Source organism: Mustelus asterias, chromosome 1 (genome assembly GCF_964213995.1).
Source record: "Mustelus asterias chromosome 1, sMusAst1.hap1.1, whole genome shotgun sequence".
Taxonomy (NCBI): domain Eukaryota; kingdom Metazoa; phylum Chordata; class Chondrichthyes; order Carcharhiniformes; family Triakidae; genus Mustelus; species Mustelus asterias.
The window spans coordinates 65,838,403-66,074,056 of record NC_135801.1 but is presented as its reverse complement, the minus strand read 5'-3'; the positions used below and the strand labels follow the sequence as shown (position 1 = coordinate 66,074,056).

At 45.3% G+C, this 235,654-nt stretch overlaps 3 protein-coding genes and 1 pseudogene across 4 annotated transcripts; 1 reads left to right on the top strand and 3 right to left on the bottom strand.

The window, feature by feature from the left end:
• Nucleotides 1–7,022: 7,022 nt before the first annotated feature.
• On the bottom strand, nt 7,023–41,993 carry LOC144493862 (uncharacterized). 2 transcript variants are annotated; one of them, XM_078213440.1, is made up of 11 exons: nt 38,261–41,993; nt 33,397–33,483; nt 32,547–32,780; nt 26,788–26,810; nt 23,645–23,799; nt 20,801–20,904; nt 20,582–20,665; nt 14,984–18,479; nt 12,102–12,263; nt 11,219–11,289; nt 7,023–7,134 (listed from the first exon to the last, which is right to left on the bottom strand). In XM_078213440.1, exons 1-10 carry the CDS (start codon nt 38,792–38,794, stop codon nt 11,231–11,233), a joined length of 4,938 nt encoding a protein of 1,645 aa, XP_078069566.1. In that variant the 5' UTR covers nt 38,795–41,993; the 3' UTR covers nt 7,023–7,134; nt 11,219–11,230. The 2 variants fall into 2 exon arrangements, with proteins under 2 accessions (XP_078069566.1, XP_078069572.1); XM_078213446.1 differs by lacking the exon at nt 20,582–20,665.
• Nucleotides 32,992–33,234, bottom strand: LOC144501634 (U2 spliceosomal RNA; annotated as a pseudogene).
• A 28,742-nt stretch (nt 41,994–70,735) lies between the features above and the next one.
• Nucleotides 70,736–158,557, bottom strand: LOC144493554 (annexin A10-like). Its single transcript, XM_078212689.1, has 12 exons — nt 158,494–158,557; nt 152,632–152,713; nt 136,140–136,234; nt 114,137–114,250; nt 106,169–106,259; nt 103,637–103,716; nt 90,840–90,899; nt 90,606–90,699; nt 85,324–85,419; nt 85,113–85,171; nt 74,413–74,535; nt 70,736–71,397 (listed from the first exon to the last, which is right to left on the bottom strand). Exons 1-12 carry the CDS (start codon nt 158,509–158,511, stop codon nt 71,329–71,331), a joined length of 981 nt encoding a protein of 326 aa, XP_078068815.1. The 5' UTR covers nt 158,512–158,557; the 3' UTR covers nt 70,736–71,328.
• A 39,551-nt stretch (nt 158,558–198,108) lies between these two features.
• On the top strand, nt 198,109–198,483 carry LOC144507388 (histone H2B type 1-B-like). Its single transcript, XM_078234596.1, has one exon. It carries the CDS (start codon nt 198,109–198,111, stop codon nt 198,481–198,483), a length of 375 nt encoding a protein of 124 aa, XP_078090722.1.
• Nucleotides 198,484–235,654: the final 37,171 nt, after the last annotated feature.

Below are 235,654 nucleotides of genomic sequence, written 5' to 3'. Positions count from 1 at the left end.
TCCTCTTCTTCAAATCTCGGCATGTAATAAGGCTGTCTCGTATACTGACATGCACAATTGTGTTTTATCCTTTGTAATTCTCTACACTTCAAATTCTACAGTTTCCATGACGTGGGTGATGGAGTAGTGCTTGAAAGTCAGGTCCTTCCCAACACAGACATTTTTTTAAAACCTGAAAGCAAATGGATTTTAACTGCTCTCAACATACCTCCTAATAGCTGGAACGAGAGCAGCAGTGGTAGAAACCTGTCAAGTCTCAAATAATCAGATCTTACATTTGTGTTCTTTATGGGCAGAAACATTAGGTGGAGTTGGCGGCTGCTTCCATTAGGAGAACAAAAAAATGTCAAAACCATTTTAAGGGATTTTACACCTTGTTATTTAAGTTTCTGGTATTTGTTAATATTTTAAAGTGATTTAAATGGTAAGGATGGAGAATTGCAAAAGATCTTTAGCTTTTTAAAAAAACAAAGCATCTTTTTTTAAACAATATTTTGCTCAAATAAAGATGTTTTAAAAAGACTTGATATATTTGCTTAATTGTAACTCTTTTGTCTGCTTATTGCAAACAAACTTATTAAAAGTTGCTAATAAATGAGATCCATCCACTAATTGTCCCCTGACTCCAATATGAGCTTAACCTGATACCATTCAAAATTACAGTATGGGTGATGCTGACTGGATTTATGATGATCCCATTTCAATTTAGCCCAGTTTATATTCACTAGCCTGCGATATGCCCAAGAGAACTATTTGCTTTGCTGTTCTTGTAAGGGGGCAAAAAAACTGGTTGAAATAGCTGACCAAAAACCTGAAAATGTATGGCACCAGTAGCAGAAGTCAAAAACCTGAAACTCCCTTGCTAACAGCACTGAAAGTGTACCTACACCAGAAGGCAGCTCTTCAACACCACCATCTCACAGGCAACAAATGTGATGCTCGCATTCTGAGTAAAAAATGGTGCCGATGCCAAGGTGTCAAAATAGCTGTACATATCCACATGGTGTCATGTGCTGAGACTATGTGAAACACTGTTCAGTTATATTCACATTTAGTTACAAAAAAAGGGGGAACAGTGCTATTTTTCGACTTATTCCGTGAACACAATTTGAATTGTGGAATGACACATTCTCTGAAGTAGAAAAAAGTTGTCAAGTGTTGAAATGAAACTAAGAAATCGATATGGAAAACTGGAGAAATAACTTAAATTTTCCAAGCTGTGGAATCAATAATAGGTGTGAATGTGTGTAGTCTGCAGCCTCTCCAGTCTGGAATGCTTGAGACCAAATCTTTCTGCATTTTGGAATTTTCTGGATCCTAGAATGACATTAGAATGTTTGACCATCCCAAGAATGTGAACTGTAAAACGCCATAGATAAAAATATTCATCTGAAACATTGAACAGTGATGAAACAAAGAAGCAATAAAATGTTTTATCCAAATGCTGTATCTTCCACGTTTCCGCTTCCGAAGTGAGGCTGACCATGTTGAGGGAGCAGGTGATTCTGCTCAAAAAGAATTTCCAGGCAACTGGTGCTCTTGAGCAATATATTTCTGGGCTAGAGTTGTTTATTTTTACTGTTTGCATTTTTTATTTCATTCGTGGGACATGGGAGTCACTGGCTGGTCAGCGTTTATTGCCCATCCCTAATTGCCCTTGAACTGAATAGTTGGCCAGACCATTTCAGAGGACAGTTGAGAGTCAACCACATTGCTGTGGATCTGGAGTCACATGTAGGCCATACCAGGTAAGGACAGCAGATTTCCTTCCCTATAGGACATTAGTGAACCAGATGGGTTTTTCCGACAATTGACAATGGTTTCATGGTCAGCAGTAGATTCTTAATTCCAGATATTTTATATGAAATTCAAATTCCACCATCTGCCATGATGGGATTCAAACCCAGAACATTAGCTGAGTTTCTGGGTTAATAGTCTAGCAATAATACTACTAGGCCATTGCCTCCCCCATTCATTCTATGAAGCTTAAAAGACCAGCACTGAGCATTGATATATACATCTTTCACACTGGTGGGATATCAGTTCGTCATGTAGTGACCTGGAGGCAGAATATCAGCTGGTTGGATTGATTTAGTGGTTCTCTTTTGGGGAATTTGTGATAAGTGCACCCACGGAGATTGTATTACAATGGGAAATGCATCTAGTTTATTATTATCATTGTGTCATTTTCACTTAATATTTTAATTATCTTACTGTGATACCGGATAATCAAAATAATGGCTCAATATATATGTATATTGTTTAGGCCTATACTTTGGGGGAAAAAGTTAACCAGTGAAGATTAATAGTTCAAACAACAATTAACAATGATAAGAATTAGATGCAGAATCAATGAGGAAAACAATGGTTTAAAAGAGGTTGATTGGGGCCAGAGTGCCATATTTTTGAGACCTTGTGAAAGGGACTTAAAATCAGAGTCTTGAGAACACAGAGGACGTGAAATTCAGAGCAAATCAATGAGTGTAAAGTGGAATAGTCAGAAGAAACCACAACAATGATAGATTAGCAAGAATATTCATGATTCAGTTACCTGAATGCCAGTAAAAATTCTACATAGAAACATTCAGTCCCTATAAATCAATTACCTGGAATTGCTGTACATGATCTCAACACATTAAAACCCTCAAATGATTTACGATATAGTGTAAAAAAATGATAGACTGCTGCTCCCCTGCCTCCCCCCTGATCACAGGCAGAATGGCAGTGGATCCACCCCCCCCCCCCCCCACCGCAATCTCAAGCAGAGTGGCAGCGGACCCACCCACCCCCACCTCGCACCAATCTCGAGCAGAGAGCCGTCATACCAACCCCCCCCCCCCCCCCCCCATCTCAACAGAGAGCCGTCGAACACTCGGCCCTTAACCTCCTCACTCGCCCTCACTGATGGAGCTCCCGAATCGGACCTATATGGAGCATATCTGTTTCGCACCGATTCCGGATGCGCGAACATGGTGGTAAAGAGGGAAGTGCTGGTAAAGTTGGGCGTGCAGTCCATTAAGTCAATTTAAATGCATGCAAATACATTTAAATGACCATCACGCCTGTTTCTGGCATGGTCCCGATCATGGCCATTTTCGGGCCTTGGTAAAGGGGTAACTGGTTTGGAGATGGGTGCGGATCATGCTACTAACCTCACGCCCAACTTTACCAAGTTTTTGTGCCCGAAAACAGGTGCAACACAATGGTAAAATTGGGCCCACAGTGTCCAGTGTGCTTGCTCTGCCCTCAAGGCCTTCATAATCAGCACCTGCAAAGTGATGCTTGGTCAATTGACCAGGAAGCACCAAAACTGGTTTGATGAGAACGATGTGGAGATGCCGGCGTTGGACTGGGGTAAACTTCTTACTTGATGAGAACGATCAGGAGATGCAGGAGTTGATCATTCACAAGCTCGAGGTTTTTCGGAAACTGAAACAGCAACCCAACTCGAGCACGAGAGCAGCTCTGCAGATGGCTGAAGGCTGAGGTCCAGCAAAAAGCCCGTGACCTAAAGAGTAAATGGTGGGTGGAGAAACCCCTGGAAATCCAGCAGTTAGCCAACAACCATGATGCGCGAGGTTCCTTTAGCGCAGTCAAGGCCACCTACAGCCCAACCACCCAAGATCACAGCCCACTGCTGACAAAGACTCTGTCTTCAACGTGAGTCTCCTCAACCCCATCCCGCAGCATGCCACCCCGCAACCATCCCAGCACAACCCTAAACCGGCAATAAGTAGAAAAGGTCATCCAGCAGCTAAAGAACAACAAGATACCAGGTGTGGATTGAATCCCCGCTGAAGCACTAAGTCATGGTGGAGAAGCACTATTGGTGCAAATACATGACCTAATTTCCCTTATTTGGAAAGAGAACACACCACGAGATCTCAGCTGTGCCATAATCATGATTGTCTCCAAGAAAGGCGACAAGTCTGATTGCATAACTACAGAGGAGTTTCCCTGCTGTGGCAACTTGGACACCCCACCCACTCACTCCTCCAACCACCGTCTGCCCCACCTGTGACACTGACTAGGTCACAAATTGGACTCCCCAGTCACCGGAGAACTCAGATACTATGAAAGCAAGTCATCCTCGACACCAAGGTACTGCCTAAGAAGGTAACAGCAATAAGGAATCTCTAATGATTGCAATCAGGACCAGGATTCCAGAGAACATTACGCCCAGTCTCAGACATAAATATACTGTTTATTGGGGGCAGTTCCTTCACCCATCCCAAGTATGACCAGAAAAAGTAATGCAACTAGGACTGGGGTGGGGGACACATGTTCCCCCCTTTCCTCTCACCCCAGGTCTAATATTAAACTCCAAATGGAAATCATCATTCATAGGAATTTAAGGTGTTGGATGGCATCACATTCACTGTCAGCTCTATCAGGTTTCTAAAAATTACAGAATCACGAAAGTAGATTGTGACATATCATGAAATATGATAATTACTGTAAATACAAAAGTTCCTTTTAAAATTCTTTTAATACAGCCAAGTGTCACTTACGTTCAAAGGGTAATGTAAAATAGAGGAAATTGCACAGTAACTAAAATTCTGCCTGAGTAATTGTAAATTCCTTAAAGCTTAAATCTATCAGGATTAAACAATTTCATAAAGATTTTCCCGTCAAGCTAATGGTCACTGAGATACTGGAAATTTTTAAACCTTTAATACGAACGCAAATCAGTCAAGGGGAAAATATTTTGATTTATGGAATTCTTTATCATATTTCCAGGACGTCCCTTGCCAGGGCATGGTGTTTTGGCATCAACATCCCATTTTAACCTCTATTTTCACTGACATGCCAACTTGGAGCAGAATAGTGAAGGAAAATCTTGCCTCATGTGTCAAACTGGCTCCTCAATATATCGTTGAGAACTGTTCCCAAGCGAGAGAGCATCAAGAACTAAAGGGCACAGATTCAAAATAATTGGCCAAAGGAGTGAAAGTGATGTGTGGCTTTTTTTTCACCCAGAGGGTAGTTAGAGGCTGGAACGAACTTCCTGAAAGGGTGGTGGAGGCAGGTTTGATTGAGGTATTCAAAAGGGAATTGAATTGCTATCTGAAAAGAAAGTATGTGCAAGATTATGGGAATAAGGCAGGGGAGTCAATCTAGGTAGAGGGCTCTTTCAGAGAGCCAGTACAGACTCGATGGTCCGAATGGCCTCTTTCTGCAATGTAAAGATTCTGAGACATTTAGGTCATGTTTGCTCCAGACAGATCTCTTTAAACTGTCATTTTAGCCACTCTGACAATTCAGTGGTAAATGTGGTGTAATCTCTGAGGCTGATAATTTAAAAAGAGTAATTAATAAAAATGATCAAGATAAAGTGCCAGGCAGCAGAGTTCACCAACAAAACCTTTTATGCCTTTTGCTCGAGTGAAACAGACTTGGCCCAATTTCCTGGGAAGGACTGGGGACAAGCTAAGGAGTTGGGTTTAACTAACACACACATTGGCCTCTGGTGGTACACACTCTGAGCTGGTCTCGGCAGCAGTCATACAAAAGAGGGGATTGGAAGGGGATTGCCCTTCAGCCTAGGTTTTTTTCCTCTTACAGCCTGTTTTGTGGCTAGATTTTTGGGGAGGGAGGAGGAGAAGGGGACGGGTGGGTGCCCAGCTCACTTCCAGTCAGCGTTCTATCACCCACTTACTTACCCAGGCTCACTCATCCTTTTTCACAGATTCAGTCACTCAGACTCATTCACTTCCCACCCAAGCCCAGGACGTATGGACATCTTATCGCCAAGGAGGAATTGGGACACTGTGAAGAGACAAGCTTCTTCACTCTGCCCTGTCTGGGGACTTCAGCTTCCTTGGATGGGCAGGGGCTGTTGCTGTAACTCTTGTGCCCCTCATGACCTCCCCAGCCTACTGCTCCACCATCTTGATTTGCACCATGGGCCCCATAATGAGATCTTGTAACAAGCGGGTGGTTAGCGGGGTGTGGGGTAGTTTGTCTTATTGTGTGTCAGCCACGGGAAGGGATCCTTAAGATGATGGGGGATATCATATTCAACCATTCATAGAGCCAGATGTAGGGGGTAAACTAATTAGCTGTCATAAGGCCTGAGCATGAGGAAAGCCGTGAAGCTGGTAAAAGGGCCTTACCACTTTATTTCGCTCCTATGCTAGGACTGTTGCCTAATACATTAACAACAATTCCTTCTGACCATATGATCAATGCACGGAGTGAGAATCAGTATAAAGACTAAGGGTCAAACTGGAATGGATAAGAGAAAGACTTGTAGAATCATAGCAGTTAACTGGTTGCGAAAAACCTTTAGTCCCTGTGGTTTCATCAATAAATATTGATTTAGATGAGAGAATAAGGCCATAATAAGTAATAAAGTAATGAGACAGATCAGTCCGAATTATCGATAGGTTCTGTGCAATTATAACTGATGAACAAGTGAATATCAGCGTGCTATTCTTACCCTTTAGGTTTTGAAGCATAGTTCAATAAAGTTAGTTCAAGAATTATGTATTACTACGCCTTTTGCCAATGTCGTCATTTATTCTATTCGAGTCCGAACATGAATAGCAGTTGAACCTGTTACAAGAATCGCCAAGGCTCTCCGCAGAAATACACTAACCAGAATGATACTAAGTCATATTCTTTGTAGCAGGATGAACTTAGTCTGGACAGCAAAGGGGCTCCACAATTGACATCAGGTGATTTCTGGGCTGAGGGAAGTGTAGGTCAGCCAGGTTTTCTGCTTTTGATTGGTATTCATGTTGCATGCACTATGGTTCCTCCCAAAGCCCGTTAGCCTACCGACATTTACTGTCCAAGCTCAAGGTGTCAAGGCTCCTGTCTGAAAATGCTTTACAAGTACTTGCTGGACCTGTGCTCCTTCATATTAGAAGTACAAAATTGACACCGTTCAGAAGTTTTTAAAAATTGAAGTTGATACATTGTACCACTGCATGAGTGTGAGGGAATCCAGTTTCAAAATAGCAACATTCTATCATATCAATAGATGTGGCAAAAATGTGAAATAATAATTTACTACCTTATGGACAAACAAGAAACACTTTAATTAATGGATAACAAAGAAGTAAACATGACTTTGATCCACTCAGTACTTGATGTATCCTCGGCACTCTTCAGATTCTATTCAAGGCACTAAATGAAAAAAAAAATTAATAATTAAACAAATGCACATTAGGTTCCAAAACCTCTGTCAAAGAACAAAGAACATTACAGCACTGGCCCTTCGGTCCTCTAAGCCTGCACCAAGCATGCTGCCCCTCTGAACTACAACCCCCTACCCTTCGGAGACCATATCCCTCCATTCCCATCCTATATATCCTGTGTATTCACCTAACAGCAATAACTGAAATACAGTTTTAAAAAAAATATCTTTGGTTAATGGTTTTATGAGCCATGAGGCTTGGAGTGGACATGTGGGAAGTGAGCGAGAAGCTAGATGAGGTAAGTTGGGGCAAAACACAAAAGAGAGCTTAATGAATAGTCTCAAACTTTGAGCCCAAGAGGTAAGTGAGCTCCTTGCACTTGTTGATGGAGGTCAGAGTGGAGGGGACAAGGAAGAAGGGGTCCAGGACATAGCTGGTGGTAAGTGTCTATGTGGGTTTCCTCCCGGTGCTCCAGACGTGCTGGTTAGATGCATTGACCATGCTAAAATTATCCCCCACGTACCCGAACGGTGCCGTAGTGTGGCGACTAGGGGACACTAATAATAAATAAAAGTAAAAATAACCAGGGTTTATTTCTGATTATGGGCTGTTTTGGCAGAGGAGAATGGTAGCATTTGATGTGGCCTAGCCACATTTAGTGACAGGTGGCAAAATAATATAAACTCTTGAAAATTTAAGAAGAGAAACAAATGGCAGGAGCACAAAATAAATAAAATCTGTCTGGTGGAGTGACACAGGAGATCTTCAGGTTCTTGGGGAGGGTGAGGGGGTGAAGGGCATTGACAGCGGGAGGGGTGGGAGGATGAATGTCCCAGCATCATGAGCAGAGATAGTGAAAAAATAGGTAAACAGGATCTTAAGATTTAAACATGAGGAATACAGCGCAAGTTCCCAGAAATTATACAAGAGGCTGGAAATAAGGAAATACAAACAGAAAATGCTAGAAATAATCAGCATCTGTGGGGCGAGAGAGAGATGAAACATTAACTCTCTTTCTTTCTCCAGAGATGCTGTCAGAACTGTTGAGTGTTTCCAGTGATTCTTTTTTTGTTTTATTCCAGGAAACAACAATTAGCTTGTGGGCCTGATTTAACCAGGGTGTTGTGCAGTTCCCGATACTGTAATGTGGAAGGTATATCCTGGTCTTGGAGGGTATAAGAAGATGTAAATAAAGGGATAAATAAAACAGGAAAGAAAGGCTTAGAGGTAATATTGTTGAGATACAAGGTTCTACAAAGATAAAATGAATCCAGAGTTTTGATTTTAATCCTCGTCTCTGAGATAAATCATTAAATACACTGAATTATTTGCCTGCCCTGATACTGCCAGGTGTCTGTCATCCACAGGCAATAAGGACTCCTGCCTAAACTTCCTAGGGTCCTTCATGGCATATGAATATCATGAGTGCATACCCACAGGTCCCTGAAGGTGGCAGGACAGATAGATAAGGTGGTAAAGAAGCCATATGGAATGTTTTCCTTTATTGGATAGAATATAGAATACAAAGGCAGGTATATAATGTTGGAACTGTATAAAATGCTGGTTTGGCCACAGCTGGAGTTTTGCATACAGTTCTGGTCACCACATTACAGGAAGGGCACAATTGTTCTGAAAAGGGTGCAGAACAGATTTACAAGAATGTTGCCAGGGCGATGAGGAAAGGTTGGGTAAGCTAGGGCTGTTTTCCTTTGAACAGAGGAGCCTGAAGGTTGAGTTGATTGAGGTGTACAAATTTATGAGGCACCTCGATAATGTAGACAGGAAAAACTTGTTTTCTGTAGCTGATAGGTCAATTATCAGGGCCAAAACTTTCAGGTGATTGGTAGAAGGGGATATTAGGAAAAACCTTTTCACCAAGAGGGTGGTGGGATTGGAGGTTGAGGCAGAAACCCTCAGCGTTTTGCTAAGGTAGCTGAAGTGCTGTAACCTTCAAGGATACAGACCAGATACTGGGAGATTAGAATGGATGGCTATTTGTTTCAGAAACACAATGGCCTGAACAGCCTCTTTTGGTGCCATAACTTTTCTATGGTTCTGTGCATGCTGGGTCCCGATGATGACATGCAATTTGATCTCAAGCCTGAAGAAGGAATCCACTGAGGCATTCATGCTGAATAACCCGAGACAAAACTAGTCTAAAAAGGGCCCCGGAGGAAAAGCTTGGTCCAATGATTCCAGGGCCACCCGACTCAAGTGAAGGACACCTGTGTAATGTCTCTAGAGCCAATTCTCTCTATTCATCTTGTGTCTGTGGGTGGCCCCCTGAGATGAAACATTTTTCATTCCCACATGTTAATGAGACCTAGGAGTTAAGATAGTTATGTCTAATTTTTTTGCAGCAGTGGATGAGTTTTCAAACACTTTACCACCCACCTACCCAGAACTTGCCTGGAATTAAAATGTGGGCCCAGAGTAAAGTTCCGTGTTAACAAAAGCTTTGGGACAAAGAAATATGAACAGAAATTTACTGGAATAAGTATGAATATACAATTAATAAATAACATCTTCATGTAAAGAGTGGAACTGTTGGATATATGGAACTGCCCAGTCAGAGAGCTAATGCATGCACGGCAAGTTATATATTTGAAGGGAATGATGGATACTATTTCTTACCAACCATTTTTTATAAAGGGGATACAAGATTTAGGGAGATAAGGTCTGCGATTCTCCCATCCAGCTGTGGTCTCACTGAAGTCTCCGGACCCACTAGCCTCTTGCCCCCCCGCCCCCCACCCAGGAGTATTTCACTCCATCGGGGTTTACAGTGGCTCCCCACTTTTGGGGAACTAATGGGCCAACCCCGCTGGAACAAAGGGGGGGGGGAAATCGAGGCCCCCCAGAGGGTCAGACGCTGGGGAGGGCGGGGGGCATTGCACCCTGGAAGTGCCAGCCTGTGTCCTCTGGCACTGACCAAGGGCACCTTGGCACTGCCCATCAGGCACAGGGCAGTGCCAAGGGGGTGGGGCATATGGCAGTAGGGCCTAGGGGGCAATCGGTGAGGTCCCACTGCCACTCTGCTGTCAGGATCGGGTAGGGGGAGGGAGGGAGGCCAGCGATCATCAGTGGGGGAGGGAGGGAGGTCAGTGATCGGTGCTGGCTGGGGGGTGGGAGGGGCAGCCTGCTTTGTGTGGGGGGGGGGGGGTCGGGGTCGGTACTGCAGTTGGTAACTGTCATGGGGGAGGTGGGGCTGGGCCCAGGAATATAGTTGGGAGGCCAGCGATTGGGCCATGGGGATGCGGAGAACCGGCACTGCGGGGGTCACGGGGCTGGCCAGCGATCGGGAGGCCGGCAGTGCACATGTGCCTACCTCAGGTCTGACAGATCGGCACATGTGCAGTGGTCCACTCAGTGCGCAGATTTCAGTCTCTCCAGCGGGAATAGGCCCCACCTGCTAGTTTTTAATGATATTCACACTGGTGGCCTCTGCAGTGTACAGTGTGTGGAAGATTCCTCTCTGAACTCCCATGAAAAAACCAACTGAATTACTCCAGTTTTCACGCAAATTCAACACTTAGAATTTTTTTGGGAGAATTCCGGCCAGGAACTCTGGTTCTTCTAGATGCATAAAAATGGTCCTTTATCTTTCTGTTGAATTCTATGTTCCTAAGGGCATCAGTGAATATTAGAGAGCCTATCTGATGATGCATGCTTTATGCCTTCACAGGTCAAAGAGCATTTTTCCATACTTTTCCTGAATCTGACACGTGATTTCATCCCTTTTCTTGTTTCCAAGAGGAATTTCACATGTGTAATTGGGAGGGTAGTATCTGTGGGTGACATTAAAAAGCTTCATGGTCTTCTTTTCACATATTCACTGACCAGTACTCAAAAGGTATGGTGGACCTGACTGGACAATCAGTAGGAACATTATTAGCACCCTCTGCTGTTCAATATTATGACTTATAACTCTTTGGGGAGTACCACTTGTGGAGGTTGAAGAGGGAGTATAGGGTGAGAAATGTGAAGGTAAATAATAGAGCTAGAAGACGAAGTTAGAAGTTAGCATTACTTCAAAAAAATTGAATTTTAGGTGCAAAATAGCTGAGACTTACCAGGAGATGGAATTAAACATATTTATTGTAGCTCGGGTAAAGCTTCTTTACTGCTGTCTCAAAATTCTCCTCTGGTAAAGAAAAACATGGATTAAAATGGCGCTGAAAGGATTAATCACACATGTTTAAAAATCACATAAGCTGCTATGAGAAAAACCAGAGGTCTTTATAAAAGGGTTCACAGATAAGCGTCAAGGCCTTGAGTCTGAGAGAATTCATTAAATCAGACATCTGGACATGGGAGGAGGAGTGATATCCACAGACACGCACACAAACTAGGACATCAATGATAACTTGTAATGATAAGGGATTAGGTCAGCTAACATGATTAAGTCTTCACACTGATTGGATATTAAAATGAAGAGGTGTGCAATGATTGTGATTAATTTTAATATCGGCAAAAGCTGCAAATGCTAAAATTGTCACTCCTGTTATTTGTTGCAATGAAGAAATACGATTACATGGACTATGTTGTGCACAAAGTATTAATTTTACAACAAACAATGTCCCCCATATTGTCACTCAAATTCAGAGACTCGATATGTGCTCGAGTTCCTCATCTTCAAGGAAGGGGGAAATTCAACAACTATTAAGTATCGCTAAGTAATTCATCATGTAGATATCTGGGATCAACAAAATGTCAACCTTCACAAAACAACACAACTTTCAGACTTAGTTCTCTTTTCCTGTTTCGAGACCTGATCGTATGGGTCTCCAGAGAGGACTTTCTTTTGCCATTGGGTGAGATTTTCCGCATATTCTTGAGTGGGGTGTAGGGGAAGAAATATGTTACGTCATTGAAAGATTTATTTTATTTTCTTTGCAGCCCCAAACTTCTAAATTGCACTATCGAGTATAATTCAAATTTTACTTAACAGCACACCTTCATCGTCACTGCTCTGGTAACCTGGCCTGTTCTTGTAGCAGAAGAAAGTTGGTGGAAGAAGGAGCTCTAAGGCAAGTGCCCTTTGCTCTGGTGTCGGTGTAATTTCACTCAGCATCATCACATCTTCATCTCCTTCTTCCTCCTGCTGTTCTTCTGTTCCTATATAGCAATTGAAAAGCAAGTTAGAACAGGTCTAAAATTAGGACAGAAAATGCTGGTAATACTCAGCAGGTCAGGCAGCTATTTGCAAGGAGAGAAACAGAGTTAATGTTTCATGTGAACGATCTATTATAAGAATACATCAACCTGAAATGTTGCACCAGGCATCCTGCCCTTGTGCCATTTTCCGAGAAGTGGGATGGGGTGTAGAGCAGATAGCGAAGTGACCTTGCTCATGGCGTATTTGCATAGGAGACAGTAGGCAATTTTCCAGTTGGCCAAATCCATAGAAGAGTCAGTGAACAGTGTAGCTGGTTGGCAGTGGCTGCTCAGCAGCACACTGAAGAGACATCACTTCAGACTGGGAGATCCTGCAGACTCCTTATGGAACTCCTGCTCCATAAAGGTGGCCTGGCTGCTGAAGCCATTTTTAAGTTAAAGTTAAAAATGCTGGAGGAAGGACAGCTCCATCTTGAGGTGACCTCTCCAAGCAGCAAGGGCAATCTTCTGCTTCTTCAGCTCGAGGGCCTCCTACTAGCCATCCAGCTTTGAGAGCTGTCCTTAACTGAACCGTGAGCATTCGTTGTGGCCATCAATTGGCTAATTCTGGGAACACCCATAGGCACATGTCTGTACCCCAGACACACTTAAATAACCATGTGGTAGGGTTCTTAAGCCTGAGGGGGAAACCCTGCCCATTAACTCTGCTTCTCTCTCCACAGATGCTGCCTGACCTGCTGAGTATTTCCAGCATTTTCTGTTGTTTCAGATTTCCTGCCTCTTCAGTATTTCTCTTTTATCACAAAAATTTAACATTAACTCATTCACTGCCTGTAACTGCAACACAACTGCGGCTCACTACCACCTTCTCAAGGACAACTAGGGATGGGCAATAAATGCTGGCCAGCCAGCGACGTCCATATCCACAAATGAATAAAATATTCTGCACCCTATCCTTTCCTTCTCCCCTGTTTACTCTATGAATGGTAGGTTTTGCCTGTAAAGTGCGCAAGAAACCATACTTTTCACTGAATCCCAGTACATGTGACAATAATAAATTAAATCAATTCAGATAGAGATGACAGCAATTTCTGTCTCAGTTTCAATAAACCATGACAAGTTTAAAAAAGTGGACATATCAACTGGATAGGAGAACGGGGATCTGTTTCCAAGTTATGGCAGTTACTCGATCTAAATTAGTGACGGCCATAAAATTAGCACATGTATATCAATGTTAAAATGAAAATAAGATATACCCTTCCTCCCCAGGAACAATGAATATAAACCGCAGGCCACCCAATAATATCTAATGGAGTCTATTCAGTGACTAGCCAAGCCCAAGACAGCAGGACACATGACGTGAGTTCAATCGCCATCTTTGCTGAATTAATTAGCCTCAGTTGAGCAATGGTAGATGCTACAAATAAATTCAATAATCTTCATGTTACAAAAAAACTGAGATCAGACAATATTTCCACTCCTGATGATATCTAACAAATCCTGCTGAGTAATTGAATTAGATCAAAGAGAGTGACACAATACAAAAAAAACATTGGCGAGATTAGAATCAGTACTTCAGAGTCAAAATGCTTGCTGACATATTTTGTTGACACATGAATGCGTCACAGGAATAATGGTTACCCAAATAAAGTACCATAGGTGACCAAAGCTTGTGGAACTGTTCCACAGCAGGGAGTTAATTTCAGAGAGGAGGAGGGTGACAAAATAAATTTAATGAGAAAAAAAAAGTAAAAAAAAAAGGTTTGGTTTGCCCTCAAAAATTGTCTGAGCTTCGAGGAACTCAAATGCCCTATGATGTATTTCATAGGAACTCTGATCAACAATATTTTTAAAATAATTACTTCAGTAATAGGGCAGCCTGCTGGCACAGTGGTTGGCATTGCTGCCTCACAGTGCCAGAGACCTGGGTTCAATTCCAGCCTTGGGTGATTGTTTGGAGTTTGCACGTTCTCCCTGTGTCTGCACAGGTTTCCTCCGGGATCTCCAGTTTCCTCCCACAGTCCAAAGATGTGCAGGTTAGGTGGATTGGCCAGGCTAATATTGCCCCTTGGCGTCAGGGGACTTGCAGGGTAAATACATTGGGGTTATGGGGATAGAGCCTGGATGGAATTGTTGTCAGTCGATGCAGGCTTGATGGGCCGAACGGCCTCCTTCTGCACTGTAGGAATTCTATGATTTTAATAAAAACAATAAATGTATGAGGCTCCCAAAAATGCTAAAAATGTGGATAAGCATTCCATCAACTCTTCTAATTAAACATATCTAAGTCATCATAGAAATCATAGAAACCCTACAGTGCAGAAGGAGGCCATTCGGCCCATCGAGTCTGCACCGACCACAATCCCACCCAGGCCCTACCCCCACATATTTACCCGCTAATCCCTCTAACCTACACATCCCAGAACTCTAAGGGGCAATTTTTTTTAACCTGGCCAATCAACCTAACCCGCACATCTTTGGACTGTGGGAGGAAACCGGAGCACCCGGAGGAAACCCACGCAGACACGAGGAGAATGTGCAAACTCCACACAGACAGTGACCCGAGCCGGGAATCGAACCCGGGACCCTGGAGCTGTGAAGCAGCGGTGCTAACCACTGTGCTACCGTGCCGCCCTAAGTAGTCTGTATTTACAACTCCACATATCGCAGAAATGTTGCAATGAAAGATGCTTAATGAAAAACCATTCTGTGGGATTTACCTTTCAGAAACTTTCCTTCATGTTCCAATTCAAATGCTCCAACAAGTGAAGAAAGGCCATCATCTCCATTTTGATCATTCTTTTTGTTTCCTGCCGAACAGCACAGATCTTTTTCTGCTAATTGAGAGACCTCAGTTGTGCTCTGCACCCTCTCAATGACTTGCTTGAACACCTGAGCCATTTCTTTTAGTTTAAAGTGTACAGCGAAGTCTAAAATGGCCTGCTTGTTGTCTGAATAATCCAGTGCACGCCAAGTCCAGACGTGATTACTGGCTTTAGCATGCTTCAGCTCCAGGTCTCCTGTGATCCAGTGATTGGCACAACATTTATTAGTGGCGTTCCACATTACTAATCGTGGTAGTTTTGTTACTTTATGTTTCAAAACTCTAATTTCTCCAAACGCTCGCTCCTTCCACTGCGAGGATGCCCTTTCAAAACAGTACAGCTTTGCTCTGTTAGAGAAGAGAACGTTTTCTGCATCTAGCTCTGCAGATGGATGATAAACTGGTGGAGGGAATGGGAACATTGGTTGATGTACAGTTTTACCATCTCCCCTGTTATTCTGCTGTTGTCCTGTGGAATTTGCTAGCTTACGCGCACCCAATTTGAACTGGAATTCACTACCTGCACCAAATCTGAAAACTGGGCAAAAAGCTGCAGAAAGAGCAGTGGAAAGTGAGCGATTTGCTGCTGTTCTCTGGATATCTTCTTTTGTTTTACCGTTATTAGCTTCTGCAAAACTAGTGCTGCTAGATTCCACAGTTTGTGAATTAAATGCAGAATCTCCTTTATGTGACACATTTAGTGCTTCAATATTTGTCCATCTCTTTGTGCAAAGAGAAGGGTCCTCTTTAGCACTTGCGCTATATCCGTGTTCCACATGAATCTGGTCACTGGTGGTGGCTGAACTCTGGTCAACTTCGGAAGGAGCTGGATTTTCAGAAAAAAGTGATGCTTTTATAATGAAAGATTCTTTGCCTTCTTTATTTATATTGTCACCAAATCTCGGCAAAGGATTTTCATGTGCAGGTGTTGCATTATTAAGTTGTAAAAGGGGAACTGATCCTTTCTCAATTACAGATGGTTGCATATTTAAGGGTACTTCAAATGCTGAAGCTTCCTTTGTTTTGCAGGTTTTGACAGCAGCATCAACGGGTACAACTTGAGTTTGCTGTTGGCTGACCGAAGAGAAAACCTTGCCAAATACTGGTGTAAAACGTAAATAATCAGAGCCAGCGGATTTTGCCTTGTGAAATATTTTTGGTTCAGAAGTTAACATTTCCACTGGTGGAGTTTCTTTCAGTTTGCAGGTTTCAGCATCAATATTATTTGGTGTTTTATCAGATCTCTGTTGCTGACTTATTGCTGGTGCCAAATCCTCACAATTCAAACTGGTTGGGTCTGCTCTGTTATGTTTGGATGGCTCAGCAGTTAATTGCACCGCTGACGTTTGGATCTCATTCACTTTGATAACATCGGCTGGTGCAACAGGGCTCTGCTGCTGACTGACTGCCGAGGAGAAATCCTCACTGAAGCTGGCTGTAAAAGTCAGAGCGTTGGAGTCAGATGAAGTTGTCGTGGCACAAGCAGGCAAGACTACGGCGCAAGGAGGAAAACGATTCAAAGGCTTTATGCTGCTTTGAGTTGGCAGTATTGAAAATGAGAAGGAACTGGAGGAGGCGGAAACCAATAATGGTGAAGCAAGCAAGGATGGAGCAGACTCGACTATGCCTCGACCTTCTAATTTAATATCAGAGCTTGGTAAAGTTGATCTGCCGACAGTTGATAAAAACGGTCTTTCATTCAAGTTTGGAACATCACTCCTGGATACTTGGGTAAATGTAAAGAGGTCATTTGCAACAACAGAAGTAGTGGCAGGAGTTAAACTTTTCCAGTTTCTTAAAACAACTGGGTCGGCATTTATCTCGAAGGGTGACATTTCCTTCACTTTGGTAACAGCGTCTGGTGTAACGGTGCTCTGCAGCTGACTGGCTGCTGGAGAGAGTTCCTGACTGAAGCCAGCTGTAAAAACCACAGAGTTAGAGCCATGTGAAAATGTCCTGGAAAAAACAGGGGAGGATACAGCAGAACTAGAGAAAAACTTAAAAGGCACAATGCTGCTTTGAGATATTAGAGACAGTGCTTGGTTTGTGGTTGAGGAAACCGAGGACGGCAAAGCAAATAAAGACGAAGGCGGTGTGATAATACCTGGATCACCTGATTTACAATCAGGACTTGCTGTGGTCAATCTGCTGGTAGCTGATGAAATTTGTTTTTCATTTACGTTTGGATCGTCACCCCTGGACACTTGGCCTGACGTAAAGGGCTTAAATATATCTCTTGCAACAACTGAACTTGCGACAGAAATTAAACTTTCCGGGTTTCTTAAAGATTCACTTGGTCTGGTTGCTTTTGTGTTAGCGATATGGATGGGTGGAAATTCCAATTTTTCAGTTCCACAGTTGAGAAAGGAAAATAATGGTGTTGCTTTGGCTTGATCACTTAAAGATGTGGAAGTATCAAACGTAGTAGGTTTTGGTGAGCCTGCTTGTGAACTTTGTTCTGTCACATTGCCAGAGCAAAAAGCGGTTGCTGTTCCAATTGAATCTGAAAGTATTTTGCTGTTGCAAGAGGCTGATGTGTGGCAGGTTGCTTGGCTATTTTGATGGCTTGTGAGCGCACCAGGTGAATCACATGTTGTTTTACTGTGAAGGACAGAAGTTAAACTACTAGTTGAATTACTGGTAATGGCGCATGAATTAAGCTTCTCAAACACCAAACTTCCTGATGTTGGCTGCGGTTGCTGATTTCCTGTTTTGGTGGCGAAGAAATTTCCAAATGTAAAGACACCGGATGACATGGAAAACGGTGAGCTTCCCGAAGTGGTTGTGGGATTAACTGGACCTGCACTAAGATTTGAAGTACTGGAATTTTTTTGTGCGAATGGTGAGCCGGAGTACTTGGAAAATGTGAAATCACCAACACCGGAGGCCAATGGCCTTTGCTGACATTCAGCAGTTTTGTCAAAGCCCGTCACTGTTGTACATGAGCTCGAAGTAGTTGGGAGAGATGCCATGGCTGTTGCTGTTGCTTGGCTTGTGATGCTCGAGGTGGTTTTAGATTGAACAGATGAAGGAGCAGGATCGTGCTTTTGCTTTTCATCTCTTACATTAAGCAACTTTTCGGAACTGTTGGATAGCAACATCTCCGAGTTTGAAACTGATGGGATACTGGCAACAGATCCTGAACTAGAAGGCAAACAAGTCTCTAAAGCGCCTGAACTGTTTCCATGAAATTTCTTTTTCACTTTTTTGATGGGTTGACCAAAACTAAACAGTTTAACTTGAGGCTGCTGTTCGCCTATAGGTTTTTTGAGCAGCTGCGCAGAGAGTGACGGCACTGAAGGCTGTAGATCATTTTCGTTATCAGAACAGTCTTCAGTCACAAAGCAGTTCCAGTTTTTTCTAAAGGACTGATAGTGTTTGTGGCGCAGTTCCTATAAAAACATCAGAAAAAAAATGTTTGAAATATGCCATTTTCCTTTTGAAAGCAGCCAAGATATTTTCTTCAGCAATTTCCTATGGTAGCGAGTTCCACGTTCGGCCCACACTGTGAGTAACAAAATATCTCCATTCCTTATCGGATTTATTAGTAACCAAGACTGGATCAGATGCATCTGAAGACACTGAGTAATGTAAGGGTGGAAAGTGCAGAGGCACTGACCATAATCTTCCAATCCTCCTTAAATACAGAGGTGCCAGAGGACTGGCTAATTGCAAACGTTACACACTTGTTCAAAGAAAGTGTTGTGAAGATAAGCCCAGCAGGCCAGTCAGTTTAACCTTGGTGTTAGGAGATTTTATAGAACAAAATTAACCTTCATTTGAAGCAATTAAAGAATACTAGAATTGATTTGTTAAAGGTAAGTCATGTTTAACTAACTGGATTGAGTTTTTGATGAGGTAACAGCAATGGTTGATGGGGGTAATGCAGTTGACGTAGTGTACATGGACTTCCCAAATGCATTTGTTAAAGTACCACATACAGGCTTATCAGCCTATGGAATCAAAGGGTCACTGGTAACATGGATATCAAGTTGGCTGCATGACAGGAAACAAATAATGGTAGTAAGTGATTAAGGTACATAGTGATGCTTCTCAGGGGTCAGTAACTAGGACCAGTGCTTCTCTAGATCAATATTAATGACTTTGACTTGGGTGTGTAGGGCACAATTTGCAGTTGACACAAAACATGTAAGTGTTGTGAACTGCGAGGAAGATAGAGATACAGGACATAGAATGGTGGAATGGATGGACATGTGGCAGATTAAATTCATTGCAGAGAAGTGTGAAGTGGTATGCCAGACATACAGCTCCTGGGCTTTATAATTAGAGGTATAACTGTAGTATAAAAGCAAGGAAGTTCTGGGGAAGCTTTATAAAACATTGATTTGACCTTAAATGGAGCATTGCGTCCAATTCTGGACACCACACTTTAGAGAGGATGCAGAAAAGATTCATGAGTTGACATGGACACAATGGGCCAAATGGCCTCCTTCTTTGCAGTAACTATTCTCTGATCTATGATATTACTGTAAATGATTTGTTCACCAGTGTCCTTGGATTTATTTGCAAGTTCTCTATTTTTTTGTCTTTTATTGCATTCTTCACTATACTTTATAGTCCTCAATTTAGTTTCACCTGCAAATAATGAATGATAAATTCCCATGTTCAAATCATTAACTGTAAATTATGAATAATAATGGTCCCAGCACTAATCTTTGTGGAATACTGCTTTCAATATTCCTTCAGGGTGAATAACTACTTTCACTCTTACGTTCTGCTTAGTATTTTTCAGTCAATGTGCTTTTCAGATTTGCCCCCTGAATCTATACTCCTTAATCTTCGTCATGAGCACATCATCCAGGATCTGACTGAAGCTCTTTCTGAAGACAATACTATATATTGTCCACTGCATTTCCACATCTATTATTTGTGTTACTTCTTCAAAGAGTTCTTCCGCCTTAATTAAGCACGACTTAGCCAATCGCAATCTATGCTGAATTAAAAAAAATAAACTTCTTGTCTCTTGTTGCACCTGAAAGTTAATTTAGCATTTATTAATGCAAATCCTGTTTGAATGTTTATTATGAACTGAATTGGCTGTTACATTTCCGAACTTAATACTGATGACAACAACAACTACTTGCTTTTAATTTAAGATTTTCACACAGTAAAACTTCCCAAGCTGTTTCAGAGAAGTGTTATCAGGCAAATTTAGGAGCGTTTTAAAGAGGTGAGAAATGGTTTAGAGAGAGATTCCCTGGAAAACATTTTGAAATGACCTGGACACATGAATATGTTACATTAATGTGTTACTTTATTTCTTCTTCAGTCAATTTCATAACTAATGTCAACTTCTACGCTTGAGGCCTTCCAGCAGAAAATCGAAAAGGGAAAGTTTCTGGGTTGTAGGGGTTAATTTTTACATACAAGTACTAGTCTTAGGTAATTGATGGATAATTCACTTCAGTAAAATTCAGAACTGTAGCAGCTTAATGTAACAAATCATGTCAAGATCCAAACTGTACTAACTTACCTCCATGCTCATGTCCTGATATTCATCTTTTGCAGAAATACACCAAAGGTGATCACGATGGCCAAATTCAATAACATTTTCCGGCTGAAAGATGTTTGTTTAATTAAAAAATGTCTCGACATTTATTTTTTAAATTATTGCTCTGCATTAGAAAAAAAATTGCAAATTATTGCACGTAATCTTGGTTGAGATTTTGTCAAACTACTGAAACTAACTTACAGAAAACTTTGCTTCTTTAAAATCCTTGGGCTGTTTCCACATTTTCAAGGTAGTTTTAAATCGATAACTATCCGTGCATGGTTTACTTGCAGTATTGCCAGGATCTGTGGGGGAAAAGAGTCAGTAGGTACAATTTATTATTCTTACCATTCACTGACAGCTTACTTTCAGAAATATATGTACTGCAAGGTCCTGTGTATTTTCTAACTGATAATACTTGTGGTTAGCACTGCTGCCTCACAGTGCCGGCCGGGGACTTGGGTTCAATTCCCAGTTCGGGTCACTGTCTGTGCAGAGTTTGCATGTTCCCCCCATGTCTGCGTGGGTTTCCTTCGGGTGCTCCAGTTTCCTCCCACAGTCTGAAAGACATGCTGGTTAGGTGCATTGACCCGAGCAGGCACCGTAGTGTGGCGACTAGGGGAATTTCACAGTAACTTCATTACAGTGTTAATGTAAGCCTTACTTGTGACTAATAAATAAACTTTACTTTTAGCTACACTCCCAGACTTGTTGGGTCATAAAACCTTACATGAAAATGTAACCCATAGGGTCAATTTAAGGTAATGGAAACCAATTTTTATAAGAACATTTCTTCAAGTACAAATTCAATCATTATTCACTCTGAACTTCCTTAATAGCTGGAGAGAATGTCAAGCACCCATCAAAAGCACCTAGCTCCAAGTGCACATCATTACTGAATCATGCTAACAGAAACGTGCTCTGCCTTCGCAAGCTTAGGTTTACCACAGAGGCAGTGGCACAGACTATGCTAATATTGTGCCATCTGCTGTAATCTGTCCTGCAAACAACCTCAACAATATGGATTGCACTACTAATGAACCAAGTCCATGATTACCCTCATCTAAATATCCAAGCCCTTCTAAACGGCCACAGGTGACATCTTCGAAATTTGTTAGGCAGCCCAGATTCATCAAGAAAATCTCTGAGGCTGTGTGTATTGGAGTAAGTACTCATATTACTTTGTTGATCAGAAACTGTCTGTAATTTCACACTTGACAAGGTAAAGAAAGAATCTGAATGTCCTGGATATTTCAACTTCAAGATCTAGGGAATCACTGATTGCACACATATTGACATAAATGTGGGGACAATGAACCACGTAGGTTTCCACTCTTTTGATGTCCAGCTCAATGTCATGTACCATAGAATCTCTACAGTGCAGAAACAGGCCATTCTGCCCAGTGAGTCTGCACCGATTTTCCAAAACAGCATCTTACCTAGGCCCACCCTACCCCTGTAACCCCGTGCATTTATCATGCCTAATCTACTATACTACACATCTTGGGACACCAAGGGGCAATTTGATGGACAATCCACCTGACTGCCACATTTTTGGACTGTGGGAGGAAACTGGAGCACCTGGAAGAAACTGATGCAGACATGGAGAGGACATGCAAACTCCATTGAACTTGGGTCCCAGGCATTGTGAGGCAGTAGTGCTACCCACTGTGCCAGCCCCCACTTTGTGCAGGGTGATCACAGAACTGTTACTGACCTCTTGAAATAACATTTCCGATCTATTAGGTCAGAACTTCCAAGATGAAGAAAATTAAAGAGTTAAAAGCAATTTCCATAATGTTAGGCAGCATCAATATCAGGGAAATACGCTGAAATTCTGAAGGGAAGTGAGGTCAGGAAGGGGTAAGTGATACTAAAGAGAGGTTATATCTTGAGAATGATAGAAAGTATTTCATCAGCATTAGCGGGCATATTGGAGTTATGTGGGTCATAATGACAAAACAGAATCACTATAGGAAGGATGTGATTGCACTAGAGGAGTACAGAGGAGGTTCACCAAGATGTTGCCTGGGATGGAGCATTTGCGCCATAAGGAGAGACTCGATAGGCTTAGATTGTTTTCTTTAGAGCAGGGAAGGCTGAGGGGGGACATGATTGAGGAGTATAAGATTATGAGCGGTATGGATAGGGCGAGTAGGGAGGACCTGTTTCCCTTGGTTGAGGAGTCAATCACGAGGGGGCATAGTTTTAGGGTGAGGGGCAGGGGATTCTCTGGGGATTTGAAAAAAACTTTTTCACTCAGAGTTGTGGGAATCTGGAATGCACTGTCTGAGAAGGTAGTCGAGGCCAGAAACATTATAACCATTAAAAACTATTTGGATGAGCACCTGAAATATCATAACATTCAAGGATATGAGACAAATGCAGGAAAATGGGATTACCGAGCCTTTACTGGTAGATATTGTCGGTGCAGACTCGATGGGCCGAAGGTCCTTTTCTGCACTGAATGACTCTATGATACCAATGCATTTTATTTGCGATAGTCAAAACTAGTCCTCCGTTTTTGTGATGGTCAAGTAATGAAAAATTGGTTTCAAATTGTTCCAATCATTCAACATATTAAACAGAGAAACAATTATTAAAGAACAAAACCATTGATGGTATGTAATTTTTTCATATGTAATCTTTTTTGGTGAATTTGGTTCATTTTCCATTTTGGTACTCAATGCCAGCATCATCCACTCAACAGGTCTGGAATAAAATGGTTACAAGCAGAGTAAAGATTTCTCCTGTGGCCCAAAAAATGTGCTTTAACTTAAACCTCAGACAGGGTTACAATTCTTCCATCTCCCATCTGACTGGTGATAACAAATTACTGCCCCTGGGTACTGAGCTGAGAAAGATGGCTCTATGTTTCTTCCACTGTAGGCAGAGGTTGCCAATGCTCAGTTCGTACGGGATGCCTGCAGCTACTTGTCAGTCAGAGCCAGATTCAGATCCAGGTCTGAGAGATGAAAGAACAGATCTCTGAATGCAGAATCGAGTATTAGAACCATATACAATTTTTTAAAATGGAAATCTTACCTAAGGTGCTACTGGGTTTTGGTGCATCTTTTGTCAATTGGAGTGCAGAGATACTATCCATCACTGGTTTTATAAGAAACTGGTGTGGTTGTAGACAAGTCAATTCATCATGCTTCTCTAAAGTAGGGAGGACGATAGCAAGGTTGCTCTTTACCCTTTTGGGAGCAAAGAACAAGTATAGATACAATAGGCAAGATATTGTAACAAGCAGCTGTGATATTAACTAAAAGCTAATGTTGTGAAACATATAAAATGTCACTGTTCTAACAACAATTATGAGCTAACTTTAAAAGTTCACGCTACAAAAACCATCATAATAGCACCATCAGACTTCAAAGTTGGGAACACCAGATTCTCCCCTAAAAATGCTCAAAATCTAGAATCATTCAGTTTTATTCTTATACTTTGTGGCATAAAGGCAATGGACTATTTTGAAAATAGAGCCTAAAGGGTAATAAGGGATACTGTAATTAAGTTTAAAACTCTGCTAGAGATGCAACTACCAGCCCAAATTAGATTATTGAAAAATAAAGACATCCATACCAGCTTTAGTAATGAGTGTGGTATGAAAACAATGCAATAAAAGCAGAGGCTTTTTAAAAAAAAAAAAAATTATTTCATGGGATGTTGGCTTCACTGAAAAAGCCAGCATTTGTTACCCATCATTGTGAAAAATGGGAGGCTTATTATGCCATTTCAGCAGGCAGTTAAGAGTTAACCATTGTAGGTCCAGAGTCAAAGATCGGCCAGACCAGGTAAGGACAGCAGATTCTCTTCCCTAAAGGACATGAATGAACCAGATCAATGACAACTTTTTGGCAGCCTTACTAAGGCTATCTTTCAATTCCATATTTATTAATTGAATTCAAATACCATCAAATGCCACACATGGATTTGAACCCATGCCCCAGATTATTAGCCTTGGTCTCTGGATTACTAGTCTGGTGCCATTCCCACTACACCATCATCTCCCCATGGTAACAAGTTTGGAAAGTAAGTGTTCCAAAGTGATCATACATTATTACTGGATTTTTATTGATCGGAATCAAATACAAATGGGTCAACTTTCTGGTGCGAATCACTGTGGGCAGGACAGAAAATTTGGCGGACCACTTCAAGCTCCGTTGACCTCTGGCGGGAACCTCTGGTTTCTGAGCAGGTGTGACTAGAAATCCCGGCTGAAGAACCCTGAATTATATGTGACATCTATAATTATTAACTCTGTAGTACAGTATTTCTATATCTATGTATAAATTTATATTAATAATTCCTTTAGGTAGCACGGTAGCACAGTGGTTAGCACTGCTGCTTCACAGCTCCAGGGACCTGGGTTCGATTCCCGTCTTGGGTCACTGTCTGTGTGGAGTTTGCACATTCTCCTCGTGTCTGCGTGGGTTTCCTCCGGGTGCTCCGGTTTCCTCCCACAGTCCAAAGATGTGCAGGTTAGGTTGATTGGCCATGCTAAAATTGCCCCTTAGTGTCCTGAGATGTGTAGGTTAGAGGGATTAGTGGGTAAATATGTAGGGATATGGGGGTCGGGCCTGGGTCGGATTGTGGTCAGTGCAGACTCGATGGGCCCAATGGCCTCTTTCTGCACTATAGGGTTTCTATGATTCTATGATTATGCTTTTCAAAGTAGGGCAAGAAAGTGAGAATTTTATAAAGACATGTAAAATGATGGTGTGACACCTAATTTTTAATATAAGTTCCTATTTACATATTACAATATTTTAAATTTATTTAATGGTTTAATTTTTATTTTTAGAATATTGCACTCACACTCTACAGAATCGCACATGGTTGTCACCCTATGATGAACTAGTAGCAGTTAAGTATTAGAAGGTTAACTCAGGTAATTATAACAACAAATTGCATTTGTACAAGTGCTTTTTATGTAGTAAAATATCCCAAGGTGCTTCACAGAAGTATTAACGAAGAACACTGACGGTAATTGAAAGGAGGAGATATTAGAACAGATGTCATAGGTTTTGAGGTATATATTAAAGGAGGATAACGAGTTGCAGAGGTTTTGGGAGGGCTGGGAGACTCAAGTGGAGGCCATGTAGGGGCTTCCCGCTGGGCGCCATGGCCTCCGTGTGTCTCCAATTGCCGGATTTCTGGCATCGTCAGCTCTGTGCCGGAAATCAGCGCGGAGCTGTATAAATTATTATAATGAGCATTTGCATGCCATTAGCGGGCCCGGGTTGAGGTCTCCGGGCCTGCTAGCCTCTCCCCCCCATGCCAGGAGTGTTTCATTCCAGCGGGGTTTACAACAGCTCCCTATTAGCGGGGAGCTGGCGGCCCGACCCCGCAGGAGTGAAAGGAGGCCATGAAGGCCCCCAGAGGGTTGGGGGTAAGGGGGGGGTGCCTCCTGGGCATTGCCAGCCTGGCCTCCTGGCACTGCACAAGGGGCAAAGTGGTAATGCCCACGGGGGCACCTTGGCACTGCCGCTGGGCAGTGCCAAGAGTGCTGGGTCTCTGGGGGGAAAGGGGGGTGGCAGAGATCAGTGGGGGTAGGGGGTCCCGCTGCTGCTCTGCACTTGACGGCGACAGAGGAAAGGAGGCCAGCGATTGGGGATGGCCAGCGGGGTTGGCGGGGGGAGGGGGGGCTGCTGGTTGGGTGGAGAATGGCGGGGGGAAGGCAGGGAGAGATCAAGGCGGGCTGAGGGGGGTCATGGCTCACCAGCGATGCAGGGCCTCAGAGCTGTCCAGCGATCAGGAGGCCGGTAGTGCGGTCTACTGCGCATGCGCTGATCTTTGTTATGACAGGTCGGCGCATGCGCAGTGGCCTGCTCAGCGCTCTGCTGCCGGCCTCTCCAGCAGGAATAGGCCCTGCCCACAGATTTTTCATGAGATTCACGCAAGTGCACTCTGCAGTGCACAGAGTGTGGGAGATTCATTTTGAAAATCCCTCTGGAAAAAATCAGCAGGATTTACTCCAGTTTTTACGCGAATTCGGCGCCTCGAATATTTTTGGGAGAATCCCACCCATTGAGTTTGCGGAGGGTTGTCGAACTGGAAGAGATTACAGTTATAAAGATAAAACCTTCTTGATGTTAAAAAAAAAAAGAGTGCAGCATTAAAAAGGTAATGCCTATGGAAAATGATCACCAAACCAAACATAAAGCAATTAAAAATGTTACCTTTCATTTAAGTCACAAGCCACCTGTGAATGAAACAAGCACGGCATTAGAAATAATGGTGTAGTAAGCTTTACAATCTACACTAATACCTTTAATATGTACACTCTGCAAACCTTCCACATCTCAGTTCTCTGACTGTGGAGATCCTTCTCAAACCTGCTTCCAGGGCTTGCGTATTTCCCTGGTGTCTCCAAGACCAAAACAATATTCAAGGTACAACCTGGACAGAGCACGGTACAACTCAGCTCAACAGCTTCAGGCTTGAATTTGATGGATCCCATTATTTGATTTGCTTTTTCATTTGGCCTGTTAGTGAACATTAGTGGAGTCTATTACTACTTTAAAATCCCTTTTAGCATACCTCTCCTAGCTAGTTCAACAACTCAAATTGCTTTCCAAGATGCATGACATTGCACTTATATCCGCCTCAGTTCTGTCCACTTCCAAATATTACATTTCTTCTGTAATTCCATGGCAATTTAACCAAACTCTATGACACTCCTTCTTAGAAATAATCATAGAAACCATAGAAACCCTACAGTGCAGAAGGAGGCCATTCGGACCATCGAGTCTGCACCGACCACAATCCCACCCAGGCCCTACCCCCACATATTTTTACCCGCTAATCCCTCTAAACTATGCATCTCAGGACTCTAAGGGGCAATTTTTAACCTGGCCAATCAACTTAACCCACACATCTTTGGACTTAACCCACACACCTTCTGCCGTTTTTGGTACCATCCACAAAAATCCTGAAACCAGGTAACTCAGAGACGTAAGCATTGATTCCTCAGACACTCCACTCAGGGCAAGTCTCCAAGCTGACATCGCTTCCTCTACAAACACTTCTATAAACCTCATCCAGCCCTACACCGCCCAAACAACCTCGTATTTCCTCTGACTCTGGCCTCTTGTGTCTATTGCCCTCCAAATGTCTCACAATTAGCAACTGTGCCTGCTGTGACCCAGACTCCATGTTCTGGAATTACCTCTCTGAATCTCTGCGCCATTCCACCACCCCACAACACTTTAAGAACCTCCTTAATACCCACTTCATTGGCCAAGTTGTAGTTCAACCATCCAAATATCTTTTCCTTTGCTTCAGCATCCATTTTTTGATTATGCCTCTATGAACAATTCTCTACATTAAAAGATGCCATAAGTGCAAGTTTATATTGCTGTTAAAATGCACAAATACATTTTAAAAAGAAAATGGGCACTGATGGGTGATGCGTGCAAAAAGAATCCAGCAACAGATATTGGGGCTCTCATAAGCTAATCTCAAATCAGTTTTCATCTTTTACTTACAACTATGACTGATTTATTAAGTAGATTGAGAAACAGGACTGTCATTGTGTCATTTGGATTACGTTGCCTCTCTTCATTCTCCGACCAAAATGCATCGCTTCACACATCACTGCTTAATGAATCACAGAGTGGTTCACAGGACAGAAGGCAGCCATTTGGAATGTCGAGCCTTTGCTGGTTCTCTGCAAGAGCAATTCAGCTTGTCCAACTCCATCTTTTTCTTGTACTCCTGCAATTTTCATCCTTTCAGGCACTTTTTGAATTATTTCTGGAAAGCTATAATTGACTCCGCTTCCACCAAATTCTCAGGCAATGCATTCTAGATTATAACCACTCGCTGCTTAAAAAGGTTTTCCATATGTTGTCCTTTGTTCTTTTTCCAATCATTTTAAAATGATGTCCTCTGGTTCTTGGCTCTTCTGTCACTGGGTATCGTTTCTCCCTCAATACTCCACCTATCCCGCATAATATTGAATATCACCGTCAAATCTCCTCCCAACCTTCTCCTCTCCCCCAATCTATTTGCGTAACTGGGATTCCTCATGTTAGAACCACTCTCATAAATCTTTTCTCCACCATCTCTGAACCTTATGTCACGGACCGGGGAGAAGAGATAAACTGAAACCACCAATTCCTTTCCCTCTGCCCCTAATCAGTTGTTTGTTTTTAAAAATACCCTGACCTGAGCCCCTCCAGCCCAGCCCAAAACCCCCAACCCCCTTGAAGGACCCCCCCCCCCCCATCCCAAACCCTGGCAGTGGACGCTTTGCCCATGGATACCCTGGAAGTGAGTGCTGAGTGGGACTTAACTCCTTGCACCCCCTCAAGAGTCCACGGTGCCTGGTCCCCGCTTTTAGGGACCTGATGTGATTGATGCCTGGGTGACTTCCAACAGGGGGGAGGGGGTGGGGTTGGGGATGGGAGCATACCGGGTGGCCGTTGCATTCGACTTTAATCTCGCTAAACTAATGCAAATTATTTCGGATCAGGTTACAGTCCTTTCCGGGTGAGATCCTGATCACATCAGGTGGAATAGACGGGGGGGGGATCAGAAATCCCGGCTGCGATTCTCCCGTCGCAACCCACAACTTTTCTGGCGGGTCGAAATGGGGGATGCGCATTGCCTGCCTTGTACCGGGATTTGCGGATGCGCCGGGAATGCATGCGCATGTCCCAGAGTCGGCAAACTGTCACCGGTCAGACCACGCTGGAAGCCGGCGGGAAAGCAGGTAAGTAATTTGAATCTTTTAAAAATGTATTTTAAATATGTTTAGCAGGTCATTATCGGGAACTTTCAGGTCGTGATCGAATCTCCCACCCCGGCCAGGAGTACTTCATTCCGGCATGGTTCAGTTCCCCATGTTTGGGGAGTCGGGCGGCGGTGGGGGATGGGCACCCTGGCAGTGCCAGCCTCTGCCCCCTGGCACTGCCCAAGGGGAAAAGTGCTCATGCCTAGGGGGCACCTTGGCACAGCCCGGGTGGGGCCTATTGTGGGCAGGACCTATTGTGGGGGCTGCATTGTTTACAGAGATCCTGATCACATCAAAAAAAGTTCTATTGCTGGGCCACCAGTGTTTACATTTCTAAGTTATTTACCATATGCAAACTTATACCATGTCTACTGAAGTTAATGTTACTGTCATATATATTTAAAAAAACAGTGGTTATAATATCAACCCCTGGGGAACATCACCGTAGCTTTCCTTCTAGCTGTAAAATGTTCAACGTGACTCTACTTTCTACACTTTAGCTAATTTGATATCGACACTGCCACTGTCCCTTTCATCCTGTGTGTTTAAGTTTTGCTAACATTTCTATAATGTGTTACTGAATACCTTTTGAAAGTCCATAGGCCAGCTTTTCCCCTACCAATGCTGAGAAAACTTGCATCAGGGTCCAAATTGAAGGCATGGGGTCCTGTAAATTTATGCTTCCCAGGCTGCTCAGGATGGACTGGAAATGTGGAGGGTCACAACTCGTCGCTTACATAAAGTGACATTAGGAACGGCATTCGAATGATTGCTGCAAATGCAATTTTTCACGACACTGGTATTTTCATCAAAACCGGTGAAACACGTCAGCTAAGTCATTTGTGAATCTTGGGGGAAGCCTGCTGTAGAGCTGGAACCTTTAATAGCTCTCACCAGCTTCAAATGTCAAATAATATGCTGTATGAGTTAAATATGTTTTTAATGTAACAATTGATCATAGGTTCTGCCCTTAGAAGATAATTCCCCATTAAATTATCCAGCATTGTGTAAGTGGTCATATCTGTTAGGATACTTTGTCCAGTGGATAAACAAATCTAATGAGTTCATAAGTATCGAGAATCTGATTTAAAGGGGTATCTGGACAGTGTGTTTTGAATTTTACATTGATTTAATAATTATTATCATAGAAATCCTACAGTGCAGAAAGAGGCCATTTGGCCCATTGAGTCTGCACTGACAACAATCCAAACTAGGCTCTATCCCCGTAACCCCACGTTTACCCTGCTAATCCCGCTAACCTATGCATCCTGGGATACTAAGGGGCAATTTAGCATGGCCAATGCACCTAACCCGCACATCTTTGGACTGTGGGAGGAAACCGGAGCACCCAGAGGAAACCCACAGACACGGGGAGAACGTTTAAACTCCACACAGGCAGTGACCCAAGCCAGGAATCGAACCCAGGTCCCTGGAGCTGTGAGGCAGCAGTGCCGTCCTTCTTTAAAGCCCTGATTTCTGTTAACCCTTTGAAGAAACTGAACTGATGCCAGACTTCTTTGACTGAAAGTCCATCTGGTGAGTCATCGAAAAAAACAAATAGCTGGACATCTGATTCGGAAACTTCAAAGACTCTGGCTGGAATTTTCCGGCTGGTCCCGTGTGTTCCCCAGTAGCTGGGGTCACATACAACGGGAAACCTCATTGATAGTGGCAGGATCAGATACCATCGCCAACCCATGGTGGGGGGTGTAGAAAATCCTGGCCTCTATTGTATTGAGATTTATAGCATTTGTTTATTCAGCTGTGCAATGGAATCTCATTATGAATGCATGGCTGAATTCTAAACCCCATCAAATGGATTCAGTTCACCTGAGGCTGTTGGCACAGCTGTGTATGCTTTGTTTGACTGACAGTTTTATGTGTAGTTAAAATGATTAAATGGTTTGGAGGTTTTTGAATGGCCCTTTGTTTATTTTGATAGATTAATGAACACATATTTATCTGAAATACGTCTGCTGTTTTAGCAGGGGTTTTAATCCTTTTTTTTGACACAGATGGGTTGATGCCACCACTAAAACACCACAGAGAGGAATTTCAGATGAACATGAGATGTGTTTGTACCCACTATTCCATAACTTCATTTCATGGCCCAACAGGCTGGAGCAGGAATTCACACTGACTGTCTTTGTGGCATGTGAGGAAGTTAAAAGCAAGAATAAAATATTTTTTAATTGGTTAAAATTATAGTTCACTTTCTTGTAGTGTCTTGAAAGTTATGGAGTTACAAGAGGTGACATAAAGTAACTGGATATAGTTTTCTTGCTCTTAGTTCTGATAAAGTTCATATGTTTCAAAAATTCAGTTACTACTCCAAAAATTGGTTTTCCTAACTGACAGTGTTCCTCTATTGTTAATTAGGGAGGAAAATTGTGACTAGTTTTACAAAGGCTAAGTCAGGGCTACAAGGCCCTGAGTAGCGCTAACTAGAATGCGTCATGGGGAGCTGGCATAGACTCAAATGGCCAAGTGGTTTCCCTCTGTGTTGCAAATTACTTTATGACTTGAGAGGGGAGTGTTTTTCCAAGGGGAGTTTCAATGGCTTTGTATTTGATTGACAACTTTTTGCGCTTCTAAGAGGGGCAATTTCTTAGAACTAGAGTTTGAATGGATGATTATTTTTATTTCATGAGCATTTAAAAGACTTGCCAGTGTTATTATATTGCTCATAATTGCTATACAAAGTTGAAGTTCACTTATTAGCCCATATATTTTCAATGGTATATTAATTTTGTCTCAGATTATTGTGTCTAAAGGTTTCCTCATCATTGACATTAAACCGTCTGCTAGCTTGTTGGATTTATCCCTTTCTCCTGTTTTAAACAATGTTGTAACATTTGCGATCCTCCTTTTGTGGAGTGATGCAACTTATGCAGTAACACTGCCTTTTAACCAAATCCCATGAATTCTCCAATTCCATCTGCAACTTTTCTAATAATTTGAATAAATTCTCACTGACAAGCGACTAACATTAGCAGATAATAAAAATTAGTCAGCTGTTCCAAAAGTCTACCTCCCAACTTCCCAAATTTGTATTTCAAGAAGGGATGCATATAATTTCATATGAAGGAACAGGAGCATACTGGTTATGCTGCTGGATGAGTAATCCAGTAATTAGCAATCGGGGGAGGTTGAGATGCTAATCAACAATCCTATTAACAGCGAGGCAGCAAGGTGACTTACCTTCAGGAAATTTACAGGATTACATTCATTCACCAATCCCTCGCATTCTTTCAAGTACTCCTCTATCCTTGCCTTCTGCGTGCGTTTTCCTTCCATTCGAACTTTATGTTCGGCCTCCTTCCACTCTTTTTGCTTTTCAATCTCGCCTAGCAACTGCTTTCTCTTCTGTTCCACGTTCTCCAAAATCCTATCGAACTTGGTTACAACAACTTCTTTCTCGTAGTCTAAAATGTACTAGATAAACAGCGTGAATCAGTACATAAGTACTTCATCCTGTGCCCATCACTGGATTCTAACTTATATATACTAAAGGTTGTTGAAAAATTGCACCGGTAAGTATCCACTGATCAGGTCAAAAAAACAATTTAATCTCTCACATGATCTTAGCACTTAACATCATGGATGAGGTGGGCACTGGGGTTTGGCAAAGTCTGCCTAATAATGCTGCAGAACTTTATTTTTTAATTTTTTACTCCATCTTTAAAGTTAATGCTCAGAATGGACTAGGCAAACCCAAATCCATTCCTTGCTTGCTCCAAAAACCAAATTCAAATTCCAATTGAATCCCACAAAGGAGACAAACAAGATCCAAGCTGACAAGATAAGGCAGCACACCCCATCTTGGGCTTGATCTGTCACTTAAGGATAAATACTGCACCTGATCTTAGCCAAAAGGCCGAGGAGCGATAAACTTATTAATCACTCTGAAATTCAATGTTTCGGCCTAGTTTCGAACTGGAGATCTTTTACGTGTTAGGCAAACGTGATAATTGCTACACCAAACAAACATTGAGTTATGTTGGGCAGTGAAACTTTGGAGAACATTCACTAAACAACTAGTATATCTTACCTCATTATCTGATGGGGCGCCTGCAATTTCCACCTTTAGTCTGTTATTCACCTGCCTCAATTCCCTCAGGTTGTTGAAGTACTCAAGCTGCAAAAGATGCAGATGCAAGTTTGCACTTTGCAGGTACAGAATGCAACTCTAATGATTTAGTTAATTTAGACAATTAATTTAGCTAGTCACAATCTGAAAACTTTGAAATACGACCCTTCCATTCACAAACGCACATTAGTTAGCAGCATGTAACTGTACATTTCTTGCGCATGCCATTGGCTACTTGCTACGATCTTTCTTATAAAGATTTGCATTTATAGAGCACTTTTTTGCAACCAACCAGCATCTCAAAGTGCTTTAAAGACAATTAAATACTTGTGTCGTGCAGTCACTGTTGTAATGTAGGAAATGTGACAGCCAAGTTGCACGCGGCAAACTCCCACAAATTGGAATATGATAATGGCTAGATAATTTATTCATTTTTTTGTATGATGCTGATTGATAGATAAGTATTGGCCAGGACATAAGGATAATCCCCTGGTTATTCTTTAAAAGAGGATGATATTGTTTATATCCACCAAACATGAAGGTGGGGCTTTATTTTAATGTCTCACCTGTAGGATGGCACTGCTGACAGTGCAGTACTTCCTCAGTACTACACACTGGAGTTTCAGCCCTGGTTGGGACTTGAGGGTGGAACTTCATGACTCATGAGTTGAGAGTGCTACCAATTGGACATGGCTGACAGTAGCCTCAATAACATAACGCACAAGCCACTTGAATGTACAACCAGGAGTTGGCCATTTAGCACCTGGAGCTTCTCGGCCTTTTGGCTAAAATCAAGTGTGGCTGGTGATTTTTTTAAAATACTTTTCCAATTCAATCAAATCAAATCCAATTCAGAGTCTCAACAAGTTGAGACATTTCAGATCCAGGCTGACAAGACAGGGCGAGCGACCAAACCACCCTGTCCTGGGCCTGATCTACATGAGCCAAGCTGATTGGAGAAGGGGGAGGTTCCTCCTCCAAGACTTGAGCTCATTTGCATCTTAGCCAAAAGGCCGAGATGCCGCTTTAAAAAATTGCTTCATATGAAACATATGAAGCTTCAGTGCAACCCAATGATCCCAACCAAGTGCGGCCGACCATGGGCTGCCGACCATACTACACTTGATCTTAGCCAAGGGGGGGGGGGGGAGAGAGAGAGGGGGGGAGAGAGAGAGAGAGAGAGAGAGAGAGAGAGAGAGAGGAGGACACACACACGTCTGCCTACTCCAATCAGCTTGGCTCATGTAGATCTGGCCCAAGACAGGGTAGAGGGTTGCATGCCCTGTCTTGTCAGCCTGGATCGGAAATGTCTCAACTGAATTGGACTTGATTTGATTGAATTGGAAAAGTACAAAAAAATTTTTAGCACCTGGAGCTTGATCTGGGTTGATCTGTATCTTCAGTCCATTTACCTGCCTAGATTGTTAAATCTTAATCCACTTACCCAACAAAAATTAATTACTCTCAGATTTGAAATATTCAATTGACCTAATTGCACAACAGATTTTTTTGAAGGGAGAGTTCCAGATTTCTACTATCTTTTGCACGAAGGAATGCTTTCTGACATCACCCAGAAATGAAAACGTATTGGCTAGCAAAAAGCAAGAAAAACCTAAAGACAACTAAGGAAGGACGGGGATCAATTAGAGACCAGAAAGGTAATTTGAGTGTGGATGTGGAAGTCAAGGGCATGGTTCTTACTAAATACTCTGCGCCCGTTTTCACAGAAGAGAGGGACAAAGCAGAAACTGTAGTTAAAGAATAGAAAGATTACATACTGGGATAAACATGCTGAGAGTGGAAATATAAAGGTGTTCAGCAACTTTGAAAATGCATAAACTACCAGGTCCAGATGAAGCATATCCCAGGCTACTAAGGGAAGTGAGCAAAGAAAGAGCAGAGGCTCTGACCATCATTTTTCAATCTTCTCTGGTTACAGCTGTGGTAAACACAGTAAGAAGTTTAACAACATCAGGTTAAAGTCCAACAGGTTTATTTGGTAGTGGCATTTGCTACCAAATTACCCTGTTGGACTTTAACCTGGTGTTGTTAAACTTCTTACTGTGTTTACCCCAGTCCAACGCCGGCATCTCCACATTACAGCAGTGGTGACAGAGGACCAGGTGACCGCTAATGTTACAAGGTTGTTTAAACATTGCGTAAGGGTTAGCTTGACTAATTACAGGTCAATTAGCCTATTCTCAATGGTGGGCAAATTATTGGTAAAATTCTGAGATATAGCATAAATCGTCATTCAGAGAAGTATGGATTAATTAAAGACAGTCAGCATGGATTTGTTAAGGGACAGTTGGTCCAAGTAACTTGATTGGAGTTATTGAGTAAGTTACAAGGATTTTTAATGAGGGTTGCACGTTTGATGTAGTCTATATGGATTCTGGCGAGACTTTTGACAAGGTCCCAGATGGCAGTCTGGTCAGAAGATTAAAAGCTCATGGAATCCAAGGAAAAGCAGCAAGTTGGATCCAAAATTGACTGTAGCAGGAAGCAAAGAGTTATGGTCATAAAGTGTTTTAGTGCCAGAAATGCCGTTCCCAGTGGGATTCCAGAGGACTCAGTAGTGATTATCTGTGGTACATGCCAATGATTGAGACTTAAATGTAAGAGACATGATTAAGAAGTCTGAAATCGATATGAAATTTTGCTGTGGTGGAGAATGGTCAGGTGACCAGAAAAGTGGAAAATGGAATTCAATTCCGAGAACCGCGAGTTGGCACATTTGGGGACATCAAACAATGCACGGGAATACACAATAAATGGTAGGATTCTAAAATTTATAGGCGAACAGAAAGATCTTGAGTGTATGTCCATACATCCCTGAATGTAGCAGAATAGGTGGATAAAGTGGTTGAAAAGGCATACGAGATACTTTCCTTTATTGGCGGAGGAACAAATATTAAGCGTAAAGAGTTTAAAATAGCTACTCAAAATCAGTAAAAATTTTGCAAAATTGCCTTTCCTTTCCACTGGCAACTGTACGTTTGCTATGTACGTTATTAGTTATCTGCTCAAACTGCATAAAACACTAATTAGACCTCACCTCGAGTACTGCATACTGATCTGGTCACCATACTCCTTAGCTCCAACCTATCTCCCCTCCTCTGCCCCCCTCTCCAATATAATGCATTATATTTCTGCCTTTACAGTTTTGAAGCAGTCATACAGATTTGAAATTTCTCGCGCCACAGATGCTGCCAGATATGCCGAGCTTAGCCAGCATTTTATGTTATTGTTTCAAATTTCCGGCATCTGCAGTATTTTACTTTTAAAATAGAAAAGATGTGATTGTATTAGGTAAGGTACAAAGCAGATTTATGAGGTTGGTGCCAGGACTGGAGAATTTTAGCTTTGAGAAAAGATTAGATAGGCTGTGGTTATTTTCTTTGGAACAGAGAAGGCTGAAGGAGGATTTAATCCAGGTATATAAAATTGTGACTTATTTATTAGCAAATAAGGCAGTAACCAGGAGGCTATATGTATGAAGAAAGATTTAATCTAGATGTATAAAATGACGATAGACCCAGATAGTGTGGAAAAGAAGGACTTATTCATTAAAATAATAGGGCAGTAACCGGTGAGGGGGGGTGCATGTGTGTGTGGTATATAAGGATTAGAGTGGATTTGAGGATCTGGAACACAATGCCTAAAAAGGGTGGTAGAGTCAGAAACCATCACCACGTTTAAAATAACTTGGATGTCCACTTGAAATACTCGAACCAACAGGGCTAAGGACCAAGAGCTGGAAAGTGGGCCAAACTGTCTCATTGTGTGCAGCACATTTTCGTGGTAAGTGAGAAACCATCAACTTCCTGAATCATCTTAAACAACAGACTGCATCACCCTTTGATGGGCAGCACGGTGGCACAGTGGTTGGTACAGCTGCCTCACATCGCCAGGGACCCAGGTTCAATTCCAGCCTTGTGTCACTGCCTGTGTGGAATTTGCACGTTCTCCCCTTGTCAACATGGGTTTCCTCCGGGTGCTCCGGTTTCCTCCCACAGTCTGAAAGACGAGCTGGTTAGGTGCATTGGCCATGCTAAAATTCTCCCTCAGTGTACCCGAATAGGCGCAGGATTGTGGTGACTAGGGGATTCTCACTGCAACTTCATAGCAGTGTTAATGTAAAGTATATTTATTAGTCACAAGTAGGCTTACATTCACACTGCAATGAACTACCCGGAGGAAACCCATGCAGAAATGGGGAGAATGTGCAAACTCCACACAGACAGTGACCCAAGCCGGGAATTGAACATGGGTTCCTGGCACTGAGAGGCAGCAGTGCTAACTAATGTAAGCCCACTTGTGACAATAATAACGTGTAAAATAAATCTTCTGTACAGGAGGGGGAGAGAATTTCAGGAGGGGGGAGAGAATCTCCACTGTGAACAGTACTTTTTCCTTCCATGTTCAAAATCCACTGATACTCAGTTATGGAAAATTGGATGACTCTGGTGTTATGCAATCTGAGAATTTAAAGGCAAAAGCAAAATACTGCAGATGCTGGAATCTGGAACAAAAGCAGAAATTGCTGGAAAATCTCAGCAGGCCTGACAGAATTGTGAAGAGGGAACAGAGCCAATGTTTCGAGTGGGCTCGGAGCAAACCGTGTGTCAACCAGACTCGGGACGTCGGCTCTATTCTCTCTCCACAGATGCCGTCAGACCCGCTGAGAGTTCTCAGCAATTTTCTGCTTCCGTCTGAGAATTTAAACCCTTGGCCACCAGAAGAGGTGGGAGCAAGAGGTCAGGCCACTCGGCCCATCTGGTCTGTCCCCGGAGCAGGGCCACCACCATTGCTCTGCGTTTACCTTCTCCTCCTGGTAGATCATGTCGACCAGGTTGACGGCGTGGAAGACGCCGCGGTGATCCTCGGACACGCACTGGCCGCACGCCAGCTGTTTGCAGACCTTGCAGAAGAGCTGCAGCTTCCTGTGCGGGTGGCGCTGGCAGAGCTCGCGCTCCCCGGGAGCGGCAGCGGGAGCCCCGGGAGCCCGCGCGCCGCCCTCCCCCTCAACCTCCTCCTCCTCACCCTCCTCCTCCTCCTGCTGCTGCTGCTGCGACCGGAAAAGTTTCACCACCTCGGCCAAGGTGGTGTTCCCGGGCAGGTTGACGGCTCCCTCGGCGATGAAGTTGTTCTTCCTGCAGAGGGGACACTCCAGCTGACTGTTCCTCCAGATGTTGTTGTTGTTGTTGCTGCTGCTGCTGTAGTCCAGGCCGTTGGAGAAGGCTTTGGTCACACACTCCAAGATGCATTTCTTGCAGAAATTGTGCGAGCAGACGGGCAGGGTGGTGGGATTCTCAAACACCGACAAACAGACCGCACAGGTCAGGCTGGCCTCCATTTCAGCTCCCCACCCCTTCCCCTCACTTCTCCCCCTCACACAACCAGCCCCTGATTTAAAGGTTTCGCGTTTTCCTGACAAAAAGCGTGACACAGAAAACCAGGAACTGAAAATGAAACGCTGCCCACAGCAAGTGTCTGCAGCACGGCCTCCAGGAAGTCCTGCCTCTTGTCACTCACCATGTCACAAAGCAAAGACAGGAAATGGCATCTGCAAAGAGGCTCAGAGCTTTGGCCCTGGGACCCTGTTCAGAATCATTCGTCCTTCATGCTCGTGAACTGTCTACAAACCCACGATTTAGAATACAGCAAAATGCTATGGATTCTGGAAATCGGAAAACATAAACAGAAAATGCTGTCAGGGGCAGCAGCAGTGAAGGGGAAAACAGTTAGGTTTCAGGTCTGTTATCTCTCAACAAGCGCTAAGCAAAGTTAGAAATGGTTCAGAAGAAATGAAACCAGGGAACCAGAAGAAAAGGGAAAGCACGTGATGGAATCAAGGGCAGGTTGAATTAAATGGCAAAATGTTTCATGGTACAAAATCAAAAGGAATTGCCATTGCCAGATCTTACACCAGCCTCTGCTCCCATTTTTTGTATTCCTTTTCTGTTTTTTAAGCCAATTTTTCTTTCTTTCAGGTGTGAAGGTTCCCAAGGTTATACAATTTATGGACATTAACACCACTCTCGATCCTTCTTCTTCACTTCCTCTGAGCCCATCCCTCTTTTAATCACACATCTTTTATTGTTGATATCCTCCAACCTTCCCCTCTCTAACCTTGCATGATCTGTCCTAAGCAAAGGCCTCGCCTACATCTGTTATACTACCACATCAATGAGTTTCAAGCACAGCGCAACACAGATCTTTACTGTTGCTTTTATATCTACACCAGTTCTTGAACTGAATGGCATTTCAGAGGGCATTGCTGTGGATCTGGAGTCACATGTAGGCCAGATCAGGTAAGGATGGCAGATTTCCTTTGATAAAGGACATTAGTGGTTCATGCTCGTCATAGACTTTTAACTCCAGATTTTTTTTACTGAATTCAAATTTCATCATCTAATGTGGTGGGATTCGAACCCGGATCCCTAGAATATTACACTGGGTCTCTGGATTACTAGTCCAATGATAATACCACAACACCACCATCTCCTCCTTCTTCCTAACGTGACTCTTTATCCTTCCCTTTATCAAGACTCTTCCCACCTATATGTAGAACATAGAACAGTACAGCACAGAACAGGCCCTTCGGCCCACGATGTTGTGCCGAGCTTTATCTGAAAAAATGTCTGACTCTTCCGATTAACTCCTTCAGTTTCCTGGTTCTAACCAGCTCCTCTTCATCATGAATGTCCAGTCTCTCGTCACCTCCACCCCGCACCAAAATGATCTGAGGGGATTTCCACTTCTACCTTGAATGGGGCCCTAACCAGTCTCCATCCACCACAATCCTCCTCCACCTGGCTGAATGTATTTTCACTTTGAACAAGTTCTTTAATTCAACTCAGCTCACCCAAATAAAAATGTTGCAATGGATTCCTGAGTGGGTACTAACTATGCTTGCCTTTATGTGGGATATGTGGAACATTCTTTGTCCTTACTCGTGACTCTTCCCTCAACTCTTTCTTGGGTACATTGATGACTATTGGTGCCGCTTCCTGCTCTTCTTATGAACTGAAAAATTAATCAACTTTGCTTGCAATTTCCAACCTTCTTCCACTTTCACATGATCCATCTCTGACTCTTACCTTCTCTTCCTTGACTTCTCTGTTGCCATTTCTTAGGATAGGCTATCAACCAATATTGACTATAAGCCCCCCAAGGCCACAAGACCATAAAAGCAAAATTCTGCAGATGCTGGAAATATGAAATAAAACAGAAAATAGTGGAAATACTCAGCACGTCAGGCAGCATCTGTGGAGAGAAGCAGAGTTAACGGCCCAGATTTTCTTTGTGGCATGATGTCTCGGGAGATGTTTAAAAGTGGCAGATGGATGTGGAAACCCTGTCTCCATTTCCAGCAAGTCCTATTTTTGGGGAAAGGGAGTGGGGTGTAAATTGCACAGGTGGGAAACCTGAATTCAGTCGGACATTTGATTTGATGGCCGAGTACAACAAACTCAATTTTAATAGCTGCAGTGATTTTAACGTGCAGTGTGGGTTTCATGAAAGAGGTATAACCGGTTGTGATGGGTGGGTTTAAAGTCTGTTTAAATGTCATGAGTTAAATCTCCAGCCTTTAAAAATACAGTCTACCGGTTTCACTCAGAGTAATAGAAACATGCTCCTGGAGTGTATTGATTGACAGACTTTCTGATGTAGCTTTAAAAAAAGGCATTTGTTTTTGCAATTTCAATAGAATAAATTGTTTAGATTTCCCAAAGTTTGTTATTAAAGCTGAGCCCATTATGAATGCTTGGCCAAGTCTCAAGAGGCCCAGAACCACTTATCTCAGCAAAAGGCTGTCTAGACATTTTAATTGACAGTTTTAAAAGGTTATTAAATGATTATCTGCCTTTGACGTAATAGGTAAAGTAGATAGTTGTTTTTACAACAGATTGACCACTTGAGGGGATTTACATTCTTTGAATGGATTTCATGAATAAGAGTAAGTGAGAGTTCTGTTAGATTGTTAGACGTTTATTTATTTTTTCATCTCTAATGGCTCCTGAAGCCTGTCCATTATGGATACTATGTGAAAGGCTGTGGAGGGTACATGGCGGTCATAGAGAGAATGTGGGGGACATGCAGGTACGGGGCAAAGCTGTGGCATGGATATAAGAGGACAGTGAGGATGCTTGATGGTATGTAAGGGCTTAGCGACTTGGATGGGTGAGGATGGTGAGGGTTAAGTGCTAGAGGGCTTAGCAGCCTTTAATACAACTGTACTGATGTCCCAGAGAACGAAACCAGATCTTCTAACCTGCCCCCTCCGTGGCTGCCGGACCTCCCAGGAATGCAAATATGGCAGGTGAGGGCCCTTTTCAAGTACAAGTTTCCTGATTCGATCTTCTGGCCTCCTCCACGAAAATGTTTCATACGTTTCAGTCATCATCAGAATCCCACACCTACCTCAAATATGCTCCCTTGCATCGCATTCCCTGTAATGATTCTATCCCATTCTCCCAGTTCTCTGTCTCCTTTACATTTGCTCTGGTGAAGTAATCTTCTGTACCAATGCTTCTAATATATCTTCCTTTTTTCACAACCCAGGATTGCGTGTATTTTCTGTATTTGGCTCTCACCCCTCTCCTCCCTCCCAGAAGCATGAGAGGTTCCTCTTGTCCTCACATAGAGCATAGAACATTACAGTGCAGTACAGGCCCTTCGGCCCTCGATGTTGCGCCGACCAGTGGTACCAATCTAAAGCCCCTCTAATCTACACTATTCCAATATCATCCATATGTTTATCCAATAACCACTTGAACGCTCTCAACATTGACGAGTCCACCACTGCTGCAGGCAGGGCATTCCACGCCCTTACTACTCTCTGAGTAAAGAACCTACCTCTAACATCTGTCCTATATCTCTCACCCCTCAATTTAAAGCTATGTCCCCTCGTGCTAGCCAACACCATCCGAGGAAAAAGGCTCTCACTATCCACCCTATCTAATCCTCTGATCATCTTGTATGCCTCTATTAAGTCACCTCTTAACCTTCTTCTCTCTAACGAAAACAACCTCAAGCCCCTCAGCCTTTCCTCATACGATTTTCCCACCATACCAGGCAACATCCTGGTAAATCTCTTCTGCACCCTTTCCAACACTTCCACATCTTTCCTATAATACGGCGACCTTCCACTCCAGCCTCTGCATTCATGGAATAGAATCATAGAACCCCTACAGTACAGAAGGAGGCTACTTAGCCCATCGAGTCTGCATCAACCAGAATTCCACCCAGGTCCTATCCCCATAACCCCACGTGTTTACCCTGCCAGTCCCCCTGAAACGAAGGGGCAATTTGCCATGGCCAATCAACCTAACCCGCACACCTCTGGAGTGTGGGAGGAAACCGAAGCACCCGGAGGAAACCCACGCAGACATGGGGAGAACATGCAAACTCCACACAGACAGTGACCTGAGGCTGGAATTGAACCTGGGTCCCTGGCGCTGTGAGGCAGCAGTGCTAACCACTGTGCCACCGTGCGGCCCGTAAATGGATGATCCTCTGCTATTTCTGCCACCACCAGTGTGATGCCATTTCGAAACACATCTTCCTTTCTCATCCCATTTCAGCAGTCCAAAGAAACCATTCCCTCAATGACAATCTGATCCCCCCCCCCCCCCCCCACCTGACCGTCAATTTTTCATGCAAGCCCAGGTCATGCAATACTTGCTCTTCTGTTCATTATTCTACCATTCAAACCTGCTCTAGTCACAGATTTTGTGTCTGTTACCACATCCTTTGACCTTGCACAACCAACCATTTTGTCATTTAATCTCTCCTGCCTTTCAACCTATCACATACCTTTCCTTTTGTTCTTTTTCCCCACTCTCCCTTCTTTCACATGCTTAAAATCCATTACATTTGTAACATGTTAACAGCTATTACCCTGAAATATTGGGCAGAATTTTACGAGATTGATTATAGGGGCGGTATTTTACCATTTATTTGTCTAAGTGCCGGGCGGGCTTGTAACTGTGAGAGTTTCAGATCCATTTTTTGGGCATGTTTTTAGGCTCCCCCCATATGCACTCTGGCTGCAAAATTTTGAGCGAGTCTGTTTCTCACTGCAGAAGCCTCTGGATGGGGCTTAACGTGTCCGAAAGCCTGGAGGTCCGATCGGAGCCTCCAGCTACGCATGCTCAGCAAACAAATAAATTAAAGCAGCTCCCCTGCCAGATCCCTCCCAAGCCGGATAATGCCTCCTCATGGCCCTCACGGATATGGATGCCTCCCTCCCCTCCCCCACAACATTACTGATCCCTTTATCCCCCCACTCCCCCGCCACCCAGACCATTCGCGGCCCCCCGCCCCCCCCGCCAATTGCAGACAGAGTGGCAGCGCCCCCGCCGACCCCAGACCCACCTGCACAAGGCCCCCATCTCCCCCTGGCTCCGATGGTTTATGACACCTCCCTCTCTCTCCCAAGTCCCCAATCACCATAGAGACACAGGTCAACCCCACCCCCCTCCCCATCACCACACCTGCAAGTTCTCACTTGCCTTCTCCTCAGTGGTAACAAGCAAACTGCATGGAACTTGCTGGAATGCTCTGCCAACCTGCCTGCAGATGATCTGCCCTAACGAGGGGCAGCACCATAAAAACCCGAAGGATGGACAGGCAGACAGTGCAGGAAAAAATGTCTAAGAAGGCAGCGCCCAGATTTGGAGAAGCGGATCTGAGCAGGTTGCTGGATGCTGTGCAGGCAAGGGCTGGAACTCTCCCCCCACCACTGCCCCCCCCGCCCCCCCCCCCCCCCCCCCCCCCCCCCCCCCCCCAATCCCAAGCAGGACACCTTCCAAGGGAAGTGATGGCAAAGTGGCCTGGGAGACAGTGACCACCTCTGTCAGTGCCATGGCACAGGCCCCCAGAACAGGGAAGCAGAGCTGAAAAAAGGTCAATGACCTCATCTGGGCAGCAAGGTGAGGGTTTAACCCCATCTAGTATCTTCCCCCAAATCACCCCCAGATTCCCCCACCACCAGCACCCTGCATGCTTCCAGTCCCTGACCCCCAAGCACCTCCTTCTCCCGTCCCCCCCACCCCCCCAAGAGTATCACAGTGCTTTCCCTCTGAGGGCCATCCCCTTATACTCTGCACGAGTCACGCCATCATTTCTTTCATGGCTCCTTCTGTCCTCACAGGAGAAGAATGCCCATAGTTGTTGGGAGGGGGCAAAGGCAGGGGGTGGTGAGCCTGACCTCCGAGTCCTCACCCTCTTTGAGGAACAGACACTGGAGCTGTTGGGAGAGGAGGACATCCAGGCCATCAGTGACAGCATGGTCGGGCTGGAGTCGAGAACTGAGCACCTGTCAATCCTCCACTCAATTTGAGTCAATTACTTGGGGGCATAGATTTAAGGTGCGAGGGGCAAGGTTTAAAGGAGATGTACGAGGCAAGTTTTTTTACACAGAGGGTGGTGGGTGCCTGGAACTCGCTGCCGGGGGAGATAGTGGAAACAGGCATGATAGTGACTTCTGAGGGGCATCTTGACAAATACATGAATGGGATGGGAATAGTGGGATATGGTCCCCGTAGGTGTCGGGGGTTTTAATTCAAATGGGCAGCATGATTGGTGCAGGCATGGAGGGCTGAAGGGCCTATTCCTGTGATGTAATTTTCTTTGTTCCATGTTCAATGGAGAAATGTGAATCAGGTTTCTTGCATCCCGGATTTCTCTCCCTCCATTACACTTCACCTTGTGTTCTGTGTTGCAGGAAGAGACGCGGACGCCCCGGGGCCATTTGGTGTCGCGCCCCCCACTGCTGCTCCCTGCCCATCCTTCCGCAGACACTTCTGACAACTCAGAAGAAGCAGATGAAGGGACCTTCGAGGATGGCACCTTTTTGGCATCAGCTTCCACCTCACAACTCACCATCCCAGATACTCTCGCATCAGTGGGTCCAGTTAGTGGTGAGGCATCTGTGTCACTCTCTGGTGAGCAGGACACATCTAATGATGCGGGGTCCTGCCGGAGGCAAGGACTCAGCTAGCCTCAGGCTACATGCTGGGCCTCTGAGATCACTTCTCCCTCAGCTGCAGGAGCTGCAGCAACAGAGGCAGGGAATGCAAGAGGGTGTTTCGGCAACACTGGACCGATTGCAAGGCTGTTGGGAGGAGTCCCTAAGCTTTCAGGTGGACCAGCTATTGCCTGTCTTGCGTGGTTCCCAGGCTAAGATTGCAAGAGTGGTGTCCGCAGTAGAAAGCCTGGGCAAGGGATCCTCACCATGAGTGGCAGGCTCCAAGCGATGGCCAAGTCACAGCAGGCCACAACAGAATTCCAGAGGGTCACAGCGGGCCACAGCTGAGGGATTCAACAGACTTCTCGAGATTCTGCGGCCCATGGCTGAGAGGCTCGAGAGCTTGCAGGAGACCCAAGGGTACAGCGCTGAGACACAGCGGGCTACAGCAGCAGCTCTTGAGAACGTGGCCCAGTCACAGAGGGTCATGCCTGAGGGGCTGCAGAGCGTGGCCCAGTCTCAGAGGGCACTTGCTGCTGCCATTGACAGATGGGCCCCGACTCAGGTGGCCCTCACAGAGGGCTTGACCACCATGGGTAGGATGCAGGTGGTCCTCCAGGACTGGCAGGGCCAGGTGATGCCAGAGCATTTGGAGCTCACTGCAGAAGCACCACCATCCCATGGAGTGACCCAGGGGCCCACAGTGTTGAAGTGGAAACTTTCCTGCTTCTTGACTGTGATAGAAAGAGTCAACAAAATTCGTTTCGACTAAATAACTAGCCTTTATTTATGAAAGACTGCATGCAGTATTGGCTGTAAACTTGAGTTCAGAGAGCAGTTGGTACAACTTGCTAATTCCTCCTCAAGTCCGCAATTACACAAAGAATCAGTTCAGTATTTATACATAATCATTATCAGTTTGCGTGACCAGAGCATATTCAGGAATTTGATCAGTAATAGAATCATAAGCAATATCATTAATCATGGCACAACTTGCTGACCTCCTAGAACTCTTTGTCTCATCATTCATACCCTTATCTTGTCCTTTGATGTAACAGAAAAAGGTTGGTGACTCCTTCATCTCTGACCTTATCTTGTCTTGGTCATACTGGCCTAGTTTATGAGGAGTTAATCTTATCAGGCCTTTCAGAGGTCAGGCGTTTTGGAATAGCCTGACCTTCTCTGGTCTTAAGTTATGCAGAGTCAGCCTTATCAGGTCTTACAGGGGTCTGGCATTTTGAAATGGCTTGGTCAGCGTTCTTACATTGTATCAGAGAGTTGACCAATTTTCCCATCATGCCACTACTGAGTTCATACAACTTCACAACAGGAACCCCGAGGGGGGGAGGAAAGGCTCGAGCCCATGCCAAGGCCTTCCAGCCAGGAGACTGTGGCTGTGGCAACACCTTAAAACTCCCCCCTTCCTGACACCGGAGCATTTCAGGGGCAGCGGGATGAAGAGGGTGTCATGGATACGTCCCAGACACCTGGAAGCTGGCCAGGGTCCTCAAAGCCCAGGCCCTCCAGAGGACGCCCACCAAGGGCATCACAGACCACGGGGTGAGGTAGGCAGCAGGCCCCCCTCCATCTCTGATGTACATTCTGGGGAGACACTGAGACGTAGTGGTAGGCCACATAAGGTTAAGAAGTTGTCATTGCACTAAGATGGTGAAGGACATCACTAGTTAGATATTTAAGCACTTTAATGTTTCCTGTTCACATGTTTTTGTTAGCACTTATCATTTAGACACTTTTATTGTCAGCAATAAATGTTTTTTCACCACTCACCTGTGACTAATTTGTCTCAGATTGGCCTCTAACAGGAATCCTCTGAGATGGTCGCCAGAAGGATCCGTCATAGTGATGTCAGTGGGAGAGGCCCCTCAACGCTGTGTTACTGAGAAAATGAAAGCATTGTTTCCCCAGAACCCACAAGATATTCCCTCACATCCCCCACCCCACCCACCCCATGGCCCTGTCTGGAGGTTTACTGATCCCTTACCCACTATACAGATAGATGTGACCCCAGGTGCCAGCGTGCATGCAGAGCTCAGGTTCAAAGGACACTTGTGTGTGGAACTGCCGGCGTTTCCACTCCTCCTCCTATGCCCCTCTTCTGGGCGAATGGTGGCCACATCCTGCCTCCGGTGGCCATCTCCCTCTACTTCTGCGAGCGGTAAAGCCTGGGCCTCCTCAACCTGCAATTCATCCTCCTGTTCCTCCTCCTCAGCTCCAGCAGTAACAAAAAGAACAGTAAGATCAATCGGTTGCATCACAAAAGCCATCTCGTCAATCTGAAGGGGGTGGCGGATTTGGAGAAGAGGAGAGACAGATGGAGAGATTAATTATGCTTGCTCCTAGCCCAGCTACACACAGTGCTTATACTGCCCATCTACCCTACAGCCCCCCCAGCAACACAGCCCCCATCCCCCACCCCCACTGCCCCCCAGCAACACAGCCCACCCCATGCCCCCACAGGCCCCCCAGCAACACAGCACACCCCCCCTCCCAGTAACACACACCTAGAACTCATGCCTTGGTGATCATAGACCCTGCTGCTTGAAAAGTCCTGAGGCTGCAACACTGCCACTTCAAAGGGTTTCCCCCACTTGGAACAGTGCTGCATGCATTAGGACCCAGCAGCATCCCCAAGACCCAAGGTCAGTGCTGAAAATCGGACACCGTGACCAGCAATAGCCCTCCACCACCCCACAGACTCGCAGACCCCTTAGAAATCTTAGAAACCCTACAGCACAGAGAGAGGCCATTCGGCCCATCGAGTCTGCACCGACCACAATCCCACCCAGGTCCTATCCCCATATCCCTACATATTTACCCATTAATCCCTCTAACCTACGCATCCCAGGACACTAAGGGCAATTTTAGCATGGCCAATCAACCTAACCCGCACATCTTTGGACTGTGGGAGGAAACCGGAGCACCCGGAGGAAACCCATGCAGACACGAAGAGAATGTGCAAACTCCACACAGACAGTGACCCAAGCCGGGAATCGAACCCAGGTCCCTGGAGCTGTGAAGCAGCAGTGCTAACCACTGTGCTACCGTGCCGCCCTCAACCCAAAACCTCTCGACCCAAAACACAAAATGGCCACCACGAAACGACTCCCTGTCAGCTGCATGGAGCTGTCCAATGATGGGTACTTACCTCCTCACGAACCCTCACTGAAGGAGCGCCAGAAGCCAACTTTTAAAGAAGAGATGTTTTCCAGACTGATCCGGATCAGGCGAACGAGGTGGTAAAGGCAGGCGTATTCATAAATTGGGATCTGCAGCTCACTAATTGCATTGGGGTGAATGCAAAAATATTTAAATTGACATTGCGCCCGTTTTGGGCAGGTTCCCGATCGTGCTGATTTTTTTCCCTTGGTAAAATGGGAACTGACGTGAAAATGGGCACAGATCGCACTAATAGCCTCATGCCCGACTTTACCACTTTTTTGTGCCCAAAAACGGGCGGAATGTGATGCTAAAAATCCGCCCGATGTGTCCAGCTAGCGTGAAAATGGGAGAGTTCCTGATCCGTTTTTTGGGTGAGTTCACACCCAATCTTATATACTTAGTTGCTGAAAAAATGGTCTGGACCATTTCTAGCTGCTGCAGGCAGCTTTTATCAACCACCCCACCTGCAATCGCGGGGGCCTGTGGCCGGTCACAAGCCCCACAATGTACAGACATCTAGCCCCCGCTGCCTCCCCGTCCCCTGCTGTCCAAACCGATCAGATTCTTCGCCAGAGAGATCCTCTCCCAGCAAGGCCATAAAGGCAGGCGAGCCCAGACGATTGAGATGAATAAGTATATAAATGTATTTAAATAAATTAGTCAGCCTCTCGCCCATTTCTGGCAAGAGGCTGACCTCACTAGAACTCCGGCTCTCGTAAAATCTCAAGAGCTGAGAAATCGGGCCGTTCCTGATTTCTCGGCTCTCGCGCAATTTTACTGACTCATTCCAACCATCAATGGGTGCGGCGAGCCAGTAAAATCCTGGCCGTTTACTCCGTTCCTCTCTCCACAGACCCTACCTGGCCTGCTGAGTATTCCCAGCAATTTCTGTTGCTATTTCAAATGACCTAATGGTTGTAAAGCACTTTGGGACATCTTGAGGGTAGGAAGGATCCTAAATTCAAGTCCATCTTACTATCTTACAACCTTCCCCTTCATTCCATTTGTCAGGTATGGCATTGTTCAATATAGTGTACAAACATGTCTCAGCCCCAAGACAATTTGAATTAAATTTAAAATAGATTTCTCTCTGTTTCAGTGGTTCAGGTGGATAGTTAAAGTCTATTGATTCTATTCAAGTGGTTGTTAGTTTGGCCATATGTGAAAAACCTGACAGGTACAGATTGCCTGGTCTTCCTATAGCCTGTCCAATTTTTCTTTCAATTGATGCTTCGATAAATATTGGTTGAAGCATCAATTGAAAGAAAAATATTTATCGTAAACCAATACCATCACAATAAAGTTTATTTATTAGTGTCACAAGTAGGCTTACATTAACACTGCAGTGAAGTTACTGTAACAATTCCCGAGTCACCACACTCCAGCGCCTGTTTGGCTACACTGAAGAAGAATTTAACATGGCCAATGCACTTAACAGTCTTTTGGACTGTGGGAGGAAACCAGAGCACCGGGGAGAACGTGCAGACTCCGCACACACAGTGACCTAAGCCTGGAATCGAACCTGTGTCCGTGGCAGCAGCACTAACAATTGTGCCACCATGCATCCAACATCATAATACCAGATCAGCTGGTCATTCATTTCATTGATATCATAGAATGGCTGTCACATTTTGCCTGCATTCAATAATAATTATTTTGAAATAGTTCAGGATATTTGAATAAGACAAGGTTTAAGTCCCAGTATTATAAGCTCAGAAGAACTTTCCCTACTTTACCATAGAATCATAGAATCCCTAGTGCAGAAAAAAAAGACACTGGGTCAATAACACATATTGTTCCTGCCTCCTCCCACTTTTCCAAGGGACAGGTTGTGTGTGATGTTAGTAACCCACCCAGAAAGACAAGATGCCAATTGAACAAGTACTGAGGAAACTACCATATCTCTTCCCACAGCAACGGTAGTTTAGCAGCAGTACAAAGTATCTGGAACTCTTTAACTCAGAGGAGGCAAGTTTTTTAATACTTTTATCTGACTTCACTAGCAAAGCCAGCATTTATTGTCCATCGCTAATAGTCCTTGAGAAGGTGGTGGTGAGCCGCTTTCCTGAACCACTGTGGCTCATGTGGTGTAGGTACACCCACAGCGTAGTTGGGAAGGGATTCCAGGATTTTAACTGAGTGACAGTGAAGGAGCAGCAATATAGTTCCAAATCAGGATGATGTGTGGCTTGGGGCTGAACTTGCAGATGGTGATGTTCTCATGTATCTGCTGCCCTTGTCCCTCTGGGTAATTGATGTCGCAGGTTTGGAAGGTGCTGTTGAACGAGCTTAAGTGAGTTGCTGCAATGCATTTTGTGGATAGCACACAGTGTGTTGGTGGTGGAGGTAGTGAATGTTGAAGATGATGAGTGGAATGCCAATAAAGTTGCTCTGGCCTAATAGTGCTGAGCTTCATGAGTGTTGTTGGACCTGCACTCATCCAGGCAAGTGGAGACTATTCCATCACACCCCTGACTTGTACCTTGTAGATGATGGACAGGCTTTCGGGAGTCAGAAGGTGAGTGAATTCCCAGCGTTTGGCCTGCTCTTGTAGCCACAATATTCATATGTCTGGTCTAATTCAGTTTCTGGTCAATAATAACTCCCAAGATGTTGAGAGTGGGGCATTCAGTAATGGTAATTATATAAAGTGGGGAACGGTTGGATTCTCTCTTGTTGGAGATGGTCATGGCCTGGTACTTGTGTAGTATGCATGTTACTTACCACTTACCTTCAACAACCACAAGCATTTTCATTTGTGCTACGTATAACTCCAACCAGTGAAGAGTTTTCCCTCTTATTCCCATTGCCTCCAGTTTTGCTAGGGCTCCTTAGTGCCCCACATAGCCAAATTCTGTCTTGATGTCAAGGTCAGTCACTCTCAGCTGACCTCTTGAGTTCAGCTCTTTTGTCCATTTTTGAACTAAGGCTGTAATGAGGTCAGGAGTGAAGTAGCCCTCGTGGAATCCAAATTGGACATCAGTGAGCATGTTATTGCTGAGTAAGTACCGCTCGATAGCACTGTTAATGGCACCTTTCATCATTTTGGTGATAATCAAGAATAGACTGATAGAGCAATAATTGGCCAGGTTGGATTTGTCAGGCATTCTTGGACAATTTTCCACGTTGCCGGATTGAAGTCTGTGTTGTAGCTATACTGGGAAAGGTTGGCAAGAGGTTTGGCTAATTCTGGACAACATGTCATTGATGAAGACGAACATCTCGCCAAGGCCATCCCCACACCCCCACTTCTTGCCTTCAAACAACCGCACAACCTCAAACAGACCATTGTCCGCAGCAAACTACCCAGCCTTCAGGAGAACAGTGACCAAGACACCACACAACCCTGCCACAGCAACCTCTGCAAGACGTGCCGGATCATCGACACAGATGCCATCATCTCACGTGAGAACACCATCCACCAGGTACACGGTACATACTCTTGCAACTCGGCCAACGTTGTCTACCTGATACGCTGCAAGAAAGGATGTCCCGAGGCATGGTACATTGGGGAAACTATGCAGACGCTGCGACAACGGATGAATGAACACCGCTCGACAATCACCAGGCAAGACTGTTCTCTTCCTGTTGGGGAGCACTTCAGCGGTCACGGGCATTCGGCCTCTGATATTCGGGTAAGCGTTCTCCAAGGCGGCCTTCGCGACACACGACAGCGCAGAGTCGCGGAGCAGAAACTGATAGCCAGGTTCCGCACACACAAGGATGGCCTCAACCGGGATATTGGGTTTATGTCACACTATTTCACATAAATATTTCTGCTTTTTTCCTCCTGAGTCTTTATCATGCGATCCTAGAATCAGAATTTATGTCACACTATTTGTAACTCCCACAGTTGCGTGGACCTGCAGAGTTTCACTGGCTGTCTTGTCTGGAGACAATACACATCTTTTTAGCCTGTCTTGATGCTCTCTCCACTCCCATTGTTTTGTTTCTTAAAGACTGGATTAGTTGTAAGTATTCGCATTCCAACCATTATTCATGTAAATTGAGTCTGTGTCTTATAAGTTCTGTTTGTGAACAGAATTCCCACTCACCTGAAGAAGGGGCTCAGAGCCTCGAAAGCTTGTGTGGCTTTTGCTACCAAATAAACCTGTTGGACTTTAACCTGGTGTTGTTAAACTTCTTACTGTAATTCTGGAGCACAGGTCTTCAGTATTTCACAGAGATAAAATGTCACCCTATATTTTTATGAAACACATATGCTATGGCTACATTGTAAAATTTTAAAAATTACACAAAGACTTTAAAAAAGCTGAAGCTATGTTTGCCTGTATCGCTAAATAAAGGAACTTTCTGGCAATATCAGAGCAGCTGATCATCCCTGAAGAGATGCTAATAATCCTTGTGACTGCAGAGATCACATTCAAAGGGAATTATACAAATGCCATCTGCATTTCCTATGCTAGGCCTGGTCAATGGAGTCTACCAGTCTGCTAGGCCAAAAGACCCGTCACCTTTCCTTTCAAATTCTAAATGGTTAACATGTTACCAATCTCAAGAATCCAGACAAAGGAATATACATAATTTGTCAAAGCCACAGTGCACAGGTGGGATTCATGTGACGTGATCCCCTAGCTGGACGAAGCTGTAATCCTGCCTTATTGTACTGCTGGTCAGTCTACCAATTTCCATCTAGCAAGTGGCAACTCAGAAAGAAGGCTCTGTCCAGTTTTGAATACATGGCTTCCCATTTGCACTCTTCCCACTGGGATTTCTGAACTTCTCTTTCTGTGCCTACAAGACTAATTCATCTCTACGTGCCTGATGAAAGAGCAGTACTCTGAAAGCTCGTGATTCCAAATAAACCTGTTGGACTTTAACCTCATGTTAGAACATAGAACAGTACAGCACAGAACAGGCCCTTTGGCCCACGATGTTGTGCCGAGCTTTATCTGAAACCAAGATCAAGCTATCCCACTCCCTATCATCCTGGTGTGCTCCATGTGCCTATCCAATAACCGCTTAAATGTTCCTAAAGTGTCTGACTCCACTATCACTGCAGGCAGTCCATTCCACACCCAAACACTCTCTGCGTAAAGAACCTACCTCTGATATCCTTCCTGTATCTCCCACCACGAACCCTATAGTTATGCCCCCTTGTAATAGCTCCATCCACCCGAGGAAATAGTCTTTGAACGTTCACTCTATCTATCCCCTTCATCATTTTATAAACCTCTATTAAGTCTCCCCTCAGCCTCCTCCGCTCCAGAGAGAACAGCTCTAGCTCCCTCAACCTTTCCTCATAAGACCTACCCTCCAAACCAGGCAGCATCCTGGTAAATCTCCTCTGCACTCTTTCCAGTGCTTCCACATCCTTCTTATAGTGAGGTGACCAGAACTGCACACAATATTCCAAATGTAGTCTCACCAAGGTACTGTACAGTTGCAGCATAACCCCACGGCTCTTAAACTCCAACCCCCTGTTAATAAAAGCTAACACACTATAGGCCTTCTTCACAGCTCTATCCACTTGAGTGGCAACCTTTAGAGATCTGTGGATATGAAGCCCAAGATCTCTCTGTTCCTCCACAGTCTTCAGAACCCTACCTTTGACCCTGTAATCCACATTTAAATTAGTCCTACCAAAATGAATCACCTCACATTTATCAGGGTTAAACTCCATTTGCCATTTTTCAGCCCAGCTTTGCATCCTATCTATGTCTCTTTGCAGCCTACAACAGCCCTCCACCTCATACACTACTCCACCAATCTTGGTGTCATCAGCAAACTTACTGATCCACCCTTCAGCCCCCTCCTCTAAGTCATTAATAAAAATCACAAAGAGCAGAGGACAAAGCACTGATCTCTGCAGCACTCCGCTAGCAACCTGCCTCCAATCCGAAAATTTTCCATCGACCACCACCCTCTGTCTTCGATCAGACAGCCAGTTACCTATCCAATCGGCCAACTTTCCCTCTATCCCACACCTCCTCACTTTCATCATAAGCCGACCATGGGGGACCTTATCAAACGCCTTACTAAAATCCATGTATATGACATCAACTGCCCTACCTTCATCAAAACACTTAGTTACCTCCTCAAAAAATTCTATCAAATTTGTGAGGCACGACTTGTCCTTCACGAATCCGTGCTGACTATCCCGGATTAATCTGCATCTTTCTAAATGGTTGTAACTCCCATCTCTAAGGACCTTTTCCATCAAATTACCAACCACCGAAGTAAGACTAACCGGACTATAATTACCAGGGTCATTTCTATTCCCTTTCTTAAACAGAGGAACAACATTCGCCATTCTCCATTCCTCTGGCACCATCCCCGTGGACAGCGAGGACCCAAAGATCAAAGCCAAAGGCTCTGCATTCTCATCCCTTGCCTCCCAAAGAATCCTAGGATACATTTCATCAGGCCCAGGGGACTTATCGACCTTCAGTTTATTCAAAACTGCCAGGACATCCTCCCTCCGAACATCTATTTCCTCCAGCCTATTAGCCTGTAACACCTTCTCTTCCTCAAAAACATGGCCCCTCTCCTTGGTGAACACTGAAGAAAAGTATTCATTCATCACCTCGCCTATCTCTACTGACTCCATACACAAGTTCCCACTACTGTCCTTGACCGGCCCTAACCTCACCCTGGTCATTCTTTTATTCCTCACATAAGAGTAAAAAGCCTTGGGGTTTTCCTTGATCCGACCCGCCAAGGACTTCTCATGTCCCCTCCTAGCTCTCCTAAGCCCCTTTTTCAGCTCATTCCTTGCTAACTTGTAACCCTCAATCGAGCCATCTGAACCTTGTTTCCTCATCCCTACATAAGCTTCCCTCTTCCTTTTCACAAGACATTCCACCTCTTTCGTGAACCATGGTTCCCTCACTCGGCCATTTCCTCCCTGTCTGACAGGGACATACCTATCAAGGACATTCAGTATTTTTTCCTTGAAAAAGCTCCACTTTTCAGTAGTTCCTTTCTCTGACAGTTTCTGTTCCCAACTTATGCCCCCTAATTCTTGCCTAATCGCATCATAATTACCTCTCCCCCAATTGTAAGCCTTGCCCTGCCGTACGGCCCTATCCCTCTCCATTGCAATAACAAAAGACACCGAATTGTGGTCACTATCTCCAAAGTGCTCTCCCACAACCAAATCTAACATTTGGCCCGGTTCATTTCCCAGTACCAAATCCAATGTGGCCTCACCTCTTGTCGGCCTATCCACATATTGTGTCAGGAAACCCTCCTGCACACACTGCACAAAAACTGCCCCATCCAAACTATTTGACCTACAAAGGTTCCAATCAATATTTGGAAAGTTAAAGTCCCCCATGACAACTACCCTGTGACCCCCACACATATCCATAATCTGCTTAGCAATTTCTTCCTCCACATCTCTATTACTATTTGGGGGCCTATAGTAAACTCCTAACAATGTGACCGCTCCTTTCCTATTTCTAACCTCAGCCCATATTACCTCAGTGTGCAGATCCCCCTCGAAGTGCCTTTCTGCAGCCGTTAAACTATCCTTGATTAACAATGCCACTCCTCCACCTCTTTTACCAGCTTCCCTACACTTAGTGAAACATCTATACCCCGGAACGTCCAACAACCATTCTACCCATGTCTCCGTAATGGCCACAACATCGTAGTCCCAAGTACCAATCCACGCCCCAAGTTCATCTACCTTGTTCCGGATGCTCCTTGCATTGAAGTAGACACACTTCAACCCACCTTCCTGTCTACCGGTACTGGTGTTGTGAGACTTCTTACTGTGCCCACCCCAGTCCAATAGACTAATGGGACTGAAGGTGGATAAGTCCCCGGGTCCGGATGGAATGCATCCCAGGGTATTGAAAGAAATGTCAGAGGTAATAGTGGATGCGTTAGTGATTATTTATCAAAACTCGTTGCATTCTGGGGTAGTGCCGGTTGATTGGAAAACGGCTAATGTTACGCCGCTGTTTAAAAAAGGAAGGAGACAAAAGGCGGGTAACTATAGGCCGGTCAGCTTAACGTCTGTAGTAGGGAAAATGCTGGAATCCATTATTAAAGAGGAGATAGCAGGGCATCTGGATAGAAATGGTTCGATCAATCAGACGCAGCATGGATTCATGAGGGGAAAGTCGTGCTTGACGAACATGTTGGATTTTTATGAAGATGTGACTAGGGCGGTTGATGGAGGAGAACCGGTGGATGCGGTGTTTTTGGATTTCCAAAAGGCGTTTGATAAGGTGCCCCATAAAAGGCTACTGAAGAAGATTAGGGCACACGGAGTTGGGGGTAGTGTGTTAAAGTGGATTGGGGGGCCAGGAGATGGAAGAAGCTGATATAAACCACTCAGGACTTTTCATGTGATGAAGATTCCTTTCTAGTGACAAGGGGATCCATCACATTTACAAGCATTTTGCTCCTGATTTTAATCTGCTTGCTGCTGAATATGTGAAAATACAGAATTGACTGAGATCAAATGGTGCATGTGTAACATATGGATAGATGGTTACCAGACTGCTTGGGTATGTTAATGTGGTGGGAGTGAGGGGGTGAGTAGGGCAGTGATCAGTATGTATAATTACTTTAGGCTAGTTTGATTGACTAACTGCAGCAATGTGATGTGCTGTTTTTGTGTTGGTCCACCCCATTTTCCTCTTCCTCCTCCTCAGCATTGGAATCCTCATCACATGAAGAGTTCTGAGTGTCTTATATCTTCTGCATCTCTAGTTCTCACTGCTGCACGATGTGTAACAGAATACAGCAGATCATGATTATCCTGGAGACTCTTGCTGGTGAATAGTGAAGGGCAGCTCCAGATCTGGCCGTGAATCTGCAAGTAACTTATGCATGTCGATAGCTTGCTCGATGACCCACTGGTGGGGGTTCCTTAGTGATGTCATCAACCAGGTTTGAATGATATAAACTTTGTCACCAAGTAGCGATCCTTTCAGGTTGTTTCCAGATCTGAACTTGCGAGGGATGTTGGACTGGAAACATCATGATAGCTCACAGGGAAGCTATGACCTTTGTTCTCTCACAACCTGCCACAAACTCCAGTCTGGTGGCTAGGAAACCATCTTTATGGTGGGGACCAAATAAAATGACTTCTGTAATAATTTCCATTGGAGGAAATTTGTTTTCATCCAGTTTTGGATGACTGTCAAGCAGTATGGCCAATCAGAGACAGGGGAAAGGCTGAGATAGGTGGTGATGAGGTGGAGTTGGGTGACATTGGTGTACATGTGGAATCTGACCTGTTTTACAGATGATGTCACAAGGCGCAGTATGTAAATGAGAAATAGGAGGGGCCAAGGATAAACCCTTGGGACACACCAGAGGTAACACTAGGAAAATAAGCTACTGTAGGTGATTCTATAGAAATAAAGAAAGTAGGAGCAGTGAGCCATTCAGCCCTTCAAACTTGCTCCACCTTTCACTATGATCATGGCTGATCATCCAACTCAATTGCCTGATCCCTCTTCCCCCCCTTTGATCCTTTGATTCCCTTCACCCCCAAGGGTCATATCTAACTCCTTGGAAACAGTGGACAGCGATAGGAAGGGGGTGGTCTTCCAGGGGGGTCTGCCTCCCGGGGGGGGCGTCTGCCTCCAATGGGGAGGGGGTCTGCTGAGGTAGGGGGGTGGTGGGGGGATCATCACTGCTGGAGTGGGGAAGAGACTGGGGAACGGGGAGCTCCGGGACAGGTGGAAGGTCGGGGCTGACCTGGGAATGGTCGTGGGGGCCGCAATCGGGTGGTGGGAGGGTTGGGGGGGGCAGCATTGCGAGGGTCCCGGGCTAGCCAGCGATCGAGCAGATAAGAAAACGGGAGGCATGACAGATTGTAACTGTCAGATTCCAGCGTGAATAGGCCCCGCCCCCCCAAGCATTTAATTATATTCACGATTGTGACCTCTGCAGAGCACAGAGTGTGGGAGATTTGTGTCTGAACTCCCACTGAAAAACAATCGTGATTTACACCAGTTTTCCCGTGAATTCAGTACTTAGAACTTTTTTGGGAGAATCGGGCCCACATTGTTCTGACCTTAACTGCTTTCTGTGCCAGCAAATTCCACACGCTTACCACTCTCTGGGTGAAGAAATTTCTCCTCATCCCACTCCTAAACAGTTTACCCCCATATCCTTCGACAATGACCCCAGGTTCTGAAACCCCCATCATCGGGAACATCCTTCCTGCATCTACTGTGTCTAGTCCTATTAGAATCTTATCGGTTTCTATGAGATCCCCTCTCATTCTTCTAAATTCCAGCGAATAAAATCCGAACTGACTCAATCTCTTCTCAGGGCGGCACGGTAGCACAGTGGTTAGCACTGCTGCTTCACAGCTCCAGGGTCCCGGGTTCGATTCCTGGCTCGGGTCACTGTCTGTGTGGAGTTTGCACATTCTCCTCGTGTCTGCGTGGGTTTCCTCCGGGTGCTCCGGTTTCCTCCCACAGTCCAAAGATGTGCGGGTTAGGTTGATTGGCCAGGTTAAAAAATTGCCCCTTAGAGTCTTGGGATGTGTAGGTTAGCGGGTAAAATATGTGGGGGTAGGGCCTGGGTGGGATTGTGGTCGGTGCAGACTCGATGGGCCGAATGGCCTCCTTCTGCACTGTAGGGTTTCTATGATTTCTTTCTTTCTATGATTTCATACGTCAGTTCCGCCTTCCCAGGTAACAGAATGGTAAATGTACATTCTCTGCACTGTCTCTATAGCAAGAACATTCTTCTTCAGATAAAGAGACCAAAATTGCACATGTTATTCCAGTTGTGGCCTCACCAAGGCCCTATATAACTGCATCAAGACATCCCTGCTCCTGTACTCAAATCTTCTTGCTATGAAAGCCAACATTGTGGTGGACTTCAGTTGTGTGTTTGTTATGCCTGGACACATCCCCTGCCGGCTCGGCTCCTCCCCTTGTCACCTAGTATAAAGGTGGCTGTCTCCTCCCCCTTGTTCAGTTCGGGTCGGTTACCTGTTGGGATGTGCTCCTGATTCTGTTATGAATAAAAGCCTACAGTTGTATTGGCACACAAGTAGTCTTTTGCCTAATTGATAGCACATCAACTTTATTCATAACATTTGACCGACATGGAGCAGCTTTTAAAACCCGACAAGTTAACATTAGACCCTCAAGAGGTCGGAGTTTCTGATAAATTTGACCATTGGCCGGACTGCTTTGAAGCATTCATTGACGCCACTGCGGTCGTCAACTCTGACGGCGATAAGCTCCACTTGCTCCGCGCCCAGGTAAGCGATGCAGTCTACAGTATCTTCCGGTACGCTACTACATACGTGGACGCTATAGAACTCTTAAAAGGGCAGTTTTGAAAGAGCCCTAACGTGGTCTACGCCAGACATCTCTTGGCTACTCGCAAGCAGCAGCCAGGAGAATCGTGCCCCCAATTTCTGCGCCCCTGCGGGTCTGAGCTCGAGCTTGCGGTTGTAAGGCTGTTTCAGCAGCTCAGAACACGGAGGACCTGATCCGGAACGCCTACGTTGCGGGTGTTGAGTCTACTTACATTCGGCAGCGTCTGCTTGAACAGGATGGCCTGGATCTCCAGAAAACGGCCACGATGGCTGAATCGCTAGAAGCGGCCTCCCACAATCTCGGGGCCTACCCCGCATCCCGTTCCAGCGACGGTTCCACCGTGACGGCTGTTCCAGCGGGGCCCAAATGCGACTTTTGCGGCCTATCCAAGCATCCTCGGCGTTGCTGCCCGGCGAAGGATGTGATCTGCTCCGGATGCGCTAAGCTAGGCCACTTCGTCAAAGTCTGCCGGGCGAAGCCGATCGCGAAGCCTCGTGGCGCCATGTGTGTTCTGCGGGAGCAGCCATCTTTAATGCAGTCAGCGGCTGCGCGTGAATCGCCATCTTTGATGCAGTCGCCGGATGCGCGGGTGTCGCCATCTTTGATGCAGTCAGCGGATGCGCGGGAATCGCCATCTTTGATGCCATCATCAAGGCGCGCCGAGCGGGAAACTTTATCCGTGACGTCATCAGACGCGGACGAAGATGGATTCTTACTGGATTCAACGGTGGCATCGATTTGCCTGGACCAGTCACAGCCTCACCAACTCTCCAAGTCAATAATGGAGATCAAAGTAAATGACATAGAACATAGAACATAGAACAGTACAGCACAGAACAGGCCCTTCGGCCCACGATGTTGTGCCGAGCTTTATCTGAAACCAAGATCAAGCTATCCCACTCCCTACGATCCTGGTGTGCTCCATGTGCCTATCCAATAACCGCTTAAATGTTCCTAAAGTGTCTGACTCCACTATCACTGCAGGCAGTCCATTCCACACCCCAACCACTCTCTGCGTAAAGAACCTACCTCTGATATCCTTCCTATATCTCCCACCACGAACCCTGTAGTTATGCCCCCTTGTAATAGCTCCATCCACCCGAGGAAATAGTCTTTCAACGTTCACTCTATCTATCCCCTTCATCCCCCCTTCATGACCATGCAGAAAACTGCCTGTTCGACTGCGGGAGCACAGAAAGTTTTATACACCCTCGCACAGTGCGTCGATATGCCCTTCCCGTGCGACCCTGGAGCCAGACCATCTCCATGGCTTCGAATTCCCACTCAGTGGAGGTCCTTGGGTGCTGTGTGGTGACTCTGACGGTACAGGGCACAGTCTACGAGCGTTTTCGGCTCCTCATGCTGCCGCGGCTCTGTGCAGCTGTACTGCTGGGGTTAGATTTCCTCACCCATCATAGGAGCGTCACCCTGCAGTATGATGGCCCTTATCCCCCGCTCTCTGTCTGCAAGGCGCCATCACTGCAGCGCCCACCGCGCACCACCTGCAGTCTCTCGACCCTCAAGATTACCCCCCCTCCTTTATTCGATAATCTCACCCCGGATTGCAGGCCTATAGCCACCAAAAGTAGGCGCTATAGTGCAGAAGACCGGGCCTTCATTCGGTCCGAAGTACAACGTTTGCTCAAGGAAGGGATTATCCAGACCAGCACCAGCCCCTGGAGGGCGCAGGTGGTCGTAGTTAAATCGGGGGAGAAACACCGCATGGTGATTGACTACAGCCAGACCATAAACAGGTATACGCAACTAGATGCGTACCCTCTTCCCCACATCGTGGACATAGTCAACCGCATCACGCACTATAGGGTTTTCTCTACGATTAATTTAAAATCGGCTTACCACCAGCTCCCTATCCGCTTGGAGGATCGCCCATATACTGCCTTTGAGGCGGACGGTCGCCTCTACCAGTTCCTCCGAGTCCCCTTTGGTGTCACCAATGGGGTCTCAGTCTTCCAGCGGGCCATGGATCAAATGGTGGACCAGCACGGGCTACGGGCCACTTTCCCGTGTCTGGATAACGTCACCATCTGCAGCCATGACCTGCAGGACCATGATGCCAACCTACAAAAATTCCTCCATACGGCCACTCTCCTGAATCTGACATATAATGAGGCGAAGTGTGTCTTTCGGACATGCCGCCTCGCCATCCTTGGGTACGTGGTAGAAAATGGTGTCCTTGGTCCCGACCCAGCCTGTATGCGTCCCCTTATGCAGCTTCCCCTCCCTACTACTCTCAAAGCACTGAGGAGATGCCTGGGCTTCTTCTACTATGTCCAGTGGGTTCCCCGTTACGCGGATAAAGCCCGTCCGCTCCTAAAATCGACCTCTTTTCCCCTGGCGGAGGAGGCCCGTCGGGCCTTCGACGACATCAAAGCGGACATCGCGAAGGCCGCGATGCATGCTGTGGATGAATCCATCCCATTCCAAGTGGAAAGTGATGCGTCTGACTTTGTCCTAGCCGCCACCCTTAACCAAAGGGGCCGTCCGGTGGCCTTTTTTTCCCGGGCCCTACAAGGCCCTGAAATTCGACGCTCCTTGGTTGAGAAGGAGGCCCAGGCCATCGTGGAAGCAGTCCGGCACTGGCGCCATTATCTTGCGGGCCAACGGTTCACTTTAATTATGGACCAGCGGTCCGTTGTCTTCCTGTTTAACACCAGGCAGAGCGGCAAGATTAAGAATGACAAGATCTTGCGGTGGAGGATTGAGCTCTCCACCTACCGATATGACATCATGTACCGGCCTGGGAAGCTCAATGAGCCCCCAGACGCCCTGTCCCATGGAACATGTGCCAGTGCCCAACTGGACCAGCTACAGTCCCTCCATAACGATCTCTGTCACCCGGGTGTCACCAGATTTTTCCACTTTGTCAAAGCCCGTAACCTGCCCTTCTCCCTCGAGGAAGTCCGGACGATTACCAGGCACTGCAGGGTCTGCGCAGAGTGCAAGCCGCAGTTCTACCGGCCAGGTGTGACGCACCTTATAAAGGCCACTCGCGCGTTTGAGCGCCTCAGCATTGATTTTAAAGGCCCCCTCCCTTCCTCTAACCGCAATATTTATTTTCTGAATGTCATCGATGAATATTCGCATTTCTTTTTTGCCTTCCCCTGCCCGGACATGACCACGGCTACAGTGATTCGGACCCTGAACACGCTCTTCACCCTGTTCGGTTTTCCATCCTATATTCATAGCGACCGAGGGTCCTCATTCATGAGTGACGGGCTGCGGCAGTACCTGCTCGCCAAAGGCATTGCCTCCAAACGCACCACTAGCTATAACCCCAGGGGTAATGGTCAAGTAGAGCGGGAGAACGCAACCGTCTGGAAGGCCGTTCTATTAGCGCTACAGTCTAGGGGCCTCCCAGTCAGCCGCTGGCAAGATGTCCTCCCGGACGCATTACATTCCATTAGGTCACTCTTGTGCACAGCGACCAATACGACCCCTCACGAGCGGATGTTCACTTTCCCCAGAAAGTCCTCCTCGGGTACCTCGCTCCCAGCTTGGCTGATGTCCCCGGGGCCCGTTCTGCTTCGGAAGCATGTCCGGACCCATAAGGCCCTTGGTCGAGGAGGTCCAATTGCTCCACGCTAATCCTCAATTCGCTTATGTAGCGTACCCTGACGAGCGGGAGGACACGGTCTCTGTCCGCGACTTGGCACCCGCAGGTGCCCCTGAGGCCACCACGTCCCTCCGCCCCACTGTCCCTTGTGTTGTGCGCCCAGAGACCGCTACGCCCCTCCCCCTTCAGTCCCAGTCTCCCATATTGTGCGCCCAGAGCCCACTACGGCCCTCCACTCCCCAGCCCCTTCCCACTGTTCTCCATACACCACCAGGGCCACAGTTCACTCCCCTCACCCCTATGTACAGTTCGCTTGAGTCGCCGGTGCCGTCGCCACGCAGTACCCGACTACTGGACGGGACGACGGATGGGTCCGCCTCACACCACCTGGCGCCTCCTCTCGACGCTCAGTGCCTGGAGCCTGGGCTGACTCCGCTCTCTGCTCGGATGAATCTGCAACCTGCACTATGACGATCGCAACGGCGGATCAAGCCACCGGTTCATCTGGACTTGTGATATTGTTTCCGCTTCGCCCCGTGTTGTTTTTTTTAAAGGAGGGGTGAATATGGTGGACTTCAGTTGTGTGTCTGTTATGCCTGGACACATCCCCTGCCGCTCGGCTCCTCCCCTTGTCACCTAGTATAAAGGTGGCTGTCTCCTCCCCCTTGTTCAGTTCGGGTCGGTTACCTGTTGGGATGTGCTCCTGATTCTGTTATGAATAAAAGCCTACAGTTGTATTGGCACACAAGAAGTCTTTTGCCTAATTGATAGCGCATCAAACTTACCATTTGTCTTCTTTACCACCTCCTGCACCTGCATGCTTACCTTTAGCGACGGGTGCATGTGGACACCCAGGTCACGTTGTACATTCCCCTCTCTTAATTTATAGTCATTCAGATAATAATCTGCCTTCCTGTTTTTGCTACCAATGTAGATAACCTCACACTTATCCATATTATACTGCATCTGCCATGCATTTGCCCACTCACTTAGCTTGTTCAAATACACTGAAGCATCTCTGCATCCTCCTCACAGCTCACCCCCCCCACCCAGCTAGCACCGGATAGTTAAGAATGGAACCAGCCAGAGGCAGTGCCACCCAGCTGGATGATGGAGATGAAGGCATTGGAAGAGGGTGGCGTGGTCAACCTTGTTAAAAGCTGGAAAAGCTCAAGAATGTTGAGGAAGAATAGTTTATCATGGTCAACCTCATATAGGATGTATTTTGTGACTTTGATAAGGACCATTTTGGCACTGTGGCAAGGCATAAACCTAATTGGAGGGATTCAAACGTGGAATTGTTTATGGAGTAATATAAGGAAATGGTCAGAGATGGCCTCAACTGTGATTGACACAACGGGTATGAAGAGGCCACGTGAGGTGGCAATGTCAAATGGTAACCATGATTAAGGGTGGGGAAGTTTACTTGCAGGGAAAGATTATAAGTGCAACATAACATACAATAGTATCCTTGTAAAATATTAGACTATGATATAGAATTGTTATTAGTTGATATTGTAATTGTAATAGTAATTAAACTTTCAATGAATTTTCGGCTAGTAGCTAAAACAAATAGCAGAACATAACACATGCTCTGGGTTTATAAATAAATTTTACTGTTGCACCATACTACTGTAAAATGTTTGTCCTCATTCTCAGGTTTCTTCAGTACAGTTCAACCCAGAAGCCTATAAATCTAAAGCTACTGGCACTGTGTACATAATGTCTGATTCCTGTAGGTTTGACTTCCAGGAATCTTCTTTAATTGCTTTCTGGTAAAAGATGCAAATACTGCTGAAGTTCACATCTAACAAATGCTGGAAATACAAAATAATGTGGCCAGAAACTGCAAATGAGAAAGGTGTGCAATCTTCTAATTAGTGTTGTCTGTTCCAAGTTCAGTTTACTCATGAACAAATGAAACATGAGCTATCTAAGGTCATCTGGCCCTTTGAGCCTGCTCCACCACTCAATAAGATTATGTCTGATCTTCATCCATGAACTGGAACTCTACATCTCCCTAGCAGATGCATTTCAGCCTACTTTTGCTGGAAAATTAATAACATCTCTAAATCCCTGAACTATCTGTGGGATATTAAGCTTTAATCAAACTCATTAATGCAAAACCAGGAGGTCAGATCTATTTTAATAGATTGGCGTTTCATTGTAATGACATTTCCTGGGAATTAACTCTGTCGACAGTCCTTTCATGAGTTTGTGGCATCACCGTAGACAGCAAAGCAACCTACCAGGCCACTGATTGAAATCAATCTGTATACATATCCAAACACTTTGCTGCACTCAGTAGAATGGTGCCTGGCTGCTTTGCATTCCTATAATTGGGCATTAGGATTTTTCAGCTGTAGCAAGGACATAGAGATTATTTTGATCTATCACATGTACGTAATAGCTCCATAACAGCAACAATCTTAGTTAAAAAATGGACAAGCCGAATTGAAACAGAAATGATTGAAACCTCAGATTGTAGATGAATTCAAAGATTATAATTAGTTCCAGCATGGATCTCAAAGTGATAGTTCTGTTCAATCTGCATGCAAATAACTTCCTCAAATACCGACTGTGATGGAAGTATTTTTATTTTGTAAGGTGTTACCTGTTTATTGCTTGTTTGTTTTCAACAGCGCCTCACATTGTAAGAAGCTCACTTTTTCTGACCAGGTTTGGTCACCAAGAGAGTAGATTTATTCCACATGGTTTTTTGTGCCAATAATACCTTTAAAGATGCACCAAGAGTAGCGCTTATATCTGATGACAAATACCCCAGTACACTTCTTAGCTCCCTGATTGCTGTAAAACAACATGAGCAGCAACACCCAAGATTCAGTACTATAATCATGCTATGGATATTTCGCCGGTTTCCCATTAGTAAAGACCAGGAGAGAAGGAGAGGACAATAGCAAAAGGATGGAATAGGTGAGGAGGATAAGGGGTTAAATGCAAAAGCAAGGGTGCTAGAAGGGCTAGAGATAAAATTCACATCACAAGAGCAAATATAAAATGGCAGTTTTGAAGGCAAACAAGCAGGACTTTCAGTGGAAAACAGAAAAAGGGAGAAGGCAAATGAGAGTTTGGAAAGGACAGTTAAAAAGAGGGGTGAGTGATCGGGATGGTTGCATCAAAGCGGAAGCAGGAGAATGATGAGTCCAAGGAAAGGGAAATAGAAGAAGAAAGTAGAAGCAGAGAAAAAGAAGGAACATGCAAACATACAAACTGGGGGCAGGACCCAGCAATTTGCTCAATACCACTTTCCTGGTGATTGTAATTTTCCTGAGTTCCTCCCTTTCTTCCATCTGCTGATTTACAGCTATTCCTGTGCCCTATAAAGTGAATACCTGTTCAATTCATCTACCTTGGCCCTGCTTTCCATTACCAGTGCCAAGTACATTGTTTATTCAGAGATCTCACACTTACCAGAATTTGGCAGAATGTTGGTTCTGGTGAGAAACGACATGTTTCTCCAGAGAAGCAGGTTGGTTTTCTCTCCAGACCTTAACAGACTCTGGAAAAAGCAGCTGGGTAAGTCTCATGCCATTATGCAGGTGGGGGGGTTCCTAAACACGCCAGCAAAGCCCGCTAAATGGAGGTCAGGGCGCCATGTTTAATGGGTGCTACAATCGGAACATGAATAAACATCCACCCCCACCCCACCACAGAGGTCTTAGGGGCTCTGCCCTCACTGGCAACAACCCTCCCCCCCATTGGAATCGGAGCCGGCACTTCTGCCCCCCACCATTACAACAGTCAGCGAGGGCAACACCCCACATTCCCCCTGAATATTGGGACACCTTCACCCCCAGCAGTCAATGCCGGCAGCTCACCTTCCCCCTGAACATCAGATACTTCCCCCCCCCCGACCCTCTCCACCTACACAGTCAATGCCAACCCCCTCCTTCCCCTCCCTGAAAACTGGACCCCTTACCCCGGACCACCCCGCACATAGTCAATGAAGTGGTTTGCGTAAGAGAAAGTGAAACCACAAACTGTTAATTAGGAATAGACTCTGTCTGCATTGTAGTCAGGATCATTGGGATACTTATGGTGCTGTCAACTGTGAAAGAAAATCAAAATAAACACAGGTGGCTGGAGGATGATAGAAATACTTTGATCTGACAGCTCAATCTTTTATGACACACTGCACATTGAACCCAAGGGCTTCAGGTGCAATGAAGAGGGATTCAATGATGTCTGCTTGCTGGGAAGACTCAGCAACTTCAAATCGAAGTTGTGTGCATTCATTGGAGCTCAATGCGCAACCGTGCAGACTGGAACTTGCCCCCCAAAACCCCCGCCCCCAAGCCCCCCCCCCCCCGCCCCCCCGCCCACCACCGGCCCCCTCCGGCCAGGTGAAATTGACATCTCGGCTGGGATCATAGGGGGAGGGAAGGAGGGGGCAATCAGGACTGGCCATTGGGTGGGGGGTTAGAGATCAGGGCTGGGTTGGGTGGGGTGGGGGAGTCAGGTAGCCCAGTGATTGGTGGGGGGAGGGTTGGGTAGGCCACTGATGGGGGGGCAGCAATCAGGAGACCAGTGATGGGAGGGGGCAGCAATCGTGAGACCGGCGATGGGGGGCGGGGGGGGCAGTGTGCATGTGCCAATCTCCCCACTGACAGATCGGCGCATGCGCAATGGCTCACTCAGCGCGCTGATACCAGCATCTCAGGTGGGATTGGGCCCCGTCCCCCGCTTACCAGAGTGAATCTCTCTGAGGTACTCTGTGATGAAGAGTGCTGGAGATTCATTAAACTAAGTATGCCCAAAAAATGGGTGGGGAAATTCTCCCGTTTTCTCACCTGCTGGGCACTTAGTTCATTTTGGGAGAATCTTGGCCCTGCTCTCTGTCAGAGAATGGCAAGGGGGTGTGATCTCACCTGCAGTTTCTGACAGGGAGAAGGGAAATCTCTGCTGCAGAATGGAGTGCTGCAGTGGTTTAAAGTCCTGTCAGGTGACTGGGGGCATGGAGGTTAAAGTGACCTGGCCGCTTCAGAATTTACACAGCTGGCAGACAGGAATGCAGATGTTGATCACGGGGCTGCCTGAAATCACTATGCCAGGGGAGATCTTCAGGTCTGCCAGGGCTAGAAGGGGCAGTCCAGCCATGACACCTCCATCCCGGTGGATAGTAGTGAGGTCAACCCCTTGCACCCAGCCCAAGCCCATCCAACCCCCAGGACTTGGCAGCACAGAGGAGCAAATAGCCACTGGACGTACCTCCTTACCCACCCCGCCCACCCCTCCTTGGGGTCCAAGGTACTTGGCCAGGGTGCCAGGTGGCAGTGCACTGTTGGCACTGCCAATCTGCTTGGACTGAAGGAAGGTGGGTGACTGAAGGGAGATGGGCCCTGAGTGGGGAGTTCTGAGGGGGACAGGAAGGCTCAGTGGGGAGGTCAAGGGGGGAAGGGGGCCTGAGTTAGGGATCGGGTTGGATAAACCTCATGCCTTTGTTTATGGGGAGGTAGAATGCCCCTCATTGCTGAGGGGCTGGTGGTTCCTCCTTGAACCTTGGGGTCCAACCCACCAGATCCCCGCTTGTGAGGACCTATATCAAAGCTCGCCCGGTGCAGATCCCACTGGGGAGGCAGATGAATTGCGAGGGGCATTTGACTCAGGCTGCAAGCCCGCTAATTACATTTAAATATGCAGGTTTGAATATGCATCAGGTTCTCGCCCACTCTGGCCAGGAATCCGGTTGGGGCCAGAAGTGCAGCCTGGGAGGGGTTGCAGCAGATTTGGCGCCTGGTGCAAAATCCGATTTTCCGCCGACTCCTGATTCTCCGGTCAATTCCGATTCTCCGGGGTTAACAGACCCGGAGAATCGTCCCCCTAAATCCACAATGCTGCTACTGCAGCTTGAAGCTACTCCTACCAGAAGATCTGCTGTCTTGGTATATCCCACCTGTCTGACTTTTGCCATCCCTCACACAGTTGACTGTTTGTCTGCAACAATCCTGTGATGCCTGTCTTCCAATTCCTCGTATAACGGCCCCTCTTTATGCTGCCCTTTGCCCTCTAGAAGCGATCTCTGCAGCTTTTCAGCCCTGAGCAAATGCCTGAAATGCTTACATTTTATTTTCTGGAAGTCACTTCATAAAGTTCTTTTTGTTCTTGCAATTTCAAGCACCTCTTCATTGATCTTATGGTCCCAATATAGAATTTTTGTAATATATCTTCGCATCCACATTTCAGAGCCCTCTATTTCCTTTCACAGATCTTTATTTGTTGTCCAGCTTTCTGATGCTTACAGGAAAGTGGATAGAAAGTAGTTAGTATCATTTTCACAATGCAAATCTGCAAAAGACTTTGTAATGCTTACACTACTTTTAAGGAGCCTTTACTGATCCTGATACCCAACAATTTATTTTTCTACAATTGGATAGCTTCAGAATGTTTCCAAGTCCCAACTCTTACTGAATTAGATGGAATTGCTTTGAGATATGTGCAGGAGTCCCTGTAATCTACTTAGCAGAGTGGCTCAGCACAGATCCAAAATTCTAAAGGTGAAAAGTAACCAGCTAAACCAACTACATCATCTCAAAAGTAGTAGATTAAAATGCATTAAAGGGTGCTTAACAAAGAGAAGGTCTTACTATGAACAGCTCCTCTCTTTGCTGAGAGGCACAACAGGAACTAGAAGCTTTTCTTTGCTGCTGTGCATCTTGTAGAGTTGAAATGGATAATAGGCATAGAAGTTTTCAGCAAAGATGGAAGCAATGTTGCACGTTGTGTCTGTGTCAGTCTTTGCTGGAGCAATCTAAACAAATCCGTCTATCGTTTTATCTCCTTTTAACCCTTGATGTGATTTGATTTATTATTGTCACATGTATTTGTCTACGGTGAAAAGTATTGCTTCTTGCGTGCTACATAGTCAAAACATACCGTTCATAGAATACATAGGGGAGAAGGAAAAGAGAGGGTGCAGAATATAGTGTTAGGGTAATAGCTAGGGTGCAGAGAAAGATGAGATCTTCCTCTGCTTCAAATATCTACGTAACTTTTTCTAAAACATGCAACGGTCTCTATTTCAACCATCCTGTGTTCTGACAACCTTCTGAGTAAAGACATTTCTCATAGTTTCTTTCGGTAATAATAGTCTCTCATTTGAAACAAACCTGGTCAGTGTATTCCATAAACACTTTTTCCAATTATAATTCTTTTGATGACATGAATGTTACTTCTATGCAGAATGTTTTGCATTAGAGTTGTACTTTATTTGAAGGATTAAAATGAAATGTCTTAAAGCAATTGAAGAGCAAAAATATTATTTTATTATGTTGCAGCTATTACATTGAATGTGTTAACTCCATTGAATAAGTAACTAGATCTACACAGGAACCAGCAATAAAGCAATCAAGGCACAGTAATATGTTGGAGAGTTTTTGTATATGGTAATATGCTCGGTACTTCAAGCAAGAGTGAATGAATTGTCAGGAATCCCTGAGTTCACTAAGAAGTCTGTGGTCAAATTAGAGGTCAGAAAAGGAAATTTCCATAACAATTTCTTTGATATTGCCATCTCAAAAAGTGAAATACAATTTAATAAGTTGCTACAATATTTCAAATCATTATGTAATCATCGATGAGTTTTCTGTTGATTTTGTGAGAATAATTTTTAATTAAATAATTAACTAAGCAATTATATATTTAAGGCATTATTTGTAAAATGTACTAGAGTACTTCTCTCTTCACAGATGTTCTGTGGGTCGACAAAAAAGATTTATCTATAATAACTGATTAGCCACGTGCAGTTCACTAACTTTCTAAGACAATAAGCTGACTCTTCAATCTACATCAACGACTGAGGTGGGCTTGGGTTTTGTGAGACTTCAGAATATTTTCTGTTGGTTCACAAGCAGTCATGAATCTTTCTTCATTTAATAATCTTCAGCATCGCCAGCACAAATCGCCGAGAGAGCCGCTTCATAGTGTCCTGATGCATATTGCTGCAAGACATCAAAATAGCACCACTTTAAATCTTTGAGTTGAAAATTTTATCTGTTCTTAATGTGTGCATTGAAATCCTTCTATCTAGTAATGAAGACAGAAGTCCAATTAAAATAACAGAGTTAAGCATCTGAATTAGAGGACGAAGAAACTTTACACAAATGTGTTAACATTCGTGCAGCACATTTGAAGGCTTTAATTCATGTTTGATTTTGTTAACTACTATGTGGACATAATAACAGTGTCAAACAGGAACAGCCTATCACATTAACCCCTCTCAGTCAATTTCTTTTAAGCTTTTCACCTATATTTAAATCAATCAAGTTTACAAGTTGAATGTGACAATAAAATTCGAAAACAATCAAAATTTAGCTTCACCTATCACTTTTTTTAAAAGCAACCCTTACAGATATTAATAAAATAGTTTAGTGCTAATTTTAGTCTTGCCTGATGAAAACCCTGTAGGATGGCAATTAGAATGCTTCATGGGGTTTACCTTCACAAATCCCATTATTTTAATGCAGGCTCTAACCTGCTGAACAGCAAGCAGGGAATTGGCTGAAAACCTACATTCTCCTTTTTTTAAATACACTCATGGGGCTCTGAGGATGTCATCAGGACCCCACTCTACAATTTTAACTGGGGGCCTGCACGGGAAACAGTTGTGGCTTCTTTGCCGAAACAACCTAGCCAGAGGAGGCCCAAAACGGTAAATGGATTTTCTTTTTCTTCGCTTTCTTTTCTTTGACAAAGGGCCATCTGGACTTGAAACGTCAGCTCTATTCTCTCCTTACAGATGCTGCCAGACCTGCTGAGATTTTCCAGCATTTTCCCTTTTGGTTTCAGATTCCAGCGTCCACAGTAATTTGCTTTTATCCTTTTCTTTTTCTTCCTTTCCTTGTGAGGCCTTGTGGAGCTAGAGAACTCCTATGGACCCCAGAGAGAAAGTTGAAGCCTCCTCCTCACTAGACTTTCTGGATGAGATCACCTCGCTCAATCTAGGTTGTGGAACAAAAGTAGGACTTTCCTGGTTTGTCCCACGTCATGTGGTGTATTTACCCACTTCACACTTAACTCAGGGATGGCTGACAGAGTCAGAAGGGTTTGATTTGATTTGATTTGATTTATTATTGTCACATGTATTAACATAGTGAAAAGTATTGTTTCTTGCGCGCTACACAGACAAAACATACCGTTCATAGAGAAGGAAACGAGACAGTGCAGAATGTAGTGTTACAGTCATAGCTAGGGTGTGGAGAAAGATCAACTTAATGCAAGGTCAGTCCATTCAAAAGTTTGACAGCAGCAGGAAAGAAGCTGTTCTTGAGTTGATTGGTACGTGACTTCAGACTTTTGTGTCTTTTCCCCGATGGAAGAAGGTGGAAGAGAGAATATCCGGGGTGCGTGGGGTCCTTAATTATGCTGACTGCAATCTGTAGTAGGTCCAGGCAGTCCGGGAGGCTGGAATTGATTCGTGCCATGACTAGCCTTTCAAAGCACTTCATAATGATGGATGTCAGAGCCACCGGCCGAACGTCATGAGTCTAAGCAATTCTCCATTAACTTGAGCTCATAATCTGAACTGACACTTCAGTGCAGTATTGAAGAAATGCTGCACTGCCAGAGGTACTGACTTTTAGGTGAGATGTTAAACTGAGGCCCAGTTAGCTTGGTTGGGTAGATGCAGGAGATTCTATGACAATAATTAATGGTTATTCTTTTAGATAACATTCTGCACCGTAAGGATTCTAATTAATCCCCCAACAAACAACAACAAAAACCATTCTCAACTGTATATTGCAAACATTGGTTGTGATGTTTCCTGACAGAACAACAGTTTCCACATCTCAAAAGTAATTCATTGACCATGATATACATTTAAGATATTGAGGGACAATGAAAAGTGTTTTTCTGATGGAATAACTATTTTAGTGACTTGAAAATGAAAACACTGATTTGAAAATTAAGTTTATAGAACATAGAACATAGAGAAACTACAGCACAAACAGGCTCTTCGGCCCACAAGTTGCGACGGTCATGTCCCTACCTACCGAGGCCTATATATAGGCTTACCTATAACCCTCAATCCTATTAAGTCCCATGTACTCATCCTGAAGTCTCTTAAAAGACCCTATCGAGTTTGCCTCCACCACCATTGACGGCAGCCGATTCCACTCACCCACCACCCTCTGAGTGAAAAACTTACCCCTGACATCTCCTCTCTACCTACTCCCCAGCACCTTAAACCTGTGTCCTCTCATAGCAGCCATTTCAGCCCTGGGAAAAAGCCTCTGAGAATCCACCCGATCTATACCTCTCAACATCTTGTGCACCTCTATCAGGTCACCTCTCATCCTTCGTCTCTCCAAGGAGCTCCCTCAACCTATCCTCATAAGGCATGCCACTCAATCCAGGCAACATCCTTGTAAATCTTCTCTGCACCCTTTCAATAATTTCTACATCCTTCCTGTAATGAGGCGACCAGAACTGAGCACAGTACTCTAAGTGGGGTCTGACGAGGGTCTTATAAAGCTGCATCATTATCTCCTGACTCCTAAACTCAATCCCTCGATTGATGAAGGCCAGCACACCATACGCCTTCTTAACCAACTCCTCTACCTGCGAGGCCGATTTAAGAGTCCTATGGACCCGGACCCCAAGGTCCTTCTGATCCTCTACACTGCTAGGAGTCTTACTCTTGATATACTCCTTCATCCCATTTGACCTGCCAAAATGTACCACTACACATTTATCCGGGTTGAAGTCCATCTGCCACTTCTCCGCCCAGTCTTGCATCCTATCTATGTCACGCTGCAGCTTCTGACATCCCTCCAAATTATCCACAACAAATTATGGGAAAATTTCCTGTTCAATTTATCACCTATTATTACTATTCAAATTCCAACAGGCTGATTGTGTTTGACCTGCAATTAATAATACCGCAAATCAGACTGTTGGATAATTACTGGGTCTCCAAGAGTATGTATACAACATAAAGGATGAATAAGCCATACCCTGATGTCTTCGGTGAGGGAATTTCCATATCGCTCCTGGTAATTTCTTTTGACATTCATCAGATCCAGTTCACTTCTTGAAATCAAGATCCTTATAACTGTTTTGTTGTGAAAACCAAAGTCCTAAATAAAGTTAAAAAAAATCTGGGTTATGTTACGGACTTCTGCAAAACATTCCCCACAGAAGTGGTACTACTCTGTTTCATTAGACAATTGTATTGTAAAAGTGTACAGTTATTCCTAAATAATTAAGCTGAATGTTTTGGAAAGTACTAAGGGTTAAAAAGTGGTCTCCACTGAATGGCTGTGCTGTTTGGCTGCATATCATCTAATGACATAATGACTAGTGAGGGGAGGCTAGGGTGTCTGTTCAGCCGAGTGTCGGCCTCTTGTGGCAGACGAGGGAGAACTGAATCGTGAGGCCAGCAATTAGCATGTCCAGCTCATTCCCAGAGTGCACCCTGTTTCTCCCAGGTCACAAGAGGTGCAGAGCTGAGCAGCCTTCCATGACCCATTGAGATTCACCGTTACACACAAGAACACCTAACAATTGGTTTTGGACTGCCAGACAACCTCTCCCCTTTGTCCTCACACCACTGCCTGAGTGTGGATTCCAATCACCCAGCAGTCATCCTCCCGAGTGTGAGGGCCTTCAGATTGCATGAGGGGAGACGCAGCCCATTCCTGAATCCTCCACTCTGCCCTTACAGCTGGCCTGTCATGGGTAACTCACAGTCACCCTCAGTACTGAGGCTCTTGTTTTCAAGCCCTCCTACCCTGTTGCCAGCCCCCACTAAGGAAGGGCACTCCCACAGCTGTGATATGGACAGGAACCCAGGACACGGGAAGCGTTGCCTCATTACCTGCCTTCACAGCCCATTTAAAGCAAGGGGCGGCTCAACATGAAGGGAAAGTAAGGTCTGCAAGTGACCCCTCCTGAGCCCTCTCCCCGAAATGGTGATTCTGGGTCTCCCACCCCCCTCCAAGTTTTTTCCAGTGCCCCATTATCAGTGTTCACTGTGGAGGGTGCTGGCTGCCTGAGCACTCAACTCCAAAACCCCCGTCAGTTGTGAAGGCGCCATGTTCATGCTTATGTAGGGTTGTTGTAAATGGTGCTAGCGTCACACTGACGCCCACTGAATATCCGGTGAGAGGGGGAGTCCCGGAGAGAGTGCTCACGAATGACATGCTAATGTATTAAAATGAGCTTTCTGCTGTCCCGTAGCGTGTTTCACGCCACTCTGGTGAGGAGCAGGGAAGATCGGAACTCAGAAACCCACTGGCGTGAATCGCGCTCTCCGGATTTTGAGCACGCTCCTTTGTTCCCGCAGACAGAGATTGCCAGCTCAAAATTACCCCCAGTATATTCTCATAACTTAGTTCCCTAAATTCAGGAATCAATTTGGTAGATTTCCTCTGAACTCCCTCCAATAACACTATGGGGTGGATTTACCCATTCTGCCCACCACAGGAATCGTAGTGGGCGAGGGGCGGACCATGGAAATGTCCATGGATCTCAGGCGGGGTTTTCCAGTTTCGGGGTGAGCATGGCCGGAGAATCCTGCCCAATATGATTTCTACATTATGGAAAGCAAAACTGAAGTTGGTACTCCAGGGCTTAATCGGGACATGATGCAGGTGTTGGACAGATGACATGTTCGATCGGATTTGGTGGCAGAACCATAGGAAATTGGTCTGCTGACCTCAGTTGCCTATTTTTGGTGAGCTGCAACCCCAGAGGCAGCTAAGAACAATTGGGTTAGATTCTGGATGAGGCTACAAAAGTGTGGAAGTTGGGGGAGAAGACAATTGGCCACCAGTTTAAGCAAGTGTCAAAATATTGTAAGAAGGCAGCATAAGTTCAAGCCAGACTGCATTCATTAAAGCGAATCCATACTTCTTCAAGGGGAGGTGTGCTGGAGCAAGTGCCAGAAGCCATTTGAAAATTGGTTTTGTTCTGGCAGAGAGGGGGGGCTTCAGGATTTTCTGACACTCCATTGGAGGTCTTGGTGCAGTGGTTACAGAGACAGAGAGATGCCATCTATCCACTGGAGGCCAGAAGGCCCTCCAGACAAACTTAACAAAGACAGTGTGGTCGCTGTCACAGTGAATGCCAGGAATTTAGTCCTTGGATCTGGATACAGTGCCACAAGAAATTCAATGATGTCAGATGAGTGATCAAGGTTAGTGAAAGTATCTTCAAATGTCATATTCTACAAACTGCATCACTAACTTTAGCCACCGCTCAATATACCACACTTCCATTACTCGCCTACTAACAATCTCTACCACTCATGACTCATACCCAACATTAATAGCTTCACCTCACCCTCACATACAGCACTACTACAGCCTCACACTGACATTTCTTAGCTTGTACATATTGGCAACTATTCAACCATTGGCAGCCAAATCAGCCAAACTGCTTTCATCCACCTCACTGACACACTTCAGCCTCTCTTGCAGGATAGGTTGGTAGAGGCAGCAGTACCTAACTGTTGGGAATCAGACAAGGGTTGCACATCCTCATCTCTGTGGAGGATGCAGTACTCTCCATTATTGCAGTGGCCATGGCTGAGGCAGGGCTGAAGATATTAAAGATGACAGTGTACTCATACCTGAACCTTCTTCTCACATCCCACTTTCCCCCACTGTACGCTGATCACTAAAATGTCTTCTGATTTACGAGGTGCATATGGTGTAAGCACGCCCTCTTGCTTTCCCCTCTCCCCTCACCACAACCTATCCTTGTTCTTTTCTCCTTTCAGATACCCAAGCACTGCACCTGGCATGGCTGAGGTGGAACAGCAAGAGGTGGAAGAGCAGGAAGACCGATGAGTGGCAAAAACACTGTCACTTGCTTTCACACTTATAGCAACCAAGTGTACTTTAGAAGATAGCTTGGAGGTGGGATTTGCCTTGGATGAGACATAAAGATTCTGCAGCCCGAGCAGGGGACAAGAGTAGCACAGTCGCCAGCTTGCTGGAGTGCAAAGTCACACACAAATCCTGCTACAGTAGAGTCAGATGAGCACATAGATGGGAAAGCCTTTAGCGGCACAATGGCTAGCACAGGGACCCGGGCTCAATTCCGGCCTCGGGTCACTGTCTGTGTGGAGTTTGCAGATTCTTCCCGTGTTTGCGTGGGTTTCCTCCGGGTGCTTCGGTTTCCTCCCACAGTCCAAAGATGTGCGGGCTAGGTGGGTTGGCCGTGCTAAATTGTCCTTTAGTGTTAAGGGGTTTGACAGGGCAAATACATGGGGTTACAGGGGTAGGGCCTGGGTGGGATTGTTATGCAGCTTGATGAGCCAAATGGCCTCCTTCTGCACTGTAGGGATTCTATGAATCTATTCTATGATTGGATGTGAATAATAATTTCTTTGGTGAATTGGCAGGCTTACCAGAAGATCCGCAATCAAGGCAAAGGAGCATGGAAGAGTGTGGCAGAAGCTTGCAGCCCATCCTTTCCAATGTGGAAGCAGTGACCATTGACAAATTTGCGGACCCTACCATGATGCATCATTTGATGGCCAATGTCACAGCTTTCACTGCAGCACACGCAGAAGCCACCCAACATTTGGACGCTGCAGTGGAAACTCAGACCTAAGTTATCCCAGTGCAGTTTGTTACCAGGCAAACGTGGACTGCTGCCATCATCACTACAGGTATAAGTGTTTAAAAGGGCTTGTTGAGTGTCAGAGCAATCCAACAATATCTCCTCCAATACCAATCACTAGGACTTTTGATTTTCAGCCCTAAGATCATTCGTCCTCCCACCATTGCCACTCTGTCTGTGCACTTGTTGTCTGCACTCCATGGCCAGCTGGTGCAGTCATAAGCTGGGACTTTCAGAGCCTTTCAGGGTGCTTGAAGTCACCATGCAAAGCCATGTGCAGTCTCCCCAGTGAAAGCCAGTAGGCTTCCACCAGTCATGCAGCAGCCATTGGAGTAAGACTGTGTAGGAGCACAAGGACAGATGAAGGTAACCCGGAAGACCAGCACTAAGGGAATGTACAAGGGTGATTAGATGACTTTGTATAGAATATGGCATAATTTTAATGAGAAAGTTTGCTTGGAAATGTTGTTTGTGGTGACTTTTGTTTTTCCATTGTAGCCAAGAAGATGCTATGATGGTCAGTGACAGAGGGGCAGTAGATTCGGGACTGCTGATGAATGGGGGATGGGGATTACATTTACTCTGTCCTTCCTCCTTCTCCATCTCTTCCTCCACCTCCTCTTTCTCCTTTCTCACCTTCTCTTCTTCAGCTGGTTATTAAGCTGGTTGTTGTGTCCTAATGATGGTGAGGTTGTTCAACCTGCAGCAGACTACCATGAGGGCGGCACGGTAGCACAGTGGTTAGCACTGCTGCTTCACAGCTCCAGGGACCTGGGTTCGATTCCCGGCTTGGGTCACTGTCTGTGTGGAGTTTGCACATTCTCCTCGTGTCTGCGTGGGTTTCCTCCGGGTGCTCCGGTTTCCTCCCACAGTCCAAAGATGTGCGGGTTAGGTTGATTGGCCATGCTAAAATTGCCCCTTAGTGTCTTGAGATGGGTAGGTTAGAGGGATTAGCGTGTAAATATGTAGGGATATGGGGGTAGGGCCTGGGTGGGATTGTGGTCGGTGTAGACTCGATGGGCCGAATGGCCTCTTTCTACACTGTAGGGTTTCTATGATTTCTATGATGACTTCTATGAGTTTTGAGACATACGCTGGAATTCTACTGCCCCACCCACCATGGAATCGGAGCAGGCGAGGGGCGGACAATGGAAATATCCATTGACCTCGGGTGGGATTTTCTGGTCTTGGATCGAAAACCCCGCCCATACTTTCCTAAGCACTGCAGGGCTTCTCCAGGACGATCCAGACAGTGGAAGCATTGTTCATGCACCCCAATGCTCTGCTTGATCACATTTCACCTGGCAGTGTGGCTTTCATGATATGCATGTGCCCATATCTGCATGGGTTGTGCACCAGAGTAATGAGCTACATTACTAAAGGAGAGCTCTTATTGCCCAGTGGGCACCCTCTGGTCTTTAGTCATAGTTCAAGTGCTAATGGTACATCATACTGGCACTGAATCAAGGCATCATAACATTTGCCAAAATAGCAGACAGCAACCTACATGACACAGTGCTCGCCCGTCAGCGAAATCCCTTTCAGTTGTTGTACATCTCAGAGTTGACACGGACATAAAACGGAATGGCACTGCACCAATGTGAAGCCTGCAATCCTTGTGAAGCAACACCTTTGCTCTACTTCCTTGTCTCTGGCAAGAGAGACTGGAATTTATTCAACTCTCTTGGGATGCAAGGATCCAGTGACCTCCCTCATGTAACAGTGCATGTCAAAATGTTGCAAATATTGCCTAATTCAACCTGTAAGCGGCCAGGCGCATTAAAATTTGTGGCTAAGGTCACCTTCACAGTCACTGACAATGCGCTCTGATCAGAGACTGCAGTTGTAGCTGCAGCCAGTGGCAGATTTCAGTGAAGATGTCCTTAATGAAGCAGTCTTATACACTGATTTTTACACTATTTTTCACTGAGGCGCAAGTGGCAGAATTGCTCCTTGAACACTTTGGGTAGACATAGCCTCCTGCTTAAGGCCCATTTCCTCCCTCTTCAAGCAGTTTGTCCTGATCTATGCACATCTGCTCATTCTCCCCGCCACTTTGTCGACCAAGGGGGATGGAAGCCTACTACTGCAAGTGGTTTGTGCCGAAACCTTGAAGGCAGGACAAAGTCCTGTGCCTGTGCCACACCACTCCCTGCAGACTTCAGGACAGCACTTTTAACTCATTCAAAAAACCACTAAAACCTGCCACCAGCAAGAGCCAACAGAAATCACTCAGCAACTAAAGTAACAATAGTTGATGATCCCTATAATTAGTGCTGATGGATGAAGAAGGATTGTTTCCTGCTGTTGAATGCAAGTTCATCTGTGTGTATTTAAGAGAGAGCATTAGTTGGCGCATTGAGCTCCAAAATGGCACTAGTAGTGTCACATCAGTGTTCTATGCTGATATACATCACAATCAATCTACTCTACATAGGGTGTAAAGCCCTTAACAAGTCGGCCTGGTGCAGCTAGCACTAGAGGAACATCAAGGAAAACCCCAAGGCTTTTTACTCTTATGTGAGGAATAAAAGAATGACCAGGGTGAGGTTAGGGCAGGTCAAGGACAGTAGTGGGAACTTGTGTATGGAGTCAGTAGAGATAGGCGAGGTGATGAATGAATACTTTTCTTCAGTGTTCACCAAGGAGAGGGGCCATGTTTTTGAGGAAGAGAAGGTGTTACAGGCTAATAGGTTGGAGGAAATAGATGTTCGGAGGGAGGATGTCCTGGCAGTTTTGAATAAACTGAAGGGCGATACGTCCCCTGGGCTTGATGAAATGTATCCTAGGATTCTTTGGGAGGCAAGGGATGAGATTGCAGAGCCTTTGGCTTTGATCTTTGGGTCCTCGCTGTCCATGGGGATGGTGCCAGAGGACTGGAGAATGGCGAATGTTGTTCCTCTGTTTAAGAAAGGGAATAGAAATGACCCTCGTAATTATAGACCGGTTAGTCTTACTTCGGTGGTTGGTAAATTGATGGAAAAGGTCCTTAGAGATGGGATTTACGACCATTTAGAAAGATGCGGATTAATCCGGGATAGTCAGCACGGATTCGTGAAGGGCAAGTCGTGCCTCACAAATTTGATAGAATTTTTTGAGGAGGTAACTAAGTGTGTTGATGAAGGTAGGGCAGTTGATGTCATATACATGGATTTTAGTAAGGCGTTTGATAAGGTCCCCCATGGTCGGCTTATGATGAAAGTGAGGAGAGCTGTGGGATAGAGGGAAAGTTGGCCGATTGGATAGGTAACTGGCTGTCTGATCGAAGACAGAGGGTGGTGGTGGATGGAAAATTTTCGGATTGGAGGCAGGTTGCTAGCGGAGTGCCGCAGGGATCAGTGCTTGGTCCTCTGCTCTTTGTGATTTTTATTAATGACTTAAAGGAGGGGGCTGAAGGGTGGATCAGTAAATTTGCTGATGACACCAAGATTGGTGGAGTAGTGTATGAGGTGGAGGGCTGTTGTAGGCTGCAAAGAGACATAGATAGGATGCAAAGCTGGGTTGAAAAATGGCAAATGGAGTTTAACCCTGATAAATGTGAGGTGATTCATTTTGGTAGGACAAATTTAAATGTGGATTACAGGGTCAAAGGTAGGGTTCTGAAGACTGTGGAGGAACAGAGAGATCTTGGGGTTCATATCCACAGATCTCTAAGGGTTGCCACTCAAGTGGATAGAGCTGTGAAGAAGGCCTATAGTGTGTTAGCTTTTATTAACAGGGGGTTGGAGTTTAAGAGCCGTGGGGTTATGTTGCAACTGTACAGGACCTTGGTGAGACCACATTTGGAATATTGTGTGCAGTTCTGGTCACCTCACTATAAGAAGGATGTGGAAGCGCTGGAAAGAGTGCAGAGGAGATTTACCAGGATGCTGCCTGGTTTGGAGGGTAGGTCTTATGAGGAAAGGTTGAGGGAGCTAGGGCTGTTGTCTCTGGAGCGGAGGAGGCTGAGGGGAGACTTAATAGAGGTTTATAAAATGATGAAGGGAATAGATAGAGTGAACGTTCAAAGACTATTTCCTCGGGTGGATGGAGCTATTACGAGGGGGCATAACTATAGGGTTCGTGGTGGGAGATACAGGAAGGATATCAGAGGTAGGTTCTTTACGCAGAGAGTGGTTGGGGTGTGGAATGGACTGCCTGCAGTGATAGTGGAGTCAGACACTTTAGGAACATTTAAGCGGTTATTGGATAGGCATATGGAGCACACCAGGATGATAGGGAGTGGGATAGCTTGATCTTGGTTTCAGATAAAGCTCGGCACAACATCGTGGGCCGAAGGGCCTGTTCTGTGCTGTACTGTTCTATGTTCTAGAAGTTGGGGGGAGATGGTGTGGCATGTGACTAACATTTGATTAATAATCTAACTGCCCAGGAACTGAGAGCAAGTCTCAGTAATGATGACCATGAAACTCTCATCAATTGTCAGAAAAAAATTATCTGGTTCACAACTGCCCTTTAGGGATCAGGTAGTTGTGAACCAGATTGTTTCTTTTCCAATGAGGCCTACATGTGACTCCAGGTTCACAGTAATGTGGTTGGCTCTTTACTGTCTTCTGAAATGGCCCAGCAAGTCACTCAGTTCAAGAGCAATTTGGGATGGGCAATAAACGCTGGTCTTGCCAGCTATGAAGTCTCACAACACCAGGTTAAAGTCCAACAGATTTATTTGGTAGCAAAAGCCACTAGCTTTCAGAGCACTGCTCCTTCATCAGATGAGTGGGATTTCAGTTCACTTGCCAGCTATACCCATATCCCCATGAAAGAATACATTTTAAAGAAGTGTTTGTGGCTGCAATTTTGGAGGCAAAACAGCATGTGTAACACCCAAACAATCAGTGCTATGGGACCAGATTTCATTACAGTAAAGTCCAAACCAGGCAGAATAAACCAGGATGGATAAATTCTCACCATCCAGGACAGAATGGCCTGTTTGATTGCTACCACAAACATTTAATCTCTCCGCCACTGATGAACTTTAGCAGCTGTGTGTACCATCTACAAGATGCACTGCAGAAACTTACTAAGGTTCCTTATGCAGCACCTTCAAAACCCATAACTACTACCACCTAGAAGAACATCATCTCAGGCTGGATGAGACAAGAGCAACAAAGTGCACCCCAGGCTGCATCGGCGAGGGGAAAATAGGGCAAAGGGAAGAAAGGGACGCACACTTCTTACGGTACTAGCTGCCATAAAGATGATGTTTAAGGGTCAACTTAAAGGGAGAAGGTAAGTTTCAAAAGGAAGTGGTTCAGATAATCGGAGGGAGAGGCGGAAAGGGGAGACCAGGAGACTGGGGAGGGTGGGGTGTGGTGAGAGTTGGGGGGAATGGGTGGTTGGGGTAAAGGTGTGGGTGAGTGGGGGTGAGGGGTTGGGATGCGGGTCAGGTCTGGCCAGGAGGGGGAGGTCAGGTCAGGCTGGGCAGTCAGTTTGGACTGGCTGTTGGGGGGGTGTGTGTGGGGGGGGGGCGCTGTGTGTGTGTGCGGTGACCTGTGCGAGACTTTGTTTGGGTGTACTCTGGAAAAATAAATGATTTTTTCCTTCTAACTCATTCAGAGTAGCTGTCAGGGTAAAACTGGCAGAACCATCTGAAGTTAGTGCTCTCAGGGGAAGGACAGCTATTGTCATGTCACGTCCCTGAGTGGAAGAAGATGGGCAGGCCTTCCTGCAAAGAGTAACACAGTGTTCTTGTGGCTCTCCAGCTCGTGGCTGAGACCTCAGCACCTCCGCAAGATTCTGCCCTGTGTCTCTATAAAGCCCAGGATCCCATAAACTTTGTCAACTGATTCGTCAAATTGTCTTGTCAACATCAAAGGTGCACAATCAACCCTAGGGGCGGGATTTTCCGGCCGCGTTCACCCAAAGACCGGAAAATCCCGCCCGAGGTCAACAAACCTTTGCATGGTCCTGTCCTGCCCGCTACGATTCCCGTGGCGGGCGGGACAGGAAAATTCTGCCCTCGGTCTCTGTTCTTTCACCTCCTTCAGATTTGCACTGTTAAACGTGTATTAATTTGCCTCACCAGAATGTGTCGCCTCAGGCTTTTCTGTGGAGTTGAATTTCATTCTGATTTGATAACAGTAGGGGTCACTAGTGTCTGTGGCATGTCTTGTATTCGGTTTGACTGTAAGGTCCAGGCTATGACTATGAATTGCTTATATTCTAAAACTGGAGTCAGTCAACAATTCAAATACTTTATTTTATATGAAATAAGTAATTGAGGATAAAATAGTATATTACTGTTTATTTTTTATAGTGATATCTTCCCCAAATTAGACGTTGGCCGGAATGTTCCAGCTGTTCAAGCCAGCGGGATTCTCTGAGCCCTCTGCAGTGAATGGAGATTTGGCTGAGCGTCAAATTCTCCGTCCTCGTTTGCAGCGGTAGTTGGGCGTGAACGGCCAGGATATTCCAGCTTTTGTGTATAAATGTCTCTGCCCGTGTTGGAAGTGGAGATGTTACTTGGAATATCATTTTTTAAATTCATTTATAGGATGTGGACGTCACTAGCAAGGCCAGCTTTTATTGCCCATCCCTAATTGCCCTTCAGAAGGTGGCGGTGAGCTATCTTCTTGAACTGCTGCAGTCCCTGTGGTGTAAGTACACCCATAGCGCTGTTAGGGGGGGGAGTTCCATGATTTTGACCCAGCAATAGTGAAGGAAATAGTGATATAATTCCAAGTCAGGATGGTGAGTGACTTGAAGGAGAACCTCCAAGTGGTAGTGTTCCCATGTGTTGGAAGGCCTTGTCTTTCTAGATGGTAAAAGTCGTGGGGTTGGAAGGTGCTACATGAGGAACCTTGGTGAGTTCCTGCAGTGCATCTTGTAGAAGGGACACACAGCTGTCTCTGTTCATTGGTGGTGGAAGGAGTGAATGTTTGTGGAAAGAGTAACAATCAAGGGATGTCGAGCTTCTTGTGTATTGTTGGAGCTGCTCTCATCCAGGCAAGTGGAGAGTATTCCATTATCCTCCTCTGTGTTCAATATTTCAAATAAAAGTCACTAATTACAGCATTATGAATTTTTTGGTAAAAGTATCTGTACAATTCCAAAAAAGTTGTTTAGAAAGGTATCAATTACTTACGTTTATCGCACTGTAGAGCTTGTAGGCAAAATAGGCAGCTTTGTCCCTAACACAAAGAACTAGAAAGGATACAGATTAATTCTGGCAACAACACAAAAACTTAAAGAAGCTTTTTTTACTTGAACTTTGAGTTTAATGCATGTTGCAAATAGAATTTTAAAGATGTAACTCTAATTTAACAAATGCAAATTAATAAACATAATTCACTTACCAATTGCAACAAGTAATTCCTTAAAATTTCCATCACAACAGTCGGATAGTGCTTCTACAATATCTTGGCCAGACACGAGTTGGAATTGTTGAAAAGCTGCAAGTAAGACGATGAAAAATTATGGTTTTTCAGCAATGTTTTAATAATCTACCTACAGTGGTTTAATAAGGTCTGTATGCCAATGATTTAAATACGAAACATGAAACGGAACACAGAGGAAAATAATTGAGCACAATTCTAGTACCTGATCACTAATTAGATAAAATCATCAAAGGTGAGGTCACAATTATAATTAATCAAAATAATTGAAGAGGAAACATTACACTCACTTAAGGTATCTGATTTTAAGAAATTTATTTTTGATGCCAGATTCTTAAGCAAATCTTTTGTAGATATTATCTGAAGTTCACAATGCTGTGAGCATTCTTTTAAAGTGCAAGTTACACAGTTAAAAAGAAACACGAAGCTTTGAGTTTATTTAAGATCTTATTGCACAAGGTCACACGTGATAATAGGGTAAAACTGCAATAGAAGCATTTAGTGTGAGGTGTTAGTACCTTCTTAATTTTTACACTGTTAGTATCATAAATCACATTTTTAAAATTTACTGTCACATTCATTAAGTGAGCTATAAATATGCACAACACAACTAAGATTTTAATTACTTCATGCCCAGATTGTGCCAATCTCACACGTATGATGCACGGTAGTTATTTTACAGTATTTATTATAAAATCTATTTTATTGACTCATGTCCAGAAACTGCAGTCTGGTGCTGAAGTATTACAAGTGTGGTGCAGTGGGACTTCAGTCCACCAATTTGCCCTCTGTTTGACTCTGTCCCAAACCCCAAATGGTAACTTCAAATAAAAGCCCGTGGTGTTACTAGATTTGGTGGGATTTCAGACCAGCACCTCACCACTCTGCCTGCAGACAGGGTTTACAGACCATATGGGGTGGAATTTTACAGCCTTGCTCATCCCAAAACTGTAAAATCCTGCCCGAGGTCAATGGACCTTTCCAGGGTCCGTCCCTCGCCTGCTCCGATTCCTGTGGCAGGAGGGATGGTAAAATGTCGGCCCATGACTTCCCTCGCGGGTTTTGGATGGACACTCCTCCTGGGCAAAGGCCTAATTTTCAATTCCTTTGCAGGGGTCTCTTTGTCCTCCCGAAAGCTGCTGACGTGCTTCTTCCTGCAGGGAGGTTATAAATGCTTCCCTGATCAGGCCTGGGTTATCAATGGGGCCCCAACTTGTATTCATTTATGAGGTTGACGCCTAATTGGAGTGGCAGTCACATTTGCTAAATTGCAGCGAGTAGTTAAAATAGAGGCCAGCAGATTTTCAGCTGGGGCAGAAGTGGCTCCATTTTCAAAGGACCTCCATACACCCGCAAGCAGCATCTTTACAGCCTGGGGTATCAATCCTAGCGATTTGAACAACATGAAGATGGGACACTTTATATTTGCTCAGAGCCATTGAACAACAACAGAAGTACAATCAGAAGTCTCATTCAGTTGCAATGTTCTCATTTCTCTGGCGTGGTCTCGGTATATTGTCGACATGATTATTTGCTTGTTCAGAGAATTAGCAGCATTCAGGAATCAAACTAGTTTCATTTGATAAATATGTAAATTGTCTTCAGTGTTGCATACAGGACTCATCATTATGCTTGTCATACTGAGGTCTTCAGGAATCCATCGGAGCCTTGGTGGTCGGTAACCAAAAGCTATTTCTCCGAGTCTTTTGTGACTGCACATTTCTTTCATTTTAATTCTGGTTTCCTGTCATAATGGGTACAACTTGAAACAGTGGCTGGAATTTTACCGCCTCGCCCGCCCTGATTCTGGGTGAGGCTCGCAGAATGGCATTCTCTGTTGGCCTCGGGCGGGTTCTTACGAGCCTCAGGCGGGCGAGGTGGTAAATTGACTTTAAATCCAGATAGATGGACAGTAAAAATCATCCAGGGGGCTTACACAGGATATGTGGGACTCAAACAGACCACTCCTCCCAACCAGAACAATGCCATCCAAGGCTGTTTGTCACTGTGGGTCTACAGAGCCCCCATTGCTGGGATTGCTTGGGAGCCCCGAGGGGACTGGAGCAGAGGAGGTCAGACTGCTGAGTCCCCTGTCAGTGGTGGGGGCCGCTGGCTTTGCGACCCTAATGGTATTTTTGGATGACCATTTGGAGTACCATGAGAGTCAGGAGACTGGCACAGGTGCTGAGAACGGGATCGCCGAAGGGCCTTCTCGTGCAGAATGACACTCTGAGCCGCTATGCGTATGGTCGGGGTATGGACACTGTGTGGGAGGCGCGGATCACAGATTAGTCACAGTTATGGTGCGCCATAACATTTGTTGACAATTGACAATTACCAAAATCCTAACCAGTGCATGCCTTCACTCGCCACTCACCATCCTTGGTGACCCTACAACTTTTTAACCTTATGTGGTCTACCATTACGTCCCCCAGGATGCATATCAGAAGTGGAAGTGGTCAGCTGTGTTTCCCACCCCCCCTCCCCATTGGCCTGTGATACCCTTGGCAGGCACACCCTGGAGGGCCAGGAGGCCCAGCCAACTTTCAGGTGTCACGGTTGTAGCCCTGTCATCCTGTTCAGTCCACTTGCTGCCTGTGAGATGCACCGGTGTCAGGAAGGGGGCAATTAGAAGGGTTGGGGACTGCTGGAGTATCCTGGGTGGAAGGCCATGACATGGTCTCCAGTGTTTCCTCCTCCCTCAGGGTACTCATGGCCCTCTGGATACTCCATGGGATGGAGGGGCACCTGAATTGAGCTCCAGAGACCTCTACATCACCTGGCACTGCCATCGTGGAGGCCCAACTGCATCTGCACCATGGTGTGTGAGCCCTCGGCAATGGACCTCTAAGACTGGGCCAAGATCCCAAGGCCCATAGTATGGTCCGCTCTAACTGGGCCAAGGCCTCTGACATGGAAGCCTGCATCCATGGCCCGCTGTGTCTTGAGGATGCTCCTGAGGCCGTCAGCCATGGTCCTCTGAGACTCAGCCATGCCTTGGACACTGCCACTCATGGTGACCTTTCCTGCCCCAGCCTTTCTACTACAGTCACCACCCTTGCAGTGTCGGCCTGGGTACCACACAATGCCGATTGGTGGGGGGGGGAGGGGGAGTCTCTGCTGGTGATGGGTGAGGGGAGCAACAGTGGGAGGGGAAGGAGTGAATTCTGCTGGGGGGGTGGCGATGAGTGTGTATGTGGGGTGGGAGGGTGGGGGTGGGGTGGGGTGGGAGGGAGTGCAGATGGGGGAGGTGGGACCTCTGCCGGGTTCCAAACTGCAAACATTGTGCAATCATCAGCAAACATCCCTATTTCTGACCTTATGATGGAGGGAAGGTCATTGATGAAGCAGCTGAAGATGGTTGGGCCTCGGACACTATCCTGAGGAATTACTGCAGTGATGTCGTGGAACTGAGATGATTGACCTCCAATTCTCACACCCATCTTCCTTTATGCTAGGTATGACTCCAATGAACAGCGAGGTTGTCATCTATTCCCATTGACTCCAGTTTTGCTCGGACTCCTTGATGCTACGCACAGTAAGATGTTACCTTAATGTCACTTTCACTTCACCTTGTGAGTTCAGCTCTTTTGTCCATGTTTGGACAAAGGTTGTGATCTGTGATGCTGGGGACTCAGATGGAGGCTGAGATGGATCACCCACTTGACACTTCTGGCTGAAGATAATTCCAAATGTTGCAGCCTTGCCTTTTACACTGAAGTGCTGGGCTCCATAATCATTTAGGATGGGGATATCTGTACAGCCTCCTCCTCCAGTGGATTGTTTAATTGTCCACCATCATTCATGGCTGGAGGTGGCACTATTCACGACTACAGAGCTCACATCTGCTCCACTGGTTGTGGGATCGCTTAGCTCTGCCTATCACAGGTCATTTTTGCTGTTTGGCATTCAAGTCGTCCTGTGTTGTAGCTTCACCAAGCTGACACCTCATTTTTGGTATGGCTGGTGCTACTTCCGGCATGCCCTCATGCATTCTTCATGGAATCAGGGTAAAGTGGGGGAAATGCTGGGACATGAGGTTACAGATTGTGGTGGAGTACAATTTCGCTATCGCTGATAGACCACAGCACACGATGAATGCCCAGTTTTGAGTTGCTAGATCTGATCAAAGTTTATCCCAATTAGCACGGTGGCAGTGCCACGCAATATGATGGTGGGTTTCCTCAATGTGAAGATGGGACTGTGTCTCCTCAAGGACTGTGCAGTGAGAACTCCGACAGATACCGTCATGGACAGATGCATCTGCAACAACAATGTTGGTGAGGATGAGGTTTTTCCCTCTTTGTTGGTTCCCTCAGGACCTGTCGCAGCCAGAGTCCTTTGTCCTTTAGGACTCTGCCATCTTTGTCAGTAGTGGCACTACTGAGCCACTCTTGGTGATGGACGTAGAAGTCCTTGAACCAGAGTAGCTTTTGTGCCCGAGCCACCCTCAGTGCTTCCTCCAAGTGTTGTTCAACATGGGAGGAATTCTGATTCATCAGCTTGAGGGGGACGGTAGTTGGTAATCAGTGGGAAGTTTCCTCGCCCATATTTGACCTGATGCCATGAGACTTCATCGGGTCCAGAGTTGATACTGAGAACTCCCAGGGCAACTCCCTCCTAACTGTATACCACTGCGCTGTTGCCATCAGCTTCCTTATCCAAGCTGATCCTGTATGGTCATTGGCTGATGACGGAATCCCGTTTGGCTGTATCCACCCTCTTCATGTTCAACTCGATGACAAGTGGTACCTTGAGAGAAATGTCAGAGAATTGTTAAAACCTGTGGAACTCAGTGTTTGCCTGCACCTTTAGGGGAAGACAGAGAACAGATGATTGGAACTTTTGTTCTGTGTAATGTGAGGTATATTAAAAAGGCAACAAAACTATGTGAGCTTCCATTGTTTTGTTGTTAATGTAACACTGATTATAATATGTGGCTATACAATCAGGTTCTATATATAGTACATTGGGCGGCATTCTCCAGCCGCGCTGGTCTAAAAGCCCGAAATTCCTGCCCGACTGTCAATGGGGTTTCACATTGTCCGCAGCCCGACTGCTAAAATTCCAGTGGCGGGCAGGATGGGAGAATTCCGGCCAATGTTTCTGTGGAAATATTAATAGCTCTTTTAACAGGTAATTTAACCCTTTTTTTCTAATGCAAGTTATATACTGATTTTTTTCTGGTTTCCGTATAGTAATAAGATAAATCAGGATGACCCGACAGTGGAATATTTAATTACCCATCCACAACTGCTGATAACTCTTTCTGCACAGGAATTCTAGCAGCAAATTTCTATCCTCCGATGTGTTGTTTTGGCAAGCTTCCCAAAGGATCTACAATATCAAACATTAAAAGAAAGAATTCACAGTCATTTTATCTATTTGCTCCTTCAAACACCATTGCTCAATAGTTTAGTTGCAGCCAAAGGAACACTGTGCATTTGAAAATGGTGTGTAAAACATTTGCACTTTACCGTGGCATCCTGCACAGCCAATTCTTGATCTTCATATTCATATCCTTCTTCTCTGGCTCCCTGTGAATTTAAGACAGCAGCAATTGTGGTGACATAAGTTATTAGCACAGGTGGAGATTTACTATAACCACCTTTCACCAGGCAAAATTTTCACAGTGACCTGAAGGTTGTGTTTCAGAGTTTCTCTAATGATTTCTTTTCCAAAGGTGAAACGTGAGGCCTCATAGTGTAGAATATCGAAAAGGATTTAACAAGTGGAAGCGAAAGTGAGGGAATTCAAAACGTATATGGAAGGCATTAGCTATGAGGAGAGGTTGGAGAAACTTGGGGGGGAGTTTTACCATTTTGAGTCTAAGTGCTGGATCTGGGTGTCAAATAGATCTGCGCCTGGAATCCTCTTTCCAGCGCGCCCATACGCGTTTTGCCGACTCCGGCCCGATCCGCGCTGTGGGCGGGGCTTAGTGCTGGCGGACCAATTGGAGCTCTGAACTGCGCATGCGCAGTTCGAAAAAAATCTGACAGCGCGCCCGGGCGTGAAAAAAAAAAGCAGAAAGTGGAGAGAGTGGCTCACTGACGGTCATCCTCTGGTCGGGGGGGGGGGGGGTGGGAGGGGAGGGCGTGTGACCGATCATCCCCGGGGGGGTAGGGGAGGAGAGGGGGTGTGACCGATCATCCCCGGGGTGGGGGGGCGGGGGGGGGGGGGGGGTGGGGGGGGAGTTGGGGGGGGCGGGGAGGAGAGGGGGTGTGACGTATCATCCTCTGGTCAGGGGGGTTCCGCTGCCCGTCTGCGACCAATCCCTCCTGGCACCATCACTGATACACTACCAGCCACAGCCATCTCTCCCACTCTCTCGCACCTGCAGGGAAGAGTAATCTGTGGCTGGTAGTGTCCCAGTGATGGTGCCAGGAGGGATCGGCCGCAGACAGGCAGCGGAACCCCCCCGACCAGAGGATGATACGTCACACCCCATCTCCACCTCCCCCCCCCCCGGCCAGGTGATGAGACGTCACACCCCCTCTCCTCCTCCCACCCCCCTCCCGCCTTGACCAGAGGATGACCTGGGTCAGAGAGCCGTTGCAGTCTCTGACCCCACTCTTCGGAGGCTGCAGCGGCGACTTCAGACTTTTATTTTGCAGGTCTGTAACAGCGCGGACGCGGATTGGGCCAGAAGACGGTAAAGTGGGATTTGGCGGTAGAGTTGGGTGCGCGGTTCATTAAGTCGATTTAAATGCATGCAAATGGATATTGGTAAAGCCGCGATCTGCTCGGAATTGGGTGCAGATCGTGGTATAGGCCCGATCCCAACTTTACCGCGATTTCACGCCCGAAAACGGGCGCGAAGGTTGGGTAAAATCAGGCCCTTGGTTTGTTCTCACTGGAATGACAGAGGTTGAGGGGCGACCTAATAGAAGTCTACAAGATTATGAGGGGCATGGACAGAATGGATAATCAGAAGCTTGTTCCCAGGGTGGAAGAATCAATTGCTGAGGGGCATAGGTTTAAGGTGCGAGGGGCAAGGTTTAAAGGAGATGTATGAGGCAAGTTTTTTACACAGAGGATGGTGGGTGCCTGGAACGCGCTGCCAGGGGAAGTAGTGGAAGCAGATACGATAGTGACTTTTGAGGGGCATCTGGTCAAATACATAAATAGGATGGGAATAGAGGGATATGGTCCCCAGAAGGGTAGGGGGTTTTAGTTCACATGGGCAGCATGATCGGTGCAGGCTTGGAGGGCTGAAGGGCCTATTCCTGTGCTGTAATTTTCTTTGTTCTTTAATGCTCAGCTTGAATTTAAAATCTGTAGGCTGTAGCCCAGGTTTCTTACTGTAATTTTAATGGGGGGGGGGAGATTAACCACCCCCCACCCCCTCCCAAGCAGAAAAATATATAAATGGCCACTTTAGGTTGTCCTGCTGTTTCTCTGTGGGTGTCATCAGGTTTCTGTCAGGATTCCAGGAGGAAAGCAGGAGAAGCATCCATGCAGAATTGCAGATAATTGGAACATATTGGCTATTTAGTTATGGATAAAACATCAACACAGATCTTTAGCCCTGGACAATATTGTGCTTGAGTAGAGCTTTGTGGTTTACCAATAGATGTCTTTCATACTTTTGTTAAGTGCACAAAGGTTCGCATTTTGTGTTTGTGAATTTAACCGTGGACATGATTATTAGGCCAAACAAAGGATCACACCTGAAATACCAACCTAACTCCTCCCATCCTTCCTTTTCTAACTTGATTAGGATTTTGAGCCCAGTGGCAAAGAGGGGCAACACCCACTGCAGGAAGAGTCAAAGCAAAGGCATTGGGAGGGCATGGGAGAGGAAAGATGTTCAGGAAGGGAATGGAGGCTGTGGTGATATAAACAGGGCCTAGTTTTAAGGCTGATAAAATTGGATATCCTAAATTAAAGAATTGGGCATTTTGAAATCAAACACAGTCACACCTCAGGCAGGCCAATTGTACAATACACAAATGTGTCTGGGCCTGACCCATCAACCACCCATCAAAGGTCGTTACACTCTACTTGAGACTTAGCAGGAGATCATGGCACCTCATTGAAATGCATCGGTCTATTATTAGAAGCCCAGATCGGGCCAGACTTTCTGTCACCAAGAGATCCTGTAGAAATCTTACCTGATAACAAGTTCAACAACATGGAGATGGACACCTGGGGGGCGGACCCTGGTGTCCTGTCAGGCAGACATCAAGAAACCCACTGGGTATTGGAACCCCCTCCTGGGACCTCATTGGCCGGAAGCCAGAGAAGTTTCTGGAAAGGCAAGCAGGCTGGGGATAAAGGGACACACTCAGAGGCACACAGCAGCGAAGACTCGACGAGGGAGGCAGTTGTGACCATTCGGAAGACTGACCAGATGAAGGAAGGAAGGAAGAAGCTGCCATTGAGACGACAGACCAGGGGGACTCAGAGAATCGGGCCTGCAGTTTAACCAAGCCATCTTTACGGGTAGTATACTTGAATCTGGGGTATCCTCTTGTTTTATGTGGGTAATTTAAGGGTTAATAGTGTTATTATTAATAAACTTGTTGAACCTTTACTTGTGTTTGTCCTTTGTCCACCTTGCAAATAAGGGCACCGGGGTAAAACCTTGGAGTAAGTAAACTGGTTGAAAGTATCTGAGAATTAACAGGTACAACAAGGCCATTCCTCAATACAGGATTGACCATCAAAGATGGAGAAAAGACTGTCCTGATCACCTGACCTCACACCTTGCAGCCCCACCGCCATGCCCCGTCACTGCCATCAACATCACTGCGACCTTGAACTTCTTCACAATGGCTCCTTCCCAAGGTGAGCTTCAGACCTAAGTGGAGTCTCAAAAATGGCTGCACACCACTGCATCTTGCAGGTCACTGATGCCCTTTTTGCCAGAGTTGGATGATGCATCCATTTAATGACAGAAATGTCCTCACAGGGACAGAGGTCACAGGATTTCACCTCCATTGCTGGGTTCCCTTACATTCAGGGCAGCATCAATTGCACCCATATGGCAATCAAGACACTGAACAACCAGCCAGTGAGATCCAGCAACAGGAAGGGCTTCCAGTTACTCAAAGTCCAACTGGCCTGCAAACACTGCAAATGTGTCCTCCTTGTGTACTGGTTTCCTGTTAGCTGCCATGACTCCATTATCCTCCAGCAGTCCAGTCTGCCGTAGGTCTTTGTCCCAAAGTGCATGGATGCAACCTAGAGGACTCAAAGAGATAGCTACTCAACCTTTCAAGGGAGCCCCTGACTGAGGCACAGAATTGATGCAACCAATGTCCCTGCTAAGTATGACCACCACTTAGTGGTCAGTGGGCTTCTGACCGGTTGGGTAGTATCTCCATAACAAGGCTTTCCAGAAAGGTGTGGCTTGAGGACAACAACAATAGCCTGGAAGGAGACAACTCATTGGGGATAAGCAGGAAGTGAGGAAGGGGATAGAGGGGATGACATTGGATCGAGAGGTGTCCCTGCTGAAGGTGAGGTCTCCTTCTGCCTCCCTCCAGGACAAGACTCTCCCTCCTATCCCTCATAGCCTCTGACATTAAATCCAGGTTGACGGTGATGAATTGGGGGTGTGTTCTGCTCTGGGTGCCAGGCCTCTAGTTCTACACCCCCTCCCCCATAGTGCCTACCTCCCATTGCCTCTAAATAGACAGGAAACCCATGTCCATATCTATTAAGAGTTCACCCTATGCGAAACGCACACTAAAATAGTTTCCCACTAGAGGTGGGTTTCTGACCCAATAGAAGACCCAGCTCCTGTTTCATAGAATCCTACAATGCAGAAGGAGGTCATTCGGCCCATCGAGTCTGCACCGACCACAATCCCACCCAGGCCCTATCCCCACAACCCCATGCATTTACCCTAGCTAGTCCCTCTGACACTAAGGGACAATTTAGCATGGTCAATCCACCTAACATGTACATCTTTAGACTGTGGGAGGAAACCGGAGCACCCGGAGGAAACCCACGCAGGTATGGAGAGAAAGTGCAAACTCCACACTGACAGTGAGCCAAGCTGGGAATTGAACCCGGGTCCCTGGCACTGTGAGGCAGCAGTGCTAACCACTGAGCCACCGTGGCACCTGTATTTCTCCTCTCTATGCTGAGCATTCAGCCTTCTGAGTCTATTCTAGTAAAACCTCAATTCGATCACTCCATCGATTTTGTCTCTCAAAGGAAAAGATACCTAGCTTGTAATTGTTTCCTGATACATATATACTTACAGACCTATTATCATCCTTGAAATATTTTTGCACCATCTCCCAAGTGTCTCTAATCCTGTTTATAAAATGTAAATACTGGAAAATTATAATTTTCTGTTTTTAATGTAACACTCAGCAATTTCCGTTTTCCTTTTAGTTTTGCCTCCATAAGAAAATAGAAAGCAAACATGTAGCTTTGGAGATGTTTTTCCCTCTGAGGGTGCACACTATGCTGCCTTTAGAAAAATAGTTGTAGGGCTATATCTTTTTGCTTGCAGTTATCTAATGTTAAAATGCAGCTTCTATTCTGTCTTTCATACCAATAGGTGGCAGTAGTGCCTCGGGCATTGTATTGATCTGAATGACTTTCATTTCTGAAGGTAATGACCAGTAAATGACTGTTCAATACTAAGGAATGATCACAATGTTGTAAATAGGTTTAAACATGGATTAATCTAATAGAGTACCGAGAAGCATCCCAATTACAATGAAGCAATGGTAAAACTGCTTGTGAATGAAGATGGTGAGACCCTCAGACTCTTTCCCTCTGGTTTTGTCTCACAAGGATTTCAGGAGCGAATCTCCCATTTGACAACATTTTTCAGCAGAACAAAGAACAGTCCAGCACAGGAACAGGCCCTTCGGCCCACCAAGTCTGCTCCGGCACATGACGCCTTTCTAACTAAAGACCTTTTGCCTCTACGCAGTCCGTATCCCTCCATTTCCTGCCTATTCATGTACTGTAGAAGTCCCATAAAAACACTATGACCGGACGTTTACCGGCCCACCTGCCACGGGAATCGGAGTGAGTGAGGGGCAGAGCATGGGAAGGCCTGTTGACCTTAGGTAGGATTTTATGGTTTCTGGACAAGCAAGGCCGTAAAATCCCACCTTATGATTTTGGCTATCCGTGGTTTTCCATTGCAGTTATGACCATGATGGAAATTTACACCCTTTGTTTTTAATCTGCTATATTAATATACAAAATATTAAATACTATTGTATTTTTGCCCATTCTGGAAACCAACACATACACTCACCCGCTGAAGGAGCAGCGCTCCGAAAGCTCGTGATTCTAAATTAACCTGTTGGACTTTAACCTGGTGTTGTGAGATTTCTTACTCTATTACCTCAGGAGAGCTGCTTTTGTTAGCTGTAGGAAGGAAGTCATGTCAACACGAACTGAAGTTCATAGTTTGACTGACAGCAAACTTATTTTGAAGGAACTACGTCCCCCCAGTAGCTTTTTCCTTGCCCTCCCCAAGCTTAGCCTGTTCAATCTATCTTAAAGAAAACAGAGGCAGAAGTCTCACTTTGGGACTGATGCGTGCTATTACAACAAACCAAACCAAGTCACATTTTGACTAGTTTGGAGTTTTCAATTTGATTGAGCACTGATCCATAGCACACACATACAACAGCAATAATGCGAGTCAGTAGTTCCTGATGATATAGCATGTTACTTATCTTGCCTGACGTGACCTAAAGTTACCTCATACACACAAATAATAGGCCAAGACCCTGACCAGCAGCCAAAAAGATGTGAAGTGAATGCCACAACAGCTAAATGCTCAGGGGGCCCAAGAGAGATAAACATTTGATATTTATTTTGCTAAGCGCTGCAATGACATTCGAAAGCAAAGACATTTTCCCTCCACATCTGGTGACCAGTATTGATCTTGCTCTCGGGCCACCGTGACCAACGCTCACATATTATTGGCAGCAAACACTACTCAACAACCTTAAAAAAGTAATTTAATAAATCAGAGGTGCCTTTCACCTCTCAACTCTTTATTGGTGGAGTTCAATGAGCATAATTATAATATTAAATGTCACAGTCGGGACATGACGGAATATATATATATTATTCACCAATTGGACTACTCTGTAAAGTCATTTTATTTTTCTCGACCATTAAAAAATGGAGAATTGCTGAACTAACAAATAGTTCAGCCAGTTATCTGATGCCTTGCAGCAACTTCGAGGTAACAGTGGCCATGACCAGCAAACTCCGCAGAAAGGAAAATGTTCACAAGGCGTCATTTTTCCATAATGATCAAACTGTTATAAGACCGAACACCTGGGTTCAATAAAGGAAGCAGCAATTAGTTAACCTAACACCAGTGTCTGCAAAAACAAAAAGAATCCGATTCCAATTAAACACCTCGGGTGGGATTGTCCATGCAACCTGTAATGTGTTTCGCGGTGGCCTACCATTGGCCAGTGGTGGGATCTTCTGGTCCTACTGTTGTCAATGGGGTTTCTCATTGAATGCTCCCCTCGCCATGGGTTTCCCTGTGGTGGGGTGCGCTGTCGGTTGGACCAGAAGATCCCATTGGCACGAATGGCTGGAAAATTCCAGCCCTAGATTCCAGCCTTGTGAATGTACATCCTGGGTCCTATATCGAGGAGGTCTCACATGACTTCCCTTCTCCTTAACTGCGCTGTGATAATATTTGTTGGAACTTAACTCTGGGAGTTCCTGTTTGACTAGCAAAGTGAATGAAACTCCAGGCAAGTGCCTGCACTGTCTACCCTTAAGCCAGTGGCAGTAGAAAGAACTCGGACTCTCATCAAACCTGCCAACTGACAAAACCTTCTGAACTCATGCTTCCTGCCTTCTCCTCATGCAAATCTCACTCCAGAAAGACACTGGGGCGATCTCAATGCCAAATGAACGTGAAAGGGAAGAGAATCATATCCACTTTTTGGGTGCACTCTCAGATGCAATTGTATAAGACTTAGTGCACAAAAAGAAGGAGAGGGAGTGGACAGAGTCTATTCCCGCCGGGAAGCCAGCTGCTGACTGCAAGGAGCGCTATTGCACACATGCCTTGATCTCTCAGAGTTCAGTGTCCAAGTGTACATAGAACACTGAGAGATCAGTCACTATCCTCCCCCCCCCCCCCCCCCCCACCCCCCGGCAAGGTATCAACCCCCTCACCCTCCAAACATTAACCCCCGATAGCTGGCCTCCCCAGCTGATCACTGGCCTCCCTGGTCAATTGCTGACCTCCCCAGCTGATCATTGCCCCGATACACCCCCCCCCAGCCAATCGCCTATCTGATACTCCCCTGATCAATCACTGCCCCGATGCACCCCTTGCAGATCCCTGTCCAGATACCTTCCTACCAGATCGCTGCTCCCATAACCCCCCGGCCAATTGCCGCCCTGACCGATGCGGAGTAATCCTTGCCTCTCCACCATTGCCCCGCCCCTAGCATGGCCGTGCCCCTTCATGGCCCTGCCCCCTCCCATTAGACCCCACTGCACCCTGGCAGTACCCACCAGACACTGGACAATGCCAAGTGGTGGGGTCTAATGGGAGAGGGCCAGGCCTGGTTGCAACTGCCAGGGTACCTGGCTGGCAGTGCTAGGATGCCAAGTTGGCACTGCCAGGGTAGCAGTGCCAGTTTGGCACTGCCCAAGGGCCACTATCACCCCCCCACCCTGATTACCCGGGGGGCCTTAATGACCTCCAGTCCCACTGGTGAGGATATCACATCCGGTCCCTGTTGCTGGGGACCATACACGATTCTTGCCAGTGAGGACCTCCATCGGTGAGGCCGTTAAGGTAAGTGAACCCAAACAATTCCATCCCAGGCTCACTAATAAGATTGAAATATTTAAATCAGCCTCACGCCCTTCCGGGGAGCGAGGCTGATCTCATCATAAATCCAGGGCCGGTAAGATTGCAAAAAATCGGGAATAGCCTGGGGAATACCCAGTCCAAGGTGGCCTGTTCCCTTAATGTATTGGTCCTGAAAACCATCCGGTATACACTCCAGAAATTCCTCCTCTATTGTACTGAGACTAATTGGACTCACCCAATCTATATGCAGATTAAAGTCACCATGATCACAGAAACCCCTTTATCACATGCATCTCTGATTTCCTGTCTAATGCTATTCCCAACATTACAGTTTGGTAGTTTGTATATCATCCCCATGAATGTTTTTTGCCCTTTGGTGTTTCTTAACTAGACCCATACAAATTCCATATCGTCAGTGCTAATATCTTTCCTCAATATCTTCTTTAATCAACATTGCAACCTTTTCCTTTCTGTCTGTCCTTCCTAAATGCTGAATAGCCCTCAATGTTTAATTTCTACCTTTGGTCACCTTGAAGCCATGTCTCCGTAATCCAAACTATATCAGACCCCTTTACATCTATCTGTGCAACTAATTCATCCATTTTACTCCAAATGCTCTGAGCATTCAGGTACAAAACCTTCAGGCTATTCCTTTTTACCTTCCTTCTCCTGTTCCTACTTTTTTTTTTTACTGTGTCCTTATCTGATTCTGGCCCTTGATTTCTCTGCCTATCATTTTTCTTATTCTCCTTGCTGTCTTTTTCTCCTGTTCTTGATCCCCCCTGCTCTGAATCCTTAAATAGGTTCTCATCTCCCTGCTATATTAGTTTAATCCCTCCCCAACCACTCTAGCAAGTGACATCAGTGACCCCCAGCAAGTGACACCACCCCCCACTGCCCCCCCCCCCCCCCCCCCCCCAAGGACATCAATCCTGTTCCTGTCCAGGTGTAACCCATCCAGTTTGTACTGGTTCCACCTCCCCCAGAAACAGTCCCAATGTCCCAGGAATCTGAAACTCTCCCCCTCACACCATCCTTTCTGCTATGTATTCATCCTATATATCCGACTGTTTCTACTGACTAGCACGTGGCACTGGTGGTAATCCTGAGACAACTACCTTTGAGGTCCTACTTTTCAACTTGCTTCCTAGCTCCCTCTATTCTGTTTTTAGGACCTCATCCCTTTTTTTTAACCTATGTACCAATGTGTACCATGACAACTGGCTGTTCACCCTCCAGAACTAGGGGTCACAATCTGAGGATACTGGCTAAACATTTAGGACTGAGATGAGGAGAAATTTCTTAACCCAGAGAGTGGTGAGCCTGTGGAAGTTACTGCCACAGAAAGCAGTTGAGGCGAAAACATTGAACGTTTTCAAGAAGGAGTTAGATATAGCTCCCGGGGCTAAAGGAATCAAAGGATATTGGAGGAAAACGGGAACAAGTTACTGAGTTGGATGATCAGCTATGATCATAATGAATGGTGGAGCAGGCTTGAAGAGCCGAATGGCCTCCTCCTGCTTCTATTTTCTATGTTTCTATGTAACTTACATCAAGTACTGGGTACCAATTTTTCTGCTGTCAGGTTTGACAGACCAGAGGTAGTAACATAGTGGGATAAAGGGAGTGGCACTGGGAATCCTTAATATTGAATCTGGACCTCATTAAGGAAACTTCCTACTGATTATTTCCCTCTCAGAGCTGATCAGTATTCCTCCATTTGGAAGAAGCACTGAGGACAGCGAAGGCATAGATTGTATTCTTGGTGGGGGAGTTCAATGTCCATCACCATTACTGACTGAGCTGGTTGACTGAGCTAAAGTCCTGAAGGACAGGACTGCCAGACTGGGTCTGCAGCAAGTGGTGAGGAAACCAACAAGAGGGAAAAAACTATGTGACCTTGTCCTTACCAACCTCGCCATTGCAGATGTATCTGTTTGTGACAGTGTAGATAGGAGTGATTGTCAATTGTGAATTCTTCATAATGATTGTAGCTTGCAAATGGGGAAGTGAAACCACAGGCTGTCAATCAGACTTAGACTCTGTCAACATTGCAGATAGGATCAATGGCACAAGTCAGGAGTGTGATGGGATACTCCCCACTGGCCTGGATGGGTGCAGCTCCAACAACACTCAAGAAGCTTGACACCATCCAGGACAAAGCAGCCCGCTTGATTGGCACCACATCTACAAATATTCAATCCCTCCACCACTGACACTCAGCAGCAGCAGTGTGTACTATCTACAAGATGCACTACAGCAATTCACCAAAGATCCTTAGACAGCACCTTCCAAACCCACGACCACTTCCATCTAATAGGACAAGGGCAGCAAGTAAATGGGAACACCACCACCTGCAAGTTTCCCTCCAAGCGACCATCCTGACCAAGAAATATGTCGCCGTTCCTTTGCAAAGTCAAAATCCCGGAATTCCCTCCCTAACCCATTGCGGGTCAGCCCACAGAACATGGACTGCAGCGATTCAAGAAGGCAGCTCACCACCACCATCTCAAGGGCAACTAGGGATGGGTAATAAATGCTGGCCAGCCAGCGATGCCCATGTCCCATGAATGAATTTTAAAAATGGGGTACTTGAGATCCATTCAAGCGTGAAGGGAAATTAACATAAACAAAAGTAGCTGTAGCAGAAATCCAATGAGCTGTCAATGGAATTTTTTTCAAGACACTGCACGTGTAATTTATTAGAGATCAAAGGGTTAACATAGAGACATAGAAACTAGAAGCAGGAGTAGGCCATTCGGCCCTTCGAGCCTGCTCCGCCATTCATTTTGATCATGGCTGATCATCAAATTCAATACCCTGATCCCCCCCTTCCCCCCATATCCCTTGATCCCTTTAGCCCCAAGAGCTATATCTAATTTCTTCTTGAAATCAGACAACGTTTTGGCCTCAACTCCATTCTGTGGCAGTGAATTCCACACATTCACCACCCTCTGGGTGAAGAAATTTCTCCTCACTTCATTCCTAAAAGGTTTACCCCTTATTCTCAAATTATGACCCCAGTTCTGGACTCCCCCGCCATCGGGAACATTCTTTCTGAATCTACCCTGTCTAATCCTGTTAAAATTTTATAAGTTTCTGTGAGATCCCCTCTCACTCTTCTAAACTCCAGTGAATATAATCCTGACCGACTTAGTCTCTCTTCATATGACAGACCTGCCATCGCAGGAATCAGCCTGGCCAGCCTTCGCTCTATAGTATTTGACTGGAGAGAATTACAAAGGTTTCAGTTTGCTAGGAAGCATCAACTTCATTGAGGCTGAGTGCACAGCTGTGCAGAATAGAACAACCACAGACACCTCCCATCCTCCCTACCCTCGTGAATTTGACATTTCCTCCCTGTCAGAGGACTTCAAAGGGGTCTGATCACACTATTAGCTTCTTACAGGGAGAAAGGAAAATCTGCAGCAGAATGGAGTGCTGCAGTGATTTAAAATCCTGCCAGGTGACCAGGGGCTTGAAGGTTAAAGTGACCCGGCCACTTCAGAATTTACACAGCTGGCAGACAGGAATGTAGATGTTGATCACAGGGCTGCCTGAAATCACCATGCTAGGGGTGATCTTCAGCTCTGCCAGGGCTAGAAGCGACAGTCTAGCTTCCACACTCCCCTGTTCTTGTCAACCCCTTGCCCCCAGCCTGAGCCCCCCACAACCCCCAAGACTCTTGAGAGACCCTTCCTCTGCAGCCTGGCAGCAGCAGAGGGACAAACTGGACCTACCTCCTTGAGTTCCCTTGGTGTCCAAGGCACCAGACCAGGGCATCAGTGCCAATGTGCCGGGGACAGTACACTGTTGGCACTGCCAAGGTGTGTAGTCTGAGGGAGGATGAGTAGGGGATCTGAGGGGGGAAAGGGGGCTGTGTGTGGGGGTGGTCTGAGGGAGGAGGGGGACCTAAGTGGGTGCGTGAGGGGGAAGGGGACTGAGGGGAGGGTCGGGACGGGTCACCCTCATGCCTGCGTGGTGTCTGTGAGTGTGTGTGTGTGTTGGGGGGGTGGGGATAGGGGGGTGACCCATGATTTGAGTGGTAGGGGGGGCGGTGGGGGAGGGGAGAATGCCCCTCTTTTCTGAGGGGTTGCTGGTGCTCCCCTCGACCCTCAGGGTTCAGCACACTATGTCCTCGCTGGAGGGTAGTACATGTAAAGTCCACCCAGTGCCGTTCCCGTTGGTGGGCCAGGTGAATGACAGGGGCTGGTGAAGGGCTTGTCAAACCTGCTAATGATTTTCAAATTAGCGGGTTTACATAATTATTGGCTTGATGGCCGCTCTGGGCGGGAACCCTATCGGGCCAGCAGGGCAGGTAATTCCCAAGAGCCACCACACCCATCCAGAATCCTGATTCTTGGTCGGCGCCCCATTCACCGGGGCATCGGGATTCCCACCGACCGTTTGAAAAGGCCGAAGAATCACTCCCAACATTTATTTCACAAAACACAAAATAGGATATAATGTAAACAAGCTGTAAAATACCTGTGCAAGCATCACTAGGGCATCCCTAAAGTGCCCAGAAGTTTCTGATTCAATATCATTCTGAATTGGTACATCAAATTCTGAAAACAAAACATTATATTGTTAGCCACGTGAAATATTCACTTTTACAGATTATACAGTGGGTATGCTATTGTAGTGGTTATGGTACTGGACTGGTAACCCAGAGGTCATGAGTTTAAACCCCAGTTATTTGTGAATTTGGTAAATTTGGTTGTGAACTAGCCCCAGAAAATTAAAAAAATCCTCATTGAAACCCAATTAATTCATGAGCATTATATTTGGTTTGACGTACATTTGATTTGTCCAAGAGGGCATTAGATGATTAGTTGAATAGAAACAATGTGCGGGAGTACAAGTAAAAGCCAGAGGAATGGCACTAAGTCATGATGCTCATTTGGAGAGCTGGCGCAGACATGATGGACCAGATATCCTCCCTCTGCCCATAACAATTCTGTAATTCTGTGTCACAACGTTAGGGCAACTTTTAATTTCCTCTGAAGTGGCTGCAGTGTGCTCAGTTATGATGGCCATAACATTCAATAATAAGGAAGAAATGGATGGATCTGTCAGCAATGACCCAGGCAGGAGGAACCTCTTTTCTCAGAGGGTGGTGAATCTCTGGAATTCTCTGCCCACTGAAGTGGTGGACGCTACCTCGTTGAATACGTTTAAATCACGGATAGATGGATTCCTGATCAATAAGGGAATTAGGGGTTATAGGGATCAGGCAGGTAAGTGGAACTGACCCACTTCAGATCAGCCATGATCTTATTGAATGGCGGGGCAGGCTCGAGGGGCTAGATGGCCTACTCCTGCTCCTAGTTCTTATGTTCTTATACCAGAAGAAGGCCTAAGTATTTTCAGCCCAGCTGATCCTCCATGGTTTTACCCATTAAAATCTGGGGCCTGATTTTCACAGGCTACTCATGCAATAGCTTGACATAGATATGGTCATAGCCTCATAATAACATCAATTTGTATTTAAGTAGCATCTTTAAGGTAGTAAAGCATCTCAAAATGTTTACTGTATCTATCAATAACCATCCCGGTGTGTTCCATCACCATCTCTGGTTAAATCCTGTTCCATATAGGTAACATAGCAATATACATTAGATCATAAAACCATAAGACAAAAGAGCAGAATTAGGCCATTCGGCCCATCGAGTCTGCTCCACCATTCAATCATGGCTGATAAGTTTCTCGACCCCATTCTCCTGCCTTTTCCCCGTAGACCTTTGATCCCCTTACCAATCAAGAACCTGTCGATCTCTGTCTTAAATATACTCAATGACCTGGCCTCCACAGCCTTTTGTGGCAATGAATTCCATAAATTCACCCCCCTTTGGCTAAAAAAATTCCTCCTCATTTTGGTTCTGAAGGGTCGTCCCTTTACGTTGGTGGTATATCGCCTGATATCTCATGATTTCAAGTCAATAGTCAGAGGCCAGTCATCACAGTGCCAGGACATCACCACTGATGTTTGTCAGGAAACCATTTATCAGTGAGCCTCCTCTAATTGTATGGTAAGGAGTATGCATTTAGCTGCTGATTCGACTGTGTTCAGCTCCATTCGCAACTCCACCAATATTGAAACAGCTTAGACATCATCATTGGTTTGGATTGACAAGTAATAGATAACATCTTTGCTACACAAGTGCCAGGTAATGCCACTCCAGCAAGAAAAACATTTCCCCATACTCCAGCAGACAATGACCACTGAGTCCCCAACATCAAAATACATTGCAATTTAGGAAGTTCAATAATGCACTTTGTGAGCAAACCTTTAAGTGGCCTCTCCAAGGTGCCCAGGTACAAAATCTTAATGTAGATGTCTAACTGGACAGTCATATCAACACCTTGGCTGCATGAGTGGGCCACAATCTGGGCACTCTGAGACAAGTGGTGTACCTTCTGGGCCCTCAAATCGCTCCACTAAGGATTAAGTAAAGTGTGTGATGGAAATTCACCAATATAATGGATGGTTACAGCAAGAACATTTTTAAAAAACCATCCAGGTGAAAGCTTAGTTTTGGCTGGACTCAGTATCCACCCCCTCCATCACCAGTGCACTGTGCTGTGTTTTGCATGATCTATACAATTTTCTACACCAACTTACCAAACTTACCTGAAGAACGTCTTTCTATCCTGTGGCCCTTACTACTTAGGGGGGCAAGAGCATCAGTTTCTTGGGTATATTGTCACCTGTAAAATCCCTTCAAAGAAATGGACCTGACTTGAACATATATGGCCATTTCTTCATTCTTGCTCGATCAACATCCTGGGCTTCCCTACCTCACAGCATTGTGGGAGTACCATCACAATGAGGAATGCAATTGTTGAAGCAGAAGGCCCATCACCATCATCTGAGGCAACTAAGGAGGCCTGGCTAGTGTCACCCACATCCAAGATCAAATAAAACAAAGTAGTATGGATCTTGGTGGGCTTGCTTTCTACAAAACTGAACTGAGAGGCATTTTACTATTTGAATATAATTGTAAAAAATTGTATTACGCATCATGTAGACTTCATTGATTGCGTTGATCTCATTGTTTGTTCTTGAGGCAAGAATCTCAGTTAAACAGTTTTCATCTGTGCCTGCACCCTTAATTTGAAAGAACAAATTAAAACAGTTTATAAAAATGATTGTAATAAACCCAATTAGATTAGGCAAGTATTCAAACAAATACAATTTATGCCATGAAAAGATGAATATACGATTAAATATTGTAATTTGTACAAGTGGCAGTGAAAACAATAATTGTATTTTGCATCTTAACACTTGCGGCAGGCTCAAATGCAATAGATTAGAAGAGACATAATGTTGTAAATAATAATACTTTGAATATATATATGCAATATTTTGGTTTTTTTCATGTTGTTTCCTGTTTGAGTCAAGAAATAGATATTGATCATTTATACCAAGGAGGATGGATGAACAGATATATGAGCTGGTACAGAGGCCTACAACCTCAGTTCTTTTATGAATTGGTTAAAATCTATGACTTCAAAGCCATACGAGGTGTCAGTTTCAGTTTTATAATGATTCATGAAACAGATTAACCTTGTTTGTGGTTCGATTCTTGTGTAATACTGTTCTGTGCAGTGTAATTTGCAATTCCAATTCCATACTAGAGTTTACTCAAACCTTCTGAAGTGGCAAAATTGTTAAATGATTTGGTACACAGATGACAATTGAAGAAGAGGATATTTGCCTTTCTCAGGGCAACAAGAATGGACAATAAATGGGCAGCACGGTGGCACAGTGGTTAGCACTGCTGCCTCACAGCGTCAGGAACCCGGGTTTGATTCCCGGCTTGGGTCACTGTCTGTGCGGAGTCTGCACATTCTCCCCGTGTCCACGTGTGTTTCCTCTGGGTGCTCCGGTTTCCTCCCACAGTCCGAATGATGTGCTGGTTAGATGCATTGGCCGTGCTAAATTCTCCCTCAGTGGACCCGCATGGGTGCCAGAGTGTGGTGACTAGGGGATTTTCACAGTAACTTCATTGCAGTGTTAATCTAAATCTACTTGTGACACTAATAAATACACTTTAAACTTTAACACTAAATGAGTCCTTGTCACCTTCAGGTAAATCCTGTGGATAGAATTAGGTTCAGCCATTATACTGGAATAGAGGTCCTTTGGCGCAGTGGGTAGCAACCCTGCCTCTATGCCAGAGGCTCCCGGTTCGAATCCCACCACATGGCCGGAATTTTACAGTCCTGCCCACTACGGGAATCGGAGTGGGCGAGGGGCGGACAATGGGAAGATCCGTTGACCTCAGGTGGAATTTTACGGTTTCGGGATGAGTGAGTCTGTAAAATTCTGCCCCACGACTTGATGGCCAAGGAAGGTGTGTTCATAACACGGTCAAACAGGCCGAGTGTCAACCTACAAACCCTTCCAAACATGACAATGGCTTGATGTGCAGTGGTGCCCCTCAACTGTAAACTCCTGGTGACAGAATAGAGAACTGTTCTGGGAATTACTAAACATGGAAACAGGTGAATCTCTATCTTAGTACACCACGAGTTGTGGGAAGAGAATTGGATTGGGAATTATATTGCAATACCACCACTCCCAGCTTGATGTAAAGTAATTTTGAGATCACATTGGTGAAAAAGTGGTTGTGAATCTAGAGTCAGGGGTGATCTGCCTCCTAAGTACACTGAAGCAAAACAGTGTGAAATCACCTCCATTAGGTAATCCTAATCCAGGGCGGCTTTGCACCTGTAGCCAGTGCAAAATTACATTTTATAAATCCTTTGGTGCTTTAATAGATCCCCCAGTTAAAAATTAACCAACCAGAGAGTGAGGCCCAAAGCTTCCCTTCCAAATGAGGGGCAGCAGAATAAGAATTTGTATCCATGATTTACAGATCTCCAAGGTGCCCAAACACAACATTTGAATGTGGTATCCATTGACTAACATTGCCAATACGTTTAACAAACAGATCAGTAGGGTTTGAGGTGAATGAGGGACTGCCAGGCACAGTGAATATTGGAAATTCAGGTGGGTTGGAGTGTAGACCCAGAAAGGAAGCTACACAATTTTCTTCCATTGAAACAAATGGACAGAAATCAGGCCAGTTTTTTCATTACGTGTGATCTCACTTTCGCAGATTTGCTGCATTTCCTACATTGCAACAGTGACAACGGGCCCGATTCTCCCATCGTGACATGATAATTTTTTGGCGCGTCGGGTTGGGAGAATGGCGTGTCGGCCATTTCGCGGGTTCGCACATGTGTTCCCGACACATGCACATCTCCCACCGCCGGAGAGCAGGCACAGTTGAGACCACACTGGAAACCAGCGGGAAGACCAGGTACGTGATTTTAATCTATTTTTAATCTAATATAAATGTTATTATCAGGCCTGAGACTGAATTCTCTGGGCCCAATAGCATCTCCCACCCTGCCAGGAGTATTTCACTCCAGCGAGGTTTAGAGTAGCTCCCTATGTTCAGGGAATGAGTGGGAGGCCCCGCAGGAGTGAAGGGGGGACAATTGAGGCCCCCCCAGGGGGTCAGGCGGTGCTGGGGCTGGTGCCCCCTGTGCCCCAGCACTGCCCAAGGGGCAAAATGCCCATGCCTACGGGCCACCTTAGCACTGCCCACTGGGCACCGGGCAGTGCCAAGGGGGTGGGGCCTTGGGGGTGGTGCTTAGGGGTGATTGATCGGGGTTGGGGGTCTGGCTGCCACTCTGCATGGGGATTGGTCAGGGCTGGAGGGAGGCCAGTGATTATGGCGGCTGGGGTGGGTGATCTGCCAGGGGGGTCTGCCTCCCGGGTGGGGGGGGCGGGGGGGGGGTCTGCCTCCCATGGGGCCCCCCTGCCGGGGTGGGGGGGGGGAGGTTGTCACTGGTGTTGGGGGTGTGGCTGGAGATCAGGGCTCTGGGATGGTGGGGGGGGGTCGAGGCTGGCCCGGGAATGCTCATGAGGGCCACAGTCGGGACATGGGGGGCTGGAGGGGCAGCATTGCGGGGGTCCTGGGCTGGCCAGCGATCTAGCGGGCCAGTAAAGTGCAGGCTGACGGATTGGGGACACTGCACATGCACAGAGTTCCGGAACTGTTGGACTTTTCACTGAATGCAACCTTGAACCTAATAGAATGAACCTAATGGAATTTTAAAAAATGAGATTCAATGTTTTTCCACCTACCAATTAGATTCTTTTGACATCATCTTGAATAGGCCCCCCCCAAGCTTTTAATGATATTCACGATTGTGATCTCTGCAGTGCACAGAGTGTGGGAGATTCGAGTTTGAACTCCCACTGAAAAAACAATCGCGATTTACATCAGTTTTCCTGCCAATTCAGCACTTTTCAGCGATTCTCCCAATTGTTTTGGGAGAATCGCCCCCAACATTTCAACAGCACTTCATTGGTTGTAAAATGCTTTGGGACTGCCACAGGTCATGAAAAGCATGACAGAGGTCAAGTTTTTCTTTATTTAGGTGATTCAGCGCATCAGGGCGCAGACCAAGAAAATCTCCTATCATGTCCCAGGTGCATCTTATATTGATAGAGCGCTTTCAATTTTACGGTGGGGTTTTCGGATTGGCTGAGTTTCAACATTTAACATGGGCTGGGACAAGTTTGTTCTGTGCCAGGTGCTATAACTGCAGCAATAGGAGGTTTGACAATGCAATTTTTATTATTCTAATGTGTTAACATTATGGAGACTAACTCATTTATCGGAATACAGGATTGGCAAAACAATCATATTAGTGTATCAACATCTGCATAATTCCCCATTTCCCTGTTGCCAAATCAAAGACATTACCTTGGACGATGTTGCCATTTTAAGATAGAAATGTTGTCAAAGGTGGCCTCAGACAATCAATAGCAATCAACAAGTTGCTAATATGATAATGAGAGGCAGACTGTTTAAACTGAATGCGACCTTGAACCTAATAGAATGAACCTAATGGAATTTTAAAAAATGAATTCAATGTTTTTCCACCTACCAATTAGATTTTTTTGACATCATCTTGAAAATTTAATTAGTGGCATTGAATTAAATTCACCAGAGCTGTCTGTCAAATTAAAATTCATTGCAGCATTGAGTCATGGAGCTAGGCTGAGATATCAACTCTGCAATATAACACAGCAACTAATAACGTGGAATAGCTTTTCAAATCACCGTTCAGCTGCTGTACTGGGCTACAACGCATGCTTACTTGCTATTCTATAAGTGATAACTAATCATACATTTTCAATCCATACAGCACAGCAGATGGGCTCTGATTTTCTGTTGGAACCTAACATCCTGCCAGAGTACATTCAATTCCCCGATCGAAAGAACAAGCAACTGATCTGGAGCTGGCTGCCTGCTAGCAAATGCACAAGGGTGACCTAAGTCTTCCTGTGGTGAAGTCTCTGTTCTCTGCTAAGCAATTAACTGCCATTGAAGTGTTAAGGTTATTTATTCATATAAGATATATTTTTAAAAATCTGTGACCCTGTTCCGGTTAGTATGGAAGTGCAGCAATCACATTGTGTGAAGGTACTGGCTGTGTAAACTTTCCTAGGTATAGAAATTGTCATAAGTAAGGTTGGCTAACCACAACAGAATGGGGACATCTTGATTGTCCCTCAGGAAGCTGTGTAAAATCCAGTGCCAACAGCTACTTTGGAAGGAACTAGCAGGCCCGGTTACAAATCACAAGATCAATGGAGATTTGCTCCCTTTATAAGAGGAATGATTTTATGGTGACTACACGGAATGTTCCAGGCCAAAATCATCATCTGGAACATCCTGTGGGCCTCACTGAAATCATAGAATCCCTACAGTGCAGAAGGAGGCCATTCGGCCCATCGAGTCTGCACTGACCATAATCCCACTCAGGCCTATTCCCGTAACCCCACATATTTACCCTGCTAATCTCCCTGACACTAGGGTCAATTTAGCATGGCCAATCAACCTAACCACACATCTTTGGACTGTGGGAGGAAACCAGAGCACCCGGAGGAAACCCATGTAGACACGGGGAGAAAGTGTAAACTCAACACAGACATTGACCCAAGGCAGAAATTGAACCCGGATCCCTGGCGCTGTGAGGAAGCAGTGCTAACCATTGTGCCACCATATCTCTCATTCCATTTACCTTTGTGTGGGAATCTTGCTGGTGGCCAGGCCACCAGTGACAGAGGGAGCAGGAGAAATTCACAGATTACGGTTGACTCAATCTTTGATTTATGATTTCCCGTCTCCCCATGGGAAGGCTGTAGTTTCTTGATTGGATTCAATGATTTAAAGTTGAAGTGAGGGTCTTGTAAAGCAAAGAGTTCATAGCAGGTTGCAAGGTTTTTTGTAGTTAAATATTGAGGAGGTTTGTTCTCAGGTGAACGTTGAAACTGGAACAGGTTAAGTACATTGGCTGCTTGATAACTTGCAGCAAGTTTCATAGTCTGGTTCTCAGGCTGGCTGAAGACTGATGGCACCGATGGATTTGCTTGGTCCCTGGAGGAGAAAGGGTGCAGTTACTGAACCCAGCCTTGATCATATCACTGCTGGGTTAACCCTTTTGTGGCCCACCCCATCAATTTTGGATGGGAGAGGCCATTTATTTACAATGGGAAGTTAATAGTGCCCATTGGGTTTTGATCTTCCCTTTGTCTAGAATGAAATGGAGACAGGTGACCTGGAATCTCCATGTCTTTTGGTATGGCCCATCCAATGAGATGTGTGAATTCCACAAATCACTGAGAAGTACCCTCACCTATATTCATATTTAATTAAGTATTTATAGAATCATAGAATCCCTACAGTGCAGAAGGAGGCCTTTCGACCCATCAAGTCTGCACTGACTCTGACAGAGCATCCTTACCTAGGCTCATCCCCTGCCCTATCCCCATAACCCATCGCATTTACTCTGCTAATCTCCCTGACCTACCCATCTTGGTACACCAAGGGGCAATTTAGCATGGCCAATCCACCTACCCTGCACATCTTGGACTGTGGGAGGAAACCAGAGCCACACGGAGGAAACTCACACATACACGGGGATAACGTGCAAACTCCACACAGACAGTCACCCAAGGCTGGCATCGAACCCAGGTCCCTGACGCTGTGAGGCAGCAGTGTACCACCATGCCGCCCTTTGCCAGAGATTGATACTGTCTGCAGTCCAAATTCCCAGGACGGGATCTTATGGTCTCGTTCGTCCCAAAATCATAAAATCCCGCCTGAGGGACCTTTCCATGGTCCGTCCCTCACCTGCTCCGATTCCCATGGTGGGCGGGGCAGGAAAATTCCAGCCCAAAAGTCAAATGATTCGTGGCAGCCACTTTAACAGACTTCCCAGTTTTTAAAAGTATTGACTGAAAGTTCATAATATGATACTTTACTGAACATGACTTAAACAAAGGGGTTTTCATGTAGCAACCATTTAAATCACCAGCTGGGTGATCACATATGGCAGCATCTGAATTTGTGGTGTACACTGACAGCAGGCAATGCTCCCTGTCAGGAATGCAAATCCAGAAAATCAGTCTTATCATTTTTAGTTTAAGGAACCGTGTTTCGCGGAGTGTAAAGATTTGTAAAATTTAGTTATTACTGTCACAAGTAGGCTCACATTAATACTGCAATGAAGCCACGTGAAAATCCCCAAGTCGCCACACTCTGGCGCCTGTTCGGGTACACTGAGTGGGAATTTAGCATGGCCAATGCACTTAACCAGCACGTCTTTTGGACTGTGGGAGGAAACTGGAGCACCCGGAGGAAATCCACGCAGACACGGGGAGAACATGCAGACTCCACACAGACAGTGAGCCGAGGTGGGAATCAAACCTGGGTCCCTGGCACTGTGAGGCAGCAGTGCTAGCCACTGTGCCACCGTGCCGCCCATGAACGTAATTATGTATCACTGTCACCATAGCCTTCACATTCAAACCTCATTCAGCTTTAGAGGACCTAAATCTCTTATTTAGATAATTGTTTAGTGCAAATGCTCATCAGTGTGGTCAGTTTAATGTTTGCAGTTTAATTCAGGCCACGAGCTCTCAGGACTCAACTTTTGGGTCCCGTTGGAGGAGCAGAGATTTGAATCCCCGCCTTGATTGTTATTCTAGCTTGCCTGTTTTCAGTTTGACTAGTGTTGGTCATTGAGTTACTTTATTTTACTCAGTGAAGTACTTCAATTTGGTTGGGTTGCAGCACGGTGGCACGGTGGTTAGTGCTGCTGCCTCACAGCGCCAGGGACTCGGGTTCGATTCCCGGCTTGGGTCGCTGTCTGTGTGGGTTTCCTCTGGATGCTCCGGATTCCTCCCACAGTCCAAAGATGTGTAGGTTAGGTGGATTGGCCATGCTAAATTGCCTCTTAGTGTCAGGGGGACTAGCTAGGGTAACTGCATGGGATTATGGGGATAGGAACTGGGTGGGATTGTGGTTGGTGCAGACTCAATGGGCCGAATGGCCTCCTTCTGCACTGTAGGATTCTATAATCTATGAGCAAGGTTATGAAGGAAAACAGCAAGCCTATTAAGGATTTTGCTTTGGTTGCAGGGGCCCTAAATTTAAAGGTTTTATAAAGTCAAATCTCAATTTGATCCCAAGGCTGGATCCCTAGCCCTCTTTGGTCGATCATGACAATGCATGCATTTTCCAGTCTTGCCAGCACCACAAACATGTACTATAGGCCTCAAAACAGGGTACAAATGAAGGAGTGGAAAAATTGGTTGGGAGAGTAGAAAACTTTTAACAAAGAGGTGCTATAGGAAAATACCTAAAGGATATAAATGTTCTTAATATCGGAGAGGTTTGCAATGGTAAATAATGTCATTAAAAAAAAAGACATTTCTGTTATTCTATGTGATCTTGCTACTTGTCTGCCTTTTAACTGACCGGTCCAATGAACGAACACTTAGACTATCCATTCCACCATAAATGTACTGCTAAATAAATCATTTGTTTTTAGGACGGGTCATAAAACAACACGTTTTCATTTCATGAAAATGTAAGAGTGTTTATACTGTACCTTCATGGCATTTCTTAGTTCATAAGCATCAAAGAAGGTCGGTGGATACATCAGACCTACCATTACTTCTTTGAAATGGTCAGACAGTTTCTCCTTAAGTTCGGTGACCAGATCCTGTATTTGAAAGAAGATATGTTCATTTGGGATCAACAACAGCTTACTCGGTCAATAACCTGCTGCCAATTCTTAGTTTGTGAAATAACCAAAATATTTTTTAGGGTGTGCAAGAAAAATCCAGCCAACTTTAAACTGCACATTGAAATTAATAGATGCAATACAATTATTATGCGAATAAGACTAATATTAATACATTACATGGAAAAAACTACAGAGATTTAAACATTTTGCAATGTATGTTGATAACACCCAGCTTTACTTCACCACCACCTTGCTTGACACTTCATGCTTCGAAGTTATCTGACATCCAGTACTGATTGCACAAAAATTTCTTCCAAATAAATATTGGAAGGACCAAAACCATTATTTTCAGTCCCTGTCATAACTCTATTATCCAGCCATTAAACCTATCCCTTTCTCTGCCCACTACCTGAATCTGAATCAGGCATATTTGACCACAAGATGAGCTTTTGATCACATATCTGTGCTATCAATAAGACCACATATTTCCTCCTCAATAAGATTGTCTGGCTCTGTTCCTGCCTCAGAGGTCTGCGTGGGATTATGGGGATAGGAACTGGGTGGGGATTGTGATTGGTGCAGACTCAATGGGCCGAATGGCCTCCTTCTGCACCGTAGGATTCTATAATCTATGAGCAAGGTTATGAAGGAAAACAGCAAGCCTATTAAGGATTTTGCTTTGGTTGCAGGGGCCCTAAATTTAAAGGTCTTATGAAGTCTTCATTTGACGCTGAAACCGTCATCCATGCCTTTGTTACCTCTGGACTTGAGTGTTCAATTGCACTCCTATCAGTCTCCCACATTTTATCATCTACAAACTCTCTGCCTATGTCCTAACTTGCACCGAGTCGTATTCGCCCATCACCCTTGTTTAGTGACCTACGTGGCTCCTGGTCAAGTAAAGTTGTTAGTTTTCAAATTCTCATCCTTATTTTCAAATCTCCTCATGGCCTCACCTCTTACTGTCTCCTTTAGCCCCTTCAAGTTACCTGGTGTTCCTCAAATTCCAATCTCTTCAAAAGCCCCAACTTTAATTGAATCAGCGATGGCAGCCTTATCTTTCACTTTCAAGATCCTAAAATCTGGATTTCGCTCGCTAAACCCCACCACCTCTCCTTTTGCCTTTAAATATTCCTTAAAACCTATATCTCTGATCAAACTTTCAGTCAGTTGCCACATTATTACCTTATGTAGTTTGTCAGCATTTGCTTTGTAATACTCCAAGAAGCACTTGGGATGTTTTATTATGTTAAAAGGTACTCTCTGAAGTTGTTATAAATACCCAATTGTTTCTGTAATTACAGTTTTATGCTGCTTTTATCCTGGAGTACGGATTCAATAAGGAAGGAACATTTATGGCATAGTGACATCAAAAAAGCAAAGTTGCCTGATTGGTACTGAATTGATACAACTAAGATGACCTTCAAGAAGTTCTACCTTGTGCTTGGAGCTGGATGACTAATATCAGCTGGAAAGGCACCTTCTAAACATGGCTTTTGTTTCATTAGACAAATTCTGATTTACTGATATTATTGAAGGAGCTTACCCATCAACCTTTCTCAATTGGTAGAAATAGACTTGAGCCAGAGACTGACAAATAGTGCTCCAATTTAACATGTGTTTGGAGCTCTGTCTCTTCCCACTCCATAGTGATGGAAGTGGGCAGTGTAACCAGTGCTGCATTAGGAGGTGCAGTGCAAAGACTGTATTAGCTACAACAGAACAGTTGGTCCCGTCACATCAGATGACAGCAACTTCTGATGCATTCTATCATGTGACATATGATGAAAAGTGTAACAGCTAATCCAGCAGCATCTTCCAGAAATCTACAAAACTGCCCTAGAAACAGCAAATTATAATCAACTCTACTCCTTCCCATTTCTCCATGCTCCACAATTTGTCATTTCTACACACATCGAAAGGTCAGAATTTGGAAAGTAAGCTTGCTATCACTTTGCTGATATATCTTTAATGAATGTTACAAAAAAATCTTAAGCTCTATGTGAGCTGCAATTTATTTAAGTTGATGAATATTTGATAACATGACTTTATACAGCAGACAGTTGAAACAAGTGCTTGAATTTTAATTTTTGCATTATATTTCCTTTCGTCAGCCTGGCTCAGTTTAGCCGTCTCACCTCTGAAGGTTGTGCATTAAATTATATTACCAGTGTCTGAGCTGATAACAAGTGCTGGCCTTGTCTCCAACACTCACGTCACATGAAAGAATGAAATAAATTGTTAATTGGTACTGCAATGGAATACAGAAAGAGGAACTGCATTGTTGAAAAAGCTGTATTTTGAATGGGATGAGGCTCTGTCTACTTGATTCAATTGTTCAGATAGATGAAAACTATCTGAACAAAAATCGGCAGGTTTTTAGGTCTCCTGGCTAACATTACTCCTTCAGCTAAAATGAAAAACAGGAAATTTGCTGGTGAGGAATGACAGCAGTCTTTGGCCGGAATTCTCTGGCCTTATCAGCACCTGGGATTTTCCGGTCTCACCGATGTGAATGGAGATTTGGCTGCATGCCAAATTCTCCGTTCTGACTGGCGTCGGTGGTGGGGGGCATGCGATATTGGAGCATTGCAGCCTTTGTCTACATATGAATAATCTAAATCTAGTCTCAGTAATGGTGACCATGAAACTATGATTGATTGTCAAAAAGACCCAACTGGTTTTCTACTGTCCTTTAGGGAAGGAAATCTGCCATCCTTACCTGGTCTGGCCTACATATGACTCCAGACTCACAGCAAGGTGGTAGAATCTTATCTGCCCTCAGAAATGTTTAGTTCAAGGGGAATTAGGGATGGACAACAAAGGCTGGCTTTGCCAGCGGTGCCCACATCCCATGAAAGAATAAAGAAAATAATAACTGATTCAAAAATTATTTATTATGTAATGTATTTTGATGGATTTTATATAAATGATAGCACATTGTGGGTGATTCTCCCAAACAACATTCTAAGTGTCGAATTCACATAAAAACTGGAGTAAGAGCTGGTTTTTTCAGCGGGAGTTTCAAAATGAATCTCCCTCACTCCATGCACTGCAGAGTACACTAGCGTGAATCAGGGGGCAGGGCCTATTCCCGCTGGAGAGGCCAACAGCGTAGCGTTGAGCGAGCCACTGCGCATGTGCTGATCTGTCAGTGCTGAGATCAGCACATGTGCAATGGCCCCTCACTGCCGACCTCCTGATCAATGACCAGCTGGATCGCTAGCCAGTCCCGTGACTCCTGCATCGCTGCCCCCCCCGCCTCTGCCCCCCCCGCCTCTGCTCCCCACCCCCTCTGCTCCCCCCCCTCCACTCCCCCCCCCGCCGCTCCCCCCCCCCGCCGCTCCCCCCCCCTCCGCTCCCCCCCCCCCCTCCGCTCCCCTCCCCCTCCGCTCCCCCTCCGCTCCCCCCCCCACCCGACGGCCCAATCGTTGGCCTCCTGAACATGTCTGGGCCAGCCTCGACCCCCTCCCCCCCCACAGCCCTGATCGCCAGATCCCCCCCCCCCCACACTGCAGCCTCGGCCCCCCTGAACCTCCCCCCGCCCCGCAACATTCCCGACTTCCAGCCCCGCACCCCGATGCCCAGCTCTGATTGCTTGCCACCCTCCCTCTGTCACTGATCCCAGTGCAGAGTGGCAGCGGGACCCCCCCACCCCCAGTGATCGCCCCCATTAGGCCTTGGTCCCTTTATGCCATGTCCCCTTGGCACTGCCCGATGCCCAGTGAGTAGTGCCAAGGTGCCCACTTGGGCATTGCAACTTTGCTCTTGGGCAGTGCCGGGAGCCACGGGCTGGCACTGTCAAGGTGGCAGTGCCCAGGGGGGACATCCCCGGTGCCCGACCCTCTGGGGAGCCTTGATTGCCTCCCTTCACTCCAGCGAGGTTGAGAGCTACAGTAAACCCTGCTGGAGTGAACCACTTCTGGCGGGGGCGGGGGGGGGGGGGGGGGGTGCGGGAGACACCAACAGGCTCAGAATTCAGTCCCGGGACCACTCATGATATTCAAAGCAGATTTAAAAGAATATTTACATAATTTACGCAGCTCCACGCCAGAAATCAAATAAAAGTATTACTAAGGAGATCAAGGATGTATGTTTGAAAAGTGCAGGATGCAAAAAAGATCAACTGGAAATCAAAATGTCAATGCTGGAAACCAGGAAAAAACCCCCATACCCCTCTGCCCCTCCAACTAAACCACAGCCTGATGCAACATTAAAAAAACACTTCGACTAAGTGAGGAAGCAAATCCCATCGTGAGATTCATCAGCACCCATAGGATAATGCGGAAGCTGCAAAAGAGGTAAATTCAAAGGCAGGATTTGCTCCCTGGTTGCGCCTCTCCGAAAATGAGGAAGTGAGCCAAAGGCTTAAAATTTGCGACCTAACCAAACAGTTCATCCTAATTGGGATCAAATACTCCCATTGATATAAATACCACCATTCCAACCCCATAAGAAATCCCAACACTCCAGTCTCACTCAGTCACTAATAACCAGCTACCCTCTGACCAACTCACTAGTCACCAGCTGCCCCTCACTGGAAACTGAGTCATTCATTCCTATTGTTAAGACACAAGTCGACAGCTGAAAGCTCCTCCATTTTCTGAGGCATAAATAAGAGCCAGAAGGTCACAATCCCCTAACCACAAATTCAAATCGGCCTTCAGACACACTCCTTCCCTCCCACTACATTTTGTCCATTTTCTCCACCATTCTCCTATTCCCATCTCTATTGGCCACCTCACCCCTTCCATCTGCTCTTCCCGGTCCTCTCCCACCCCCATTACGCTCATACCTTTGCTCTGTTTCATACTTTTACCCTCGTCCCCTCATCCTACTTGGCCTACCATAGCAATTTAACCTCTTCTCTCCAATCGCTCTTCAAGCACAAATCAGGGTCCAAGCCCACCCACCTTGCATCCCCCCTGCACCCACATACATTGAGAATTCTCCTTCTCCCTGCTTTTTTACAACCGCCCTCACTATCCAGTCAGGCCCAAGGTGTACCTTACAAACAAACATCTCACTCAGTCCAAATTTGAACTGAGACTTCATTTTAACGAGAATTCCCCTTGCATCTTACACTCTGACCTTTTCCCCCTCCCTCTTCCCTTGCCTCAATATTTTCCCCTACCCTTATTCTCTGTCCCTTATTCTCCCATCCCTCTTTGTTTCCCTACTCCAGCTCCCTTTCTGCCCACCCTTTCAGGCAAGCCAGCTTCCCTCCCTGACCTGATCCCTCCCTTCATCCCACTCCCTCTCCTTTTCTTCCCTTCTCTCTCTTTCCTGTCCTTTCCATGTCTTCCTTTTTTTGACAACTTTGCCTCCCTCTTCTTCCTCTGTCCTCCATTCTTTTCCTCTTTCTCCCCCCTTCCTTTTTATCCCTCCTGACTCTTTCTCTGCTCTATATCTTCACCTAACTCAAGCTCCTTGACCTGAGGCCCACATCTGCCCTCTTAGGTTGGTGTAATAGCATTTATGGCACAACTTAAAGGAATTCCCTTTGTCTTGTCTAATCTCTGAAACGACATCACTAAAACAACACATATTAGTTCATTAATCTCATTGGGACCTTTTGATTTGATTTGATTTATTATTGTCACATGTGTTAACATAGTGAAATGTATTGTTTCTTGCGCGCTATACAGACAAAAAATACCGTTCAGAGAGAAGAAAATGAGAATGCAGAATGTAGTGTTACAATTATAGCTGGGGTGCAGAGAAAGATCAACTTAATGCAAGGTAAGTCCATTCAAAAGTCTGCCAGCAGCAGGGAAGAAGCTGTTCTTGAGTCAGTTGGTACGTGACCTCAGACTTTTGTATCTTTTTCCCGATGGAAGAAGGTGGAAGAGAGAATGTCCGGGGTGCATGGGGTCCTTAATTATGCTGGCTGCTTTGCCGAGGCAGCGGGAAGTGTAGACAGAGTCAATGAATGAGAGGTTGGTCTGCGTGATGGATTGGGCTACATTCACGACCTTTTGTAGTTCCATGCGGTCTTGGGCAAAGCAGGAGCCATACCAAGCTGTGAGGCACGATAGAAAGCATTCTTTCTGGTTGTATCTGTAAATGTTGGAGAGAGTCAGAGCTGACATGCCAAATTTCCTTAGTCTTCTGAGAAAGTAGAGGTGTTGGTGGGCTTTCTTAACTATAGTGTCGGCAGAGACACTATAGAGAGGGACCAGGACAGGTTGTCGGTGATCTGGACACCTAAAAACTTGAAGATTTCGACCATTTCTACTTCATCCCCATTGATGTAGACAGGAGCATGTTCTCCTTTACGCTTCCTGAAGTCGATGACAATCTCCTTTGATTTGTTGACATTGAGGGAGAGGTTATTATCGCTGCACCAGTTCATCAGATTCTCTATCTCATTCCTGTACTCTGTCTCAGCATTATTTGAGATCCGACCCACTACGGTGGTGTCGTCAGCAAACTTGAAAACCGAATTGGAGGGGTATTTGGCCACACAATCTTAGGTGTATAAAGAATATAGTAGGGGCTGAGAACACAGCCTTGTGGGGCACCGGTGTTAAGGATGATCGTGGAGGAGGTGTTGTTGCCTATCCTTACTGGTTGTGGTCTGTGGGTTAAGAAGTTCAGGATCCAGTTGCAGAGGGAGGAGCCGAGGTCCAGGCCACGGAGTTTGGAGATGAGTTTCATAAGAATAATGGTGTTTGTTGAAGGCTGAGCTGTAGTCAACAAATAGGAGTCTGACATAGGTGTTCTTGTTATCTAAGTGTTCCAGGGTTGAGTGCAGAGCCAGGGAGATGGCGTCTGCTGTGGACCTGTTGCGCCGATAGGCAAACTGTAGTGGATCCAGGTAGTCCGGGAGGCTGGAATTGATTCATGCCATGACTAGCCTTTCGAAGCACTTCATAATTATGGATGTCAGAGTCACCAGACGATAGCCATTAAGAAACGCTGCCTGGCTTTTCTTTGGTACTGGAATAATGGTCGTCTTCTTGAAGCAGATGGGGACCTCAGATTGTTGTACAGAGAGGTTGAAGATGTCTGTGAATACCCCCTGTCAGATGATCCATGCAGGATCCGAGTGTTCGTCCAGGTACCCAATCCGGGCTAATCGCTTTCCGTGGGTTGACCTTCAAGAAAGCTGCTCTGACATTTGCAATGGTGACCTCAGATACAGGTTCACCCAAGGCTTCCAGGCTGGAGGGCATGCTCTCGCTGACCTCTTGCTCAAAACAAGTGTAGAATGCATTGTGCTCATCAGGAAGGGGTACGTTGGAGCTGGCGATTTTACCTGCCTTCATCCTGTCGCCTGTTATTGTCTTGCAGACCTTGCCATAGTTGGCGGGGGTCGGTGTGGCTAGCCTGGGACTCTAGCTTGGTCCGGTGTGTCTTTTGGCATCTTTGATGGATCTCCTTAGATCTTACCTGGTTGATGTATACAATTTGGTTCTGTGTTTCCTTACATTATATGAGTTACCGGGGGAGGGGGGGGGGGGGGGAGGAGGAGGAGGAGGAGGAGGAGGAGGAGGGGGCAGGGGTGGTGGGGGGGGGGAAGGGTGAAACTGGCCCTGACACTGACAAGCTGGTAGTTCCATCCTTTAAAAGTGATGTCAGTGGGGCTGGTTCTGTCAGGCTCCACCCCACCAGCATGATGGTGAAAACCGTGCCCCCAGATTTTCTGTGCACAGAGTCACAGAACCCCTACAGTGCAGAAGGAGGCTGTTTGGCCCATCGAGTCTGCACCGGCCAGAATCCCACCCAGACCCTATCCCCATAACCCAACATATTTACCCTGCTAATCCTCGGACACAAGGGTCAATTTAGCATGGCCAATCAACCTAACCCGCCCATCTTTGGACTGTGGAAGGAAACCGGTGCACATGGAGGGAAACGCACGCAGACACGGGAAAAATGTGCAAACTCCACACAGACAGTGATCCGAAGCCGGAATTGAACCCGGGTCCCTGGCGCTGTGAGGCAGCAGTGCTAACCACTGTGCTACCGTGCCGCCCGTGATTCTTGGCCACTCAATGATTAGTAAAAATAGGCAAAGCTTGGCTGGTGAACTTTCGATCAATGTGGAAGCAAAAATTCTAAACTGACCACTAGAGGGCCCCAATTTGAATGGTTAAGCAGTTTCCTGCCAGGCAATTTGCGGGCTTGCTGGAACATTGCATTATCTTGGGGATTAATGTGATTTTCACTCCATCTGACGAAGGGGCAGTGCTCCGAAAGCTTATGGTATTTGCTACCAAATAAACCTGTTGGACTTTAACCTGGTGTTGTGAGACTTCTTACTGTGCTTACCCCAGTCCAACGCCGGCATCTCCACATCATGATTAATGTGTTGGCCAGAGATCCCCACATTGGCTACATTTTGAAGTTTCAGACATCCATTTTGCAGGGGGGAGTTGGAGTTCACAGGTGGGATTTAACGGCCTCGCTCGGGCGAGACTGGAAATTGCTGCCCGAGTTCAACGGAGATTTCCGTTGTCGAACCCTCGCCCGCGCTGATTCCATGGCGGGTGAGGTGAGTTCTGGCCCACAATGTTAAATTCTTGGGTACACATATCAGTTTGACCACTAGGTGGCACAGCAAGTCAGGAAATCAGCCCTGCTTCTATCAGATTGCCTCTGTCAATATCCATGTCAAGGTAATGACTCAGCAATTGCACATTCTAGCTCCAACACTCTTGTCTCTGTTTATTTGTCAATGTGTGGCATGGTAACATAGCTAATGGCTTCTTTATCACATCGGTCAATATGCTTAGTCCCAAGTGATCCTGGAACCAATTGGGACTGGTGCACCGCTGTTCTATGAAATCTTTGAACTGTTTTGTTAAATGCAAAAATAAATCCACAGCTGGAAGGAAAGAAGTCTGACTTTTAATTACAATTTAAAATCTTGAGAGCTTGTATTTCTTATTTCGAATGAGTTGTGTCACAAAGATACACTAAAGAGAATGAAATTATAGAATCCTACAGTGCAGAAGGAGGCCATTCAGCCCATCAAGTCTGCACCGGCCACAAACCCACCCAGTCCCTATCCCCATAACCTCATGCATTTACTCTAGCTAGTCCCTCTGACACTAAGGGGCAATTTAGCATAGCCAATCCACCTAACTCGCACATCTTTGGATTGTGGGAGGAAACCAGAGCAAACCCACGCAGACACAGGGAGAACGTGCAAACTCCACACAGACAGTGACCCAAGCCAGGAATCGAACCTGGGTCCCTGGCGCTGTGAGGCAGCAGTGCTAACCACTGTGCTGCCCACATTCTCAGTGTCTTCCTTTCAATGCAAAATGAGGCACCTGATTAAATGAACTGAATAGTAAAATGTTCAGGCATGGATGAAAATGTTGGAAAATGTAAGTAGAGCAAAGCCATAGCAATTCCATTGCGCAGTCAAATACAACACCCAGTAAACTCTGTTACACTGCTATGCTTAGCTCTGTCTGCTTGAAATGTTTAAGCAACATATTTCTTCTCCTAGTGGAGCAACACATGTTCATCAAAAATAAAAGTGGGAGTTCTTCTTCCATCAAGAAAACAAAAATCAACTAATGTTTGTTGCAGGATACAATTAATATCTTACAAACAGAACAAATCTCCAGTGCATTTGCATGATTTCTGTAACGGGGTGATTGGAACTGCGCACAATACTCAAGTTAGGTCCTAACTAATGATTTATACAGTTCCTGCATAACCTCTCTGCCCTCACATTCTATGCCTCAGCTAATAAAGGAATGGACTCTGTTACGTTTTCTGTCAATGTCTTAAGACCTCACAGATTGGGGGTGATTTTGAGCCCGCACTCGCCGTCTGTGGGAATGGCAACACTTGCTCAAAATCCGGAGGGTGTGATTCGGCAAGTTTCTGAGTTCCGATCTTACTAGCTCCTCGCCAGTGGAATGGCGTGAAACATGCCGTGGGACTGCAGAAAGCTCATTTTAATACATTAGCATGTCATTAGTGAATGCTCTCTCAGATCTTGAGCAAGCACAGAATTTTTAGCTGGTGCCGGTGTGACATCACATCAGCTTCTTCACCTCCAAGGGGAGGGAGGGTGAGTATCGGAGGTGAGCGCTCAGGCAGCCAGCACCCTCCGCAGTGTGCACTGCTCAGGGGGGACCGGGAAGGAATCGGGGGACATGGATAGGGTCAACTCGGGGCTGGAGGTGGGGAAGTCCCAGAATCATCATTTTGGGGAGGTGGCTCGGGGGGGGGGGTCACTTGCAGGCCTTCTCTCTCCTTCATGTCGGGGCACCCTTTGCTTTTAATGGGGTTGTGAAGGCAGGTATTCAGGCAGCGCTTCCTGTGTCCTGGGTTCCTGTCCATATCACAGCTCAGGGAGTGCCCTTCCTTAATGGGGGTTGGCAAAAGGGTGTGAGGGCTTGACAACAAGAGGCTCAGCACTGGGGGCGACTGCGACTACTCATGGCAGAACAGCTGTTAGGACAGAGTGGAGGATTCAGGAATGGGTTGCGTCTCCCCTCATGTGGCCTGAAGGTCCTCGCACCCGGGGGAGGATGGCTGCAGTGTGATTGGAACCCACACTCAGGCAGCGGTGTGAGGGCAAAGGGGAATGGCTGCCCAGAAGTCCCGAACCAATTCTTTGGGGTGCTTACGTGTAACGGTGGATCTCAATGGGACATGGAAGGCTGCTCAGCTCTGCACCTCTTGTGACCTGGGAGAAACAGGGTGCACTCTGGGAATGAGCTGGGCATGCTAATTGCTGGCCTCTCATGATTTAGCTGAGCCTCCAGGGGCACCGGAGAGGACTCAGGGGATATGGATGGGTTCAACTTTGTGCCGGGGGAGAGGGGTCCCAGAATCACCATTTTGGGTTCAGGAGGGACCACTTACAGGCCTTCTTTACCCTTCATGTCAGGGTGCCCTTTGCTCTCAAGGGGCTGTAAAGGCTGGTATGTAGGCAGCACTTCTCATGACCTCCTTCCCGAGTTCCTGTCCATATCTCAGCTGAGGGATTGCCCTTCCTTAGTGGTGGCTGGCCAGAGGGTGGGAGGGACATAGCACTGCCATTCTCACACTCCACAGGGATGAGGTGATGGGTGAGAATGATGGTTCCCCCAAGCTTGGTAGCATGAACAGACAGGGTGGAGGATCTGTGGGTGAACAAAGTGAAATTTATTGATAAACATGCAAAACAAAATGGTGACCTTGCTGCAACAGTGTCTATAGTCATCTGTGCAAACTAAGTACCTACAATTTCTTAATTTTCCTCACCCTCCCACTATGTCTGGGTGTTTCTCCAGGATTCGAGGCTGAGGTTGAGACAGTCTGCTGACTTCCACGCCCTTCTGCCTGAGATGACCTTGCCTTTCATCCCCTGCAGTCGTTGTGGAAAAAGTGCTGGGGAGTCGTTTATATGGAGCTCCCCAGTGCTTGCAGCAGTTAAGTCATTAAGTGGCAGGCGAATCAGAGGGAATGCGCTGCTGGAGTGGTGTGAAACTCAAAGGAATAGAAATTAATACTAATCAGCTGTAAGATTTGACCTGAAAACACATTGGCACCATCAGTGTGAAACACTCCGTTCCTCGAGCCGGACCCAACATTCTGCCAGTTTTGGTAAGATTTTATCCTATGTATTTTTAATGAAATATATATAGACTTCCTTGTTTGTCCTCTGCAAATGCATACCTCACACTTCTGTAGGTTGAATTCCATTTGCAACTTTTCTGCCCATCTGGCCGGTCTATTGACATCTTACTGTAGTCTACAACAATCCCCTTTACTATTGCTGTACATAGTTCTTGTAGTTAACATATACGCACAGTGAACCTAGTTAAGACTACGATTACTTCATTAACAGCTACCGAATGGTATCCAACACCCTACAACAATTGCCAGTGGAAATTCTAATGAATGAAGGCCAGATTTCTACTTTACAGTTTTAACTAGAGCACCATCAACATGCTGTATTAAACATTTATTAATGGCTTGGAAAACTGCATGAACTATGATGGACTAAATTTAGCAACTAGTACATCATTTTAAATCATCTCACAGAAGGAGAGCAATTAAATGCATCCAAAGTATATCAGAATATAATTAATAAAGCAGTCAGTGCTGTTCTCTGGAAGTAAAAGGTCACAGTAGGTTAAAAATGAATTTGCAATGGTGAAAATAATCAGTTCATTCGTCTGTGTGAGCAAACGAAATATCAAACAACCGTCAAACCACTCTTTGAGAGCAAAATTAATTCCAAGAGACATTTTGGTGCTGACAGTTGGCCCAAGAGAGCATCAATCCATTACAAGAATGAGGACTAATTAAAATGACCCCCTATAATTACAAGTTGGGGCTGATAATAAAGAACTAGAAAGTAAAATTTTAGGTAATCACCACTTAGCATAAGTTAATTGTATCCTGCTGAAGGATATTATGTGTGTTGTGCCATTGCTAAATATTTCAGTATCAGTTGTCTGTGGGAAGTTATACATAATAAATGACCATTCAGACACACATTTGATGAACATACATTTTGTTACTGCCATAGATTGTAGTTTCTGCCTGGGGTATCTTTTGAACATAGCATTGAAACATCCCATATACTTCAGCAAAAGGGAAGCTTTCTCATTATGCTTTTCTCTATTGAAAGAATTTAAAAGGGGCAACATTTTTACATCAATATATTTAGCATAGCTCTTATGTCAACTAGGAAATTTACAGAAGGGGTTATAAACATTGACACATACAATCAATAGTTCTGAAACATCCAAAGCAGCATTATGTGGATAAGACGGTATTCTTTCGGCAATGAGGTAAATCAAGAGAGTTAAGACACTGAGGTGATAATTGAATGAGGTGGAGGAAGGAGGCAAGGGGAATGAGGGAAAGAAAAAGGCAACGATAGTAAGGAGAGGAGAGAAAAGAGAGAAAAAGCAAAGGGGCAAGACAGGTGGAAATTAGAAGCAGGAGGAGGCCATTCAGCCCTTCGAGCCTGCTCCACTATTCATTTTGATCTTGGCTGATCATCATATTCAATATCCTGATCCCCCTTTCCCCTATATTCCTTGATCACTTTCGCTCCAAGAGCTATATCTAATTTTTTTCTTGAAATCACACGTTTTGGCCTCAACTACATTCTGTGGAAGTGGATTCCACACATTCACCACCCTCTGGGTGAAGAAATTTCTCCTCACCTCAGTTCTAAAAGGTTTACCCCTTCCCCTCAAACTAGGACACCCAGTTTTGGGCTTCCCCATCATTGGGAACATTCTTTCTGAATCTACCCTGTCTGACCCTGTTAGAATTTTATAATTTTTCTATGAGATTCCCCTCTCGCTCTTCTAAACTCCAATGAATATAATCCGAACTGATTTAGTCTCTCCTCATATGACAGACCTGCCATCTCAGCAATCAGCCTGATAAACCTTTGCTGCACTCCCTCTATAGCAAGGACATCTTTCCTCAGATAAGGACATCAAAACTGCACACAATATTCCAGGTGTGGCCTGACCAACGCCCTATACAATTACAGTAAAACATCTCTACCTATACTAAAATTCTCCTACTATGAAGGCCAACATACCATTTGCCTTCTTTACTGCCTGCTGTACCTATGCACTAACTTTCAGCGACTGATGCATGAGGATGCCAAATTCTTGCTGAGTATTCTCCTCTCTCAATTTACACCCATTCAAATAATCTGCCTTCCTATTTTTGCGACCAAAGTGCTACCAATCTCCGCACTGACAGATCGACGCATGCGCAGTGGCCTCTGTCTGCCAGCTTCCAATCACTGGCCAGCGATTGAGCAACCCCGCATTGCTGGTTGTGCCACCCCTCCACCCCCTGATCGCTGGCCTCCTGGAGGTGTCTGGGCCCTCCTGGCAGGCCAACCCCCCCCACCACAATGGCCAGCCCCAATCAGCCCCTAACCATGCTCCCCACCGATCCCGACTGCAGAGCAGCAGAGGGAACCCCCAGCCTAACTGATCGCCCCCAGAGATCCAATCCCCAATTAGGCCCCACAACCACCCTTCCCCCCTGGCACTGCCTGATGCCTGGTAGGCAGTGCCAAAATGCCCCTTGGGCATTGCCACTTTGCCCTTGGGCAGTGCCAGGGGGCCAGGCTGGCACTGCTAAGCTGGCAATGCCCAGGGGGCACCCCCTTACCCCTGACCTCCTGGGGATCTCCATGTCCTCCCTTCATTCTGGTGGAGTTGGGCTGCCGGCTCCCCGTTAGTGGGGAGCTGTTGTAAAACCCTGCTGGAGTGAACCATTCCTGGCAGGAGGGAGAGGCTAGTGAGTCTGGAGACTTCCGTCCCGGGCCCATTAATTGGATTAAAATTAGAATTTAAATATTCAAATCAGCTCCGTACTTATTTCTGGCGTGGAGTTGACAAATCCGGATATCTGGCAGCGGAGACGCACGGTGGGCGTGGTGCCCAGCAGGAAGCCCACTACATGGCCTCCGCTTATGTTTCCTGGCCAGCTAAGCAAGCTGGGAGAATCACCCCCAATACATTCAGCTCCCTCGTCCAAATCATTAACGTAAAATCTGAACAGTTGGGGTCCTAGCACAGATCCCTACAGTGCCCCACTAGTCACTGCATGTCAATTGGAAAAAGACCCATTTATTCCAACTCTTTGCTTCCTGTCTGCTAACCATCTCAAGAGACTACCCACAATCCCATGAGCTTTAACTTTACATAGTTATCTGTTATGTGAGACCTTGTTGAAAGCCTTCTGAAAATCTGAACCACATCCACCAGCTCTGCCTGGTCAACTCTACTAATTACATTCTCAAAGATTTCCAGTGGATTTGTTAAGCATGATTTTCCTTTTGTAAAATTGTGGCACCTTTGTCTGATTATACTGTTGCTTTCCAAATGCTGTTCAATGAAATCCTTGATAATGAACTCTTGCAACTTCCCTACTACTGACGTTAGGTCACTGGTCTATAGTTCCCTGTTTTCTCTCTATCTCCCTTTTTGAAGAGTAGACTTACATCAGTTATCCTCCAATCTGTAGGAAGCATTCCAGAGTCCTATTGATCACCAATGGATGTACTATTTCTAGGGTCAGTTCTTTAAGTACTCAGGGATGAGGATTATCAGGCCCTGGAGATTAATCCCATTAATTTGCCCAAAACCAAAATTCCTCAATTCTTCTTAGTCAATCCCTTGATCCGCCTTTGCTGAATTTTAAACTGCTTCCAATCCTCAGGTCTATTGTTTTTTCTCGCCAATTTGTATGCTTCTTGTTTGAATCTAATATTATCTTTAAATTCCCTTGTCAGCCATGGTTTGGCCATAGTTCTCTTTCCACTCTTGTGCCAAATAGGAATAAACAACTTCTGAAGTTCAAAAATTTGTTGCTTGAATGCCCTTCATTGTCTATCCACTGTCCTTCCTTTCAGTAATGTTTCCCAGTCCATCATAGCCAACTCATGCCTCATACCATCATCGTTGCCTGTATTGAAATTCAGGACCCTGATTTCAGAATCAACTACCTCACTATCCATCTTGATAAAGAATTCTACCATATTATGGTCTCTCATCCCCAAGGGTTCTCTCACAACTAGATTGCCAACTAATCCTTTCTCATTGCACAATCACCAGTCCAAGATGGCCTGTTCCCTTGTTGGTTCCTCTACTTATTGGTCCAGAAAACCATCTCGTACACACTCCAGAAATTCCTCTTCTATTGTACTGTGACTAATTTGACTCACCAAAACTATATGCAGATTAAAGTCACCCACAATCACAGATGTTCCTTTATCACATGCATCTCTGATTTCCTGTCTAATGTTTTACCAACATTACCACTACAGTTTGGTATACCACCCTCACAAATATTTTTTGCCCCTTGTTGTTTCTTAACTCAATCCTTACAGATTCCACATCATCTGTGGGACCCAAGGTGAGAGAAAATAAAATAAAGTTTTAAGTGTCTGTTGATGGATTTAATATTTTAAAAAACATTCTCATTGATAAAAAGATCCATTCACTGCATTTAAAATCTTTCAACCACTCAATAATTTATAACAACAAACGTTGTTATGCATAGCTCCACTTTATAAGCACTTGGAACTGTGAATCAAACTGTGACCTGACAGGCACCCCATTGTGATAATGATAGGCTGTGAAATCAGTCATGCTGCACAGATGTTTTCACGATAGTCCTCAGGTTTACCTCAACTGACAGCCAGCACTCATTTTTCTTTAAATCGACAAACTGTTTTTTCTCAATTTTAAAGGTAAGGAGACTTAAATCCCTTGGCAACCTGACAGTTCCCAGGAACTTTGACAGCTCTTTTGATAGCTCCCTTGATAGCTCTCTTGATAACTTCCTTGACAACTGCCTTTGACAGGTTCCTTTCACAGTCCCAATACACTTTTAACACACATTCCTGTCTACTTTTATCAATCCCAAAGGGAACTTGACCTCCCCCAAAGGGCGCTTTAGATCTTCCAAAGAGCAGCTGACCTCTCACAAAGGTTTCCTGGGACCACATCAAGAAGGATACCTTACTGACTGCGCCAAAAGTGTACCCTACCTCTCCAAGTAATTTCGATAAGTTTAGACTTTCTCCCATCAGATCTCATGTGCAAGAGTGTATTTTCCAATCCCTCCTTTTGAAAATCAGATCAGACTGAAGGCAAGTGCACTTTTACACCTCTGTGAACCATGGATGTGCATAGTTCTACCTGCCCCCATTCACCCCCTGCAAAAGTAATGGGGGGGGGAGGAACTGTTTCAGGGGCAGGACCTCTGGATTTGGGCTTCTGGCATAATTTTTCAAAGATGGAGGGTCTCTTCATCTCTGTGAAAATTTAGGCGGTACTGTGTGAATCTCCACGGAGATAACTACAGTGGAAGGCACGCAAAAAAGCCTGGGAAAATTGCATTTTTGGTGGGAGGGTTCGTCCTGCAGCTTTTCCTTTGGAGTTATGGCAGATGCTTAGAAGCTTCTCTATGGAAAACCACCGCCTGGAGGAGTAAAATTCATCTTCAGGCCATAGCAGCAGCCTTGCCTGCCCATCCCCATAAATTCCAACTCTTACTTGATGCCAGCAGGTTGCAGCGGCACAGTGGCACTGTGGTTAGCACTGCTGCCTCACAACACCAGAGATCCGAGTTTAATTCTGGCCTTGCGTGATTGTCTGTGTGAAATTTGTATATTCTCTATGTGGGCTTCCTGCAGTGCTCCAGTTTCCTCTCCCTGTCCAAAGGTGTGCAGGTTAGGTGGATTGGCCATGGTAAATTGGTCTTTAATGTCCTAAAATGTCTAAGTTAGGTGGATTAGCTATGGTAAATATGGAGATGGGGGGCGGGGAGGAGGGTGGGCCTGTGTAGAATTCCATTTCGGAGATTCGGTGCAGATGGGCTGGATGGCCTCTTTCTGCACTATAGGGATTTTATGGTTCAAAGTCATTTCCCACTAGCCCCGAGTGGAAGTCAATATTGTATTATGCAATGCCTGGAGCTAAAATATTCTCATTTTGCACCCTGACTTAAAATTTGACTTAAAGGCTCATGTTGCAGCTTTCCTCTCTCTCTATCCCCCTCTCCCCTGCTGAGGAGTAATGTTTATCTCAGCTCGAAGCTCCCCGGAGTAACGTGCCTCAACAACAATTCACTGCTTTCACTTTGTTGCCCCCAGTACACATTTAAACTGCAGAGCTTATTAGTTTCAGAAGGTAGGTCATAGCCCATCGATCTTACCAAATGGAAATCAAAGTGAAATGGAATGGCCTTTGATCTGTAGCTTGAAACAATGTTTAAATTACGAGGTTGGGCTATTACAAAGAGCTGATTATTTGACGAAGGATAAAATGAACAGTATTGTGCACTTGATGACTCAAGTCTCATTGCCGCTGTGCTAATTTACACTGTTGACACTTAGCTGCTGACTCACTCCTCAATCTGTGTGCTGTTTGTACTGTGTTTATAATGTCTGACCATCTGTTTCACACCTTGAGCAGGCAAGAATCACGAAAAATGCTAGAATAATGATGAAAGGGCCACAGATACAAAACAGCCCATCCCCTATTTACCACATTTTGCTTTTATTTTAATATTTACTGTAATCCCAGTTTGAAGCGTTAGCTTGGCTCTGTTGGCATCACTGACATGTCTGAATCACCAGGGTGTCACTTTGAGAATGATCACAATTTTGCACATTTTGGGACACAGGCTTTTATTTCAGTGTAGTACTGAGGGAGTTACATTGTTGGACATACCGGGCATATTTTCCCAGGGTGGGGCTCAAAGTGGGGGCAGGAAAATCTCAGGGAGCCGCATCAGACTGGCCGGCTGATACAGTCCCACCTCTAGGGAAATTTCCCAGATAACTTTATAAGATATAGGAGCAGAATTAGGCCATTTGGCCCATCGAATCTGCTCCACCATTTGATCATGGCTGATATGCTCCTCATCCCCATTTTCCTGCCTTCTCCCCATAACCCTTCAACCCATTACCAATTAAAAATCTGTCTAACTCCTGCTTAAATTTACTCACTGTATAAGTTCAAAAGATGAGAATGTGGGGTTTGTTTCCTGTGGAATGGAGGTGGATTATACATTTAAATAATCAAAGGACTTATTAAGGATTATTCCTGTGGTGCATCAGCCAGCAGGGGAGTGGCCTTTGCAACTTGGGATGGCCGCCAACTTCAGGGAGGTGATCTTCATGTTGGCAGCAAAGGCTGCCCCGACCATCCCAATGAGTTATTCAGCGGAGCCTGGGTACTGGGCACTTCTGATTTTTAATTTTATACTTACTTCTCCAAGGGAGCCTCATGTTGAGACAACTTCATGATCCTTGAGCAGAGCCTACTTCTCCCGAGGGACTACTGAGACTCTAGAGCTGTCAGCATTTTACATTCCTCCTGCCATCCTTAGTTCAGTGAACCTGAAGGGGGATGATAATGAGGGGGCTGCCTCGAGTACAATTGCTGAGCTGGTCCATCTGCTAGCAGGGTAAGTGATCGGGCCCCCCTTTCCATCCTGATATCAGGGCCTGTGGTAAAATCCTGCCTGCCATCTTTCAGAAAGGGTTTAAACCAAAGCCAGTCTGCTTGCTCAGGTGAATACTGAAGTTCCCATGCCACTCTCGAAAGAGGAACTGGCTATGTCTCTAGTATCTCAATCAACATTGTTCCTACAACCTAAATCTCCAAAACAGACTATCTGGTTAGTTATCCATTTGGTATTTGTGGGATCTTGCTCTGTATAAATCGATTGCTGTGTTTGCCTACATAACAATAGTGACTGAACTTAAAAACATACTCTGCTGGTTGTAGAGTGCTCTGAGGATATGACGAGGCCTTATTATAAATGAAAGTGTAAGTATTCAGTTGTTCACTGGCAGCTTTTTAAAATATTTCCTGCTTTCATCGTTTGGAATTGGCTATTCATTTTGAAATGAAGAAACCCTTTAATTGTTTGGAACTTACATTGTAGAAATTTGCCTAAATCCCCATGCTCAGCAAATAGACTACAGGGTATCGGCACCTTAGTTATTTAAATTTTGTATCATAAAGTTTCGAGGAAACACAGCCTCCCCAGAAGATGAGACTTGACTCCAATCTTGGGTAAGAATCAGGCGTTAAGGCATTCCTCACCACTTTTTGGGGAACTACAGCCCATTTTCACTAAGTGGGAGGCTTCAAAATTACCCACATTATTTCTTCTTTGCATAATTTTGTTTGCCTTTGTTATTTTGGTGCAAACGCCAAGAAAAACAATGGCGGCAAAATTTGGTTGCACAGCGACTACATTTGTGGCGCCATGGGTGACATTTCAAGTCAAAAATGAGGTGCAGACATGCACCTCTCTTCCTCCTCACTTTCTCAACCAAGGCCTTCAACGTTGGAGAACCTTAGAGTTCACTCTCTGCCATGTTGTGCCATTATTGTGTTCTTTTATTAGTGTCACAAGTAGGCTTACATTAACACTGCAATGAAGTTACTGTGAGAATCCCCTAGTCTCCATAATTCGGTGCCTGTTCGGGTACACTGAGGGAGAATTTAGCATGGCGAATACACTTAACCAACACATCTTTCGGACTATGGGAGGAAATTGGAGCACCCAGAAGAAACCACATAGGCACGGGGAGAAAGTGCAGACTCTGCACAGATAGTGACCCAAGCCAAGAATCGAACCCGGGATACTGCCGCTGTGAGGCAGCAGTGCTAACCACTGTGACGCCGCATTCTTCCTGCTCACTCTCTTCTGTAACCAGCTCCAGCCAGAATGCACCTCTCCTTTAAGCGTCTAGGCTAGCTCCAAGTGGTGCTGACCAATGTCTCCTCTGAACTGCACAGCTATGCAGCAATTCAAAAGTCCCCGTGAAGGTTACGTACAAATCAGCCTCTTTAAATGGTCACACATGCATGGCACACAAAAATAATGACAGAACTCCAGAAGAAATTTAGGGATTAATGGTGCTAGTCTCATATGATTTTGTGCCCCCCATGTTGAGGTGAGCAGTCATTCTATGTTTAGCGCTATCTGCAATCATTTTAAACTCACAGGCAGCGTGAAATTTGTGCGCTGCCTGCATCAGATACAAAAAGACTGTGAGTTGATAATGTTTCACAATCCCTGGGCTCGTTTTCAAACCTTGTTAAATTTTGTGGCCAATGCTATTCACACCAATATTTCAACAATAGGCAAGAAATTGTTGGTGGGTATTTCCAGGCTGGAGTTTATGTGGAGGTGGATTTTTACTCCCATCTTCTGGGAGGAAGTCCTGCCTCTAAGAGATGCCAACCAATTCAATGGCCGGCAGCTCTCTAGTTGCAGAAGTGTCACTGGAAATGGTGATCATTGCTGGCAGTGCAAGTCGTCCCTCACAGTGAGAAGCCATGGAACCGGATAGGAAGGTGCGTTGGGGGTTTTGCTGGGGCCATTGTGGCAGACACCAGTGAAGGGGGCAGTGAGCTGGGCTTGGGAGAGCGAGGAGGGGCAGCACTTAGTGGGTGGGGAGAGTATCGTGGGGGTGTGTACCCAACTAGAATGCAAACCCCCAATCCTGCTTCACCACATGGCCTGTGCACCCCACTGCACTGGTAAAACCCCAGTGGCAGCGGGAAAAGGTCATTAACTTATCATGAACTGGCCAGTTAAGGGTCTCAATTGCCCAAGAGCTGGTGGGATGCCTGACACCTCTCCCTATTAAAACATCAGTGGACGTAGTAGGTGATGGGTATGGTGGTGCCGCCATGGCCTTGATTCACCCTTACCTCACCCCCTGCCTGCCAGCCCTTTCTTGGGTATGTGTGTGTGTGTGTGTGAGTGTGTGTGTGTGTGCGAGTGTGGGTGAGTGTGTATGTATGTGAGTGTGTGAGTGTGTGTGTATGTGAGTGTGTGTGTGTGCGAGTGTGTGTGAGTGTGTATGTATGTGAGTGTGTGAGTGTGTGTGTATGTGAGTGTGTATGTGAGTGTGTATGTGAGTGTGTATGTGAGTGTGTGTGCGAGTGTGTGTGAGTGTGTGTGTGTGAGTGTGTGAGTGTGTGTGTATGTGAGTGTGTGTGTGTGTGTATGTGCGGCGCATGTGAAGGCTAAATAGCATTAAAGTCCATTCTGGGTCTAGCAAGGGAAGAAAGGCTCTGCTGACCATTCGGCTGGTATTTTTGCAGGATTACCAATCCCCACTTTCCTTACCAGAATGTGCATTTCAGTCTGGATGGCAGGTGAGACTAAGACTCCCCATCCACAAGCTGAAATTGAGGGAATCAAGTTTAACAAATTTCATGCTTTCCTTACCAAGAAACTTGATGATATGACACCATAGACTGCAGATTGTGTCTGTTATCTATCTGTAACACAACCCGAGACCTGGGTCTTGTAACTGATTATGTTAGCTAAGTGCAAAATATAATGAAAGGTAACAGCAAAATGCTAGATTCCATACCTGCCCATAAGAATCATTGTAGACCTGAGCAATAATAAGCCGTTGGGCATTAGAACGCTGGGTCAAAATTTCAATAAGAGCATCTTTGTTGCATTCTAAATGGAAAGATTACAAAGAATAGAACATGATTGTACATTGATTTGAAGACTTTGGTTATATCATTTACATTTACAAAATAAAGCCTACAACCAATAAGATTTATCAAGTCTGCTACTAAATAAAAATGTTGACCTTTGCGACTGGTTGGCAAGACCAATTACAACAATAGGAATCAAATTAAAACGATCATCAAAATAATTAAGAAGAGGGTTTAGAGAAACAAAGTGATGCAGAGGCCTGATTAGAGTGTGGCATTCTCTGCCACAAACATTGTTGAAGCAGAATGCAAGCATTATTATAGAAGGAAGTTGGATAGTTGCTTAAAAAAGAGGGGGGTCATTGAAGAATTTCAGGAATAGGTAGAAAAATGGGTTGATGGACAAAAGCACCAGCTCGGGCCAGAGAGGGCAAATGGTATAAATGCAGTCACATTCAACGGGAGTATTTTTGACTTTGGAAGATGATATGAAGGTAATTTTTCCTGTTTTACACTATTATCCAAAGTCAAAATGGCCCCTATGATTACACAGTATGCTGATTCATCTAAAAAGCAGGATAAGAAAGCAATTGTGAAGCAATGTTACAACATTGACCTGCAAAGACCTGAAACATTCTAAATTTGATTCCTGGTCACTCTACATGGGGCAGCATGGTGGCACAATGGTTAGTACTGCTGCCTCACAGCATCAGGGACCTGGGTTCAATTCCAGCCTTGGGTCACTGTCTGTGTGGAATTTGCACATTCTCCCTGTGTCTGCGTGGGTTTCCTCCGGGTGCTCCGGTTTCCTCCCACAGTTCAAAGATGTGCGGTTTAGGTGGATTGGCCATGCTAAATTGCCCCTTATTGTCCAAAGATGTGTAGGTTAGGTGGATTAGCCATGGTCAATGTGCGTGGTTATGGGGATAGGGCAGAGGGGAGAGCCTGAGTGGGATGCTCTTTCAGAGAGTTGGGGCAGATTCAATGGGCCGGATGGCCTCTTTTTGCACGGTAGGCATTCTATGGTTGGTTAACTGAACCATGGGGAAGTGCCTTGACTATATCTGTGATAGGGAAAGAGCAAAATAAAGGGACAGATTTCTTGCCCTCTTTTCTATCCACTATCTCTTGCTGGAGGTTTTCCTGCATGATTGCCAACATCTCTTTTGGCTCCATGTTCAAACAGCTGCCTATCAGCCCTTGAGAGAATGTTGCGACTAAGACACGATGAATGCCCACTTGGGTGATGCTTCAAAGGGCTGCCACTAATCATGGAGTTGTTCTGTAGTTAACGTCACCACTACATTCAATGCAGCAGATATCAGGCAGAGAAAACTGGAAAAAACATGGATAAGAAAATCCTCCACAAAAACCTGCACATGGACTGTGTTTTAAGGCAGGTGAGCGAGCTAAAGAAGACCAATCCCTTGACTAATTATTCATCAGCTAAATACCATGCTTCAATTAAAAGTGCTGAACAAGGAGCAATGCAATTAATCATTTTCTGATGATCTAAATGACATTGTCAATTTATTTCAGTGTCTTTCTTCAGTTTCCCATTTCCACCCCTTCTCTCCTGAAGGCACCTCCATGGGTGTTAGAGAGCCTTCTCATCCCTAGTATAAATGACTATTCTTCATGGCTGGACTTAGTGACAACACTATTCCCAGTGTGAATGGAGGTGGTTAGGTAAATCCCCATGTCAATCATTCTCAGAGACTTCACTGCTGTGAATTGATTTGTATGTAACTATCCTCCACTCACTGCATTTTGCGTTGGATATTATCAATTTGTATTATGTGACTAACCTTCATTCACTGCATCTTGCTGGAGAAATAATCCTGCTGTACTTGGGAGACTACAGCTTTGGGCATAAATTCAGAGGCTCTGTAAATTACAAACCCCCTAAGCTACACGGCTACAGTCAAGACTGAGTGCAAGTCAGCCCTTAAGTTAATGCTTGTACGAGGCTGTTCAAAAAACTCTTAAAAGACAATTTACATGTAAAATGGATGGCTCAGCATTCAATGTGGTGGGCAGCATGCATCATGCATGCTGTGCCATAAGTACATGCCCAACATATTGGTAAAGGTTGAAATAAGGCATCCGGGGCAGGAGTCTGAAATAGTCAGCTCATAATTCCCGTCTTCCCAAAACTGGGCTGCATGAATACAGCTACAGCCAGACCTGTTGTGTTCAGGATAACCAAACCTATATTTGGCCTAAACAGTGGTTCTGAAAGCTGGAGGTGGCCTCCAAAGATATGTTTTAAATAAATATTTAACTGAATGTAGAATGGGGAATAATTCAAATTGCCTGTACTGGCTTCACAGCAGCTCTGAAGGCCATTAATATGTCCTACTCAGCCCCTCCCTTATCACTTCTGCTCAATTGCCTTCCCCTCCTTGCTCATTGTTCAAGCTCTGAGGGTTGCCTGAGACAGTGGTCTTCAATTTACAACTGCTTTGCCAGTGAGCTGCCTGTGAATGTGTGGCAGGTATCCACAGCTCACTGGCCTACTTTCAAAAGAGGCCCAAGGCCAAATATTGAGTGTGCCTAGAGCCTGTTCATTCCAGGTGTGCCTGTTAGCTAACGTCAGCCCCAATCATCAAATTGGTGGGGCGGGGGGGGGGGGGGGGGGGGGGGGCTTCGCCTGTCAAAAGGCCCTCCGCTAAAACCGATAATCCAGGGTTGCCATTTCAATAAAACTATTACTGACCCTTTCCATGTGGTAGGATAAACACAGGAGATGCGTGACTGTTATTTTCAGGAACCAGATCTGCAGCTGCTTGTTCAAGGTTAGAAACTATTGTTCCCGGGATTTAATGGTCACATACAGTCCCTTAGGGGTAAGGTGATGCAATATTCACTTCATGACTCTGTTACATGAAGCTTGATCAATTCAATCCTTCAATTTGCAGAAAATCGCATTGCAGTATCAAAATGTCGTTCTTGCAACCACATTTTATATTTATTTTTGGATTGAAAGCAACTTCAAAATGTATTATTTGTCTTGAAAGATTCAAAACTTTCGGTGTCTGGAAATGATTATTACTTTGACGAGTAAATTGATCTCGAGAATTGGAAGTGGTGGTATATATGATCATATGATTACTGATTATTAATACTTCATTCGCAACTTAGAAACATGGTAACAATAAAGGATAAAAGAGGAAAAAAATGTTTTTAGAAAAATAATAGTGTTGCTCAGTTGAATTGAAACCAGCTAGTTTAGAGAGAAGTCTTGTTGGGATAAGAGTGATTAATAATATTGGAAACAAAGCAAAGGTTAATGCAATTTTATTGTTTTTTTAAAATTCAAGTGATAAAATTTAAGCTTCTGTAATGTTGGTTGACTGATTTATGGCCTCGCTATAATATATTTTGAGTTTGTAAAGATTCAAAACTACATTTTAAAACGTCCTTTCATTTATAAATGGTATCACAGTAACAATGTCTAATTCCTTTCATTTGCCTCAGCGGCTGGTTTATTTTACATTAAATTTAAATAAAAGAATCAATACATACACTTCTCGTGTGCATGAATGGAAATGTAATCTTTGAAAACTACATTATTAATGAAGAATTACTTTGGGAATTTAATCACTGCAGTTTCACCTTGGAAGATGATTTTCAGTGATATTTGAAATTACATCTCCCCTTTATATTAGAGGGTGGAAATGATCATGTTTGTAATTAGCAAAACTTAACCATCTGGAATAACCGCTCCAAGATCTCTGCCTTTGCATCAAACACTGCTCCAGCATGTTAAAGAATGTGTTATGTCTGCTCTACTCAATCCCTTATAGTAGTGGCTAAAGTTAATGGGGATAATTTTAACTTCAGGCGATACTGTAAAATGGGAGATAACAGATCGGCCACCTGTTACACATCACTCCCATTCTTCAAATCCATCGAGGGAGAGGAAAAGCACACAAGGAATGGGCATGTGCAGTACATTTCATTTCATAGGTCAAAAGAATTCCCAACTTCTATAATTAAAAACAGAAAATACTGAGGACTCCGCAAATCAAATAGCCCCTTAAACTTCTCTGCTGAGGCAAAAATGGTTCTACTGTTATGACTTTGTCCCCATAATAATAATTTCCCATTGCCAGCATTACTCGGGGCAGCACAGTGGCACAATGAAGGATGGCACAGTGGCACAGTGATTAGCATTGCTGCCTCACAGCGACCTGGGTTAGATTCCTGGCTTGGGTCACTATCTGTGTGGCGTTTGCGCATTCTCCCTGTGTCTGCGTGCGTTCCCTCCGGGTGCTCAGGTTTCCTTCCATAGTCCAAAAGACGTGCTAGTTATGTGCATTGGTCATGCTAAATTCTCCCTCAGTGTACCCGAACAGGCGCCAGAGTGTGGCGACTTGGGGATTTTCACAGTAACTTCATTGCAGTGTTAATGTAAGCCTACTTGTGACAATAATAAAAAAACTTATACTGTATGCTCTCTGTGGCTTTAATAGCCCTTCTATAATGAGCACTCAAAACTTCAAACAGTATTCTAACCATAGCCTGACCAAGATTTTGCATAAATTTGTAAATATTATTGCCTTATTCTTATGCTGAACGTCTCTGCTGTAAAACCTCAAATTCCACTGACTGTTTCAGTGTTTTTCTGTAACTATACTTTCAGGCATGAAGCCCGAGGTCACTGTTCAGCCACACACTTCAGTGTGTTTCCATTAAATTCTTTGTTTTTATTCTTTCAAGAAGTACTTACCCTGCACTTTCTCAATGTACATTTAACGCTGCCCATTTTGCAAACCTGTCTTCTTTTCCAGTTACCCTCACGGTTTGTCAAACCTACTTCTATGTCATCAGCAAGTCTGAGATGTTGTTACCTATACTCAAGTTCCAATCATTAACATATACTGTGAAAAGAAAACCCAGCAATGACCCCTGAATATATCACTTTCATCCCTTCTCCAGTCCAGAAAACATCCATTTACCAGCAACCAAGTTCCTATTATTTTATAGTCTACTATATACTTTGTGAGACCTTATCAAATACCTTCGGAAAATGTACTTCTGTTAAAACTACTGCAATTCTTTATGCATCCACTTCTTCACTATCTGCTGATTGGTGGCACAGTGGTTAGCACTGCTGCCTCACAGCTCCAAGGACCTGTGTTTGATTCCCGGCTTGGGTCACTGTCTGTGCGGAGTTTGCACATTCTCCCCATGTCTGCATGGGTTTTCTTCGGGCGCTCAGGTTTCCTCCCACAGTCCAAACATGTGCAGGTTAAGTGCATTAGCTATGCTAAATTGCCTCTTAGTGTCCCGGGATGCGTAGTTTAGAGGGATTGGTGGGATAAATATGTGGGGTGATGGGGATAGGGCCTGGGTGGCATTGTTGTCAGTGCAGACTCGATGGGACAAATGGCCTCCTTCTGCACTGTAGGGATCTATGATTAACTTATCATTTTTAAAAAATATTTTTTTTTTCCATTGATTTTTACAGATCCTAAAATGATTCACTAAACAGATAATAGCCTAACTGATCAGGAGTGAGAAACTCAGCTGTTTTTTATGATTGCCCCAACCCTTGCCAAGTGATCCTGAAGCCAATTGTGACAACATAATGGTGCTCGAATTGAGATCAGCTTTTAAAAATTCTTTCTTGGGATGTAGGCGTTGCTGGAAAATCCACCTCTAATTGTCCTTGAGAAGGTAGTGTCCTCAATCTCTGACCTGCTGTTGCAACCATGGGCCAGGATTTTCCATTCTCGTTAGTGTCAGGCGGATTCGGTGATGGGAATAGGAACTGTTGCAAGAAGGGGCGGCACGGTGACACAGTGGTTAACACTGCTGCCTCACAGCGCCAGGGACACGGGTTCGATTCCCGGTTTGGGTCACTGTCTGTGTGAAGTCTGCACGTTCTCCCCATGTCTGCGTGGGTTTTCTCTGGGTGCTCCGGTTTCCCCCCACAGTCTGAAAGACATGCTGGTTAGGTGCATTGGCCATGCTAAATTCTCCCTCAGTGTACCTGAACAGGCGCTGGAGTGTGACGACGAGGGGATTTTCTCAGTAACTTCATTGCAGGATTAATGTAAGCCTACTTGTGGCACTAATAAATAAACTTTTCCTCTATGACTCTATGGCAGTAGTAGAGGCAGGTACAATTTTGTCTTTTAAAAAGCATTTAGATAGCTACATGGATAAGATGGGTATAGAGGGATATGGGCCAAATGCGGGCAATTGGGATTAGCTTAGGGGTTTAAAAGAAAGGCCAGCATGGACAAGTTGGGCTGAAGGGCCTGTTTCCATGCTGTAAACCTCTATGGCCAAAGTCACATTTTACGTATGGGTGACAGCTTGCCCGATCGTCCCTTCCCCCCATCAGTGATAGACCGTGTATCCTGCTGTTCAATGTCAGAAACATCATTATAATACATTTGCATCTCATTATCAGACCCACATGCCAAAATTATACTCCCGCACCACCCCAAGTCAAAACATTCACCCACCGTGACATGACATCAGAGTGGTACGAATAATAACAGGCTTCAAAAGCCATGCATCTGGTGAGCACCCCTCTAAGAGGAGCTCAGAGGCGAGCGCAGTGCCTGTGGAGTGGTTCCACGTAGTAAGAAGGTAGCGGTCCTGACTCAGGGTGACCAGGCTTGACTCAGGAGCAACCAGGGAAACACTGGAGGGAGATCGGAGTAACACTGGAAGTACACTGGGGAGTTGACTCCAGGATACTGGGGACCTAGTCAAATGGAGGAGGGGAGTTACCAGAGGGAAGACTCCAGGGGTACAGAGCAGCAGACTCAGAGGAGACTGGGTTTGACTGTGTAGGGTACTGAGGGGATTGACTGTAGGGCGAGTACTGGGGGGGCGGGGGGGGGAGGTGCGGGGAGGTGCGGGGAGAGGGGGAGACGGGGGGGGGGGGGGTGGGGGTGGGGGAAGTCTGTCCAGTGTGCAAAGTGTCATTCATGAGGATGCTTTCAGCTGTTGCTAGGCCATGGGCTTCTTGGAAGGGCCTCATGCTCTGAGCATGGGTAGATTGAGTCATGGTGGGCCTCAACAGCATCAAGGCATCTCTTCTGGGAGACATCAGAGAACATTGGGGTGGATTTCTGGGCAACCCACCACTTCCAGAGGACCTCCAAAGTGTAGCTGGTGTGCACTGGGGTGTTGTTTAAATGGGGTGCCCCAATGATTGCAGCACTGAGATACAGAGACTGCCCCACCATCGATATGGTGTGGAACCAGTGCCTGAAACACTTTGGTGCTAAGTGCTGCATTAGACAATGGGAAAAAGGTGCCATGGTTGTCTGTGGACTCAGCGTCGCTATTCCCGCCCGCCATTGACCTTTGCCGGTTTCCCAGAAAATCACACACACAGGGCCTGATTTTACCATTTTCATTCTAAGTGCCGAATCTGGGCGTAGTACAGATCCAACTTAGAAATCTGCTTTCAGGCGCCCCCATACGCTCTCAGCCATCTCCAGTCCCATTCGCACTGTGGACGGGGCTTAGCATGGCCGCAACGATCGGAGCTCTGAACTGCGCATGCGCAGTTAGAAAAAAGTTGGAAAAACCATGCCCGTGTCAGATCGCTCCCGAGCCGCAGAAAGCGGAGAAAGCGACCCGGAAGTGAAAAGCAGGAGTGAGGGTGTATCTTGGGGCGGGGGGGGGGGGGGGGGGGGGAGAGGGGGGAGGAGGGAGGCGGGTAAGACATATCTCGGGGGGGGGGGCAGATGGATCTCTGGGGGGGGGAGATGGATCTCTGGTGGGGGGCAGGTGGGTCTGCTGCCACTCTGTGGGCGATTGGTGGGGGGGAGGGGGGCAGGGGTGGCGATCGGTCTGGGTAGTGGGGGGGGATAAGGGGGGCAGTGATGTGTGTGGGTAGTGGGGCATGGATAAGGGGGGCAGTGATGTGCGTGGGTAGTGGGGGGGTGGATAAGGGGGGCAGTGATGTGTGAGGGTAGTGGGGGCTGGATAAGGGGGACACACACACATCACTGCCCCCCCTTATCCACTCCCCCACTACTCAGACCGATCGCCACCCCTGCCCCCCTTCCCCCCCACCGATCGCCCGCAGAATGGCAGCGGACCCCCCTGCCTCCCCACCAGAGATCCATCTGCCCCCCACCAGCGATCCATCTGCCCCCCCACCAGAGATCCATCTGCCCCCCCACCAGAGATCCATCTGCCCCCCCCCCCCCGAGATACATCTTACCCATCTCCCTCTTCCCCCCCCCGACAACATAAGAACATAAGAAATAGGAGCAGGAGTAGGCCATCTGGCCCTTCGAGCCTGCCCCGCCATTCAACAAGATCATGGCTGATCTGAAGCGAATCAGTTCCACTTACCCGCCTGCTCCCCATATCCCCTAATTCCCTTATCGATCAGAAAACTATCTACCCGTGATTTAAACATATTCAACGAGGAAGCCTCCACCACTTCAATGGGCAGAGAATTCCAGAGATTCACTACCCTCTGAGAGAAGAAGTTCCCCCTCAACTCTGTTCTGAACCGGCCCCCCTTATTTTGAGGCTGTGCCCTCTAGTTCTGGTTTCCCTTCTAATGGAAAGAATCTCTCCACCTCTACCCTATCCAGCCCCAACCAGACAACGATCTGGGCTCACTCCCCCCCTCCCCCCCGAGAATAGTCTGGCCTCACTCCCCCTCCCCTCCAGAAGAACATCTGACCCGCCTCCTTCCCCCTCACCACCAGACAACGATTGGCCCTCCTCCCCACCACCAGGCAATGATCGCCCCCCCCCCACCAGAGATACATCTGACCATGAATCAAGTTGATTCAGCTGCCTCCTCCTCCTCCCCCCCCCCAACCAGACAACGATCTGACCTCACTCCCCTCCTCCCCCCTCCAACCAGAGAATGATCTGACCCATCTCTACCCCCACCCCCACCACTGATCTGAGTCAGAGAGCCGTTGGAAACACTGAACGCGCTCTTCAGATGCTGGAGCACCCGACTCAGACTTTTATTCAGCAGGTCCCTAAAAGCGCGGTTCCGGATTGGTAAACGCGGTGGTAAAGGGGGAAATGCTGATAGAGTTGGGCGGGCAGTTCATTAATTCAATTTAAATGCATGCAAATGCATTTAAATCGTCGTTGCGCCCGATTTGGGCGCGGAACGGATTCCCGCCATTCGCGGGTCTCGGTAAAGTGGCGATCTGCGCAGACGCGGGTGCAGATCGCGATAAAGGCCTCACACCCGACTTTGCCATGATTTTGCGCCCGAAAACGGGCGCAAATTGTTGGTAAAATCGGGCCCACAGTATTTATATATCCGGTTCAGTATCTGGTCAATGGTAAGCCCCAGAATGTTAATGCAGGAGGATTTAGGATTCAGTTCACTCCCTGATCTGTTAGAAAATATCTTTTTAACACAGTAAAAATGGACTCAAGGTTTTTAACACAGTACAAAATGGACTCAAGATTTTCCCATTGTATGAACTTTCAATAGAATGCTTTACTTACTGCACATTAATTTGTTCGTAAAATGCAACCCATAATCATGGTCAAACACCAAATTCTTAATATTAACCCAAAGTGATGGGCAGGAGAATGTTGTGGGAGGGTTAGTTTAAAGAGTTAGATTTGCAGAACATGACGCACCATGTTACAGAAGCCTTTTTTATGGCGATGGACATTGGGGCATCTGTGTGTCCCACTGTGGAGAGCTGAACATTTAATATATTTAGCATTTTTGACATCACGTACCAACCGACTCAAGAACATTTCTTCCCTGCTGCCATCAGACTTTTGAATGGACTTACCTCGCACTAAGTTGATCTTTCTCTACATCCTAGCTATAACTGTAACACTACATTCTGCACTCTCCTTTCCTTCTCTATGTACGGTATGCTTTGTCTGCATAGCGCGCAAGAAACAATACTTTTCACTGTATACTAATACATGTGACAATTATAAATCAAATTAAATTAAATATCAGACTCCATTGTGCTGTTGGAAGCTCAGTGCAAAACTGACTGTTGCTGAATGTGTTTCTCGAGACCAGGTAACTTGGCAATAACAGAGAAGCCAGAGGTGACAACTCCACACTTTAAGTGTTTTTATTAGTACAGGGGAAAAAAGAGGGGCAGAAAGAGCAGGTCTGCCCTCCCCACCTCCCTAAGCCTCTCATGGAAAATTTTGACCTGGCTAAGATGCTCTTTCGAAAAGTCGTTGCAGACTCGATGGATCGAATGGCCTCTTTCTGCACTGTAGGGATTCTATAGAATTGCCAGGGGCCATTCCTAAGAATCACCTTCTGGTGGCTGGTTTTGCCACCCAGCTGTCAATTTGGTGAATGATAGAGTTTTAATTATTCATTCAGGAGTTGTGGGCATCACTGGCTGGGCCAGAATTTATTGCTCATCCCTAATTGCCCTTGAAATGAATGGTTTCCAAGGGCATTTCAGAGGGTGTTTAAGAGTCAACCACATTGCTGTGGCTCTGGAGTCACATGTAGGCCAGACCAGGTAAGGATGGCAGATTTCCTTCCCTGAAGGACATTAGTGAACCAGATGAGTTTTGACAACAATTGACAATGTTTTCATGGTCATCATTAAACTTATTTAATTCCAAACTTTTAGTAAAGGGTGGAATTTTACCGGCACATTTGCCTGAGGTCCGTATGATCCCATCCAAGCCCAACGGAGAATGCCGTACTCTGAGCCTTGCCCCCCACGGATTCAGGGCGGGCGTGCCGGTAAAATTCCGGCCAAAGTTAAAAAATGATAATAAGGTGGTGATGTTAAACGTCTCCCAGCTTTGCTGGATTCTGGGGCCATTTTCATCCTCTTGCCACAGCCTTCCCATAAATAGCGCAGTCCCAAAGTTTAATCCAGTCCTAGATGCTGTTTTACTCGAAAGGGGTCATTTTTAATGGAATATCTTGTGCTTCTGAAGGCAATAAAGTTTGAGTGAATATTAAGTATCTCTTCATATTAAATATGTACTGTCAGGAAATAATTTGTGGTCATAATTGCTTAGTTTGTAATCAATGTAATGATTATATAACTAAAGTGAACCAAGTTAAAAGCAATTACCTCACCAATGCAATCAACAACTCCAAAGGTCCAAAGTATGAATCCAGCTAATTAATTCAATCTATTTTGAATAGAGGGGTGTTACTTTGAATGAACCTGATACCACATTTTCAACTGAAATATGCATAATCTCATTGGTGTTGCAGTTTTGCTGTCGTCATTCTGTCAAGACTAGAATAGTATCTGGCTTGTCAACATTGAAGTTGAATAACAAATAAAAAATAATGTTAAGCAATAGGAATCTTAAATTAATTAATAAACTCCCACATTGGGCTGTGGTATGTAAACACACCTGTGATTAAAATCCTCGGTTTGATAACTGCACAGTGGGGAACTTATCTTTGCCTCAGTGGCTACTCCCTTTCTGAATCACTAACCAGTGAGTGTTCGACAAAGAATGTCTGGCTATTTGGAACATTTTGTTAACATTTTCATTGCGGGTGGCACGGTGGCACAGTGGTTAGCACTGCAGCCTCACAGCTCCAGGGACCTGGGTTTGATTCCTGGCTTGGGTCACTGTCTGTGTGGGTTTCCTCTCACAGTCCAAAGAGGTGCAAGTTAGATTGATTGGTCATGCTAAATTTCCCCTTAGTGTCCAGGGATGCGTAGATTAGTGGGGTAAATATGTAAGGTTGCGGGGAGGGGGCCTGGGTGGGATTGTTGTTGGTGCAGATTCGATGGGCTGAATGGCCTCCTCTGCACTATAGGAATTCTATGATTAGAGGAATTAAAGAGGAGGGAACACAGGTGGGAAAAGGGGAAAATAATTTTACTCTTGTTTTTCAGATATTTCTGTCAATTTAGAATGAGTTTATTAAAGAGTTTTAAACATTTAAAAAAATACTTCTAATCAAAGAATCTCTTGTATCCTTTTTTTTACTGTAAGAACTACAAAAGCATTGATCATGAGAGTCTGAGAGGCTAGATGTAAAGATGTAATTTACCAGTCCCTTTGAAATCACCGTTCTCATCAATTTGCATGTTTTTCATGTTGCTGAAATAACAGGGGTAATCTTAACTTGCGAGGTGGGAAATGCACAGGATTGGGTGAAGTGCCTGATTTACACCCCAACCAACATTATTCTGCTTTGAGTTCAAATAGAGAGTAATATTAAAGGGTATAAATCCAGCATTGCATCCAATCCTATCAATTTCCTAATGGACAAGTAAAATTAAACTTGTGCCCAAAAGATCCTGGTGGTCGGTCAAAGATTTCAAGGAATAGAGGGATATTGACCAAGGGCAGGCAAAGGGATTAGTTGAATTTGGCGTCATGTTCGGCACAACATCGTGGGACGAAGGGCCTGTTCCTGTGCTGTACGGTTCTATGATCTATGATCTAAGTCCACAAGCCCACAGAAATTCAGAAAGCCAGGGAGAAAAGATGTGAAAGCGTAAATATGGTTGGATTGTCTGAACTTGGATAGGCAGAACCTCAAGATTTGAGAGCTGATATGGTCCACAATCTATAGTTAGCACCCTCTGGCTCGGACATTCCTCTAAGCCAGTTGTTCCCTTGCTCAAAGTGTGAGGGGAAAACCCCCTTCAAACTGGGTTGCAGTTTATGGCACAGCAGGAATGACTCTGAAGAATTTCTGGCCCTGTACTAATGTATTGGCTATTTATTGGTCATCACGTGTGCTTGTAGAGAAGTGATGTTTGGATGACAATAGGAGGAAAGATGAAACTGATGTTCAATCTAAAACAATGTGATCTGGATTAAAGGGATCATCCTGACATCGATGCTGTATGTAAAGTTGTTGCAGAAAATCGTGATTAACCCCATAACTCTCATTTGTTTTAATTAGCAACAATTCTTTTGCTCAAATTGTTCAATCTTTTGCTCAAAATACAATTGCTGGTAATATTACTGGAGGCATTAGCTTGGAGAAGTGATTGTAATTGTATTTCACAGTGTGGAGTTTGTTGAAACATATTAGCTGGAACTGACAGCTTTAATTCAGTTTCCTCATACACGAACATTGTTCCTTCTTCCATGTGGTTCATAGTCATCATTTATACTGAAATATTCGAAAACTAAAACAGAAGTAACATGAAAGTTGGTTCAAGTTATTAATAATTAATACAACTAGTTGATTTTTAAATGGGACACTGTTAGTAAAATTCCCAGAATAAACTTTAGGTGATTTATTCAATAGAACATTGCTCCGGTTTCCTCCCACACTCTAAAGATGTGCGGGTTAGGTTGATTGGCCATGATAAATTGCCCCTTATTGTCAGGGGGATTAGGAGTGTAAATATTTGAGATTATGGGGATGGGACCTGGGTGGGATTGTTGTCAGTGCAGACTCGATGGGTCAAATGGCCTCCTTCTACACTGTAGATTCTATGATTCTATGAATATAAGCAACAGGCTCTATAGCATAGAATCCATGCAGCACAGAAGGAGGCCATGTGCCTGTTTGAGCCTGCACCAACAACAATCCCAACCAGTAACTCCATGTATTTGCCCTGCTAATCCCCCTGACACTAAGCGCCAATTTAACATGGCCGATCAACCTAACCAACACATCTTTGGAATGTGGGAGGAAACCGGAGCACCCGGAGGAAACCCACACAGACATGGGGAGAATGTGCAAACTCCACACAGGCAAGTCACCCGAAGCCAGAATTGAACCTGGCTCCTTGACACTGTCAGGCAGCAGAGCTAACCACTGTGCCGGCCATAATATCTTAATCTCTGGTGATATTCCTGGAAGCAACAAAATCTAATATGCATTTTAATGGTAATTAATAAACAGGACCACAATTGCAGTTGAAAACCTATTTATATTCTATACCCAGACGCTTCAATGAATCAAAATAGAATGTACTAAATGTCCCCAAAAGGCTAAATACCACACTGAATTAATTCACTTTTATTAGGTCTCCACTATATTAATCCAATTTAAAACGTTTCAGTCCTTAATAGTTATTGTGAAATAATGTTCAGGATATTTAAATCGAAATAATATTGTTGAGATTAGAGATGTTTTTGCCTCGCCTCGCCAGCAACATCGGCCTTTTTAAAGGGCGCCCAGTCTAAAAGAAACTTTTCAGCTGTTCATGCCAGTGGGATCTTCTGGTCACACTGATGCCATACCCCCTGCCATGGATTTGCCAGAGGTAAGAGGTGGAGTCAATGGAAAATCCCATTGACAGTGATGGGACCAGAAGATCTTGCTGCCGGCCAATGGTATGCCATCTCATGCCATGAGAAACATGCCACAGGGAGACCAAAGAATTCCGTACCAAAAGCAAAATGGATATCCTCGTGAACACGCATGCCCACTCCATCTGCAGCCCCCCTGGGAATCCCACCCCCCTATATCCACTGGGAACATCCCCACGCATATGACCCCTACCCCTCCACGGGAACCCACTCCCTAGTACATGTTTCCCCTGCCCCTCCAAGGAGCCTACCCCCATTGGGTGACCATCCTCCCTGGCATTGCAACCTAGCAGTTCCTCCTGGCACTGTACCCAGGACAGTGCCAGGGGTCACTGCCAGTGAACTTTACTTACCTGTGCGCCCCTGAAAGTGCTCTTCGCTAGGTCCCCGTTTGTCAAAAAGGTTTTGCTGAGCCTGCCATCATGTCACCAGGGGATTGGGGTAGGGGGAAAGTAACATGGGGGATAATAGAGCAGGATAGTGCAGTAATGATATTAAAATGTATGGCAGTGGGGTTCCTGGCCTTTCCTGGCAGGAACCCCCATTACAACATTGGCAGGGGGTGGGGACAATTGGATTGGGAAACCCTGACATCTGACTGGATGGCAGACTGGGATGCACAAGGAGGGGGCAGGGGAAATATGGCAGGGATGAATACCTTGGGTGTGCCTTCAATTAGTAGGATGCCTGCAAAGGATATCCCCTCTGGCTCAGCCACCAGACTGTGATATTTGATTGGGCTGGTCAGTTTGCAATAGCTTCCATCACTGTGTGTTAAATCCCAGCAATGGGAGGAGACTCCTAAGTGACAAATTAATGGCCCACAGGTAGAGAGGTCTCCGGATGCCTCCCCCACCACTGGTAAAATTGATGTGCGAACAGGTGGGTAGGTGCCAGAAATGGCACTACTGGCATGGTGCCCAATTTTATGGCCCCTCCCTCCTGCCACCCATCCCAGGGGAGGCGTAAAATCAAACTCTTTAATATTGACACTAGGGAGCCGATTTTACCAAATCGACTCGAAGTGCCGGGTGCGGTCGTAAATCGGACCCGCGCCCGGCAGCCGCGCTCCAGCGCCCCCATACGCCTTTTTTCGTCATGGGTCCAGTGGGCGGGGCCGAGCGCATTTGCATATGTCCCCAGGGGCAGAGACATCACATCCCCCCCACCCCCCCCTCTCAGGGAAGAGACGTCACATCCCCCCCCTACCCCCACCCCCTCAGGGAAGAGATGTCACATCCCCCCTACCCCGCCCCCCCCACAGGGAAGAGATGTCACATCCCCCCCCGCCCCCCCCATTGAAGAGAAGAGACGTCATCCTACCCATCAGGACCCCTGGAGCAAGGCCAGGATCCAGGATCGCAAGATGCTTTCGACGGACACCAGCGATCAAGGTAGGTCAGGGGCCCGGGGGGTCCGATCCTGGAAGGGGGGGGGGGGGGCGCTGGCAGGGCCTGCGTCCCAGGGTGGTCCGATTGGGGGGGGGGGGGAGTGGGCTGCCGGGGTGGTTCGCGGGGGTGGTCCGCAAAGGGTGGTCAGGGGCGATTCGGCGGTTCAGTTGCTGAGTTGAAGCCCTATCGGACTTGAATTCAGCTACATGGTAAATGTGCGGGCGCTGATCGGATCGGAGCCTCGTAAAGTGGGAATCCTTGGGTAAGTTGGGTGCGGGCTTCATTATGCTGATTTAAATGCATGCAAATGCATTTAAATCGGCCCACTGGCCAATTCAGCGTGCGCCGGATCGGCGCCCGGATCGGCCGTTGGTAAAGGCGCGATTGGCCTTGGGTCGGGTCTGGACCGCGTTTTAGGCCCGACGCCGAACTTTACCACGGGCCCTCGGTATAAAAGTAAAAATCATTGAAATCCTCACACCTGACCAAGTCAGTAAGTGCTTGGTGTTATAACAAATACATTTTGGGAGTGGCATTATTGAAAATGGTGATAAAACTCGTACAATTGCCAAATCAGATCATAACACCCACAGCACTGGAAGCCCCAAGAGTTTTCAAGTTTGATAACTGTATAAAAAAGTTATGACTAAAAATGCTTATAGTTTCCTTCAATTTGATTTTATTTTTCAATCGTCCAATTAATGATTATTCTCCAACTTTTGTAGAATGAACGATTTAGAAGTTGATAATGTTTGGCCTGTTTCTTTGAAGTATTTTTATAGCAAACTGCTTATTAGATGTTACATACCCATTTCCTGGAGTGCTGAGGCCAACGTTTCTGCATCTTCACCAGGGTTAAAGTCTGCTGTTGGAAAAATGGTTCCTTGATTCTGTGTAAAAGAAATGCATGATACCAGGTCATATAAACTAAAGGACTGGGTCACACAGCATAGTGAAAGGCCATGAAAGTTATTAAACAGTAAATTCATTATCTGTTCAGCTGCTTTTAATTCTCCTGTAAGTTAACATAAACTAGTTCATTTAAGATGTTTTACTTAATATATATTAGATTAAAATAACAATTTATTCGTTGGACAGAATGCATTGAAGAACAATGCAAAATTAAATAATGCAGTTCACTTTTGAAGACTGTTTCCAATATTTTTATATCTTATTTATTTCCAGATACATTAGGAGGGAATTTTAACAGGCAAGGGAAAGCAGGATTGTGTCTGTGTGTGCCGGAAGTAATATCCCCTAAATGTGAGATTGAGTCAAGATCTGATGTCACCCGACTCACTTCCAGGTTTCTCTTGGGCAGGTTTGAAAGTGATGTGGAGATGCCGGCGTTGGACTGGGGTAAACACAGTAAGAAATCTAACAACACCAGGTTAAAGTCCAACAGGTTTATTTGGTAGCAAAAGTGGCATTTGCTACCAAATAAACCTGTTGGACTTTAACCTGGTGTTGTTAGACTTCTTACTCGGTTTGAAAGTGAGCAGAGAACCCCATTGAATTCGTTAAGTACGGCATTTAAACATTTGAATGGATAATCAAGCTCTGTTATAAGCACATATTCTGGCTTTGATAGTCTGCTAACTTATTTCTCAGGCCACGTGGAGCACGTCAGGGTTACTGGGCGAGTGTACAGTGGGGACTGCTTCTTGGGTGAAGCTGATATCCTGGAAGGCCTTTGATCAGTGAAGCTGAAGAGCTCCAGTCATGGCCAGGTACGATGCTGCTCACAGCATTCCTTCTCAGAATTTTCAATGTTTGATGGGTGATTGACAACTTTTTGGAAGTCATTTATGAAAATTGGGCACGCTGGAAATATGGGTACAAATCCAGGAATTGGGTCCCATCTATCATTTTTAAAGGTCCATAGAATCCCTACACAAGGAGACCATTCGGCCCATCGAGCCTGCACCGACCACAATCTCACCCAGGCCCTATTCCCGTAACCCCACATATTTACCCTGCTAATCCCCCTGACACTAGGGTCAATTTAGTATGGCCAATCAAGCTAACCCGCACATCTTTGAACTGTGGGAGGAAACCGGAGCACCCGGAGGAAACCCACATAGACACGGGGAGAATGTGCAAACTCCACACAGACAGTGACCCGAGGCTGAAATTGAACCTGGGTCTCTGGCACTGTGAGGCAGCAGTGCCGCCGTGCTGCCCGAATGCTGCCCATGGAGTCTGCCCAGTTCAGTGAAAATCCAGCTCACAGTTCCAAGTCAGCATGTGTGTGACTTGGAGAGAAATGTGCAAATGGTGTGCCCATGTGACTGCTGCCTTCGTTCTTTGAGGTGGTAGAGGTTTCTGTCAAAGAAGTCTTCACGAGTGTAGCAGTGCATCTTGCCGATGGTGCACGTTTTAAATACGCTGCGCCAGTGGTGGAGGCTATGGGCAGGTTCTTCCAGACCCCCACAGCATGTTTTACAGCGGAGGAGGCAACTTGACATTGACCGGCAGGATCTTTTGGTCCGGCTAATGTCAATGGCACTTTGCAAGGCTGATCTGTCCTGCCATTGGGCTATCAGCGGTTGGGCAGGTCGCCATCAGCGGGACCGGCAGATCCTGCTGGCAGAAAAGACCGGAAAATACCACCCAATGAATGTTTAAAGTGGTGGAAATGGTGTCGAACAAGCAGGGTCCTTTGTCCTGGATGATGTCAACCTTCTTGAGTTTTGTTGAACCTGAATTCATCCAGGCAAGTGGACAGTATTCCACCTCACTCCTCTCTTGTACCTTGTTGATGGTGGATAGGCTTTGGAGAGTCAGGAGGTAAGTTACTCAGTACAGAATGCCAAAGCACTGACCAGGTCTTGTAGCCACAGCATTTATATGGCTAGTCCAGTTCAGTTTCTGATCAATGGTAACCCTGAGGATGTTGACAGTGGGGGTCTCAATAATGGTAATATCATTCAACTTCAAGGGGAGGTGATTAGATTCTCTCTTGTTGAAGATGGTTAGTGCCTGCCACTTATGTAGTAGAAATATTACTTGCCACTCATCAACTGAAGTCTGAATGTTGCCTAGGTCTTGCTGATTTTGACATTGACTGCTTCAATGTCTGAGGGATCTCAAATAGTACTGAATAGTGTACAATCATCAGTAAACATCCCCATGTCTGACCTTATGAGAGAGGGAGAGTCATTGATGAAGCTGTTGAAGATGGCTGGGCCAAAGACACTATCCTGAGGAACTCCTGCAGTGATGTCCATCACCTGAGATGATTGGCCTGCACCAACCACAATTACCTTCCTTTGTGCTGGGTGTGACTCCAGTCAGTGGAGGCTGCTTTCCTGCTGATTCCCATTGACTTCAATTTTACCAGGGCTCCTTGAGGCCACACTGGGTCCAATGTTGCCTTGAGATCAAGGGTAGTCACCTCTGGAATTCAGATCTTTTGCCCACCTTTGGACTAAGCTCAGGGTCAGGACTCAAATAGCCCTGGTGTACTTGGTGAGGGATATTTCCCAAGTGCTGTATTAAAGTCCCCAACACAGACATGGAAGTAAAATTTCCAACTGCATTCTTTCTTTGCTGGCTGGAAGTATTAAGGAGGAAACTTCTGACAATCATTTTCTTCCTGCTATGATCATGTTACGAATATCAGTTGATGACTTGAGCAACTCTTCCGTTTTCCTCTTTTGCTAACAGGATGATAGCTCAGAGTCAAAGAACAATTAACGCTTCCAGGATTTATCATTATTTGAATTAAGTATAGATAAACCAAATATGGCAAATATGCTTGTTTTCTACAGGTTTCCTGTGGGATTCCCTCCCTCTCCGAGAAGTCCCAGTTTGACATCTGGACGAGGGGTTGACTGAAAGAAGCATCTGCCCCTCACCCATTTGATGGGGCAGCTCTCAAAACCTTGTGAAAATGATGCTTTTTTTTTGTCACTTCCTCCCAAAGTGCCTGACTCCCACCCCGAGAAAGAGCAGAACTTTGAGGCGATGATTTACGTTTCATTCCAAATATTTCACAAGTTTTTGATAAGATGGTGAAAATCTTATAAAATCACATGTAACTAATGAATAAATATGTTAAAACTGACAGAAATGAACAACTTAAGGCAAGAGTGAGATATGTGCTCAGTAACTATAGAAAGGGCGGCACGGTGGCACAGTGGTTAGCACTGCTGCCTCACAGTGCCAGGGACCTGAGTTCGATTCCCGGCTTGGGTCACTGTCTGTGTGGAGTTTGCACATTCTCCCCGTGTCTGCATGGGTTTCCTCCGGGTGCTCCGGTTTCCTCCCACAGTTCAAAGATCTGCTGGTTAGGTGGATTGGCCATGTTAAATTGCCCCTTAGTGTCAGAGGGACCAGCTAGGGTAAATGCATGGTATTATGGGGATAGGGCCTAGGTGGGATTATGGTCAGTGTAGACTCGATGGGCCGAATGGTCTCATTCTGCACTGTAGGATTCTATGATTCTATGAATCAAATAGTAAAGTGAATAATTGTTCAGAAACTAAAAAGGACAGTGAAGCAATGCACTGAGTTGAGTTCACCACTGGTTAATTAAGGCTACTTCTGTAACCCAAGTTTGAGCACTGTGCTCAGGTAAAACTTTAACCAACCAGAACTGTCTTTGTGTGTAAGTATTACATACACATAAATAATCAGTTAACATCTCAGTTTCTTGTTAAAAATCTATTCTTATTCCCCTTTAAATTGGCAGATCTCATTCCATTTCAGTGAGGTAAAGGCCTGAATTTTCATCCACGAAGCGGGTAGCTGGAGTTGGGAAAATTCCTGACTTGGTCCGGCCGCGTCAAAAGAAAGTGCCTGCAAAGGGGGGTTCTTCATTTCTGGGAGTGTAGGCTGGAGTCAGGCCAACCAATTGAGAAGAACAGTGGAGGCAGCTACAGGGGCAGCCATGTACAGAGGCTGGGTGTTTAATAACCCTACCTTGGTATCGTGAGAGAATGTCCCAGTTGAAATAAAAGCACAAAGGCCCTCCACACCCCTCATGCTCCAAATGCTCAATATGCCCCATCCATGGCGCCTCATGCCCCCCACCCATCCCCATTGATCCTCATTCCCCCTATGCCATGCCTTCCCTTTCCATCAATCCCCCATGACCTCTTATGCCCCTATGCTAAACCCTGGTCTTCCACCAACCTGCTATGGCCCCTCATGCCCCCCATGCCAAGACCTATTCTTCTGCCAACCCCCAATGGATCCTCATGCCCTTGATGCCATGCTCAGCCCTTGCACCCGACTCCTATGGCCCCTTATGTCCCCTCTGCTTCGCTATGGCATTTCCATGCCAATTCACCCCTTGTACAGATTCTAGAACGAATGAACCTAGCGTTTAGTGGAGTGTGTGGAAAAAGTACTCCATTCATAAGCTTCTCCTACTTTTGAAAAAGTCTTCACTGCAAGCTGATAAAAGTGTCAATCATTCAGCCCCTTGAAAGCATCAAAAACAACAAATCACAAACCCTTGAAACCAATTAACTTTTGGAAACAAACATTGTGAAATTGACAGCAGAGATCAGAGAGTTTGAGCTGTGAAGCAAACAATGCTTCCTCTGGGGAACAGCCGTTCTAGTACCCTAATATCTGCCTGGGCTCTCAGACAAGCATACATAATGAGGCTTGATGGACAGCCCTGACAACTATTATTACCCCTGCTCTGGAGGGTAAGTGGTAGGGTGGAGCTTGGCATAGGGTTCATGGGGAAGTGATGGGTGGAGATGGGGGTCATAATTTGGCACGGGCACATGAGGTGGATCTTTTGAACTTACTTTATCCCTCATGCAGGCTAGGGTTCACAACTTCCTGGAGGTATTGCAAACCATGACTTTATCAGTACAGGCTTGGTTCCTGTGCTGTATTGGTCTTTAGAAACATGGCTCGACTCCACGAGAATTGCAAGGAGTAGGAGATGCCTATCTCCACAATGGAGCCACCAGGTCAGGAGTGTCAAGTGCAGGCATTTGACAGGAAGCAGCCCAAACCCTTAGAGGCACTTCTGAAATGGGGTAAGGAATCCCAGAATCAGGACCCACATGTCATTTTGTAGAAGTCTCCCGAGTCAATTTGGCTTGGTGAAAATCTAAGCTATAAGCCCCGAGACAACTGACCAGAAATAAAAGCAGGTTTAATGCTTATGATATTGTGTTGAACTTTGCTCATATTTGTTTTCGAATAATAACTGATAATAACTTGAAAAATACAGTGGTTAAACTTTATAAGTTAACGTTATGTTCCAAGCAAATTCCCATGACAGCCTTTTCAGAATGAACTGCATTGGACTTTTATATTCAATATATATTCTTAGTGCAAAGAGAAGCTGGGTAAATCTCTTACGTAGCATTGCCATCGATCAATAGACTTTTCAATGGAGGTGCCAGGAATACATCGTGAATCCTATTGAAGACTCATATAGATGGTAAAGATTTACCACTAGCCTGAATAAATTTTGTAAATCATGATACGGATGACAAAAATTGCATCTGTTCCCAATGCTGGCATATGGAGGAACTGAATATAATGGACGTAAACACTCAAACACTTTTAATAGCTAATTTGCCTACAACATGGAAATACAACAGTTGCGAAGGAGCTCCCTTTATACACAACACTATTCTTCAGAGTATACGAGAGAGGGAGAGAGAGAGAGAGATGTCTTAAAAAGAACACTTACCATTTGGTCAGAATACATGTTTAAGATTCACAAACTCAGGTTGGCAGTTCCGTAATATAATTAAACTGGAATGACAAATCTGACTTTGACCTTGCAAACTGTTTAAATAGCTCATTTAATTTACATAAAATTGTCACGCTATGAATAAGTTGTACTGCCCAATCACAAGTTCAATGCTCTATATGTGATAGATGAGGACCTGTGAACTATGAGGTTTGTTCTGCGTAATGTGTCCTATGACATTGATTGGCTTGCCTATTTACACAATAATCATATCACAAAATGTCATATTAGCATTCTGCACAGTCTTAAGAAGACTGAACCGCCCAAATAAAATAGCAACTCAAAGATTACTTTAAAAGATGGAAGAAAAATAGATTAATCATTCAGAACATGCACCTGGGGTAAAATTACCCTAGAAGTCAGAATATAAGTTGACCTTTAAAGCTTAGAAAAATCCTTTCAAAATGATGGTTGACTTATAACCAAGTAGCAAATGTGTCAACCTAAGCAGCAATAAGGGATGTGAATACTTGGACTTGGCTCCATTGGGAGGCAGTGAAAAACTATACACTGCTTCCCGTTACGTGGGAAGATGGCAAAGCCAAACTCTATTTGGGGATTTAAAATATTTTCAACATTGTATTTGATAAATCTAGTTTGTTCTGGTGCCTTACAATAGAAACCTGTGCAAAAATGAAATGAAACAAATCACCTTCCACCCGTCCAACTGCACCCAACAAAGTAAGAGAGGAAGCTACTGCAGGTTACAGCAAATCATTTTGGAGACAGTGTTATAATCCTACTGATCGAACAAGTCAAAGCCCAGAGTGGAACCTGGATTGATAGATAATAGCCTTTACTTTTTGTTTAGATACAAGGATGAACAGAGTCACAGGATTGCTGATGAGCTTGTAACAAAAGAATAAAACATTTGTTAAACAAGAAAAGATTAATTGTGATACACTCCTTCACCTCAGCTATATCTTTACAGATCAATACAGATTTGTAAGGATAACACAAATTGAGAAAAATCTTATACTCTAATGTTCCAATTTTAGCACAACATCCATGTAAATCAGGAGGTGAAATATGGTCAGATTACCCCACACTCTGAAACCATGCCACCCAATATAACTTCTATGGATTTCTCATTTCCTCCCAGATGCTTATCACACTGTCAGCTAACTGGTCTCACTGGAACTCTGAATTTCATACAAAGGTTTCGAAACTCTGCTCTCGAAGAACAGGCCTTCAAATCTTCTCCCACACAATGTTTTCTCTCGGATAACTTCACTCAGGATCCACCTCCAGGATTTCAAGTTCTCCTTTAGATACTTCTCTGCCCTGGATAAACATGTGTGTTCAAACTTACGTGCAATCTCTCAGGTACCCAGCCACATTACTGCTTCACAAACTGTATTAAGGTGTCACCAAACTTTTAATAACCTCGGATATCTGCTGTCCTGCATAGCTGACTATTTATTTATTTATTATTTTTATTAGTGTCACAAGTAGGCTTACATTAACACTACAATGAAGTTACTGTGAAAATCCCCCAGTCGCCACACTCCGGCACCTGTTCGGGTACACTAAGGGAAAATTTAGCATGGTAAATGCGCCTAACCAGCAGATCTTTTGGACTGTGGGAGGAAACCAGAGCACCCAGAGGAAGCTCACGCAGACAACGTGCAGACTCCACATAGACAGTGACCCAACCCATCGGCTGAAAACCTACCACCTCGCCCGCCCCGGAATCAACCGGACGAGGTTCCCAGAATGGAAATCTCCGTTGGCCTCGGGCGGGATTTTACGATCTCACCCGAGCGATGCTGTAAAATCCCATCCATCGAGTCTGCGTTGACTCTTCAAAAAAACATTTTATCCAGCAACTCTCGTCTTCAGCTCACACATTTATTATGGTCAATCCACCTAACCTACACATCTTTGGACTGTCGGAGGAAACCGGAACACTTGGAGGAAACCCAGGCAGACACAGGGAGAACGTGTAAACCCACACAGACAGTCACCCAAGGCCGAAATTGAACCTGAGTTCTTGGCACTGTGAGGCCGCAGTCTTAACAACTGTGTCACCCATCTCCATTTCGTGATGGTGTCTCAATTGGGTGAGAATTGGGAAATGTTCCTTTCGTAACATGGAAAATGCAGACAGATGGCTAAAATTTATTAACAGAAAAGTGGTGTTGACAGTGGGGTGGGGGGAGGGGGGGGGTTGTGGGGGGGCAGGGGGGGGAGGGGATTGGTTGACTAATATGCTGATTATAGGCAAAAGCATGATTTTTCCTGCCGAAAGTTGGGATTGTCTTAATGCCAGGTTGACTTATAGCTGCAAGTTAGGGTATTAAACAAAGCACCCTGGAAACTATAGCTAACATTTCTACAATTATTGTTATGTGGGCCGGGATTCTCCCAAAGAACTAAGTGCCCAACGGGTAGGTAAATGGGAGAATTCCTGTCCTGGGCCCGCTAATCATATTGAAATTTCCAAACGGTAATGAGGTGAGCATTGATTTCTGGCGCAGAGTTGAAAAAATGGCCTCGGAGACACACGACCAGCAAATCCCACTAAAGGCCCCATGCTGATGTTTCCCGGCCCACTACTCAAACAGCACAGCGGGCTGGGAGTATCCTGGCCATAATTTTAAAGAGATCCAAAGTTTAATACAGGACTATGCACTTCTAGGAGCATTGCGTAACGATCGGCTGACATTAATACAGTTTAATATTGTATCACCAATGCTACATATTAAAGAATATTTCATGAAATAAGCTAACAGCACAGTGATCATCAGTACGTGACCAGCATAACATTTTAAATATTCGAGCTGATTGAAATTCTGCTGCCGCATATGTTAAACACTTTTTCATTAGCACTTCTTTTTGAGTCTTGCTAAACTATGCATTACACCTGGTGGCCAAATAACTGAGAATGTGATCTGTTGTCAGGGCTCTGCCAGTATTAATCTGTGACTAGCTGTTCAGAGGTGAATGAGAGTGTCCCAAAGTTATATTTCCTGCTCCTTTGTGGAGAAGTGGCTTGAGCTCCACATCATGGGGCCAACTTTTGTTCCTGTTTTCATCTGAAAATTGGGGTTTTAATGGTTCCGAAGTTGGAAACCAAATAGCATCCATTTTGTGCCCCTGGTCTGTCCATTGTGGTTCTGAGCAGCCTTGATTTCAGTGAAACAGAGTGCATAATCTTGCTGATACCTTGAGGGTCTTGCCTGCTGGCTGAAGAGCAGGCAAGAGATACCCAGTGCTTCTTTTTGGGAAGGCCCACCAAACTATAAGCCAATCAGGGAGTGGCAAGGCTTGGAATCAAGACCCTGGGAGGGGCAGATGAAGACTCACTTGCTGGCAAATCAGAGGTTGGCAGCGATTGTGCTCAGCAGCAGACTCGGGAGGAAGGAAAGTCACTGGAGTTGCCAGGATTGCGGAGCCACCCAGACTACATTTAGTCCAGGCACATAATTACATTTATACATAGGTACAAAGCTTGAAGACATCAGCAGCGGAGCTGTGCGTGTGCTCTGCTCAAAGCAAAAGCGGAACTAAGACTGAACCACATGACATACTTCCATTTTAGTGATGTCATACTGCTCTCTCTTAAAGGCATATTGCAAAAAACCTCTGGGAGTTTAAAGGCCTAGGGCATCATGTTACACCACTGGGGAGGATGTGCTTCTTCAGGGAAGCCTTAACAGAGCTTTGTCTCCTGCAGAAGCAAGCCCTGAAACCAACTGCTGGAGCTAGAACTCACTTACCTTTAGCAGCAAAATTCACTGTTGTCTTTAATCTCTTTACTCCTACCTCTTTATAGGCTGAAAAAATAGCACCAGCCTGTCCTGAGAACCTGCTTGCATCAAACAGGTAAATTGTGCCATTTTTGTCAGAACAGATACATAACTTTTCCCAAAGACCATTGATGCGCTATCAATAAGGCGAAAGACTACCGATATGCCAATATAAGTGTAGGCTTTTATTCACAACAGAATCAGGAGCAGATCCCAACAAATAGCCGACCTGGACTGAACAAGGGGGAGGAGACAGCCACCTTTATACTAGGTGCTGAGGGGAGGAACCAAACTGGAAGGGGATGTGTCCAGGTATGACAAACACACACAACGGTGGTCCATATAGGACAAAGGCACAACTGAGGTCCACCACAACCATTAAAATCAGAAGGCTGGGCCTCCAAGGTTTGTGCACATTTCAATCTTTCTCTAATCCAGAGGATTTGACTACATAAATATTTCTATAGCAAGCTTCTTCAGAACAATGTGCTGCCTACATGGATTATAAGGCCTCTACTCTCGAATTTCCAATTTGGGATGATCAGTAGCACATTCTGCATACCCGTGTCCTCTAGCATGCTCTGTCATGATGTTTTCATACTTGCCAGTCCTCCATTCCCCCTAATACCTAATCCTAAAGTGGAATCTGATGCTTTGCAACAAAGGCCATCCTCTGTACATGTGGCTCATGAACTCAGGACTCTCCAACATGTCGAATCCATTTTGTGCATGTCCGTTCTCATCCTTTCCCCCCCCCGCCTCCAGCATCATGATAAGGTTCCCTTTGTCTTCCCTTCCACCGTATTCAATGGATCATCCTCCACCATGTCCATCAGTTCCTGCGTGATGCCACCACTAAAACACACCTTCCTGTATGCTCCCCTTTTAGCATTCTGAAGATACTGTTCCCTCTGTAACGCCCTAGATCACGCCTCAGTCACACCTAACACCCCCTAACGATACCTTTTGTGTAAATACAGGAGATGCGATACCGGACATGCGACAATCCTCCCTTCTCACTGTCAAAGGCTCCAGACACACCTTCCAAGTGTCTACTTTGCTTGTTTTTCAATTTAGTGTACGGTATTCACTGCTCATGGTGCAGCTTCCTCCGCATTGGAGAGACCAAATGCAGACTGGGCGACAGCTTTACGGACACCTCTATTTAGTCTGGAAGCTTGACCCTGAGCTTCCAGTTGTTTGCCACTTTAATTCTCCACCTTGCTCCTACTCTGACCTTTCTGTCCATGGCCTGCTTTAGTGTTCCAGTGAACCTCAATGTAAGCTTGAGGAACAGCATCTCATCTTTTGCCTTGGCATTTTACAGCCTTCTGGACTCAACGCTGAGTTCAACAACTTTAGATTATAATCCATGCCTTTGTCTTGCACCAGAAAACATGTCCTTGCCACAGAGGGAGTGCAACAAAGTTCACCAAACTGATTCCTCTTATGGTTGCATTGACATATGAAGAGAGATTGGGTCAATGAGGCTTCTATTCACTGGAGTTTAGAAGAAATAAACGTATAGAGTTCTGACTGGGCTGGATGAACTGGATGCAGGGATGGGCTGGAATTTTACTGTCCGCCACAGAAATCAGAGCAGGCAAGGGGCGAACTATGGAAACGTCCATCGACCTCAGGCGGGGTTTTATGGGTTTGGGACAAGCAAGGCCGAAAAATCCTGCCCATGGTGTTGATACACACATAGTGCTGTTAGGGAGTAAATTTCAGGATTTTGACTTTGTGACAATGTAGGAACAGCGATGTATTTCCAAGTCGGGATTGTGTGTGTGACTCAGAGGGAAACTTCCAGGTGGTGCTGTTCCCAGTGTCCTACTAACTGGTTGTGGTTGTGGGTTTGGAAGATGCTGTCTAAAGAGACTTGATCAGTTCCTACAATGCATCTTGTAGTTGGTACACACTGCTGCCATTGTGTGCCAATGGTGGAGGGAGTGAATGTTTGTGCAAGGGGTGCCAGTTAAACGGGCTGCTTTGGCCTGCATGGCATCAAGTTTCTTGAGTATTGTTGGTGTTGCACTCATCCAGGCAAGTGGAGTGTGTTCCATTACACTCTTGACTTGTGCCTTGTTGGTAGTGGACAGGTTTTGGGGAGTAAGGAGGTGAGCTATTTGCCGCAGTATTCCGAGTCTTTGACCTGCTCTTGTAGCCACAGTATTTATATGGTGAGCCCAGTTCAGTTTCTGGTCAATGGTTAATCCCAGGATGTTGATGGTGGGGGATTCAGCCACGGTAATGTCATTGAATATCAAGGGGAGATGGCTGGGTTCTCTCTTATTAGAGATGGTCATTGCCTGGCATTTATGTGGCACGTATGTTCCTTGCCACTTGTCAGCCCCATCCTGAATATTGTCCAGGTCTTGCTGCATTCAGGCATGGGGTGCTTCAGTATCTGAGGAGTTGAGAATGCTGTTGAGCATTGCGCAATCATCAGCGAACAGCCACACTTCTGACCTTATGATGGAAGGAGAGTCATTCATGAAGCAGCTGAAGATGGTTGGGCCTAGGGCACTAGGGGCGGGACTTTACAGCTTCGCTCATTCCAAAACCGTCAAATCCTGCCTGAGGTCAACGGACCTTCTCATGTTCCATCCCTCGCCTGCTCCGAATCCCGTGGCAGGCGAGCCGGTAAAATTCTGGCCAAGATCTTGACACTAGTTGTTGTCATGTTTCTTTCTTTATCTCTTTATTTTGCATTTGAAAGGATTTTATGATCTATCCATGCATTATTTGGACACAGTATTTGTCACTTTACTAAACCCATTACCACACTCTTTGACCTTTACATCTTTTGTTAGTTAATCTCTCCTGCCCTCCACTTTATCACTGACCTTCCCATTTATTTTTCCTGCCCCCTCGCCCCTTCCACTCCCTTAAAAACAATTACATTTCTATCTTTGTTCAGTTCATAAACCTCAAATGTTGGTTCTATTCCGCTCCATGATGCTGCCTATCCTGCTGCATTTTTCCAGCACTTTTTCTTCTTATTTCTTGTGTTCTGTTGATCTGTGCCAAATGCATTGAATCAGTAACACACAGCTCCTCTGTTTTACTTCACAGCTTTATGTTTTGAGTCTTGCATTGGTAATTAGCAACCACTATAAAGTAGCAATGCTTTTCTAAATTACAACTCGGCATCTGGCTCAGAGTAAAACTGGCTGAGTGAAAACTACAGGCAGTCTCAGTACATATTGAATCAACAATATGACAAGGGCGGCACGGCGGCACAGTGGTTAGCACTGCTGCCTCACAGCGCCAGAAATCCGAGTTCAATTCTGGCCTCGGGGGGCTGTCTGTGTGGAATTTGCACGTTCGCCTCGTGTCTGCGTGGGTTTCCTCTGGGTACTCCAGTTTCCTCCCTCCGTCCAAAGATGTGCAGGTTAGGTTGATTGGCCATGCTAAATTGCCCCTTAGTGGCAGGGGGATTAGCAGTGTAAATAGGTGGGATTATGGGGATAGAGCCTGGGTAAGACTGTTGTTGGTGCAGGCTCGATGGGCTGAATGGCCTCCTTCTGCACTGTAGGGATTCGATGATTCTAACAATGTCTTGGGTTTAACCTAGCATTATAACAAAATCCTCAATGGATCAGTGACATATTTCTGAGATTACAACCAAAGCTGTCAGTCCTTTAAAAATTGGCTAGTGTTCCTGGTTATTATTTCTGAACATAATATAATTACTTCAGATGGTTAAGGACAGATATAGAGCACAGCGTAAAGCCTGCTTCCTGGAAAATCCATGGCCGAAAGACAAACATTTGATTCTTGACGGAGGCTAACAAATAAACCTGCCAACCAAAGCGTGCCTGACAGAATATTGGGTAAGAAGACGCAGAGAAATTGATGGATGGCCACTTCACCTTAAGTGTTCTCAGGCTGTTATGTGCATCTTAGTAAGTGATCCATGGAATAGCACTGCCTGCAGCGTTACACATTGCAGCTCTCCTCACCCAATCCAGGTAGCTGACAGCAGAGTCAAGGTAAATGAATTGAAACCTCAATGTTCTGAAATGAGGAGAAGAAACTGAAAGGGGATATGCACCATTTTAAAAAGCATTAGACTGAGTTGTATTACTCTAATGCGTTCTGTTACAAATGTGTGGTTTTGCCTGTGGCCTTTTAGCAATAATGGTCTAATGGTATTTGGCTGTTTGAGAGTTCAAACCAAGATCTGATCAACCCCATGATGAGTTTGCTGAAATGAATTGAAAATGGCTGTTTTATTGTAAATTACCACAGTCCTTGTCCTGATTGAGACAATGGGTTGAGCATTGCAGTTTTTGACAAAGCAAATAAAGCTCAAATCCTGTTTCCTAATTTCCTTCCTCCCTATCTGAACTCTGACTTGCAGGTCTCCACGCATCTAGCTATATCGTAGGTAACGATGTGAATCATGACCAATGGCTATTTATCCTCCCACCTCACAGTGCTCTGCAGCAGCTGAGTCACATCCTCAACCCTGGCACCAGAGAGGCAACGTACAATCCTGGATTCATATCTGCGGCCATAGAAACACCCGTTGTTCCCCTAAATATTAAACCCTCCACCACTATTGCTTTTCCTCTGTTATTGTGGGTTTTTCTTGGGATTCATTGGCTTCGTGTTCCAGAGGAGATCTCCTTGGAGGCAGTGGCACTTCGTTTAACGACATTTATTACATGCTTACTATTTACAAAGATGAAATAAGATCAAGACATAGCTGGAACTACCCTCTGATATGCTCCATATTCCTCTCAGTGAGTGACACTGCTTCTTTCGCACATGCTCAGTAGCTCTCATTATAGTTAACCCTTTATTCTCCATTTACAATCTTCCTCATGCCTCCAGTACAGCTGAGCCTGTCTTGCTGCTGTAGATGTGACTCTGGCTGCATTTCCCAGTTGAACCATCACTGTCAACAGAACTGAATACTGGTTGGAGAGTGAGATGAACTCAGGACTCCCGCACCATCTCCCTGCTCTTTCTTGACTGACTGGTGGTCACCAATTCCCTCCCTGCCTGCATATCCTTAAGTTGAGGTGTGACCACATCTATAAACTCCAAAACCCGATAGTTGATGACACTTCTTGCAGATGTGGTTACCCAACACATGAGAAGCATCCTATAGTTCCCACATGGAACAGGATTCACCATTTCATAGAATCATAGAATCCCTACAGTGCAGACAGAGACCATTCAGCCCATCGAACCTATACGACAACAATTCCACCCGGGCCCTATCTCCGTAACCCCACGTATTTCCCTGGCACTAAGGGGCAGTCTATCATGGCTAATCCACCTAATCGGCACATCATTGGACTGTGGGAGGAAACCGGAGCACCCAGAGGAAGCGCATGCAGACACGGGGAGAATGTGCAGATTCCGCACAGACAGTGACCCGAGGCCGGAATTGAACCCGGGTCCCTGGTGCTGTGAGGCAGCAGTGCTACCAATGTGCCACCGTGCCGCCACTTCTTTACTGATGCCATTGCAATCTTTCCTTTTTCATTAAATCTCTCCTGCCCTCCAGCCTATCACGTAGTTTCTCCTGTGTCCTCCCCACCCACAACTTTCCATACCTCAAAACTATTACATCTCAAACATTTGCCAGTTCAGTTGAAAGTGTTATGAGCTGAAATGTTAACCTTGTGTCTGTTCAGAGCTGCTGCCTGACCTGCTGGCCATTTGCAGTGTTTTCTATTTTCACTTCTGTTTACTGAGCATGTTTCCTTGTGCATTTTTCCCATCTGTTGGCAATTTTGGTAAATCAGATGAGAGGCCTGAGTGTGGGATTTTCCAGCCCTGCCTGCCACTGGGATCTTCAGGTCCCAACGCAAGTCAATGGGCCTTTGGCTGGGCTGCCATGATGGGGCCAGAAAATCCCAGCCTGAGTTTCTGCAATAAGCCCGGCTTACCCCTCAGTGCTGTTGTGTTAATGTCCAGCTTAGGCACGGAACTTGCTGATGCAATTACCTGTTGCTGATCTGCAGCTAGAACTTCATTCAGAGTTACAGACATAGCAGTCAGTTAAATGCATTCTGACATTGGCAGCAGCCATAATCTCTCCTAATTCCTCTCTTCCTCTGCATTGCCTTTTCAGCAGCCACAATCATTTCTATGACTATTATTTGGGCTGGCAACAGACCTGATAGATGCCTAACAGCCCCAAAGATTGTTCAGTAATTTTGCCATTAACTTAAATGGCACTGGGAGGTAAATTAGCATGAGCCTCGGCCTAAACGTACATTTTGTACGAATGGCCACCAATTGCCCTCTTTAGTGGCAACAAGTTGAGAGATGGAATAATTAACTTCAGAAGCAAATTCCTTCGCTTGATTGTTTAGTATCTATTCATTCGTGAATTCTGAGAAATTCAAATGGTTAAAATGAAAATCCTCAGCTATGTGCTCTCGATCTAGAAACATAAATGTTGCCTCAATCCTGGGCCAGATTACTTCTCATTGCTGCTTCTGCTTTGCCAATGTAACTCTTGACAGAAATGTGTAGGCGTCTCTCGGTTCTCCTCCAGAAATGAGATTTCTACCTAAGTTAAGTCATGGCAATGGAAAGGGAGCAGCTTTCTCCAATCTGAAATCTGGTTGTTTCTGGAGGCAAACATTGTAGGGAGTGGCGATATTATCAAATATTTTTATAAGGCCGATAATGATGCTTTTGAATCAGTTTGCTTTCTCTGATAAGCCATCTGGCGTACAATTTTCTGCAACTCCCTTTACATTTATGTTGTAGTTAAATCATTACTAATTTGTTTTACTTTGCCATTTAGTTTCTCATCCTTTACTCCAGCTCTATTACTTAGAAATTACAAAGTTGAAATGGGTTGTTCAGCATTCATCCTCTTAACGAGCAGTAGCCCCAATGCCCATGTCGCTGCGCTGTTCCCAAATCACTTCATTCTTTTTGTTTGCAACCAGCCATCAAGCCTATGTTATAACTTGTCCTGTATGGTAGTGTAAGTGGGTGGTGTCACACCAATTACTTGTTATACATCTCACTGGATACCCAGAATCAACAGAATTGAGTACTGGGCAGGGAGTAAAGTGGTTAGGAACTTACCCTTTACATCATTCTCTATATTATAATCTATTGAAGTTTAAATGTCATTGTATTTAAATTAGTAAATCCTCCAGGATTTTTAAAACAATTAAATTAAAGTTGCAGTTTAATGAGCTGTTCATATGTAGGGGGTTATTTACATGGCTAATGACATTCGAGGTTGCACTGGAAGTCAGGCAACTAATTTTCCTTCAACTGCTGCATAATTGTCAAGTTTTTAGGCAGCTGGGAAGGTGCTTCTTTACTTTAGGCTATTTTAGAGGGAATATGCCCAAACTGTCGAAGGACAGTTCTTTGAAGAATCCGTGCTGTCTTTTTACTTCTAAACTGCTGGGAAAAAGTTTGTATGTGTGGGCGTTATATACCATGTGCTGGAAGTACCGTGACAATATACTAACAAGCTGGATCTGTAAGTAAATTATGGGCAAGGTCAACCCATTAAAGGCAGAACCTTTTACACTTCTGTAATGCAGGAAAAAGCACAATCCATGAAGGTTCCAGCTCAGTGATCCTTTATTCCACTGGCATTAAAGCTAAAAGTACATTCAGGAAAAAGCTTATCCTAAGGAAACAGACTTTGAACAGTGGACGAATATTGTTCAACACTCCATAACAAGAAAGAAAAATTCAGAGCTCAATTCCTTAGGGGTGGAATTCTCCCATTTTGAGGTTAGGTCCGGTGGCGAGGGCGGGAATGTGGAATGTTTCCCGCTGCGGAGGTTGGTGGGAAAACACACCAATCCGTCCGGCCTCGAGCTCATTAATTATGCACCCAGCCTTTCACACCATATTCAGTGACGGGCAAGCCTGGATGTCGGATTGTTCACCATCGTGTATGGGTGCCAGATTGAAAAGGCGTCCAACATCACTTCCCACTATTGGAGAAAGGAGGTGGGCTTTCTGAAAATGAAGACAGATCTCTGGGAGCACTCTGAGACCGGAAGAACGGACCTCCTGAGAATGAAGATAGATCTCCGGGATCATTCTGAGGCTGAAAAATGAACCCTCTCCAAAACACTGAATCAGGAAGATCCACCTGCAGATGCACTCCCCACACACTGCTGTGGTGTTTCAGGGACCAGGATTGCTGGTGGCCTCCATCCTGGACTCTGGAGGCAGCCCCAGACATTATTCAGTTGAGTCCCGACAGCTGCACGCCATGTTGTTCTGAACATGTTTCACAATGGAATGTTTTCCCGTTGGTATCACAGAGAATCTGGCATAGGGAGGATCGGGCCTTCATCAGCATCCCATTAACGATGCAAACGAGATACATGCCGACTTCTGCTAGGTTTTCTGACTCACCAGGGCAGGCAGCGATGGAAGATGCCGCTGTAAATTCAAGCCGGAGTCAAACTGATTTCTGGGCCTCCCATTATATTCTCCTCCCATGCCCGCCATCAAACCTTGTTTGAGAGCAGCAATGTTACATTTGCTTGTTAAACAATGGAAGCATGATGTGCCCATTACACTGCGAATGTTTTCAGGCATTGAGACCATTTTGGTGTCCTGATCCCACTTGCGTCAGCGTTGCGCTGGCAGGGGAGATCTCCCAGGAGATGGTCAATTAGGCCCCTACATTCACCATCCAATTAAGGAGTAGCGATTGGCACATGTGCAGTGGCACTGTACTGCCGGCCTCCCGATCGCTGGCCAGTTTGTTTGCTGGCCAGCCTGGCGATCCGCATTGCTGCCCCTCTGACTAACCCCACACCCTGATCGCTGCCCTCCAAACCTCTCTGGGCAAGCCCCGATGTCTCTCTCCCCCCCATCGCCAGCCCCAACTCCCTGACCTGCCCTCACCCGGCAGTCCCAACTGTCGCACCCCTGGAAGCCCCGACTGCCCCCCCGCAGCCCTGGCTCCCCTCCCCCACTCCCCACCTGGATGGCCAGCCCAAATCACCCACTTCCTTCCCTCTGCCACCGATCCCTATGCGAAGTGGCAGTGGGACCCTCCCACCCATCGGTTCCCCCCATAAGCTCTGTCCAATCTGGCCCCGCCCCTTTGGCACTGCTCAATGACTGGTGGGCAGTGCCAAGATGCCCCTTGGAAATTGCCAGTTTACCCCTTGGGCCACGCCAGGTTTTGATTTCCGGCATGGAGCTGGCGACTCCAAAAAACATGGAGCCAGAGATGCGCGGAGGCCGTGGCGCCCAGCAGGGAGTCCGCTAAATGGCCTCCGCTGATGTCTCCCTGCCTGTTATGCTGCTAGAGCAGCGCAATGGGCTGGGAGATTCACCCCCAAAGTTTTTGTGTCTATCGATTAACTGGAGCAAGGGTGTCCGTTAACAGATTGCTTACAGCTTCTCTTTGACCAAACATTTGGCCACTTGCCTTGAAATTTCATTCTCTGACTCATTGTCAGACTTTGTTTGATAACGCTTCTATGAAATGCCTTGCGATGTTTAACTATGTAAAAAGTGTTATATAAATATAAGTTGTTATTCTATGATGGTCTAGGGACAGTGTTTCGTCCCTCATTCCTTACGCTCATAGAGAACCACAAGGTGACGCAAAGTATTCTGGGCCAGGATGGTGGCTGCTGGGTCTCTCTTTTGAAACAACCTGACTCCAGGCCATAATCCCAGGATTGACCTCCAGGTGGATCCAGTTTTGCCACCCAAATGTATTTTTGACGACACCATGACAAGTACCCATTTCTCACTCATGGCATAATTACACGCTAACACTCGATTTCCTTGTTGAAATTAGTGTTATTTTGCCCTCACGCCCCCCCGGCAACTTGAGATTGTTGTTGATGCTCTGCTATCTCTGACATTTCTGGAGGTAATAATAAATCAAACATATTCTCAATTTTCAAGTAATGCAGGTGAACTTTGGGTAGTTGCATAAATAGTTCTTCAAAATGTGATAAGGAACCGTGTCCATTTTAAGCTTTAAAAGAATGCTTCAAGGATTGCACACCACTAGTCACAGGCCTCCACTCAGAGAAGCAATCCTCCACAACCACTCTCTGGCTTCTTCCATTGAGCCAGTGTCTAATCCAATTTACTACCTCCCCATGTATACCTAGCGACTGAACCTTCCTAACTAACCTCCCATGAGGGACCTTGTCAAAGGCCTTGCTGAAATCCAGGTAGACAACATCCACCGCCTTCCCTTCATCCACTTTCCTGGTAACCTCCTCGAAAAACTCTAATAGATTGGTCAAACATGACCTACCATGCACAAAGCCATGTTGACTCTCCCTAATAAGTCCCTGTCTATCCAAATATTTGTAGATCCTATCCCTTATCACACCTTCCAATAACTTGCCCACCACCGATGTCAAACTTACTGGCCTATAATTTCCTGGATTTCTTTTGGAACCTTTTTTAAACAACGGAACAACATGAGCTACCCTCCAATCATCCGGCACCTCCCCCGTGAATACTGACATTTTAAATATGTCTGCCAGGGCCCCTGCAAGTTCAACACTAGCTTCCCTCAAGGTCCGTGGGAATACCCTGTCCGGTCCTGGGGATTTATCCACTCTGATTTGCCTCAAGACAGCGAGCACCTCCTCCCCTTTAATCTGTAAAGGTTCCATGACCTCCCTATCGGTTTGCCCTATTTCCGTAGACTCCATGTCCATTTCCTCAGTAAATACGGATGCAAAAAAACCATTTAGTATCTCCCCCATCTCTTTTGGTTCCATACACAGTCTACCACTCTGGTCTTCAAGAGGACCAATTTTATCCCTCACTATCCTTTTGCTCCTGACATACTTATAGAAGCTCTTTGGATTTTCCTTCACTCTGTCTGCCAAAGCAACCTCATGTCTTCTTTTAGCCCTCCTGATTTCCCTCTTAAGTAGCTTCTTGCACTTTTTATACTCCTCGAGCATCTGATCTGTTCCTTGCTGCCTGTACATTTCATACAACTCTCTCTTCCTCTTAATCAGTGTTACAATCTCCCTCGAGAACCAAGGTTCCTTATTCCTATTTACTTTGCCTTTAATCCTGACAGGAACATACAGACTCTGCACTCTCAAAACTTCTCCTTTGAAGGCCTCCCACTTTCCATTTACATCCTTACCAGAGAATTGTTTTTCCAGTGGGAGATCACTCTAGAAACTCCCACACTCTGTGCACTGCAGAGGTCACAATTGTGAATATCATTAAAAGCTTGAGTCTGACAGTTCTGGGCCGCTGCACATGCACAGTGGCCCCCGAACTGTCAGTCTCCCATTTGCTGGCCAGCTCGATCGTTGGCCACCCGGGAGCCTCACAGTGCAGCCCCCCAACCCCACCCATGGCCCAATTGCAGCCCCCATGACCATTCCCGGGTCAGCCCCAACACCCCACCCATCCCGGATCGCCTGATACCCAGCCCCTCAGCAATGATGATCCCTCCCAACCCATCCCCTGATCCCCCCCGGCAGACCCCCTCCCCGGGAGGCAGACCCTCTCCTGGCCGACTTCCCAACTGACCACCCTCCCCAGCCTACCCCGATCGCTGGCCTCCCTCCTACCCCCATCGATTGCAATGGCAGAGTGGCAGCGAAGCCACCCAACCCCACCGATCGCCCCCTAGGCCCTACCCCCAGCAGACCCCACCCCCCAATTGACCCCATCCCCTTGGCACTGCCAGATGCCTGATGGGCAATGCCAAGGTGCCCCCTGAGCATGGGCACTTTGTCCCTTGGGCAGTGCCAGGGGTGCAGGCGCATACTGCCAGGTGCCCATGCCCAGGGGGCACTCCCCCTCCACCTGATCCCATGGGGGCACCAATTGCCCCCCCTTCACTCCAGTGGGGTCGTCTCCCCGAAAGTGGGGAGCTGGTCTGAATGCCACTGGAGTGAAATACTCCTGGCGCGGTGGGGAATGCCAGAGGGTCTGGAGAATTCAGTCCCAGGCCCACGAATCATTTTAAAATCAGATTAAAAACAGATGTAAAGTACTTAACTGGTGTTCTCGCCAGTTTCCAGTGTGGCTCAGAGGGCGCCGGATATCTGACACTGGGAGATGCACGCGTGGCGGGAACACATGCATGAATTCCACGAATTGACCGGCAACCAATTCTCCTGGCCAGCCATACTAAAATTAACGCAGCAGGATGGGAGAATCATCCCCCCCCCCCCCCCCCCCCCCCCCATTTTTTAATCAGCTAGCAGCTAATAAAAGTATGTCTTTAAACAGCCCAAAAATAGTAGTTAAGGGTCGAAGATCAGTCAATAATGTGAAATAATGATCATATAAATAGTGATGAAACCTTTGTATGCCAAAAATTATACTCAATGTTTCTTCCGTTCGCTGAGCATAATTAGTTTCAGCACTAATCATAGCACGTGAAGCAAAAGCTATTGGTCGTTCTTCTCCAGGAGGCTTAATATGTGAAATGACTGCTCCTACTCCATAAGATAAATTTTCGCAAGCAAGCAGGAATGATAGCTTTGGATTAAAATGAACCAATACTTCAGACTTCTGCAAAGTATCTTTGACTCTTTTATAACATTCTATTGTCCAGTAAAATGACTGTTTCACACATAGAAGATTATGCAATGACATAACTAAGTTAAGAACAATAATGTAACTAAGGTTGGTGGGGTTGTGGATAGTCTGGAGGGATGTCAGAATTTACAGAGGGACATAGATAGGATGCAAGACTGGGCGGAGAAGTGGCAGATGGACTTCAACCCAGATAAATGCGTAGTAGTCCATTTTGGCAGGTCAAATGGGATGAAGGAGTACAATATAAAGGGAAAGATTCTTAGTACTGTCGAGGATCAGAAGGAACTTGGGGTCCGGGTCCATAGGACTCTAAAATCGGCCCCGCAGATGGAGGAGGTGGTTAAGAAGGCGTATGGTGTGCTGGCCTTTATCAATCGAGGGATTGAGTTTAGGAGTCGGGGGATAATGATGCAGCTATATAAGACCCTCGTCAGACGCCACTTGGAGTACTGTGCTCAGCTCTGGTCGTCTCATTACAGGAAGGATGTGGAAAAGATTGAAAGGGTGCAGAGGAGATTTACAAGGATGTTGCCTGGATTGAGTGGCATGCCTTATGAGGATAGGCTGAGGGAGCTCGGTCTTTTCTCTTTGAAGAGACGTAGGATGAGAGGAGACCTAATAGAGGTATATAAGATGTTGAGAGGCATAGATCGGGTGGACTCTCAGAGGCTTTTTCCCAGGGTGGAAATGGCTGCTATGAGAGGACACAGGTTTAAGGTGCTGGGGGGTAGGTACAGGGGAAATGTTAGGGGGAAGTTTTTCACATAGAGGGTGGTGGGCGAGTGGAATCGGCTGCCGTCAGTGGTGGTAGAGGCAAACTAAATAGGGTCTTTTAAGAGACTCCTGGATGAGGACATGGGACTTAATAGGATGGAGGGTTATAGGTAGGCCTAAAAGGTAGGGATATGTTTGGCACGACTTGTGAGGCCGAAGGGCCTGTTTTTGTGCTGTAGTTTTCCATGTTTCTAAGTTAAGCACAGTTTTGCCATAATAATTTACTAATCCTGGAACGGACCTCAATTACATCACATTCATCAGACTTGGTGCTTCTAAAACAGCTACCTTTTTTAGTTGCTTTATGTAGGCCTTTGCTATCAATAACATGATCCAAATACTGCTTTGATGTCTGGAAAAAGTCACACATTTCTTTCTTGATATGCAGACCATATGCTTGAAGGTATTTCAATGTTCCACACTCCTGTCTCCCCTCCTCCGTCCTCCTACCACCACCACAACAGGCTCAAGGCCAGGCTGAGGGAGAGCCTGAGAGAAAATTTGGCTTGATTGAAAAAACGGGAGTGGTGGGGAAGCGGCAGAGGCAGCTGAATGAATGACTTCAACCTTTTGATGCTCTTGGGCCTTCTTCACAATGCACCGACTGTTTTCTTTATCACCCCGATTGTAAGTTTGAGTCTGACAGATGCGGATACATATGTGCAGAGGGAAACTGAAATTGAAAAGTGTGTTGAGGACCGACTGAGGGCTGCGCTGTGAATAATTTAAAAGAAACATTTTTAGTCCTTGAGCAAAAATTAATCGAGTCAGTCATTAAATTGCTTCATGACCTCCAGACAGTAGAATTCAGAGAAGCTGTCTCAGAAAATGACAGTGCAGCTGCACTGGTATTGAACAGGAACAGCTTCCAGCCAGTCTTAAAGGAGTAAATGTGTGTTGAAGTAAGTGTAACATTTGTCACAGTGATTAACGAATCACTGCTCTAACTGCTCCCAGTCAAACTGAATATGCATCATGATTCCCCTTAGAAGCAGCATTAGTAAAATCTGAATAATACTTAGGTTCAATTAGTACTGGCAGCAAGTAATTTTGTTTGATTTTAACTAAACTAATCTGACGGCCTGTTGTATTTTAATGATTCACACCATGAGAAATCAGATAGTCTGTCATAAGCACTCACACATAAAGATAAGCTCTGCTTTCCGGCCTTTTCTCTCCCTTCCCTTTAATATCTTTGATCATTAGGCTATTAGTACAGGTACACTCGAAGCAGGCAGAGAAGTTAGATTGTGACGTCAGCCAAAATGTAACGCTAGTCTGAGGCTGGTGGCACTAGGCTGGAGCTTGATGCTGCAGCCAGTGTCATCCCTCATACATGCACAGCGGATCATATGTTCTGAAAGGATTCCCTTTGTATTTAAAGGGATCCTCAACTACTTTCATTTCCAATCCCGACCAATTTAGCCTGTGTGTCTAACCAGGTAGGATTTTTTTTGGGGAAGTGTTCTGTAACACAAATTTTAACGTTGTAAATGTAATCTTGGGTGTTTAATTTTTCTTTTGTTAATAAATGCTTTAACTTAATATTTAAAATCTCCAATCAGGTTAATAGAATTTGTGACTCCTGACTTCAGTGAAATTCAAAAAGTAAAGTGTTGTGGTAGCTTGCCAGATTTCCCTTTGGAATTTGGGTTTGCATGGCACTTACCACCTGCTAGATCATAACAATAGGTGAGTGAAGAGAAGTGTGGTGAATTGCATGGCAAGTGAGGCTAGTGGCTCACTCTAAGGATCCGGCATTTGAAGATGAATGCACTGATCTTTTCCATTTATGTGATTTCATTAAACCTCCGTGGCAATTGCATTATCTAAGGAGTCTATCTGCACCCATTGCCTTCTCAGAGTTTGATTGCAGGGTTTTTTGGCCACGTGTGGATAGAGGATTGCTTTACATCCTTCCACATCCTGCACCAAGACCGCCAGTGCTGCATCTGAAAACCTTGGATCATGCCTTCTGCCTTTGTGCGGCATTAGCCAGTCTTGCAGGCCAGGCTCTCTTATTCAGTCACCTCCAGCACTTGCTAAAGCCAGACTGCACTTCTTGAAAAGCAAACACTGGAAACCCAAAATCAGAACAGAAAATGCTGAGAACACTCAGCCGGCCAGGCAGCTTCCGTGGTGAGAGAACAGAGTTAATGGGTGGGATTTTCCCTTCTCTGCACAGAGCGCTGGCTGAGGCTTGAAAACTGGCGTGCAGCTCACAGGCTGCATCACTGGCTTTTCTCACCAGATAATCCAGCACTCTGTGCAGAAAGAATCTGGAGGCATGACACACGCCGCCACATTGGCTGGGGTGAGGCCAGAGAAATCCAGCAGTCAGGAATCCCAAGATCCGGGGACACTTTAAAAAGGTGGTGAACATTGACGGGTAGGTGGGTGAGCATTGCTTTGGGTGGTGGAATGCTTTGAGTTTTGCTGGTTTTATACCTGCTATGAAAACTCAAATTAAATCTGTATTAAAACTAGAATAAGTATAGCACAAATAGCCCAAACCTCCTTGGTTCTGGCCTTCTGATCGCACTGTTGTTGGAAACATGGAGTAATCTAGAACCTTTAAATGTCTCAGGTAAATACTGCAGTTGTGTGCGCACTGGAACCTCCTCAGGTTCCCAATACACTTCAGTATTGTAAGTTGAGTCAGAGGTCTCTCCCCATATTGGAAGATTGAGCCCATGATGTTGAACCCGAAAGACTGTGAATCAAAAGAAGAGGTACTGTTTCTCAAGCTAACTCATTACAACAGTAATATTTTCCATTTCGGACCTAAGGTCACAAACTTGAGACGTTAACTGTCTTTCCCTATCCACTGGGGCTGCTGGATCTGTTGAGTATTTCCAGCATTTTCTCTATATTACGGTATCAGTGAGACTGAGTGAATGTGGGTAAAACGCAGGATGGCAAGGACTGTTACAAATTGTTATTTTGCGCATCTACAAAATAGTGACACCAAGGTGATAGTTCCAGAAGTGGTTATTGTAAAAAGGAAACATAGGTAGCAAAATGAAATAAAGGCGGCAACTGCACAGGAAGTTCATTGACAGCTACAAATTCAGTTCGATATAGAATTATCAAGTATTGTTTCCAACACGTCTAAACCTGCTGCACATTTGCAACGTTGCCTTTGGTTTACTTCTGATTGGTTTTCTTCCCTCCAGGATCTTTCCTCCTGTGAATAGAACAACCTGCATACAGTCCACAAGGAGTTACAATGAAACAATAAAGCAACTGGCCTTTGTAAATTGTTTGGCTACAACAGTGTCCATTTGCTCTTCTGATGAAGAGTCCCACCCAAAATAGGTGTTGATGGACCTAAAAAGATTCCAAAGTTTTATGCTTTTAGTTCAGATTCCCAAATGTTTCAGCATTTCTTTTCTTAGATTGCCATTTTTCACCGGATCCCCAGACAACATCAAGTCAAGTGATGATGAAAAGGCTGGTACTGAAACTGAGTGGCAGAGGAGAAGAGGAGGCACCATCAAAGGAAGAATATATCGCAGGGTTATCTGTACTAAATGAGCGGGAACATTAATTACTTTTTTTTCTGAAAAACTAATTTCAGGGTTACAAAATGTCTATAGCAGTCAGTCAGGTGTAATTACAATTCCAGAGCATGTCCACAAGCACTTTAATTATAAAATATAACTGCTGGACTTTTTCATTACATGTCAGAGGATAATTAACTTAAATGCTACATGGAGATACTAGCATTGACTCAGTGCAAAAATGGACTTGTGAAGATTGATGGAAAAGATGCAGGCAGATGTAAATTAATGCATCCAATTTCTGAATAAGGCAGGGTCCACTTAAGAAAGGCTAATGCAGTTTGCAAATTGATTTTCCACAAACTCCTAACTTTTAAGAGAATGCTTTTCAGTTTTATATTCAAATTCAGAACAATTAAGTAAAAGTAAAGTTTATTAGTCACAATTAAGGCTTACATTAACACTGCAATGAAGTTACTGTGAAATTCCCTTAGTCACCGTCTCCCACGCCTGTTCAGGTCAATGCACCTAACCAGCACATCTTTCAGGCTGTGGGAGGAAACCAGAGCACCCGGAGGAAACCCACGCAGAAATAGGGAGAACGTGCAAATTCCACACAGACAGTGACCCAAGCCAGGAATCGAACCCAGATCCCTGGTGCTGTGAGGCAGCAGTGCTAACCACTGTGCCATCGATCCACACGTCACTCGTGGTAATATTTTGGATATTGTATGAACTTTAGTAGGTGCATTGCTGAAGAAAACACTGACTTCCTATATTCTTAAGAGGAAAACCTTGAAATGAAGTGGTAGCTCAGATTTGGTTAGAGAAAGATTCGGTCATTTAATTCTGGCTCCAATGTTTGGAGGCAGCGGGCCTTGGAAATAGGGGAAGCCGGCCGGCTTCCTATCACATTCACATCGGCGGGAAACTTGCTGTTCTGAAATCCCACCTCACCCTGTTCTCTGACATGAAGTTCAGGCTGCAGATGGTGTGACCACGCACCTCTCGCTTTCACTCCACCCTCTTCATCCATTGACTCCGTCTACACTTCCCGCTGCCTCAGAAAAGCAGCCAGCATTATCAAGGAGCCCACGCACCCCAAACATACTCTCTTCCACCTTCTTCCATCAGAAAAAAAAAACTGCGGATGCTGGAATCTGAAACAAAAGAGAAAATGCTGGAAAATCTCAGCAGGTCTGGCAGCATCTGTAAGGAGAGAAAATATTTTTTTTTAAGTTCAAAAGTATACTTTATTCATAAAAAAAACCTCTCAAATAAACTATTGCAAAATGACAGATCCAAAAATTACAAACAGTGCAAAAAGAATCATTTTTAAAGTACTATGCCAAGCTTATTTAATACGACATTACATTAATTACATTTCAGAACTTAAACTATATACATACATCAGATTTTACTGTGTGCTTTTTGTTTTCTGATAAGCACACAGTTACGCAGGCCGAGGGTGTTCTGCAGTTACCGGGCCCTCGGTCTGCCTCGTATGAAAGGCTTTAAACGGTGGCCTTTCCCCATTGTGCCTTTGCAGCGGCTGCCCCAAGCTTGAGCGCGTCCCTCAGCACGTAGTCCTGGACCTTGGAATGTGCCAGTCTGCAACACTCGGTCGAGGACAATTCTTTCAGCTGGAAGATCAGCAAGTTTCGGGCGGACCAAAGTGCGTCCTTCACCGAGTTGTTGACCCTCCAGCAGCAGTTGATATTAAGAATTGACATTTCGAGTCCAGATGAGCCTTTGTCAAAGCTAAAAGGCATAAAAAGTGGGAGATATTTGTGCTGCAGGGTGAGGGAATGAAAGATGAGTCACAGCCACAAAAACAAGGAGAAAGGCTGCTAATGGCAGTCCACAGAGAGAATAGAGGGTGTGAATGGCCAAACGGCAGAGAGGCTGAAATCAGAGGATAAGCTGTGTCAGATGAAGATGTGTGTGGAGGGGGGAGATGGGTGGGAGAGAGGTAAAATTGAGAAAAAGGGGGAAAAAGGAATGCAAAGAGGGAGAAAAGGTAAGAAAAGGGGGATAAAATGGGGGGAAAGAGTGGGGGGAAAAGAAAAAATAAAGAAAGACAATAAAGAAATAAAAGGTAGAGAACAGTTAAAAAATAAATAAAATGACAACAAAGGGGTCGAGGTGGGGTGGAGCTAATCATCTGAAGTTGTTGAATTCAATGTTGAGACCGGAGGGCTGTTACGTGCCTAGCTGGAAGATGAGATGCTCTTCCTCCAGGTTGCGTTGAGCACCTTCGGTCTGTGCGCAATCAGGACCCTGACCTTCCGGTTGCTTGCCATTTTAGCACATGGCCCTGCTCCCATGCCCACATGTCTGTCCTTGGCCTGCTGCCATGTTCCAGTGAAGTCCAACGCAAACTAGAGGAAACTAGGTGGATTGGCTATGCTAAATTTCCCCTTCATGTCCCACAATGTGTCGGTTAGACAGATTAGCCATGGGAAATGTGCGGGTTTATGGGGATAGTGTGGAGGGAGAGGGCCTGGGTAAGATGCTCTGTCAGAGAGTCGATGCAGACTCGATGGGCCAAATGGCCTCTTCTGCACTGTAGGGATTCTATTGTATGAGAAAATTGGACAGATTTTTAAGAACCACCAAAGAAAGACTAAAAAAAGAGGGAGAAATTAGGGTATGAGAGAAAGTTAGCTACAAATATAAAAACATATAGAGTTTCTGCAAGTATTTAAAAAGAAAAAATAACTAAAATGCTCCTCTAGAGAATGAGTCTGGGGAATTAATAATGGAAACAAGGAAATGGCAGAAAACGTTGAACAGGTATTTTGTGTCTGGTTTCACTCTAGAATACTTGGAAAACTTTCCAGATACTTGAAAATCATGAGATGAAAGGGATGGAGGAACTTGAAACACTCACCATCACTAGGGAGAAAGAACTGGGAAATCTATGAGACATAAATTTTACAAGTCCTCAGGAACTGGTTCATAGAAACGTAGAAACATAGAAAATAGGTGCACGAGTAGGCCATTCGGCGCATCGATCCTGCACGACCATTCAATATAATCACGGTTGATCATGCACTTTCAATATCCCACTCCTGCTCTCTCCATACCACTTGATCCCTTTAGCTACAAGGGCCATACCCAGCTCCCTCTTGAACATATCTAACGAACTGGCCCCAACAACGTTCAGTGGTAGAGAATTCCACAGGTTCACAAGTCTCTGAGTGAAGAAGTTCTTCCTCATCTCAGTCCTGAATGGCTTACCCATTTATTCTTAGACTGTGACCTCTAGTTCTAGACTTCCCCAACATTGGGAACATTCTTCCTGCATCTAGTCCGTCCAGTCCCATCAGGATTTTATACGTTTCTATGACCTGCATCCTAAGGGTTTGAAGAGACCTGCAGAGGTACGAGAGGCATTTGGTTATATGCTCCCAAAATTCCAGAAATTTTAGAAGGGTCCTAGCAAATTGGCAAATAGCAAATGTAACACCATTATTTAAGAAAGGAGAGAGGAAGAAAGCAGAAGCCAGTTAGCCTAACATCTGTCATAGACAAATTGTGAGAATCCACAGTTAAGGAGGTTATAGCAGGCTATTTAGAAAATCATAATGGGATTCAGCAGAGTCAACATGATCTTGTAAAATGGAAATTTCTCTGTATTTGAATGAGGAGATAAAAGTGGTAGAAGCAGTACAGAGAATGTTCACTCAATTCATTCCTGGCATGAAGGGTTTATCTTATAAAGAAAGGTTGCACAGATTGAGCCTATACCCATTGAAGTTTTGAAGAATGAGACATGACCATATTGAAACACATATGATCCTGAGGATGGATATTGGGAGGATGTTTCCTCTCATGGGGAGACTAGAACTAGGGGACACAGTTTAAAAATTAAGAGGTCTCCCATTTAAGACGGGGGTGAGGAATTTTTTTTTCTCTCTGAAGGTGGTTAGCATGGGGAATTCTCTTCCTTCGAAACAGTGGAGGCTGGGTCATTAAATAATTTTAAGGCTGAATTAGATAGATTTTTGATAGGCAAGGGAGTTGAGGGTTAAGGGGGGCATGCAGGAAAGTGCATGTGTGAATACAACCAGATCAACCATGATCATCTCAGATGGCGGAGCCTCAGTATTCCCAGGCTTTGACTTGTTCTTGTAGCTACAGTATTTATATGTTTGGTCCTGTTCAGTTTCTGTGCAATGATAATCCATAGGATGTCAGTAGTGGGAGAATTCAGTGATGCAAATGCCATTGAATATCAAGAGGAGATAAGTAAAACTTTCCTTTGTTGGAGATGGTCATTGTCTGGCACTCTTGTGGCACAAAAGTTACCTTTGTGAGTTGATGCTTGAGTGCAGACCTGGCAATCTCAGGAGAAAGGAATCTTGGAAGATGAGATTGAAACCATGAGAGGTGAGCAGTTGCTGAGGCCATCCAAATGGAGATATTTGTGGAGAGAATTCGGAGGTTAGATCCTTGAAGGTGAAGACTAGAATCCCTCATGAAAGAAACATAACTTTAGCGAGATTTGTAGACTCACAGCGTTTGCTCACATTTGGGTGTGTTGCTGAGAAATCCATGCATTCTCTCTTGGTCTCATCTGTTATTTATGGTAAAGTCTGGTCTGTTTCATCACACTTTGTCTATTAAATCACATGTATGTTAGAATACATGATAGATATTGTAAATTGTTCTCTCTTTTTGATTTTGTGTAGTAAAGTTTATTTTTATTTGTTCAAAACTCATGGAATTTTGTGACATTTTCTATTAGCAAAAGTCTTGAATCTCACACTTTGTCTACTTCAAACAAAACATTGATGGTCCCCAAATGCGTCTTACCAAAAACATGGGGGTCTGGCCTAGGATTGTAATAGGCTGCACCTTCTCCACTCAGGTTAGTTGCTGAACAGTCACATCAGCTCTAGTGTAAACAACTTAGCATGCATAGGTACTGAAAATGCCTGGCAACAACACAGTTGCAAAGCCTTAATTGTACAATGATGCTTTGCATCTCAAAAGAAACCAGAGAACCTATTGGTTGCAGCAAGGTTAATCTGGCCATGAGAAAGTGAGGCAGTATTATTTTAATGAGTTTGTATTACAGACACTGGCTAAATAACTGCAACATTCAAACACATAAAGGTGCTTGTATTGGAAAGTCAAACTGGTGCAATTTGTAGCACATTCACATTGGATGTCAGACTGATGGAGGGGTCACATCAGACAATTGTAAATTCTTGAGGCGAATCAATTGCAGCTTGAACTGAAACCTAGCAGTCAGGTTTAATTACCTTTATAAAATGAAATGCTTTGGGCTGACACGATTAGCTATCCAGAGAATGGTATGCAGCTCAACTTATCTTAAGCAAGCTAAATGGAATCCTGCTGGGCTTCGGAGTCTGAGTATACTGTAAAGGTGTGGAGAGGCCGGCGTTGGACTGGGCTGAACACAGTAAAGAGTTTTAACAACACCAGGTTAAAGTCCAACAGGTTTATTTGGTAGCAAATACCATAAGCTTTCGGAGCACTGCTCCTTCGTCAGATGGAGTGGAAATGTGGAAAACATTTCCACTCCATCTGACGAAGGAGCAGCGCTCCAAAAGCTTATGGTATTTGCTACCAAATAAACCTGTTGGACTTTAACCTGGTGTTGTTAAAACCCTTACTGTGTACTGTAAAGGAACAGCTTGGGCCCAAAACTTTGGGAAGGTGCGTGGGTGAGGGTGGCGGGGCAGGAGTGAATGTGAAATAGAGGGAGATATTGAAGCATTACAGTGAAAACACTGAGTTATGCTTCTGGTGTTTTGAGATAGGTTCTTCTACCTTGAACTCTAGGCAATGGACTTGGTTCTTCGATAGATTGTAGACATACCCTGCTTAACACTTGTCAGTTCGTGCTGCATCTAAATGGGCTGCAAAGTAAGCACGCTGCTCCTGGGCATGTTTCCAACCTCTCTCTTGAGAGTCTAACACATGACTGACTGATGTCAGTAGTACACTGTTATCTATGTCATATATTAGCTTATCCCATCTGTTAACACTTTATAGTACAAGAACAGAGGATGCTAGAAAAACTCAGCACATCTGGCATCATCTGTAAGGAGAGAAAACAGAGTTAGTGTTTCGAGTCTGTTTGGCTCATCGTCAGAACTAAAGAGAGGTAGAATGTGTCAGATATAAACTGCAACTATGAGAGACTGAGAGATTGCAACAATCACAATGCCAGGCCCGGATTCAATTCCAGCCTCGGATCACTGTCTGTGCGGACGGCCTGCACATTCTCCCTGTGTCTGTGTGGGTTTCCTCCGGGTGTTCCGGTTTCCTCCCATAGTCCAAAGATGTGCCGATTAGGTTGATTTGCCATGCTAAATTCCCTTTAGTGTCAGGGGGATTAGCAGGGTAAATACAGGTATAGGACCTGGCTGGGATTGTTGTTAGTGCAGGCTCGATGGGCTGAATGGCCTCCTTCCTTCTGCACAGTAGGAATTCTATGGTTCTATGAAAATGTAGCAACTATAAGAACAAAAGACTTTATGTGGGAGGAGGAGTGGTAGCATCTCACCTTCTGATTAGGCATGATTGCCCTCAGGACTCAACGTCATAGTGGTTAACACTGCTGCCTCATAGCGCCAGGGACCTGGGTTCGATTCCTGGCTTGGATCACTGTCTGTGTGGAGTTTGCACGTTCACCCCATGTCTGTGTGGGTTTCTTCCGAGTGCTCCGGTTTCCTCCCACAGTCTGATTAGGTGCATTGACCCGAACAGGTGCTGGAATGTGGCGACTAGGGGAATTTCACAGTAACTTAATTGCAGTGTTAATGTAAGCCTTACTTGTGACTAATAAATAAACTTTAGACTGTAATCTTTCTCCTTGAACTTAAAACCCTATTTTTAAAATATCCCATACATGTATTGCTTCACTGTGAATCCCTCCTACCCGCCTCCCCCACACACAGGCTATCTGACCTTTGTTCTCAAAGTTGCTAAATTTTGTTGCAATTGCTCAGACCTACACTTTAATATCAAACACATTCTCCCTGTCTTTAGTTCTGATGAAGAGCCAAACGGATTTGAAACATTAATTCTGCTTTCTCTCCTTACATATGCTGCCAGACCTGTTGAGTTTTTCCAGAATGCTGTTCTCATTTCAGATTCCAGCATCCGCAGTATTTTGCTTAAGCCTTTATAGTACATCTGGGACTTCCAACTCTACCAAAATATTCAGGGTCATGGGGACGTACTCTGTTGCCTAGAACTAGGGTGTGAGAACAAACACAAAAGATAAAGGTTGATCCTAAGGATGTCTTCAGGCTGGGATGTCAGGCAGTTGAGACCGGAGACCATTGAACTATTGGTGGAGATACTGCACTATGATTAACTCTTATTTGTTTAAAGTTCTGTAAAATGACAATAATTAAAAGGAGATCTTTTAAATCTGTTTTAAATAATTATAGTTCAAGAAAATTAAGGCCGAATTCTCCGACCTTGCCTATGCTTGGGATTCTCCAGTCCCGCTGCAGAAAATGAAGATTTAGCTGAGCGTCAAATTCTCCATTCTTGCTGGCAGTGGTAGCGGGGCATGCAAGACCAGAGAATTCCAGCATAAATATTTACAGTCATAATTTTAATTAAAGATACAATGTAGTTTAGATGGATATTTCATATTTCATCCATTGACTCCGTCTACACTTCCTGCTGCCTCGGGGAAGCAGCCAACATAATCAAAGATCCCACGCACCTCGGACATTCTCTCTTCTACTTTCTTCTGTCGGGAGAAAGGTACAAAAGTCTGAGATCATCTACTGACCCACTCAAGAACAGCTTCTTCCCTGCTGTCGTCAGACTTTTGAATGGTTCTGCCACATAGTAGGCTGATCTTTCTCTTCACCCTATCTGTAACTGCAACACTATATTCTGCACCCTATCCTTTCCTTTCCCCCTATGTACTCTGTGAACAGTATGTTTTGTCTGTATAACACGCAAGAGACAATTCTTTTCACTGTATCCTAATAAATGTGACAATAATAAATCAAATCAAAATATTCTGTACCGTTTTCTAATTTGGGGTTAACTGAAGGAAGAAAAACTAAGGGTGAAATTATTGAATGATACTTCAACCTCTGAAAAACATTTACTTATTCTCGTTGAATTATTGGAATGTGAATTTTGTGCGAAGTTATATGAATATTCAAATGAATCCAGTTAGCCTATTACGAATAGTATCAACCCAGATGGGAAAAGGGTCAGAACCACAACACCATTGAACAGACGCAACTGTGAAACACAACTGGTCAAAGCTGAATAATCAGTTGGACAGTTGCATCAGAATGTTGGTCCTTTGCTCTGATGCTTTTGGTAACTAAGGAGAGGTTTTATAAGTCTAACAAATGAAGGTGTACCTGTAGTAAATTGCCTCCCACAAAAGACTGAACAGATTGGATAGAATCCATCACAAAGTAAATAGTAGATGGCATGTACTAGTGATTGAACTGATCCACTGTGTGGTCTTCGGTTGTTTAACTCTCTCTTTTTATTGATTCAAGCTGTCCTGGAATTTAAATGCACGATGAAGAGTTCATGCAAGTACTTTTGAAGCCTAAGTGATGCTGGGCTCTAGTATTCGTGCTTTACTGGAGAACAAACAATTGATAGATGAATGTAACCCCAAACTGAGTTCACAAGCTGTTAGAAAAGTTGATGCAATTTGATACCAGAATTATGAGCATATTCATAACTTTGCACAAAAGTTACATCCAGATAACTCAACCAGAATAAATACTTTTCTGAAGTTGAAGTATTGTCCAATAATTTCACCCTTTATGTTTCTTCCCTCAGTTAATGCCAAATTAGTGAAGGTACAAAATATGAATATGCATCTAAATTAAATTGTGTTTTTGAATTTAAATGACATCTGTAAATACTTAATTCTTCTTGAACTACAATTGCTCTCCTAAAAACTAAAAGCAAATTAAAAACTTTTCCCTTTTTAATTATTGCCGTTTTGCAGAACTTTAAACAATCAAGTGTTAATTGTGACAGAAATAGCATGAACTCAAGGATCCCTTTAAGACTTATGACATGTTAAAATTGCAGCCTCTGCTTTTCTAACCATGCTGATCTTATTTTCCATGGCATGATTTTGAAGTTATACTTTGTATATCAACATTTATCATGAAAATCACTTATGTTAACATGTCAACATTTTCAAATGGGAAACTCTTTTTGGCTGTCCAAATATCTAAATATCTATTTGGCTGTCTAAATATCTCCCACTTTCTATGCCTTTTAGCTTTGACAAAGGGTCATCTGGACCCGAAACGTCAGCTCTTTTCTCTCCTTACAGATGCTGCCAGACCTGCTGAGATTTTCCAGCGTTTTCTCTTTTGGTTTCAGATTCCAGCATCTGCAATAATTTACTTTTCTCTTTTTGGCTGTCCAGCTGTAATTGCAGGTCTCCCAACACTAAGTGATGCTATTGTGCAAGTTGCCAAGAAACCTCAGTTTTATAAGCACAGTTTTTAGGTTTCCAGCTTCATTTCATAACCTCATTTTCAGGTTTCCGACTTTGCTGTGCTTGATTTTTCTGCTCTTCACTTGTTATTTGGTGCAATTTGGATCCACTGCCGAGTTCAGAAAGCAGAATATGTCAGATGCTGGCGGTGTGGAATAAAAAAAACAGAAAAGGCCTGGCAGAATCTGTAGAGAGAACACAGAGTTACCGAGCTGAATTCCAGTCTACCCACTTACGGGAAGTAGGAAGGTGGACCCGTAAATTATGGTGCCATAACATTGGCACTGAGGTCTCCTCACTGCTGTTTGTACCCACTGAATTAGTGTGTTTCATACTTGCAATTTCATTTTCTTGTGAGGCTTTATGCCTCCAATCTCGGGTCTGGTATCCTCCACGCAGACATATTAGCCACTGGGGGCTAATATCTTTATATGCTGGGTTTCTAACACTGACCTAACAATCACCGAGGCCAACAGTGCGAACTATGGTGCAGGACATGTACTCCCCGTCAGGAGGTGTCCGCACCCCAGTTCAGCTCATGACTTCCATGATTTAAGGCATGAACTCCATGGTTCAGGGCTTCAACTGCATGGTGCAGATAGGGGGACCAATATTCTGGTATGGAGATTTGCCGGAGCCACTCGGGAGGGTTTAAACTACTTTGGCAGGGGGGTGAGACCCAAAGCAGCAGGGAGACAGAAGAGAAGATTGAGGACAGCACAGAAGTTAAAGAAGCACATTAAATAGTAAAAGGCAGTGTGAGTAATCCTCGTACTAGATAGGTCAGGCAAAAGCAAGACAGGGAGCAAGGGAAGTCCAGATTAAACTGCACTTATTTCAATGCAAGAGGCCTGACAGGCAAGGCAGATGAATTCAAGGCATGGATGGGTACATGGGACTGAGATATTATAACAATTACTGAAACATGACTAAGAGAAGGACAGGACTGACAGCTTAATGTTCCAGGGTACAGATGCTATAGGAAAGATAGGACAGGAGGTAAGGGAGGAGGGGGAGTTGCACTTTTGATTAAGGAAAACATTATGGCCATACTGAGAGGGGATATATCCGAGGGTTCGGCCACTGAGTCTACATGGGTAGAACTGAGAAATAAGAAGGGGGAAACCACTTTGATAAGGTTGTACTACAGGCCTCCAATCAGTCAGCGGGAAATTGAGGAGCAAATATGTAAGGAGATTACAGATAGCTCAAAGAAAAATAAGGTGGTAATAATAGGGGATTTTAACTTTCCCAACATTGACTGGGACAGCCATAGTATTAGAGGGTTGGATGGAGAGAAATTTGTTGAGTGTATTCAGGAGGAATTTCTCATTCAGTATGTGGATGACCCGACTAGAGACGGGGCAAAACTTGACCTCTTGAGAAATAAGGAAGGGCAGGCAACAGAAGTGTTAGTGAGGGATCACTTTGGGACCAGTGACCATAATTCCAATAGTTCTAAGATTGCTATGGAGAATGATAGGTCTGGCCCAAAAGTTAAAATTCTAAATTGGGGCAAGGCCAATTTTGATGGTATCAGGCAGGAACTTTCAACAGTTAATTGGGGGAATCTGTGGAAAGGCAAAGGGATGTCTGGTAAGTGGGAGGCTTTCAAAAGTGTTTTAACCAGAGTTCAGGGTAAGCACATTCCTCTTAGAGTGAAGGGCAAGGCTGGCAGAAGTAGGGAACCCTGGATGACTCGGGATATTGAGGCCCTGGTCATGAAGAAGAAGGAGGCACATGACATGCATAGGCAGCTGGGATCAAGTGAATCTCTTGAAGAGTATAGGGGGTGTAGGAGTAGAGTTAAGAAAGAAATCAGGAGGGCAAAAAGGGGATACGAGATTGTTTTGGCAGATAAGGAAAAGGAGAATCCAAAGAGTTTCTACAAATACGTAAAGGGCAAAAGAGTAACTAGGGAGAGAGTAGGACCTCTTAAGGATCAACAAGGTCATCTATGTGCGGATCCACAAGAGATGGGTGAGATCCGAAATGAATATTTCTCATCAGTATTCACTGTTGATGAAATGTATCCCAGGACACTGTGGGAGGCTAGCAGAGACATTTGAATCATTGATAGTCACAGGTGAGGTGCCTGAAGATTGAAGGGTGGCAAATGTTGTGCCTTTGTTTAAGGAGGGCTGCAGGGAAAAGTCTGGGAACTACAGGCCAGTGAGCCTCACATCTGTAGTGGGTAAGTTATTAGAAGGTATTTTGAGACACAGGATCTACAGGCATTTAGAGACGCAAGGATTGATTAGGGACAGTCAGCATGGCTTTGTGAGTGGAGAATCATGTCTCACAAATTTGATTGAGTTTTTTGAAGGGGTAACCAAGAAGGTAGATGCGGGCAGTGCAGTTGATGTTGTCTACATGGACTTTAGCAAGGCCTTTGACAAAGTCAAAGTTGTTGGTAGGTTGTTGCATAGGTTAAATCTCAAGGGATCCAGGGTGAGATAGCCAAATGGATACAAAATTGGTTTGATGACAGAAGACAGAGGGTGGTTGTAGAAGGTTGTTTTTCAAACTGAAGACCTGTGACGAGTGGTGTGCCTCAGGGATCGGTGCTGGGTCCACTCTTGTTTGTCATTTATATTAATGATTTGGATGAGAATTTAGTAGGCATGGGTAATAAGTTTGCAGATGACACTAAGATTGGTGGCATAGTGGACAGTGAAGAAGGTTATCTAGAATTGCAACGGGATCTTGATCAATTGGGCTAGTGGGCTGACAAATGGCAGATGGATTTTAATTTAGATAAGTGCGAGGTGATGCATTTTGGTCGATCGAAACAGGGAAGGACTTAGTCAGTTAATGGTAGGACGTTGGGGAGAGTTATAGAATAAAGAGATCTAGGGGTACATGTTCATAGCTCCTTGAAAGTGGAGTCACAGGTGGACAGAGTGGTAAAGAAGGCATTCAGCATGCTTGGTTTCATTGATCAGAACATTGAATACAGGAGTTGGGATGTCTTGTTGAAGTTGTACAAGACATTGGTCAGGCCACTTGGAATACTGTGTACAGTTCTGGTCACCCTATTATAGAAAGGATATTATTAAACTAGAAAGAGTACAGAAAAGATTTACTCGGATGCTCCTGGGACTTGATGGTTTGAGTTATAAGAAGAGGCTGAATAGACTGGGACTTTTTCCTCTGGAGCGTAGGAGGCTGCGGGATGACCTTATAAAAGTCTATAAAATAATGAGGGGCATAGATCAGCTAGATAGTAAATATCTTTTCCCAAAGGTAGGGGAGTCTAAAACTAGAGGGCATAGGTTTAAGGTGAGAGGGGAGAGATACAAAAGTGTCCAGAGGGGCAATGTTTTCACACAAAGAGTGGTGAGTATCTGGGACAAGCTGTCAGATGTAGTAGTAGAGGCAGGTATAATTTTGTGTTTAAAAAGTGTTTAGACAGTTACATGGGTAAGATGGATATAGAGGAATATGGGCCAAACGCGGACAATTGGGACTAGCTTAGGGGTTAAAAAAAAGTGGTGGCGTGGACAAGTTTGGCCGAAGGGCCTGTTTCCATGCTGTAAACCTCTATGACTCTATGGTGGGAATCCACAAAGTGTCAGCGCCAGAGGATGGCGGAGCTTTTGGATCTCCCTCCAGCTGCTCCTCTATCCCATGGAGGAGTACTCGGGCCATCGGGCACCCGAAGGGATGAGGATCATCTGGGGAATAGCTTAGGGCCTTCCACCCAGGAGACACTAGGGGTGTCCAGCCTATCTGAATCCCCCCTTCTGAAATTCCTCTAGCCCCACATACTGATGAGGGCAGCACTGCAACACTCATGGTGCCCAAAAGCAGGTCAAGGCTCACCAGGAGACTCCTGCTAAGGTCATCTCAGGCAACAGGGCATGGAAGTCGGCAGGCTTCTTCAACCTCAGCTGCGGATCCTGGGAAAGCACCCGGATGTAGTGCAAGGGTAAGGAAGGGTAGGAAGTTACAGGCACCTAGTTGGCACAAGTGAAAGTAGGCACAAGTGTAGAAAGGTCACCACTGTACATAGTTTGAGAATAAATATTCACTTTGTTCACCCACAGAATCTCCATTATGTCTTTTGGTGCCGGAAGCTATACAAAACCCTTGCACTCCCAGCGCTTCATTCCTGGTGAGTATGAGAATGGCTACGCAATGTCCCTCCCCCACTGAAGAAACCACAGACGCTCAGCTGGAGGCAAACCCTCCCCAACCCCTGAAAATCCTTCCCACATCCCCATTCGTGGAAGGGACCTGCAGTACCTGATGCTCATCTTGAATCATTTACGAAGCCTACCATGTGCCCGTTCATTGGCAGGGAACGATCAGCTCTCTGTCAGGCTGGAGTCAGACATATCGCTGAGGATGAGAGGAGTATCGCTCTGCCCTCAATGCAAGCTATCATCATTCTCCCGCAGAGACCAGCCAATGGCTTCGGCTCTTTGCCCATGAAGACGTACTACGTTGGTTCAAAGATGTTGACATCACATTTTTTACCTGAGATCCATGGGGGGGGGGGGGGGGGGGGGGGGAGGGGGGGGGGGGCGGAGGAGGGGGGGGCTTAATACAAGCTACTCCCGCTCGTCCCCAAAGTAAGATCTTATAAGGGCATTGCACTGCGGCCCATTCTGGCCCTGTCCATAGCCCTGCCTTCCATCTCGTCCTCCTCGTCTTCATCATGCCCACCTCCCTCCTCTACATCCTCCTCATTCGAGGAGATGTGACACTCGCCCATTTCCTCTTGTTCCAGGTGGTCTCCCCTCTGCAGTGCTAAGTTGTGGAGAGTGCAGCAGAACACAGTAATATGGGAGATCCTCTGGGGGCTATATTGTAGGTTACCCCCCCCTCGACATGTCCAGTCCCTGAAACCGCACCTTCAGCAGTCCAATCCCCTCTCCACCAGTATATGCATTTAAGTGTGAACATCATTGTATCGAGTCTCTGCCGGTGTTTGTGGTCCCCACACTGGCGTATTCAGCCACCTCCTGAGTGGATACCCCAAGTCTGCGAGGAGTCATCCCTCCAGCCGCCGCTCTCCCTTAAAGACTGCTGGGATTTGTAAGTGATGCAAGTTATAACTGTCATGGGTGTTCCCTGGGCAATTGGCACACACCAGCATCATGTGCATCATGTGGTCGCAGACTAGTTTCCCATTAAGGGAATGGAACCTCTTGTAGTTCATGAGTGGTGTCATTTGCTGCTATGGTGACCATAGATGCAGTCAATGGCACCTTGCACCTGGTGCATCCCTGCTCCGAGGAGGGAGGCCATGGCCCTGATGCCCTGGCTCACTTGATCCCGGTCCACGTTAATAAACATCCTTGCACACAGGGCATCTGTGACCTCCCTGATACATTTGTGAGGCATGATGTGGAGATGCCGGCGTTGGACTGGGGTAAACACAATAAGAAGTTTAACAACACCAGGTTAAAGTCCAACAGGTTTATTTGGTAACAAAAGCCACTAGCTTTTGGAACAGGCTGTTCCTTCATCAGCCTGTTCCAAAAGCTAGTGGCTTTTGCTACCAAATAAACCTGTTGGACTTTAACCTGGTGTTGTTACATTTGTGAGTGGCAGACTGGGAGATGCTGCAGCTGTTCCCTGTACTGCCCTGCAAGGAGCCTCTGGTGAAAAGGTTTAGTGCGGCTGTGAGTTTAAGGGCCGCAGGTATTGAGTGTCCTCCAGTTCCATGGGGTGCCAGCTGATGCAGTAGGTGGCAGAGGTGATCCACCTTCCCCCAGGATAGATGCAACCTTCTCCAGCACTCAGGCTCCTGCCATCTGAATGTATGAACACCTTTGCTGGAATGTTTTGAAGATTAATCCTGTGCTCCTGCTTCCTGGTCAGCTGCAGTCCTCTGGTCATAGAATCATAGAATCCTACTGTGCAGAAGGAGGCCATTCAGCCCATCGAGTCTGCACTGACCACAATCCCACCCAGCTGCTATCCTATCCCTGCAATATCACATATTTACCCCACTAATCTCTCTCACATTGAGGGGGAATTTAGCATGGCCAACCCACCTAACCTGCACGTCTTTGGACTGTGGGAGGAAAGCGGAGCACCCGGAGGAAACCCACGTAGACATGGAGAGAATGTGTAAACTACACAAAGACAGTGACCCGAGGCCAGAATTGAACCTGGGTCCCTGGCTCTGTGAGGCAGAAGTGCTAACCACTGTGCCACCGGGCTGCCCAGTCCTGGGAATGTGTGGCAGCATATTCTTGTTTCTTCTGCTGATCGTGATGAGCAGAAAGGCCAACTCCACAGGCTCCATGATTCTCCTGAATCAGGCACTGAAAGAGTGAAGGACTCCTACCAGAGCTCTGACACTCATCCCTCCATGTGTCTTCCACTCAGATAACTCTCATTTATTGATCGAATACTTGCTCTCCCTCCCAACATCAGCTCAGACACAACAGCCATATCCCCACATTATTTCCCCTGTAAACCACCAGGGTGAATACCTTTTGTTAGCGGGAGAGAATCTCAAAGAAATCACTCAATGCTCAGGGTTGGTCCTTGCATTAAACGGTTTATTTCGCTGGCAGGGAGATGGTGTCTGGTAAAGCCCAGTACCTCTCTCCGACGAACAAAGGAAAAACATCCATTCTTAAACATTTTTCAGACATCTGCACTGCCCATCACGGCTGGACCTTATCCAATAATATCGATTAGATTACATACATTAGTCACATAACCAATGAAATAGGCAGTACGTAAGGTGGGCTTGAGCATGATCAGCTCATGATCTCATGAACACAATTCATGGTACCTTATTAATGTTACTTTCTTTTCTCTCATCTGGAGCCTTGAGTTTACAATCCTGTGGGCCTGAGAGACTGCTCCAGCCTAGCTACCCATGAACTAATTTACTCCTTTGAATAGCAAGCCTATGATTAAACTTGTTTTCATGTATCCAAAAACAGATAACATTGTATCCAAAAGAATTCGGCCTGTCTACCACTGTGTTTCCCATCATGCTGCATTCAGAACGAAGTTGGCCAAGGCGCACAATACATATCTTACAATACTCCTTGTCCAGTCTATTCCATCCAAAACCTTGGGCCATATGCTGGCACCAGCTGTCAGTATCTCTGTGAACACTCCTATCTGTGGTAGCTGTCCCTGCTGTTGTACGTAAGCTTATGATTATCCCAGCTAATTGTGTTCAGGAATGTGGCTAACCCAGCTGGTATCCATTTTGTGTCTTTTAGTATTATGAACTTCTGTTAACATGGTGGAGCTGATATGCATGCCCTTTGTGATCGTATAGTAATAAATTCATACACATTTACAAAGAACAAAGAACAAAGAACAATACAGCACAGGAACAGGCCCTTCGGCCCTCCAAGCCCGCGCCACTCCCCGGTCCAGGATTGAATCCTGAATCCAGGATCCCCGCCCAATTTTCCAGCCTATCTACATACTAATATCCTATCCCCGAGCTGTCCCTCACAGCTATGATGCTTTGTTCATCACAACCTATTAACTCACCCCTACCCCCCCATTCCAGACCATGTGATCTCCAGGGAGAGGCGAAAACCCAGAGTGAAAACCCCAGGGCCAACATGGGGAAAAAAAAATCTGGGAAATTCCTCTCCGACCCCCTGAGGCGATCGAAACGAGTCCAGGAGATCACACTGGCCCTGATCGGAAAATGCTTCCCAACCCTATTCATTTCCACTTCCACGAACACCATATGAATTCCCTGCCCCCGAGACAGGTTCCCAACTATCCGCAGTCTCGCTCTGTACTGGCACCAGCAAGATGATCATAGAATGGAGCCTTGAAACGAGAAACAAAGAACAATTAGCCCGCGCCGCTCCCTGGTCCAAACTAGACCACTCTTTTGTATCCCTCCATTCCCACTCCGTTCATATAGCTGTCTAGATAAGTCTTAAACGTTCCCAGTGTGTCCGCCTCCACCACCTTGCCCGGCAACACATTCCAGGCCCCCACGACCCTCTGTGTAAAATATGTCCTTCTGATATCTGTGTTAAACCTCCCCCCCTTCACCTTGAACCTATGACCCCTCGTGAACGTCACCACCAACCCGGGGAAAAGCTTCCCACCGTTCACCCTATCTATGCCTTTCATAATTTTATACACCTATTTATTATATACACCTATTTATTATATAACATCTATCCCTACCAATTTAAATTGTTATACAGATACCAAAGAATATAAATTGTTATACAGGCATCTAAGCCAACGATATAATTCCCTCTAAACCTATTCTTTAAATCTCCCTTCAACAGCTTTGAACCTCCATTTTATCATGGCATCAAACCCACCGCCCCCCCCACCTCATGTAACGCAAGAGTGACCCTGGCCTCAAGTTGTACTTGCGTGTCTCCAGCATTCTCCCTGGTGCCTCTTGAGTATTGGACAGGCTGAGAAGGAATGGCTGCCTGAGCGCTCACCTCCGATATCCCGCTTGGAGATGAAAGCACCAGGATCACATGTATGTAGAGCTGCTGTAAATAGCGCTGGCGTGACGTCATGCTGGGGCCAGCTGAGTATTCGGCGCAGGCTCAATATGTGGAGTGAGTGTTTGATAATGAGATGTTAATATATTAAAATGAGGTTCCTGACGTTCCACAGTGTGTTCCAGATCACTCTGGCCATGTGGCGGGCCTGATTTAAATGGCAAAATGCCATCTTATCAGTGAGGAAAAACATTTTCAAAATCTCTGGATTTTCTGCGCACGTCGCCATTCTCACTCACGGAGAGTCCGGGTTCAAGATTCCACCCTCTGAAAAAATAATGACAAAATTTCACCCTTTGGCTTTCTCATAAGGGTTTCCAACCTTCACCTTTGATGATCCTGCCTTGAAATTCTCTCCAAATGTCTCTTCCACTCCGACAGCTTAAAAACGGCCCACCTCACACCGGGTTTCAAGATTCCGTCCCGCTGGATTCCTGAGTGAGTTAACACGAGCTCACAAGCAGACTTTCAGACCTATGGCTGTGTCAAGCAGGACACTGCTGCGCCCAACGGATACCTTTGCCCCAAAGGCCCACAACACGGAGCCAGTCTGCTATCTGCTAATCTTTAATTCGGAGCCTGTTCCTGTCTCCGTGTGTGTCCGTGACATTTGTAGGCTGGCTCCCAAAACTGACTATGAACACTGACACTTCAAATGTTCTGAGAGATCTATCAAAATACTCCCAGAGGGTCCCACCCTTGTTACTAGACAGGAACCAATGTAACAGCATTGGCACATCCTGTATTTGAAATGTTACAATGTCCATAGAGTGCAAATTTAACACCCGGAGACACATAGATCAATGAATTCATAACATCTTAGACTTATCAAACTGTGGCTTGATGTCAGGGCGAGTGAAGACACTCACAGTGATGTAGAAAACACAGAGGTAAAAACTTACCAATGAAAGGAACTGAAAATACAGAAATTGCAGTATCCAGAATAAGAAAGGCAAGAACATAGCAATCTCATCTCAAGTTGCTGACAGGTCTCTTGCTGCTACCTCTGAAGGTGATGCTTAATCATGGTGGAGGATAAGAATGGAGCAGCAGCTGGCAAGAAGGGCAGCAAGAAGATCATCAAGAAGCCGGCGACCAAGAGCTGCAAGAAATGGAAGAAAAGCAGGAAGGAGAGTTACTCCATCTACAACGTGACCACGCCGGTTCACCCTGACTCCGGCATCTCCTCCAGGGCCATGATCATCATGAGCTCATTCATCAGCGTCATCTTTGAGCATATCGCGGGTGAGGCTTCCCGCCTGGCCCATTACAACGAGCGGCAGTCCATCGATTCCCGGGTATTCCAGACTAGAGTGTGCCCACTGCTGCCCAGGGAACTGGCCAAGTACGCCGTGTCGGAGGGGACAAAGGTGGCGACCAAGTACACCAGCTCCAAATGAAACTGCACCGAATCTGCTTAAGTAAAAAAGAACGACCAGCTTCTCATTCAATTCTGCCAAAGTCCCTGCCCAGGTATTACCATGCACCAGATTACAGCAACAAGAACAACTGTGTCTGTGTAGCACCTTTAATGTGATTTCCAGGAGTTCGATAAAGCAAACCTTGACACCCAAGTCACATAAGGTAATATTAGGTTAGATGACCAATAGTTTGGTCAAACAGACAGGTTTTAAGCAGCATTTTAAAGGAGGATGGAGAGGTGGAGAGGCAGACAGGGTGGAAACCATAGCGCTCAGGGCCTTGCCAGTGAAGGCATGGTCACCAATGTGGAGCAATTAAATATAAATTGACACATTTGAGGGGAGAAAATAAAGTTAAGGGGCTGAATTTTCAATGGGCTGCAGAATGAGGACCCAGTGAGGGCTGGAATTCAATACTGGGGACACAATGGGCCCGATTTTACCAACAATTTGCGCCCGTTTCTGGGCGCGAAATTGTGGTAAAGTCGGGTGTGAGGCCTTTATCGCGATCTGCAGCCGCGTCTGCGCAGATCGCCACTTTACCGAGACCCGCGAATGGCGGGGATCTGTTCCGTGCCCAAATTGGGCGCAACGACGATTTAAATGCATTTGCATGCATTTAAATTGAATTAATGAACTGCCCGCCCAACTCTAACAGCATTTCCCCCTTTACCACCGCGTTTACCAATCCGGAACCGCGCTTTTAGGGACCTGCTGAATAAAAGTCTGAGTCGGGTGCTCCAGCCTCTGAAGAGCGCGTTCAGTGTTTCCAATGGCTCTCTGACTCAGATCAGTGGTGGGGGTGGGGGTGGAGGCGGGTCAGATCATTCTCTGGTTGGAGGGGGGAGGAGGGGATTGAGGTCAGATCGTTGTCTGGTTGCGGGGGGGCGGTGGAGAAGGCGGGTCAGATGTATCGCTGGCGGGGGGGAGGGCCGATCGTTGTCTGGTGGTGGGGGGGAAGGAGGCGGGTCAGATGTTCTTCTGGAGGGGAGGGGGAGTGAGGCCAGACCATTCTCTGGGGGGGGGGGGAGAATGAGGCAAGTTCGTTGTCGGGGGCGGGGAGGGAGTGAGGCCAGGTCGTTGTCTTGGGGGGGGGGGGGGGGGGGGAGGAGGGAGGCAGGTAAGATGTATCTTGGGGGGGTTGGGCAGATGGATCTCTGGTGGGGGGGCAGATGGATCTCTGGTGGGGGGGTGGGGGGTCTGTTGCCACTCTGCGGGCGTTCGGTGGGAGGGAAGGGGGGCAGGGGTGGCGATCGGTCTGGGTAGTGTGGGGGTGGATAAGGGGGGCAGTGATGTGTGCGTCCCTCTTATCCCCCCCACTACCCACACACATCACTGCCCCTTTATCCACCCCCCCCACTACCCACACACATCACTGCCCCCCTTATCCACCCCCCCACTAGCCAGACCGATCGCCACCCCTGTCCCCTCCCCCCCACGATCACCCGCAGCGTGGCAGCGGATCCCCTGCCCCCCCCCCCGCCAGAGGTCCATCTGCCCCCCCCACCAGAGATCCATCTGCCCCCCCGAGATACATCTTACCCGCCTCCCGCCTCCCTCCTCCCCCCCCGCCCCCCCCCCCCCCCCCGAGATACACCCTCGCTCCCGCTTTTCACTCCCGCTTTTTGCTCCCGGGCCGCTTTCTCCGCTTCCTGCAGCTCAGGAGCGATCTGACACGGGCACGCTTTTTCCAATTTTTTTCTAACTGCGCATGCGCAGTTCAGAGCTCCGATCGTTCCGGCTGCACTAAGCCCCGCCCACAGCGCGAATGGGACTGGAGATGGCTGGGAGTGTATGGGGGCGCCTGAAAGCAGATTTCTAAGTCGGATCTGTACTACGCCCAGATGAAAATGGTAAAATCGGGCCCAATGTCTCAGAACCCTGAAGTCTTTGGGACAGTTTTGAATTTTCATTGGGGCATTGGGAGGGGAGTGGGAAACCTGCTCGCCTCCAGTTAATATCTACTTGTGCTCATTAAAAAGTCTGTTACGGGAGCTGTCTGTGTAACACTGCAATTTTCAATGTTTTTTCAATTACGTTCTTGTGCTGGTTCTTGCAGAGCTGTCAATTTCCTTGCGGGGATCCAATATTTAGTGACATTTAGTATGGGGCCAACTAGCGCTGGCAGAGTGTTGCCCCTAACCTGCTCTCTGACCATTTTATGCCCTGTTCAACCTTTGGGCCTTCAGAGGAGCTGCTTGCTCTAATCAACAAGGCAGCGTTTGTTTTTGTTTCATGTTTCCAGCATCTGCAACATTTTTCTTTTTTGGGGAGATTAAAATCAGGAACGTTCAAGAGGCCAAAATTAAAGGAGTGGAGAGAACTGAAGGGATTGTGAAGGACTGGAGTAGAGTACAGAGATAAAGAGGGGCAAGGCAATGCAGGTATTTGCAAACAAGAATGAGAATTTTAAAATCGAGACCTTGCTTGACAGGTAATCAATGCAAGTCAGTGAGCATGGGGTGATGATGGAAACAGAACTTGCTGCAACTTTAAGCAAAGTTTTGGAAGATCCCTTGTTTACGAAGTCGAGATATTTGTTGTCTATATATTTGTCTATAGACACCCTGTTTGTGAACCCAACTCTCCAGTCACCTGATGAAGGAGCAGCACTCCGAAAGCTCGTGCTACCAAATAAACCTGCTGGACTTTAACCTGGTGTTGTGAGACTTCTTACTGTGCCTACCCCAGTCCAACACCGGCATCTCCACATCATGTGTAGGAAATGTACAGTGTGGAAGATCTACCAGGCGTGTGTTGGAATAGTCAAGTCTAGAAGTAATGAAGGTAGCTAATGAGCTAGAGAATGAAATTTGAGGTGGGTTTAAAGACAATGAATTTGGTCCTCCCAATATTTGATATTTAATTACACATTCTATGCTTAATTTTACCCAGTTCTCGAAGGACAGAGTGGGAGGTAGTTTAAAGTTTAACTTTTAGGGTCACAAGTAGGCTTACACTAACACTGCAATGAAGTTATTGTGAAAATCCCCGAGTTGCCACACTCCGGCACCTTTCGGGTATACTGAGGGAGAATTTAGCATGGCCAATGCACCTAACCAGTATGTCTTTCAGACCATGGGAGGAAACTGTGGAGCACCCAGAGGAAACCCACACAGACACGGGGAGAATGTGCAGACTCCGCACAGACAGTGACCCAAGCCGAGAATCGAACATAGGTCCCTGGCACTGTGAGGTAGCAGTGCTAACCACTGTGCCACTGTGCCACCCACGTAGTGAGGGAATGCGGAATGGCATCCCTGCCCCCTTGCTGTCACCATGGTATTTTACCAAAAGTGAGGAAGATGGAGGACAGCGCTCCTGCCCAGAGACTAATTGAGATACTTAAGTAGCCAATCAAGGCCTCTTCTGCTGTTGGCATTTTCCCTGTAGCAGGGAAAATGGCCTGCGCCATGAGAGCAGGCCACCTGGTGAACTCTGGTGATCTCACTGTGAGTGTTTGGGTTGGAGTGGGTGGGGGGGCTTCCTAACCAAGTATTTTGTCCCCTCAAAGAGGCTACCCGATGACAAATGCTGCCCACCAACCTCCCCCCGATCCCTACTGAACCAGGAGCTCTCTTCCCATCCCCTACAGATATCAGACTGCCCAATCATCGGCAGCATTATCACACACCACACTAACACGGATCACCAGCATCAGGGCATCAGGATCCTCCCACTAAGTTCCCAGGCAGAACTCCAACATGCCCCTCCATCACCACCCACTCCGCGGCCCACCCCTGCATGGCCTATAAATTAGATATAGCTCTTAGGGCTAAAGGGACCAAGGAATACGGGAGGAAGGGGGGATCAGAATATTGAATTTGATGATCAACCATGATCAAAGTAAATGGTGGAGCAGGCTCGAAGGGCCGAATGGCCTACTCCTGCTTCTAGTTTCTATGTTTCGACATCTCCACTACCGTAGAGCAGCAGTGATTCTCACTAGTGCGACATCTCACCGGCGAGGGGGGGGGTAACCATCGAGGAAGGCAGAACCCGGTCAGTATATTTAAATCTATGTAATTTCTATGTAAATAGACTTCATGCCCTGTCTGGATGTGAAACTGTACTCACCTGTAAAAAGGAGCCAGAATGATAGCAATTCGATTTGCATCAGGCGTGAATTGGATTTTTGGCCTCATATGCCATCTCTGCGGCTTACCACGCTGATCAACGGATGCGGCGAGCTGGTAGGATCGTGCCTATTAGCTTTGTCTAATGCTAATAGCACAAAGTGATTTTCTTTTGTTATGATAGCCAATCACAAAAATTGCTGCACCACAATAAAGCACGGTGGCACAGTGGTTAGCACTGCTGCCTCACAGCGCCAGGGACCCGGGTTCAATTCCCGGCTTGGGTCACTGTCTGTGTAGAGTTTGCACATTCTCCCCGTGTCTGTGTGGGTTTCCTCCGGGTGCTCCAGTTTCCTCCCACAGTCCAAAGATGTGCCGGTTAGGTGGATTGGCCATGCTAAATTGACTGTAGTGTCAGGGGGATTAGCAGGGTAAAATGTATGGTTATGGGAATAGGGTCTGGGTGGGTTTGTGGTTGGTGTTGACTCGATGGGCCAAATGGCCTCCTTCTGCACTGTAGGTATTGTATGACAACGTCCACCCCCACACCTCCTCCCCTACCACTTTTTCCTTCAGGATCGTATGGTATACATTTTCTGGCCTGTGGAATTTGTGAAGTTCTCTATCTTATCGAATAATGGAGCAGTGTACAATTAAAGGTAATTGGAGGAATGTTCCCTTCTGCAAATATGCATCAATCCACAAGGACAGCGTAAGATATCAACTGTTTTACTCCGGCATTATCTCACGGGGAGATGAGTTCATCAGTCATTCTAATTGCTTCACTTCCCATAGTCAGTTTCAGATGGTGCCTTTTGCAGGTTGCCTTTCTGTAATTTTAGCTGAAGGTCTTGTCATCGAAAATTTCACACTGTGCTGCAACTGTCAATATTGACTTTGTCTTCAAATCCATCAGAGTCTGAAGATGCCAAGGTGGTGGACTGTCTGGCGCTGCTGAGCTAAAATCGATCGATGCTAACAATTCTGTACTCGCTGGCTGAGCAGTCCGATCATATGCATATTCACTATTGAATGAGACAGGTGGCTGGAAACACTATCTGCATCACTATGTGTGCGTCAGGCCACATGAAGGAACTGTCAACAGGCCCGTCTGAGTAGAAAAATGCAGGCGCTGCCAAAAAGCAGCTCAGAGAATTGAGGATTGCTTTGGAGCCAGAAGGAATGTTTCTGCTCCTCAAAGTCTGAGAAAAATTATTCCTAATGAAATTCTGGGTCTTTTGATCCTGAAGCAATACTTTAGAATGAAACAAAATTAGCATCCGAGTGAAGGAAGGGTCAGGGAGTGTTGAATGGCTGTTGAAAACGGCTACAGATTGTTATGCAGAAGATGAGCTGGAAGTAAGAAGGGGAAAAGAGGGAACGGAATGAAGACACCCTGGGTGATGTCGCTTCCTGTATTGTCACTCACTCTGGTCATGACTGACAACCTTGCCTGCGATGCCCAGCACATAAGCATATACAGCCAGACCGAGCTCCTCAACTTAAGTATTCTACCTCACATTGTGTGCCACCTTCTCCTTCAAGAAAGAAGGCAGTGTGCCAGTGACAGCACACTGTCATGAGAATGTGTCAGTCATCGTTGAATCGCTCAGGTATTCCATGTAAGACGTTAAATGTGGGAAGGGTAGAGTTGTAATAGTGGTGAGCGTGGGAGGTGACAACTGTTACTAGGAGAAGAAAATGGCTTGAAGCATGGTGTAGTGATTGTAGCAGTGCAGCGGGAGGCAGGGAGGGGAGTGTGGTGTGTCATCAGCCTGCAAGTGACATTCATGTGAGGAGAAAATAACTGAACTGAGAGCTAAGAGTCTTATCTTGACAACCCTCGCGAGGTCGATGAATTTTTATTTTGGCATTGACTCTAAGTTCTTGGAGCAAGTTTCCTCTATTGACCTCCTTAATCACCTGACCTCACTGCCTTCTGATTTTTGCCCACTGAGTAGGACCTGAGCCTCTTTCCTCCCATTACTTTCTGACTGATGCCTCTGGTGCTGCTTTTGAGAATCTGTTCCTCTGGCAATCATTTTTCACTCAAGCTTCATAGCTGTCTGAAGCCACGGTCTGCCTCCATTTCAAGAGACAAGGTTCAGCTGTTTTCACTTAGCCAGAGCCAGTGACCCTTCCAAACGGGTGGAATGTGTTCAGTGCTCTCAAAATACATCGATCAAAAAAATAGATACAAAGATGTGAAAGTTAACTTTAATTTCTTTGTGACTATTGACTTTTTAAAGAATGATGTGGAGATGCTGGCATTGGACTGGGGTTGACATAGTAAGAAGTCTCACAACACCAGGTTAAAGTCCAACAGGTTATTTGGAATCCCAAGCTTTCTGAGCGCTGCTCGTCCCTGATGAAGGGGCAGTTCTCCGAAAGCTCGTGATTCCAAATACACCTGTTGGACTTTAACCTGGTATTGTGAGTTTTTAAAGAATGGCATTGACATCCTTTAAATCCGGTTGTCGACAAAATGTGTCTCTATTAGACACCAACAGACTTAGGGAATGGGAATCTCGAATAGTTAAAAGCTGTGGTAGTGATTCTGATTTACCAGAGTATTAATCAAACACAAAACTGCCATCACTTCCAAAGCAAGTCATATCGACATTGACACGCAGAAGGAAAATGGTCCCAGCTTTCATCTGCTAATGAAATGCTCAGGTATGACACAAACTGTCAATGACAGACTCTGCGCTGGAAGTTGCACCAACAATTCACAGGAATATCAGGGCCATCAGAACATCCCCTGTCATAAGCGTCTAGGTGCTCCATTTTATCACCTTCTGCTGTCAGACCTGGTCCTACACCTTTTCAACTTTAGAATACCTTAGCGTTGTCTTGGTGCTGGCTGAGACTGACTTCAGACGTTCGTCATTCTGCTTTGCAGTATGGAACTTGCTGACGATAATAGGTGGAACATTATTCATTTCATCAATATGCAATTCTTTCCCATCACCCATTCCAAAGGAACACGCAGCTCATTTAAAAAATTGGAGCTTTTTTTTAATATTGCGCTGCTTCACAATCCCAAAAGAATCCGTGAAATGAAACCCCAAGCGAAATTATTCTCAGCTGTTAGAGACTACTCCTACAGTATGACTGATTACTGCTCCTTTGAAAAAGAAACATTCGTACTGGCACCACTGAGACTGATTACATTACCAGCACCTTGAAGACCGGTGCTCTTCAAGCAGAATAAATCAAAAAAAATGTTCACCTTTTATCCTTAACAAGCAGTAATGGCAACAGATCTTTACAGCTGTCACCCTGAACTGCATTTTTCCTTTAATTGCGCCGTCGTTTTTTTTTGTAGTGTTAACACAAAAGCAGAGCACAACTAAACCTCCCCTCAATATAGAGCAGCAGGACGGAAAAAAACAAGACCCATTCCCAAGCAGAAGCCTTGTGGCAGTTTTTTATCTTTGTTGTCTGAATGCAAAGCATCACCAGGACGGAACACTGAGAGGAAGGCTGGGCTAGGAGGATTGCAAGCCCTTCGTCAAGTCTACCTCATTTTAGAATCATAGAAACCCTACAGTGCAGAAGGAGGCCATTCGGCTCATTGAGCCTGCACCAACAACAATCTCACCCAGGCCCTTTCCCTGTAACCCCACATATTTACTCTGCTAGTCCCCCTGACACTAAGGGACAATTTAACACGGCCAATCAACCTAATTGGATTGTGGGAGGAAACCAGAGCACCCGGAGGAAACCCACGCAGACACGGGGAGAAGGTGCAGACTCCTCACAGACGGTGACCCAAGCCGGGAATTGAACCTGGGTCACTGGCGCTGTGAGGCAGCATTGCTAACCACGCCACCGTGCTGCCCTTTTTGTTTCAATCAATGAAATGAAGGAAAATACCACAACTTCAATCCAAGAAATATCAGGCAACGTCTGCTTTGAAGATATAACACGTTTCCCAATTTCCCTCTCTCCAGCTATCTGATGCTTTCTGCCCTGATGGTAAAAATGAAAATCTGCCCCTTTTTGCTGCCCATCTTTCGGACCCAGCAATACAACTTAGACCAGAGGTATATTTTTCCATCCTGTTGTTTAACAAAGCATTCTGATTCATCTCTAGAGACTTTGGGCCTCCAAGAAATACTTAAAGTGTTACTTCACTGGCTCAATGTACATAAGGGCAGCACAATGGCACACTGGTTAGCACTGCTGTCTCGCAGCGCCAGGGACCCGGGTTCAATTCCGGCTTTGGGTGACTGTGTGAAATTTGCAAGTTCTCCCTGTGTCTGCATGGTGTTCCGTTGGGTGCTCCAGTTTCCTCCCACAGTCCGAAAGACATGCAGGTTAGGTGGATTGACCATGCTAAATTGCCCCTTAGTGTCCAAAGATGTGGGGTTAGGGGGATTAGCAGGTTAAATACATGGGATTACCAGAGTAGGGCTTGGATAAAATGCTTTATCAGAGATTTGGTGCAGGCTTGATGGGCCGAATGGCCTCCTTCTGCACTGTAGGGATTCTATGACATTTCTCTCATGAATTAATTCCACATCCTTTCAGGGCTACATTACTTCCTGCCTATAATACCTAGGCCTGGGTTTTCAGGATGATGAGCACTCCAGGAATGTCCTGGGGTGAGGTGGGGGGTGGGGGGGGGAATTCGGGAGGTGGGGGAATATTGGTATCGGGGGTAGGCTGGGGGAGGGGAGGAGAGGGAAGGCTGGTGCTCCCAGGTCCCTGAGGAGAGAGTGTCCCCAGTTTGAAGGTGCCTCCTGATTGAGGCACCCCAACCCCCTCCCCCCCAACTTCCCACCGAGGTCGAAGGTGAGATTCTTTTCAGTCATCAATATCCTCCTACCTAAAACTTGAGGCTGAGTGGGAAAAGGCCCTTCATGGCTATTAAGTGATCTCTTAAGGGCCTTAATTGAGGCATGGGCGGGCTTCTTGTCTGAAGCCCTGTCTGCCCCATCTTAAAATTGCTTCTGGTTCTTTTAAAACAGGAACTTAGCTTCCAGCATTGTCAGAACCCGATAGGCCACTGCTGGGATTACAAGCAGCCCCAAGGAGGAAGACAACATGGATACTGGGCTACGGTAAGTATGGGTCTTTTGGGTGGGGCGGGATCAAGTGTCCTGGGAAGGATTTGGGCAGTGAATTTTGGATGCCGGGGTCGGTAGTCACAAACTGGGGGTAACTTCCTGGGAGGGTGTCCTTGAATGGCACACAGCACCCCCCAAAGAGTTATTCCCAGCTTCCTTCCTGTCTTTTCACATGAAATGGTGAAATAGTGGGCTAGCCTCTTTCATTTTGCCTTCTCCTGTCGGGGCGGAAAATGGCCCTTAACTGGCCATTTCTTGGCCAGTTTAGGGTTTCTATAGGCCTAAGGCTGAGTGGGCTGGTTAGAGGTGGAAAGGAAGGGAGTGGGCCAGCCACCCACTCTATTTTACATGCCCCCACACCCCCAACTACAAATACAATATCTGAGGAGATGCAAAAATTCCCCCATGTGAATATGGACTTATAAAAGTTGTTTGACAGAAGGATTCATAGGAGGCTTGTTGATAGGGATCATGAAATTAAAGGGAGTGTTACAACATGGAATGAAATTTCCTGTACCTTTTCGTTCACCTGCTGGAAGGTGGGAAGATTGGCAAACGGGCATCACCTGGGGATGGCGGGAGAATGCCTGATGTCTTCCTGCCGCAATGGCATTTGCCAGTGGTGGAAATGTTGGCAAATTGACAGCCCACCGTTAAGCCAGTTGAGCCACTTAACTGCCAATTAAGATCAATTCCAGCCTCCGAAGGGTGGGTCTGGTGTGCACACTGAGGTGTGGGAACACCAGCGGGTAAAACCTGATGAAATTCCAGCAGGCTCCAGGAGAGGGTGGGCCTTCCAATAAGAGCACTGCAAGACCCTCGGACGGTCTCTCTGGTGGAAATGGCAACTCTTGTAGCAGAATTACGCCAATGCTCAGTGGAGATCCCCCCGCTCAGACCCCCTTCCCTGATAAAAGCAAATTACTGCAGATGCTGGAATCTGAAACCAAAAGAGAAAATGCTGGAAAATCTCAGCAGGTCTGGTAGCATCTGAAAGGAGAGAAAAGAGCTGATGTTTCAAGTCCGGATGACCCTTTGTCAAAGCTAAAAGGCATAGAAAGTGGGAGATATTTATACTGTAGGGTGAGGGAATGAAAGATGAGTCATAGCCACAAAAACAAGGGGAGAGGCTGCTAATGGCAGTCCATAGAGAGAATAAAGAGTGTGAATGGCCAAACGGCAGAGAAGCTAAAATGAGAGGGTAAACTGTGACAGATAAACATGTTGGGGGTGGGGGGAGGGGGGGGGGCGGTGTGTGGGATGAGAGGGAGTGGAATGGATGGGACAGAGGTAAAATTTAGAAAAGGGGGAGAAAAGGGAAGGGGGATAAAGTAGGGGGAAAGACTGGGGTGGGGGGGAAGAAAAATGAAGAAAGACAATAAAGAAATAAAAGGTAGTAAACAGTAAAAAATTAAATAAAATAGAATGAAAACAAAGGGGGCCGAGGTGGGGTAGAGCAAATCATCTGATTTCCTGATTGTCAGGGCCTATTTGACTGGTCTCCCCAACTGCACTTGCCTCTCTTTGAGACAGCCTGGTCATTGAGGTGCCCTCTCCATGCAGCTGCTGCCTCAGCAATGGCCACTATGAGCAGTGGCACTGTTGAGGAAACTCAGCTGCCTGCATTCTCATTGGACCAGCAGTGTTTGGGGTGGGCCAGGTCCTCCATTGTATGGCGATCCTGGGGGTGGCCACATTATTGGTCCTGCTGCTTAATTTTCACTTTTAGCCTCCAGGGGAGAACTTCAGCAAAATTTACCCCATGGATAGAAAATTGGTTAAAGGTCAGAAAGCATAGATGCAAACTGAATGGAGGTAAATGTGGTTTTCACACAGATTGCTTCTTTCCAGTAGTCTTCTTCGAGGAGGATACTTCTCCCACAGACACCAGGAAACGCAGTATGTGCGAGCATAGGAGGCCAACGTGGATTTCCTCCGGGTGCTCCAGTTTCCTCTCACAGCCCAAAGATGTGCGGTTAGGCTGATTGGCTATGCTAAATTGCCCCTTAGTGTCAGGGGATAAGCAGGGTAAATACGTGGGGTTACAAGGATAGGGCCTGGGTGGGATTGTTGTTGGTGCAGGTTCAATGGGCCGAATGGCCCCCTGCACTGTAGGGATTCTATGATCCTATGATTCTCTCTCATTCACTCTGTCTTTATATAATGTGCGCATGTCTGTGTGTAAATAGGATCCTGGTTACCATTTTAGGTCAGAACTCATTAGAGCCTGTTCTACGCACACACAGTGCATCGAGCCAAAAAGTTGAATCATTTTTGTGGGTCTCAGAAGAGCATACAGAGGTGCCACAAAAATAATCTGGATTTACCTGATCTTGAGGCATCAATTCAGGAAGCTCACAGCTTGCCTGCTAAATTTAAATAAGGCCGGAGGCTTGGAATCAGGGAGGCCAGTTGACCACCAGAAGGAGAAGCCAACCACCTCACTGTCCCAGAGACTCACTAAACTCACATCATGGATGAGAAGCTTTAGTCATAAGGAGAGGGAAATTGGATTATTTTTCATTCAAAAACAATTAAGAGCAGATCTAAAAGCTGAGTTCTAAATTTTCAATGGTTTTGACAAATTATATTAGGAAAAACGATTTTACTGGTCAGTGAGTCAGTAATTAGAGCATAAATTTAACAACATTACTCAAAGAAAAGGATTAGGACACATTTTTTTCTAATACAGTGCATAGGCTATTTGTAATGACTCAGGAAGTCCAACTGGAAAGGAACATAGTTTATTACAGATTGCAAAGTAAAATCACTACTGTGGTGTACGCCCACTAGTCTCTGCCTGGGACCGCAGTTCAGCAGGCCCAGTCCTGGGCCTGCCTTATAAAAAGCTCCGGTAATGCGTTCCAGCTGGGAAGGCTACTGCCTGTTACCAGGGGAACTCATACTCAATAAGACCTACAGCTAGATCAATCAGTGATTCCTCATGGACCTCATGGGAGTTATCACACCTCATCCTGCCCCCAAAGTCTGAGGGTTCCCCCTCACTTCCGTGATGATGGGGGCTTCTCCAGCTTTTTGCTCGTGGCCTCATCTCCATCGCTTGTACCATCTGGTCGGGGGCGTGTGTAACAGACAGGTGAGTACCTCTTTCGCGAAAAGCCACTACAGGGGGTTCATCCTCGGTGGCAACCTCTGACTGGGTGTGCGCTGCCTCTGTCTCCATGTCCAGTATCTTCATCGTCCAGATGACTGGCACTTGAACTTTTAGAGGGCAGTGTTTCCTATCCACAGACCGGTGTGAAGGACGCTGATGGTGGCGCGTCTGTAGAAACAGTTGCTTCCTCAGCGGGTTTCCTGTGATGGAGGTGCTTCTTTAAGGTCTTCTCTGATTTTTTTTAACAGTACGTGGAGGGGTGTTAGCAGAGTCGCCAAATTTGGTATGAATATTCCATAGTAATTTATGAGACCTAAGCAAGAGACCAGCGAGAACATGCCCTCCATCCTGGAAGCCTCGGATGAACCTATATCTGGGGTCACCATTGTGGATGTCAAAGCAGCTTTCTCGAAGGTCAACCCATGGAAAGCGACTGGCCCGGATGGGGTACCCAGACAAGTGCTCAGATCCTGTGCGGATCAGCTGGCAGGGGTATTCGCAGACATCTTCAACTTCTCTTTAAAACAATCTGAGGTCCCTATCTGCTTCAAGAAGATGACCATCATCCCAGTACCAAAGAAAAGCCAAGCAGCGTGCCTTAATGACTATCTTCTGGTGGCTCTGATATCCATCATTATGAAGTGCTTGGAAAGGCTAGACATGAATCAATTCCAGCCTCCTGGACTGCCTGGATCCATTACGGTTTGCCTACCACTGCAACAGGTCCACAGCAGACTCCATCTCCCTAGCCCTGCACTCGGCCTTGGAACACCGAGATAACAAAGACACCTATGTCAGACTCCTATTTGTTGACTACAGCTCAGCCTTCAACACCATTATTCCTATGAAACTCATCTCCAAGCTCCATGGCCTGGGCCTCGGCTCCTCCCTCTGCAATTGGTTCCTGAACTTCTTAACCCACAGACCACAATCAGTAAGGATAAGCAACAACACCTCCTCCACAATCATCCTCAACACCGGTGCCCCACAAGGCTGTGTTCTCAGCCCCCTACTATACTCCTTATACACCTATGACCGTGTGGCCAAATTCCCCTCCAATTCGATTTTCAAGTTTGCTGACGACACCACCGTAGTGGGTTGGATCTCAAACAATGACGAGACAGAGTACAGGAATGAGATAGAGAATCTGGTGAACTGGTGCGGCAACAATAACCTCTCCCTCAATGTCAACAAAACGAAGGAGATTGTCATCGACTTCAGGAAGCGTAAAGGAGAACATGCCCCTGTCTACATCAACGGGGACGAAGTAGCAAGGGTCGAGGGCTTCAAGTTTTTAGGTGTCCAGATACCAACAACCTGTCCTGGTCTCCCCATGCCAACACTATAGTTAAGAAAGCCCACCAATGGCTCTACTTTCTCAGGAGACTAAGGAAATTTGGCATGTCAGCTACGACTCTCTCCAACTTTTACATTTGCACCATACAAAGCTTGGTATGCCTCCTGCTCTGCCCAAGACTGCAAGGAACTAGGAAAGGTCGTGAATGTAGCCTGATCCATCACGCAAACCAGCCTTCCATCCATTGACCCTGTCTACACTTCCCGCTGCCTCGGCAAAGCAGCCAGCATAATTAAGGACCCCACGCACCCCAGACATTGTCTCTTCCACCTTCTTCCGTCGGGAAAAACATATAAAAGTCTGAGGTCACGTACCAACCGACTCAAGAACAGCTTCTTCTGTGCTGCCATCAGACTTTTGAATGGACTTACCTTGCATTAAGTTGATCTTTCTCTATATCCTATGACTGTAACACTACTTTCTGCACTCTCATTTCCTTTTCTATGAATGGTATGCTTTGTCTGTATAGCGGCAAGAAACAATACTTTTCACTATATACTAATACATGTGACAATAATAAATCAAATCAAAAAAAAAATCAAAAGTCTTCAACTCCACTGTGTTCCAGGGTGTAATCCATCCATGCTAACTCTGTACCCGAGTTTCGTTACCTTGTTGACCTGGAACACGTATTTTTTCCTTTTTAAGTGGACACCAGCATCAGAAAACAACCATAAGAATTGTCCAACAGCAGCAGCACCAAACTTACTTACATCCCCACATTAGAGGGAGCATCAACAGGAAGTAGCAACTCACAGGTGGTAATACTTGGCACACGGCTCCCACAGGCAGAGAGAATGTGCTTACTCACCATGTCAGAGCACTGGTATCACAGGAGGCTCAGGGCTTTCTGCCAGGTGAAGCTAAACATTTGCAACCTGCCAGAAGGCGACTTGTTCCCAACCAGATCTGGTGACCCTGCTTTACTGGTGGCTGCTAAAGCCACCACCATCCACAGTGTCTTTGCCTGTGAATCTTTTCAGAGCTCTGCTGAAGACCTTTTGCAGGATCTCACAGTTAGCTACCCATAAATTTCATAAGAAAGACCACAGATGGCTTGTTCACTAGGGTCAGCAATTGTACCAACTTTTGTGCAATTATCCTGATCAGATGAGTGGATGTTTGGGTTTGTGGCTCTAGCTGGGTTCCACTCATGTAGTCGAATGCATACATGCGATTTAAGGAACCCTTAGATCACCCTGGAGTGTTCATTAACCACAAGAGCTTCCAGTCCAGCTGCTGTGCAACCTCAACAAAACCTTTATGTAGGTGACTGCAAAATTCCTGGCCAGCTGCCATTATACCTTCATTGTGTCATAATCCGTCAATGATTTCTCAACACTTTGAAACAGACTTACTGCCTGGCTGCTTAGAGGCAAGGGATAACAACTTAAAACATGTCTGATGGTACTTGTGGGGAAACCAATAAGTGAGGCGCAGCAGCTATTCACAATATATATTAATGATTTTAGGTAAGGGAACTAAATTTTTAAAACTTCATTCAGGGGACATGGGCGTCACTGACTGGCCAGCATTTATTGCTCATTCCTAGTTGCCCTTGAGATGGTGGTGGTGAGCTGCCTTCTTGAATCGCTGCAGTCCATGTTCTGTGAGTTGACTCTCAACGCCACAAGGGAGGGAATTCCAGGATTTTGACCCAGTGACTGTGAAGGAACGGCGATATATTTCCAAGTCAGGATGGTGAGTGGCTTGGATGGGAACTTGCAGGTGGTGGCGTTCCCATGTACCTGCTGCCCTTGTCCTTCTCGATGGAAGTGGCCGTGGGTTTAGAAGGTGCTGTCTAAGGATCATTGGTGAATTGCTGCAGTGCATCTTGTAGCTAGTACACACTGCTGCTACAGTGCATAATGTAATATCTCTAAATTTGTAGATGACACAAAGTTGGGTGGGAGGGTAAGCTATGAGGATGATGCAGAGATGCTTCAGTGTGATTTGGACAGGCTGTGTGAGTGGGCAAATGCATGGCAGATGCAGTATAATGTGGATAAATGTGAGATTATCCACTTTGGTAGCAAAAGTAGGAAGGCAGATTATTATCAGAACAACTATAAATTGAGGGAAGGGAATGTGCAATGAGACCTGGGTGTCCTGGTACACCTGTCACTGAAGCTAAGCACAAAGGTGCAGCAGACAGTAAAGAAGATGAATGTTTTGTTGGCCTTCATAGCAAGAGGATCTGAGTACAGGAACAGGGATGTCTTGCTGAAATTTTACAGGGCCTTGGGGGAGGTCATAGCTGGAATATTTTGTGCAGTTCTGATCTCCTTATCTAAGGAAGGATGTTCTTGCTATGGAGGGAGTTCAGAGAAGGATGCAAGAAGGATGTTCTCAATGGTGGGGGAGTCCAGAACCAGGGGTTACAATCTAAGGTAGACCACTTAGGTCTGAGATGAAGAGAATTTTTTCAGCCAGAAAGTGGTAAGCCTCTGGAATTCTCTACCACAGAAAGCAGTGGAGGCCGTAATGTGATTTCAAGAAGGGATTAGACATAGCTCTTGGGACGAAAGGATCAAAGGATATGTGAAAAAGCAGGAACAGACTATTCAGTTAAATGATCAGCCATGAATATAATGAATGGTGGAGCAGGCTCGAGGGGCCGAATGGCCTACTCCTGCTGCTATTTTCTATGTTTCTATTTTTCTATCCCATGAGCATATAAAAATAAATTGCAAAAGTTATGTAGAACATAGAACAGTACAGCACAGAACAGGCCCTTCGGCCCACGATGTTGTGCCGAGCTTTATCTGAAACCAAGATCAAGCTATCCCACTCCCTATCTCTTATGTTAACATTCTGCTCTTTATGTTGAAGTTAACGAACCGCATCTCCTGAAGTGTTTGCACTGTGCAGTGGTTAAATGCAGGTGTCGATGGGTTGAAGTTGTTTCTCAGTATGATCAATTTTTCCCAATTCCGCACATCCTCCCAAATTAAAACTCCGCCCCCCAATGTTTCGCATTTGAATCCGTTGTAATTTCTGAACTCATACATATAAACAGAGCGTCGTAATCTGAAGCTACTTTGTTTGGGAAACTAGCAAACTGCTGCTTGCAATACACAATCACATTCGAACTCCAGATATTTGTTAACCTATTGAGCTAACAAAAATGAAAAGTAGTCCACGATGATTAAATATTGATTCCAAGTAATTCAAGCGTATCATACCCAACTTCCCACCAAGGGTTTGTTTGAAATGTCAGGTGCTTACTTTGGCTGCTTCCACATTTTCTTTCTGTAGGCGTCACTTGTTAGATGTCGGCTCCTCACATCTGCAATTTGTGCTGACATACCAGACCAGAACAAGACATCTCGTACTAACCTGCTGGATAATTCAATTCCCATGGCGGCTTTGATGAATTTCTGCCAACCAAAAGTTTGTTTGGGCTCAGAGATACAGCAACTTCCTAACTTTAGAAGATGAGCCCTTCTTAAATGATTAATTTATCCTCACAGTCCCAATGACGGTGGCACTCGAAGTGGGAATTTTAACTGTGGGCAGGATTCTGGGGATTGTTAATCTCGAGGGGAACCAGGGGATATGGGGATATAGTTCCAGGGATGAGAAACTTCAGTTCTGAGGATAGATTGGAGAGGTTGGGATTCTCCTTGAAGAAAAGCTAAGAGGAGATTTGATAGAGATGTTCAAAATCATGAGGGGGCTGGACAGAATAGATAAGAGGAAACTGTTCCCACTCGTAAAAGGATCAAGACTGAGGTGACACAGATTTAAAGTGATTTGCAAAAGAAGCAAAGGTGATGTGAGAAAAAACTTTTTCACACAATGAATGGTTGGGGTCTGGAATGCACTGCCTGGAAGTGTGGTGGAGGCAGATTCAATTGAGGCATTCAAGAGGGCATGAGATGTTTATTTGAATAGAAACAACGTGCGGGGTTATGGGGGAAAAGCAGTGGAATGGCACTAAGTCATAAAGCTCATTTGCAGAGCCCGTGTAGACACGATGGGCCGAATGGTCTCCATCCACGCTATAAGAATTCTGTGATACTGAGATATTGGGATTGCATGGGAAGTTAGAGTTAAGGCTAAAGATCAGCCACGATGGCAGAGCAGGAGAGGCCATCTGTACCACCCCTAATCTTATGTTCCTAGGGTTGGAGATGCGAGATGAGTCCCAAACATAGCCAAACTTAACATCATAGAGCTGGGTAATTTTAATCCTAAGCCTCGCTGTATGTTACCTGTCAGCTACCTGACTTAAGTGGATCAGAAACCATGGCTGGGTGATGGGCAGGGTTGAAATTGAAAGGAGGCTGCTGCAGAACATCAACAAACAAAAAGGTAAGACATAAGAAGAGGTAATTTTGGGGAGGTTTTCTGAGGGGAAATGGGGATTTGGAGCAAGACAGGCTAAACCTTCCTTGTAGAGTCTAAGAAGCACATCAGTTCCCTCTGATCACACAAGTGAAATTGAAAAAAAAAATCTTAAATGGCCTGTACTAGTCCCAGATCCTCTTCCCTTGTCTTCATAACAATAGCAGCTTCCCTGTTCATTCTGTTCATTTGGAGACTGTGAACCCATGTTTTCGAATCAGAATGCCCCGTCAGGTCCCTTCAGAATCTTGTATATTTCAATGAGATCACCTCTCATTGTTTCAACTCCAGAGATCAGTGCAGAGGGAAGCACAGATCTGTGGTCAATTCAATGCGAAAGTGGCATTGCCTTTGTAAATCTGCATTCTTCATTAGAGCACTTAAGCGACAACAAGGGAAGACTGTAGATTTATTTTTGACTCTTCTGCATTATCCTTTCAGGGTATCTCATAGTCTCATCTAAAATGCCTTGTATCAGAGCTATGAGAAGTTATGTGCCAGTTTATCTGTAGGAGATCATGTAAGGACGCCATTTTTTTCATAAGAAGACTAGCAAGTTCTCTTGGAAGATGGTGAAGACAAGGGGGATGGACTTCCGCGTGTACCAGGTAGCAGGTTACTCAGAAGCTGTCAGCCTTCATATCCAGAGGGAAGTGTCTCAGGCACTTACTGGCCACCTCTGTCCAACATCCATTCTTCCTTATTCTCCTTCCATCTTCTCTTCCATAAAGATGGCATAGAGAGGTATTCCCATGAGGTTGCCATACCTTCTCCAAACCCCTTCTTAGCATGGCAGGATGGGTGGGTGGGCACCGATCAAAAATATAGTTGTGGATCGGACTCATACTACATTGGGTGAGGGTCCAGTCATCAAACACATAAAACAATAGTTGACAAAGCATCTGCGAAGCCAAACATCAGTAAACAAAGTTTCAGAAACTATTCAAAGCTCCCAAACTCTTTTACTTCCATCTCAATCATCAATCCTTTTTAGTGCAATAATGATATAATGACAGTGTTAGTGCCAAAGACAGTAAAAAGATTCAGGGCTATTATTTAAATCATTAAGTTTTTTTACTCTTTGTATGCAGGTCCATCAATTGTATGGAGATTTGAATGATGTGCTGGTAAGAGATGGCAGGAAATAGATAGGACCTCCATCGAATTTCCAACTCATGATGTTTCAGTGTGCTTTGTTTGAAATGTGAGACATACTGACAAGACTGCCATTGTAATATGGTGTTGCTGCTGCTTAGCACCATGTTGTATTGTGGGCTCATCTGCGACATCTCATTTATGAAGAGCTCAAGACTTGTATGTTTAAACACGAATCATTTATTGTTAATCTTTAACAATTTACAGATTCCAGATATTGTCATGCATGGTGCTGCCATTCTATGCAGGCTACTTCCAGAGTGTTCTGAGTCTATTACCCCATGATTCTATGCATCACAAGAACATAAGAACATAAGAATTAGGAGCAGGAATAGGCCATCTGGCCTCTCGAGCCCGCCCCACTATTCAATAAGATCATGGCTGATCTTTTTGTGGACTCAGCTCCACTTACCCGCCCACTCATCATAACCCTTAATTCCTTTACTTCAAAAATTTATCTATCCCTGCCTTAAAAATATTCAATGAGGTAGCCTCAACTGCTTCACTGGGCAGGGAATTCCACAGATTCACAACCCTTTGTGTGAAGATGTTCCTCCTCAACTCAGTCCTAAATCTGCTCCCCCTTATTTTGAGGCCATACCCCCTAGTTATAATTTCATCTGTCAGTGGAAACAACTTCCCTGCTTTCTATCTCATCTATTCCCTTCATAATCTTATATGTTTCTATAAGATCTCCCCTCATTCTTCTGAATTCCAAAGAGTATAGCCCTAGCCTACTCAGTCTCTCCTCATAAGCCAACCCTCTCAATTCCAGAATCAACCTAGTAAATCGCCCAGTAGCGGATTAACTACCACCCGGACCCCTCGGCTGAGCTTTAGTAAGGCCCCCTGACCTTGCCCCCTGCCCCACCCTTCGTTGAATAGAATTAAGTGACATTAGATAACTTATATCGTTGTACTATGTATAATGTACGACATGTATAACATCATAAAGTTATATGAATCAATTACAGCCCTTTTATTCATTTATTTTTCATTTTCTTTACATTTGTACTTTAAAAAGCTTCCGTGGTTTTTGGTTTACAAAAGTGTCGATAACAGCATGTAAATCAACAGGTCGAAGCATGTCTGATTCAATGTGCATGAGTGCCAGATGACTAAGTTTCTTATCGCTCATTGTTGAGTGCAAATAGATTTTGATCCTCTTCAGTGCCGAAAATGAACGGTCACCTGAACAGTTAGTGATTTTTTTTGCTCTTGGGGGGCCCCCCTCCCTTCCGGGCCCCTAGGCTTAAGCCTACTCAGCCTAATGGTTAATCTGCCACTGAAATCACCTTTGTACCCCCTCCAATGCCAGTATATCCTTTCTCAAGTAAAGAGGTCAAAACTGTGCACAGTACTCCAGGTGTGGCCTCACCAGTACCTTGTACAGCTGCAACATAACCTCCCTGTTTTTAAACTCTCTCTAACAATGAAGGACAAAATTCCATTTGCCTTCTTAATTACCTGCTACACCTGCAAACCAACTTTTTGTGATTCATGTACAAGGACACCCAGGTCCCTCCGCACAGCAGCATGCTGCAATATTTTACCATTTAAATAATAGTCCATTTTGCTGTTATTCCTACCAAAATGGATGACGTCACATTTACCAACATCATACTCCATCTGCCAGACCTTTGCCCACTCACTTAGACTATCTATATCCCTTTGCAGACTTTCAGCCTCCTCTGTACACTTTGTTCTGCCACTCATCTTAGTGTCATCTGCGAATTTTGACACACTACACTTGGTCCCCAACTCCAAATCATCTACGTAAATCATAAACAATTGTGGTCCCAACACTGATCCCTGAGGCACACCACTAGTCACTGATCGCCAACCAGAAAAACACCCATTTATCCCCACTCTTTGCTTTCTGTTAGTTAACCAATCCTCTATCCATGCTAATACATTACCGTAACACTGTGCACCTTTATCTTATGCAGCAGTCTTTGGTGTGGTACCTTGTCAAATGCCTTCTGGAAATCCAGATACACCACATCCACAGGTTCCCCATTGTCCACCGCGCGTATAATGTTTTCAAAGAATTCCACCAAATTAGACAAACGTGACCTGCCCTTCATGAACCCATGCTGCGTCTTACCAATGGGGCAATTTATATCTAGATGTCTCACTATTTCTTCCTTGATCATAGATTCAAGCATTGTTCCTACTACAGAAGTTAAGCTAACCGACCTATAGTTACCCATCTTTTGTCTACCTCCTTTTTAAACAATGCTGTTTTCCAATCTGCAGGAACCACCCCAGAGTCCAGCGAATTGTTGTTAACCCTTGTTCTGCTGAGCACACCTACATTACAATGGCATGCAGGCACAATAGCGGTATTGTTACATATCCTTAGTTACCCCAAGAAGGTGCTAGTGAACTTTCCCCTTGATACACTGTAGTCCATGTGGTGACGATGCTCTGATTATGCTAATGCTGACAAAACATTTTTTTTTGTTGCACAATGAATAGAAGTTAAACAGTTTTCTTGAGACTTGTCTATGATTCAAACTTTTGTCAGATTATTCCAAAAGGGGAAAAAATATGATATAACCCAATAAATTGAAAATAAAGAGAATGCTTTCTCTGGTGAATTCTGTGCCATCAAATGAATGATATTTGTGCTGGAAATGAAACAGTTGCTGATTTTGGCATCCTGCATCAGCATGATGTATCCCCCAGTCAGGCTGAGTACACTAGTTAGAATCATAGAATAGAATAGATCATAGAATCCCTACAGTGTAGAAGAGGCCATTCTGCCTATCGAGTCTGCACTAACTCTTGACAGAGTATCTTCCCCAGGCCCTCTCGCCCGCCCTGTACCCATCTCCCCACATGTTTCCCACGGCTAATCCATCTAACCCACGCACCTTGAGACAATTTAGCATGGCCAATCCACTCAATCTGCATATCTTTGGACTGTGGGAGGAAACCGGAACACCTGGAGGAAACCCGTGCAGACATGGGGCGAATGTACAGACTCCACACAGACAGTCACCTGAAGCCAGTATTGAATCTGAGTCCCTAGAGCTGTGAGATAGCAGTGCTAACCACTGTGCCACCGTGCCACCGACATGCTCTTTTATTTTAACTGAATTTTGGAAAGATGTTCCGACTCTACCAATGTGAGTGACAAGGGCAGTCAAATTTTCAAAACAGATGTTTGTTTATTGAAGGTAAGCATTTTTCTCCAAAGAATAAGTTCATACCATGACAACAGCAGAATGGTTCAAGTAATGTGACAATTCTAGCCCCTCATTTCCAGCAAATGTACACACCACTGCATTTGATCAGGGTTAGAACAATGACAGTGTTGTCAACCTTTCCCCACAGGTGACTTACTGGATATTTTTGCAAATACCAAGCCCCCCTATTCATCAATGTCTACATTTAGATTACTTGACCAGATAGTTATTGAACGCTCTGCCAGGGAGAGTTCGATGTTAACAAGTAGATTGTGCAGAGTGGTGATTTATTACATTACTTTCCATACAACGATTCTCCTTAGATGGAATTGGTTTATAAAAGACATCCTCTCAGTGCATTTTCACAGGCAATTTGTAATGGTCTATATCTAAGAAATAGTCCCATATAAAGCTCTGCCAGTGGTAAAAGAAACTAGAATCATCCCATTTTGAAATCTTGCAGTAAAGCTGATCCCTGTTACTTTAATCATATTAGTTCAGCAAATGACCTTGAAACAATAGACTGGGTTAGATCGAAAACACCACATATCAGAATGTAAAATTAAAGATTGAAATTGCTGGGGGTTCCATGGTAACTCTGGCAGGAGACCAGCAGAATCTCCAGGCAATTGACCTGAAATGTCCATTTTCAGTTATGTGCACAATTTCCCTGGGGTTTATGTTAGAAAGTGTAAAGCTTAACAGATAGGCATTGGTAAAAGATATCAGGAGGTAGTTACCATCGAGGGCTGCGATATAAAAGGAAATGTAGAAATAGCAGGAGCACATTAGGTGAGATTCAATAGGAGATACAAGACAATCTAATGTAAAATGCAAGAAGCCATTTAAGAATCTAAAAGTGAACACTAACATCTCTGTGTATGAAAAATTATTGTGTGGTAGAGACCATCATAGTTTTTTTATTATTTTTATTTTTTTCCACTTCTGAAATCTTGCTCTCTATCTTGTCTCCAATCCCTCACTACTGCCCCAACCTTCCCCCAAGGGCCAACTGCCACATTCTTCAGGTAGTCCCTAAAACAATCTAGGGCGACATGGTAGCAGAACGGTTAACATTGCTGCCTCACAGTGTCAAGGACCCGGGTTCGATTCCCAGTTTGTGTCACTATCTGTGTGGAGTCTGCACTTTCTCCCCATGTCTGTGTGGGTTTCCTCTAGGTGCTCTGGTTTCCTCCCACAGTCCAAAGGCATGGTGGTTAGGTGCATTGCCCATGCTAAATTCTCCCTCAGTGTATCCGAACTGGCGCCGGAGTGTGGCAGCTAGGGGATTTTCACAGTGACTTCATTGCAGTGCTAATGTAAACCTACTTGTGACACTAATAAATAAACTTCAATTCAACCTGTACCTTTGTTCTGCCACTCACACATTCCGATCACTTAATGGATGCTTTTAGCAACTTTCTCAGCCTTTATCATCACCACTCACATTCCCTTTGTCCAATTACAGCTCCCCTCCCACCATCATAGTATAAACTTTGTCCAATTTTCCTTCTCTTCAGCTCTGATGAAAGCTCATCCAGACTCGAAATGTTGGACCTATTCTCTCTCCACAGATGCTGTCAGACATGCTGAGTGTCTCCAGCATTTTCTGTTTTTTTTTCAGATTCCAGCGTTCACAGTATTTTGCCTTTATCATAGTTTAGGTTAGGCCATTAGGATTCTGCTAGCCAAGCAGGACAGGAGATAGCAACCTTCAAGGCAATGCAGGAAGAATGGCAGGACTCATCGAAGCACTTGTGTAATTATGGCCCACTTTGTATCCAATGGCCTTGATATTAAATCAGAGATGGGAATGGAGAGGAGTGTGGTAATAGTGAGCAATAAAAACACAGCATCACAGGATGGATAGAGATGGCTGATTTTAGCAGAGATTCCTGATTATCATTTTACATCTGTGTGAGTAAGCAGCCCCCTGGATGCAATTTCCTATTGGCTATTTAAAGACCCAGTTCAAAGGTGAAGTGAATGTTTGGACCATGAACGATTATACTTCAAGGATAACATAGAGATGATGACAATGAAGGCAAAGGATGAACTGAGTACTTGGTGTTTTGCTGGATTTCTAAGGGCCAGGAAGCAGGCTTACTTCTGCAGAAATGAGAAAAAGAATCTTAATTGTTCCTACCATAAAGAAGGCAGGGCTAAAGGTGGCTCAAGCGATGAGAAATAGATATGCAACATCAAGGATTCGGTGCCACAAATTATTATATATATTTTACCAGTTGAGAAAGGGTGGGCAAAGTTAGAGATGGAGTTATATCCCTCCCACCTTGTCTAGTCAATTGTATTCCAGTCATAGCACTGCTCAGATCCACTTCACTTTCTTCAGCACCTATTGCTCTGTTTAATTATACATCTTAACTTCCCTCAGATCTCCCGTCCTCCCTCCACCACCATGCTCATTTAAGCAGATAATATCTTATTCAATTCCCGAATTTTTTTAGTACACATCTTCAAATGACACCATCTACAAATTCCTCAAATGTATGCCAGTTGCAATGCCTCATGGTGCATCAGCCTGATATACCCTCACTGAATGCACTGCATCTATTGCATGCACACATATCTCAGAGGAGCCCATACGCCTGTCCTTCCATCGTTGCTGGAGAAAATAGGAGATAGAACACAGAATGCCAGGGAAAGGGCAAGGACCAGAGGCGGATTCCTCTGAGATTGTGGAACTAAATGTAGCAGCAGAACGGCTCTGAAAAGTGGCATCTCTGCCCACCTCAGATTTGGAGGTGGTGAGATTGGTAATGCATTGGAGCAGGATGACTGCATTGATCTGTCAGACCTATATCTCTGACAAGACAAAGTATTCTTCAGTTGACTCAATCACTTCATTGAGCAGGATCACTTCAAAATGTACTTTTCAACATTTGCAATGTTCCATGATTAAATCTTATTCATATCTTCTCTCCCCCTGGGCCAACGCTTGACTCATTGAGCTAATCTCAAGATTCTTGCTAAGTCTCCCGTTGGAGCCTGGAGGCAAAGGAATTGAGAGTGATGGTGATTTTCACAGTCACAGGTAATGTGTGGCTGCCAGTTCCAGCAAGAAATAGGCCTTCTTCCAGGAGGGTTCAGAGATCTGCCACCAACTGACATGATATCTCAGTCTTTGGGTGACTCGTCCCTCTTGACGGTTCAACGAAGCTGACCATGTGTGTATAAAAAGTTTTGTGGCTGGGGCATTTTGCAAGCTCATCTTTTCTGTTGGCTCCTTCCTGCTGGCCACCTGAAGATCCCTTAACAGCAATACCTTTGCTGTTGATCATCTCAATTCACTTTCTCTTCCTTGGTCCAATCAAGAGTAGCCATGGTGCCACCTGTAATAAGATTGAGTCCTTCTGTCTTTGCCTCTCGGTGTGTGACTTGGTTCTTAGGCAGATTGTAGACATACTCTAGTCTCTGTTTAACACTTGTTTGTTAATGTTCAGAAGGTCGTGTGTCTTTGGAACTCTCTTCCTGAGAAGGTGGTGGGAGCATTCTTTGAATATTTTAAAGGCAGAGCTGGATAGATTCTTGGTAGGTTTTTAGCGGTGATGTAGATATGAGGTTACTATGAAATCAGGCATGATCTTATTAAATGGCAGAGCAGGTCTGAGGGCCTATGCTTGCTCCTTGTTCATTTGATTGTATGTGCTACATCTAAGTAGGCACGTAGCTCCTAGGTATGATTCCAACCTCTCTCTCTCTCTCTCGCTCTTGAGCGAGAGAGAGAGTTTAACACATGGCTGATTAGTGCCTGTGGTACATTGACATCTATGCCATACATTAGCATATCCCATCTGTTAACCCTTTATATTACACCTCTCCCCAAGTATGCTATCCTGCTTAACAACAACATGAAACTATAACCAATTACATTACATTTCTGTAACTCCCTTTTCATAGAAATCATAGAAACCCTACAGTGCAGAAGGAGGCCATTCGGCCCATCGAGTCTGCACCGACCACAATCCCACCCAGCCCTACCCCCACATATTTTACCCGCTAATCCCTCTAACCTATGCATTTTAGAATTCTAAGGGGCAATTTTTAACCTGACCAATCAACCTAACCCGCACATCTTTGGACTGTGGGAGGAAACCGGAGCACCCGGAGGAAACCCACGCAGACACGAGGAGAATGTGCAAACTCCACACAGACAGTGACCCGAGCATCGAACCCGGGACCCTGGAACTGTGAAGCAGCAGTGCTAACCACTGTGCCACCGTGCCGCCCCTGTGCCACCGTGCCGCCCCACAACTGCAGATTCAAGCCAACTCCAACTCCTACTCTTGCCCTCCTCAAGTTATACCCCCTGGGGGATTCAACCTCCCTCAGTATTCTTGCCCCTTAGGGAAGATATCTTGGAGACATGAAAGCATTCTTCTGTATCTACATGGACATCTTTATTTGCAGAATAGGACAACACTTTATCAGCATTGCTGGGAAGCTGAATTTAGATTTCAGGGTGACTGAACTACAAGGACAGCAAAAACTTTTCAACCAAAGGACTAATTCAAAGAGAAAACTGAAGATAATTGACCAAAAGAGGGACCTTACAGATGCTGCCGGACCTGCTGAGATTTTCCAGCATCTTTTCATTTGGTTTCAGATTCCAGCATTCACAGTAATTTGCTTTTATGAAGACAATTGACCGTTGGACCCTTTGGGACTGGAGCAGAAGAACTCAGGATACCTTGAGGAACTTGTTGCTTCCTCAAAGGACTTAGGGAAGAAGCTTCTGAAGAGGAGTAATCTTCAACTCCTGGGAAGACTGATGTAGCTGTATCATCCACTGCTAGATCAAAGATTGAAAATGCATTGAAGATCTGAGATTTTAATAAACTTATACGACAAAGGGAAAAACAAACAACTTTTGGTAAGACAGTCAGGAAAAGATAAAAAGAGGATTTCCCAATGATGTTTCGGGAAGACTCTACTTTCTGCAGGCAGTGAGAAGAGAGACACACTTCCACTGTATGAGGTTGCTCCACTACGAGCATTGGGAAGAACTGCTAAGAAAATAGAGATTTGAGACCCTCATTGTCTGTTATGAGATGGATTTCCTGTAGACAATTAACTCAGGGACAAGATTTCTGCACAGGTTTCTGCAGCTTCAAAAGTGCTGAAGACTCTTCTGCAGCTTCTGAGTTGCCACCCAGTCTGGAGGAAAGAAGATTTTCAGCTGGGATTGAAGTATTGCTGCCAATTGACATCCACATGGGAAAGTACCAACTCTTTAGCAGAATGATCCTCTGTGAACTCTGACCTGGACTCAGGCAAGGCATTCTCTGTGGAAGATTCCTCATGGACATCATCATCACTAGATTCAGTGAAATTAAGATCTGAATGTTGCTGATCCACTAAAAGCAGTTGCCTCTCCTCAAAAGACAACAACGTGAAAGACAAATTGTTCTCCTGGATCTCAATCTCCAAGATCCCCATTCAGTGCAGCAAGGGATTCTTCCTTGTCACTCTCTCGGAAGAGCTAATTCAGATCAAGCAGATCTTTATGAGGATGGTCACTCTCTGGGCAGTGCCTCTGTATCCTTCACGTCTGGCCTTACTTTGTGAAGAACTGAGAGATTCATAACTTCCTTGTCTGCCCTGCGTCTAGTGGATGATGTCTCTGTGGAAAAAAAGGAACTTACTGCTGAGTGTGGAGATTTCCTCAGCTTCTGAAAGCTGAATTTCCACTGCTTCTAAGTAAAAGGTTGAAGATTATTGAATGGAAGACAATGAGGCATTCAAATGAATAGCATCATCAGGATTGATGATGCTATTCATTTAGGATTCAAAGAAATATGCTAACATCACACTCAACAAGGATGTACATTGCTAGCGAGAACCGATGATCTATCATCCCTTGTAGCTAAAGAGGAACAATAATCCTGCCTTTAATCAGAATGTCTATCCACTTGGACCTTGTAACTTGATGTCTGATAGATAAAGGGTCATCAACTGAAGCCAGTCAAAATCATTTGCTAAGATGTTAACAGCTGCTCCAGTATCAATTTTAAAATAAGTATCCATGCCTTGAACTTTTGATTTATTTTGACTTGATTTATTATTGTCCCATGTATCAGTCTCCAGTGAAAAGTATTGTTTCTTGTGTGCTATACAGACAAAGCATACTGTACACAGAGAAGGAAAGGAGAGAGTGCAGAATGTAATGATAAAGTCATAGCTAGGCTGTAGATGAACTTATAATGTAACTGATAGTCTTAATTAAGATTACCCAGTTCTCCGAGGAACTCATTAGAGTAATCATTTTCTGGACTTTCCAGTTCCTGGAAGGAATATGTTTCGTCACTTTTTGGTGGCTTTCGATTTGGTTTAAGTTGCTGGATTTGTAGAAATACTTGAAATGTCCAGATTTGCCACTCTAGATGCATTCCGTGCCCTCTGCTGAGCAGTCTTGGCATCTATGATGGGTATTCGTGTGAAGCCTCAGTGTCGGCATGAATTATAGCCCAAGTAAATGCTTGAATCTTGGCTTGCCTCACATTCTGGACAGCTTGATCCAATGTAAGATCATTATTGGTCTACAGAAAATTGAAGAGATTTTCATCCCGAACATGCATGACTGGGCAATCACAGATTAGCTTGCCTTTCAGCACCCCGTAACTTTTTTTAAAATTCATACATGGGCATCATCTGCTGCCAAGCATTTATTGCCCATCCCTAGTTGCCCTTGAAACTGAGTGGCTTGCTCAGCCATTTCAGAGGGCCATTGCTGTGGCTCTGGAGTCACATTGCAGGTCAGACCAGGTAAGGACGGCAGATTTCCTTCCCTAAAGGACATTAGTAAAACAGATGGGTTTTCAAACAACTGACAAAGGCTCCATGGTCATCAGCAGATTCTTAATTCTGGATACGTTTTTTTATTGAATTCAAATTCCACCATCTGCCATGGCGGGATTTGAACCTGGGTCCCTGGAACATTAGTTGAGTTTCTGGATTAATAGTCTAATGATAATACCACTAGACCATCAACTACAAGACCTAACTAGGTAATAATAGGTTGGTTTGGAATAATTCAATTCCCTAGTTAGTTGTGCGCTCTCGTTAAAACATGCTTGTTCAATTATTAAATTTTGCTTAGGACTGAAATAGACTTTAAAGGCAAAGGCTTTAATAATAAAATCAAAATCTACAATGAACTCCTGCACACCCTGCCTTACTGTCTGTTACTGGACCTACTACTTAAAGAAAGGAAATAATTTAAAGCTTTGGTTCTTTCTTGTGAAGGTCTGACGCAGCGCAATACCAGAGAAAATGATGTTTCCATTATTCCACAGCAGCCCTCTCTATGGGCCCTACAGGCAGTCAAATGAGCGGGGCAAGGGTAGAGACTACTCATTTGGCACAATCATCAGTTATTGTTAGCTCTCTCCAGTGTGTGTCCTTTTACTGAAATTTCTCAAGCTGTTTTCAAAGCTTTCTGCACCCTGTGGTTCCTTTGATAACACCAAAGTGTGTCTTTTACAATGATGTCTCCACTACTGTCACCATGCACTGAGATTGTGATCTTGTGTCTTGAGCTGTAGCTTTGGGACTTGTTTCTTAGACAGACTATAGACTTGCTCCGGTATCTACTTAACACTTGTTTATCAATACTACTTGAGAACAGGTTACAGGATAGGCATGTCACTCTTACGTATGATTTCAACCCCTCTCTCTTGAATCTAACACGTGGCTGACTGGTGTCAATGGTACATCATCATCAACATCACATCTCATCTGTTAACCCTTCACCACACCACTCATCCTCTGAACAACGCAAAACTCTTCAATTCACTCGTGCATCAAATATTCAAACCAAATTATAGCCCACAATGAACTGTGAAAACTGAAGTTTTATTCACATTGGGAGTCCTGACATTTAGAGTTTTGCACAATCTCACTTGTTGTATTGTCAATGTTTCCAATCCTTGCAGAACATGCTTTGCAAAAGTTAATTTCAATTCTGGATTTGAATTGCAAAATAGGAGCCCAGGGTAAATATTCTAATGAGCTTAATAACTCTGCATACTCAGATTTTCAGCTACTTCGACGTACACTATCATGAAAATGGTGATGGATTTGGGTTGGGTTACACGAGTTTGACATCCTGAGAGTACTTAGTCCTTTCCTGCCATCATCGAGGGGTAACTATCTAGTCTAGCTTGTCTGAATTGAATTACTGTCATCCTGAGACAGAATGGATATTAATAATTGATGTAGGATTGCCTACTCTTCCGTTGAAACTCTTTTTAGCTCAGTTGACAGTTTTTAAAAAAGTTTATTTATTAGTGTCATAAGTAGGCTTACATTAACACTGTTATGAAGTTACTGTGAAAATCCCCTAGTTGCCACACTCCGGTGCCTGTTCGGGTACACTGAGGGAGAATTTAACATGGCCAATGCACCTAACCAGCATGTCTTTCAGACAGCATTAACTAAAAGATAAAATGTATTTTTTTCCCTAACTATTTGTCTAGTTTAGAGGCAGTTATCGTAGTACACTTTAAATATTGGAGTTCTATAGCAGAAGAGGGAAAATTGCAATGCAAATGTTAAAACTTCCCCATCCTACTTAAAGAACTCAAGCTTAGTTCTCTTTGACTTGCATGTTCTGCAAGGGTTGGAAGCATTGACAATACACCAGGCGAGGTTGTACAAAACTCTAAAGGTCAGGATTCCCAATGTAAATAAAACTTCAGTTTTCACAAAGCCTAGTTCTCTTTGACTATGATGCATCATTTTCTGTTCAAATGAATGGACATAAAATCAGGGCTACAAAACCATAATTTTCCGCTTCCTGAGAATTCCGCAGCCTCTTATAAGCGAATGCAGTTTGAGGTCTCTGGAGATTAATCGCTTCTTTTTCAAGTACTGGGCACATTGGAATCTGCTGATCAGTTTCAGGCAGTGGTTGAAATGCAGCATGCATTTTTTAGATTGCTTTGTTTCCTTAAATACATTTTTAATTATTCCAAGTGCTCCCTTAGAATCTGCATCAACCACAGATGGTGTCTCTCAGCCAAAGCCGAGTAGCCTTTGTTCTCTGAGGTAATCAAATGGAAAGGTAGGTGGTAGTTCATATGCTGATTCTATTTCAAGCACCCTGGAGGGGTTTTAGCTTACAGTTCCAATTACTGTCAGGTGTCATAAACAGACTATTAAATGATCAGGACCCTTCAGTTCACACCATGCGTTAAATGCGGTTAACATTTTAGCTGCCAGCTCATTCAGAGGATTGTGTTTGAACACCAAATTAAGTTCCTTTTGCATCAAAAAAGGACGCCAAAATAATTCCGGGATGCACACAGGCTCCATGATTCCTAGACAGACAGTAGCTCAACCTTTCAGTTATTTATAAGCACATTCTTCCAAAAGATTTTCAGCAAACACAGTTGAGCAACTGCAAAGGATTTTGATTTCTTTTTTGGAAATACTTGTCATGATTATGCTTTCAATATCTTGCTGTGTCTTTCTGCTCTGATGTATTATTTAAAGTATAAGAAAATCTCATAAGTGGTTTTCACCCATCTACATTCAGCCTTCTGGGAGGAATAAGGATGCCATGGGAATCCTATCATGTATTCGCAAGGAATTTTAAAAGTTTACTTATTAGTGTCACAAGTAAGCTTACATTAATACGGCAATCAAGTTACTGTGAAAACTCCCTATTCACCACACTTCAGCGCCTGTTTGAGTACACTGAGGGAGAATTTAGCATGGCCAATGCACCTAACTAGCACATCTTTCGGACTGTGGGAGGAAACTGGAGCACCCGGAAGAAACCCACACAGACACGGGGAGAATGTGCAGACTCCGCACAGACAGTGACCCAAACTGGGAATTGAACCCGGGTTCCTGGCGCTATGAGGCAGCATTGCTAACCATTGTGCCACCTTGCTGCCCACTGATTTGATCATTGACTTGTCCATGACTAAAGGTTACATTTTTAATGTGCATGCCAACCCATCCAGAGCTCTTTTAGAAAGGCACGTCCATTCACCGGTACGGTGGCACAGTGCCTAGCACTGCTGCCTCACAGCGCCAGGGACTCAGGTTCAATTCCTGGCTTGGGTCACTGTCTGTTTGGAGTCTGCACATTCTCCCCACGTCTGCGTGGGTTTCCTCTGGGTGCTCCAGTTTCCTCCCACATTCTGAAAGACATGCTAGTTAGGTGCATTGGCTATGATAAATTCTTCCTCAGTGTACCCAAATTGGCACCAAAATGTGGCAACCAGGGGATTTTCACAGTAACTTCATTGCAGTGTTAATGTAAGCCTACTTGTGACACTAATAAATAAACTTTTAAAATTCCTTGCAAATACATGATGGGATTCCCATGGCATCCTTATTCCTGATGTGGAGATGCCGGCGTTGGACTGGGGTAAACACAGTAAGAAGTTTAACAACACCAGGTTAAAGTCCAACAGGTTTATTTGGTAGCAAAAGCCACACAAGCTTTCGAAGCTCTAAGCCCCTTCTTCAGGTGAGTGGCCACTCACCTGAAGAAGGGGCTTAGAGCTTCGAAAGCTTGTGTGGCTTTTGCTACCAAATAAACCTGTTGGACTTTAACCTGGTGTTGTTAAACTTCTTACTATCCTTATTCCTTCCAGTTGATAGGGAACCTGGCCTGAACATTGAAATTGCCTTTAAACCGCAAATGTGAGAGTTTGATAACTTCCTGAACCCCTACAATTCTTGGCAGCTAAAGTAGGACAAACACCAGAAGCAAACAAAACAAGCTGTTTAAAGTCTGAATTCAGATCCATTTTCAGAAGCAAACAGGAGGCATTATAAACAAGCCATCATTGGTGAAGGAGAAAAATTTGGGCAGAAAGGCTGATACTGTCAGGTAGCGATAAGGGACTTACTGCATTTTCATGACTAGAGCTGATATACAGTGCAGATTATAATGGTGTGAATTATGCAATTCTTACTGCTGTTGACCTCACTCCAGAAGCATGTAGGAATATATTTAAAACGTTCCAGAAAATGATGGATCATAGTTGAAGAGAACTAAGGGTGGAGATAAATAATGTATGAATATTGTGGTTAGAGAGAAAGAAACTTAATAATTTATGAAGTGTGTGACTTCATGTTAGAAGATGGCTTTCTGGAAATTGTTTTGAGTGTTTGGAGATGGATTGGGGGCCTGGGGGCAGTGTGTTTGCTTGGCCTAGGACCCAAGACCCAAGTCAGATTACCATTTTGAAGCTGCAAAAGCACCAATGATCTGATGAGTGGGGGAAACTAATGCTGTCCCACATTAATTGACCACCAAGTGATTCACTGAACTGGGTAATCAGCCAGGGTGCCATGAACTCTATATTATAGGAGGCTATTCTAGTGACAGTAATTGTTCAATGGGACAAAAATTACACTATTATTGGCTTGACAGGGAGTCCGGGGCATCAGATGTTGTTGCAAGAAAAGAGATTGTCGGGATCCATGTCGCAACGCTAAGCTCACAGAATGGGACTGTATTTAGACCTGATTATCAAAATTGAGCAGCAACCTGAAGGTTCCTGTGGTCTGAACAAAGTCTAAAGCTGGTATACTAACACCTGGTGTAGGGTAATCAGTTTTTAGAGAGCAGGAGTGCATGTACTCATATTATTTTGAAGATTAAAGATGTAATTTTGGCCAAAGTGTGACAAGAATGGCCATTCTGTATGTGAGGAGAAAGGAGAAATTTTAGATTCCTTGCCAGACTGTTGGGAATTATTTAAATGTTAATGTATTTGTCGCCTGTGCAATCAATGTATTTGTCATGAGAGATTGGAAGTGTTTAAAATTCTGAAGTGATAGGACAGAATGGATAGAAGCAACGAGATGAATGTTAGTGTATACTGTATAAGTGTTAAGCTGGCAGAGCAGGTATGTGCCCATTCCACAGGCGCAAAAGTAAGAAAAAAGGGGGTAAAAGCCCAGCAAGCCCTGCATTCTGCCACATTTATATTTCCACAAGATTTCCACTGCTTTCCCTGAGGGGCAGAGCATGGCCTGTTCCCACAATAGCAAATCCAGCATTGCATCCATTGGTGAGGTGGGCAGGGCTGTTTACAGACTCCATCTTTGTTTCCTGTTCCCTCATCTATGCGGGTATGATTTACAGGAAGGGCAACAAACTGGCATCAGGATACCCTCAGAACAGAGCTATGGAGAGGATCTGCCAGCAACTTTTTTTTATTCATTCGTGGGACAAGGGCGTTGCTGGCTGGCCAACATTTATTGCTTATCCCTAGTTGCCCTTGAGAAGGTGGTGGTGAGCTGTCTTCTTGAATCGCTGCAGTCCATCTTCTGTGGGTTGACCCACAATGCCGTTAAGGAGGGAATTCCAGGATTTTGACCCAGCGACGGCGAAGGAACGGCAATATATTTCCAAGTCAGGATGGTGAGTGGATTGGAGTGGAACTTGCAAGTGGTGGTGTTCCCATTTATCTACTGCCCTTGTCCTTCTAGATGGAAAGAGTACTCTTGAAGTTAAGTGGATAATTCGATCTTCTAGGAGTAGGCAGAAGTCCTAAGATTGATCGGCTGACCTGCAGCTGGGCAGCATTTTCCTCTTCCCTTTTCTGGTCCAAGTTTCTGGTTGATCTGCCTATGATGTGGAGATGCCGGCGTTGGACTAGGATAAACACAGTAAGAAGATTAACAACACCAGGTTAAAGTCCAACAGGTTTATTTGGTAGCAAAAGCCACACAAGCTTTCGGAGCTCCAAGCCCCTTCTTCAAGTGAGTGGGAATTCTGTTCACAAACAGGGCATATAAAGACACTGACTCAATTTACATGAATAATGGTTGGAATGCAAATACTTACAGCTAATCAAGTCTTTAAGATACAAACAATGTGAGTGGAGAGAGCATCAAGACAGGCTAAAAAGATGTGTATTGTCTCCAGACAAGACTAAATGTGTCTTCAGGCTAAATGTGTCTTGTCTGGAGACAATACACATCTTTTTAGCCTGTCTTGATGCTCTCTCCACTCACGTTGTTTGTATCTTAAAGACTTGATTAGCTGTAAGTATTCGCATTCCAACCATTATTCATGTAAATTGAGTCTGTGTCTTTATATGCCCTGTGTGTGACAGAATTCCCCACTCACCTGAAGAAGGGGCTTAGAGCTCCGAACGCTTGTGTGGCTTTTGCTACCAAATAAACCTGTTGGACTTTAACCTGGTGTTGTTAAACTTCTTACTGTGATCTGCCTATGCCAGAGATTTGACCAGATCACATAACACGAAACACAGCCTTGCCTGCCTGGCATTTCAGCCTTGTCACTCCCTTCCAGGGCTGGAGCAGAGTTTGGCAGGAAATTAGACTCACACTTTCCAATGGCAGGTAAAGGGAGCTGCAAATGGATGGCAACTGGGAACAGTTAATCATTATCCCTGTGCCCACCCTATCCAAATTTATGGGCATTGAGACTAATGGTATGACCCCCAATATAGATTCAGTTGACATTAGACTACTTAGCATACACCAAGGTCAAAGCTGATCTGTGGCGATCACTATAAAAAAGTAGTCAGAGTTGGATTTACAGTTTGTAGGGCCCTGTGCTCAGCTTAATTTTTGGGTCCTCCCAACCCGGGATCTGAAGGCCGAACCTTCCCCTTGTACACACTCTCTCCCCCCCACCCCTCGTATACACACTCACTTCCCCCCCATTCCCCCCTTACACTGAGTGTAGTCGGAAATTTTGAGGTGCAGGAGCCCTAAGAAAATGTGCAGGCCATATAATTTCTCAATCTTCTATTACATTGTTTTCCTATACATTAATCAGATGAGTCCCCAAACATCAGTAAATCTGTGCTTTTTGAGTGAAAAATGTTAGTACTGGTTGGCATTTTATTTCGAACCATGACCATTGAATCATTCGTCTTCAGCATAGCCAGAAATTCATTATGCTATAATTCAAGCCTATTAAAAACATGAATTAGAGAGATTTGCCTTCAAAATATGAAACAAAACTGGATTAATAGAGTTAAGGTATAGTTCAGCCATTATGGCAGAACAGGTTCAAGGGGCTGAATGGTCTACTCTTGTTACTGTGTTCCTATCTATATATTAATGAATGGGGCCTGTCCTTTCACATGTGTGCAAAACTTCATGCATCATGTTATTTCTCCAATCAATTCAAACTAGTCCAGATCTCAAAGAACAATTAGCTAAATTAATGGCTCGCATAGTACCTCTCAGATTTTTTTGCGGCATTCGAGGCTAAATGTTATTAGGTCCAGCAAATGGATAAATTTTCAGTGCCTCAAACCAAGCTAAGGCCATTTGTTTACTTACATTCAAGGACTCAATACCTAAAGCATTTGTACCTAGCACCATATCATCTGCAATGGTGAAAATGAGTACAAAACATAAATGGGTGCGACGGCCATTTAAACGTATTTGCATGCATTTAAATTGATTTAATGGGCTGCACGCCCAACTTTACCAGCACTTCTACTTTACCACCGCGTTCACCCATCGGAATCAGCGCGAAACATATGCTCCATATAAGTCCGATTCGGGCACTCCATCAGTGAGGGTTAGTGAGGAGGTAAGTGCCTAGCGTCCGATGGCTCTCTGCTTGAGGTCAGTGGTGGTGGGGTGGGGGGAAGGTAGGTCCGCTGCCACTCTGCTCGAGATCAGTGGGGGGGGGGGGGGAGGGGAGGGGGGTCCACTGCCACTCTACCTGAGATTGGTGGGGGGAGAGGGGGATCCACTGCCACTCTGCTTGAGATCAGTGGGGCGGGGGGGGAAGGGGGATCCACTGCCATTCTGCCTGAGATCGGTGGGTGGAAGGGGGGAGGGGCCCGCAA

Excerpts from the sequence above, each read along its gene's own strand:
- LOC144493862 (XM_078213440.1), bottom strand. The coding sequence starts at position 38,794 with ATGGAGGCCAGCCTGACCTGTGCGGTCTGTTTGTCGGTGTTTGAGAAT. Across the intron at positions 26,811-32,546 it reads ATCCTGTAAATTTCCTGAAG|GTGGCTTGTGACTTAAATGA; the intron begins GTAAGTCACCTT and ends TTTCATTCACAG. Across the intron at positions 23,800-26,787 it reads GCTTGTGACTTAAATGAAAG|GGTAAAGAGCAACCTTGCTA; the intron begins GTAACATTTTTA and ends TGCTCCCAAAAG.
- LOC144493554 (XM_078212689.1), bottom strand. Across the intron at positions 136,235-152,631 it reads CTCAGCACTCCAGGAAATGG|AATGCAACAAAGATGCTCTT; the intron begins GTATGTAACATC and ends CTTTCCATTTAG. Across the intron at positions 71,398-74,412 it reads CCCTCACCGAAGACATCAGG|CAATATGCATCAGGACACTA; the intron begins GTATGGCTTATT and ends GATGTCTTGCAG.
- LOC144507388 (XM_078234596.1), top strand. The coding sequence starts at position 198,109 with ATGGTGGAGGATAAGAATGGAGCAGCAGCTGGCAAGAAGGGCAGCAAG.